Source organism: Morchella sextelata (assembly GCF_020137385.1).
Source record: "Morchella sextelata strain SCLS chromosome Unknown scls_5, whole genome shotgun sequence".
NCBI lineage: Eukaryota > Fungi > Ascomycota > Pezizomycetes > Pezizales > Morchellaceae > Morchella > Morchella sextelata.
The window spans coordinates 1-205006 of record NW_025408620.1 but is presented as its reverse complement, the minus strand read 5'-3'; the positions used below and the strand labels follow the sequence as shown (position 1 = coordinate 205006).

At 48.5% G+C, this 205006-nt stretch overlaps 46 protein-coding genes across 46 annotated transcripts; 23 read left to right on the top strand and 23 right to left on the bottom strand.

The window, feature by feature from the left end:
- Window positions 1-2415: 2415 nt before the first annotated feature.
- Window positions 2416-7873, bottom strand: H6S33_010574 (uncharacterized protein; the record flags this gene model as incomplete). The annotated part of the gene is made up of 10 exons (XM_044842367.1): window positions 2416-2748; window positions 2859-3312; window positions 3413-4437; window positions 5673-6068; window positions 6127-6223; window positions 6282-6623; window positions 6682-7102; window positions 7167-7296; window positions 7369-7532; window positions 7618-7873. The coding sequence occupies 10 exons, from the start codon at window positions 7871-7873 to the stop codon at window positions 2416-2418; spliced, it is 3618 nt and encodes a 1205-aa protein (XP_044696504.1).
- Window positions 7874-15380: 7507 nt separating this feature from the next.
- H6S33_010573 (uncharacterized protein) lies at window positions 15381-17454 on the top strand (the record flags this gene model as incomplete). The annotated part of the gene is made up of 9 exons (XM_044842356.1): window positions 15381-15583; window positions 15649-15747; window positions 15806-15871; window positions 15923-16231; window positions 16316-16697; window positions 16763-16810; window positions 16872-17107; window positions 17159-17260; window positions 17331-17454. 9 exons carry the CDS (start codon window positions 15381-15383, stop codon window positions 17452-17454), a joined length of 1569 nt encoding a protein of 522 aa, XP_044696503.1.
- Window positions 17455-17693: 239 nt separating this feature from the next.
- H6S33_010572 (uncharacterized protein) lies at window positions 17694-18210 on the top strand (the record flags this gene model as incomplete). Its single annotated transcript, XM_044842345.1, has 2 exons — window positions 17694-17772; window positions 17825-18210. 2 exons carry the CDS (start codon window positions 17694-17696, stop codon window positions 18208-18210), a joined length of 465 nt encoding a protein of 154 aa, XP_044696502.1.
- Window positions 18211-22798: 4588 nt separating this feature from the next.
- H6S33_010571 (uncharacterized protein) lies at window positions 22799-25677 on the top strand (the record flags this gene model as incomplete). Its single annotated transcript, XM_044842334.1, has 7 exons — window positions 22799-22858; window positions 22936-23172; window positions 23227-23417; window positions 23472-24457; window positions 24513-24594; window positions 24649-25225; window positions 25288-25677. The coding sequence occupies 7 exons, from the start codon at window positions 22799-22801 to the stop codon at window positions 25675-25677; spliced, it is 2523 nt and encodes an 840-aa protein (XP_044696501.1).
- Window positions 25678-28931: 3254 nt separating this feature from the next.
- Window positions 28932-31118, top strand: H6S33_010570 (uncharacterized protein; the record flags this gene model as incomplete). The annotated part of the gene is made up of 2 exons (XM_044842323.1): window positions 28932-29268; window positions 29350-31118. 2 exons carry the CDS (start codon window positions 28932-28934, stop codon window positions 31116-31118), a joined length of 2106 nt encoding a protein of 701 aa, XP_044696500.1.
- Window positions 31119-32290: 1172 nt separating this feature from the next.
- Window positions 32291-33168, bottom strand: H6S33_010569 (uncharacterized protein; the record flags this gene model as incomplete). Its single annotated transcript, XM_044842312.1, has 3 exons — window positions 32291-32506; window positions 32569-33105; window positions 33157-33168. 3 exons carry the CDS (start codon window positions 33166-33168, stop codon window positions 32291-32293), a joined length of 765 nt encoding a protein of 254 aa, XP_044696499.1.
- A 1268-nt stretch (window positions 33169-34436) lies between these two features.
- On the top strand, window positions 34437-35598 carry H6S33_010568 (uncharacterized protein; the record flags this gene model as incomplete). Its single annotated transcript, XM_044842301.1, has 4 exons — window positions 34437-34449; window positions 34503-34740; window positions 34806-35342; window positions 35400-35598. The coding sequence occupies 4 exons, from the start codon at window positions 34437-34439 to the stop codon at window positions 35596-35598; spliced, it is 987 nt and encodes a 328-aa protein (XP_044696498.1).
- Window positions 35599-37131: 1533 nt separating this feature from the next.
- On the top strand, window positions 37132-38740 carry H6S33_010567 (uncharacterized protein; the record flags this gene model as incomplete). The annotated part of the gene is made up of 5 exons (XM_044842289.1): window positions 37132-37164; window positions 37215-37851; window positions 37970-38105; window positions 38173-38614; window positions 38675-38740. 5 exons carry the CDS (start codon window positions 37132-37134, stop codon window positions 38738-38740), a joined length of 1314 nt encoding a protein of 437 aa, XP_044696497.1.
- Window positions 38741-41492: 2752 nt separating this feature from the next.
- On the bottom strand, window positions 41493-42029 carry H6S33_010566 (uncharacterized protein; the record flags this gene model as incomplete). Its single annotated transcript, XM_044842278.1, has 1 exon — window positions 41493-42029. The coding sequence occupies one exon, from the start codon at window positions 42027-42029 to the stop codon at window positions 41493-41495; it is 537 nt and encodes a 178-aa protein (XP_044696496.1).
- Window positions 42030-44110: 2081 nt separating this feature from the next.
- H6S33_010565 (uncharacterized protein) lies at window positions 44111-48820 on the bottom strand (the record flags this gene model as incomplete). Its single annotated transcript, XM_044842267.1, has 6 exons — window positions 44111-45632; window positions 45686-46336; window positions 46382-46840; window positions 46901-47253; window positions 47328-48388; window positions 48454-48820. 6 exons carry the CDS (start codon window positions 48818-48820, stop codon window positions 44111-44113), a joined length of 4413 nt encoding a protein of 1470 aa, XP_044696495.1.
- Window positions 48821-51362: 2542 nt separating this feature from the next.
- H6S33_010564 (uncharacterized protein) lies at window positions 51363-53246 on the bottom strand (the record flags this gene model as incomplete). Its single annotated transcript, XM_044842256.1, has 5 exons — window positions 51363-51446; window positions 51523-51894; window positions 51965-52033; window positions 52117-52925; window positions 53063-53246. 5 exons carry the CDS (start codon window positions 53244-53246, stop codon window positions 51363-51365), a joined length of 1518 nt encoding a protein of 505 aa, XP_044696494.1.
- Window positions 53247-61005: 7759 nt separating this feature from the next.
- On the top strand, window positions 61006-61389 carry H6S33_010563 (uncharacterized protein; the record flags this gene model as incomplete). Its single annotated transcript, XM_044842245.1, has 1 exon — window positions 61006-61389. The coding sequence occupies one exon, from the start codon at window positions 61006-61008 to the stop codon at window positions 61387-61389; it is 384 nt and encodes a 127-aa protein (XP_044696493.1).
- A 977-nt stretch (window positions 61390-62366) lies between these two features.
- H6S33_010562 (uncharacterized protein) lies at window positions 62367-64795 on the bottom strand (the record flags this gene model as incomplete). The annotated part of the gene is made up of 5 exons (XM_044842234.1): window positions 62367-63277; window positions 63337-63429; window positions 63503-63696; window positions 64055-64657; window positions 64734-64795. 5 exons carry the CDS (start codon window positions 64793-64795, stop codon window positions 62367-62369), a joined length of 1863 nt encoding a protein of 620 aa, XP_044696492.1.
- A 1263-nt stretch (window positions 64796-66058) lies between these two features.
- On the top strand, window positions 66059-68046 carry H6S33_010561 (uncharacterized protein; the record flags this gene model as incomplete). The annotated part of the gene is made up of 6 exons (XM_044842223.1): window positions 66059-66327; window positions 66419-66440; window positions 66495-66956; window positions 67019-67378; window positions 67424-67838; window positions 67895-68046. 6 exons carry the CDS (start codon window positions 66059-66061, stop codon window positions 68044-68046), a joined length of 1680 nt encoding a protein of 559 aa, XP_044696491.1.
- Window positions 68047-68844: 798 nt separating this feature from the next.
- Window positions 68845-69471, bottom strand: H6S33_010560 (uncharacterized protein; the record flags this gene model as incomplete). The annotated part of the gene is made up of 1 exon (XM_044842212.1): window positions 68845-69471. The coding sequence occupies one exon, from the start codon at window positions 69469-69471 to the stop codon at window positions 68845-68847; it is 627 nt and encodes a 208-aa protein (XP_044696490.1).
- A 1326-nt stretch (window positions 69472-70797) lies between these two features.
- On the top strand, window positions 70798-72046 carry H6S33_010559 (uncharacterized protein; the record flags this gene model as incomplete). Its single annotated transcript, XM_044842201.1, has 5 exons — window positions 70798-70843; window positions 70912-71097; window positions 71153-71554; window positions 71619-71695; window positions 71765-72046. 5 exons carry the CDS (start codon window positions 70798-70800, stop codon window positions 72044-72046), a joined length of 993 nt encoding a protein of 330 aa, XP_044696489.1.
- Window positions 72047-72836: 790 nt separating this feature from the next.
- On the bottom strand, window positions 72837-75028 carry H6S33_010558 (uncharacterized protein; the record flags this gene model as incomplete). Its single annotated transcript, XM_044842190.1, has 4 exons — window positions 72837-73065; window positions 73131-74265; window positions 74327-74759; window positions 74816-75028. The coding sequence occupies 4 exons, from the start codon at window positions 75026-75028 to the stop codon at window positions 72837-72839; spliced, it is 2010 nt and encodes a 669-aa protein (XP_044696488.1).
- A 2902-nt stretch (window positions 75029-77930) lies between these two features.
- Window positions 77931-78877, top strand: H6S33_010557 (uncharacterized protein; the record flags this gene model as incomplete). The annotated part of the gene is made up of 8 exons (XM_044842178.1): window positions 77931-77961; window positions 78025-78094; window positions 78141-78179; window positions 78235-78251; window positions 78456-78467; window positions 78543-78600; window positions 78684-78734; window positions 78802-78877. 8 exons carry the CDS (start codon window positions 77931-77933, stop codon window positions 78875-78877), a joined length of 354 nt encoding a protein of 117 aa, XP_044696487.1.
- A 54-nt stretch (window positions 78878-78931) lies between these two features.
- Window positions 78932-79517, top strand: H6S33_010556 (uncharacterized protein; the record flags this gene model as incomplete). Its single annotated transcript, XM_044842167.1, has 4 exons — window positions 78932-79117; window positions 79214-79252; window positions 79336-79375; window positions 79462-79517. 4 exons carry the CDS (start codon window positions 78932-78934, stop codon window positions 79515-79517), a joined length of 321 nt encoding a protein of 106 aa, XP_044696486.1.
- A 6443-nt stretch (window positions 79518-85960) lies between these two features.
- On the bottom strand, window positions 85961-89966 carry H6S33_010555 (uncharacterized protein; the record flags this gene model as incomplete). Its single annotated transcript, XM_044842156.1, has 10 exons — window positions 85961-86223; window positions 86278-88114; window positions 88157-88201; window positions 88338-88367; window positions 88501-88608; window positions 88926-88930; window positions 88995-89124; window positions 89241-89385; window positions 89598-89764; window positions 89904-89966. 10 exons carry the CDS (start codon window positions 89964-89966, stop codon window positions 85961-85963), a joined length of 2793 nt encoding a protein of 930 aa, XP_044696485.1.
- A 6626-nt stretch (window positions 89967-96592) lies between these two features.
- On the top strand, window positions 96593-97236 carry H6S33_010554 (uncharacterized protein; the record flags this gene model as incomplete). Its single annotated transcript, XM_044842145.1, has 4 exons — window positions 96593-96743; window positions 96799-96907; window positions 97014-97107; window positions 97177-97236. The coding sequence occupies 4 exons, from the start codon at window positions 96593-96595 to the stop codon at window positions 97234-97236; spliced, it is 414 nt and encodes a 137-aa protein (XP_044696484.1).
- Window positions 97237-98107: 871 nt separating this feature from the next.
- Window positions 98108-102696, top strand: H6S33_010553 (uncharacterized protein; the record flags this gene model as incomplete). Its single annotated transcript, XM_044842134.1, has 3 exons — window positions 98108-98459; window positions 98591-102606; window positions 102667-102696. The coding sequence occupies 3 exons, from the start codon at window positions 98108-98110 to the stop codon at window positions 102694-102696; spliced, it is 4398 nt and encodes a 1465-aa protein (XP_044696483.1).
- Window positions 102697-112396: 9700 nt separating this feature from the next.
- On the bottom strand, window positions 112397-112597 carry H6S33_010552 (uncharacterized protein; the record flags this gene model as incomplete). Its single annotated transcript, XM_044842123.1, has 1 exon — window positions 112397-112597. One exon carries the CDS (start codon window positions 112595-112597, stop codon window positions 112397-112399), a length of 201 nt encoding a protein of 66 aa, XP_044696482.1.
- An 8412-nt stretch (window positions 112598-121009) lies between these two features.
- H6S33_010551 (uncharacterized protein) lies at window positions 121010-123935 on the top strand (the record flags this gene model as incomplete). The annotated part of the gene is made up of 3 exons (XM_044842112.1): window positions 121010-121347; window positions 121505-122169; window positions 122218-123935. 3 exons carry the CDS (start codon window positions 121010-121012, stop codon window positions 123933-123935), a joined length of 2721 nt encoding a protein of 906 aa, XP_044696481.1.
- A 4784-nt stretch (window positions 123936-128719) lies between these two features.
- H6S33_010550 (uncharacterized protein) lies at window positions 128720-129339 on the bottom strand (the record flags this gene model as incomplete). Its single annotated transcript, XM_044842101.1, has 2 exons — window positions 128720-128772; window positions 128841-129339. The coding sequence occupies 2 exons, from the start codon at window positions 129337-129339 to the stop codon at window positions 128720-128722; spliced, it is 552 nt and encodes a 183-aa protein (XP_044696480.1).
- Window positions 129340-132445: 3106 nt separating this feature from the next.
- On the bottom strand, window positions 132446-134036 carry H6S33_010549 (uncharacterized protein; the record flags this gene model as incomplete). The annotated part of the gene is made up of 3 exons (XM_044842090.1): window positions 132446-133059; window positions 133136-133683; window positions 133750-134036. 3 exons carry the CDS (start codon window positions 134034-134036, stop codon window positions 132446-132448), a joined length of 1449 nt encoding a protein of 482 aa, XP_044696479.1.
- A 7246-nt stretch (window positions 134037-141282) lies between these two features.
- H6S33_010548 (uncharacterized protein) lies at window positions 141283-142388 on the bottom strand (the record flags this gene model as incomplete). Its single annotated transcript, XM_044842079.1, has 3 exons — window positions 141283-141393; window positions 141469-141959; window positions 142022-142388. 3 exons carry the CDS (start codon window positions 142386-142388, stop codon window positions 141283-141285), a joined length of 969 nt encoding a protein of 322 aa, XP_044696478.1.
- Window positions 142389-146197: 3809 nt separating this feature from the next.
- Window positions 146198-147675, top strand: H6S33_010547 (uncharacterized protein; the record flags this gene model as incomplete). Its single annotated transcript, XM_044842067.1, has 2 exons — window positions 146198-146540; window positions 146615-147675. 2 exons carry the CDS (start codon window positions 146198-146200, stop codon window positions 147673-147675), a joined length of 1404 nt encoding a protein of 467 aa, XP_044696477.1.
- Window positions 147676-151088: 3413 nt separating this feature from the next.
- On the bottom strand, window positions 151089-155357 carry H6S33_010546 (uncharacterized protein; the record flags this gene model as incomplete). The annotated part of the gene is made up of 9 exons (XM_044842056.1): window positions 151089-152538; window positions 152912-153488; window positions 153799-153990; window positions 154029-154202; window positions 154299-154383; window positions 154448-154570; window positions 154650-155123; window positions 155197-155230; window positions 155284-155357. The coding sequence occupies 9 exons, from the start codon at window positions 155355-155357 to the stop codon at window positions 151089-151091; spliced, it is 3183 nt and encodes a 1060-aa protein (XP_044696476.1).
- A 1215-nt stretch (window positions 155358-156572) lies between these two features.
- H6S33_010545 (uncharacterized protein) lies at window positions 156573-157079 on the top strand (the record flags this gene model as incomplete). The annotated part of the gene is made up of 1 exon (XM_044842045.1): window positions 156573-157079. The coding sequence occupies one exon, from the start codon at window positions 156573-156575 to the stop codon at window positions 157077-157079; it is 507 nt and encodes a 168-aa protein (XP_044696475.1).
- A 1519-nt stretch (window positions 157080-158598) lies between these two features.
- On the bottom strand, window positions 158599-161600 carry H6S33_010544 (uncharacterized protein; the record flags this gene model as incomplete). The annotated part of the gene is made up of 3 exons (XM_044842034.1): window positions 158599-159310; window positions 159392-160719; window positions 160806-161600. The coding sequence occupies 3 exons, from the start codon at window positions 161598-161600 to the stop codon at window positions 158599-158601; spliced, it is 2835 nt and encodes a 944-aa protein (XP_044696474.1).
- A 3503-nt stretch (window positions 161601-165103) lies between these two features.
- H6S33_010543 (uncharacterized protein) lies at window positions 165104-165508 on the bottom strand (the record flags this gene model as incomplete). The annotated part of the gene is made up of 1 exon (XM_044842023.1): window positions 165104-165508. One exon carries the CDS (start codon window positions 165506-165508, stop codon window positions 165104-165106), a length of 405 nt encoding a protein of 134 aa, XP_044696473.1.
- Window positions 165509-165798: 290 nt separating this feature from the next.
- H6S33_010542 (uncharacterized protein) lies at window positions 165799-168618 on the top strand (the record flags this gene model as incomplete). The annotated part of the gene is made up of 8 exons (XM_044842012.1): window positions 165799-165814; window positions 166118-166659; window positions 166741-166974; window positions 167104-167538; window positions 167594-167767; window positions 168063-168084; window positions 168192-168286; window positions 168340-168618. 8 exons carry the CDS (start codon window positions 165799-165801, stop codon window positions 168616-168618), a joined length of 1797 nt encoding a protein of 598 aa, XP_044696472.1.
- Window positions 168619-169512: 894 nt separating this feature from the next.
- On the top strand, window positions 169513-169827 carry H6S33_010541 (uncharacterized protein; the record flags this gene model as incomplete). Its single annotated transcript, XM_044842001.1, has 1 exon — window positions 169513-169827. One exon carries the CDS (start codon window positions 169513-169515, stop codon window positions 169825-169827), a length of 315 nt encoding a protein of 104 aa, XP_044696471.1.
- A 906-nt stretch (window positions 169828-170733) lies between these two features.
- Window positions 170734-171111, top strand: H6S33_010540 (uncharacterized protein; the record flags this gene model as incomplete). Its single annotated transcript, XM_044841990.1, has 1 exon — window positions 170734-171111. The coding sequence occupies one exon, from the start codon at window positions 170734-170736 to the stop codon at window positions 171109-171111; it is 378 nt and encodes a 125-aa protein (XP_044696470.1).
- Window positions 171112-171527: 416 nt separating this feature from the next.
- On the top strand, window positions 171528-172454 carry H6S33_010539 (uncharacterized protein; the record flags this gene model as incomplete). The annotated part of the gene is made up of 1 exon (XM_044841979.1): window positions 171528-172454. The coding sequence occupies one exon, from the start codon at window positions 171528-171530 to the stop codon at window positions 172452-172454; it is 927 nt and encodes a 308-aa protein (XP_044696469.1).
- Window positions 172455-177121: 4667 nt separating this feature from the next.
- On the bottom strand, window positions 177122-177520 carry H6S33_010538 (uncharacterized protein; the record flags this gene model as incomplete). The annotated part of the gene is made up of 1 exon (XM_044841968.1): window positions 177122-177520. The coding sequence occupies one exon, from the start codon at window positions 177518-177520 to the stop codon at window positions 177122-177124; it is 399 nt and encodes a 132-aa protein (XP_044696468.1).
- A 3435-nt stretch (window positions 177521-180955) lies between these two features.
- On the bottom strand, window positions 180956-181264 carry H6S33_010537 (uncharacterized protein; the record flags this gene model as incomplete). The annotated part of the gene is made up of 1 exon (XM_044842570.1): window positions 180956-181264. One exon carries the CDS (start codon window positions 181262-181264, stop codon window positions 180956-180958), a length of 309 nt encoding a protein of 102 aa, XP_044696467.1.
- Window positions 181265-183047: 1783 nt separating this feature from the next.
- On the bottom strand, window positions 183048-185471 carry H6S33_010536 (uncharacterized protein; the record flags this gene model as incomplete). The annotated part of the gene is made up of 6 exons (XM_044842559.1): window positions 183048-183308; window positions 183374-183468; window positions 183574-183799; window positions 183949-184122; window positions 184178-184846; window positions 184899-185471. The coding sequence occupies 6 exons, from the start codon at window positions 185469-185471 to the stop codon at window positions 183048-183050; spliced, it is 1998 nt and encodes a 665-aa protein (XP_044696466.1).
- A 621-nt stretch (window positions 185472-186092) lies between these two features.
- H6S33_010535 (uncharacterized protein) lies at window positions 186093-188866 on the bottom strand (the record flags this gene model as incomplete). Its single annotated transcript, XM_044842548.1, has 4 exons — window positions 186093-187194; window positions 187279-188432; window positions 188680-188702; window positions 188773-188866. 4 exons carry the CDS (start codon window positions 188864-188866, stop codon window positions 186093-186095), a joined length of 2373 nt encoding a protein of 790 aa, XP_044696465.1.
- A 629-nt stretch (window positions 188867-189495) lies between these two features.
- Window positions 189496-192497, top strand: H6S33_010534 (uncharacterized protein; the record flags this gene model as incomplete). Its single annotated transcript, XM_044842522.1, has 3 exons — window positions 189496-190290; window positions 190377-191704; window positions 191786-192497. 3 exons carry the CDS (start codon window positions 189496-189498, stop codon window positions 192495-192497), a joined length of 2835 nt encoding a protein of 944 aa, XP_044696464.1.
- A 1149-nt stretch (window positions 192498-193646) lies between these two features.
- On the bottom strand, window positions 193647-194443 carry H6S33_010533 (uncharacterized protein; the record flags this gene model as incomplete). The annotated part of the gene is made up of 3 exons (XM_044842411.1): window positions 193647-193844; window positions 194048-194277; window positions 194350-194443. The coding sequence occupies 3 exons, from the start codon at window positions 194441-194443 to the stop codon at window positions 193647-193649; spliced, it is 522 nt and encodes a 173-aa protein (XP_044696463.1).
- Window positions 194444-195236: 793 nt separating this feature from the next.
- Window positions 195237-196034, top strand: H6S33_010532 (uncharacterized protein; the record flags this gene model as incomplete). The annotated part of the gene is made up of 2 exons (XM_044842300.1): window positions 195237-195298; window positions 195353-196034. 2 exons carry the CDS (start codon window positions 195237-195239, stop codon window positions 196032-196034), a joined length of 744 nt encoding a protein of 247 aa, XP_044696462.1.
- Window positions 196035-197602: 1568 nt separating this feature from the next.
- On the top strand, window positions 197603-197821 carry H6S33_010531 (uncharacterized protein; the record flags this gene model as incomplete). Its single annotated transcript, XM_044842189.1, has 1 exon — window positions 197603-197821. The coding sequence occupies one exon, from the start codon at window positions 197603-197605 to the stop codon at window positions 197819-197821; it is 219 nt and encodes a 72-aa protein (XP_044696461.1).
- Window positions 197822-198204: 383 nt separating this feature from the next.
- Window positions 198205-200796, bottom strand: H6S33_010530 (uncharacterized protein; the record flags this gene model as incomplete). The annotated part of the gene is made up of 1 exon (XM_044842078.1): window positions 198205-200796. The coding sequence occupies one exon, from the start codon at window positions 200794-200796 to the stop codon at window positions 198205-198207; it is 2592 nt and encodes an 863-aa protein (XP_044696460.1).
- Window positions 200797-200862: 66 nt separating this feature from the next.
- Window positions 200863-201975, bottom strand: H6S33_010529 (uncharacterized protein; the record flags this gene model as incomplete). Its single annotated transcript, XM_044841967.1, has 1 exon — window positions 200863-201975. A coding segment is annotated over one exon (1113 nt), but the record flags the coding sequence as incomplete, so codon positions are not given.
- Between the last annotated feature and the right edge of the window lie 3031 nt (window positions 201976-205006).

Sequence of the window (205006 nt, the reverse complement as noted above, 5' to 3'; positions counted from 1 at the left end):
GCTAGAGTTCCTGTATGTACGCATACTTAGTGCTATGCAGGAACTAACTTTGTAGTCACATCAGAACAGAATGTTCTCTGCGGGGGTGAGGCACATGATATGGTATTTCTAATATTCGGGTCACTATCTCGGTAACGTCCAGATCCTCGCGGATTTATAATGTTGCTAGACCTGAATGGTTTTAATGATTTACCAGGCCAAAATAATCGTATCATTGCAGGGCAGAGCTGCTTGTTCACCGTAGAGTAGGGCTGACGAAGAAAAAAAAAGGCTATCATTTTTTGATGAGCAAGCCGTTGTTTGTGCACGTGTGGTTCCTCTTTTCTAATCACAACGCCTGCGGCAGAGACGTATGTACTGCAATGCATGTCTCATGGGCATGAGCTTTCTCGGCTAAATGCCAAATGTTAGTCTTAGTAGGATCGATACATACTGTTGTTTTGAAATATCTGACTGAATCTTCTCTTGGGGTCGAAGGATGTTGTCTCTTGTCCGTGCTCAACGCCAATACTCTACTTGCCTGGTTCTCTCATGGAGTATGTCTTAATTCAGCCGCATTTTGCAGACATGCGCAGAGCTTATCTAATAGCGGGTATCTAGGGAGGCTTCTCGAAACGAGGTCTCTACTATTGTTTGACTATGCCGTCTACGATATAAGGAACCATTCAATCCCACAGGCCTCGTTTTGAACTCTATCTGTACTCAAAATATTGGGGCTGGTAACAATACACCCTTGAAACGAACGGAGATAGTGGGGTCTGTAGTTCAAAGATACTCGGATTTTACTCCACACATCGAAAGGGATATATCGATTACTTATCACCCTCGGAAATTGTGCGACCAGATTCTGACGGGAGACATTTCGGTAACTATAATTGTTACTCTTGTTTGCTACTGGGACGGAGAAACCTGGTCTCAGATCTCTCCATCACCCCCAGTTGATCAGTTGATATCTCCACCCTTGACTAAAAGGAGATCCCATCTCCATTAGTGCGTGGCAGCCCTGTGTTGCGGTGTCTATCAGATCAACTTACCAGAAGTTATTCTCAGCTGGTCTCAATTCATATGACTAGGATGGGCATCATTTTAACGGCTTGGCTACCCGAGAGCTTTTGATACTCTGCCGAACGCCCCGGTCCATGATATCGAGGTAAAATCCCGGGTTCAAACCAATCGTGCATTCAGTGCAAAGGAGGCGCCAAGGTATCCTTGTTGCAAGCCCAATCTGGCAGCGGTAACAAATACATGGACAAAGCCAATGAGAAGGACTCGCTTTTTATGCGCCACCTGTCTTCGCACAGCCGTTCTAAACTACATATATGTATGTTTGGCCTGTACCCGGGATCTTGAAGCAATGTATGTACTGAGGAAAGGCGGTAGTTGCATCTACATACGTTAGCAATGGAAAAAAGGATGGAAAAAGGAAAAAAAAAAGAAATTGCTTTTTTGTCTTCCTTTTACAAGGCAGCAAGCTGAGCAGGGGGAAATGGGGGAAATGATGAAGTGTACAGCATTCTCATTCATCATAAGTCATTTAGCAACTGCCGAGCGCGGCGCTTCATTGGGAAAAATGCCACGTCTGAAGAAATGCAGCAAGTGTTGTGGATTTCGGCCAGAGCTGGGCCCGGGCGGAGAAGCGTGCACCCATGCTTGCCATAGGCGGGATAATTGATACCCACGCGTTTCGATCGTCAAAAACTCTGTTAGGATTCGTGTTCCTGGTTATTTGCTTCAAGTGATCTGCAGTAACCAGGTGCGTTTTTCATCAAAAGTCACTCGGAGCTGGATGACTAAGAAAACGTAGAGCCAGTGTGTGCTGGTGATTTGGCAAGATCCAATCAATGGTAGAGCCTTCGGGATACGATTTTCTTCTTTGGAAGGTTCAAACGACTCGATAGAGTTGTTTAAGAGAGATGTTTCTATTGATAGGTTTCTAAACTTTGAATTTTTGATGGATAGATTATGCCGCCACAGTGCATCGCGTTATCCTGAGTTTCTTCTACAGTATCAGATATAGTATATACCCAGTCAGTATTACCTCTAAATGGCGTGTCCCACCAGTCCCGAAGATAGTGTAGATTTGGTAGTAGCCGCTGTTTTCTTTGATCACAAATCTGTAATCCCCGTCCCAGATCTTGGTACATCTGCTCCATTTAGTCTGCCGGAAATACCATCTGCCGATGCCGTCTTCCTTCATCGACAGTAGAATCAAGATTACTGAATGGCAAATTTATGAAAATAGTGATACAATAAACATCATTGACATCAAAAGGATATGCCCTCCTCGTTAATCTGAAAGAAGAACAGAAAAGGCACAACACAAAATTTCCAGGATCCATAGCGGGGAGTATTTCCATGAAGACTTCCTGAATTTCAGAGCCGGAGAAAAGATTGCCCGTGCAAACAGATCAACCGTTATACATACAGAATCTCCGTCAGGTTATCGGAGTCAGACGGTGAGATGGTTCTGGACCTCTCATTTTCGGAACTTTCTTGGTCATCATTGGTTTCCATTAGATAGGGCTGGAAGGTTGTAGCCGATGGCGAATTTAGTTGCAGGACGCCATCTGCTTTCGCGATCAATGCATTCAAATAACGGGAATGACCTCCGCGTAGATTTGCAAGGGTGGCTATTAGTTCATGAAGGCAATCTTTAGGGCTCACTTCGAATGCTGATATAGTAGCAAGGTCTGGAACACAGACTATAACATCCGAGAGAGCGCATCCGACATCGAATAGCTTCTCCTGCTGCGTGAGGTCAGCATTTGTATTTTCTTCGTTTATTACTTGTGCATGTGAATAGTTAGATTAATATGGCGCGATCTTATTATTTTATTAGAAAGATTAATTCTACGTACCATTCCGATACCGTGTGCTTCCAAATCATTTACAGATACTCGCGATGTAACATCCAAAACACTCTTCGCGATTGTAACCGGAAATTGTAACCTCATGGTTTCGACCGGTGCCATACTCGACAAACATCCTTTAATCAGACTCAGCTGCCACACAAGCAGATGTAGCCATTGCTGGCTTACAAGTATATCTGCTTTCTGAATCCTGATTGCATCAGTTACGGGTGGTATCGTAGACCGTAACTGTTGATGAAGTTTGAGGGTCATGCTATCCGAAAACTCACTATCGTCCCCCTCGTTCCATAGATCGAGGAAAGAATGATCGACGTTTTGAAATAGCATTGCAAGGGTGATGAAGTTACTGAGTAGAGTTGGGTCGACGCGGGAATCGTCGGGCGAAGGGAGGGATATAGTTTTTCTCAAGCCGAGGGGCCGGTGGCGCTGCAGCGCATAAGCTCTGTGGGGGTGAGGAGTTTGGATTAGTTCGGGGTATTTACCGAGAAAAAAAACATCATACGATTAAATAAGCAGGTAAATAAGGTAGGGTTAAGACACACCTTTCGGTAATGAATAAAAGCCAAAATATGCGCCGATGTTGCTGGGCTTCGACCACGTCAAGATTTATATAACTCTTTTCGTCATCCATCCCGATAGATTGCGCAAAAGATATAGATTCCCTGAGATAATACCAGGCATGGTTGTTCTTTTCAAGGTTCCCGTATGAACAAAAGAGGAAGAAAGAGGTTAGGACAGTTTCGGTAGAGGTTGATCCGATGTAGTCGCAATATTTCCTTGCTCTTAATGATTCTGAAATTAGTGCTTCGCAGATTGGCGATAGTAGGTCGCTATGGTTGCCGGGAGTGGTGAATAGCTGTATCATCGTCATGGCGCATAGGGAGCATACAAGTGCATATAGTTCTGGTTCGGACTGGTAGTTCGCAAGTCGCACGGCGAATGATTCTCTATGAAGGATGGGCATGATTGGGTACATGTTTTTGAAAAATAACTCTAAGCATCCATCGATTGACGAGCGCGCAAGCATCGGATGCGGTTCAAAGATTCCTGAGTGGATGTTCGGTGTATGATCAAACCGTAAAAACGACGTAAAGAGAGAAGTAGGATCAAACTGGACATCACCAATACTCGAGCCAGGTGGGATGAACTGAAGGAGGAGTGAATCGGTGGTATCCACCTGCTCATCAGCATCAGGGCTTGGAGAACGCGAGTAGTTTCTCGGTTTGCCCACCTCCTCTGGTGTGGCTCTCGCTGCTGTCTCCCTTGTCTGTAGTTGATCCTGCTTGATGGCGTATATTCTCTTCGCCGCGGGTCCTTTCGGGCCTCTTTTTCTGGGTATTGTGGCGTAGGTGCAAGCCAATTCTGCCCGAAAGCAGCTTTGACAAGGCTGCCCCCTATCGCATTTGACCTTTCGTCTATTACAGCAATCACAGGCTCGATTGTTGGTAGTGGGTATTGTAAATGCCGACATATCTTTCCATAAAAGATCGTCTCGGATGCTGTTGGGGCTCTCGGGGGAAGGGAGGTATGTAGTTATCGGCCTCGCCTCTACACCAACAGCAGATGCCTACGGGAACGGGAACATTGTTAGTGCTCCGGCCTTAGAACTGATACATTGCGAGAGCCACTCGGCTGCATGGTTTGAGGAGCTTGGGAAGCAGTAAGAACCTTTTTTTGTTTTCGGAAGAGGGCGAAAGTAGAACAACGGAGCAGAGTGGTATTGTATCGTATAGTATCGATGACGACTTGGAATTCTTTGACGCGGGGAAATTATCTTGTAGGCAAAACCAGGGGCAGAGAGTGAATAGGTGTGTAATGGGACCCCTGTAATAATATGGCTTACAGCTTTACCCCGCAAGATAGATGCTTCTTTGAGTGATGAGAGTCAACGGGGGATGCGCAAGTCTACTCCGGGGTAAACTGTACCAGTTACATAGGGGGGGGGTTCTATGCAGCCAATGCATTCGTGGTTAAGTCAGCTTGAGCTAATCCTTTCAAAACAGAGGTGGCTGCATGGAAATTATTAGCCTAAGTTCGGTTTGAGTACATGTAGGTACAAGTGCTGTACGAATGCATGCATACTGGCCGTGCTCCCTTAAGATTGGTGCGCGTAGAGTAGGTAGTTAGGTGCAGTAGGTATCCACCTGCTTTATCCAGGCCTTGATCTGAGTAAGGCTCTGGTCCACCACCCATCAGGTTTGGAATATAGAAACTTCTCCCTTCCTCGTCCACGACCGGCTGGCTGTCAATAGAGTTCGCGCACACATAGAATCCACACCGTTCTCGCTACCAAGCCAAGTTGTCTGATCTGTCACAAGTATGGAATTCTGGAACTCCAGCGCGGGGTCCATGACAGTAGGCTAGTAGTGGCTTGCTTGTGATGGCTTCTGATTGCGTAGGATGCTTCTCCATGCCAAGTAAGCCAGTCCAAAAAAGCAACTTATTGATAAACTGCGGTTGAAATAGACTTTCCCCCTGCATGTAGCTTTATGCAGGCCCAACGAAGCTGTTTGAAGGGACCTTACAGGGTCATATTCAGGATTTATAGTTGATTTATGACAATCAAAAACATGTGTTCGTCTGAATTTCTCATAATTTTGATATGTATTGCGTTATAATGTATAACGGATGGCTACATGAAACTAGAAGAAAAAGCCGTACCACGTCCACTGAAACGTCAATCATAAAAAGGAAAGAAAAAGCCATAATTCAACCCTCCCCGGAGTCCCCGAGCCGACTAGAGAAGCAAATATACCATCTCGCAAGGTCGTGCAAACTGCACATGGTTTAAAAGATAAATACCGCACATTCCAGTGGTCTCAGAAGCAGAACCCCATCATTGATCTGAGAGTCATCGTAGTTTCCCATAATTCGCTCGGCGGTCTTTAAGTCTAATCCCTCATCCTCCGTTGACCAAGAAATTGCCTCTGCAGAAAAGTTTGAAACAATTACAGCCCTTGCACCCCCGAAATCTCTTTGATATGCGAATACCATTTGGTTATCCAAGGTCAGCATCTTAAAATGACCATATATGAATAATTTTTCGTAGCCTTTGCGGAGCTCTAGAAGTGAGCGCCAATAGTTATACACACTGTTTTTATCAGATATTTGCTGAGCTGCATTCCAGGATTTATAGTCGTCGTTGACACGCATCCATGGGTTTCCGGTGGTAAACCCGGCATTGGCGGAATCATCCCACTAATGACATGTCAGTTCTCTTTACGAAAGATTGAGCTATGTTTTCACAGTAACTCACTTGTATAGGAGTTCGACTATTATCACGAGCTCGAAATCGAATCATTTCCATCACATCATCCATATTTCCCTCATTGCCGCCTCTCTCTTCGAGAACCCTTTGAGAAAGCACGCTTAGCATGATCATCAACACATAATATACGGTCATCAACATACTGATTCCAATGATTAAGAGTTTCCACATCTTTATACTCCGTAATATCCCAATCTTTTGGTAGATTAGACATCCCCAATTCCTGCCCTTGATACAAATATAGGGTCCCTCTTTGTAACGCATAAAATGTGGCTAGCATCTTTGCTGCATATCCTCGTAATTCGGGCTTATCAGTCACAAAGCGACTGACCGAGCGCGGCTGATCGTGGTTCTCCAAGAAAAGTGCATTCCATCCGTCGTGTTCTTGCATGAAGGTTTGCCATGTGTTAACAATACCCTTTAGCTCCTTTAGATCCCAGTCGTGCTTTGTGAATTTTCCCGACGCACCAAGATCCATATCAACGCTGTCACTCAGTTAGCCCAGCCGTGATACGATGAGCCGTCGATCTTTAGATTCCATACATATCGAACTGGAAAACCATATCCAACTCTTTCCGATCTCTCCCGATAGCTTTCAACACCTCTCCTGGCTCTTTAATCCATGGCATCTCGCCCACTGTCATAGTGTCATATTTATCCAATACCTCCTTTCTCATCTCATGCAAAAATTCGTGCATACGCGGCCCATTTGCATAATATTGCGTCCCCGGCTGCCATGGCTCGCCTGGTAGTGTCACCGGCGCATCCGGGAGACTCGGAACTTTGCTGATGAGGTTGATAACGTCCATACGAAAACCATCGACGCCTTTATTCAGCCAGAAGGACATAGCGTCATATACGGCAGCGCGGACGGCGGGATTCTCCCAATTAAGATCTGGCTGCTCTGGACAAAAGAGGTGGAGGTAATATTCTTGTGTGTGCTCGTCCCATCTCCAAGCGCTCCCTATAGAATTATGAAACAAATTTCTAAGTATTGAAGTAAATGAGGGTGTGGTGATATTACATACCACCAAAAATTGAACTCCAATTATTCGGAGGTCTCCTAGCCCCATCCGCATCATATTTTGCGGGTCTCCAAATGTACCAATCCCTTTTTGGAGAGTTTTTGGAGGCCTTAGATTCAACAAACCAGTCATGCTATTGGATCAATATTAGAATAAGTCCAACTATATACCACACATATTTAAAGATGGCTGTAATTTAACCGACTTGATCCGAAGTATGGTTCACCACAAGGTCCATAACTAACTTCATGCCCCGGCAATGCAAACCATTGACCAATGTCTCTATGTCTTTTACGGTCCCATATCGGGGATCGATATCGTAGTAGTCGGAAATATCATACCCCATGTCTACCTGCGGCGATTTGTATACTGTGCGCTGTGAGTATGGGCATATAAGTTCCGCGTATTAAGAGGTGTATTAGTAATTGTAAGAAACGGTAGCTGTATTACTGACCTGGTGAAAGCCACACAACGTCAACCCCAAGACTATTCATGTAGTCTAATTTCTCTATTATACCCGGGATATCTCCTAATCCGTCACCATTTGAGTCCTTGAAAGACGATGGGTAAATCTGATACACCGAGGCCTCTTTCCACCACGCACGATGCGGGTCACTGTCTAAGGCTTTGGTGCCTGTCCTCATAATCATCTTGTTTACGCTTCTCAGAAGCTCATTGTAGATGTTTGACGTTAGTAGTCGTGAAAACATTTGATGTCGGTCTGCGGGTTCGTGGGTTTGTTTCCGGTTAACAGGAATAGAAAGCCGCGGCTTCTTCTTCTTATACTGTGCGGAATTTCTCTTCTCCAGTTCTTAGCTGGCCCATTGCGATATAGCCAACGGGCTTTCTCATGTGAGACTCGCGCTGTATTGCCCCGCTGTACTTTTCACTGTTGTTATCACTATTATTCTAAAGCCGGAATGCCGGGGGGATCCCTATGTTTCCCCCCAGCACGGAAAAACGTTCTGACGGTTGTTCGGTCACACTTCGGCATTACTTCGGAGGAACCTTTGCGGAAGTGCCACGTGATCTCCTTGGCGCCCGGCTGTTTGCCCAAGCAAGGCTCATCCCCGGCCTAATACGATTGGTTCTTGATATATATTATGGTAGAGTAGAAGGAATAGCCCGAAGTATCCCTTACGCTGTTAAAGCTGCCAACTTTTCCAAGTATCATGTCTCAATTCTGTGGCTTGCGTGCGAAGCTCGCCTGGTGTTCCCATGTCTCATGTTGGCAGCATTCAAGTAACAGCTTAAGGGATAGTAGATAGGTGCTGTAATGTGGAAGATTAGATGAGTACTCTCATTCATAAGTTTCGGTATATAAGCCCTACCTAGCTATATATACCTATAGCTACATGTGCATGTGTTTAATAAATACAGGGCAGCCCCGGCCTTAAAGAGTTAGAGGAACTCACCCTTATAATTGATAGGTAGTTCTTTATCTATGTCAGATACGGTACTGATCATGATTCGATAACAACGCATATTCTACGTACGTCCGTATTGTTTAAGGTTTTCACGGTCACAAAGATGTGAGATTGCCTCTAGAATGAGATCACATTCATCTCCAATCTAGAGTTAGAGAGTGCCTTCCCCTCTATCCGGTAATCGAAATCACCTATATGTATACGTGTGTTGTTCAGGAACTCAAAATGTTAAGCTACAATTTAGATCTAGTTATATATTCTCATCAAAACATGTAAAGGAGATACTTACAGCTGCACCCAGTTTTATTCTCATAGGAGGAAATTTAATTTCCTGATCTGAGCGGGGAGTAGTGACCGCCGCCTCATCCTTGTCTGAAAAGTACGTGCATATCATCCACTTTGTGCTGTAGCACGAATACATGTGCTGCTACTTGTAGTTCAAGGTTTTTTATTGAAGCCTGGCTTTGTTAGCGAAAGCAAAAATTGATCGTACACAGATATTTATCTTGGTTATTTTGAGATGAATCATTCTATATATCGGTAAAGGAATTATGGTGACTCGGGTGCTGTGTGATACCTACATGTACGTGTCTTGACACTTGAGCTTGACTTACAAGCCTCCCCAGCCACCGGCTGTGCCACATGAACGTACTTACCTAATTAACTGCGTGTACCTACACATGCGTAATATGTCCTCCTAGAACCTTATATATTCGTTACATTAACCGTGTCTTATTCGTTTACCAGTCTACCGATACGAACAATATTGGCATCGACCCTCTAGCCATAACATGTGTATCCATGATCCTACCCACTATTATCACCGCTTGAATCGGACCATTTGGAGGATTGCATAGAGTATATCGCCAAATATTTGACAGCAGCCAAGTACTGGGCCGAGAAATCTAGATATATTGCATCTAGGAACTTGATATATTCGCTTCAATACCATACGTAGGTGTTGCATAGCACTCGATTTCAGACGGTATGTTTCGATCGCGAGCCAACGCCTTATATGTACACATGTATCCAAGCTGGATACATGTACGATATACTCTCAATGAACTTGCACTAACAATATATCATAATAAATAGATATAATTGCAATCCTACCCAACACTTTATATCACGGTTAACTGGGGTTCATCAACGCTTCTGCAAGAATACATAGCTCCCATATTCCTTACATGTCTTGTGTGTTGTGGGTATGATGGCTCATCGATCGTCTTCTCTATCAGTCAGGTCACTATATAGGATCGAACACACTCGTGTAGCTGACACCTTACATCCCTTTTTACTTACAAGGCCGAAAACCAGCAAATTGCGGGTACTCGGTGTAGGAACGAGGACCTATAATCTAGGAGGTTAAAGCCTGTGTGGGAAGACATCTTTGTACGGCGCTACCACATACCAATAGTCCTGAGCTTGAGAGGTTAAACTTTCTCGTTCTTTCCTGGATCTGGATCCGAATACCTTATTAAGATCTAGAATTCTTGAGTGTGAGTTTCATACCTTTAAATTTTATTTAGAAGGCGTTCTCGTGTTGGGGTGAACTTGGGAGTGAGATGTAATGTTCGGAACTCGACAGCGTGGGGTTAAAGAAGTGCTGGGACCCCAATCAAACTAGCTACATCAACTACCAAATACCGCAGGTCCAGGATAAGGAACTCTTTGGGCGTATTAACATTGATATTTCTCGTTATGGAATTCCGCGGAAATTTGACTAAGACTCATGAAAAAAAGCACGTGCGCTTCGACGCTTCCCTCACCTGGCGACCTATGCTTGTGTATCCCATTCGCTAACGTACCGTATGCAGTTAGTGAATGTTGTCAACCTATTATCAGGCCACTATTTTCCGGATATGGGGAGTATATTTTCCCTTAATCCAAATCATAACAAAGTGTGGTCAACAACAATATAACAGTATGAAACTCTCGGGTGCGTTTTTCTAAGGGAATTGTCCGCAAGCCGGAGTATCAAGGAAAAGGCAACTCGATGCAGATGTCTTTGCTTATCTCGAATCATTATTTAAGGCCAATATTAAACGATAATGCAATCGGAGATTGCCTATATTGTATGCTCAACCGCCCGGACATGCCGATTAAGAATCAGTACATACCCACGGGCTCAGCACCCGATTTTCGAAGATCTCCCAGCTACCAATATCGGACTAGCCCCATAACCAGACGCCCGGTGTCAAAAGGGCGTGTGTTTCTGGTGTGATCCGAACTTTCGGGACACGATTGAGTGTACAAGCAATTGTAATGTGTTTTCACCTAGGGCCCCTTCTCCATCAGATGCGGACCTGCAGCCCGGAAAGGATGAGGAGGTGATCATCCGCGATTTTGTCCTTTCACGATACCGGACGTGTTCGAGACCGGATCGACTGTTGCTTGATTGGGTGGCCACGTGGGTTACAGCTTAAACTAGCTAGTACCACTAGAACCTTATTAGGCCTACGAAAACACGGCTCAGAATCGATCACTCATCTACACTTTGTGATATATCACAATCATCGCGGTATCAGAATCCATCCTAGAAAGAAGACCCTACATGTATGCACCTATTTCGTTCGAGAATTTCAAAAACTGTCAGGGTGATGGGCCCTGGCAGCTGGATAATACGGTAAATACTTGATCTGGTACTTGCTGAAGAATGTTAATGTCTGCAAACAGGTATGTGTTGTTGTTGATTAGTCAACTACATAGAATACGTATATATATACAATCAGTACTAACGCGTACGTACCGTACCGGCTGCAAAATTAATTACTATTAAATATCTCTCAGGGGTCGCTTCAAGCCTACAGCATGAATATATGTTGGGCCGGATCCGAACGGAGTAAGTATTTTACGGGAGATCTTTTCCTTTTAACCTTTAATTTTGGCGATCTCGGGATATCCGGATCTTCAGCATCTGTATTCATGCATCGAGTGATAACCCATGCAAGACGGGAACTAGATTTCGGTTACCCTACCCGTGTCGCACAACCACCTAGGTCACATATATAGCTATAGATCATGATCAACAGCTATTCTAGATCTCCCGCGTCAGCATAGATTAATATTCAGGGACTTTGGCGTCTTACGGATCTAATACACCATTGTAGATCTGCGTGGAAATCTATTTTAGCTTTTTCTTCTTCTCTATAACCCTGCAAATGAAACCTTATGGGACGAGACGGCTTACGGCCGCTTAAGACTAAACAATGGACTTGAAAGTACCCATACATGCCCACCCATTTGATCGCCGATATATTTTACTTTAGCGCAAGCCTGGCTCGGATATATATCGATAGCAAGCACAGAAGCACGTATCACTCTCCCATGTATCAAGATTAGAAGATGGCGTATTTCATATAACTTAACGATTATATGTGAGTCTATTAAGCTTCTTATATAAGGCATCAACATATGGTGTGGTGATTAGTTTGATTCGCAACACTGCAGGTTAATGAGATTCGGAGCTCGAGTATTATATCAACAACTGGAAACTAGGGCTAAAGCGGAGTTAATCAAAATCTCACTATCTAACGTGGTATTCTACAGCAGAATTCCTGTTCTGTCCCCGAACAGCCCACAAATCAGGTTCAAAAACGAAAAGAGAAATGCCAAGATTTTCGACCGCGTCACAGATTCGCACTCGAGGCTCAGTTCAGAGAACCTGATATAGAGAATCTGATATGGTACTTTCTGGGGCTGTGGGGATACACAAGTAGTTATTTTAATGTCAGTACTATCATTGGATTATGAGAAATGACAGATATATATCCGCTATAATGGTTATATATATAAGCGCCTGGCATACTATGCCCTAGTCAATTAAACATCTTTACTTTTACCTTCCCGCTCGTTATCCACAGATCCTCGTTAATATTTCAACTTATATGCTTAGAAGAACAGGATCCATATCATTGGCGGTGACCTAATATGTTCACATTAATAAAAACTTCGATCGTACTTTCTCGAACTCACAATAGATCTGGAACCCAATTTTGAGCACAGGTTCATAAGATGAGTCTCGAACAGAAAACAGAGGCTTTTAAAGCCTTCTGTATTGGGTTTATTATCAGCATGATAATAAATGGCGCCTGCTTAGAGACGTGAGTAGGAAGGTGTAAGCCCGTGCTTGGCATATCTTAAATAGCGAAAACCTAATAGAATACCTAGCAACCTCCTGCCAGATTGATAGACATTTGGAGTCCGAACATATTTTTGATCTGTGTATTATTGAATTTGGGCCCTGTTTCTAACGGGGCCGGGTTTCTAACAGAATAGGTATAGCGTGAGATTTGTATACTACGGCTGCACCTCAAGGCATTACCTGTAAGTAGAACCAATCTAGTACACCCTCAAATTTTCTAATCCGTAAAAACACTGTGACAGCTTCAATCAAGGCTAGTCCCTTCACATTTAGAAAAGATCATTAAGAAGACGTCTAAAAATTAGATATATATCCAGGTACTCTTTCATCCACTGACGAATGAGCCACCTCTGAGTTTACCAGGTAGTAGGTCAATCGACAGTTATCTACCTTAAGTATGGACGCTGGCGTAGTGGCGGAGGGTTCGCCGTTTGCAAACGGTCATATGACGAGATTCCTATATGGATATATATACAGTTTGAAGGTATGTACTAATACTATTTTGGGAGCATGAAGCTTGTACGCAAGTACCGCCTGCCCTAATCTTGGTTTTATACATTTTAGGGTCGAAATCCATCATCTTACCCGATGCCTTTATATGGTGCGATTAACCTATCTTTCTCTAATGCTCATGATCAAAGGTTAGAACATGAGCTGTACGAGTTAATGAAGTTTGCGGTTTGTGCTCTCTTGTGAATCATATAATCCAAAGAAAGATTCCATCGAGGAGAATCGTCACCCTTCCTTCCCTGGGTCCAAGAAGACGTAAATATATAGAGGGTTTGGTAAGGGTTGTAAACCCAGTTCAAGTAGCTTATGATGGAGCGTGGCGGACCATGGGTTCTAGTTATATACGCACACGTACAGCTTCATCTAGTCTATGTCAACACAAAAGGACTGAGGCTAGCCGGCGGGCTAACCACCAATCCAAGGGATTAATAGATCGAATCTACATCATCGTAGTGACAGCAGCAGAATGACTTCCAACACCAACATCTACTATCCGCAATATTTCTCAGTGGGGCGTGCCGCCTATAAAGTTCTGTCACACCAGAAATTGTGGTGGGGGGGGGGGGGGGGGTGGTCTAAATTCGGTCACTGGTGCACAGAGAAACCAATTTTGCCCACGAACAGACCATCGCTATCCAGAGGGAGATAAAAAGGGTTTCGAAGTCCAGGAGATTAGTTGGGCTGGGGCCCATTATGTACCAACTGGTGCTCTAGTGCTATCACGTTTCAGTTTCCCTTTTAATGTTGCCGCATCCGTCCAATGATCCTCAGATTCTCTTCACATTATTAGGCTTACGCCTTATGATTAGAGGACCGCATCGAAGATCAAATTTCTGCTTGATAGACTCTCTTATTACTCCCGAGGTCGGAAGGGATGCAACATATGAGGCATCCACTTTCATAGGTTGGTAGTTTCCACTGGCTGTTGATATATATCTATAGATATCATGGTTAATTGACTTCGTAGGTGGGTTGGGCGTTAAAATATCCACTCAGAAATCGTAAATAAACTGGACAGTCCTATTTCACTCTCCTAGGCTTTAGCTAATTCGAGGCCGGAGGCTGCATTCCACTTGTATGTATATATGTTGGTATCAGCTGACTAAGTTTTCTCTTTTCTACCTGATTGTATAGCCACTTTATTAGCCGTAGGCTCAGACGATATTCGAGGAAGGAAATGAGGTAAAGTACTAGGTGTTTCCCCCAAGCCAAGACATTCGTCTATAGCTAATAATTCGTGTAACTTGACCCAAGACTTTATAAGGTTTAAGTCTGCTTAGACGAACGACAAATCTGCGCCAAGAATCGACTGGTAATGAGCAAGCTACCTAGGGAGATTTATTAAGAGGGCAGGTTTCAATAACGCGAAGTACGGCCTTTATATATATTGGACAGTATCTAATCCGGAATGCTTGGGTTTTTACCTATGTTCCACCTCGTCATTAATATTGGCTCTAATAATTCAGCTGATGCCAAGTCACAGGCTAGTAAAAGCTACTAAAAAAGCCCCATTTTAGTTAGCATGCCCGAGATAAAAGCTTCAACCTGCCGTTCTAGTGTCGATCGCCTCCAGGTATTGAATCTGGTACATGCGGCCGGCAAATTCGTGCGAATGGATCGTATTTCTGGCTAGATATTTAGCCTATGAGGATTTCCGGAGAATTCTTTCGGAGCCGGTGGTTGCCTACAGTAGCTATGCAGCAGACAGACTCTGTCGTCTATATACCACCCATTTAAAGTCTTATCTATCTTCGTAGATGATTCGATGTGGTCCTTGCAAGATCCGGCCGACAACGGGATAGATCGACATATCCATCGGCGCAGGACGGCAGCTGTATGCAAGGAGATCGTGAGCTCTCTCTCGGTCTCCCAAATGCGCATCCTAGGCTGATCTCCGTAGATCCTATATATGATATCGACCTGCCCTATTCAAAAGAAGTAACACAGGCCCGAGCTGAAACCTCACGTAATCCTCCTTGCATGCCGCCTCGCTCCGGGAGTGTAACCTGTTGCTGAGATACCGCCGCACGTGGAGATACGCATCTTGGGTGTACTTCCCTTCTTTCTCTCTCTGAGAAAGACTTCATAAGAAGCATTCCACCCATTTTGATTGCCTTACGCTTCTCCTGGTCCACAATGGCGGAAAAACCAGCCCCAACATCTACCGACGTGAGTAGCGCTCCCTCAACCCAAGAACCATGTATTGCGGGGCCGGAACGCGATCGCGACAGCACTGTAAGCGATGCCTATCGTCTTAAGTCCGAACTGGTTAGCAAAGCGTTCTCAGAGATGGGCATGGGGCGGTATCAATGGCGGCTATTACTCGTTACTGGATTTGGGTGAGTCTTGTCTTTCTCCGCGTACAATCTGGTTTACCTAGGCTTATCAGAGGTGAGCGCTTTAGATGGGCTACGGACAATATGTTAATACAAGGGCTATCTCTATCACTGACACCCATAGCCCTTGAGTTCAATCCAGCCCGCGTCAGCTATCTCGTTGTAGCGTATGGCTCCCGTCCTAGGCTATAGTTATTCAATGTAGTCACTGACGGCTTCTCGCAGCTTCTACGTAGGGCTCACTATCGGGGCCACAATCTGGGGCATCAATTGCGACATAATAGGGCGACGGTAAGCCTGCTACCCACCCTAGCTCCCCATGGTTTGTTCTAAAACCTCTAGCCCGGCCTTCAACATAACCCTGTTCATATCCGGGATCTTCTGCTGCGCGGCCGCCGCGTCTCCGAATTTTGAAACGTGCTGCGCATTTTGGGCGCTCGCGGGGATTGGCGCGGGCGGCGGCGTGCCGGTGGACTTGCTCATCTTTCTGGAGTTTATACCGCCGGGGCAGCAGTGGTTGCTCACGCTCTTATCGGCCATGTGGTGTGTTGGGCAGATTATTGCTGCGGTGGCGGGATGGGGGTTGCTTCTTCACTTTTCGTGTGTGGCAGGTGAGGAGGGTGGGTGCAGATGGGAGGACAATATGGGCTGGTATGTGCGGATGCTGTGTCGGCCAGCTAGCTATAGCTGATTTATGTGCGCGCGGGTTGCTGACACGGGTGTTTTTTGGCGTAGGCGGTACATGTTGATCACACTCGGCGGGCTCACGCTTCTTTTCGCGGTGGTCCGTATTGCGGTCTTCGGCATCCCGGAGTCGCCGCGGTATTTGATCGCTGTTGGAGATGATGCGGGAGCGGTGGCGTCGGTGGAATACGTTGCGCGGAAGAACGGGAAGGTTTCGCCTTTGACAATTGCGGACTTTGAAGCTGTGGATAGACGCATGGGGATGCCTAGCTCTGTGGAAGGCGAGAAAAAGAAAAGGAGTGTGCTAGGTGTGGTGGTAGCGTCGGTGAAGGACTATCGGGGTATACATATTAGGGCGCTCTTTTCAACGAGGAAGATGGGGGTTCACTGTACTGTCTTGTGGACTATTTGGGCTGCGGTTGGGATCAGTTTCGTGAGAACCCCGCCCTCGATTCGTGGGTCGGACTGCGGGGTGCTAACAAATGCGCACGCTTTCAGCCGTTATATTTTAGCTTTCTTCCAAGCTATCTCGCCGCACGATTCACTGTATGCCGCCCCACCGGTGCTCCCCAACTTGATTCCACGCGTACGACTGACGAACTTCTAGACAACGAACACCCAAAATGGTGTCTACAAAAACTACTTTATTGTCTCCATAGTCGGCCTCACCGGCCCATTCCTTGCGGGTTACCTAATTGAGACCCGCCTGGGCCGGAGATGGGCAATGGCATTGGCCTTCACGGTTTCTGGAGTGTTTCTATTCTTGTACACGATGGCCGCCAGTGAGGCAGCCGACCTGGGGTTTCAATGCGCGGTCTCCATCCTTGGAAACTTCAGCTATGCGTGAGCTTCATTTGGTTATGCGAAGAAGCAAGATATGCTAACTTAGTTAAGCATATTGTACACATACACTGCCGAGTCATTGCCGGCACCACACCGAGGCACGGGTAATGGCATCGCGTCGTGCCTAGTGAGAATTATGGGGGTATTCGCGCCGTATGTTTTCCCTTCGCTTGGCAATATAATCATAAGGAAGTTAACTATACTGATACCTGGTTTATGCCAGGATTATCTCGGCGAATACGGGGTTCACAACTGTGCCGATATATGCGAGTGCGGGGCTGTGGTTGCTTTGTGGGGTTTTGGCGTGTTGTTTGCAGTTTGAGACATATGGTGGGTCGGCTATATAGATAATGGGGTTTTTCATGTGTTTTTCGATTATTACTTTTGCGGGTTCCGAGGGGGTAATGATAATGCCGACGGGAATGACATGTGAGCGAGTGATGTCCCATGAACCTTTTTCGTACGTATGCGTCTGCCAAGAAAGCACTATCAGTGCCTTGGCGAAAGCTTCACTCAAGCTGCAGCTTCTTGCAGAACCTGCATAATCACAATATATCACCGCAAACCCGCCTCACCTCACCTCACCATGCCGCCGCCGCCGCCGCCTCCCCCAGGACTCGCCTCCCAAACCTGCGTCTGGCGCCTCACAAAGCCCCTCACAATCAGTAAAAACCCCTCCCCAACATAACCTACCCAAACCGATCTAACACAGCTTAGTCTCCTGCGACGACCTCGCCGACACCGCCCAACCGCTGCGCATCGCCCCGCTGCAGATCTTCATCCTCCTCCACCCCGCGTCCTCCTCCACGCCCGTCTGGCTCGGCTACGCCGAAACGCACACATTCACCACGTCGCTCTTCCCGGCGGTCGAAGGCGTGTCTCGAGACGCCGCCAGCGTTGTGGGTAAGGCGGCGTATCTGGGTGAGTGGACGGGGGACCGCAGGTGCGAGGTTACGTTTTCGCGGGAGGTGGTGAGGGCCGGGGAGGTGGTGGGGGCGGTGGGGAGTGTGGGGGGTGGGGGGAGGACGGCGTATGTGGAGATGAGGGAGGAGTGGGTTGATGCGGGGGGTTTGGAGGAGGGGGAGTGGGTCGTGGATTGGTAGCGATGGGTAGGTAGTAATGAGACATGTTTTGCTATAGGGGCTTTGGGGGCATGGGGTCGGCGGGCGTGCGCTGTGGCGCGGGCCGGGGATGATCGGGCGCTTTTACTGAGGCCCGTGGTATGGTGAGCTATGCGCGAGTGAGATTACGGTCGACATTTAAGCAATATCAACAAAAGGAAACAGAACTCTCGTAGGCCTTATTGAAATCAAAGTTCCTATATCTAAATCGACGAGACCCATACAAACACGCCAATAGACTCGCTGACGGCGGATCATGTCTGGAGGGGGGCAGGGTTACGTAAATCAGCCAATATAAATATCTATATAATTATTCCGTTTATTCCCATGTTTCCTGCAGCCCATTGATATCGTGCTGGAGAATCCTAAAGGGAAACAGACCCGGTGTGCGAGGTATGGCCTGTCTTGAGCCCGTAATCTGTTCGCAACGTTTTGAAGCAGTCGAATGGCTCTCCTAGTACGGTAAATGCATCATTTAATGCATCTTACTGCGAATATACCGGACAAAGGGCGCAGAATGGCGCGTTACCTGTCGAGTGATTTCTTTCCTGATGTCGTTCCCCTACTGCACTCTTTAGTACATATTTTCCGATGGCATTTCCCAGACATATATTGTACTACACAACTCTGATTAATTCCTGTCTTTAAGTTTTGGTAGAATTCAACAATCCGGAATTGAAATATACTTGCAGGGTAAAACTTAAAATAATTTGTAGCGTGGTAGTTGTGGATCTCAGAGTTTAGAAACAAAGAAACTGTAAAGTAAGGGCAGTTGAAACTCCGGTCCTGGTTCTGCTGCCGTGCCAGTGATATATAGTGTTTTTTTTTGGTTTAGTTTTTTGGAGGAAAGATGTATTTAGTAACTGGAGGGTATGTGGATGGATACTTTATTTGCTGCCTTTACTAGCATATACTGTGTATCAATATATATTTTGTTAAACAAGCAAATGGTATATATTATTACTGTCTCTATACAATAGTATGACCGGAAACATCTTGTCTATCTACTCAGCTATAATGGCATTTTGGAATCAAGTTGGGATATTGTCTTGGGGCTTGAAGAGAAGATACTTGGCATCAGGGTGCATCGGCCTCCAACTAACTTACCATCGAGGCCTCTACCGAATCATTTTGTTGACTGCGAAACTAGTTTAGCTTTTGTGTAGATTATGAGATTTGAATTAAAGCTCGATATTATTCTATAGATTATGCTGGTTCTTGAGACTATGTTATAAGTGCTCTGGCTGTTCGCTCTTACCTCCGCTCTCACCAATGCTTTCCGTTTACCTTTACCTTTTGCTCTCACTTTTTGCTCTCAAGAGTCAACTCTGTTTGCTCTCACCATCACTCTCCATTTTCTTTCCAAAGTTTCCCCTGCCATTTCACACGTATCGCGACTATTCCAAGGGTATCCGCTGCTCTCAAATGCCTGCGACATGTCAAGTAGATATTCGCTAACCCTTGTCCGTCAAGATTCCGCACTTGACAATACTGGGAGGAGCCGTATCAGTTGGTTCTTTGTCGGTACAACACTTATTTGTTCTCAGAAACCGATACTTTACAGACATGTGTCGTTGATTCTACGAACGCAATTGTGAGAGTTGCTAGACCAAAGTTCGCTACACCTCGGATCCGCCGTTAGACGATTACCGTTCCCCAACTCTTATCCTTTTCACCCCTAATAGCAAGTATTGAATTTCACAGTTTAAGTGTTACAATACTCAACGACATCTACCCCAGTCTCGATCAACCACCTCAGCTCATACGTAGGTCTTCTGTGATTACTCTTTCCGGCCCGCCATAATCAAAAGTGCTCGATAAACCAAATATAAGCTATTAATATCCTGATGCATGAACACGGCTCATGCTTCCGATTCAAGTTTTACTCTAGAGCTCGCGGTGCGAAGACAATAATGGTCGGTCATGTAATATCACTCGGCTACTATCCGAGAGGCAAAGTGAAGATGAGAACGACAGCCGGCTACAGAATGATACCACCACTGAACTATCCGCCGCATTTCTTTCTCTCAACTAAGTGCTAACTCGTATAATAAAAAGGCCGTCCCCGACAACCTTTGGCATCGCCAGTACTCGTTGAGAGTATCCTTCAGCATGAGACTATACAACCCGTCATGAGATATCACTCGGAGATTAACATAGGTGGGTCCGCGCAATAGCGTGGATCACAGACCCTGACAACCCCGATGTTTTCCTAAAACCAACTGAAGAATATGTGGCTACCATAGGTAGTGGATCGTAGTGTCTGAGCTAGGTTGCTGGGGACGCGTGGAGTGTGAACGATACAGTAAGATCTGGAGACGGCCTAGACAGCTCATCACCTCATCGATCTACTCCATCTTCACCCCGCTTCAGAGAACTATCTCCTTATGAACAAATTCATCGAGTCTCCACATTCGAGTCATGTACTAAGCCCACGCTTGCGCGACTTAGCTGTGAACCACACAGAAGGTCTAGGACCCGATTCAATCATGCCTCGAGTCAGAATCTTCGCGCGCCATCTTGCATTAGTCGTCCTCTAGGATAATATCACGCATGGATCGAATGTCCAAAAGTGTAACGTATCACGGAAGTAAATCCAAGGGAGACAGGCTTTATAGCTAGCCGAAAAAGCTCAGATCGATCTATATATCCGTCCTTAAACATGGTCCCACAACCGCTAATCTGTCATGCATATCAGCGCATACTTCGTCCCTCTTTTGGCCTCCTTTTGACTCAAAGAGGATGGAAATATAGGGGCGGGTGAGGGGTTACGCCACGTGTACCCCACACCACCATGTATACGGCTGCAGAAACCGACGATGCGAGGCCAGTTAAATAAACCTGGCTCTTAATACCTGATACCGGGTCCTACCCCATATCAAGCTCTTATAATTTTGGGTTGTTTCAGCACCTGCGGATTTTTATATCGCCGGGGCGGAGCTCTTTTCCCTGCCGTTGACCAATGACTAGCTCGCATTATCGGAAGTTGTTTGAGGCAGCTCGACCAATGATCTAGGGATAGATAAATTGATTAATACGGCATCTTATCACGATTACCGTTTATTCATACGAAGATTATAGCTTGAATCATGTATAGCAGCGAATCTGATAAAGCTCCTACAAAACAATATAATCGATCACGTGCCCTGTAGATAGACCACACACAATTATGTGTTGTCTTGTCAACTGCAATCAGACTCCAATACTTAAAACGGCAGTCTAATAAGCATATTATGGATATATGTTATGTTAGCTGATCTATTCATATTATATTCTGATCAAACACTGTTGGAATTAATAACCTTATGGGCTTTAATCATACTCCGCTCGTGATCACGATAAAGCTAAAATACCCGGGCCAGACCGATATTAAATGGAAGTAAATGTCCTCACCAACAAACGCCACCTTTTTTGGAAGGGTCAGCTACTAATGGCGAGACTACGGACTCAAAATCACTCGCAGAGGTGAGGCCGGCCGGGCTTTCAGTTTCTTCAGCAGTATTAGCCCCGGTCAGACTATTTTATATATTGCATGCCCCTGCGTGTAACCTCAGTCCACCAGATCAGGCGTACTAATTCTTGGCACCTGCAGGTGTGTTATTCCTCGGAAAGTCGCAGTACCGGGTGGATAAAATCATTAGAGTTGCAATGTGCGTTACTAAATAACCTGATCCTGGTTTAGTAATTGAATTATTGGCCATCAGGGTGCTCCAACTTCACTGCAGTTCTGGAGAATACCCGTAGATGTATATCTCATCCTTATCTCATCCTCATCTCGCGAGGCTCACTGCTGTGCAACATAATCAAGCTTCTTCTCCGCGTTGTAACCCCGGTCAAGCAAAGCAAATACATCCAGACTCCGTCGCGCCGTCCCAACTCCGTGCTCCGAGCCTAAGATTCTGCTGCCCAAGACTCTTCAGCATCGCAATATAAACGCAATATATTCCTGCAGGGTTTTACGGAGTCGCGGTCCAAGGCTCCGGGACTCAACCGAAGTGACATGACGCTCTGGTTCAGATCTCAACGTTATTTTTCCCCATACCCCAGGTTGCCCCATGTTGGCGTTGCTTTTTCCCCCCCGCGTTTTGTGACCTGTCACGCTGAGCGTGACAGCGTGATGCCCCATATGTAGCCCCACTGCATGACTCCGACATACACGTGTGATTGCGTTTTCGCCTTAGGCATGTATGGACCCTGGCGCGTACTACCGTAGCTGGCCAGCCAAGCATACTTGACCACCAGGTTTTCGCACGCGAAAATACTATGGCGCCTTAATAACTTAACCGCAGCAGGTACCAAAAACCTTTAAACGAGAATAAAGTATTAAAGTACCTGGAGAGCAGGCAGGGATTATTCGGAGGCCAAGCCTGTTGCGGCTAAATGGATTAAGAAACAGGCCAGGAATATGAAAGCCTCGGCGCACAGCGTTACTCGTGAGTACTACTAATTTTCTCCGACTCCCTTGCCAAAGTTAATTCGCCCCCTGGAGCCGGAATAACCTTCAACTCTACTCTACTCTATATATATTATGTACCAACATCGCGTAGCAAGCGGCCGGCCGGGACCAGGGATGGAGGATGATGAGCATCAGCATATTCAGTACCTGCGCGAGATGTGCATGTGGGGAAATGTCTGTGAGCAGCTATTGCTTGCGGGGTATGATGAACATCAGAGGAAATTTCTGACTGCTGAAATTTTATATAACAGGATGGATTTCCAGAAGAACAGTGCTCACCATTCGCCACGACCATCTCAACTTCAAGAGCGTATCAGGACTTTGAACTCAATATGCTCGGTCAAGCTTTCAGGAACTCTTTGTTCCTCTATATCCTCGCGCTTTTCTCCCTCGTGATTGACGGGAAACCGCTCCTTGAGAAGAGAGCTACTCAGGTTTCGCTCATTAGTTATACCTACACAAATGGCGTTCTTGCTGGATCTATTAATGTATGTTCCTTCCATATCTTTTTGGGTGATGATAAGTGCTAATGTGAAGCCTAGATTCAAAATATCGCATACACCAAAGTCGTCACAGTTGTTTATGCCGTTGGCAGCTCATGGACCTCTAGCCAGGTGATCGCCGCATCTTACTCTGCAGCCAGTAGCACTAGTGGTTACGAGACCTGGACCTTTTCAGGAACCGCGACAGGGGCTACCCAGTTCTATATCAAATATGATGTCAGCGGTAGCAGGTAGGTCAATCATTACCTTGCATGCATGGTCCGCATAACCTAACAACTTAATAGCTATTACGACCCTGGCAACTCGGTCAACTATACGATCAGCACCGCTTCTGCAACCTCGAGCACCAGCTCCACATCTGCATCAGTTTCCTCCTCCACCACAACCACGGCAGCACCGGTCGTGACCAGCTCTTCTTCCACTACCGCCGCGGTAACCTCTGCCACCACCACTGTCCCCGTTGGGACCGGCGCTGTCTCTCCATCCCAGCCACCTGCCATCACCCTCAGCTCCGTTCCCAGCGAAGCCGCTCCAACTTCACCTTCAGGCTGCGGAAACTGGAACGGCCTTGACAGCTGCTCCGGAGACAGCGTTTACACTCTTCCCGACTCTGCAGAAACCCGCCGCTGGCAGACTCCCCCTGAGGGCGATTCCACATATGTTTCTACTTTCCAGAACTACAGGGACTTGGTTGGATATGCTGATATCCAGTACAACTCCGGTCGCACTGCTGCTGTGGTTGTCGTCAATGCCGCGAGCAGGACAGGAGAGACCCTGACCTATAACTTCGGTGGTAACTCGCAGTCGAGCAATAGCTTCCAGGTTTCTTCCTCCCTTACATCTACTCTTGCGATCACCGTCACCTCCTCCAGTGGAAAGAAGCTCGTGCTTGAGCCGTTGAACTTCATCTGGCAGAATGCGGCACTGACCGCTGCTTTGAGCACCTTCAACAACGGGCAGAAGGGTGGTATTGTTGAGTTGTTTGGATGGCCATACAATGATATTGCGTCTGAGTGTTCATTCCTTGGAAAGGCTGGGTACATGGGTGTCAAGATTTGGCCCCCCACTGAGCATGTCTGGGGAAGCAACTACTATGAGACGGATAACCAGTTCAGGCCGTGGTACTTTGTTTACCAGCCTGTTTCGTACAGATTGCACTCTAGAATGGGAACCAGGGTTGAGTTGAGGGCTATGATTCAGGCGTGCAGAACCGCAGGTGTCAGAGTTTACGCCGATGCTGTGGCGAACCATATGGTTGGTCAGGGAACTGGTAAGAGCAGTCTTTTCGGGTATCTTTTGGATAATAATAAACTAACAATCTGTAGATATGCAGAACCACAGAGTTAGTGACTGCAACTTGTACAGTGGTCACAACGCCACTGATGGTTCCCCATACTTCACTTCTGGGTAGATTTCCTTTCTCATAATTCATTATATGAATAATTCCGCTAACGTATCCAGAAACACTTTCCTCATCAACCCCTTCACTAGCACCCGCCCCACCCTCGAGTTCCCCTCTGTTCCTTACGGTCCCACCGACTTCCACTGCGAGCGATCCCTCAGCTCCTGGACCGACGGCAACATCATTACCAAGGGATGGCTTGTTGGTCTCACCGATTTGAACACCGAGAAGGCGTATGTCCAGGACCGTATTGCAACCTACCTTGTCGACCTCATGTCAATCGGTTTCTCCGGTTTCCGTATGGATGCCGCCAAGCATATTGGTCCCGCCTCTACAGCCACAATCCTCGGCCTTGTCAGGAAAAAACTAGGAGGCTCCATGCCAGCTGATTGGATCACCTGGTTGGAGGTCATCCTCGGAGGAGAGGCTTCGCTATTGGCTTGTGATGGCGGAGAGTGGTCGTGGTACACTAACTTTGATACCAAGTTGAAGGCCGCTGGTTTGAGCGATGCCGATGTGGCAAAGGTCAAGATCTGGAGTTCCGATTACCCCAAGGAGATGCCCATCTGTGGCTCGTGGATTATCCCAGCCTCCAGATTCGCGATCCAGAACGATGACCATGACCAGCAGAATGCCGTAAGCACCCTCTTCCCTACCTCACGTGATGAGTAGATATGCTAACAGATTATCTTAAACAGGGCTCCTCATCCCGTGACATGCAAGACAAGGGCTCCGTCCTCATCAAGGACAAAGACGCCGCCAAGCACCGCGCCTTCGAGGTCCAGCTCTTCTCCCGCACCGACGCTGACTGGCAGATCAAGCTCGTCCTCTCCTCCTACATGTTCATGGACAACGGCGCCGCCGGCTTCCCCGACGGTCTCTCTGACTGCTCCTTGTACACTGGCTCCCAGAGCACCTCCGGATGCTTGGGTGTGCCAAAGGATACCGCCTATGTGGCGAATGCGTGCTCGTACACTTTGACCGCTGGAAAGTACACCAGAGTGCACAGAGATATCACGATCATCAACGCCATGAGGGCTTGGGTTGGGTTGGGCAGCACCACCGCTGCGGCTTTGGGCACTTGTTAAATGGGGGGTTTGGAGTGAATTGCTTTAGTTTAGCTTAATTTGGTTATACCCATGTGAGAGTTTGGGGGGGGAGAAAATAAATTTTGAAGTTTTGAGTTTGAGAAATTTTTGTTGCTGTGACAATGGAATCATATTGTATCACTCGCGTGAAAGTCTTGGCAACAGTTGATTGAATACAGTCTAGTATCATCCATACCCATCCTAAAACTGGTACAACTAGATCAAGATCGAATAGATGGCACAAGGTCCATCCCATGTGCAAGACAGCTCAGAGGCCGAACACGCAACTTGGTGCCGGGTTGGTTTCTCATATTCTTATTGTAACGGGGGTTGATTAAACTACAACGCACCAAACTGATTCCGCTTTTTTATGGCTTATTTAAGCCGCATCGACATGCACTATGGGGGACTTGCATCTGGTTGCTTATCGACACGAAGAAGAAACGGTGCCGAGTGATGACCCATGATTCCATTGTCTCTGCGCCTTGTTGCCCGGAACTCCTTCTGGATGCCAAAGCTGTTGAGTCATAGCACTCTAGTAAATTCAAGACCGTAGGATTATCGTGTAACTCGGAACCTTTGCAGGACGGATTATTTACTTAGGTGTTAAACGGGTTACAGAGGTTACGTGGAGGTAAACAGTTGAGAATAGGTGTTCGTTTTGTGGCATATAAGTTAACCGAGAAATCCAACCATCACCCTTCCATCCTCCTATCAGAGAATGAGTAAGATCCCGAGACAGTCCCGAGACAGGCCCACGATATGGACGAATCAGAACACTAAGAGCCTGAAACCTCCTATCTGCTGGCTTATCTTCGGAGAATGAATACAACTACCCCATCATCCATCGCCTGGAAAGATACAATGTTTTCTAGCAGACCTCGATAGTATGATTATCGTTTCCGGTGGTCTTTATGAATACCCACAGGCAGAGATGAGAACATAATTATAACCGGACGGCAGACGTTATAATAACGCTTGTCCGTGTCCTAGAGCGACAGCATTATCGGATGGACTAAAGTAAGTCACCAGTGGTTCTTGGTGGTTATAACACCAGAAAACGTCACATAGAACGCTGCGTGGCTTGACTAACTACACCGAACACCCACCCCGCATTTGACACGCGCCGAGGCCGGTCGGGGCTTTTGGGTAGTGCTGCAGCCTAATTTGATCATCGTCCCGATTTGACCTGCTCTGGTCTTACGTACGACCGGAGGTTGCTCGTCCACCCAGCCGAATCGTAACCCCCGGCGCAGATCTATCCAGGCACGGAATATTACCGGGAGCGACTACACAACCGGACACTCCTCCGATGGGGGCCACTTTTTTTTTTAGCTTTAACCATAACTCCAGCACACCGTATAGAATCCTTTCTCCACCTGCCACCCCCGTATGTATTCCGCGAGGTATTCCGCGGGGTGGAGTCATGGCCCCTCACTCGACTCATACGCGCGTTCGCCACGTCACGTGCAACCTCCGGGAATCTCGGCATCGCGAACATTTGTAATGGATGCTGGTTGTGATGCTATATTCGGGGCGGGTCGTAATGGGATACGTAGATATCGTATGGTCATTTATCTATAGATCGAGAAAGAGTTGTGTTTTGGTTGCGCAATGGGGATGGATAAGTAAGTGAAGTTTTCCTTGAGTGCCCTTTCTCGTATGAGATATATTAACTCTGCTGTGGCTAGTAAGGGCTCTATTCTGGAAGGTATTTCTAATCCTCGAGATGGTCAGACGCAGCCAAACCTTAAAAAATCAACCTTGGCTCCTCCTCTACCGGGGATCCCCGTCAACGACGGCTCTGCTGATTGGATCGCTTGGACTGGGTCACTCAGCCGCAACGTGAGGGCTTTACTCTAGAATTCTGGGGAGTCATATCTTGGCCCTCAATCGGTGGTGTGCTGCGCGTGGTAGACTCCACTAGGAAGTGTAGTTTTGAATTGAGGGGATTGGCAGAGAGAGGGTGAGATTGGTAAGGAGGTTAACGTTACATGTAACATGTATACGGTCCGATTGCAAATCGTGCTTCTACAGACACCGCCCTACACGTTAATTGTCACCATTGGCACTACTACTGCTCGGAATCCCTAAATCGATGGTAGTTAAACGCGGGTCCTAATCCACCTCAATTCCCGCACATTATTCAGCCGGGAGAATGTTTTATCCGCATCTCTACGCTCTACAATCTACAATCTAAGCTACATGATATAGTCAGCCACACGTTATGTGAGATCTCACCGGCATCACGATAATTTTTCAGGGCAGGAGACATCTCCCACGAAGCCTATTCGTCCGCCCTTCTCTCGAATCTGCAGGAACTCCTCTGCTGACCGCATGAAATCTAAAGTGCACTTCACTTCAGTTCACTCCGATCGTCCTGGCCTGATTGCTTACATCACCCAGTCGCGAGTGACACGCCGTGCGCCAAGTATTTGAATCCTGCACTGGAGTGCGCTCTAGGTACGCGACGATCATACTTTAACTACCCCTGCCAGTGCATTGGTGGCGGGCGGATGGGCGGCAAGCGAGCGAGCGAGAGAGCGAGAAGCAGGAAAACGAGCTCGGTACCTGCTTGCTTTGTTTCTGGATAGCTAAGGGGTAGGGGGGGTTGAGTATCTGGTTTGACGATTGTTGGAGGGATCGAGAGGGAGTGATAGATATGATGGGAGTGATGACGGAGTGGGTGCCGGGGCCCGGGGGGAGTGATTGGGACATGCAGTAAAACAAGTGCAGAAGCCAGCTGAGTAGGTGATGGTGCATGTACCTAGGTTGTACTCAGAGTGTGTAGAGTGTGTAGAACAGAGCAAAGAAGCTCTCATGTTTAATTTTACACAGCCCACGGTAGGGCAGACAGCATCGACCCTGGTGGGTTTGTTTGTGAGCGTTTGGGCTCGTTTAGGTGGGTAGCCACGTGTGGCAACCAATGACGAACGCCGAGAGAGTAGTAGTACCAGGACCCAGGCACACAGCCACCGGTCCCCGGTCCACTCACAAGCTAGATTGCAAACGTCGTCAGCGCTTGAGTTGTGCGACTCGAACTACGCACCTGTGGTGGTGGTGGGCGGCTTTGCTGGTTTTGAATGTCTCACGAGCCAGCACCTGCAGCTTCGACCCAATTACTCTACCTCTATCATGTACTCATACCACTAGATCGTAGAATAGATATCATTCCCACTCCCCCCTCCTCTCTCTCCCCGTCTCTCTCTTCCTCCCCTCTGTATCTACGCCATCCATCAAAAATCTCGCACACAATGAGCACCGCATACCGTGAAGGCTACAGCTACAACCCCGCGACGGCCTCATACTACATCGACAAACGGCCATCGCACCCCCCGCCGCCACCGCTGCCACCAAAGGAGCTCGAGGCAGGAGCATACAACATCACAAAGGAGACGCACCACGGCTTCGCTGAGCTGGAGGGAGACTCGTCGGACGTCGGGCGCTTAAGCCTCGATGACAAATCGGCCACCAGCTCCCACAACGGCGAGAGGCCGCGAAAGAAGGAGAAGCGCAAAGAGAAGGGAGCCAAGCCAGCGAAAATAGTCACTCCGGTGAAGACGAAGAGGAAATTGCGCATATTGTCGTTAGGTATGTCCCGATTGGTGGCTTAAAATAGAGATGGAATGGTTGGAATGTGCTTGTACTGACGGGTGAATTGGAAATGATTAGATGGCGGTGGCATTAGGGGATACTCGATTCTTGTCATCCTGGGCGAACTGATGCACCAGATCTACGTGCAGACGCACAACGGAAAGGGTCCGAAATCACCGTCCGAGCTTCCTCGCCCTTGCGACTACTTTGACATCATCGGGGGAACGGGTACGGGCGGTCTGATTGCGCTCATGCTCGGGCGCATGCGTATGGATATTGAGTCATGCAAGGAATACTATGTCGAGCTAACCCGCTACGTCTTCATCACCGACAAGACCGTCATGGGGGTCCCGTACGGCAAGACACTGTTCAAGTCTTCACGCCTGGAGGATGCTATCAAGCACTGTGTCCGAGAGAGCACACGGTTTGACTTTGACAAGATCATCCCGCACTCGCCGCCGCCGCCAAGCCCGCCCCCACCGCACATCAAGAATAAGCGCACAAACTCGTGGCGTGGGCGGCGCAGTTCCTCACACGATTCTCAAGAGCAGACCCGTGGGCGCCGCGGCTCACCAAGTAACCCATCACGACGGACTCGGGGACAAGGAAACGCCGAGGCACCACTTCTTGATACCCGACCAGGCGCATGCAAGACGTTCGTGACAGCGGTGTACAAAGGGACGCCACCCAACAGCTCAAATCCGCCAGCTCTCCTACGGACATATCCTTCCCGCGGCGAGTCCGTCCCCAGCTATAACTGCACCATCTGGCAGGCTGGCCGTGCCACCTCCGCAACCCTCAGTGCCTTCAAACCAATCACTGTCGGACAGAACACATTCCTGGACGAAGGCAGCGGTCGGTACAACCCCGCGCAGCAGGTCCTTGAGGAAGCACACTTGCACGAGTACCCTGATGACGAGATCTCTGTCTTTATCTCTATCGGGACTGGAAAACGCCCTGACGGCCCCGCGCCCGCATCTAACTCCCGCCACCACCACAGTCACGCCCATAACACGGGTGAGCGACAGCCATGGTGGGAGGGCATCATCGCAACGCCCTTTGAGGACTTTACCGAAGCACGGCGTAAGCTAATGGCCAAGCTCGACGACTGCGAGCGTGTCCACCGGGCACTGATCGACCCTGAAGACGGCGGTCGCCCAGGGCTCGCCAAGATGGGAGTATCTCGCGAAGACTACTACCGTTTTAATGTCGAAGTCGGCGTGGGCGAGTTTGCACTGAATGAGTGGAACCGGCTTGCGGATGTCTCAACGAATACACGGCGGTATCTAGGCATGCGGGAAACTGCGAAGCTGGTGCGCGAGTGTGCTGGTAAGATGGTAATGATTGAGAAGCTCAACAACCCCGACACCGCACTAACACCTATGCGGCCGACGTTCTCACAGTCGTCCTCATCCTCCTTCAACTCGCCTCCGCTACCACCGAAGAAGGAACTAGAGGAGACTTCTGGGATCGCGGAACTTAGTGCTGAGATTCAGCGTGCAGAGGCAGAATGGACGGACGCACGGCAGAAGGAGTTGGTGCATCCGTCGCAGCGACCTTTCTCGCCCATTGAACAGATCGTGCAGTATCCCCTACATCCTGTCGAGCAGCCGTTATTCTCGCCGCCTCCGGCATCACCGCCAAAGCCACCCAAGGTGGGGAAGCCACTTTATCCGGATGAGGAGAACGGGATTCATTACCAGGCGGTGATGAACCCAGAGATTAGAGTGACGAGTCCGACAACGGTGGCGGGCGAGGACAGTGAAGATGAGAGGGAGAGGAGAAAGATTGCAGAAGCAAGGAGACGAAGAAGAAGTAGGAGTGGGAGTACGAGTAAGAGGAGGTAGTTTTAATGAGATGTCGGGACTTTTTTCTTATACTTTCTGTGTCAATTATTCTATCTTTCTCTTTCTTTTGTGTTATTGTTTGAGGGGTTAGCCGGATATCCTGTATTTAGTTATGATTCTGTATGATGATTATGTTAATGACTTACCAATCGAACTTGGATTATTGCACTTTATACAATTCCTTTCCAACGATGCTCGTGATGGTTGAGCGTGTAACATGCATATATATATATGCCAAATAGTCGGGCGCAAAGCGCGACGGTTCGTGCAATAAGTTAAATGCCCCAATTGAGCCTGAAAGAGGGTTACCATCACTGCACGAACTCCGACAAAGACGGGATGTTCGTAGAAGAAGTGGATGTATGAAAGACGGCAGACAGTTGGTGAAAGAGGTCTGACTTATATATATTTAGAGATCGGACAGGACAGAGTGTTTGTATGACGTGTTCAGTCTCGCTGTCGTCGGGAAAGTCAAATATCTGGCCTTTGAACTGTAACAGCGTTTATGGCGGCAGCACGGTGGCACTAGTGGTTATCACCCTACTTCTTCTAACTACATAATGCTTTCTATCAAGCGCTGCTGATAACGGGAAATTTTCTTTCGAATCATACATATGATCCTCTTATGGTTAGTTGGTGTGTCATGGAGAAAGTCTCGCCATGAGGGATCACGCAGTATTTTGAGTCACCAAGGCTCACTCACTCAGTATTTGCATCATAAGAGGTCACTCATTCCTCCGGATCATAAATGAGCACTCAGCATCGGATCACGGAGAGTCACTCAATGCTTTGGATCACCAAGGCTCACTCATCGGCGTACTGTAATCAGAAGAGCACTCGGATTTAAGCCATAAAGGGTCATTCCGTGTTCTGTAACACGAAAAAGCACCCAGCCCTTTGATTTACCAAAGCTCATTTTTAAGAATTCTACATCACAAAGAACCACCCATCGATCCGTATCATAAAGGGTCACTTTATGTTCCAAATCAATAACGGATCACTCATCAGTCCGCACGATTATATAGGGTCACAGCGTTCCGGGTCATAGAGGATAACTCAACACCCAACATCACTCAGCCTTTGAGCAATCAAAGATCACTCAGTGTCAATTCAACATCATAAATAAGCACTCAGTGCCGATCCATTAACAAAAACTCCAACAAGCACACCCATTACCACTTCGTAACCCCACCATCAATACACAGATCCTGTCCGGTCATATACTTACTCGCATCACTGGCCAAAAAAACACAGGCGCCCCTGATATCCTCAGGCTCCGCCACCCTCCCGTTCATAATCTCGCCCTTCCAGCTCTCCAGAAGATGCGGGAAAGGTGCCGTCATCTCGGTGCGCACATATCCTGGCGATATACTGTTGACCCGTATCCCCTTTCCCGCCCCTTGCCGTCAGTATCCAAATTTATAAAAAAAGAGAAGAGGGGAAAACCAACATATTCCACCAACTCCGCCGCAATCGGCGGCACCATCGCCCTCACCGCGCCCTTCGTCCCGCAGTACGCACTCGAATTCTGCGACCTGATCGCCATATAACTCGCAATACTCGCGACGACAATAATCGACCCCACCTTCGTCCCATTTTTCACCATCTGCCCCGCCGCCAGTTGTGCCGTGTGATACACGCCCAGCACATTCACACCCAGCAGCTTCTGGTGCTCCTCATAGCTAGTCTCCAGGAAGCTAACATTCTTATTGATCCCCGCCGTCGGCACACAGATGTCAAGGCGGCCTTCAAAGTCCTTCACGAACTGGTCGAAACCCGCTTGTAGCGAGGTGGGGGATGAGACATCGACGTGGTAGTGCGCGGTGCGGACGTTGTACGTGGCGGCAATTGTGTGGAAGGACGGTGAGGGCGGGATGATGTCGAAGATTGCAATGTCGGCGCCGGCCTCGGCGAGACCTTCGGCGAAGGAGAGGCCGCAGCCACGTGCGCCGCCAGTGATGAGGGCAGTGCGGCCTTTGAGAGAGAACTAACTGTGTTAGTTGGCATGGAAGACAGTGGGAGTGTGCAAGATACTTACGGCGGAGGTCATTTTGAGCGGATTGATGAGTCGGTGGGTTAATACTGGAGTGAGAGGTACTCTGCTCTAGCTAGTGGGGAGGCTATTTTATTTATTTTATTTGAAAGAGGTAGGTCGCTATATATTCCCGTTATAAGATACCTTCCCCACCTTCCGCTCCCACTTACATGCAGCTCCATGCACCCTGTTCCAAGATGGGTGTATGGTGATTGCTATCAATTGGTTACCCAATCCCGTCATATCTTGACCCTCCTCCAGACGATTTGGGCATCTAGACAGACTATCCGGGTTTGCGCTTGCATGTGGTTCATCAATTCTTTCTGTTGCGTGCCCCGTTCAGCAAGGCCAACCTAATTACAGTATCTACGCCTCATACCGCTGCTTACAGAGTTCGTTGTATTCGGGATACCAGACCACAATTGCGCCAAAGCGGTCAATTGGTTAGATACTTCGGCTCTCACTTTAACATTAGATTAGGTGGTGGGAAAAAAAACGGCACCATAGGAAATAGGAATACAGATATCTACAAAGTAGATTATCTACACTTCGGAATACAACCCAATCAGCTTGCATCGATTGCAACCGACCGAGTCAGTAGTCTTTCTATCGCGCTACTTTGATGGGTGGAGCAGGTACATATGTACCTGGCCCATAGTACTTTAGTCTCATGCCTACACGGCTGGGTTCGAACGAGGCCAGCGCGTACCGTGCAGCGAGGGCGTTCCGACCCATTTTTACGGCCCGAACATGACGGAACCCCGTTCAGCAAATCATAGAATTTCAATTGTGCACAGTACAGCTCAATCAATTCCCATATTACTTTGGGCAACCCGTTCAATCCAGCGTGACCTCAATTGAACCAGATGCAGTCTACGACTTAATTTTTGAAAACCCCGTCAATAAGAGAAGAGATTCCGGCCAACATTGTCTTCCTGGGCGTACGGAGCTCCACTCGGCAAAGCCAGCTGGTAGTTAGTGCACGGCACGTTCCATGGCACAGCGGGGTTGCTACTTCTTATCGATAAGGCGACAAGTGATAGCTAAAACACCCTAGCAATGGCGGGGAAACGACGGAAGCTCTCCCACTCCCCCCATTCAGTCTCACAGCTCGTATCTGCGAAGAGAGAATGAGTGCTGAAAGCTGAAGCTCTACCTGAGATGAGTGGACAAAAGAAGTGCATATCTTGCCTATAAATACCGTGACCATGTCCCCCGCCCCTACAGTCGATCAGTAAACCCTCCCCACCTCAATTCCCGTTCCTCCCTCTCTACACTCCACAATGGGCAAGAAACGTATATCTCTTCCCTACCCTCCTCTAAAGATCTTACTAACCAGCACATCCAAGGCGTCCTCTGCACCTACGGCATCGACATTGACGCTGTCGCCGGCTGGCTCGGCTCCTACGGCGGCGAGGACTCCACCAGCGACATCTCGCGCGGTCTCTGGGCCGGCACCATCGGGGTCCGCCGCCTCCTCAAGCTCTTCGAAAAATACAACATCAAAACCACCTGGTTCATTCCCGGACACTCTCTCGAGACGTTTCCAGAGGAATGCGCCATGATCCGGGATGCCGGGCACGAGATGTTCCTCCCCCAATCTCCAAACTCATATATGGGGGGCAATTGAGCTAACAGAAAGCGCTAAAAAGCGGTCTACACGGCTACTCGCATGAGAACCCCGTGGACATGAGCTGGGAGCAGCAGCGCGACGTCCTCGACAAGTCGTTCCGCCTCATCACTGAGTTCTGCGGCAAGCCGCCGCGCGGCAACGTCGTCCCGTGGTGGGAGTGCTCAGCGGAGGGCACGGAGCTGCTACTCAAATACGGGATCGAGTACGACCACTCGATGTCGCACCACGACTGCCAGGCATACTACCTGCGCAAGGGCGACTCGTGGACCAAGATCGACTACACCAAGCGCGCCGACGAGTGGATGAAGCCGCTTGTCAAGGGCGAAGAGACCGGGCTTGTCGAGATCCCGGGGAGCTGGTACATCGACGACTTGCCGCCCATGATGTTTATCAAGGGGAGTGGCTACGGTGGCGGATGGACCAACCCCAGGGATGTCGAGGACATCTGGAGGGACCATTTCGACTACTTCTATCGCGAGTATGACGAGTTTATCTTCCCGATGACAATACATCCAGATGTGTCCGGGCGGCCGCATGTGCTTTTGATGCACGAGAGGTATTGTTCCTTCTTCTAGCCCTGGTCCGGGTGGATCGATGTCTAACGTGGGGAAAGGTTGATTGAGCACATCAATAAGCACGAGGGCGTGGAATGGGTCACCATGGAACAGATCTGCGACGACTTTAAGAGCAAGAACCCGTATCCCGCGGGCGCGCTGCTGCCTAGTGCCGCTGGTGAGATGATGTCCAAGACAAAGGAAGACCTTAAACCTCCGGCCCCGGAGGCACTGACACAGCTGGAAGTGAAGCCTTAATTAGGATTTCGCATAGCTGCATAGATAGTTAAAAACAAATCATGTGCTGTACTGGCCCCTCAAGCGGGAAACTCTACGTGACAGTGTCTGTCCAATTTTTTCAGTGCGTGTTTATAAGTCGGGCAAATAAGAGGTCCTAATAATTTCCGATTGAACTATCCCCAAACCCATAGGGTTAGGGTTAAACCAAGGATTTAGTTGGCCGGTTTAAGCCGATGTGGTCTTGCGGCGCAAATAAACTATTTTTATCCTTTATGTTAATATATACTTAAAGGGAGTTTTTATCCCGAACGGCACATACCCTATTGAAGTGCTCCTAAAGACTTAACGTTTTTAAAAAGTGGACCGTGCTTTGCCCGTTACTCAACGAGCCTACCAACAGGGATTTGAGAGAGCAGTAGCGAGGAGAGTAGTACTACTAGCCTATGGTTGGGGACACCTAGAGACGGGGCGTGCAACATTGGCCTCCAGTGAAGATCATATTCCTAATCTAGTAATTACTTGGCATGAAATCGATCCAAAAGTGCCAAGAGAGTAGGTTTATGCCAAGATACTGGCCATGAACTAGAGATGTCTTCCCAATCGGGTAATTATATACTAGCGTACTCCTAATCAGGTAGTTATTGGCCTGGAAGGTAATTAATGTGTGACATTTGGTCAGCCTCTCACCAAAAACCCAACTTTTAGAAATTCAATAGCTCAACAACCACAACAGATAAAATTAATTGGGCTCTGTTACAGTGTTATTTACCTCTTCCTCTATCACCCTACAGAGCTATTTTAATTTTAATGTGTTGTGGTGGTTGGCCATTAAGTTTCAAACTTCGGCAACTTTGACACTCCGGCTCAAGGTGTCCCCAACCATATATGCATCTACTCAACCTCCCCACGCCCTCTGCATGCTAGAATACCTAATAAATACCCACATAGATTGACTGACAGCTCCAAAGACCTACATGTGCAGCTCCTCGCCGCCCTCGCTCTCGCCCTCGCCCTCAACTCGATCGTCTGCATCCCCCGGTCCGTCCCTAAGCGACGACGGATTGACTACCACGTTTAGTAATCCGTTGATAGCCATCTCGACTGCCTTAGGAGGTGTGTGATACGTTATGATGTATTGGTGTCCAGGAGAGCACTTCGGTGGGGATACTTACTTGGCAGAGTACATGATGCAAGCTGTCGCATGATGAGCAGGTACCCTATCTCCCCTGCGATTCCATTCGCGACGTGCTACTCTATCGAAATGCAAGATCAATGGCCACTTGGGGCAAGTCCATTAACTGCTGCTCTTACCTCCCTTTGGTAGACAGAAGGGGTCATCTCTGCGTATTTAAAGTTTTTCTATCGTTCAAGATTTGGAGGTTTAATACTTGCTTTCTCGCTCTTGTTCTGTCTGTTACTAAATATTTTGAATTCTGCAAAAATACCATTGCCACATCCGTTTCCAGCTCCAGCCCAAGCTCCAGAGCGCCGTTGAAAAGTACCCCATCATTAGCAGTGTAACCGTACCACAAAGAAAAGAACCTCATCCCAATGTCACACAGCAAATCCCCCATCTCCCTCAACGTATGTTTATCGCTCTTTCTCCCTCCACACACCCACTAACCGCCTTTCAGATCATCATAGTCGGTGCGGGACTCGGCGGCCTCTCCGCCGCCATCACGCTCTGCCTCGCCGGCCACCATGTAACGGTCCTCGAGCGCGCAACGACCATCGGCGAGATTGGCGCCGGAATCCAAATCCTCCCCAATGCCTCGCGCCTCCTTATTTCCTGGGGCCTCGCGCCCTCCCTCATGCAACATGCGACCCTGCCAAAACAGGTCAACATGATCAGCTGGAAAGGGGACCACATAGCATCAATGGACTTCCACGACGCCACGAAGCGGTACGGTTCGCCCTTTTGGGATTTCCATAGGGCCGGGCTGCACAGGTGTCTTTTAGAGCGCGCGGTAGAGCTGGGCGCGAGGGTGGTGTGCCAGGCGCGGGTGATGGATGTTGAGATTGGGGAGGATGGAAGCACGGTGGTACTAGAGGACGGAAGCAAGATGTATGCTGATCTGGTGGTGGGGGCAGATGGTGTTGCCAGTAGGATGAGAGAAGTATTGATGGGTGGGGTTGATCCCCCGGTGAGGACGGGAGATCTGGCATATAGAGTGCTGTTGAGTACGGAGGAGATGAAGAAAGATCCGGAATTGAAGGGGTTTGTAGAAGATCCACAGGTTAATTATTGGTTGGGGCCGGATTGTCATGCTGGTAAGTTTGTTAGTTAGAGTTCCAGTATGGAATAGTGGTTGGGGTTGGGGTAAATGATCAAAAAACTGGTTTTTCTGATGTAGTGGGATGGGAGACACAGCTGATGATCGCGAGACAGTTAATTATGTACTCAAGGGCGGTAAGCAGTTTAACATGGTACTCCTAGTACCCGACGACATCCCCGACGGTGGTGCCACAACGGTTGAGGGCAATGTCGAAGAGATGCGGGCTCTATACAAAGACTGGGACCCCCGGTAAATAACGCCAATTTCTCTATATCATTGATTAACCACATTCTTAAAGATATACTAACTCACCCAGAATCCCCAAGCTTCTCTCACTATGCACACAAGTGCATAAATGGAAGTTGCTGATTCGACACCCCCCAGAGCATTGGTATCACCCCAGTGGGACCTTCGTCCTTCTCGGTGATTCCGCGCACGCAACACTCCCATACTTGGCCTCGGGCGCGGGCATGGCGCTCGAAGATGCGGCTGTGCTTGGAGAGTGTCTAGGCCGCATCAGATCCCGCGAGGATGTATTGACGGCGCTGGCCGTGTATGAAGCGTGTAGGAGGGAGCGTACAGCCAGAGTGGTCGAGAGGGGAAACGTTCAGCAGGAGTTATATCATCTGCATGATGGCGAGGAACAGCGGGAGAGGGATCGAAAGATGAGGATGTGCCCGACGGAGCCCGGTGAGGCGCTGGCGTGGAGAGATCCAGAGATGGGTCCGTGGTTGCTGGGGTGGCAGTGTGAGAGAGAGGTGAGTTTTCTATTGTGCGGGCGTGATGAGACGAGGTTTGCTGACAAGCGGGTGGTGTAGGTGGATAGGTGCTGGCCAAAGGCGGAAACGCCGCATGAGAGTGCTGCGGTGAGGTCTGTATTGTGACGATTTTTTGCGCCCCTAATGTTTGTGTTAATGATTATTGACGGTTATTGGCAAATTAATGGAAGGATGCATCTGAAGGGACCCCAACATGTGTTTAACTTTGTTATGAAGAAACAATAGTGTATTCTAGCTTGTTCATAACCTTTTCTCTCCTCTCTATTTGATTCTTGTGTAGGAATCACTAAATTTCATTGTAAAGACACCTCTGTCCAAGTACCAGTTTCCCATAACTGTCAGTCTCTAGCCAGAAGCGTCCTTTCTTCCTGTCCTCAAACCTGAACCTCTGAAGCCCAAGCCTCTGCTCTTCAGCTGCTTATGGCAGGCCTCTAAGCCCAGATCATCGGACTAACAGAAAGGCTTTATGCTCACCAAAGGGCATGTTTGTTTCGGACATGGCAAAAGAAGTGATCCAGAATCAGCAGCGACTTGATCCCATAATAGTATTACCGTTATACGGGTAAAGAAGGCTGTGTTTATCTGTCTCTAGCCTTTCATCAGTTTCCGTATCACTCAAAAGGTACCACGAAGGTTTGCTTTGGGCCTGACTTTCTTCTCGTACTTGTAAAAGCGAGGATTGCGGGGAGTGTAGATGTAAATGTAGCTGCCGAGTGGGAAAGTGGAGCTCTGTCCTTCCAGAATGTCGACATAATGAAGAGGGCTGCATGCATGCTGCGCTGGCTGTCGGCCTGCTGTTTTCCATCACCAACCCGCACCTTGTGCCACAGTAACACGAAACGACCTTAAGAAGGCTGGCCCAAACTAAGGAACATTTGTTCGCCTGGGATAGGAGAATCTAGTTGTAGCCACGTGCTCTGACCTATTTATCAGCCTTGACCGTTCGTGAATTAATAAAACCAGTGTACCGCCCACTTGTAAAGTGGACAAATAGATGGCCCAGGCTGACATATATATAGGGTGAAATGCAGGTCGGCACCCCGCTTGCCGTGCTCTCGTAAAACAGTTCTCGGGATCCCGTGTGACCGTGAGTTGCTGACTGACGACAAAAGCCTGATGGGCAGTGCCAAGGAACAATATCTCACTCACATATACTAATTGATAAATCTAACCAAAGTAAGAAAATTAATTCTGCACTCCTTCATCCCGACGCTCATCTCAGGTCTAGACACCCGCTCATACAGTGTATTCGCATCAAACACGCCCACATCCGTCCAGTTCGCCTCGCCGTTCACCCTCAACCACTCACCTATAGCTACATGTATCCCCAACTAATCGCAGGTCTAGCTAGTATTACGACATCTCGCTGTTCTACACTACGAAGCCTAGCGGCATATAGCACATATGTATGCTCAGGTGAAACGTCCTGAAGTACCCCCAGAAGTGAAGGTGAAAGGTAGTGCAGTACTATTGGTTCCAGCAGCATTCGCATTACATATTCATACGCTCCAGGATGGTGGTGCGAAATCCGCTCTACTGTGTTCGCATTTTGAGACCTGTGGCTATTTGTATTTGAGGGGAATGTTTTTGACGAGGAGAGAGATTACTAAAACGACAGAAACGAACGCAAGGTCAGCAAATACGTAAGAAGGTTGATCAGTACTCAGACTTGTACAGCCGCATTCGAAAAGTTTTAGCACCTCCGGGCCAAAATCACGAGGCAGTCCTTTCTGCTTTGCAATTCTCATATTCGAGGCCGTTGTCAGAGAGAGCTGCAATGTCTCTATTGCGGTCATACCTGTCAATAGGTTGAGTATGCGCGAGTGCCATGGTTGTTGGTGGGCTACAATTCATGAACGACTCAATATAGTAGGGAGCCAGTACTTTTCGAATGCGGCTGTACGCATCGCGAACTACATGTAGTTGGCTGTTTGCTACCTTACACGTGTGGTGTGTGAGTCCTAGGTAGCTTCTAGTATATCAGATGGCAAAACTCACTAGACGGAACAGACCGGCGTCGCACGAAAGAACCCCGATTGGCATTGAGTTTAAGGGGAAAGAAGACAAATATTTTTAATCAGGCTGAACTATATAGTTTCATACCGTAGGATGTGGCTTAGGCCGTTTGAATCATTAAATATCACTCGGAGATTACAACACGTTTAGCGCGTAGGTGCCGACAAACTGGAGTTATGCACTATTGATTCCTCGGGGCAGATGGATAAGAAGAACGGTATGAACAAGCCTGAATTTCGGAGGATTGGTAGAATTATGAAGAGCAGGTAAATATCTTAGGTGAGGTTTGTGGGTCGAGAGAGTATGGAGGTGAGTTGGATTTGGTAGTCAGTCAACTAAAATGTGACCTATGAAAAATCCCCCTTAGGTTCCCTGGACCTTTTTTGTGGGGCCAGAAATTTTAAAGAAAGCCGGGAGAGTAAAGCATAAATGTCGGGAACCTAAACCTGTGACTATGGGCGATTCAACAAGTTGGAGCAATTTAAAGTTTTAGACAGACTTTAAAGTTTTAGACAAACATAAAACTGATATGAATTCGAGAATCATTCCGAGTCTGTTTAAAGGCAAAAAGTAAAAGAAAGGCGAGAAGTCAATGACTTCATAGTTTATCATGGATTATCACTCGATAGGTTCCGTTGATTCTTTGTTACATAATACGAACCAGCTGTGAAGCCGGAAGACTTCGTTGATTATGTTTTTTTCACTGAATATGTACTTAGGTATACGTTATTGATTCACGAAAAAATGAACAGAGAAAAAAGCTTTCATTAAAATAAATAGGGGATAAACGTGGAATATTTACTCTTCTAAGCTCCCAATCTGAACCAGAAGCCCATAAAACTCATCGTCCAAACGTCCACCCGAGTGTGGTATTGCTAAGCAAGCGCACATCCGACAAATCCTGCCCCTCATTGTCCCTTATAATCCTCCCCTCCGCCCTTAATCCGTCCGGTGACCGGCACTCCGACTTCTCAATGATTCTATTCAGCCAATTCGCCCAGAACATACACGTAGGCTCCGACTCGGGGTACTCCTTGTAGCCGTTTATTTCCTTCAAACGGCGCTCCTCGATAGGCTCAAAACGCGATATGCAGGCGGTGCCGTGGCAGAGGATGATGGTGCTGCGGTCGAGGGCTCTACAGTGCTCGGTGGGCATGGTGGCGAGCTCGGTGACGGCGTCTTGGGCATCGGAGATGAGGGGAATAGCATCGGTTGGGGCGCAGTTAATCATCCAGTCGGATGTGTCCTTGTGTGTGTTGGCGAAGAAGACTATGTGCAGGCCGAGCACAACAATGAGAGCGATGGTGGTTAAGAAGAGCATAAACCAGATCCACCGTACGGTGTGGGTTAGCTTTGTCCATCGGTCTCTGAGTGACATCCTTGTTGTAAACACCATTAATTGGCTAGTTTTGTTGTTTGGGGGTTTGGGGAGTGCGCGTGGGGACGTGAAATGTTGATTGGTGTAATATGGTGGAGATGGAGTTTGGAGTAGGTAGCAGATGAGAAAATTGGGCTTATGATATTTTTATTTACGGGTTACCGGGTCTTTACTACGCAAGTGCAAAGCGTGAAAGGGAGTAGGGGTACAGACGCATAGAAGTACTGAAGCCCTAGGTAGGTCTTTATTCAATAATCATGGACGTGATTGAATTCGAACATAGTATGACGAGCAACTCAAGATCAATGCAATACGGGTGACCTATAGATATACATGATCTCGAGACTCAAATATAATACTATACGTTAAAATTTCCCAGTAAGCCGCATTACTCCTTAGCGACATCACCTGAAAGACGTATAGCTCTCGCTATGGTCACCTGTCAGCTGCGACCTTCTCCTTGTCTACCGTAAAACAGAAAATAAGGGAAGCGGGAGACAGGAAATATGAGAGCGTAATGAATAGCCTGGTGGATCCAAACGGCAACAAAAAACGAAGATTTGATGAGATACTATGTAGGCCGCATCCCCTCTCTCGTAAGAATTCCTCTTTCAGAATGGGTAATACCGCCTCGACGTGCCTTTTACCTAAATTGATAGATGTACGTATGATGTGTGATATATAAATCGAGTGTATTCCAGATGATGAGAGTATATATGTACCTGAGCTAACCTAGGAGTGGTAGGTATAATGTGACTAGATGGCGAGTGATCACCTATGATTCATATCAACATAGTACGCTGGGGGGGCCGGAAAATGACAAAGAAGAGAACAGTGAGTTGATAGTGGAAATGAGGGATACAAAAGCGCGTCTTTATCTTTCTGAGAATCGCTCACCAGTAGTGCGCTCAGTTCTTTATAAACTCTAGAACTCTTGAACTAGCCTACGTGTTAGTAACACGAGTACAGGAGCGGGAACTAGACTGCTTAGTACTACAGGACACACTAAAAGTCTCCCTGACGCCAAGAAGTCCTCCTTTCGTCGCCCGGGTAGACCAGATCTGAGATTGCCGAGTTGAAGAGACGTGTTTATCCCAGATGGTAGCCCCAGCCATACACTGCCTTCTGTCCTCATCCGCTCTCATCATCAAAACAAACTCTATCCCACTGATTCTCTTTCTATATAACAAATCTTGAAACTTATAATCACTCATTACGCCCACTAGGAACTCAACCAAGACCTCATCTCGTCAAGCTTGATTTTAATCGGATGCCAAGTTGCAGTTCCTCTCCTCGCTACCAGAAATTATATTACCTACTCATTAAAACAAGGCAACATAATCAATTACAGCGGTCCCAACTTAGTATATGTATTTGTTTTGCTGACAACGTGGGCCTCAAGTTGAAATGGACGTTCCGAAACAAATGCCACAGCATAAGCCTTTGTAATTTATCATCGCCTTCACAATCTGTAGGTATTCTAGTATATAATTACACCCTCGCCTACATAGGCTACAAAACTGACACTTCAAATTGAATAGGATCGAAAAGTGCCGATGGTGATTTACTCAGTCATATATTAGTGGATTAGGTAGTTGAGGCCTCTTCTACTATTTGACATCAAATCGTCTACACGTGTAATGATCCGAGGCACAATCTTGCTCCGATGGACTATGGTTTCCGCCCGTAGACGTACATCATCAGCCTGGAACCCATGCACCAAATCAGTTCTTTAAGACAAAATACCTATGAGCCAGACCGGTTCAGGTAAGGACTCCAAGAAGTCTCCAACATAAGCTACATTTTCTAAGTTCGAGTGATAGATCATGATTATAATGTGCTCAACTAGACACATCTTGCCAGACTTTCCCCATAGACTTGTGCTACAAGAGAGACAGGGATGAGGTGAGAATATCAGAAATCAGGATTACACTACAAGCGGGACCCTCACATGCACAACTTGTGTTGGTATTTGACTAACAAAAGAAAAACACTACCTAATGTTCCGAATACAGGTGTTACATGTGTAAAGGAAAAGAAAACTAAAAACGGAATTCAATAAACCCTGCACGAAACCATCCTTAGGCCTGGGCCTCTGCAAACGCCCCCTTTTCCCCTTCCTCCTTCTTTACTCTCGCCCACTCCACAATCCGATCTCCTATGGCCACTCTCAGCTCTTCCGCGGTCGCTGGTGATCCCAACGCCAAAACTCCCTTTTCCACTGCCATTTCTTCTCTTGCCGCCTTCACCGCCTCTCTCAAAGCAAATAATACCGCGGCTCCTAGAAACAATGGCGGCTCGCCGATCCCCTTTGACGACTGCACCGACCTCAGTGCGGCCCACTGCATGCCTTTCAGTATACTCACATTGAATACTTGGGGAATATCAGCAAATCCGGGAATTTTATACGTTCCCGGCCCACGGGTGAGCAGTTGACCGCTGCGGGAACACCACAGGGACTCTTCAAGAGTAAAGAGCCCCTGACCCTGCACGAATGCCCCTTCGATCTGCCCGTAGTCGATCGCAGGATTAATGGAACGACCGACATCCATCTTAACGTCCGCGCGGCGTACGGTGTGGTCTCCTGTCAGGACATCAAGCTCCACCTCGGATATTGCGGCGCCCTGTGTGAAGTAGAAGTACATCGGGCGGGGGTCTACATAGTTTCCCCAGGTGAAGCCGACACTTGGCATTTTATAAAAGCCGTTAGCGGAGAGGTTTGTGCGGTCGAGGTATGCGGCGTGGGCTAGCTGCTTCATTGGAGCATCTAGGCCATACTTTTCTCTGTATGGTGCAAGACGTTTGTTGAGCTGCCTACAGGCATCTTGGACGGCCATACCGTTGAGATCACTACCAGAGGAAGCAGCAGTTGGAGAGGTATTTGCCACTGTGTTGGAAGATGTCTCACTGGTGAATATCGAGTCCATTGGAACATTGAGCTCTTGCGCAGCGATTTGGCACATCTTTGTGTAAAGTCCTTGTCCCATCTCAGTGCCACCATGAGCGAGCAGGACGGAGCCGTCGTGGTAAATATGAACGAGAGCCCCAGCTTGGTTGAGATGAACAGCCGTGGCGAAAGATAGGCCGAACTTGGTAGGTATCAAGCAAATTCCCCGCTTCTTCCACTTATGAGTCTTATTAAACTCTTCTACCTCCTTAACACGGCGGTCGTAGTCAGCCTCTTCCCGTAGCTGCTCAAGGAGAAGCGGCACATGCCAGTCCTCGATTTTCTGTAAGAACGGTGTGAGTTGTCCTTCTTCGTACAAGTTCTTTTGGCGGAAATCGTCAACTGAAATCCCCATAGCGTCTGCTACTTCGGACATCATACACTCGGCAATGAACTGCCCTTGAGGGGCACCAAATCCACGGAATGCAGTATTACTGTGGGTATTGGTCTTGCAGACATGACCTCGAACATGAACATTCGGGATCCAGTAGCTGTTGTCAATGTGAGTGAGAGCACGGTCCATCACGGCTCCACTCAAATCCCTAGAATACCCAGCATTGTTATAGACATCCGCATCGAGCACTTGAAGCATGCCATCTTTCGAGACACCAACCTTCCAATGAGCCTGGAAAGGGTTTCTCTGGCCAGTCATCATCCTGAAGGGTCAGTAAAAAAGACCTAATAGTGGAGTAATCCCGGGATAACTCACATGTCTTCATCACGATTCAACATACATCTCATAGGCCTCCCTGATTTCTTCGCGGCAACAGCCAAGATACAAGCCAACTGAACGGACCTACTCTCCTTGCCACCAAAAGCGCCACCCATTCTCTTCACCTTCGCTACGATTCTAGAACTCGGGACCCCTGTCACTTGGGAAACAAACTCCTGTGTCTCCATGATGTTTTGTGTACTGGACCAAACCTCCATCTCACCATCCTCAGGTCGTGGAATCACGAGTGCCACGTTAGTTTCGAGGTAAAAATGCTCCTGTCCGCCCATCCTCGTCACACCCTCATAGACAAAATCGCAATCCTTGAAAGCTTCCGCAGTTGGATTACCACGCTTGAGCTGGTGATCGTGGGGATAGAATGAGTTTGCCTCAATCGCCTCGGAGATGGTGAGAATCATGGGTAGGTTTTCATACTCAATGCAGACTGCCTTTGCAGCGGCCTGTGCAATAGCAGCCGTCTCTGCATATATCATGCCGATAGGTTGTCCATGACTCTCTACAACATCCTTGGCAAAGAAACGCTCATCCTTCACCACAGAACCCCAGTAAGAGCAGTCCTGAGGAATATCATGATGGTCGACATATCCAAGAACACCAGGGAGTTCTAAAGCAGGGGTAAAATCAACTCTACTGATATTAGCACTTGTCATTAGAGAGGAAGGATTTAATCACTTTATGAGTTTCGCGTGAGCTCGTGAAGATAAAACTAATCCGCCATAGCACTCCCCGTCGTACTTTGGGATATCATCGATGTACTCTGCTTCTCCCGTCGCCTGTTTCAACCCCGAGAGATGCGGTATTTGCTTGCCGACAACGCGTTGCTCATATGGATTTTCATTATCCCGTGACCCCGTCGACACCTCTCTATAAATCTCGCTGATGAGCTCATGATCAACCCGTTCGGTTTCGTTTCCAAGGTCTAGCTCGGCGGCAACCTCATGCCAGAACCTGAAAAAGAACGAGAAGGCGAGTGTTTTCCTGTAAGTCGGCATTCCTCCCGGAACGGTGAACGATAGATCGAAGTCCTTCTCCATAGCGTTCATTGCTAACTCCAAAACATTTTTGTCGAACCATCTCTTACCCCTCAACACATCTTCTGTATTTCGTGCCGTCACAGTCCTTGGTGCCATACTGTATCACCATCACCAGTCAGCACTCGATCGAATGGAAGGGTTAGGGTTGGTCTCGCACCCGCCATAAGCTAGCGAGACATCCTTGACTAGTCCATCCTTGTCAAGACTAGCCCTCATGCCTGCAGTAACAATTGCAATATCATCATCCTTTCTCTTGGCCTGCTTGTAGGCTTTAACAACCACGCGGCTATTAACTGGACTTAGTGGAATAGTCAACTGCGTGATAACCGCGTCTGCTGGCAGGGCGGTCTCGCGGTAGCCAATGAAGAAGTCTGTCAGCGGGATCTCGAACGATCCCCTAGAGAAAGACTGGGCGGTAAGGATGGTCCCCGAGGCAACCAGTACCGGGTTGAGGTCTGATATGGGGGACGCGGTAGCGATGTTTCCTGCTGGGGTTGCAGTATTGCGAATCTAGATACTAATCATGAGCATGCCACACCTAGCTAGAGTACATAATGCAGACATGGGGCAAATGACCGACTGACCTGTCGTCCAGCAAAATACCTCAGTTGCTTTCTAACCGCCTCCAACACCATGCCTCTCTTACCAAGCTTTCGGTACCATTCCAAACACCCTTGCTCCACAACGGTCAAAGGGGTGTTGCCGCCAATGATTACTGTGCCTGCTCCCTCGTCGACGGTGAAGGACTTGAGTTCTTCGATGTCACCAACGTACACCGCAACGGCGTACTGCAGGTGCTTGAAACGAATCTCCACCTGCACCTCTGAGGATCCGGCCACCATCTTCGCAGAGGGAAAAGCATCCTTGATCTCAAGCAATTGTGCAAGGGTCGTTGGCCGAAACCAGATCTTTTTTGAGTTGCCGAAGCAGATAGGTTGTTTAACATACTTTTGTAGCCCAGGAGGATAGATGATCTCCGTATGTGGCTCGTATGTCTTAAAATTAAACTGGGGGAAGGAATATTTTCCCCCTTTTAGCCCCGATAGTACCTCGGCCTCCGTGGCACATTTTGAGGCCCCCGAAGAGAGCTGACACCCATCTTCGCGTTTCGAAGATTTCAGAGGGGCACCGTACGTCGATCCCGATATTGGTGCCCCATTTGATTCCTCCGTGATTTCCGTAGAAGCGGAATCGACATCACTCGAGGTGTCAGATGATGGCGACCCCGGTTTGTCTCTACAGCACCCACCTGGTCGCCCACACGATCCTGTCGCCTGAGAAGCTGTCCAATTCCCACCCAGCCCATTTTCAGGGCGTACCACCTTTCCCCTGGAGCTTTCTACCACAACTCCACCAAGGTCTTCCTTCACAAAGCTTTTCGCCGCGTCCAATATTGGCTTATACCCTGTGCACCTACACAAATTGCCATCTAGCGCGCCCTCCAGCTCTACCATTTCCTCACTCAGCCTATACGTCCTAGTCTCCGGATCGTATGCATTACGTAGCAGTGCATACAACGACATGACAATTCCCGGAGTACAGAAGCCACATTGCGACCCGTGCAGCTTCGCAATCCGCTCCTGCAGCGGGTGCGGATTTGCTGCGCTTCCGAGGGCTTCAATCGTGATCACGTGCTTACCCTCGACTATTCAACCAAGTCAGCCAATGGGAAGCAGCAACCGACGAAACAAAGAGGCTAGTGTTACGTACCGCTAATAACCGGCGCAAGACACGAATTGATGCTCAGATGCTCAATCCTCCCAGTGGTGCTGTTACGCTGCTGGACAACAATTGTGCAAGCACCGCAGCCACCTTCGCCGCAGCCGAGCTTCGTCCCTTTCAGTCCGCGTTGGGAGCGGATAAAGTCAAGAAGCGTGGCTTCGGGGTCGACATTGTTGAGCGCAAGCTTAGTGCCATTGAGCCAGAAGGTTAGTGTGGAGTTTGTGAATGTACGTTGGATCAATGGAGTTAGAGCTGCGGAGGGAGATACGGGGGTGGCGGTGTTTGGGGATGGAACTGAAGCTGCAGTAGATGGGGGAGGAGGCATGGGGAGCAGCAATCCTCCTGCTGAAGACATCGTGAGTTATTGGTATCGTATGATGGTTGTTGTGAAGGACAACCTAGAGAGGGTTGATTGAGCAAAGGGGAAGCGCAGACATGAAGGGCACAAAGAGGGAGTGGGAATTCAAATGATGCCCGGTTTTGAGACTTTACAGCACAGCACGGCATTACAGGAGGCGTTGGCTAACATCATAGATCATCTGCACAGTTCAGCTCTCGTAAAGGCGCCACTTCCAACCTACGAAACTACTACACATCTCAGGCTCCCGGAATACCTCCCTAATTGTGGTAGGTAGAGAAGAATGATTTGATTTATACCAATCATTCTTGATACTCAACGTTCCTACTCCTTCCTCTCTTATCGACCCGCTCTGCGCGATGTCTATCATGTTGAGGATCAATCAGCTCTGCATTGTTGCGAGACCGAAATGGGGATAGTGTGCTCATCCCTGCTCTGAGGCTTATCGATAGGTAACCGTGCCTCCCCCAGCCATCCATGTGCCACGCTGAGCCTTGTCTGCTGAACAAAAGAAGCTTTCGTTTCCACAGTTGAACGATATAAATCACCAGGTTGCATATATATAGGGCATGTCATAATTTGATTGATCCAGGGAAGGATTGAAACCTCAAAATGGCTAACGGCGGCCAAGCCATACTTTTTTTGCAGCTCTAGCCGACAATCACTCCGTCATACGATATCACTCGGATAAATATTGTTCCCTCGCGCCAGCAACCTGCATGATCAACTACCCACCGCCATAACTACCACAGTAAGCAGAGGTTCCGTTGTTCGATATATTGCTTTTGAGTTTGAGACAGATTACTAAACAAATGCCATAGAAACACTCCCCAAGCGTTGCGGACACACACCCCGTACCATAGTTCACAATTCATGGAACTCCCCTGTTGGAACCACATGCCACATGCCAAAATTGTCACATACTGTTTCTTAACCAGGTTCCCCCGCAATTGAAACCGCACTAGTGAGCTGTCGACTATTATAGGCACAAACCGTCATCGCGGCTCATCATGCGGGGGGGGGGGGGTCAACTATAGCTACATCACTCTATTCAATTTCACACCTCCCATCGTATATCCACAAAATCCCTCATCTCTACTATTCTTCACCACCCAAACCCACTAACCAGAACATACACACCGCTCAAATATTTGAAGTATCGGTAATTAGAACAAAACAAAAGGAAACTCCATCATCATGCATAACAGACGGTAGCCCAGCCACAGATCGGACGGACTGATCATCATCAAAGCGGGACTCCAGCCCGGTCCCCCGCAGCGGCTATATCGGCCCGCGTCCTCACCACCCCCGAAGGCCGAGCGAGAATTGAAATCGGCCGAGAGGGGTCATAATCGGCAATGGTAAAAAAATAAAAATAAAAATCCGTGATGGAAGGAACAGAGACATACAGGCCTATCTCCGACGGACCGGATCGGTCGGTGAGAAAGTAAAAGATGCATGAATAAAATAAAATAAAAAACGGCTGTGCAGGCGGCTGCGCAGGCATGACGGTTGGGGAGAGGGGGGGGGGGGGGGGGGTGGGGCTTTTAATGGGGAGAGGGGGAGTCCCTTTTTGGGCGTCGTAAGCTGCGGCAATGGTAGCCGCCAAAGTGCAGGATTTTCGTTCTCTCAGTGAAACTATTGGCTGACGGACTGACTGACTACGCAGTAGTTACTGGGGAGGAGAAGAAAAATTTAAGATTGGGTGGTCTTTGGCCTTTCTCTTTTACCTGGTAGGAGAGAAAGCTTATTAGATCACTTTCTGAGCTAACCCTACATGCGGTAGTGTTTGGTTTATTACTTAGGTATGGTTCCGTGTCAGGCATGTTCTAGGTGGATAGGTGGTGAGGGGGGATCCGAATAAGCCGTTGAGCCCCCGAAATTTTCAGAGAGTAGTTACTGGAGGAACAAAGGCAGAAGGCAGCAGCAGCAGCAGCTCAGGGCTACATACATGCAGTAATGACCTCCCGCTGCCCAGCCTTTTTTTTGGTGGTGCGTCATACCGTCGGTGAATTTCTTTCCACGTTGCAGAGTTTCATGGGAGTCAATGACAACGACGAAGACGCGGCAGATCGAAAAGGTCTGACGTGCAGAAGGAATATTGAGAGATAGGCAGAGTAAGGTGAGTAGGTACAGGTGTGTAGGTAGGTTATGTTGTACAAAAGAAAGCAAATAATAAAGTAGGGGTGTGTCTACACACACTCTCTGTGTTAGAATACGGTACGCGGTGCCCGCATACATGAGCAGCCGCTGGAGGATCGATATTTTGGTCCGATGAACAACGATTGTGTTTTCTTTTTTTTTCTTCGCTCAGTGGTCCAATCTCTGGCCAAGGTTCTATCAGATGGTCCAGGGGGTGCGACTCGACTGGTTATCACTTCTCTTTTTGAGCTGTTCCAACGGCCACGGTCAATTCTCGGCACGACCGAAAGTCACTCACTCCCCGTAAAGAAATGGGAAACAAACGGAAAAAGCAAGAAACAAATGATCTATACATTAATCAACATCCCATGAAATTTTCGCGCCAGATCTGACTGGTTCAATCCAGCTTTTTCCAGTTTTTAAGAAACCAAACTGTATGCTGTACCCATGGCTCTTGAGGTGTAGCATGAAAGTAGCCAGACTTTCCTCCTGGGTTAGTTCTTCGAGCCCGTTTTCAAATGGAAAGATCTCCAGTAGCATGGTTAGAGAGAGCTTACATTTACTAATACTTTTATCAGCAGGCAATAAACTATGAGACTCAAGTATTCTGTCTCCTTATTGGTTGTTGATCCGCCCATTATCATCATACTCGTCAATAACAAAGTATTGGTAGAATTTGGATTAAAAGATTGCCGATCGAGCGGTGGATGCGATGGATTCGATGGGTGAAACCGAGTAAATGATAGATCTAGATAACTTTGGAGAGAGGAGAGACAGAGCAGTGGGTTTTCCCATCCGAAAGGTGATGATCCGGTGTCGGGACATGTCGTCGCTCGTATTAGGAAGTCGAGGATCCGTTTCCGTGTGGGCTCGTTGAGCTGTCTGAATGTGGAGGGGTGCCGTGAGAGGCTCGGGGGTATAGAATTGTTCTGGATACAGTAAGATCCTGAATAACTTGAATAAAATTGGAAAGATTGAGTTGATAGTGTCGGAACATGCCTTTGTTGTAGCTGATGACAATTTTCTGCAACCCTTGCACTTCGTCGGTGTTTCAAAGTAGGAATTGCACTGTTAGTATGAGAATTGCTCGAAACCGTTGAGATGGGGATTGTTGAGCCATTCGGGAAACAGAAGTGCGGTTCGAAAACTACGTTATTCTGTGGCAACTCTGGTTTGGTAAATTGCTGCTGTTGCTGTGGCAGGTGGACTTGGTGGACTTGGTGGACTTGGTGGACTTGAGCCGGAAAATTAGGGTATGGTTCATTTGTTGTTGTTAGCAATCCCGGGCCTTCGATGTAGCCCGGCCCCGCTCGGAGAGGTGTGCTAACGTGACCCGTCCTCAGATCCCGATTCAAGGCCATGTCAATGTTCTCCTGAGCTTCCCCCGATTGTGCCATGTCTTCTTCATAAAACCAATTGCAATTATTGTAACCACCACTGAAAGGCATACCCAAGCTCTGTGCTGTATTCGCTTCAAAGATATTAGGATCATAACTCCCATGGTACTGGTTGAGAGTCCCATCAATAACTGTAGTGGTGGCCTCCGGTAGATAGAAACCCTGCTGTTGCTGGACCGTCGGAGCTAGGACGAAATTATCACTCTGCAAACTCCGATCCTGCATCTCCAGCTGCTCATACTCAAACCTCCGGAAGCCCGCATCATCGACAACCTTCTTCTCCTCGTGGGCAGCACTAGTATCCCTCCGTTTCCGGCTCGACGACGATGATCCAGCGTGCGCAGGAGATCTCGGATCATTCGAACCACTATCGTCACTGCTGTCGCCCCGCCTCTGCCGCTGAGCTTCAAGAGCCTTCCCAACGGCGGCCACACTCGACGCCGGCCGCTTTGTCGTGATATTACCGTTTTCGTCACGCCAGCACCGTTTCCTCGTGACCAAGATCCCGAGCCCTTCCCCGCCTGCCTCCTTGTCCTTCTGCGCGTGCCGTTCCATATGTCTTTCTGTTCCATCGGCCAAGGTCATCCTAAGTTAGTCTGGATGGGTTATATTGAATTTTAACAAGTGGAAAATACAGTCTATCAAACAAAACAAAACAACGAATAAATAATATCAACTGTATGGAAAAAAAGAAGCTTACCCAATAGGTCCGGCCGGGCAAAGTGTGCGGAGCATCTAGCGCAGGTGTTTGGTGAGTCACGGTGGTTCAGCTCATGCCTTTGGAGATGCTCTGCCCTCGTGAAGGATTTTCCGCAGTTCTGGAAGTCGCAGAAAAACTTGCGTGGGGGTTTTTGCTTGAATATAGACTGCATTCTCTCTGCCATTTGGTATACGGAGGTAGCTGTGGGTATGTCGGTATTTAGGTAAGATGGAGGTAATGTTTACACCCTCTTGACAGGGGTGGGTGGGTGGTTGACGAGGCAGAGGAAGAGGATTTGTAGGCTAATGGTAATATGTATGTAATGCCCTACCGTTCTAGAGTAAGAATGGAAGGGTAGATGGAAGGATGGAAGGATGGGGTGAATAGATGGGATGGAGATGGGGGGGATGGAGGGATGGGATGAAAAGAGGAGAGAAGAGCCCAAAAAAATAACAAAGTGAGGAAGGGAAAAAAAGAATGAAAAAAGGAGCTGTCAGAAGTTACTCTAGAGAGAGATAGGGCACATGTAAAACAGACTGACAGGTATCCCCCCGATTCGATTTGCGATTGATTACTCGGAGCTGCTGCTTTGCTGCTCGTGCTTCTTTCTTCCTAGAGGGTACCAAGACACAGCAACTCACTCACTTGCCTGAACCAAACACTCGGGAATATCGAGGAGTAGGAGACAGGTGTAGGTACAGGTGAATGGGAAATAATATGTAGGTGGATATTCAATTTTACGGGGACACTGCTGCATCATATACGAGACAGGCCAGCCAGCAGCAGCAGCAGCCAGGCCGAGAAAATCTGAAGGAGGCGTTATGTTCGTGCACAATCAATCCACCCAGCACCACCATACCCCTCAAGCCTCAAGCCCCATCGGCGGTGGTGGAGGTTAATCACACACATGCAACTACATAAATGTACATAATACCTACATGCATGACATTCAGGGTAAACGTTTGGCGTAGGGAATTCAAGGGAACAACGGACGAGGAGGAAGAAAGGAAGGCATATTATGGATCATTATGCATCAGAAGAGGGTGAAAGGAACGAGAAGCCTCCATCCACTCGACCCCATGCCAGTACGTACCTACAGTTACCTACATAGTAGCACAATACCAGTATGCAATTCAAAGTGGCTGGCTGGATGATACTTTACACAGCTACCTAGCTAAGTAGAGCAGCTAGCTAGAGTAGCAACCACCCGTGTCAATCCTCATGCTCATTCTTTCCACGTGTTTCCCGGCTCCCCCTCCTCCTCCGCAGCCTTGTGGGTTGTGGATGCAACCCTTCCTTCCTTCAGAATTAACTCTCGATCAACTCACTTACTCACTCACATCCCGCAATCTGCCTTGGTGGTGGTGGTGGTGGCCAAGAAAGTTATTCAGTTAGCTGGCGATAAGGAAATACACCCATCGATCCAGCCAATAGTTCACGCAGTATAGCGAGGTCCTAGTACTCTACCTACGAGTACCTATCTTGAGGTAGTTTACCCTTACTCTATAGCTACTCTACGTACCCCCGGCCGCAAATCTCTTCTTGGGTAAATGGTTGTGCAAGGGCCAGCAATTGCGAGCTTGCTTGCTGCTAGCTAGGTGCCAGAAAAGAAAATTGAATGGTCAAAAGGGTCGTTACAGTTATGTAACCGAAACAGAGTGGGCTTTGATAAATGCGCAAATATTGTGGGGCTCGCGTGGCTAGTGTCGAGAAAGTCCACTCCAGCGAGCGAGCGTCGTGGTACTCTGCTACGGTAGTACTACTCTAGTACTCTACTCAAGGACATGTAGCCACATGTACTTGGGTACATGTACAAATGATAATGCAAGTTTACAAATTATAATGCAAGTTCCCTTTCTTCATCTTCCCTACTGCCCTCGAGACTAGTGCAAGTAAGTAGAGCCTACTGTATCATGTCCTTACAAAAAAAAACAGACTCTGGGAAAGCATTGATGATCTACACGGCTTGTAGGAGGTACCCTACCTCTACATGTAAGGTAAGTTGATGGGCCTTCTCTTTTACCTAGGCAACTTGTGCTCGTCACCCACATATGTATTACCTGGTGCTTTCCAGCACATTTGAGAATACTCCCACCACCACCCACCCCCACCGGCCGGCCACCCAATCAATCCCCGTCCCACATGTAAGTGGCTTTTCCCCCCCTAACGGTACGACACATAACGTAGGCTGTTCCAGAGTATTGGGTCGTCGTCTTATGTATGCACCTCGCGCTCGTTTAACCATGGGTTTTTTAGGACTGGGTATTTGCTCTGTCCCTAGCTAGCTAGTACAGGCCCCGAACACACGCGCGATGTGTACTGACTATCAAGCGGAAACGTTTTTTCCCAGAATCGCTTAGCTCATCTGGCCCGGGGAGAAGTCCGAGCTATATTATAGATATACTATCAAAAAGCTTTCTTCCGGGTCGCCGCCCCTTTGGTTGGGAATTGGAAAGGAGGAAGAAGAGAAGGGGGGAGGGGGTGGAGGGGGGGTGGAAAAGAGGTAAGTGGTTTCCGGTACATGTTTACACTTAACAAGCCTTTATATTGCACGTATCACCCCCCCCCTCAAATATTCTCCGACAACGTACCCACTATCGAAAAAAACGAAAACTCACGTGCCAAGGGAAAACACCTCAATTACATACATACATACATACATACTCGGGGCAGGCAAGAAGAACCTGAAAATGACTTTTTATGGTAACGACCTCTGATTCGTGGCTGGCGAAAAGCTACACCAAATTGAGCCCCTGCTTGCAGCTTGCATTTTCAGGTTCTTATTGCCTGCCCCGAGTACCATCTCACTACCTGGTACTTCTTGCCTTTCCCCCCTCATTACGATCAGAAATTGTTACTATTTTATGGTTTGCCTAAACCTTGCATTAGAGCATCTGCTAAGATTCCGCTTAAGAATAGGCATCGGAGCTCGTCTCTCTAGCTAGCTAGAAACTCGTGTATGTATGCAAGTTTCTTTGGATATCCTAAATACGCCCGAGCTAATACCGTCCGAGACGACGGATCAGCTCAGGCCATACTTCTCAGGAGTAAGCTCCCCCCCAAACCCAATCCCTGTTACCGGAAACCCCAGGAATTCGTCCTATCCGGGGGAGGATTACTGTTATGTTATCATCCGGTCCGGTTCATCCTCGTCCTCCTGGTGCTCGGTACATACATGTATATATAACTGATACCTGGGGTCAGTGGGCCGCATTCATATCGACTTTCGGCTTGATCTGATATAGAACCCACAAGAAATTGAATTTTTCAACGTTCCAGAGACCTATGCCCACGTTCAGCCCACGTTCAGCTCATCTGCAGAACTGAACTCTCTGAGGGCTTAACTTTATTTCCACAAATCCCATCACTCCGGGTGGATTGGATTACCCAGGGCCGAAATTCGCCTAATAGAAGAAAACGTGGTAAAGGCTTGAAATGTTCCCAAGCCCAGCAAGGATTAGCTATGGCGGATGCCCCGTATCGAATCCGACGAATCGTACGACTAATGATTTGCTAGAGTAGGTTAGCATCATCAGTGCGTTGCAGAGACTTTCACAAAGGAGGTTAACCCACAATTGGCCAAAACAAAGCAACCTCCGGACGGCCGGAGAAACTATACTTCCGGTAGGTCAGCTTCGGAGTGAATGACTCGACTCTTCCCTTCTTTCCCTGGCACGGCGAGGTTTTCGGCATATCATCTCACCCGCACCGCATGCCGAGAACACTGCTCCACCGGCGAAAGTTATTGTACCTAGAACCCGTACCGTTCAAGAGAATTTTATGTAATAGTGCGCTAAAAAGGTAGAAAAAAGCCTTAACCACTGAGATTGGGATGCCCTTCCTCTTCTGTGTCTAGAAGACCGGCGGTGTAACAGTAGGCTAGCTCCTTGTGAAGAAAAGACGCCTGCGAATGAAAAAGATGGAATATGTTTTCCTGGCCGTGCTTCCCCAGGTTTCTTTCCTTTTTTTTTTTTTTCTTTCTTTTTTCGCCGGAGTCTGTGTACTTAGATTAGTGCAAAATACTAGTACATCTTGGCAGCAAAGATTAGCGCTTCCGCCCGGGGTTGTTGCTTGCATGTTGCTGTTCAGATAAGCCCTGCTGAAGAATATCATTTTAACTTCTCCTGCCTAATTTAATTCCCCAGGTTTTGGGTCCGGTCTGTTTTCAACAGACGATGTCGATCCCCCATGTGTTATGCCGGTTAACTATTCTGCTCCACATCACAAAGTTAACATACATAATACATATCAAATTTCGCCCAACGTAATTAGGCTAGTCACGAAACATCACTCGATCGTCTATCGAATTTCAAATACTCCTGCTGACTGGCGACTAGAGCGTGTATAGGCTACCTCCGGGTAATGGACATCCCGGGCGCAGATCTAGATCGCGGTGTCGTATTGACTAATAGTACGAATCGACAAGGCTCAAGTAAATCTAATAAAGCTAGTAGGGGTGAGCTGATGTGTCAGTGAGAATAGGATAAAAGTGTAACTAATTCAGCAAAAAGGGCCATACTTGTGCCGGTATCACAAATACCACGTCCCTCCATTTATTTGATTCTCTCATTTGAATCGTTCCAGTTTCATTAATCATTACATCGCTAATCTTGTCAATTTTTTTCATAGTGCCCCCCCCCCGGTTTGTGGTACTTGAACTCCCTGAACCATTCTTCTTTAGGCTTGACATGACGAAACTTCGATGAGAACACTTCGCTGGCCTATATAACACCATTTTATACTGTAAGCCACCAAATATATGCATCAAGAGCCCCTACTATACCCTGCGCACGACACATGTAGCATGGAAAGCCTTACAAGCCGGGGTCAACGCCATCAAATTGATGATTTTCTCCTCCTTGTGGAACCTCTTATCGAGACATATACTGGGATTGCCACAGTAGCGAATCCGGGGGAGTCTTGTAGCCACCCCGGGCGGCCGCCGTCGTGCAGCTGACATCGGGTTAGGTGTAGCCGGGGCCCTAAAAGGCGGATCGAGGATGTATGTCAGTTGCTGACCCCGATGATCATGATATAGGGATTAATTTGTGTGTGGGAGATCTATTGTTTGATAAGAAAGTTAAGAAGATCTGTTAGTAAACTAGCCACACTAATTAAATTTGCTTTTCTCTGGGGTAGCGTTTAACTGACGGTTTAAGGGATACTCCTGACGTTTGTAAAAGGGACCGATATTGCATACCATACTAAATTGTGGACTTGGCGCGTATTCTGTATGGTATGCAATAGTGGTTCCTTTTACAAACGTCAGGAAAATACGAGTATTTAGCACAAGCGCATGCGCATAATACGACAAGAGGGAAGGATAACCCATGAGAATAGAGTAGTGTGCTCGAACAGTATCACTTGACCTGATACGGGACACTTAAGAGCCTTCCGTGCCCTGACAAGGCGAATTTGTGAGCTGAGTGCAGGGGTTTGCCGCGGGCAGTTATCTGAGGGAACAAATCAGAGGCCGTTCCGCCCTTAAAGCCATTGTGGGTACTTTTCTTTTCTGACGCGTGTCCTTCTTGTTAGATAAGTAATACAATGTATGATCCATGAGAGCCGAGATGAGGCCGAGCGAGTTTTAAATTTTGTAATTTATAAGTGTATCGTTTTGGACTTGAGTCAGCTAGCTGATTTTCTTGATCTGTCGATCAGACAGCCAATTAGAAGACTGGGTTGGGGGGTATATGTGCTCAGAGCAAAAATCTATATAAAGGAAGCAGGGCCGACATTCGGAGCTCATTTTCTCTCGCCGGTCGAAATTCATGTCCGGGAGCTCGGCTCGACCTGACCCTTGACCATTGGATATGATGGCGAAATTCTCGGCAACCCCGAGTTTGATGGCGAAGAGGGGTAGTCATAGCGAGAGACTGAGTCTTGTTAAGTTTTGATATTAGCACTTGTATATCTCAAATGGGCTAGTCTTCCATATTATACTCATTATGATCTGCTTGGGCACCTTCGAGCATGATGATCCCTCCAGTAGATTGCTGAACGTCACCGGCTTCCTGCGAAAAGGAGAACCATGGATCCTTTGCCATCAATGGCGGTGGCCAAGACGTATGTACGTGATGCATCGAATCGATGGCGAACTAGAAGCTTGAAGACGACGAAAGTGGAGAGACCCCCCAGAATGTCAATCGGATGCTGATGACGTTGCCCGAAAAAGCCCATGACAAGCTGCACCCTGTGTCCGTTACTCTAAATGCTAATTTTCCTCCCCCACATCACATGCAAACCCCCCGTTCCCCCCGTTCCCCCCCGTTCCCCAATCGCATGACCTTGAGGCATAGTTGTCTATTAATGAATGCATCAACCCCCATACACTCGCCCCCTTTCCGCCCCGCGACGTTGAGTGGGCCAGAGCCACGAGCATGAGGAAGGGGAAACAATGAAGTCAAACCCCTCGCGATTGAACGATGTAAGTAGTAGCATGCAGGTCGCACAAAGAGTGTTTACTGTACATTGAAGATCTAGAACCCTACGCACCCCTGCACATCCCCGAAAAAAATGTGGTGGTGCCCCCAGCCTTAAAGGTAACATGATAATTAAAACGCCAAGTCTCGAATAACTTTTCAACCACGATTGATATTAAAAACCTGTACAGAAAAAAAGGCTGGGCACCGTGATGGCGAAGAGTTTTAACTGTACCGATTCTTAATATCTGTTGTGGTTGAAAGGTTATTCGAGCCTTGGCGTTTTTCTCATGCTACCTTTAAGTCTGGGGGGGCATCATGACCCTGGCAGGAACACGGCCCGCCAAGGCACGCTGCGATTGGCTGTCCAGGGAAACAGTTTCGATCAATCTCTACTGTCATACTCTCATATCATGTAGAAGTTATTAGCCTACAAAAGCTTGCTTACTCCACAGGTACCAACTTTTCTTTTCTTGGCTGGACCGGATTAACTACCTACAATGGAAGATTATTTATCCAGCCGCAAATAAAGTCGTCGTCGTCGTCGCCGTACCTGCCTATCCGCACCGCGCGATGCACTGCCACCCCGATCTATGGCGCCAGCTGGCGTGGCTCTCCCACCGCGGAGATCTGGTCGGCCGTTGAGACAGGCCCACGTAGAGGCGCATCACACGCTCTCACTCGACCTGTCACAATGCCTGCACGAGCTAACTGGTAGTACAACAACAACAACAACGTCAACGTACGAGACGAACAACGCCATAGAATTTGCACACCACCGTCGATCATCATCAAAGCTAATTCCTCATGATCCGCCGAGCTCCCCCACATTATAAGAAAGAAATGGCCGTCTCTGTACCTGAAGTCCGAACAAAAAAAAATTTCTTTTCCACATCCCGGCGGCACAGAGTTAAGAAAAAAAAAAGAAACCATCAATCGGCGCCGGGAATCGGAATCGACGGTACTACATCGCCTTGCCTGCGCACAACACCACGCAAAAAGAAACTTCCGCCTCATTTAAGCCCAGCCAAACGTTGCCAATATCTATAACGTCTGCCTACCACAATTGCTGCACTGGAGTCATCTTGCGCAATTACACTCTGCAGACGGCATACGGCCCTAGCTAGGCGAGCGGGAGTCGAAGGCTGGGGTAGGGCAGACGGGAGGCAGGAAGGAGGAAGAGTGGAAGGAGAGCTGATATAAATTCTATTGAGCGCCCATAGAATTTTATCACACCTACGTGCGTCCACCATCCACCGTCTACCCGCTATATATAGCACAGCCTAGCAGCCCGCTACATAGAAAGGCTCTAAGCGAGGAATTACGCTAAACGACCTCAAAGCTCCCGCTGGAATCTTCTGTGCGAACTCTTCCCTTCCTTCCCTTCTCCGCGCACAAACCACCAACGGTCAAACGTCAACCAGCACAAAACACCGTCTCTCGTACTGAGAGACTGCGCTGGCCCAGTCAAACACCCACCACTACTCTCAAACCCACACATCCCCAACAACAACAACAACAATGTCCTTCCGTCTCACCCCCAGCATGAGCACCCTCTCCCTCAGCCTCCCCCACCCCCTCCACCGCCGCCCCGGCGCCCAATCCCCGGGCCCCTCCCCGCGCTCCCCGCGCGCCCCGCACTCCCACCTCACAGCGCCCCGGCGCCTCATGCGCAAGCTGCGCTCCTACGTCACGCCGCGCAAGCTGCAGCGGCGCTACCTCGAGAAGCGGCTCTACGGCGACTCCTACGACTTTGAGAGCAGCGCCGACGACGACGACGACGAGAACGACGACGGCTTCGTCGTTGTCGCGGTGCCGAGGTGGACGGGCAGTCTGAGGGTCAGGGGCGAGAAGAGGGCGGGCGTGGCGGCGTGGGAGGTGGAGTCGAGGAGTAGGATGGTTTAGGTGTTGGTTTTTTTTTTTGCGCGCCTTGTTTGGTGATGGTGGAGGGGCTTTTTTTCTGGGTTGGGATCGGGGGGTGGCTTTTTCGGATGGGCTGGGGGGATGGGGGAATGGATGGAATGGGGGTTTTGCTTTTTGAGGGCGTTGGTGCTTTTCGGGGCCGGGGGATTACTTCTGTTTTCTTTGCTAGCTACTCGCTACTCTAGGGCTCTTTTTTTTTTTCAACTATCTGCTGGTTCTTCTCGTTTTGGTGTTTTGTGTGCTTTGCTTCTTTTTTTAACGGGGTTTTTACTTCTTCGGATTCTTATGCTTTTTTTACGGGCTTTTAACTTTTTGCCTCTTCTTTTGACGACTTTTACTGGGTTTAATGTTTTTGATGTTAACGTTTGTTACTTGCTTCTTCTTTTACGGGCTTCTTCTTGGGCGTGGTTTTACTTCTTTCCATGTCGTTTTTACTTTTTGTTTTTTCGTGGTTTGCTTCTTTTTAATCCTTTTACTGGTTGGCTGGTGGTTACTTCTTTTTTCTTCTTCTTTTATGGACTTCTTGGTGTGTTTTTACTTCTTTCCATGTCTTCCTACAACTGGCGCCTCCTCCTATCCACCACATATATTTTCTTCTTCTCCTCCCCCTGTTCCCACCTCCGCCGTCTATATTTCTTTTGTCCACCGCCTAGACATCCCCGCGGTAGAGTGCCCTAGAGTACACCCGGCGGCCGGCGCGGCACTTCTATAGCTAATAATCCGGGGTAACGAACCCTTTACATCTGGGAGTTTTGTTTTTTTTCCCGCAAATTTAAGATTACCGATTGCGATCAAGATCACGATTGTGTGCAGTAGTACTCTAAATAGTCTAATCAAGCCATTCGCTGATCAGATCGTGAAGTAATACTTGTTACCCCGAAAGCCACAGAAATCGCTACCACAGAAATCGCTGCCACAGAAATCGCCACCACTCTCCGCTCTGTAACCCTAGCCCACAATCACCCAACCAAAAAGCCACCAAAATACGCCTCCAGCCACGCCGCCGCCGCCGCCGCCGCCGCCGCCTCCGCCGCCTGCGCCGCCTGTCCGTCGCCCCACCGCCCGCCCACAGCACCGACATACCCGTCGGGCCTGACACACACCACCAGCACGTCCCCGCCGCCCACCGCGCCCCCGCCCCACCTCGCCACCGGCGACACGCCCTCCCCCAGATCATCCACATACACCGCCCACCGATTCCCCCTCACCAGCGCCGGCATCTCCTCCAGCTCCACGCTCCCCCGCGCCGTCCGCGTGATAAGCGAATAACTCAGCACCTGCTGCCCCCCCGCCAGATACCGCCCCGGCTGCACAAACTCATCGGCCGCCACCCACCCCGCCCGCGCCACACCCTCCGCCGCCGCAGACGCCGCAGACGCCGCCGCCGCCCGCGCAAGGATGTGTCCCGGCGCTTCAACCGCCGCACACAGGCCCTCCAGCAGCGGGCGCGCGGCGTGGTAGTCGTCGGTTAGGAAATACACCCGCCACTGCCCCAGCCACGGTATGTCGCGCTGCACGTCGACCGGGTTTGCATCCACATACCTCGTTGCCCTGGCCGGCGTAAGCAGCTGTCCCGGGACGAGCCCGCACGTCAGTCCCGCCGCCAGCGGGCGGTTGAGCACGTTCGCGTCGTAGTCGGCGCCGACGCCGGAGATGAAGCGGATGTTCTTCTCGAAGTTTGCAGCGAGGGCGGCGGCGTCGTTGCCCGTGAAGGCGGAGGCGTGGCCGTGGTCGAAGGCGATGAGGTCGTGCGCGATCTTGCGGCGCTCGCTGATGTAGGTGTCGAGGAGGCTGGCGGGCGAGAGGCCTTTGAGTACGCAGGCGAGCTTCCAGGCGAGGTTGAAGGTGTCGTGCATGGAGACGTTCATGCCTGCGATCCAGGGTTGGTTAGGGTTGTTACTACTATCATTGACATCGGGGGGAGCATACCCTGGGCGGCCTTGGGCGAGTGTGTGTGCGCTGCATCGCCGGCGATAAAGACACGGCCGCGGTCACTGAATGTGCTAGCTATCCGCTGTCCGACTATCACATCCGCCCTCCACATCAGCATCTCAAACCCGGACAGAAGTGCTACTGGGATGCCAGAACAACTGACTCTGGTAGACGCCGAACCACTCGACACTCCTCCACTCGACGCTGAACGGCGCCATGATCTCCCTCGCGCGCGCCATGACAAACTCCTGCGCCGCCTCCGACTTGCTCCCGTTGCTGAGCTCGATGTACAGCCGTGTCATGCCGCGCTCGCGCGGGATGCACAGGATTGTGCCTCTGTCGTGGGTGGCGATTGCGCTGTGGGCCCATTGGAGGTCAGTCAGTCCATCCATCCCCGAAAGCTTACACAATACCTGGAGCACAGCACTTGCTTACAAGCAAAAGAACGAGAAAATGTAGCTAATTGGGGCAAGGATGGTTTGTATAGAGTGCCATGGTGCCGTTCTCTCATACAAACCATCCTTGTTTCCGTCATTTGCATTCTCTGGTTCTTTTGCCGGTAAGCAAGCAATACCAATCCGCCGCAAAAGAGCACCGCGAACGCAAGTATCCAGGCCGCGGACCTTTCATCTCTCGCACAAGCACTCCCCGCCCTGAACACTCACACCCTCTAGTCCCCCCACCGCCAGACAACCCCCCACAGAAAGAAACCCACCATTTACTCCACAGGTCCGGAAAGTCCGTCTCTATCACGCCGTCCAACACGCCCCAAAACACATCCGTGCTCTCCCCCTCCATCTTCGCACCAGGCATACACCTCCGCACCGCACTATGCGCGCCGTCGCACCCCACCACATACTTTGCCCTCACCTCCCTCCTCTCACTCTCCTCCCCCGCCCCCACCTTCTCAAACCAAGCCCTCACCATCCCCCCCTCCCCCTCCCCCTCCGCCCCCTCCAGTTCATACCCCGCGAAGCCCACCCCCCTCACCACCCCGCCCCCCCTCCCCACCACATCCCCCTCCAACACGCCCTCCACAACCCCCTGATGGCAGATCAGTATAAACCTCTCCACCACCTCCACGACCCCGGGGAAATGGCACTCCCTTCTCGTCCGCTTCAGCGCGTGCTCCGCCGTCGAGTTCCAGTACGCAATGTCGTAGATCTTGACCCCGCGTTCGAGCAGCGGCGTGAGCAGGCGGAGTTGTGACAGTGTTTCGAGCGTCTTGGGTTGCAGCCCGTCGGCGCGGCCGGTGCTGGTGGCGTGCGGGCGGTCGTCGATGTGGAGGAGGGGGATGCCGAGGCGGGTTAGGAGCGTGCTGGGGGAGAGGGGGTTAGTAGTGGGCGGTGGGGGGAGGGGAGAGGGGAGAGGGGAGAGAAAGAGGGGGGGGGTACGAGAGCATTAGGCCGGCGGGGCCGGCGCCGACGATGAGAACGTCGGTGGTTTGGGGGGTCATTGTAGGTCTGTAGTTGTGGGTGGTGAGGACAGCTGGGTAAGAGGTAGTATCTCAGTCTATCTGAATAGGCAGAACAGGTGGAGCAGGCAAGAAGCAGGCGCTGCCCAAGTGATATCGAATTGTGTTTTTTTTTTCTCTTCTGTGTACTATAGAGCGGGGATGTATGTATACTAGCAGAATACGTGGTCTCTGTCGTCCCAGTCTGTGAAGGATAGATAAAGTAGGTACATATGTTAATTTACAAGACCCGGCGACCCGCATGAGCTGTTCACTGTGCCCCCAAAGACATCTGCTATCTATGCCCGTGTGGTGATGTTCCACCGCACGCTTAGCTGCGGATCAATCATTTCCATTGGCTGTGTCGCGCTTGTTGTCCCTGCATGACGTCAAGAGGATACACTGCCGTTCCGGGCTAGCCTAGCCTAGCCGGCCGGTGTCGCTCGCTCGCTCGCTCGCTACTTACCCCACGTCCTGCCCTGGCTGTCTGGCTGTCCCCACGTCTCACGTCCGGGCTGTTGTCTACTCTAGATGGTATGTAGCTTAATTAGTGTAAGGCTTCCCTCCCCCACACTCTTCTCGACATGGCAGTCAGATGGGCTCTGGAATATGGTGGGCGTCACGATATCGGGGTCGGTCTTGGCACATGTAAAAATCTCCATCAGGTAAATCATCACCTATTTAGGTGTTTTTGAGCTCACAGATGGCAGATCAACGCCCTTTTGGTAATAAACCGAGTGCTTTATGGTGATGGACAGGGGTATTTTTAGTGGATTTTGATCTGGCCTTAACAATCTGTATGGGTAAAAATTGACCTGTCTCCCTACCAAACTCACCCAACTTCAAAGTCTATCTCCTCAACCACAACACAAGATAATTAAGATTAAAGGCCGTAGAATGATTCTCCTCTTGGTTCTCTGTCATTCTACGGCCTCTAATCAAAAATATATTGTGTTGTGGTTGAGGAGATAGATTTGGCGTTCATGTACTTTTACCGACCCCGATATCGTGACGCCCACCATACACCCGAGGTCTTGCTCTCAAGTCCTTGGATAGCATAACCGAACGACAGGGATAGGGATAGATGGCTACATGCTCTACATGTATGCAGTGCGATCAATGCGTCAAAAGTGAGGGGTGCCCTGATATGATACCTAGCTGTCAGAGCAGTTCTCTGGACTACACACCTCATCGTTCCGTGCCTGCAAAACAGCTAGAGTCGTCGAAAGCTTCAAACAAAGAAACGACAGCAGCATACCTACCGCAATGAGCACTAACTGGAAAGCCCGCGCCGAGGCCAAGCGCATGGAGCTGTTTAAAGTGTATCGCCCATATATGGCCCCAACTGGGAGGCTTAAAGCAGTCATCTTGCCCCCGGACATATCGAATATTTTCAGCCATGGTGGTATAGGGTTTGAGTTTCTCACGGCTCGTGAGAAGATGATGACGGAGGAGCCTGATGCCGTGGTTGTGTTGGGCATGTTGAGGCGTGGAGAGTGGAGCTGCACAGAGCTGGTGACGGCGTACATTAAGCGGTAAGTTGGTGTCAATATCTGTAAAGCTGTTGGTGAGAGCTATTCAGATTCGTGGGAGTTGAGGTCGGGGCTAATAATATGCCTTTTGAAGAGCTACGATCATTACACAGCTCGTGAGTTCCCCCCTAAAGAGCGATTACATGGCAAGGCAATTGATCACCCTCTAGTTAAACACACTGACAGAACCTCTCTTTCCCTCTGCCCTCGCTCGCGCCGCAGAACTTGATGCCTTACCCGCTGACCAACGTGGGCCCCTCCACGGCCTCCCCGTAACTGTCAAAGACCAATTCCACGTCCCGGGCAGCGACACCACAATTGGATACGTCTCCTACATTGGTAATGCTTCTACGTTACCACCCTCAGTTCTCACAGAAATGCTCGGTTCACTAGGTGCAATCATATTCGCAAAAACCAATCTCCCGCAAAGCATAATGTGGTGCGAGACAGAGAACAACATATTTCGTTGCACCTACAACCCACGGAGTATTTTTCTCACACCGGGTGGTAGCTCAGGCGGTGAGGCTGTCAATCTATTCATGTGTGGGGGCCTTGTAGGGTGGGGGACTGATATTGGCGGAAGTATACGTATCCCAAGCGCGCTGATGGGCACATACGGGTTGAAGCCTAGTGTGAGTTCATAGCATATTGTACCCCTATGGCTGCGGTGACCTAATTCCTGTGGCTGGAGCAGAGCACAAGACTCCCGTACCAGGGCGTAGTGGTGAGTACCGAAGGGCAGGAACATGTCCCTTCGGTAATTGGTCCCATGGCACGTTCCATATCGTCGCTAAAGATGATCACAAAAGCGGTAATTGACGCGGAGCCGTGGAACCTGGATCCTAAAGTTGCACCTATCCCGTGGAGGGAGGATGTGTACCGGGATACGCTACAGAGAAAAATGGTGTTTGGAGTGTTGAGGGACGATGGTGTGGTACGGGTGCATCCACCCATCAAGAGGGTGCTTGAGAACGCCGTGGCTTGTCTTGAAGCGGCAGGCCATGAAGTGGTGGAGTGGGCGCCCGACGGCCATGAGGAGGCTATTGCGGTTATGGTATAATTAGCTGAGCCTTTTGAGGATAAAAGGCTGATGATACAGGACCAATTCTATACAGCCGATGGCGGCGAAGATATCCGGCGTGCCCTTGATGCCAGCGGCGAACCTGCCATCCCACATGTCGCCCGGCTCATCAATCGCGCCCCCGCGATCTCCGTGTATGAGTACTGGCAGCTTAATAAGCGCAAATGGGCGTGCCAGAAGGCCTACCTCGACAAATGGAACGCTTCCTCAGCACTGTCAAAAAGTGGGAGGATGGTTGATCTTGTCTTGTCCCCGGTTATGCCCCATGTTGCAGTGCCACATGAAAAGTGTCGGTGGGTGGGGTATACGAAGGCGTGGAACGTAATGGATTACACAGCGGGTGTAGTTCCAGGTGGATTTGTCGATAGAGTAAAGGATCCCAGGCAGGAATACAAGGGCAGGAGCGATCTGGATGAGATCAATTGGAAGCTGTGTATGCCGCCTTCTGATTTATTGTGGTTAAACTATACGTGTGCTGATTGATGGCAGATGACCCGGAGCTGATGCATGGACATCCAGTGGGACTGCAGGTTATTGGGAGGAGATTGCAGGAGGAGAAGGTTCTGGCGGGTATGCAGGTGTTGGAAGAGGTTCTGGGAGGTAGTCACATTTTGCAGGAGGAAGTCGCGCCACGTGATTGATGGCACAATCAAATCGTAGCAGTGTTGGCTTTGGAGGATACCTGTCCTGGATATATACATGTACGTTCTGCGAGATTAGCTGGGGTGACACGTGTATACACTCATGTGACAGGATTCGTACTATAGATGCCGTTCGGTGGTGTTGATATCATTTTCAATGAAACTACAAGTAGCTTACAAAGTCCAAATTGGGATTCACGGAATACGAATTGATTTGACAAAAATAAAATGAGCATAGATAACGTATTCCCTGACCATGGGAAACTGTTTTGTAGGATTGTAATTTTCGTGGGATAGAGATGTAGTCATGGAATATCACTCGAGTTGCCTATTACTTATAAGATCGCCTTAGCTGTCGTGTTTCTGCTGTTATTATTGCTTTAGATTCTTCGGTGGAATAGTGGCTAGTTTATATTCGGTACTTGTGCTCATTCCCGAAATTGGTATATCAACCGTAGCTCAAGGAAACACAGAGACGATTTTAATGGCAATAGTGAGCACTATTAACTTCGTAATGATTGATTGATTGGTTGAATATTGATATATTAACTTCCGAAGGAAATATCTGTCAGCGAGAATTCGTGGGATCTATGAAAGTAGTCTAGTTCACTGTGAAGAACGTACGCTATACTCATATCTCATTTTCAATTGCGCATGTCAAAGCATGTAGTTCTCTATTACGCATATCCATTCGCAAAGCATCCCCGAAGAAAAACACCTACCCAAACAGATCTAGAACTACACTCTGTACCAAACACGCCATTGACCCCCCCCCCCCCCCCCCTTTTTCTTTCCATTCTAACCCCACAAAGCCGTGCCACCGTCCATGCGCAAAGGGATCCAAAGCCCCAACCTATCCGGCTCGACCTGCTCATCCCAGCTATTTCCGTCCTCCCAGTTGTCTGTCTGCTTCGTCCACTGCTGCTCCAACATCCTAACGTCATTCTCCGTCTCCTCCGCCCTCTGCGCCGCGCGCCACTCCACCCCGTTCGGCCCCCCCCTCTCTTTCTCCCATACGACCGCCTCTCCCGCTCTAAGCTCCTCGCGGTCCTCCTCCTCCTGATCCCCCTCCCCCTCCCCCTCTTCCTCCCCCGCGTCCCCCTCCTCCTCATCCTCCCACTCTTCCTCTTTCTTCTTGGCCAACCTCGCCTCCATTTCACCCAATAACGCCTTCAACGTCCTCTCTTCCACACTCTTCTCCTCAAGCAGCGCTGCCAGCTCGGTCTTGAGTTTGGACTCCTCCTCCAGGTCCTTGTTCCAGTAGGCCCGTGGCCCGCTCTCGGAGACGCACCGCTTGTGGCGCCAGCCGTCGCATTTCTTCTTTAGGTCGACGGAGCGGGTGTGGCGGCGGTGGTAGAGGTCGGTGAGGTTTTTGATGCGTTTCTCTTGGAGGGCTATGGTGGAGAGGAGGCCTTTTTCGCTCATCTTTGTAATGTGTTTGGGTGGTGTTTTGCGTGGGTGTGGGTGTGGTTGTGGTTGTGTGGGTGAAGAAGAGGGTGCGAGCTGGGGAGGTGGTTATATAGTGTTCTAGTGGGGTTAGTTTTCATGCAAGGTGGGTGTTTTGAAGGGTTCTGTGTTATGGGTGGTTTTGGGTGGGCGTAGGTGTATGTCCGCTTTGATTTATGCGGGCCGGTTGGTCTTTGTTTTTAGTCTTGACGTGATGTAGGGCTAAGAATCCGGCAAAGCGTCTGAGTTTATCGAGACTACTTTGTTTTATGAAATCAGGATATCAGTGGGATATTCAGTCATTTCCTTAAGCGTTTCTTTGTTCCTTTGATATCACGTAGTTAAAACACGACGCTATAAAGAACATTGAATGTTCTCTCTCCCTCAAGACAAACATAGATTACTGCATTAGAGTGCTACATCTAGATACACAATGTTTCACCGTAGGGCCTATTGAGTGATAGTTATTTTTGGGAAGTTAATGTGACAGTAGCCAATATCGCTATGTGGACCCATGGAAGTAGGGGAAAGGGTTAACAAGTGCAAGGATCCATCGAGTGATCGCTCATGAACATATCCATCATGTAATGTCACTCGGCAGAGAGGATCGGCCACCACCACTTCTGCAGGGTCTGCTATGTATGTTACCAACACAGCCAAATTACTTACGCACACTCTCACACAGATCTTCTATTGTATTTACTCAGCAGCATTTCATCTCCGGTGACATGTAGATCACTATCGAACATGTTATTAATCCTAACTGAACACTGGTACATGTATATCCCCGCTCTTCGTATTAGATGACGTGTCTGTCCGGAACCTAACCTCTACCCTTCCCTTATCTCCCTTAAATGCTGACCCCTCAGAAAAAGCAAATTTTTATCTGGCTTTACTAACAGATCCTGTTATCTCTCTTATCAAATAATAGATCTCCCATACAAATCTCATTCCTCTATTAGGGGGGTCAGCATGCCAGTTTAAGGGATACGTGTCTAATATATGATTATGTTATGCCGCTTCTTCATAACATCGCGGCAAGTCAGCTTACCACAGGGCAGACACAATGTGCTGATTGGGCTAGCTGTCGGTATCCAATGGGAACCGCATATATCTTCTCCATGTCAAAACAAGATCAATGCACGATGACGCAAGGCCGGTCCGAAACATCCCTTAATGACTTCCTTAACAGTATAGGATGACTCAATTCCCCACACTTCTTTCATACTTATAAGCCCCCCACCTCAGGCGTCAAACGGACTTGAGGATAATTGAGTATCTCAACCGCCTTAGATACACTCCAAGATGGCAAACCCAAAAGCAAAAGCCCCGCCGATTATCGACTTTGCGCGTGAGTCTCCCAATCCTCCCTTGCATTGCCACTTCAACCGGCATCCACTGATTCCAAATGACCCACAGCGTTCTACGGCAACGACCCCACAGCCCGTCAGAACGTCGTAGACCAAGTGCGCGCAGCCTGCCTCGACAAAGGCTTCTTCCAAATCATCAACCACCCAGTTCCCTCCTCCCTGCAAGATGCCATGTTCACGCTAGCCCAAGAGTTCTTCGCCCTCCCCATGGAGGAGAAGCTCAAAGACGATAAAGGTTAGCCACTCCCGTACGTCCGCCTCCATTCACGGCCAGCCACTGACTGCGACAGATCAAAACGACCACCACCGTGGCTACGAGGCCTTCCGCAGCCAGGCTTTCGAAACCAGCCGTTACCCAGACCTAAAAGAAGCCATTGACTTTGGCCCCGACTACCAATCCGACCACCCATACGTGAAGACCAAGCGGGTAGCGTGCGGCCCAAACCTGTACCCGCAAAGTGTCGGGAACCCAGAGGAGTTCCAGAAAACGGTCGATACGTACTTGGAGACGACACTTAGGCTAGCAGACGACGTTTTAAAAGTGCTGGCGCTATCGCTGGGGCTGCATGCGGAGTATTTCGCAGAGTTCTCAAAGAACCGGCTTGCGACGGTGAAGATGCTGCATTATCCGGCGCAGGACCCCGTGGTGGTGGATGATGGGGAGAGGGGCATCAGTGCACATACGGATTTCGGTAAGTTCTGAGTGGGTGTTGATGGTTGGTGCTAGCGGGTTGTAATGTTTTGTTTGCTGTGTAGGGTTTGTTACGCTACTTATGCAGGACGATGCCGGCGGCCTACAGGTCTGGGATAAAGACACTGATTCCTGGCTCGATGTATGAAGCCCCCCCCCCTTATCTTCTCCCTTCTCCACCTAAGAGCTCTCCATTAACCTCTCTCCGAAGGTAACCCCCATCAAAGGCGCCTACGTCGTTAACCTTGGTGACTGCATGCGCCGCTGGACCAACGACCGCTACAGTTCCGGCCTTCACCAGGTCATCAACAAATCCGGCAAAGCCCGCTATTCGATAGCATGTTTCCACGCCGGGAACCCAGACTATGTTGTCAAGTGTCTTCCTGAATGCGTTGGTGATGAAGGCGAGAAGTATCCGCCAGTGAAGGTGCACGATTATATCACAGAGAGGTATAATGACACATATGGGAGAGCGGCGGCATTGAATGCCTAAGTAGCTAGCGCAGGGGGGCGCTCAGTACTCCAGCGACTATTCCAAAAGGGGGAGTTTTTGACTACGGACTCTAGCTCAGATCAGATACGGTCTATCATTTCCACAATTGCAAGCAACTCTGCTTTTTTTGGTACCACCTGAAAAAAGAGTCTAGAAGTCGGGGGGAAATATGGAATGATTCAAATTAAAGCTTGAGGCCTAGGCTTTGATAGAACGTAAAACAAAATTGCCAGACGTGCACTTTCTGAGAGGTATAGGTGGTTCTATCACTTGCAAATATTGGCCGCCGTTAGGATCGATATCAAGTCCATCGTATTTGCCATAGAAGACGCACGACATACATGTTACTCTAAATACAGGTCAATCAGAAAGTCCCAATAATGCATAAACCCACCAACTCAACAGTTTACAGGTTAACACCAAAACTACAAATACATTTATCTCCACCGTAAAGTACCAAAAACAGGAACACCAACTTTTGCAAAAAAAATAAAAAAAAAAAAAAGGGAAAGAAAAAAAAGGAAAAAGGTGAAATGAAAAGAAAATACAAAGCCAAAGCCAAAAAATAATATAATTAGTATACAAAAAACACACCTCATACCCCAATGATACATCACCATGCTTCATGAACGTCCAAATCCCCTTCCCCCGAAAAAGAGAAAGATAGAAAAAAGTAAAAAAAAAAAAAAAGGGTAAAAAAAAAAAAAAAAAAAAAAAGATAAAACTCCACCAAAAAAAACCAAAATCCGATAGTTACAGCGATTTATAATCAATGTTATTCATATAGTCCTCACCTGTCCGACTCTCCACTTCTACGACTCATCTTTCCCTTCTTTCCTGAACCATCAGTGCTTTTCCTCTTCTCACTGGCAGACTCGACAATCGGGCTCAACACCCTGGTGGATGTCCCGTATCCTAGTTTCAACAATTCCCGCACTGAGCGCCGCGCTTTCTTAGGAAGATCCAACGTCAGTTTTCGTGTTGGGCTATCCGGAGTTGGCGTTTTCCTTGTTGGTGTTCTGCGTAGCTAAGTTAGTATAACTGCACGCATATATACGCCAATAAGAGGGGTAAAGACACATACCGTAGCACATCAACCACAATATCCTCCTCTTCATCCATATCTTTCCGGCTCATATCATCATCATAATCGATTCTCACCGACCGGTTATCGTCTCCCACTACTGTGTCCTCTACATCGCTCTCACCAGCTCCTGATCCTTCCCCTTCTCCTTCGGCCTCCATATCCAGGATCCGGTAGATCTCTCTTTGAACCTCCGGATGTCCCATAGAGGACTGAAACCACTCCACCATGAACCTGAATGTGACCTTTAGGAATGGGTTCACTTTCTCGGGAGCGTTGTTCTCTCCGGATTCATCATCCGGATGCCATGCATCGACCATGTCGCGGAGCGCGCTGAGTTTGCTGTGATTACGATTCACAGATCCAGGAGTTGCGGCCGGTGTTGGGCGGATGTTGGGCAACATGTTTGGGGTGAATGGCGGAAGGGGAGTAGTGGGTGGCTGGAGGGAAGCGAGAGGGTGGGGGGACACTGGGGGAATGGATATTGGGCTTGGTTTTCGGCGCAGCTTCGGAGGAGTGGGTGTCGGAGTTGGTAGGGGAGTGGGTTCCGCCGGAGAACCTGATACTTTCGATTCCACTTCTGCTGGTATTGTCTTCGCCCGATGCTCTGGTGATATATTGTCCAGTTGACCGATATCCAGTTGCCCCTCAGGCCCATTCTCTTCTAATTGCCGGATATCGAGCTGTCCTTCTGACCGACCTCCTTCCAGTTGCTCGAGATCTAACTGTCCTTCCCGCCCACCACCCTCTAATTGGTCGAGGTTTAGTTGTCCTTCTGCTCTTCCACCTTCCAGCTGCTGCATATCAACCAGTTTTTCCTTTTCTGCTCCTACCACCTCTTTCTTGGGTTTTACCCCGCGATCCTGCTCGGTCTTCTCTGATTGATCCGACCCTCCCGACGACTCACTCTCCACATCTACTTCCCGCTCAATTCCCTCCAATTGCTGCATAGCCACAAGCACCCCACCATCCTGTACCTTGACCTCCGCCGGTAGATTTTCGAATGCCATTTCAAACCCGCGAGGTGTTGCAGGCTCGTGCAAGTCCCGATGCGTATAGTATATGTATACTCTCTCCGTCGACATTGATACATATATACTCCCTTTACAGTCGCGATTACTAATACTATTGCTCTCTGAACAACCATTAGTAACAATTTCAAAAATGTATTTCCTCTCAAGATAGATTTGACTTACTTGGACAGCACTCTTTCGATGCCGAGCATACGAAATGGAAATACCACCCCACCACCGTTTTCAGCCCGCTCAACTGCGATCCATTCCCAAGTTTCACGTACTCATACCCGTCCACTTTCTGGATCAAATCGATCAACTTCTTCGCCAACTCTGCGCATTCTGCTTTCTGCCGTTGCTGCAGCTGACGGATCTTCTCAAGAAGTGGCTGCCTGTCAGATGGCAGTGCGAATGATGCGTCAAGGACAAAATTACCAGAGTATGGAAGAAACGTAGGATTCGTAGTTGCCGGTGATGGATTGAGTGAGGGAGCATGACCATCGTAGTGCCGGGCTCTATTGACCGCAATATAAAGGTCTTGGGGCGTATGGATTTGTGTTTGAAGGCGCGGGGGTTGATAATTCCATGGCGAGGAGAGGAGCTGTGTTACTGGACGCTATGTTTATTTGTCAGCCTCGAGATAAATGCGAAAATAAGGATAAATAAACAAACCTTGGATTTTGCACCCCTAATCAGTCGAAGATCACGTTTTGCGATCGGGTTTATAGGCGACGAGTTAGGGGGTGTGGGTAAAGACGTGGCAGGTGGCGTTGAAGGCAAGAAAGGCAAAGAGGGCGAAGAGGGGGAAGACGAAGAAGGTGAAAATGAGGAAGGCGAAGAAGGTGAGGTAGGTGAAGGTAAGGACTGTGGTGATTTCGGATCCATGGCTTGCGGGGGATTCCTACTGACTGTTTGGTTAAAGGAGTGTATGGGTGAACAGGTGAATGAATGGATAGGTAAATGAGTGTGGAGGTGGTGATGAGAGTGTTAAGAGCAAAGATCTCACGGGGGGGGGTGGGCTTGGACGTGGGATGATGAGCGTAGACACCAAAGTCAATGCCTACCCGCCTGCCCTACCGAGGAGCAAACAAGCAGAAGAAGAAGAAAGAAAAAGGGAGTTAACCGGTACCTGTGCGTGGAGTGGGGATTAACAACCAGGACAAGGGTTCAGTTCTTGGTATGGAATAGCCTGTGTGGACAATGCCGCGGGACGGAGATTTGCATTGCACAGACAGGGGTGGTTGTGGGCAAGTGGACGAGTGAGCGAGTGCTGAGTAGGCAGGGAAGTAGTACGGGTGTTACTCACTACTCGGTAGACTTGATGTTACTCTTCTGCTAGGTACCTCATCTAATCCTCATCCTGCGTGACTACTATTCACAATAGTGTGACAGCTGCAGGAACAACTCCTTTTACCATGGATGAATGGTCTATTAGCTAGTGCGGAGTGGTTAATCTTTTCCGTGCTAGACAAGGGTGCTAACATTGGGCTCAGCCCACTACTACCTGTTATAACATGGTTGTTCACCGCCCTCATTTCCGATACCTACTCGCGAGAAATAACAGCGGGGATGAAAACATGTTTCGCCGATTGCTAGTTAGTATGTTTGTTTGGTTGGCCTGTGACCAATCAGGCCGTTGTTTCGATAGGGTTAGGTTAGTTAGATCAATGAACTCCTATCCTGGGATGTCGATCTGGAGAACAAGAGACGGATGATGCCATTGGAAAAAGGCGAGTTATATACATATATGAACGCGTGGTAAGTATAGCCATATGGATGCGTCTAGATGGCTATATATATCACAACATGTTCATGCCTGTAGTATCTGGGGTGCTTACCATACTCTGGGGACTTGAATTAATTGATCGCCTACGTCCCAAGTAGCCATATCGATTCAAATTGCGAATAGGGAAAGTTTTAATAGAGTTTGGAGTTACATCCTTATAGTCTTTCACGAATACTACTATCTGTCAATGGCGATCGCAAGGGCTACAAAGATAGGATATATGGAAGAAGCAGCAAAGCTGGCAAATCCCCAATCCATACAGATGGTATCTATTGGCCCAAGTTCCTGTCAGCCCATTATCTTCACTGGGTATAGATGTCTAGTATCTGTGGCCGTGGAGTTATATTGTGACACGTTGAGCATCCACTGGCCTGGGCCATCTACCTAGTGGGAATGCCTGCGCGCCTATATTAACATCCAATTTCGCCAGTCTAGATCCCAGTACGCAGTCTAGGATTGGCCCACGGGTGAGATACTGCTTGTGGGGTTCATTACCTCCTCCAGCGCCTCGGAAGCTTAAATGCCCAATATACAGATCTGCGAATTGCATATTGCGATTGGGATCATAGGAGGCGTTCATATAGAACACACACACACACCCAGTCGCGAGCGAGCGAGCGACTGAATGGTTCATTCCAGACCTTAAACTTGGCTGTCGCAATTCGTGATCAACTTAAATTATGCAATCCCGGTACCCCAACTGTTTATGTTCTATATATATTCTTCCTACATGCAGGCATGGGGTAATGGTGAATACTGGGGGTAATGATACGGGCCTTGTTACTAGCATCCATAGGTTGTACGTGATATTAGCACTCACTACGAATAAACTGGCCTAGATTTCCCGCGCTCGCCATGGTGGCTGAAGACTTTACTGGAGAGGGAAAAGAGAGGTTTATTTAGTTATCGACCCAGGCGGAAGCGGAGCGTCCTACTGGCTCTACAGCGGAATTCTAAGGTCAGATGACCAGCTCATTCAATAAATAATGCCGCCTTTTCGTGGGGGTCGAAAGAGTGGTTAATTCCAGTAACATCCTTTAGATAATCATTCTTTATTTTCATTCCTCCCCCTCACCAAATTCTTAACCCTTACTGAAAACGATCAGTATCATCTTGTCAAGGATACGTACAGGAGTACTCTATGGGAGAATCTAAATTGTGTCAAACCCTATTCCAGATCGACCTCATCTCCCACCTGCAGAAATCCAGAAGGCCGTTTTTGTGCCTCTTCGTTTAGCCAACCCCTGATCGATCGCGAGCTTCATGCACGTATTAATTTCGCCTCTTGAATTGACGTTACATACTCTAGAAGCCTCCACAGAAATATAATTATAGCAACTCAAAGGTCCTTGGCACTGCATAACTAAGGGAAAGCCGAAACCCGAGACTGTGCACGGGTGCCGACACTACCCATTGCATGCGCTGTTGGGGAAAAATTGATTTTGACACTTTCCAATAAGACAGTTTCTCCCTCAGAACGTCTTAGACAGCCAACGACAAACGACCAAACCCCATTTTTTAGCACGAGCATTGCAGTGACCGTGTGTGGGTGGCAGCAACCCGCCGTTGGGGATGGGAAAAATGAGTTTTGACTGTCTTAGAAACCTCATTTTCTTCTCCAAGACAAGAGTTCAGTTCGTGTTGTTCATGTCCCGGGGACCCAACTAAGACAAAACACAATTTTTTTTCTTCGTTTTGACAGGAGCACCCATCCTAGGGAGGAGACGTCACAGCACCAGAAACAACTTTTTGGTGCGCGCGCGCGGTCGTTGTTTGACAAGAGCACTGATCCTTGTTGGCTGTCCCGAGACCCGCGTCAAACGAGACGAAACGAGACAAGATCTTGCTCATTTCGTCTCTTGCTAACCGAGAATTGATGCGCTTGGGGTAAAGAGGGTACGGACGCTAGGGGAGACTTTCCGATGGTAGATACACTGTAGGTGGTAGGGCGTGAGATGGGACCTGAGGGGCACTAGAGGAGCCGTTTTGGTTTCTCGCACGATGGTTCGTGGGTTGAGAGATGGGTGTCTTGGTATGGAAAGGGGAGCAAGTGTAAAGTGGATGGGGATCTGTCTGTGACTGACCTGCATTGGAGGTCAGTTTACTGGCCACGATGCGTTTACTGGTCTCCCACCGGGGGTTGACGGGCTAGTGCAAAGAGCTCTGTATCTACCTAGGATATCCGTGCACATACAATATTTCGTTCTCCAGAGAGGAGGCTTTCTGGTTATTATTTAGACAGCTAGACGAGTGAGTATCTGGCTCCATGAATTTTCTTCCCAAATGCAAAATCTAATTTACACAGGCGCATGTGCATGGCTCGTGCCCTATCGATTCTGGTGCTTGGGGGTCATTGTGTCACTGATATGATATGGATTGCACGCTAAAAACGCCTATCAAATTGCTAGAAGATCTAATCAAATGATGAACCAGATATGCCTCCGAGACGAGACGAAACGAGACATTATCTTTCTTTTTTTCATCTCGTTAACGAGATTTCGGATGGTGGCCGTTTGTTCTAGCTAGTAGGTAACGTAGGTGTGTGGAAGAGACCTTCTTGTACTTTCACAAGACATATATATAGGAGATATTTTCCTGACTAACAGCTGCTAGCATACACATGTAGTGAATGCAGAATTCTAGAATACCGGTTCATAGGAGATCACGGAAGGTAATAACCAGCTATATGGGATGAAATCGTTATAGCGCATTCGGTACCATTCACCCCCACCCTCTTTTTCTTTCTTTCTGCAGTTACATTTTCCTTCCTCAAAGTAAGGCGGATACTCCAGTACTATCTAGAAGGTAGTTTCTCGAACTTTTTACGAACTTAGTGAGATCGATAATCAACATTTACGTTTACCATGATCAGGGGCCCCACACAGACGCACCGCAGGGAACCAAATCTCCCAGAAAGAATAGCCCTATGGAGGAACATCGATATCTGACATTCAAGACATCGTTGAGAAGATTGGGAGTTCGTTTAGATCACGCCATCGTTAATGGATGCACGCCTATCTGAAGACCCCTATAATACCTGCGGTGTGGGTCAGACGAGACGAAACGAGACAAGATCTTGCTCATTTCTTGTTCCGGGGATGACATTCACTTCTGGAAGTGCGGGGGATAATCGATTAGGCACAAATACTGATATTCAACCGTCCGTGACTGGCCCGTTGGTATATAAGGCGAGTTTAACACCAGATATCCCATCGGACACAGCTTTACTATAGACAATCTGATTTCGCTATGCATGCGATTCAATGTGGCGTTTGGATAATCAGTATATACAGGGTATCGAGTTTACACACCTATGTCTCTTGGTAACCGCACTGTAGTCTCCGATATCGATATCACTATAGAGCGAGCTATTACTTAGGCCATGGCTAGGTTCTAATTTACTTAGGAATTCATGGTACAAGTCGCGCCTTTAATTTCCAACTTAAGTATATATTTACTTCCCATGGTCACGGAACACGCGGGTTGTCGGGCTACTCTTCTGACCGATATAAGCTGATTTAAGGTATTCTAGTCGTTCTAGTTTATGTATATACAAGCGGAGTGCGGCCTCCGGCCGCCCAAATGTAGTGAGGAATGAAGGTGCGGGCGGTACTGCGATAGTAATTTCTTAGATTATTGCTGTCATTCTGGATTATTGGGTCATCCAAACGTACAGGCACGCACTAAACCTCATCTCCATCTCTCCTTATAGGTAATCTGCGATTTATTAGCTCTAGTATGCACTCTAAGTCATTCAATGAGTAGCTTTAGTATGTACATGTAGTTCATGATAAAATGCTATCAGGGAAATTCGACCTTGATATATAAAAGTATGGCTGTAGTTCTGTCAGTGTTTGTTCTTTATATCCATCAATTGCAATAGCTACATGCCTTTTAATGCCAGTTCCCTTCCATCTCGGGAATAGTTCTTTGTCTACTTGTGTAATGATATGCAACCAATATTAGAAATAATACGCAGCCAATAGAAAACGTTCCTGGTGACGATGAGGAAGACTATATAGTTTAGATAAGGTCATGATGCAGGCGTGTAGGGCAAATTCGAAAACTTTGGAAAATGGCTGTAAATGTGTGCCGGCACCATCCGAGACGGACTTCCTGGATCCTAACATAATTACATGTAGCATTGACGATTCTCGTAAAACCTTCTATGGGGTATATACGATTCTATTGGAATAACCCACTTCTCCTCACATCTGGCGTTTCCAAAGTCGGCCCGGATATCACAGTTGTTCACTCAGTGGCATTCGAAAACCAGTATTTACATACGTATCCCTTATGCTATTAAAGCTATCAACTTTGCCAAGTATCATGTCTCAGTTCTGTAGCTTTCGTGCGAGGCTGCCTGATGTTACGATGTCTCATGTTGGCAGCATTTAGGTAACAGCTTAAGGGATACGTCTGCTCAATGATCGAAACACAGATTTAGCGTCCATTATCATATGAATATATGAAGCAATTGATAATTCGGAATAAACATACATCCCGTTTGGGACGGGGACTTTCGTTAATAGATACTAAATAGATGAAAAGAGAACGGAAATAGATAACTTGTACGAACAGAGGGACAAAGGATGAAGGAGAAAGATATAAGGAAGAGAAAATAGAAAGAGCACAATATTCGGCACCGGTACCGTTAGCCCCTTTCTATTCCTAACCACCACACAGCTTCGATCCTAAACCCATAAAAGCATGTTAAATTTGACGACAGGTATGAAATTGAATGTTTTAGACAGTTACACAAGAGCCTCACCTTTACCACCTTAACGTGATACTCAGATACTCGTGCAAACCTCCTCCTGCAGTATCATCTTCGAAACAACCGTAAATCCACCAAAGGTAGCAACAGAGAGTACGAGTGTTGTAATGAGTTCAAATAAGAGCCCCTCCGGGGTTGCCGAACCTGCAAAGAACGCTCTCTTGAACCGTGAGGGATCATTAATCGAATCGCCTAAGAACTGACTGATAGACCCTCTCCCAGTACGCATTTTTAAAATGCCGAATATCTGACCAAATATAAGCCAAGACATCAGCCAAGCTTGTTGACTTGTAGTATCGTGATCACCGTGTTTGAAGCCCGTCAAGAGTTGGATAACGACATATGGAGCAGCGATCAAAGCTATTAATCCGACACAACCGATAGTAAAAACGACCCGCGTGTACATGGGCCCTTTTTCAGCTCTCTTATACATATATTCATTCTTCAGGGACACTTGTGTCAGCACCGCCAGAAGTCCTTCTACTTATCGGGGGAAAAGCGCTGTACTATATATATCATATCATACGGTAGGGTGTCAACCTCCAGCTACACCTCTTATTCTTTACCTCGAGCCCACCAACAGCTAAGCATTGTCTAACGTGTAGGTATACTCTACCCAAAGTACAGCGCCCCTTCTACTACGAGTAGGAATAAAGTACCCCGGAAATTTCTATACGTACCTCAGATTATATTCTTTCCCATTCAGTCCTCGGCACTTTCCCATACACTTTCCCAACTGCGCCTGTTATTCCTGTCTGGTATCCGTGATGAGGGTAGCTTGTATCTTTACGCACCACGTCAATTCATTAGTGTCTGGTTCTTTATGATTTTGTTCTGGACTCTGGAGTCAGATCAGCGCATAATACACACCTTAGCTTATATTCAAACGATGATACCTATGAGTTCCGACAGAAGCAGGACACTCCTCCTCATCCAAGTCCTTGTGAATGACACTACTATCTCCTTCTTCGGGCCATGTCTCACCTCCATAATAGACAAGGTACATCGTAGGGTATTCAGGTTCGATCAATGCGGCCATCAAATTGACAAGAGACACGATTATATATGGTATGATTGTTAAAGAATATGCCGCAAAACCGTACCTCTCGAACTGGGATTCGCCTACTCTGAAGACCTCATATGATCCATAAAGTGTTTGGAGAATGGCTGCAATGACCTTAATGATAGGATAGTTGTAACAGAGGTTTAACTTAGATTGTGGGATCTGAAGATCCTCCCCCCTTCGATAATCTAAATTTTTTGCCGTGAACCAAGTGGGAACTTCCTCCAAATGACAAGGAGCTATTTGTGATGCATATGATGATTTATTTTTGGGCAGCCAAGAAGTCTTTAACTGACTCCAGATGCTCACAGATGGCACCGGATGCTGGCCGTGAATATCGACTATATTTGGCAATATTGCTCGCCTAGTTGTACATGTAATTAGCCCGTGTTAGCTAATACTAGAAGAGTTCATATTTACTGAGCAGGTGCATAGGGCCCAGGCTGCACCATTCACAGTGCACCTGCCCTCTTAGCAACATCCAAAGGGTGTTTTTCGACATAACGGACTAGGCGCCAGCCCACGGTGGCCAGTGCACTACCAATGCCGGAATAAGGTAAGAGAATAGAGTTGGTGATATTGACAGTTTTATGCAATATTCCCGGCCCGGGCCCGTGTTTAACTGTCAGTGCGTGGAGCCCGATGTTGAGAACGAAGAATTTAACAACATCAATCCACCATGAAGGCCTGCATACAAAATCACCTTTTATCAGGGCATTAGCTCCACCTGGGGCATCCATTGAGAAAATAGTTCTTGGAAATTTTATGTTCAGTTTCCGAGGGAAGTCTTGTTGTAGCTGATCTAAGAGGCTTTAGGTGGTATATTGTGTATATATCGTGGGGGTATGGTCGGTTTTAATACCGGAGACGTTATCAAGGAGTGAAATATCGATGGGAAGCATAGCTGAGCGTGAGAGGTGTGAGGGGAAGTACCCGCCTCTCAACTCTCTAATATAATATATAATATCGGGGGCTCATACGTGACATAAAACAAGTGGATAACACTTAATGAATCTAGATCTATATTACGTAATTGATGTGAAGAAACTTCGTGCGCACAGAAAAAGCCTCTCACCTGGTAGGCGTAAACATGCTCAGAATCTGGTGCTTTGCAGATTGACAGTCTTGGCGTCAAAATTCACTGTTTATGGATCGAAATTTCTTGTTGAAATCTCAACACTATTTGGCAAGACAAGCGCCAAGTTTATTCAATATGTGAAGGAAACCCGCGCTCAAGAGGCATGCGCCAAGCAAGAGGCTGCATGTAGCTGGTGTAGCGACGATATTTCGATTTCCCTTCCTACAGCTATACAGAGCTACCGGCGCCGAGCGCGCACGCACACGAGATCGTTCAGTGGGTATCTCGATGATCACAGTACCTATATATAGAGTACCTACCCTTTAGCATCAGTTGTCATGTCAGGAAAATGGAGGAGTGTACAATTTTCATTGGATGTCAGGGCAGACTCTGTACGAAGCTTCCTGAATGTCATTGGTGTCATATTTTGTTTTTACTACAAACATTGCACCTTATCACATCCATCCTCGGCCACCTGGACAGAGTGTATGTGTTTTGTCAGTCAACCCATGACTGTACGAACTCTAGGGCTTGTCAGGCATGCGCATATGCAGTACTGTGCGAATGGTTCTCTTCTGACAAAAAAGGGTCTATACGAACTTAGATGGTCGCTACATACAGTATCATTCATTCTTCCTCGGCATTTCATCTATGTATCTCAAGCTTTCGATAGATTTCTCGTCGTGCCCCCAATATTCATGAGATATCACTCGCCCTCGTGCATCCATCCGATACGTACAGTACAGCCGCATTCGAAAAGTTTTGGCACCTCCGGGCCAAACTCAAGAGGCAGTCCTTTCTGCTTTGCAATTCTCATATTCGATACCGTTATCAGAGAGAGCTGCAATGTCTCTATTGCGGTCATACCTGTCAATAAGCTGAGTATGCGCGAGTGCCATGGTTGTACGTTGGTGGGCTACAATTCATGAACCCAATACAGTAGGGTGCCAGTACTTTTCGAATGCGGCTGTACATACGTTCAGTCGAGTTATGTCTGTACCAGCATATAAGCGCTGAGTGTACTAGGTACTGTGCCCGAAAGTATCACTGGAATTCTTGAAGTACTCAATATGTGTATATAGTTGTAGTTTGTACTATAGTTAGTCAAGTTTAGCTCCTCGCCACTCCTGGATCCCGCACTAAGGATTCTATAGACGTGGCTTGGCTATCATTGACCACACCAAGTTATTTCACACTATCAAATGCCCGTGACGATGTGTACGTGTCGCTACATTACATACATATCCTTAGATTGTTGTATGACTTATTCCTATTGACCTGTTCCGGGCGATTGGCGAATACCTCGGATCTGCGAATGGACTGCTGACTCCATACATCTGTGACCAGACCGGTCCATTGACGAATGGACTGGGGAACAGGGAGTAAAACCTAATTTTGGAACCTTAGTATCCGGTAGAGTAAAAAGTGATATTTCTTAAAATGAATTAAGGTATATTTTATTCATGACTTCATCCGATTAGAGTAGTGATGGGCACAAGACGAAAAGTCTTGAGACTTTGTCCCGAGATACGACACAAAAAAAAACAGAACCAGAGAGAGAGAGAAGATAAAACAAGACAAAACAGAAAATATCTGGTCTCAAGACTTTTCGAAACTTGCGAGTGATCGTCTATGATCTCCATACCAGCTTTAAAATCTAGTTTTTATGGGTTCCCCTAAAAGTCCTCATGCAAAAAAAATATCATTGTAAGGTAAACTGATACGAAAGCTCGACTAGTTGACCCTGACCCTAAGTCTCGAGACTTTGCACAATACATGGCTCAAGTATTGTTAATTCTGAGACTACCTTCTATAATCCACGAGAAAAGACGAAAATTGCTCAAATATCATCTTGTTTTGTATTGTGCCCATCACTAGATTAGAGCATATCAAGTGTGTATAATAGCCAAGAATTGTATTTGGAATTGACTCTGGAAGTCCTCAGGGCAAGGACGCAAGTACATTCGTCCTCCTGGACCACACCATGCAGAACCCTAGGTACTGAAAGTCGTGTGGGTGATTCTAATCGGGTCCTTGGGTTCGCTAGCATTTACAAATTTTCCTATGTATCGCGGAGGTGCCAATTATTAATACAGGTCCGCTTCTTGAGCTATTTGAATTCGTTGAGGTCGCTGGAGGTTGAAGAGGTCCCCTGAGGCTCCAGAGGTTGTTAGATATATGTAGACCTAATTCGTTATTAGTTATTGGCGAAGAAATATATGTATATTTTACTAAAACTACATTTTGCCCATGCTGTTCGCGAATAGACTGGCCCAGCCACAGATGTATGAGGCAAGTAGTCCATTCGCGGATACCTCAAGTCTATTCGCGAATTTGCCAAGTCCATTCGCGAGTCTGAAGTATTCGCAAATCGCCCGGAACAAATCCCTGTAATTTTTACAATTAGTTGTCAGAATGATCATTACCAATCTCAAGATATAATTTGCATGTTCGAAGCGGACAAGAAAAACCCAGACTGTATCATGGCGGACCAGTAAACAAGACAACGCTCCACTGCGCAATTACATCATTTTTTAATCGCTTATATAAATAAGATCCTGAATATTGCCGGTATGTTTCCATCCGTGGTACTCTATTTTATCCATCTAGAAGTTGACGATCACTAGTCTTCTCGGAATAGAGCGCTAAGTAAGCTGTATCATGGATGAATAGAATATCTATTACTTGTGAGGATTGGTCAGGGTTAGGGTTTAATTCCGCTGAAAGACTCTCAGCGGTAAGGTTAAGTTTTGATCTCGTTCAGATTGTTCTCAAGGAAATCACGATGACCAGCAAGGATGACCAATACCAACAACCCAAGTAGAAACAATTAATAATTAGTGACAAGACCAAGAGCTTCAAAAAAAAAAAAAAGGTTTGAGGACAAATTTAACTGAATTTCATGTCTAATAATCAACCTTCAAGCTCGCTCAATTCCACTAAAAATGATACACGAATCGAAGAAAAAACAACAAACAACAAAAAGGACTGTGTGAGAACTATTCCACATAAAAAAAAGTGCAAGTGATTACAAAACAACCATTAGATCTTTCAACCTAGGACATAGGGAAAATAATACACAACATGATACGATTCGATCAACGACAGACAATCTAGTCATCGTTGTTGTGGTTCTCGAACTCAACCTCAGCGGTACCAGCATCAACCTCTTTATCCTGGTGGATGTCACCAGTGGCAGTCTCCTTAGCACCCTTCGCGGCACCCTCGGCATCGGGGTGCTCGTGCTTGCCCTCGGCCTCAACCTCGTATCCTACAACCTCACCCTCAACCTCGTGACCCTCCTTCTTAACGGAAACAACTTTGTTGTCTCTGCAGTCGGCAACGGAGACCTCCTTGTCAGGAATGACATCGGGGACTATATTCACATTAGTATGATTCAAGCATTGTAGACTAGAGGCATAGAACTTACAGTGAGGAGCAGATGGGGCAGATGGGGCACCAGGAAGGTGAGCGCCGTCAGTGGCCTTTCCGAGGCACTCGCCCACACAGGGAACAGGGTTTTCAACGTGGGGGAGCTCGGAAGTTACATCAGAGGCACCGGGGACCGAAGGAGCACCACCGGCGGGGACCGAAGGAGCGCCACCGGATGGGAGGTCACCACCGGATGGGAGGTCACCACCGGATGGGAGGTCACCACCGGATGGGAGGTCACCACCGGATGGGAGGTCACTGCCGGATGGGAGGTCACTGCCGGATGGGAGGCCACTGGGAGAAGGAGCACCGACGAGCCCACCGGCGTTGTTGAGCTGGATAACGTTGATGCCATTACTTTCGTTGGTCTGGCCACCCTCTGGGTGAGTGTAATCACCGCCTTCAGGCATAGATGGGGCATTCCCATCAGTTACAGGGTGCTCAGGGGTAGCTGGGACCGAGGGAGCATCAGTGGATGGGGTAGACGGGACAGATGGATGGGAGGGAGCATCAGTCGACGGGGCAGATGGGTGGGGCGGAGCATCAGCCGACGGGACAGATGGGACAGATGGGTGGGAGGGAGCATCAGTCGACGGGGCAGATGGGACAGATGGGTGGGAGGGAGCATCAGTTGACGGGACAGATGGGTGGGACGGAGCATCATCCGACGGGACAGATGGGACTGAGGGAGCACCAGTCGATGGGACAGATGGGACTGAGGGAGCACCAGTCGATGGGACAGATGGGTGGGAGGGAGCATCAGTCGACGGGACAGATGGAACTGAGGGAGTTCCATGGCCGGAAGGCTCGCTACCGTCCTCCTCGCTGTCGTCGTCCTCGTTGTCGCTGTCGCCAGGGGTGGTGACACCCTCATCGTCGCCCTCGTGGTCGCTGTCATCATCCTCGTTGTCACTGTCCTCACCCTCGTGGTCGCTGTCATCGCCCTCGTCACCGGGGATGGTGACGGGGCTGTCATGGTCGTGGCCCTCATCGGAGTGACCGCCGGATGGGAGTCCGGGGGCACCGCCAATTGGAAGCCCAGAGAGACCATCGGTAGGTCCGGAAACAAGGCTACCGGCAGTGTTGATCTGGACAACGTTAATGCCATTGGACTCGTTGGACTGGCCCGGCATGCCATCTAGACCTGGGACCGAAGAGTCACCGCCAGTTGGGACACCACCGGTCGGGAGACCGCCAGTTGGGAGGCCGCCAGTTGGGAGGCCGCCAGTTGGGAGACCGCCAGTTGGGAGACCGCCAGTTGGGAGACCGCCAGTTGGGAGGCCGCCAGTTGGGAGGCCGCCAGTTGGGAGACCGCCAGTTGGGAGACCGCCAGTTGGGAGACCGCCAGTTGGGAGGCCGCCAGTTGGGAGGCCGCCGTCAGGGTGGGGGAAACCTGGAGCAGTCGGGGCTGATGGAAGACCATCGTGGGGACTACCCGGGACGTTGGGTGCATGAGGAGTGTTCACAGACTCGGGTGATCCGGGTGCTACGGGGGATCCTGGGAGAGAAGGCATCCCGCCGTCTGGGTGGGGGAAACCCGGAGCAGTTGGTGCCGATGGGAGACCGCCATCTGGGTGGGGGAGACCCGGAGCAGTTGGTGCTGATGGGAGACCGCCGTTGGGGACGGCAGGAGCTCCACCGCTGGGAACATCAGATCCGCTTGGAAGCTCTGGGAGACCCTCGGTGTTGTTCTCGACGTTGTTTCCCACAAGGTTCTTGACACAGTCATCAATACAAGGGAGAGCGACGTCGGGGCCGTGGGGCAAGGGCAAAGGGGCGGCGGAGACGAAAGTTGTCGCGCAGACAATAGCTGCCAATACCATAGAGTAACGCATCTTTAAAGATTATATTTAGGTTGTTGAGTAATAAAAAAATACTTTTTTGAATGTGTAGTAGAAAGCGAAGGTATAGAAAAAGAGTGTCTATATTTTTGGAAATTGGTAAGAGGTCAGTAAAGAGCGAACCTCGAGGGGGTGGAATAAAGAGTGTGGGAGTGGTCGAGCTGGATTGAAGCTGATGAGGAACGAAGGAAACAGATTCGGGGGAGAAGTCACTCACTATATATTCCCTCCCCAAAGACTCATTGGCCTTTGAAGGTCATTCAGGAGCCCGCAAAAAGCTTAGACATGCTCGTTCCTGCAGTAGTTGGTAATTGTTCTTTTTTGCCTTCTCAGACAGCATCGCAAACCCATAGATCATTTCGATACGCCGAAAACGGTACCTGATCAACGGTGGTTGAGCGCTGATTGAGCATGTCCCCCGTGCCGCCGAACGGGAGTCGCCGGGCAAGACATTTTAGACACACGGGTCCCCCTCTCGGCATTGAGATCTGCACCCCCCCTCATCTCCGATTCCGAATAGCTTCAATACCATCGGTTTGCCCCACACCAAAGCAGTTGGGAAAGCTCTTTTTTTTTTTTTTTGCTTCCTTTCGTTCCCAAACCCTATCGATCTTCGATGGCGAAATGGGGGAAAAAACGGTTGAGAATCGGATCTTGCATAGTTTGTTTGTCCCTTCTGTTGAATCAGGGGAAGATCTTGTTCGCATTTCGCAAGTTCAAGAGTTCAAGTGTGCATAGGGCTAGACAACGCATGTCTCTCTCTTCCCGCGACAATGCCGCATCTGTCCATGTAGAGTAGAAGCACTTTACCTACACGTCTTCAGTACCCTTTTCCCATACGGCAGCTCGAGCTTGGGAGTTGTTTCTCACAGACCTCGTGAACAAAAAATAGGAGTTGTGCGCCCGCGGTGTAGTTTCCCTCTCGAGCCACTGGGGGCAAGCCTCAAGCGTCGTCGAGAGACAAGAGGCGACCGAAGTGAGTGTGCACCGAAGACAAGCCAGATCTAGAGGTGGAGTTCTGTTCCTGCGCCAATAGGGCAGAGCACCCGGTAAAAAAAAAAAAAAAAAGGGGGGGGGGGGGGGTGAGATGGGCATGTCAGTGCTGTTGGCGGAAGGTTACAAGCAAGTTAAGGTTAGTTAAGCGGAGATACCGTTTCTTTGGTTTGGGGCTCTCGTTCGCACGTTGCTTGCATGCATGGCAGAATGGGTCAACGTCAACTGGATGGTCATAGCGCGGCACTTCAATTGCCGGAGCTAGAGATGTTCTATGGCAATACACGATGTTTTAGCTCTCATGGGTACTTTGTGTTATTTGCGTGTCAGTCGTGAGATTTGGCTTAAATGTAGCTGCTATTACGCGGTTGGGGGAATTGCGAGTTGTTTAGGGGCGGCATCCTCCTTTTACAGAAAACGGTTGTTGCCGCAGATTCGGGATTAAGGAGCCGGTTTAAGCTCAGTTGGGATTGCAATATCTAACAGAGAACTCGAGTGATGGAGTGTGATGGGGGACAGGAACGAGTGTGTTGGTGGAATAGCTGGGTAGTTTGGATCAATGGATAGAGACACAAATTCTTCCTCTTCCTCCTCCTCCTCCTCCTCCTCCACCTCCTCCTCCTCCTCCACCTCCTCCTCTTCCTCCTCCTCCTAGCTTACAGAAGGGCAGGCAGCATCAGGACACACTGGTCTCACCGTAGCGGATGCGTATACGTAACCTAGCTGCACAAAATATTCCGTGATACAGATACATAGACCTCAACGTCCAAGCTATGCGATCGCTACATACCCGAGATCCAAAGCTCGTAACAGCAGCTGCACGCCCCATCATCCACAAAAGCTCCGATCGCATCAAATCACGAAGAATCCTCTGATGATCTTCGTGGACGGAAATCTCCCCCCCCCCCCCCAATCCTGACCCCCGAGAGATGATGCATGTGAGCTCTTTTCGAATATCCCGATCGACCGTATGTACCTAGCTACGTAGCGACTCTGACGTGACGGTTTCTTTTTTTTCTTTCCTCCGATCGATTTGTAAATGTTTCATTTCCGACGGAGTACACATTCCTCATGAGTAAAACACCCGGACCGGTGATCAATTTGTGTTGTTTTTTCTTTTCTGCATGTGAGAGAGTGACGTGAAAGTACATCAACCTAGCGGGATATATAAGAGCTGCTCGCTCGCTCGCGCATGATGGAAGTGGGCTGGGTGGGTTTTGTTTATGGTGTTCGGGCTGGTTTGGGAGCGACAGACGTCAAACATTGGCCGTCCTGGGGGGTGCCGATCGATCGTGGGTGCTAATGATGGAGGTCTAGGCCAGGGCTTCCACTTGTGGCATCAGGAATCGTGGGCGGTAGGGCATACATCAGCTTGGAGTTGAATTCTGGGTATCTTAACTTGGGCCCATGAGTATTGGGCTCTATCCACTACAAATTCTCGCTCTGCCCCCCCCCCCCCCCCCCCGGCTCTCTTCTACCACATTGACTTCTACAATAGCTATATATCACGTTCCCACCTGGGACGACTGCCATATTTCTTTGCTTTCGACAAACAATAACAACTCATGCTCATATTGTGGTGGTGGTAGTGGTGGACGGAATATATGGCGGATATTGGGGATATTTTACCTGGATACAGCTAAGGATAAACGGTCAATGATCACTAGAGTAGCTACGACTGTCTCGAATTTGTGTGGGAAGATTAGGATTAGGTTATCGAACCCATCCCCCACGCCCCACCACGCCCCACCACGCCCCAGGACGGCAGTGGCTTCGGCAGCGATAACACCTCGGTCGGGTTTGCGGATTATTTCGGCATTCTACGGACGGTTATGGGTTCGGAATTGAGAGCACCTTTGATGGGGAAGAAAGGGGACATAGGAGATGGGAATCATATATTTTTTTCACGCCAGAGACGGTTCTAATTCCAGCAGACTACTACTACTTTTTACTACGGTCAGTACGATAGTGGGGCTCTATTCATAGATCACTCGAGAAAACACCCATGATTCACATTGTAGAACCGAAAAGGGGGTTGACTCGGCACCGGCGAAAAGGGGTTCGATTCACCACGGCATCCCGATCCCGAAAACCAACGCACGGCCGACACCCACCAAAAATAGGGGCACACGGCACACCAAGTTTCCCGCTCCCTACTCCCCCCACGGTCCCGGAACCAGCCCAAGCCGACGGGAGAGAGAAGTAATATCATATCACTGATCAGATCACGGCTGCGAGGTGTGCGATTAGGTGATTGAAACTACTACTAGAAGGAAGGATGGAAGGAAGGAAGGATAAGGGTAGTAGAGTGATATATCTGCCTGATTACTCACTGATGTGCCGTGGGGATCTACAGGCTGGCTGCGTGGTATGTAAGCTTATCGGCGCGCACGAAAGCCTGTGCCAGTTGTAGGGAAATAGGGGTGCAGGGTTCCTAGGACTGGGGTGGGTAGTGGAGTTCCGTTTACGATGCACAGCGAGCTACCTAGATATGAGGAAACACCGCGCCGAAACGAAACTTTTTTTTCTGCGTGTGTGGATATATGGTGATTGATAATACGGTTACTTGCTCAGTGAGATTCTTGACAGGAATTCGAAGGTGGTGTAGTAATTAGGGATCGATCCGGAGTGGAGTTGCACTTGATTGAAACGTACGCATAGGGACTGGGTCCGGGCCGCGCCGTACAGTGAGTAATCATTGCGGATGTTTTGGAGGATGGACTATCATTATCACGAGAGTCTGCGGTTTGGCCGGATTGGGTACGTGGGTGGATGGAGGATTTGGGTATGTTCCGACTACCTCGGGGGGTATTGATATTCAGGCCGGCGGTCGTTGTTTCCCATGAGAGCTCGGGAATGTTGGTGACATGCAAAACTGGAGCGACGTATAGCTACTGTTTGCCACTAAAAAAGGTATCTGTGAGGGCTGTTGAAGAACGCAGTAATCGTACTGATGGAATGACTCGAAGCGAGCTGGCTCAGAATCATATGGACATGGTGACAGCTCAGGCGGACCATAGGGAGCTACTTGTATCTATATACCCCCACCCCCCCACGGCCCATTCCCGCTTTGAAAGGGTGTTTTATTTCCGGCTCTCGGGCAAGCTAGCTCATTCTCGTCAGGGGCTACCCAGCCAGCCGTAACAAGACGACTGACTACGCCGTGGATGGATGGATAAGATAACATCGTTATCGTGAAACAATTAAGCCCTCAAATCGGATATTTAGAAAACACCGGAATGGAGCGCAGGAGTCGGTTTTGGTGACAGCTCGGGTGGGTTAGGGTTGGCGGTTGGATCGGCAGTGCACGCAATCATTAGTGGTCACTCGACCGATATTAGCGACCTGTCATTGATGACAGGACAGGGTTGTTGATAGCGGGAAACGTTGTGTTGTTTGGCCTATCTATATACCTATCCCTTTATCCATTACTGTCAACGCCTTTGTGGAGGGTTGGGTATGATTATTCATCGTGAGCACGCGCAGAAGGTTGTTTGTTCGTTTAAATGGGGTCTGTTGACAGCTCAAGTGTGAAGGGGTGAGGTCTTATTGATTCGGGTATTTAAGTGTTTTGCGCAGGGTTGGGAGAGTGCTTGTACAATTATACCTATCGGGTGTTTTTGCGCGATGTGCTCGTATACTAGTAATGTCATCAGGGGACGCCCGCCAGACCAGAAGGGTATTTATTTACTTACTCCGGACTCTATTAGGTAACAAAGTGTATGTATTACAAGATTTATTTTTCGTTATATTGCTTCTCCGTCGGTGAAAACTAGATATACGGAAACCACACCGAAGTCGAGTGATATTTCATGATTGAATCACAAACGAGGACGAGTGCTGTGACATGCTCCGCTACCAATAGTGCCGGAAGGTCGAGTACAAATTGAGTTGAATACATAAATCGCTCGGTATAATTGTTTCCGTCTACTAGTCTTATCAGATCGTAATTGATCTTTCGGTACTGCTTAATTCGATTACCCAGGTGGTTCAATTACGAGGTCGTATCGATCAGCATCCACATCGTGCTGCTCTACTACACCAATCATCACTCATCTTTCCACATATACATATGTATGTCTGCGCTCGGATAACAACACCTCCCGCTCCCATCGCCAGGACGTGCAATAATCGCGGTCTGCGGGCGTTCTCAGAGTCAAAGCTGAGTCAAAGAACAAGTCACGGGGCGGTGGCTTTGTCCTCGCTCTGCGACATTTTCATAATGCAGTCATTCACACATGAAAACCCAGATCTCAATATAATGTCAATTAAGCTTTTTCATAATGACTCCAAAACGGATAGGATGCACATTAACTACATACCGCCATAACTCGAAAAATTGGCTAGATCAAAATTACTTCTATGGGAAACTTCTTATGCAGATCGATGCCATTCAACCAATCACTCGAATCGTAATCCCTGGACGGAGATAGCCAATGTTTCGAGTTTTGGCGGTACTTTATGCACTCACTCAACTCATCAATCCCTCAACTCACCAATCAATCAAATCGGAACCAACTTCAACTCCTTTTCCACCAGGGCTAGGGTTGCGATCCCGAAAGCGGCATTCAGTGCGGATACGCCCATGTCCCGTTCCCGACCGACCTCACTCTGTGTGGAATCGGTTCGTGGGATATTCCGGCCGGCTGCATATATATCGCACGTATGAGTAACAAAGTGCACAAATGAGGCCTAGAGTATGGGCTGCAGCATATGGATAGTGGTGCATTTATGTAATACGAAGAGTCTATGATTTTGAGTCATCAATTGAAAAGAGAGTGCATTAATATTTTGTCTTGGTGTTTTGGAATTGGCGGTTGCATTTTGGAAATGATCGAGCCGGCTGTCATGTCAGCTCAGGGTAAGGGTTGTGGGTCGGATTGTGGTTGGATTAGCGCATGCACAGGAAGCTTGTATTCCGAGAGTGGTCTTACCCGGGTACTTGTGGTCCCGTGGGGAAGAAGGTCAGTGGAGTAGTGTTTCTGTTTCCGCCGTAGGTAGGGATAGTTGTTGATAATGAGTAATGCCGCGATAGGACGAGTACTACGTACTCTACGTTAGGGACTAGCTACATACATGCAATTCTTAGAGGGGCTCTTAGCTATCGATACGGCATGCATGTAGGTACAATTAATTTATAGTACTGCAGCTGGATGAGTAATTGCAGATGACTGATCGGAGGTACGGAGTTGCGTGGTCTTAATTAATTGTCGTCGGGGAAGACTAACGGATTCTGATGGATATGCGAATCGTACTATAGATTTGGTGCAATTGGAAACATTGTTGACGATACCTGAGGTACTAGAAAGGGAATTGATTGTAGAGTAGAAGCTTTGGCATTGACTTGGGGTTTTGGTGGTTTAGCCTTTTACCCGCGCAGGCAGGTTCGTGATCAGGTCGAGGATGAGGCATGCTTGCTCGTCTCCAGTGAAGGACACGTCGAAAGAAACTCACTCGCCGTGGAGAACAGCCTACTCTTGAGGTGTGAAACTTTCATTAATTACAAGGATCACACAATCAATCGAACCCGTCCTCCTTCCCTCTTCAGAACCAGTAGATTGCCTGGTTCCCGTGAACGCCGTTACTCGAGCTCGGGCACAACTATTACTACATGTAGTAGGCGGTGTCTATACTCGATCTTCAATGGCCGCCTTGGTGGGAGCGATATGAGTTTTCAGTGTTCACTATGTACCGAGCACGTGCTTCAACCTCAACCGAGCAAACAGGCAGGAAAGCAGCGAACCAACAGCATGTGCGAAGTCGACGAGCTGGCTACAGCTACATGGGGACAGGAACCTGAGCGCATGAAAGCCTTGTTGACAAAGCACTCTACGAGTCCAAAGGAATGTAGTCTCTGCAGGGCGCTCGGGTCGAAGCCGACAGGTAGGCTCTGTAGCTGGTAGACACAAGTCACTTTTTGTTTACTCTAATTAGGCAGGAAAGTGGGACAGCTCCCATCCGGGTCCATCTATCCAGATTATCTCCCATCTCTCCAGTGCCAACCCTGCCCATCTCAACTGGATCTGAATCTCGTTTTCCTTCCTTTTGTGCAATAACATCATGACACCACCACGCACGGAATTGCACCTTATCCTTATTCTTATTTCAACGTTACATGAACAGCCGGAAGAGTCATTGGGGGTGTGAGTGAGTGGGGTGATCATGACGAACTGCAACGGATTAAAGAATGTGGAGGGGGAGCTTTGCCGATTGGCTGCGCAGTACAATGCCACTGCCAATGCTGCACGGTATTTGATGTGCAGTAGAGAGGTGTTTATGCGGGAGGAAACAAGGCATTGGAACGAGAAGTGGATGAGTAATGCAGTGCAGTGGGTGGGATCAGGAGCGGATTATCATCACATCTTTCCGACTGACAAATGAGCAATGCTATTCTAACACTGGTAGAGCACCTGGATGGGTGGATGGATGGATGATCTTATCATCAATTGCAAGATATCGGGAAAGGGGCGAGTGGAGGGGGGTGGAATAAGGGGCTTCTTTGGGCCTTCCATTCATCCTCCCAAATCGCAGGAAGAAGACTGCAGACAGCAGCAGTTCAAGGGAATGTTACAGACAAGGAAACCCCTACCCTTCAGCAGGACTTCCTCATCATCAAACAGAACAGAACAGACAGAAAGCTAAGAGAGAGACCGCAGATAAGCAAAAAGAGGCGCTACAGCAGATACGGTACCGTAAGCGGCTCTCAGATAAAATTTGTGTCTTGGCCTCTCTAGTTCTAGCTGCACTGCTTCGCCGCAACCGCAACAATGTCGAAATAAGGTAGGGTTGACGGATGCGCCGTATCCGACATCCGATGGGTGTGGGTTTTTTTTTAGTGCCAAGCGATTACGAATCAACCAACGTCGTCACAACGCCCTTGTTTTCTGTGTCTGTCTTACCTGAGCAGCATAGCGGATAGAGGTGATTCCGAAGAAGCTTCTTTTTTTTTGCCTTCTTTTCTTTGGACTCTGAATCTATGGTGCTTCGTCATGAATGGGGGAGTCGAAGCTGGAAGAAAGCTGAAGGGAAAAATCAAGGTACTTATGCTCTTTGGGACGCTAGTATTCTAGGTAGGGTGCCAGCTACCACTGCCTACCAGCTACGAAAAAGTTAGATGTTTTGTGCAGCAGCAGGTTTTCTACGCATCTCTGTGGAAGGGAGATGGAATCAATCTGCAAATTGGATCTACAGAGCACAACAGGCACACGAGAAATAGAGTGCCTGATATCTGTCCGTCTACACCTACCTACATACAGAATGGGCCGAGGAGGAGAGGCATAGAAAAATAGATACTTCTTACTACTTAGGCGAAATCTCAACCTAGTCCATGCACTCTCGAGTTACGTACTTTTATAGTAAACCACCCATTTCCCGTGCCCGTCGGGCAGACTTCACTCCATGAATGCCTGCATGTCATCGCCGCGCCGGGGAGATTTTTGGCCGCCGGGTATGTTTTGGGCTTAGGGCAGGGAACCTTCCATGCAAGAAGGAGTGTTTGTCAACTGCAAGATTGCTCAGCAGAGAGAAAAAGCTTCGCCGCCTCATGAAACACGGATAGGAATTATCCGTGGGTGCGCGCTAGTGACGTTTGTGGCTGCCCGGCTGGCTGGCTGCTTTGCTTTGTTTACAGGTGGGCATGTGTGTGTCTCCCTGTGTGCATGTGTGGGAGATAACCGGTTATCAAGTGGATTGGAATTCTGGATTTGGGACAGCTCGACATTGGTCACTATCAAAAGCAATTGATGAAGTAGGAGCTTTGACCACGGGCCAACAACGAATGCGCTCAATCAATTGGTATGTAGATACCTACCTGTATGCAGGAATATATACGAATTATAATAAGCTCAATTAATATGCATAGAGCTGCCATATACCTCTCAATTGACCTCTGAAACCCCAGGGAGGGGAATATTCCGTTATCCAGATGTCACTCCCGGAAATCTGATATCCCGAGATCTGTTAGAGGTATAATTGAGAACGTTAGATTGGCGCGGGTGGGTTACGTCCCTTTGTATGTGCATGTATGTGGTAGGTGAGATGTAGCTACTAATTGCGGATCATAGAAACTCCGTTCTATGGGCCATGGGGGTGTATGGATGTATGAGGTTGATCGTAGGGGTTAGCTTTGGTTGGTTGATTCAGGTACAGTGGGATGTGTAATATTGGGTATGACTACCACTATGCTCTTCTGGGTGTGGTGGAGGAGAGGTTGTTACTCATGGTGGATATCACTGCTCATGCAGGTTGGGTTGGGTGAGTGTGTGTTCGATTGATTCTTCTCTTGCAGCCGATAAAAACCCTTCCCGAATCATAAGTCAGCAAGGGTCCCCTACGACTCATTGCTAACCCTACCCACACCAAGCCAAGCTAGAGATTATTGGCCGAAAGCCGCCCGCAGTCTAACTACATGCTCTTCTTACAGCTATTCTACCTTGCATGCATGCAGCCAGCCTTTTTTCCCACATCTTCTTCCTTGGGTCTTCGGATGTGGTGTTCCCGAATTATTAGATCAAATCTCATCAAAAAAAATAGGGCCCCACTATGGATATGGATGTGGATGTACTTGGTAAATTCTCTCGCTTCTGGGGGCAAGAAAGTCTGGAACCCCCGGTATCCCCCTACTACCCCCCAGTATCACTGTTTCTCACACCCCCGTACGAAGGCTATGGCCATGCTCTACATATAGATAACCTCTTCGCCCTCCTCCTTCTCGATTTCCCTTTCCTTCCTACTTCATCTTTCCGTTCTTTGCTTCTATTGCATTGCAGATAGGTGGTTTTGGCTCTCCATCTAATTCCTAGCACTTATTTATTTAATTGAAATCCAACTCGTTCACTCTTTAATACCCGGGGAGAATAGCCAAATACCTATACTAACTACCATCCCTAATAATTCACAACCACATTTATATATATACCACACACCACATATATATAACCAGCAACAATTACCACCAACATAGTACAACCTCACACGCCCCCACCCACAGCAATCATGTCGGAACTGCCACCGCACTCAACGGCAACCTCAACCTCGGGCGACACAATCGTCGACGACATTGAGACCAGCCGCCAGCAGAACCCGCGTGGAGACTCAAATTTGGGCCATGGCGTCGACGTTGCCGCCGCCGAAGCGGACTTTCAGGAGCTGAGTAGGCAGCTTTCGGGGCTGTCAAAGACGACGAGTAGGCACTCGCGCAGACTGTCGAGGAGCCAGAGCCACAAGGGCGGTGATCCGGAGAAGTTTGAGGAGGAGGAGGCCGCGGCGCAGCAGTTTGATTTGGAGGGGCATTTGAGGGGTGATGAGAGTGAGGAGAGGGCTGCAGGAATTAGGCCGAAGCACATTGGTATGTTTGATTATTCTTTTTGGTAGTGCTATAGTGGTGGTTGTGATTGTGGTTGTTTGTGGTAGTTGTAGTTGTGGTGCTAGTAGGCATTGTTTTCAGTAGTTTTGCTAATCAGTATTCGGCAATAATAGGTGTCATCTGGCAAGACCTCACAGTATCTGGTATCGGCGGTGTCAAGAACTTCATTGCAACCTTCCCCGACGCAGTTATCGGCTTCTTCAATGTTTTCGCAACCGCATCCTCCATCCTCGGTCTCAACAAGAAGGGTCGTGAATTCGACATTCTCAATGGCTTCCGCGGTGTTGTCAAGCCCGGTGAAATGGTTCTCGTCCTCGGACGTCCTGGATCCGGGTGCACAACTTTCTTGAAGGTCATTGCCAACCAGCGCACAGGATACACAAAGGTCGACGGCGAGGTTCTCTATGGAAAGTTCAGCGCAGATACATTCGCCAAGCGGTATAGAGGAGAGGCTGTCTATAATGAGGAGGACGACGTTCATCATCCTACCTTGACTGTTGGGCAGACTCTTGGCTTTGCGCTGGACACCAAGACCCCCGGCAAGAGGCCCGCGGGAATGTCAAAGGCAGATTTCAAGGACAAGATCATCAAGCTGCTCCTCAAGATGTTCAACATCGAGCACACCATCGACACCATTGTCGGTAACGCATTCGTTCGTGGTGTCTCTGGTGGTGAGAGGAAGCGTGTCTCTATCGCCGAGATGATGATTACCAAGGGAACCGTCTGCTGCTGGGATAACTCAACCCGTGGTCTCGATGCCTCGACTGCGCTCGACTATGTCAAGTCCCTCCGTATCATGACCAACATCTACAAGACCACCACCTTCGTCTCGCTCTACCAGGCTTCTGAGAACATCTACTCCCAGTTCGACAAGGTCCTTGTTATCGATGCCGGAAAGGAGGTGTTCTTTGGTCCTGCTGACCAGGGTCGTGCCTACTTTGAGGGTCTCGGTTTCTTGCCCCGCCCTCGTCAGACCACCCCCGACTACTTGACTGGGTGTACCGACGAGTTCGAGCGTGAATATGCCCCCGGCCGCAGCGAACGTGATGTTCCTTCCAGCCCGCAGGCTCTTGAGGAGGCTTTCCACAAGTCTCCCCACTACGTCCGCCTCAACCAGGAAATGGAGCAGTACCGTGAGCAGCTCCGTGCCGAGAGCTACGAGGACTTTGAGGTTGCTGTCACTGAGGAGAAGCGCAAGGGTGCCAACAAGACCTCCGTCTACACCATTCCCTTCTATTCACAGGTCTGGGCGCTCGCTCAGAGGCAGTTCTTGCTCAAGTGGCAGGACAAGTTCTCTCTTACTGTTTCATGGATCACTTCTATCATTATTGCTATCGTCCTTGGTACTCTCTATCTCGATCTCCCGAAAACTTCTGCCGGTGCCTTCACTCGTGGTGGTCTTCTGTTTATTGCACTTCTGTTCAACGCTTTCCAGGCTTTCTCTGAGCTCGCTTCTACTATGATGGGTCGGCAAATTGTCAACAAGCACAAGGCATACACGTTTCATCGGCCCTCAGCATTATGGATTGCACAGATTGGAGTCGATCTGATTTTTGCATCGGCGCAGATCATGGTGTTCAGTATTATTGTCTACTTTATGTGTGGGCTTGTTCGGGATGCTGGAGCTTTTTTCACCTTCTTCTTGATTATCATTTCTGGGTACTTGGCTATGACACTCTTCTTCAGAACTGTCGGTTGTGTCTGCCCTGATTTCGATTATGCCATGAAGTTTGCGGCCATCATTATCACACTCTTTGTCTTGACTTCCGGATATATGATCCCCTACCCTGCTCAGGGCAAGTGGGTCTCATGGATCTTCTACATCAACGGTCTCGGTCTTGGTTTCGCGGCGCTCATGATGAACGAGTTCAAACGTTTGACGCTCACCTGTGGTGCCGAGTCGCTTGTTCCCTCTGGTTCCGGCTACAACAACCTTATTTACCAGACCTGCACTCTTCTTGGTTCCCAGCCTGGTTCTGACCAGATCGATGGTGGCTCTTACATCTCGCTCTCCTTCAACTACCAGCCTAAGGATCTCTGGCGCAACTTTGGTATCATTGTCGTTTTGATCGCTGCCTTCCTTGCCGCCAACGCCCTTCTCGGAGAGTACTTCTCTTTCGGAGCCGGTGGAAAGACTGTCACATTCTATGCCAAGGAGAACGCCGAGCGCAAGTCACTCAACGAGAAGCTCGAGGAGAAGAAGCAGCGCAGACGCCAGAAGACTGAGTCCGCCGCTGATGATTCCGGTCTTAACATTGAGTCAAAGTCAGTCCTTACCTGGGAGAACTTGGTCTACGAGGTCCCTGTTCCCGGTGGTCAGCTCCGCCTGTTGAACGAGATTTTCGGATATGTCAAGCCTGGTCAGTTGACTGCGCTCATGGGTGCTTCTGGTGCTGGTAAGACTACGCTTTTGGATGTGTTGGCTAGCAGGAAGAGTATTGGTGTGATCACTGGTGATGTCCTTGTCGATGGTATGCCCAAGGGTACTGCTTTCCAGAGAGGAACTTCTTACGCCGAACAATTGGACACTCACGAGCCCACCCAGACCGTCAGAGAGGCACTCAGGTTCTCTGCTTATCTTCGCCAGCCATTCGAGGTTTCCAAGGAGGAGAAGGATGCTTACGTCGAGGAGGTTATCGCGCTTTTGGAGATGGAGAACATTGCGGATGCTATCATTGGCGACCCTACTTCCGGTTTGGCTGTCGAGGAGCGCAAGCGTGTTACTATCGGTGTCGAACTTGCCGCTAAGCCCCAGCTCTTGCTCTTCTTGGATGAACCTACCTCTGGTCTCGACTCCCAGTCCGCCTTCAACATTGTCCGTTTCTTGAGGAAGTTGGCCAAGGCCGGTCAAGCTATTCTGTGCACCATCCATCAGCCGAACGCCTCCCTCTTCGAGAACTTTGACCGTCTTTTGATGTTGCAGCGTGGTGGTAACTGTGTCTACTTTGGTGATATCGGAAAGGATGCTGAGGTTCTCTTGTCGTACTTCCGCAAGCACGGTGCTCACTGTCCCCCTACTGCCAACCCTGCTGAGTGGATGTTGGATGCCATCGGTGCTGGTCAGGCTCCCCGTATTGGAAACCGTGACTGGGCAGACATCTGGAGGTCATCCGAGGAACTCGCAAACGTCAAGGCTGAGATTGTGCGCATGAAGGATGAACGCATTGCGGATGTTGGAAGCAACCCGGTTGTCGATGAGAAGGAATACGCTACACCTCTTGGTTTCCAGATCAGCATGGTCATGAAGCGTACTAACCTTTCTTTCTGGCGTACTCCCAACTATGGCTTCACCCGTCTCTTCAACCACGTCGCCATTGCTCTTCTCACCGGTCTTGTTTTCTTGCAGCTCGATAATTCCCGTTCCGGCCTCCAGTACCGTGTCTTCGTTCTCTTCCAGGTCACCATCTTGCCGTCGCTCATTCTCGCTCAGGTCGAGCCCAAGTACGATATGGCACGTCTGATTTTTTACCGTGAGCAGTCATCGAAGATGTACGGTCAATTCGCCTTCGCATTGTCCATGGTCGTCGCCGAGCTCCCGTACAGCATCATCTGCGCCGTCGGTTTCTTCGTCTGCCTCTACTTCCCTCCCGGTTTCAGCAGTGTTTCTGACCGCGCCGGCTACCAATTCCTCATGGTCCTCATCACCGAGATGTTCTCTGTTACTCTCGCTCAGATGATTGCTGCGCTGACCCCCAACGCGTTCTTGGCCTCGCTCCTTAACCCGTTCGTCATCATCACCTTCGCTCTTTTCTGTGGTGTCACGATTCCCAAGCCCAACATGCCCAAGTTCTGGAGGTCCTGGTTGTACGAGCTCGACCCCTTTACCCGCCTCATTGGCGGTATGATCGTCACTGAGCTTCACGACCTTCCTGTTACCTGCGCGGAGCTCGAGTACAACAAGTTCTCGATCCCAAGCGGCGAGACTTGCGAGAGCTATGCTGGCAAGTTCATGGCCGCTGCTCCCGGGTACATCAGGAACTTGACTGCGACCGGATCGTGCGAGTACTGTGCTTATAGTGTCGGAGACGAGTTTTACTCACCTTTAGCGCTGTCGTACGATAACCGATGGAGGGACATGGGTATTCTCATTGCTTTCTGTGTGTCGAACTTGATTATTTTGTTTGTAGGGGTAAGTTATCATTCATCCTTTTTCATGATTATTTGGACAGTTCACTAACATCATTTATAGTCGAGGTATCTCAACTTTGCAAGACGCTAAATCTTTGTTCGGTGGAGAGTGGTGCGGGTTTCCTTTGTTCTTATGTTGAAAATAGACGGCTATATGTTTTTGATGCATGATTCGACGGGTCTTTTTCGGGCCGGTTCGTGGTGGGGGACTGGGGGGCGATTTATCATACCCTTTCATTTTTATATTCTTCTTTTTGTTGGTTTCTTTTCTGGACTTTCTTTGTGGGAGCGGATAGAATACGGCTTTTTTCTTTATGGATTTTTATTTCTACCTTTTTTTTTATACATAGGGCGGTGGTGCGGTGATGATGGTGGTGCGCTGGTGGTGAGGGGCTGACTTAATGGTTTTATGAGGTGGATACGTACGTATGTAGTTTGTGGAAAAATTTAAATAGGCATCTGGTAGTTGCTACATATGGTTCTTTGGCTGTGCCGTGATAGATAACGTGAGCTATGTCTTGGTGATTCACAGGGATGTGAAATGGCGGTTTAGTGGTTGCTGTTGTGGTTGACTGTGTCGTGGGAGTGGTTTTTTTGATCATTGATAGCTGATGTGGAAACCCTAACCCTGTGGAAGTAGTATGTAGCTAGTGCGGAAATGGTGCGAGCGATGCGTTATGCGTGACGGTGCCTGGTGTAGTGTAGTATTTATTAAGTATGAGACGAGCTCGGGAGATGGTAGGGTCCCTTGGTAATGTGTGGTGTACCGTTTCTGGGTTATGATTTGACGGCTTGATGTAGCGGAGGTAGCGGTGCGGAGGTTAGGGAGGGGAAGGGAAGGGACTAGGCACATGTAGTAATCGTGGCCCGGTGATGGAGGGATGAAGAGGACAGTATGGATGGGGGAATAGAATACGCACCATCGGTCTCACCAAAGATTTATGGAGAGATGGAATAACCGAATCACTGATGTAGTTTAAGCGCCCGTTTGGTTGCAATTAACGGTTATTGGGCTCAATCTATGGATTGAGCCCAATCCATGGAATAAATATTTTAAGTGTTTGGCAACAACAGCTGTTACCATCTGAAACCGAGCAAAACCATAGAAAGGCCACTCTGGTGAAGTTCAGATAGTTTCGCATGAATTAAGAAACACCACACCCAAAGCCACCACCGCAACAATTTCTAAAATCTCAATTCTTACATGGCTATGATCTTTCCTATCACTAGATGTCATATCTCATGAAAAAATTAGAAATTGGAGTGATACGAATAGAGTTATAAAGTTGATTATAATGAGGATTAATGGAGAGAAAATTAGTGCCCAACCAAACACCACCAGTTTTACTTGCAACCCATGGAATGGCAATAATTCGGTTTTTTTTTTTTTTTTTTTTTTTTGCGATCCATGGATTGACTTTCGTTGCAACCAAACAGGCCCTAAGTAGCTCTGTAGAGTAGTCAGTCCATCGATACTTTATCATCGTTACTACACAGGAATGGAGCAAAAAACAACGCAATATGAACTATTAAACCTTTCCATGAAGCTACGTAGTAGCTAATTAACTCGTGGGGTAATTTCAGTTCATCTACCTATATGTAAAGATAGCCATAAAATTTCAATGGTAAGGTCTCGGCGGAAAGTGAGGTCATGAGATATCACTCGATTCTATTTATCTCTCGCTACTGCGTGGCGGAGACTGTTCTCATGGCCGGAATGGATTAGAGGTGAAGGTGTTTTATCGAGGTGGTTGTTGTTGTAGATGGTAGGAGGTTATCGACGGTAGAATGTTTGGTGATTTTGATGGGTTAGGGTTTTTTTTCTTTTGATTTTATGGAACTTTGGGGGCTTGGCTTCCCGGCTAAGACTACAACAACATCGGTCGTCGTCGCTAAGACCACTACTAGTCTTCATCACCATCCATCACCAACATCCATCATCACCATCACCAACATCCATCGTCACCATCACCAACAACATCGGTTTCATCATCGCCATCACCAGGATTATCAACATCAGATACACTGATACTTAGGAAGAAGGAGAGGACTAATGAATTATCATAGTATCGGCTGGAGCTGCCTTGTTGGATGATGATCGATACTGCATGATGCGTGCGCAGTTTCTTTACGGCAAGACCTATCACAACATCTCTATGGTCTTCCTATATTTTTATCTAGAGTCTTTTCGCTCATGGAAAACTGGAAGGTGGCCTGAGGGAATTATCCCTTACGGTTTATAGATACCTGTCCTGGAAGCTAAATCACCGGGGATCACTCGCAACATTTTCTCAAGCCGTCGACCCCTTAATTCGTGGGTAGAAGCGAGGTATCAAGTGCTTTGATCGCCGCATACATTCACAATAAGCCCATTCTACCAGTGAATGGCCTGGGAAAATCCAGTTTCACGATTTTTAACTACAACCACATTTTGGTACTTTGGCATTTTCTATGGCCGTCAAGAAAACAAAACAAAACAAAGCACCAAAATCATTGTAACGGTAACGAAACCTTTTCACCAGGGCTTATCAACGATCCTGACACTCAAGAGGCTATATACATCAATAGACCTTTCGAATGTATTATTTTTACAACCAATTCTCACAATGCCGGTACCACCGTCTTTTACCAACTTTCCTGAATTCATGAAATATATACATTCCGTGAGTCACAAAAGTAGGTTTAGACTTTTACTTATTTTAGTATGTGTATTTGCTAAATAAAATTAAATATAGTGGCAGTCTCTATATCATCTTATCCACTTTACTATAGGGCAAAGACAGATGAGAAAAATCTCAATACTGACAACACTCAAGCTTAACCATATTAAGTGGAGCTTTCCCAGGTCATTCACTGTGAACTGGACTTGCTACGAGTGTATCAGTGTCACGGGTCACTGGTGAATAGCCCTGTTCCATCCCCGAAATCGCTCAATTCTTGAAGGCCTCGGATATATATAACCTCTGTAATAAGGAATGTGCCAGCTTAATGCATTATGCCAGCTTGCACAATCCGAGACTGATGATACTATGTACAATATCTTTATCCCTATCTGGATCTATGGAGCTGCAGGCCATTCTTTCTACAAAGCATACAGATACCTGAGGGATTTATTGCGACACCGAGGTCATAGTTACGAGGCCTTTGGTCCAATCAGTGTATTTTTATATGGAAAAGTCTGGCCATATTCGAGTCAGAGTGGACTTGGTCTGTCTCAATGGTTCTTTCTTTTTCTTTGGATGTGCTGGCCTACAGTAACACTCCATCCACGGTATTAATTCAAGAGATATAGGTGTGGCATTCTAGACAACTCAAGCCGAACAAATCATCCTAGCGAGGATTATCTACCCGAAATCATTTATTATTTCGTTGATAACTAATATACCCGGCAATATCTTATTCCGTTCACGGTCTACAGGGTGTTTCAAACAACAGTATGAGTAATCGGAATATTCTTTATACTGAGGACATTTCATGGCTGTAGAACACAGTTATTTTCCAAGTTTCTTCGGAAGGAGCCTTATCCGCACACTCTATAGTAGTATTACTCTCGGCCGAATCGGTGATACGTCTTGCATGCGTTTTTAACTACAGCCCTCCATTCTTCGTCAAAAAACCAATGAATTTTTGGATTCCTTCTACTATATGTTGGAACGTAGAAGAACTACGTATTCTGAAACGGATCAACTAAAATTGTCCTACAGCCTCGTCTAGGCCTATGAATCGCACAAATTATGAAGGTTAGTCTAGCACGGATTCGCAGATAGACTTGGACAGGGCCAGTCTATGTATATCTCGGCACAATTTACCCGTTGTTTGGGAGAAAGCCTGCTATCATCGGGCATCTCTTGAATATGTAACCTATCTCAATACCGCGTAATAGAAGCAAATAACTAGAGCCGGATACATCCTGGGCCAATTATTGCTTCAGTTTCAAGCGAAGATATACAGCTAGATGGGCATCCTATGAAAATTACTCAGAGATTTACTCGATCAGAATCATCTTCAGCTCAACTATAGCATTTGCCTACCTTAGTGATAGCACCTAAGTCATGGGCTATCACTCTGTTTACTTGGTTATGTAATCACATATCTAAAGTCATTTGATCTACATTGATAGAGTATTATAGTCACGACTAGATCTATGTGCAGGGAATATTCCTAGGCGACTTTGTTATAAGGATGCTTTCGAGTTTCTACATCTTTCGAGCTTTACGCCATGAACTAAGAGAACCCGTCAGCCTTTAAGCTTATCATATAATTCCTATCATAAGACTTATATATTCGTCTATTCATTCGAGCAACAACAATATTACCATTGATTGAATTGAAATCACAAAATATCACTCGGCACATTACTACCTTGTGTGTCCCGAATAGGAATTAATACGCGGAAATATCTTGGCGAAACCTCCGGCTTGGACCTATATCTACATCGGGCCAATAATTGGGCCGGTATAGGGGATAAGAGGCATCCGTAGGGGAGACTCGGGGAGTGGAAACGCCAATATAAATCAATATATTGAATCCAATAGTATCACTCGGTTCCGCATTGGAGCAATTGATTACTTCTCTTTGGTTCCCAATGCGCTAGACAACCGTGCAGATATATGTGGCGTAGAAGAAATTTCCAGCAATATCACCTCAGGGATTTTCTCACACAAAACTCATTTCTTCAGATGAGACAGGTTTATATACAGCTGGGAATGATGAAGGCACTATGAGAAGCACAAATCATACGAGAATACGAGAGATCTAGTGTTGATCAAGAGAATTGAATCATGATAATTGTTATCTAAATCAACTGCTTTACGTACAAAAGCCGGTCGGGGAGGGAACCCAATGCTTAATCTGGTCACATCGTTGGTTTGTTGGCCCTAAGATTGTCTTAACCGGTGTACCGGTATATGGGATACCACATCGTCTCTTTCACATTCGCAGTAGGTATGTACAAACGTACCCGAGCAACCAAAGACTGTGCCCAGTTCTAAATTCAATAAATAATCCCCTCCTACTGAGTGGCGTCGTTTGGAAAGATCGACGACCCCAGAAAGCCTGCTCACTCGATCAGCACGCGTTGCACTGAAAAAACAAACCATCCTAAAGAGAGCCGATTCAGTCCGCAACTGCTGCATTCAAGCGGTCCAGAGCACACCATGAATGACCCGAGAAACCGAGAGAAATATACAAGAATCTGTGAATCCCTACAGTTGTTCACCGCCACTCGACGTATGCTGCCTGCTGAAGGAAAGGGGAGATCGGGCCAACAAAAATAACAAGAAGGTAGAGATCACGCAGACTGGATCATTCTAGCCACGATCGTAACTCCTATGAATTGTCGATAGTCGGTGTTCATCCGGTGACGGTGGACGACTGTATTTCATTCGCGTAGTAAGGGGTAAAGGTGCATAACATCATGTGTCTGTGTCGGGGGTGAAGGACTTTGTCATTGTCTTACCTTGTTTGTGGTGCAGAGACGCATGTTCTGTATGCACCAGTTTAGAATGGGTGGTGGAGAGGTAAGCTTGACCACGTTGTGTTGTGAGCATCGAGATTCGGGATTTGGCAGCCCCCTCAGGTAGTAAGCAGGTATATGGGCAGCAAGTGACAAGGCGGCGCGCTTGGTGGTAAGTGCACTATAACTTGACGTAGCTGGGATCAAGGTGCACATCCTATATAGCTATCTGTTTTTTGGGATGAGATTCATGACTTAAAATCTAGATCTACATGATCCCCCACTCGAAGGAGCCTGTAGCGGTTGTTAGCGATCGGGAATTGCAAATTGAATGAGAAAAATGTGCCCTCAAAGTTAGAGCTTATTCAGTACTTGATCTTAATATGGCACGTGAATAGTATTACAGATCGATCAGTTGATGCTTGATGCTTTCAAGACTGCGTTAAGCAGTAAGTGCAATGGCGTAGGAAATCTTTACCAGATATCATCCCTTGAGCGGGCCATTAGAAGCTTTGCATCAATAAGAAAATGGCCAGAGGTCTCCCTAACTATACGAGAAGTGAATACAGGTATTCATAAGGGTGTCTATAGTCACATCCTGCAGGTTTTTTCGATCTAGGCCTGTGTAAGTGGAAAATACCTCAAGCTCAAGGCTCATTATAGTTACAGTTTTCAGCAGGCATAAATACACCAAATAACAAACGAAAAGGTAGTTTCACTCGATCTGAATACTCAATCTATATAAAACTACTATTATAGTATAATTTCCACTTGGCTATGGCTACACTTAGATATACGAGGTTAGATGCCACAAACTCGATGATTATGATCCAGTTGGTCGAAGTTTATGGCTCAAGACATTAATTGCCCGTCCCTCATTCCGACATTTGGTATTTCGTGGTATTACTGGTAGAATGTCGACTAGATCTAGACCATCGATCTATCGCAAGTTACTAGTAGGTCTATACTGGTAGTTCAGTTGGCAGATGCACCTTAGGACTATCGGGGGAAACTTTCAACGACACCGACGGACGCGAGACAAGTCAAATGACAAGGGAAATGACAGACCAGATGTTTTTTGATCTCTTCCAATCCCTATGAAGTTCTAAATCCCGAGCCGGTTCTACTTCGCACAAAACATATAGTCTCGAGATTCTATTATCGCTTGTTGGTGATACAACTGTCTCGGAAAGATTTGTTTGCCTTGTTCAGCACTGACCTGCCTTTGTCCTTGAGATTTCTGATTGTCTCCAGAGGAGATCTACCACAAAGAGAAACTTACAGATAGATGGGAGACACTGTGTAGAACAATCTCATGCAGCAAGACACGGAATATACACTCAAGTCTGCCCAGAGGATGAGAAGCTTCGGTCAAGGCGTTTGAAACTGCAACTTTCTCAACTATCCAGCCTCTATCGTCATCGTAAGGCTTAAAAAGGGTTACCGAGAGAAATTAACCTTCTCTGTACAGTTGAAAGAAAATAATACTGTCATTTATCACCGTCATCGTCACTCCGAGTCGGGTAGAGTTCACCATAGGTCGGGGATCGTGACAAAACTCTGATTCGAACGAAATGATGACATGAAATTCTGTATTACCGGGCTTGAGAGATAGTAGGTGTAAGCACTGAGGAGAGGCTGGGTCATTCCAAATGTGTAGATAAAATTTAGGAGTGACTTTTGGGCGTAGGAGGTTGTTTCGTCAAAGTGTGGAAAAGAGTGAAGGCCCAGGAAGAATCCAGAAAGTATCCTGCCTGCTTCGCTGATGCACTCGCCTTATTCCCACTCTTACTCTCATAACCAACTCCACACGTAATCCCCAGGCCAAGAAAAACCGGATAACCTGATCATGAACCGTCCAATCAAGATCATTGGCATCTCATGGGATCAATTTTTCGGCTGACATTCTTTCCAACACACAAGTCGCGAACGAAAAATACCTCACGCCCAAGTCCCTCGGTCGTAGAGACTCTCTTCAAACACTGAAAGACTACACGTAAGTTCTCGGCCGCGAAAACCACATATTACCGAGCGCCAAGCATCATCCCCAATCACTCATTCCCTATATCCAGCCCGAAAATCCCCAAATTAACCAGCTGTTGCCCGGTAGTAGGTATCTTGGGTATCAACACCCAGGTACCGGGCCTCTTGCTATCTATTGCTTCGTGTCTCAGCGGAGGTTTTCCCTCAAAAACGCTTTGAATTCCGAACCCAGTTCTAAGCGACGGTGACGAAGACGCATATCCCCCCGGACCCGACCCAAATGATAGCTAATATATGAGTGATCTGGTAAATAGGAGTGGCAATATAGCTAGGGATGAGGTTAGAGTGCATGTATGTGTATCGGTTGTTATTTACTTTGATTTGATGCTGATTTGGAATCAGATCAATCTGTCGACCAAGACATCAGAATGATCGTGAGCCACGTACTATATTGAGATCGATCAAGGCAGTTTTCCAGCTAAGCCCGTGACCAGGGGTATCTTTGCAGCGGTATTTTTTCAAGGGACAGAGTGATACGAGTGTAGTTACGTCAGGTGTATATTCTCATTGCGAGGCGTTGAAATATCCCTCCCAGAGGCCCTAAGTTCTCACCTGTCAATGCGCCTTGGTGCGTAAAAATATGCTTAAACTAGAGCTAAAAACGACAGAACCAGGGCATATATTAAGATGGTAGTTAGACCGAAAACAAGCATCGCTATATAGCCCAAATGTGAATTTTGTCGCCACTTTGGCTAGATACAGCCGGTTGCTAGGCTAGACTTGTCGAAATTATTGATACTGGTAGTATAGCCTATTAGCACAGTACAAAAAGAGCTTTCGATGAACACGATATCAGTTTGCGGGGGACAGGGGGGTATTCTCCGAGACATATTGACAGGAACCGGGCAAGCTGAACAGTTAGACAATTATATTCTAGCTTCCCCTATTGATCCTGACACTCGCGCGGCTCTCTCCGTCATCACGTTCGATATCCGTCAGCAACGCACCCCACGAAAGGGCTGCAGCTGTGAACTCCCTCGTGATATCACGGAGTTTCAGAACTGTCGGGAAACGAACAATTATTCGGTATATGTCCGTTGCCAAGAATCATCGTTAATCACTCACATTCAAATTAACTATTACGGCACTAAGGCACCTAAAATAGGGAAATCTTTCCTCTATGTAGCCATTTATATTATACGAGGTTGACGGCAGTTGCCTTATTAAAGCTTTAGAGAGAAAACACAGGGATCAGGTAGCGGGGGAGGCTAGTGTAATATCTATCAGGATAGAAATTTCATTAGAGGTGAGATCTCGTTAACTTAGAAACCTCCTCGAGGGGTAAGGTACGTACGTTCGTTACTTAGGGAAAGCAAATTAAGGTAAATACATACACGACGTGGGCGCTAACATTATTTCTCTCTTTAGCCATGTTTGTATCAATCTTCCAAATAAAACATCTCTCGGACCCTAGTTGGCATGCACTGGACGCCCTTCGTGTAAAGTTTCACGATCTTCTATAGTCTATTTATGTTTGACGTATGTCGATACGACGTTCCTGATAGTACTGAAACTAGTAAATTCTGTTCAGCTTGAACTTTCGACAAGGAGCGTGTGCACGAGGTGAGGCAGGATGTTCCGAGTGACCTGGTACGTGCGGAGGGTCGTCCTTAAGCAGTTTTAGTTGGAGCTATATCAAAACCGCAGTACACGAACAGGTAACACCCTGGATAGGTAAAGTAATGGAAAGAAAAATTGTCGTTTTTTCTATGCTTGCAGAATGATTGATCTAACGTTCATGCATGCGTATGGGGGCTTCTCCCGTTCATGCTGCAGCGCTGCTTTGTTGTCTGCGGACGACTTTGTGCCGGCGTGTTCTATGCAGGGCAGCTAATCCAGATCGAAACCATATGGGGAGAGACCAGGCTTGTAGGCACTGATCAATTCTCTCCTCACACCCCCCCCTTCTTGTGCAGACGTAGTAAAATTCTCGAAGCAAGTGGCCGGAGAGCGCTCCTAATACGGTCAATGCTTACGTTTACGGTTAAATATTACTCCGCCGCCACAACGTGCAACCAGCAACCAGAGGGGAAAAAAAAACTTCAAACAGGTTCTTGAATAAACTCCCTCAAACCATTCCCAGTTCTCTGGGTGCTTTGAGACCTGAAGCAGCTGTTGTAAGCACTCAACTTCATTGATGTATCATGTATGACTTTCCCTTTCCTCCGGCGCATACTATTCCCAGCAAAAAAGAAAAAAAAAGCTTGCAAGCCCTACATCTATTGTATGCAAGTGCGTATCTTTTCAAATGAAACGTCAGCTCTTGCTCGGTTCCATCCCAAAATCCATCAATTTACATAATAGCAATTACCATCTCGTTGATAAGAAACCCGAGTTTTGCAAGCTTCGATAGCGAGTGAGTGGGCTGGCACATTGTTGCGGCGGTGATCCTAGGCTTCGTCCGCTCCTTGAACCAGGTACCTACTGTACGTCTGTTACCAGTGCCACATTCTGGGTTGCGCGCTGCTGGGGGCGCGCCAATCATAAACTCCATTACCACAGTTTGCAGAACCCTCCTCCCATGGTATCCCCGGATTTTACCGTTTTTGATATGAATAGGGTGGCCAAGCAGGCAACATTAACAGACTCGCGTGCCATTCCCTTCGTGAAGGGCACCTGAATTATATATCGGTGAATATCGGTGAGTTGAAACGTCTACGCGTCGGTTTGTTTCGCGATCTCGTCTCCCTTGTTTGAGACCTCGCTAGCTATGTAGGTACTAAGCAATTAACTAGCTGTAGCTGTTATGCACTGAAAATGAAAACATGCCCCTTTCCTGAATTCACCATCTCTCCACACCATGTGCCTGTTTGTCGAGATTCTTCTCCGCAAAGATGGGGATGGAAGGGCTCGCTCGAACCATGAAGCAGCAACACCAGAAAAACGGCCTACCCCTCGAACCAAGAAACCACGATGATCACAAGGCAGGGTCTTCCCTTCCCTAAAGCAGTATCACTATCCCTCATGTATACCTTCAAAAGGTAATTTTAGAGGCTGTTGTTCTGACGTAGTGGTAAATTGACAATAAAACTAGATCGCTTGCCCCGTCCTCAAGCTAAGTCTCTGGGGTTTTGGTACTCGCAGCAGGTAACAAGTACCCGAAAATGCAAGCCCTAATCTGCAATTACCATTGGAGTAGAAGTCAAAAATACACCAAAACCTTGCAGCTACATTTTCGGGTACTTCAGGCCTGTTGCGAGTACATACTGGATACACTGGACCGTCTCATTGGCTCGCGGTACTTCAGTAGCATAGAGGACCTACTCAAACAGTTAGTTCTAACTATGCCTAGGCCAAAGCCTGCCTATTAAGGCCCACTACCACATGCGCCAATCTCGCTGAATAGAAATTCTGGTCCAAGTCGGTAAAGCTTGAAAGTGCCAATATAGTATTATCGACGTTTCTGTTTTGTCGATGCTCGGGATACTGTCCTACCATGCTCAAAGAGTTGTAAAGTAATCATTCCCGACGTATATGTACGCTGTCCAGCCTCAACTTGCTACTGGTCCGTTCCGTGGTACGTGGTAGAGGGGTAGAGGCATATAGAGTAACTTATTTTAACAGACAGAGAGCACAGACCATGTCAAACTCCCTCCCGTTATGGCCAGGTAAGGGGCTCAAATTTTGAACAAGGAAGGCCTGAAAAGAAAGGCTCTGCACATATCTACATAGAGTACAGATTCTGGATACGTATGGATTCGCGCCATTTGGAGCCTTAAACCCCCACCTGTATCTACGTACATGCGTGTGCAGCACGGAAAACTGAGGTTTTCCGGGCTGAGGATAATTAATAGTACTACTGCCATCCAACCGGAAAAATTATACCCGGAGCAAATGGAGAAATGAGTGACGAGCCTCCTACAGCGCGTACTCGTAGGTAGTGCTTTCTCTCAACTTCTCCCCCATTCATCATGATCATGAACAATTTTCAACAACGGTTCATCCCACTGCAAATCGGAACTGGGGTGGCAGATTCTCATAACCGGCATATGCATGTCGGTAATACGTCGGCCAGTGCATAAGCAAAAGACCTAGCTCCCGGTAAATCTTTGCCTTTGCGGGCTTTCATGATTGGTTGGTCTGTTGGCCGTGAGAGAGTAATGGATGTGATGAGATGGGATCTGCTATCTCTTGTTGTATTACTCGAAGAAGTATATGGACCCAACATGATCCGCCGTTTATAGGTACACAGCACGGGTATCAGCGGGTCATCGATGGGCCATGGCATGGCATTCACGTGGACTTGATGTCGCACGGGAGTTGTGAACTTCAGTGGTGGAACTTATGCAAGGACCGTCGACCTTACCCTGGAAGGTAAATATAGTGTAATAAATTCCTCTGATATATGTAAATATTTCTATAAACATACCATACATAGAGTAGACATCAGTAAGTAGTTAGTTGGTTGGTTGGCTGGGCTTACTAGCAAGCGATACCTGAATCATGGAGTTAACGAGCTCCTTAATCGCGGGGTGCCCAAACCCAAGTACTCGGTGAATCAACTGATACACCACTACGATTTTTTGAATCCTGATATCTCCACTTCTTCTTCCTCCACGGAGATATATTCTCGTGAAAACCAACAGCTGGACGGATGCTGTGTTTCCGGCCCTACCTAGTTACCAAATCCTGGTACACCGTAGGTACCTTGGTGGAGTGCTGCCTACAACACTGCCCACAAAAAAAATGATATCAGGATGATCATAAGGATGGACCTAGCTTCTCCCGCCGCAGCTTTGCGTTTTATTTGTTGCGAGTGTCAAAAAGAGCATCGCTTCAAGGATCCATCGTTGCCTTGCGGGCAGCCAACGGTAAACCAATTGTACGGGTCCGGAGATTTATCCCCAACCCAAACTGCATGCACATGTAGCAGGAATTCAGGGCTGCTGCGATGTGAGCGTTTCACGTTTTTCTAATCCTTGAGCTTCAGCCACGGTTTTGCATGGCGCCCACGATCATTTCGAGGATAAAAACGTAAGCGGGAGAGAGGAATATGACTAAATGTCCCAAGTAAGCAAGGACAGGGCCTGAAAGAGGCACCGCTTGAACCACCTGTTGCTGGTTTTGGTAAATCCAAATATGTAATCCAGGTCAGCTCCACTGTCGTCATTAGCCCTAGATCAGGCCCAATGCCTAATAATCTCCTTAAACACATCCCTACTTTGATTTCAATACACACCTCGGATATGGCTTATAGTGGTAGCTGATCTAATCGTAACAATCGCTAGGTCTTTCTCTTGTAGTTTCGCTGAGAAGGCCGTCGTGAGGTTAAGCTCTTTCAAAACCTCCGATATCGCTATCGGCAGTTTAAACTTAGGGCATCCCTATATGATATGCGGTTATATGTTTCAGTTCGTGTTGCACGTGGGGTAGACCGCAAAGCTTGGTCAAGGCCAATGACTGGAAACGCATAATATCTGCTGTACATGAGATCTTGCGGATATCTCCGCGGGAGTGACGGAAATGAATCCCTAGTTTCCGAGAGATATGCAAGATGTGCAATCTTGTTCAGGATATCTAATTGGCCGAGTAATAGTATTAGGTTCTGCAATGGCCAATTAGGAGGTGGTCGAGATCTATGAGTGATGGGAATCACGGATATCTGCTGTCAAGCACTAGTAAGTATCGAGGTTTCAACTGCTTAGTCTCCGCAGATTTCGAGACAAATTAAACTTCATTTAGAAGCACGTTGGTTTGAAACATTATTGCCGCTCGGGAAGTGTCTAGAATCAGAGTACGATCGTCTGAGACCACCATTCACCACTGCTCACCCAGGCCCATCCATAACCACAACGGCATGTAGAAGAGCACAAGGTGTTGGTTCTCGTTAGTGAGCCGGAATGATTGAACATAAGTTCCGTTAGCTCAAGGGTGAACCTCGGCACGGACAGAGCTAAGACACAACTCTCGGGTGAGTAAGACATCTCCTTACATACGGCACCTTGAAGATATCCTTTTGATGTGCCGAATCTCGACTCCCCCGACTGTCTTGAATGTCTCGTTTTTATTTCCAGCGTCAAGGGCGTCTACTCTAATCCGCGGGAAAGGGGATATGGTAATGGGATGGGCTAACATGACATGACGGAGATTCAGCATCCCCAATACCAACTGACCCCATCCCCATCGCGGGAGAGACTGATCAATTAAGCAACTGTCCCCGAACCCCGCTCTTTCGTCATGGTGTAGGTGGGTGTTACAGGAATATGTCCAGATCCTGGTTGTGATCCCGCAATCCTATGCGTATTTTAAGTTAAGGTCAAAAACATCATGATACCTTGTAGAGAGGGAGATACATAGGTACCCCCTGTAAAGTTTCTCCCATGGCTGAGCTCGAGATTCAGTTCCATCAGCCGAGTGAGAGCGGGAAAGATCGCGAGTACACTTTCGTATTTTGACAAGAAGGGGCTAAGTACATGTAGTTAATTATAACCTCGTAGTTGTACGAGTGAGCTGAGGTGATTGACTTGCGACTGGTATGCTGCTGAAAAAAACACAATACGACTTAGGACCGTATAGGTACTACCACTACTTGGAGGCCGAGATCCGAAAGTAGATCAAGTACATGTAGATAGTGGGTACATCTTTATTAGTTAGTTAGCATTCAATTATTATTATAAAAGCCAAGCAATTAATATATAGTAAATCTAACTGGCGGGGGAGGGATCATGCATAGAAGCAGCATGGAAGGAAGCTAGAAAAACGCATGTGTCCTTCTATTTCTGGCGTTCCGACCCTTTTGGTTTAAAATCTGACTGGAATCTGTACAACCACGCCTGTGATAGGTGTATTTCCACCAGTGTGTCCCGTTTGTGCGATGATGGGCGGGTTTCCCACTCTTTGTTGAGTGACGCCCGGGGTTCTGGCTAAGCAATTGAGGGAGGATATGTGTATGTAGAGTAGCTGCCATCATCTATCCATCTACTGACGAGTAAGCAGAACGATCTAGATCACAGCACACTGGAGAAAGGCAGAAGGGGGGAGACTAAGTTACCGGTCTCTGATCAGATTCGGATGGACGTGCAGTACGTTTTCTGTCGGTTGTGTCACCTGCGGGAGAAACAATACTAATTGGAGGGAGTGTGAAAAAGAATGGTGTGGTGTGGAGGAGGCTGAACCTGGAATTCGACAGAGAGTTTTCGCTTTCACACCTTCCCCCTTGTTTCTTTTTTTTTTAGTGCGTGAGCATGAGCGTGAGACTCTGTGATGTCATGCATCTTGCCCTGGTCCTCGGTACCGATGATCGGTGATAAGTAACTCATCTAGATACAAAACATTACTGGACCAGCCAGCCAGCCAGCTGTAGCGGATATAAAGTAGAGTACTTGACTAGTACATACTCGAATCTATCACCTATTTTGGAACGTTACACCATCTACGCTGACCGAAGAAGATGTTACGCACCATGGTACTCTATTCTCTAATGGCTTTGGGTCTAGTGAGGCCAGCTCAATTGAAATCTGCTACCAGAATAAGCCATAGCTTTACTACATGTATCCCTTCGCTCCTTCCATCATCCATGTTAAACGGTCTCCATGACAGGTCGAGTTCCATCTGTGTGCGGCTTACCTATATATGTATGTGCGTGTCTGCAGTGCAGTGCAGTACTGACTACCTAGAATACTCTATCCTATGTCTCACCTGGCAAAGAAAAAAAATATTTCACCCTCACCAACGGTGGTGTTCATATGCGTTCTGTGTTAGCAGTCGTTTTATACCATCCAGCCATCCATTGATTCTCCACCGATCGTTTTAATATATACAGCGGTAAGAAGTGCATTACCGAGTTGCCGACGGGCATCCGGCGGTTTAGTCGTGGGGGAGTGAATATTCCTTTTGGCCGGGACGGTACGGTGAGAATGAGGGAGATCGAGGAAGAGGAGGGGAGAGATATAATGTCTCTGTTTCAGGGGAATCCCCAATTGAAGATCTACGGTTCAGAGAGGGACATAATATTACATGTGTGGGTGCTGTACCGGGTGAGTTGCAATTATTACCTATCGCATTTAGGTGTAGGTACTTACATATGTACTCTACTACAATAGCTATAATTGCCATGTTATGGAACTGCGAGCTACAGCTTCGCGGTTCGGGTGGCACGGGAAAAAAGGGAACGCCTCTTAGCTGCTGCAAAATGGCCGCGCATCATGGCCATGGAAGGGCCAGAGAAGGAAGCCAGAAAAAGCGAAAAAAAGAAAGAAGAGAGAGAAAAAGTAAACTTTCTGCACCTAAGGAAGAAGCAAAAAAAAAATAATAGGATGATATCGAATTCGCCACTTGACGACATGGAGTGAAACCATTCAATTGGACAGGAGTTGCAAGATACACAATTGATTTAGGCACATTGCAGGCTGTCAAAGTGTAGATTGAGTATGCTATGCACTCAGTTATGACCTCTACCGAAGCCCTACTACTCCCTCCCATATGAAGTTGTTCCAGGCTTAAATTTGTTCAATAAGGGCTTAATGAGGTTTTTTTTTCTTCATGTAGGGACGGCTAGGCAGCATCAACGGAAACGCCCATCTTGGTACTACATGTATCTACGATTATTACCCATTAACTACATGTACTGAATTGAGATTGGGGAAGAGGGGTCAAGAGAGAAAGAAGTTGAGTCGAGGCGAGACGAGCTCAGGTCGTCCATTACTGGTTTTTGAGGACATGTTTCAACAACCTGTCACACACAAGGAAAGAATAGCTATAGTAGTTTACACTCCCATAGTCCTCATTGACGGTCGGTCTGCTCAGAATAATTGCCACACTCGCCTTCACTCACTCACTCACTCACCCACTTACTCAGTTACCTCGCTCACCTAGTTCATAAAGCAGAACCAAAAAAAACAGGATATCGCCGTTAACGCGTTCGCACTCCGAAGCCACCACCACCACCACCACCACCACCACCACCACCTCCGACTCCGACCCTTCCTACTCCTTCCTATCCACTATCTTACCTCCGTTGCTGACATCCAGATATACCGACGCGACGCCAGTCAGCTTTTACATCTTCTCGCTCAAAGCAAATCGCTTTCAAACAAATTATCAATCGCACGCAGCATGGAACACGCGGGACTCGTCACTTTGGGGTAACGGCTACCGTTTTATCCATGCGTTAATCCCAGGGGCCAGGGCCAGGGCGTGCGCCAGGGGTTTGTGCCCGCCACGTTATTGTGCGGAATTCCCCATCCGGTTTGCAGAGCCCTGGAGATCAAAAGAAAAGAGATCGAGAGGTGTGAAGAGGAAAGTAGCCACTCACAGACAAATAAATAATAGTAACAAGGACGCCAAGTAATTAACCTATTGTTTCTAACGGCATGGGAAGAACTGGCGGGGGTGGTTGGTGAGAAGGAGGGAGGGAGGGAGGGAAGGAGGGAAGGAGGGAGAATGGTTTTGAGTTAGTAGAGCTAGAGTAGTTAGAGGGAAGTCGGAGCACCTCATTCTGGTAAATGGCAAGGGTGCGAGCAAATACAAGCAATCAATAATCCCAATTGAGGCTTCTGGGACAATGTTTTTTTTTCCTTCTTACCCTTCTTTTCTTGGTTGATGATGACCTAGGGTGTGTATACCTGCTGCCATGTGTGGCCCCGAAAAGCAGAACTGTTGAACTTACGGACTATGGTTATCGGCTCTAGTGTGAAGAGGCTCATAGAGAACAACAAAAATTCAGATCAGACATGGATGTGGTTACACGGCAGTACAGCTGCAGGACCGCCCGACTCTCCGCGAGCCACCCCTGCTCTTCTGCCCAGTGCCAATTAAAGCTCGTGAAGGAAAGCAAAGTGGGTTGGGCATCTCCACCATGCACCACCCACCTACCACCCACCACCATCCGCTATGGAGCACCATCCACCCCCTCCCCCTCGCAGGGCAGCGATACACTGCTTGGATCCATGGACCCACCTCTCTGCATGTCGTGCAGTAGCTAGGTGGGTATGGTACGGATGATGGTTGGTGATGTGAGAAATGAGAAACACAACTTTGGGCCTCTCAGCAGCAGCAGCAGCTCATGGACGTCTAACTCTGCAGCTGCCCTCTCTCTAGATGGGTGCGAAATCAAACCAGTCAAGAGGCAAGACGGTTCTCGAGATCAGATAGATGAGATTGAGGTTGGTACTGATCATTCACAGAAGTGGTCCGCCAATGCATTCAAACCCTGTTTATCATGGCCACGGAGGAATAATAGTAATAATAATAATTTCACATCCCACCTTCACATTTTCATTTCATACATACATACATTATACGTTATACGTACATACATACAGTACACACACCATACATCGCATAACCCAGCAAACTAGTACTCAACACGACGCTAAGATGCTAACCACCCTCCTCCTCCTCAGCCAGACAGGAAGAATCACTACATACCTGTGTGGCCTGCCTGCATCATGGTCACCGCAAAATGCTACAGACCTACTTTCGCCCATTCCAGGTTCGGCCCGTCTGAAAGCTTTGCGATTTCACTACAGCCTTTTTAATAAGTCAATCTCGCCCATGTTGTTTCTCCTCAAAGGACTGACGACGACAACTACTACTACTATCACTGCAACGGACCTCATCAACCCTATGGTTCACTGCTAGAGTATATACCAGTGCTGCCACTGTACCGATACCGACTGGCTTCGATTCGACCCCTACTGCTATCCGCTACATATATTTAGACATAGATATATATACATATACACATACTCACCCCCGACTGCATCTCCCAAATTAAATAAAAGAGAGTCCGCCCCCCCTCCCCAATCATCCATTCTCCACCCCCGCCATCACACAGACAGTCGACGCTACCTCACCCACTAGGCCCAACTCCCCCGTCAACCACCAATTCCACCCCCCCCCCTCTCGCTGCTGTTGTGGCCTTCCGTTCGTTTTTTCCCACCACCCCCCATCATCACCCCCGAATATGTCTACCAGCCCACAATCAATGAAGCGGTCGTTCGACGATGCCAGCGATGCCTCTGGGCACCCCGACATGCCTACAAAGAAGGGCAGGCCCTCGTCGACATCCAATGCTAGCTCGCCCAGCAACAATAATGTCCCGTCGATCTTCAACGATCTTGCGGGGAAGGGATGCCGCATCCCGACTATCAGCAGGAAGGTGCGTGCGTGCTCGGCGTGTAAGAAACAAAAAATCAGGTGCGACTTTGAGGAGGGAGAGTCGACGTGTGTCCGATGTAAGAAAATGAAGTTGGACTGTGTGGTCAATAGAAGTTTGCAGACGATCCTGGATGAAGATGTGGAGTAATTATTCCCTCGTCTCTTTTTTTTTCACCTCCATCACCATTCATCCATCACCAGTCCCATCATGGACCTCTACTTGGAATATGGTCCCTCCGGAATGCGTTTTTCTCGTTTCTTATCTGTTTTGGAGGGCGATCATGTACTGACAATCTGGCAGATGGAAACACCAGATGCGCGAAGACACGGTCCAGCTACAAAGTGCTGTGGACGTCATTCTGTCCAAACTGGGACTTGGAAAGTTGTCGGAGTACGATAGGCGCGCCACCTCGCCCGCAGCTTCTACAACCTCCACTGAGCACCGGAGTGCCATTGCAGGCGCTCACCCACACTCATCTACACGGCTGCCGCTGGGGAGGATAAAGATGGAGCACGACGATAATAATAATAGTAGTATACATGGGCATGGGGGAGTACATGGAGGACATGGGAGATTATTAGCTGTAGGAACGGCGGGTATGGATGACCTTCGCCGGGAAAGCAATGCCACAGAAAGAGAGGGGTCCCAGGAACCTCATGATCATGTAGGAAGCACACTGGTCTCGAACCCAATGGGCTCGCTCTACGAGGTGACAAAGTTCCGGGGCCTGCGCACTCAGCGGGCTGGCGGGGAAAGGTACCGGCATCCGTCAGAGATGGGCGGTGATTTCATATCAAGGGAGGTCATCACGCAGCAGGATGGAGAGGAGCTTTTTGAAATGTATGCACCGATCGTAGATCATAATGGTCAGCTACTTCTACCTCCGCCGCCGCTGCCGCTGCTATCCCATCAAGGGGGTGGCGGAGGTGGTGGTGGGGGTGAGGGGGATGACATGACTGGGCCAAGTACGTGGATGTTCTAACGAAATTGGGGGAAATATTGTAGATTCCGAGATTCTCTCAATCACTATCTGTACGGCATCGCATTGACTCATGACACCCTGGAATCCGTAAGAGCATCCTCTTGCCTGCTCTCTGCTGCGATCTTCACCGTAGCCTCTCTCTACCTGCCTCAACATCACCATCTGTACAAAACCTGCTACCAGGAGTTCCTCAACCTGGTGTCCTCATCTATGTTTGACCGCCGCCACGGATTGGACGACGTCCGAGCCCTCTGCATCGGCGCCTTCTGGCTCCATGACCTCTCTTGGAAGCTCTCTGGGCACGCCGTACGCATTGCTACGGAGCTGGGCATTCACCAGTCGTTTCGGAAGGCACTTGCTGGGTCACCGGAACACTTTGAACGGGCACGGCTATGGTACTTGCTCTATGTTTGTGATCACCATTTTTCAATCGCATACGGCCGACCCCCGGTAATACACGACACTGAGCCAATGCACGAGTGGGAGATCTTTGTGGCGTCCAAACAGGCTATCGAGGGCGATAGTCGAGTGTGCAGTCAGGTCTCGCTGTTTGTGGTGCTCACACGGGTTTACAATTGCTACGAGGCAGAAGCCGAAAAGGAGATCTCGGACGACAACCTGAAGGAGCTGGCCGAGTTCAACAAGCAGCTTGATCAGTGGCGGGCAAGATGGATGAGCAAACTAGGTAACATACCACCACCGCCGTCCTCCTACTCCTCCTCCTCCTCCTCCTCCTCCTCTTCCTCCTCCTCCTCCTCCTCCTCTTCCTCCTCCTCCAACATATTCAATAATATTGCTGCGAGCCGCCGGTATGATAATAACGACGGCTGCTACGATAATAACCACAATCATCAAAACCAAAATCAAAGCTCTAGTAATAATAACAATACGAACAATGCAGGGCGGAACATAAAAGTCGGTGACTATCCGAACCAGGGCGTCGGCCTACACTACAACTTTGCAAGACTCCAGGTCAACTCCATCTCCCTCCGTGGTGCCTCCACATCTACCATCAACAACCCCTCCGCCGTCCGCAAAGATCATGCTACAATTGCCATCCACTCCGCCTTCCAGGTGCTCTCAATAGTCCTCGATGTCTCCGACATCCGGGAATCCCTTGTCGGTGTCCCCCTCTACATGACAACAATGATTGCCTTTGCCGCCGTCTTCCTCCTCAAAGTCACTGCTCGCTGGCGCGGCATCGGTTTCTCCCCCTACGAACCAGACCAAGTTTGGGAACAAGTCAACCGCGTCATAAACATGCTCAAGGAAAAGCGTCTCGGCGAGCAGCACATTATCCACCACGTTGCGGCCGGCCTCGAGAAGATGAGGCGAAAGTGCATCGAGCTGTCAAATTCTAGCAGCCCCTTTGACGACTCCCGTCTCTGGGATAACTCCTCGTACCAGATCCAAGCGCCGCTCCAGCACCAACAAAACACTATGCATCTCCCTCCGGTGGACCCACGGCTGAGAGACGGCATGCCGCCGTACTCACCGGCGAGCTCGATGATGCACGGACATCCCCAACAGCAGCAGCAGATGTATATGCAGCAACAGCAACAGCAACATCACGCTTACTCGCCGCATCCAAGCCAGATGGGACCGCCGTCGAGTACGTCGTCGGTGGGGAGCACGCCCGAGGCAATGTATCCGCAGACGCTGGGGCCGCAGATGTATGAAGTGAACGGACAGTACTATCCAGTACACATGGGTATATTTGATTTTCTGTCACCACAGCTGCCATATTAGTAATTAGTAACCCCCCCGATATAGACCTTTTCTTCTGTGGATATTTTTGTAGATATTTTTTGATGTATTTATATGCCCTCCACAAGCCCCTTCTTTCTTTTGTTATTCTTTCCATTTGTCATCTTTTCCTTTGTAGGCTTCGGATTTTGCTTTGGATTTCTTATCTTTTTTTTTCTTTTTTCTTTCTTTTTGGTTTCTTGTAACTATAGCTTGTGAGCGTGTCTTATACCAAACCCATAGACGAAGGGGAAATGCCGGAAGGAAGGCATGGATGGATGACGGTGGAAACGGGAAAGTGGAAAACGATCGATGTACGTAGAAGCTGAAATAGTAGTCAGTTGAATCAAGTAGTCCACTCAATGTGCAAAGAGCGTGATACAAAAAAAGAGTAGATTGTAAACAAGCAGATTTCAAAGATTAGGATCGTGATGACGATGTCTGTACGAATTAAAGAATCAAAGAAGTCAAGGTGAAGGGGAAAAGATCCCAAATCCCGGAACAGCATACCCACAAAGAAAAACCCCCCTCACAGAAAAGACAACTTCAGGCGAGCGAGATATATATATATACTTTACACACAACACAACACAACACCACCACCCCATCGATCGTGAATCAACCTCGGTCTAATGTGCCCCGGGCCAGAGGGATGGGGAAATGGGGGAAATGGAGGGACGTCCGGAGCTCCTCCGGCCGGCGGCGGGGTGGGTGGGTTGTAGTTTTGATACTGCTTTGAGGTAGATTATGTTATACTTGTGGGCGGAGAGTTGTGCGGGTGTGCGTGGGTCGGGGGGATAACCGAACCGCGGTTGGGGATGGCCATGGCCTATGGATGGATGGCCTATGGCAATATGGGGCGGTCTTGGGCTGGGGGTATTGGTGGGTGTGTTTGGAATCGAGAGATGAAGGGAGAGAAGAAGAAGAGAAGAAAAAAAAGAAGAAGAAGAAGAAGAGAAGGAGAAGAAGGAGGAAGGGAGGGGGAGAGAGCTGATAATTAAAACAATTAAAATCCAAAACCCACAGGCAACTACACCGAGAATCAACACCTCCGTACGTCTATCAATTCCCCCATTCTCACCTCCTCCCCTCCTCTCCACGTAACACTTCATATAAAGAACAAACCTCCACATTCCTCATATCCCTATATGCGGCGATCCTATCATCCTCTATGTACCTACATCTCCGTTGCGAAGGTCGCGGCAGCTGCGTGGATCGGCCTTCTCTCCTACACAGCCCGATTGGGTATATTTAGGCACGTAGCGAGCACGCGCGTGAAGTGGGACGTGCGGAGGCTGAAGATATCGGTGACCGGAATTGGGATTTGGGGGAGGGGAGGGGGCACGCAGATCTATCTTGGAGGGGGGCGTGGGGTGGGTTTGTGGTATTAGGAATATTGGGGGTAGGTTCTTCAATTCATGTTCTGTCACTCGTGGAGTGTTTTCGCACTCGATGCCGGTTGGGTATGTTTAGAAACAGACGTACAGCGGTACTCTACACTCGGGAGAAAAAACTACATGTAACAATCACAATTCCAATTTAAGGCCCAGCTAGTTAGCGCTCGTGGCAGCGTATTGGTCATGATTAGGCCATTCTGCACACTGAAGGCTATATCATGAGTACGAGTCTCGCTCGTCTGGCCTGCCTGTTACTCGTCGCCGGTCAAGTCCGCGAACGGTCTGTCTCAGGCCAACTGGCCGGTCTTTCTTCTTCGTCTACTTCCTTATGCCTTAGGAAGTTACGCATGATCTCAATTTCTGAAAATACGTACCAAAGCCCACACATGTTTGCAACTCCGCCCTGAAGTCCGATCAAAAACTTCCATCACTGATCAGGAAATTAAAAAAAGTACCTACCATCACAACGAACCAACGAATTCGAACCCAACCCAACGAACCCCGCAAAAATAAAAATAAAAAAAGGAATCTGTTCGCAGAGGAGTCCGAGCTCTCCTCATACCTACTGAACTCCATTCCGGCCTAATTAGTAGTAGTAGTATTATCGAAAGGAAGAAGAAGAAAATATGCAACACCGATCCTATATCGGAATTGCTCGCGGAGTGTCGGAAAGGACGTGGGTTAGGGTTTCTGCGTGGGGGGGTGCGAGTGTTAGTTATCGCATGAACATATTGGGAATTCCGCGGGAGTTTCTCGGATGTGAGAATGGTTCTTAAGAGCTCGTGGTTTCCCTTCTTTCTTTCTTTCTTTCTTCCTTCATTCTTCGTTTTGTCTTCATTTGGAAGGGGATCATGGGAGGAGGATTTGATGCCACCGTTCCACGCCAACCGGCTTACCGAAGAGCCTCAACCTCACCTAACCTCGGGGGTCTCGACCGCTTACATAAAGCACACTTATACACCTAACCCATAGCCAATCTCACCGTTATTGAGCCTCACAAAGAAAAATGTTTTCTTAGTTGTGACGTCATTAATGAGCCATTGCATTAGCGGCGTTCTCCGAAGTTACAGGCACGAGATTGCGGGGGTGATGTCATGGAGAGAGAGCGAGGGTCGAGAATTGGGGACAGAGGACTCGATCACAGAGGGGTGACCTGGAGGGGGAAGATGTTAAACGGTTTTAACGATCGGCGGGTGCCTGACGTAGGGTGACGATGGATGGGAGGGATGGAAGGATGAGATGGAAGGGATGGAAGATGGAAGGGGTGCGGTTGATGGCTGATGGGCGGTGATCTGGGAATGGATGGTGATCTGAGAATAAATGGGAATGATCTGTGGATTGGAGGGATGGGGCGAGGATTGTGTTCCTGGGAGGGGAATGGATAAGGGGGAGGTATGGGAAGAGTTATTGCTGCGAGGGGAATGGGTGGATGGATTCAGGGACACGGCGGGACGGGTGGTGGATTGGATTGACAGGCCTAGAATTGTGTGGGAGGAAACAGGAGGAAGGAGCCGGGGGAAGAGGAGGAAGGAAGGGACCCGTGTTGCGAATATTGCATATATTTGATTATATAATCAAATAATTGAGCCGGAGTGATAGTTCGTGATGGGGTTTACCGCGCATGGAGGATCACCGGCCGGCCGCCTCAGAGACATTATTTATATTCGGGTTACGCATTCCTTAGCAACCAGGTTGTTGTGGGACCGGTTGCCATGGCAACCACACAGATCTCGCAGCTTTGAGAGACGATGGCTTCTCAATCACTGGGGATGCTAAGGATATTTTCGATTTTTAGGGCCGTTTAATGTGCCTGTAATTCGGTGTCAAGCTCGCGTGGCATTATTGGGCTGATTAGGCATGTGTCCCTGTGCGGAATTGGGTGCGTGGGTATAACAAGTAGAATTGCTGAGCTCCAGGATCTAAAGGAGATGCGGAGACTCCCTACAAGTACTCAGCTTCCACGATGTCGGCTTCTTAGCGTGGACCTGATAATTCTTTTCTCTAAGAGTTGTACGGCCCATGGATCGAAAAGGGTTGCGTGTGACAAGTGGTCCGAAATTAGTGGTCCTCTTTGGATGAAGATGACACCTAATCTTGGGTTCCGTCTCTAGCTACGAAACGTGTTTGGAAGCTGTTGGGGGTGTCTTGTGTACTTGTAGTAAGGCCTATATTTTGGTCTGCTTATATAGGTATCGAGCTATTTCCAATCATTGTAAAACAGATCGTGATTATTAGATCACTCGTTGAAAATGCTCTAGGCGTATGGAAAGAATTACAAATAAATAAAAAACTTTATTCTACTCCGAGATATGCGGTCGATCGAAAAAGAGATCTTGAATATCTGGCTCTTCAAATGACGCTGAAACCGTCTTCGAACACATCATGTGAACACTCTGTTATGTCCGATCCGTCGCTATAAAATCTCTGCCGATTTTACTTATATTTTCATTTCTCATTCATTCATGTCTATCTCGCTTCCCTTTTATCCTCATTTTGTCTTTCTCGATTCCCGATACCTGTATCATCATGTAGTGTTATTTACGCGGGGGGCAGGGATAGGGGGTATGCATATACGTATAGCAGTTTAAGGTAAAATCAAGTCTCGTTCCCAGACCCATTCGGTATTTTTCTTTTGGTGATTGTAGTTGGCTAATTATCTACCTGGAGGGTCGTGTGTGCTTACCAAAAGTCCTTTTTTTTGGTCTGGTTGCTATGCCAAAAACCCCGACTTCTATGCCAAACCCCCTACCGGGGTGAATGAGAAGCCCGACCGCCCTGCTAAACCGCTTTCCCCCAGAATATTATTATACCAGACCCCACTGGTATTAAAAACGATATACCCAACCATCTCAAAGAATAAATTACCCAAAACCAGAAATCACCTCGACGAGAACCGGTTATCGAGTGATAATCCAAGATTAGAGATTTCTGTTTTTTTGTTTAATTTATTAATCGTATGCAGACATGATTAGAGAAATATTTTATACCCCGATTTACTTTGTATTAAAAATACACCTGCAAATATTATTAGGCATTACTCCTAACTCCTGAGTTTGAAAGATCATTTATTAATTTGCGAAGACCGTACTGGAGCTCGAGTGTGATAATTCACCCATTTACATATATGAAACGAATTCGCCCTGGTTATTCTAGTGATCGTCTTAATGAGTCAATAAATCAATCAATTCTAATAACCTCTTACTTGAATTAGTATTCGTGTGGCTCACACAACAATACTCTACACTTTTCGGATGTGGGATCAATGTTTGGATTCGAATTTCGTTGTCATAACGTATCACTCGTTCACAACCAATGGGGCCAGAAAAAACATCAAATCCAACGATCTTTAACCTATAAACAAAGCCCTCCCCTCCTTAAAATATTTTTTATTTACAAAGGCAACGGCGGATCCGACGCCAAAGTCACATCCACACATAACGGCGCTATCACAATCATTAGCCAAAGCCTCTCTGCCCACAAAACTAACGAAAGGAAGTGAATATATACATACCTGCCACCCCCACGGGCTTGTACCTCAATTCCCACCTATTACCCGACGCCGGCCTCACACACAATCCCGCGCCATCCACCAACACAAACTCCACCTGCATCTCCCCGTCCACAACCGGTGAACACCCAAACCTCGCATCTAACGCCGCCAGCTGCTGCGTCCGCTCTGTAAGAAAGATATTCCGCGAGCCATCTCCAGCGTCGTTTTGACCGGAAACTACAGCGTGCAATGAGGTGCTGTTGATCAGCGTGCTGCCTTGAAGCTGGAAGGTGTTTGTTGCGAGAGACGGGGTTGGGGTGAGGTAGATGTGCTGATCGGTGCCGCCATTGGACGTGAGGGTTAGGTGTTGTAGGTCGATGGAGGGATAGCTGGCGTTTTGGACTTGGAGTGAGAACAAGATGTCGATGCTATTCCAGGTGACGTCGGGGGGGTTGCAGCTCTGGGCGGTGGTGGCGCCGATGGCGAGGGTGCTGAGGAGGAGGAGGGAGAGGAGAAGCATGATGATTGGTTTTCTGGGTGCGATTGATCGGGTGTGATGGGAAGATGAGATGAAAAACAACTTGCGTATCTTTGATATCGATGATAGGATGCTGGGTGAGTGAGTGAGTGAGTAGAGAGATCTTATCCAATGGTGATTTCGTTGACATTTTATAGCATTTTCAGATCATGAAATATCACCACAACCTTTCTCAAGGAGGACATCGTGGAAACTTAATGAGTTTCATCCCGATGGCACAGCTCAGCGCTTTCATGCAATAACATGGTCACGATATTTCTCAAAGCACAGTTTCTCTGCTGGAGGAGTGATATAAAAAGATATGAGTTGACTAAAATCCCATGCGGGACTCCCGCGAAAGTGGTGACTGTGGGACCATACTCCAATGTTGGAGATACAAGCGCTGCACAAATCACTAAGTATGAAGAAAGAGGGTCGAATAAGGTTAGAAGTATCTTTCTAGGAATTTTTGAATTCATGCAAAGCTGGATGTGGGCCCACAGAAGGAGATACAAGCGCCTGTGTGGAGAAACGAAAAAAGCTTGATCCATGCCGTCTGGATTACAAGCACATTGTCCCTAAGGAAAGCTACATCTTCGGCCTTCTACATGTTGAATCTAGCGCCTATCGATAAGGCATATTATAGGCATGTGGTTGTAGGGAGTAGAATAATAGTCACGCCGTGGTTAAGATAGAGTTTTATCACAGTAGAGTACGAGTACTTACTACGACGTATAACCAATGATATCTAGCCGCTCCCTCGCCTAACAATAGCCTTATCCCTGGCTGTTTATGCTTATATCCTCACCGTGTAACCATCGTTCCATAAATTGGCATTAGATATCATTACTCACCTGTGTAACAACGGTCCCAACAGCGCTTGCAGTTTTTTCTTCCTCCCTCCAGGCCATCGCCCGTAAATCTCTTCAAATGCATAACTACCCGCTTGTGAATTTTTTTTTTCAAGCTCTCGGTACCTAAAAGGATTGACCTCGGATGTGTATGCTTAACTCCTCACGATCATTCGCTTGTGGTGGCCGACATGATAGTTGGCATTAGTTATGTGAATCTGATGATTCTGCATGTCATGATATTGGCATTATACCATTATACAAGATGACCTGCAGCGGATGACCTATGTCACTGGTCATGTAGCATTTGTACCTACATTTGTCCCAATCGTATGTTTGAAGTGCGTGAACATGTTAACAGTCTAGTTGACCTGTACTGCCTGGTCAGGACAAAGTAAATACTCAAGAAAAATGGTGTCACTTCCAGAGTACCGAGTAATAGTGCTGGCAGGTATGTGTACCGAAGAATTGGCATCACAAAAGCACCTCCCACGTACCGCGTGGAATGCTTAATTATTACTCACACACCTGTGGCGCTATGAAGAGGATTTTTTTCATCTGTACCTAAGCAATCTCGATGCTCCGCTCCACTCACCCGCCAAATTGTATTGCCGAAAGAGCGCTTTCAGAATTGTAGACAGAGCAGGTATATTTTTCTTCTCTACAGCACAGAGTTCTAGGCTTTATGTTTCCTCCAAGGTTACTAAAGCATGTGCTATTTTTAGCATCACCGAAAAAAAAATACACACTTTAGGCAGGTCAAGCACAAACTCCACCAAATTAACCGGCCAAGAACCACACAGGCCGGGGGTGCAAAGTAAAGGTAAGCGAATATGCACCAAGAGATGGTTAATTATTAACACAAATGGCGAGAGTAGCCAGTTAACAGTCGTGCTTGGGCCATGGTGTAGTTTACTCTGAATTCAACTGTAAGTCCATACGTAACCACAGCACGGGCGAATGAGAACTCCACGTGTACTTGCTATATGGCACATATTACAACCTCGATATGGGCGAATGATGGATCCACGTGTGGGAGGGATTGAGAAATGCATCGGCGCGGACAATTAATTCCGCTGCTTCATGGAGGGCACGGGCAATTGAGATTGAGATCACGGCTGGTACAGTAGGTACAGATTCTGATACCCACTGTATGTATGTACCTACGGGTGCCGGGGATAAGGTACGACTCGAGTTTCGGCTTTTTACATCGTGCACTGGCCACGAAAATGAGTGTTTCAGGCTGTGCATGGTCGGGTCAAAGAGTTGCTCTACTATTCTGCAATTACAAACTCCCTCCTCCTCCACGTGTCGGTCGGTGTTAACTAAGGCAGGTCCAGAAAGCTAACTCCACGCTGGACCTTGAATTCACAACGTCCTGGACTCTTGGCCCGCGCTCGGTATTGTCGGCGCCCTCGACAGCTGGTGGACGCCTCAAAACGCCGCTCATGGGGAAGTCGACTGTACCGAGATTTTCATGCAGCGCTTCTTTTTTTGGTGTAAATCATTTGTAGGCTATCCGATGGGCCGAAACAGACAGACAAAGGGCCAGAAGCATCTCCAGACTTCTGGCTGGCTGGCGTGGAAGAAAAAAAAAAAAGTGTTGAATTGATCATTCCGCTAGCTACTAGGTGAGCACTGCCACTGCTCTATGAAGGATTCCGGAATGGTCAATTCTACCGAGAAATGCACTTCAAAATACACTTCAGAATATACAAACTTGGCAGTGGTACTATGAATCATCACTTCCATCATCTCCTGTTTTTTTTTCTCTCACATTGAAAAAGTCGCATGTTGCAAAGTCTTGGATATTTGTAAGAGAATAGTAGGCATGCGGCAGTGATATGCATTATTAGCAAAAAGAAACCAACAGAAATCGGGCCAATCAGGTGTTGAGCAGCACCACCATCATTCATCATTATTCCATCATAAGCTTAACTAAAAGTACAGACGTCGAGTAGAGTAAAGGAAAAAAGATAATAATAATACTAGTAATACTGTTTCCCACAAAAAAAAAAAAAAAAAACTCCTTGAGCGCAAAGCATAGCAAAGAACGAAAGTGAAAGAGAAAGAAAAAGAAAAAAAGAATTATTACAAGGAAACAAGTAGTTAGTGCAGTCCAGCCAAGCCCATCGCGAGAAGGAAAAAAAAAAGACGGAAAAAAAAATCCTTTTTTTTTTAACAAACGCCACAGCCCAAGCCCAATCAATCAAACAATTCCACTTTTATATCCACCATGACGCAATTCCGCCACCAGCCTAGTTATCAAACCTCACCAGACCCCACCGCATCGCCTCAAAGAAGTCTCTCGAAGGCACGCACGACCACTCGCCCTTGACATCCTCGACATCGCCATACAGCCCCGTATGCCCATACGGGCCCTTCGTGGTCGGGAACTCCTCGGGCGCCCAGACCATCTCCGACGCCTTCTTGGCCTCCAGGAAGTTACCGTGCACAAAGCCCGTCTTGACATCAAACAGCCAGTTCGCGACCGCGATCTCGATGTCGAGCTCTCCGCGCCCCTTGCGTGCCGCCGGCGACACCAGGTCGCGCGCGGACTCGAGCGTGTGGATGAAGCCCTCGATGTTCATGTCAAGCGGCAGCCCGGCGGGGTTGCAGTTGCCGCGGCCAGCGACCCGGATGCGTGCGGTCTCCTGCCAGGCGACAGAGGGCCGCGAGAACATCTCCGGGCAGCAGGCGGGTACCGTGATGGCGAGGTCCTTGAGGCGCGGGCATGACGCGATGAGCGAGCAGATGTGCAGGTGCGGGTGCACGGCGTCGGAGCTGGGGTGGCTGAAGCCTTCGTCCGACAGAGGGGTGAACTCGAGGAGCTTGAGGGTCTGGAAGGAGCTGGCGACCAATGCGGCGACACCTGTGGAAATGGTAGTTAGTATCAATTGAAACCCTAACCCTGAGACAGAATAGTAGACAGAATAGACAAGACATACCCTTGATTGTGATTGAACTTGCGCCGGTGATGTGGATCTCTTCGAGGTTTGTGGCCGTGCGTGAGATGTAGTAGAGGTCCTCGTCCGTGATGGGGTTGAGGTTCGAGTCACCAAAGATCTTGAATCTCTTCAATCCGCTGAAGTTCAATCCATTGCCGGTCCTCAACACTGCGTGGTCGGTGTTGTTCGCCGGGTTCGTCACCGAGCTCTCGCGCAGGCCAATGGTGAGCAGCTCGAGCGATGTCAGACGCGGGAATGACATCAATCGCTGCCACTCTGCCTCCGTCCCGAAACGCAGCGTGGTCCATGGCACGACGACATTGCGCGCGTTGACGGCGTTGTGCAGGATCTGGAAGATGTACTTGTTGGTGTCGTGCTGGTAGATGCCGTTGAACCACAGCCGGCGGATGTGGGCGGTGATCTGGGGGTAGTCGGTGAAGAGCTTTGCGGTGGACTTGATGGATTTGTAGGGGTCCTGGAAGACGGCGGGGGCGAAGCCGGGGGTCTGCGAGCTCTTGTCGGCTTCTCTGAACGATTCTTTGCCCCATCTGTAGCAGTTGTGTCAGTGTTTTTGAAGAAGACAAAGAAGCTTTAATGGTTCGCGGAGTACTCACTGTTCACCGCCTCTCCACCGCCGTACGTAGACATCCTTGAGGGCGTATGACAGCGCCCAGTGGTGCCATCGTGAATTGACAAGTCTGTATGAGTTTACGGTGTTCCAGCGCAGGACATCTGTGGGGACACGACCGCGGACGTAGCGCTGGAGGGGATGACGCTGGTTTGATCGGGGTGCCTGCGTCAGGCCGTATGTGTATGTGGGTTCTTCATTGACGTTGAGCTCGGCGGCGAGCGTGAGGATCTGCGAGAGAATCTCGAAGGGGAGGTCTTCGAATGACGGCATTGTTGTTTGGGTTTTTCGAACCTTGGGCTCTTTGTTGTATATGTCTGTTGTCTGTGGGATACAGATACAGGTGATAGCTATAGATATGTATGGGATGATAGGTATATATCAAACGGAAGCTTGACGGTGTTGATGATGTATGTGGATATGATACTTTCATTCCAGCTCCCGGTGGGCATATGCTTATATAGCTTCCTCACGGGCCTTGGAGCTTTAGTATGTAGCAGTTGCGCAGAGACACCTTCAATCCTACTCTACCAGTGGAGTCCCAAAGGTTGCCCCTGGATGGGGTACCGATGATTCATTTCTGGCAAGACCTGATCACGATGCTCCATCTTCCTTTCTCTCTTGCGGTTAAAAACGTAATACCGCAATCCATGTGCAGCAAGGGAGTTTAGTAGCTGCGGGACCAGCAGGTCCCAATTAAAAAAAAAAAAAAAAAAAGAAGGAAGAAAAGACGAGGTTAAGCACGAGCATGATGCGATTTCGAGTAATTGGGGCCTTGTTGGTGGTGGTTAACATGTTATGCCGTTAACGGGAGTCCCTACGCGGGGACCCTGTCCCTTTGTCTCGATGTGCAGCAGCGTGACCCTTCCACTGGCTGTGACCTCGTCCAACAACAACAACCACAACAACGGAAACTTACCCCATACTTTGCTAAGCCCTACCAAGGATACGGTGTGCGCCTTCCCTCTTTACTGGAAATCCGCGGATCCCTAGGGACGATGCAGGTGAATTACCTAAAAAAAAGGCTCAGTTGCCTGCTCTCGCTCTCGGTGCTGCCCATCACCTGAGCGTTCAAGAAGGTCAGTGCTTTGGGGGAAGGGAAAGTTCTAGGTCCACGTGGGTGAAAATTTACCCTCTCTCTCTCTCTCTGAGATTTCTTTCTTCTCCCTGGACTTCCTAGCCAAAGAAAAACATCGTGAGAATGACATAACGCTTGGACAAGCCAAGTATCTTGGCATATGTGTCCCTTGTTGAGGCCCTCACAGCATGATCTTCCATAATTGTATAAGCGGTGCAACGTCGGTCCACGTAAGGGCAGTATAATTGATGCTATACTCGGTATCACCGCTTTTGCTGCAGGAGGTGTTGAGGATGTTGCTGTATCCACTCCATAGAACTAAGTAGCTCGCTGGTCGTGGTCGTTTGAGATATTAACCACCATTCTTGTAGGTAATGGACCAAGCACTCAATTCACCCGCCATGATTACTAGTATCACAGAGCTCTCTCCCCGGAGCACGTATGTACTATGTAGCAGGAAACCATATATAATTCTCTCTCGAGTTATATATTTCCGCATTCGAACTCCGAGCTATCCGCCAGTCTATTCAATTCAATTCAATCCCCAGCATAGTAAACTTCCTTGACCGGCGGCTTCACGACCCTTCCCATTATTCTTAATTCACACACACACTCTCTTTGTTCTTTGCTGTGCTGCCAATATTGCTGCTGTGCACGGTATGAGAAATACACTTCCGTCTTACGCGGCAACTTCTCTACGGGTCAACCCTCCCTTTTCCAGCACGCCGAAGATCACCCATCATCCATCATGATCTGAAGCACATCACAGTTATTTTTTTTTCCCTTTCTGCAGGCCGGTTTGAAAACGACGAGGAAAAATCTACCGCTCCCGCAAAAAGGAATATCACTTGCCTTTGAGGATGTACCAAACGTATGTGGAGCAGGGGGGGGGGGGGGGGGTGTTCGAGTATCATGTAGAGTCGTTACTTCTACTTCTTGCTGCTGCTACTCTACTCTACTGATCTACTCTAGCTCCATGTTGTTGTTGCGACGGAGATGACCTCCTCACCCACAACGTTGAGTGTCGTGACTTGAGTAGCCGATGATGTGATCCACACTAGCCCTCCAGCCAAGGCTCTAGTGGCAAGAAAGAAAGGAAAAAAAACCGACGATGCGGGCACTCTAGAAGCAAACCAAGACCCAACTGCTATCCACCGAAATAGAACAGGTCTGGAAAATACTTGCTTTGTAACTCCCCCCATCACACCCACCACAGCATGCGGTAAGCGCTCCCGAGCAGAACGTCCAAACGAGATGTTCAAGAACGAAGGGAGGAGGGCAAAAAAGAAATTTTTTACTCTGCCTCTCTCTAGCTTACGCTTTGTTGCATTCGTTCGTTGCTTCGTTCCGCCGCCAGAAGGAGGAAGAGAAAGGAAAAAAAAAAAAAAAAAAGGTCACGATGTTACCTCGAATCTCTAATGCCCAATCGCAGCATTGCAGCTGACCTCTTTGCTCCGTGTTTGTTGTGTACCTAACTGCTACTCTCTACCTACCTACCCATGTACTCAAATTGCAACATCTAGTCAATTGGCGAGCGCGCGAGCTGTTGTGCTCTTGCTGCATCTCCACATCTAATTAGCCGCAGGAAGCAATTCGTTTAAGCTGCTCCCCTTCCAAGGCCGGCCAGCTACGTAGATGGATGGATGTATGGATGGATCTCGGTTGTCCTCGGCAAACAACCCCAAAAGCAAAAGGGCATCACGTTCACGGCTCTCGACCCCCAGCTGAAACGGAACGGATGAAGCCATCGTGAGATGGCCATGAACAATTACCCTCACCTCCAGCGGACATCACACAGGGCTGCCGCGGACAGAAGGTGGCCGGAGTGGACCTCGCCGGTGACCTTGCTTGTGGGGTAGGATGCTGGTGGGTTAGGGTTGGCCAGTGCGGTTCACGATGCACATTGCACATTGCACATTGCACACACACAGGCACTGTGGCCACATGACGGTGGTCAGATTTGCCCCAGGTTAAACTCGGCAGCAGGCTTTGCTTTCTCTCTTGCGACTGCCTTGCCCGTGGGCTGGAGATGCGCTCCGAAAGGGGATATGTAGCGCGCGAGAGGGAAAAAAAAAAGGGGGGAGGGGGGGGGGGGGGGGGGTGGGGGGTGAAGAACAATGACAATTGTTCATCTGTAAGCAATTGAGGCTCGCGAGGTGAGAATGCCAAGAAGTCGTGATTGCGACCGTTGTGTGTGCCTGCCTGCCTGCAAGGTCTCAGGAACGATTTCGGAGCCTCTGCTTCAAAGAGAGGGCAGGTCTCACTACGAAATTAAGATTTTCCCGGGCACCTGGGTCTACGTAGATCTCCCCTCGTTTAATTCTCCGCTTATCTCGATGCTCCCTTCCCTTCCCTTCCCTTCCCTCCCTCCCGTAGCTGGGGAAGGGAGGGAAAAGAAAACCCTCCGGAAGTTTTTCGAGATAAGGTGGCCGGCGCTGTGTGGTGGAAGAGAGAGAGAGAGATAAGAAAAAAGAGTGAGGTGATGGATTCGATTAGCGGTTGTCATTTGGTAACCAGCAAGACACACCACAACCACAACCACAACCACAACCACAACCACAACCACAACCACACACCACCACCCCCCACACACCCAGCAGGCACGGGCTCTTATCTTTGCGGTTGATCATTGCGTAGACAAACACTAGGAAATGGGTAGTGATAAGATGGGGCTGCGCTTGTATTTAGTGAATCTATGCCCCCCGTCATCTCGCTTTCCGCACACGAAAGAGAGACCTGGCCGGCTATGTCTGCTCGTCTGTCTGTCTGTCTGTCTGTCTGTCGGCCTCCCCTCCCTGGAACTTCTGTCTTGCCCGGCCGGGGTGAGGGGATCCGCAGGGAGGGAGGGTTGATTGCTTATCTCTCTCGCTCTCGCTCCTTGGGCGGCGTGGTTATCTATCAGTGCAGCGCAGATAAGCGCGCCTTGCTCTGGATCTACTGATCTTTTACTGCTTTGAAGGATACGATGCGATGCGATACGGTACTGTACCGGGGCTCGACACTTTCCGGGTAAACAGAGTTCGGGTCGGTATCACGTCGGGCTTCGGTGCGCTTTGTTGGGGAGGGATTGGGATGGGATGGGATGGGCTTCATCCATCGGTGGCTATCGGGCGGTGTGCATGCGCGGTCGGGCGTACCGCAGGAGAGATAAGAGGGTGACATGACGGGATGGGATGGAAGGGGATGGGATGTGATATGGGGATGGGGATGGTGATGGTGATGGTGATGGTGATGGTGATGCTGTCCTGCGTGGGTGGGGAGCTATTGCATTGTTCCTATCATGCAGCGGATATCGACGTCTCGATTCGATTCAGGCCTCACCCAGCACTTGCTGCTGCACGGCGCCAAACAGGTCCACGACCACCCCATCCGTGTCTCTCTTTCTAGGGCCGACATCATCGTCCACTTCATCCATCAACCGGGTCAATCGACGGCCAGTATCCACTCCGCGCAGCCCGAGCCTTATCATATCACGCATACCTGCATTCATACATACCCGCCCCGCCCGCCGCGATACACAACCAGCACAGCATCCGCATATCCAGCCCTCGATTCGTCCCGTCCCATCTCCCCTCCCCTCCCCTCCTTATCGCACCCCCTTCCCGATGCGCTGGCCGCCGACCCCACACGCTGTCTATCGGAGGCTGGGGATGGAGATGGAGATGCGATGTGGCCTCACGGGGGTCGCGGGGTTGGGGGTGCTGCCGGGGTTGAGATTAAGGGGTTTGGGGGGGGGGGGGGGATTAACTGCTGCGGGTGTTAACAGGTTGAGGGTCAGGTCGAGGTGCGCGTGTCTGGACCTGGAGGGAGGAGGGCGCGGCGGTGGAAAAGGTGTTGGGTCGGTGCGTGTTGCGGGCGTCGGCGTGCGTGTGCGGTGGGCAGGAAAAACACTTTGACAGTTTCGAGGGTTCGGTGGATGCGTTTGTCTGTGTTACGTGTCCGGGCGTGATAGTTACAAGTTTACGTACGGCGTGACAATGGCCATATGAAGTAGATGTTCTAAAGCCGAAACATGCAATTGGATGCTTTTTGTTCAACGTCGATAATGGGTGATCAAGCCTGCTTCTTCTTCTTCTTCACAGCGCATCACCCGGATCCCGAAGCCAATAGCTGCTGAAAGGTGTCGTTCAAGGCAGTAAGGTTATGACGTCGAACAGGTGTCGGACAGGCAGTGTCGAACAGGTGTCGAATAGTAAAGGTCCCGCTGTCAAGAGGAATAGTGTCCTGTCCGGGTTCCTATAAGATAGCATGTATCAGCCTTAGACCTCGATATCTTATACTCATCCTACTTTTCAACAATATCGATAACCACCCATCCATCCCATCTCTCTTTCTACGCCAGAGTCCGATCCGCGAGCCGAAAACCAAGCTCCTATAAATTACATGCTATATATATATATATATATATATATATATAGGCTTATGTGCTCGACCCGTAATCCGTCACGTCAACGTTGACCTGGGCCGAGATGCTCGGATGAGACAGAGTCAGTTGTGGTCTGCCGGCGCCAACCGGACAGCCAGGTGGCCCCCAGCCCGGCAATTTCTGCTTTGTGTGCGCGCGGGTAGCTATTGTGTATAGGCGCTGCCCGATGTCAAAACGACGGTCACGGGGAAGGCGCGGGTATGAGTTATGCGTTCCGGCTCAGGAGTCGGGAATTCCCTATGCGCATGCGCGCGGGGGCGTCGATTTAGGGTGTCCATGTATGTATATGATCATGATAGCATTGCGTAAAAACCTCGAGCAGATGCACGTCCGCTGCGCTGAATTTATGTGATTGCGCGAGGACATCTAGGGACCGTTATATATTACCATTAAAATCGGCAAACGCGAGGCCGCGACTGGTCGGATATCTCGAGCTGTTTGTGCTGCCGCGAGCGGCTGGTCTCGTGCGGCAGTTTAACAGGCAAGGAGCACTGATATCGGAGGTGGATTATATATGTAGCTTGTAGAGACTGCAAGCCTTCCCGGGGTGAATATCTATATGTATATAGCTATATAGAAGATCTCGAGACCGAGTATACGCATCAACTCTATGATATACCGCAAAGGCTCAGGAATATATAGCGCATCCAACTGGACTTTGAGAGTGGGCTTGATTGGATTGGCCATATATGCTAAACCATAGTCCCACTGATCCGAAGCGTAAACTTTCGTCGTCTTGACCAGCTAGTGGGTGTGAAGTGTTCCATAAATATGTATAAATGAGGTTTGAACTCTGACACCTCCATCTCTTTGGAGTAGAACTATTTCTATACCGAAAAGTCCCAATACCCGATAACCTGGTGAATCTGTACAGCGGTACGTATATGCTGCCGGATTAGAGGATTCTGCATCATAGAATATCACTCGGCTGCTACAAACAGCCAATACCATTTGGGTTTTGATTTTTGGAATAGTAAATCATGAAGAATCGAGACGGTAGTATCGAATGTCAGTAGGTGTATGGTAGCGAGTGATTGGCTTAAGACAAAACCTGGCGAGACTTCGTCACGGGAGTTTGAACAACATAAAACGAGACCAGGTAAAGTTGAATATGCAAGATCTCGAGGCAATTTTACAAAGGTCTCGAGACTTTCTTTTTAAGGAAAAAAATCATCGATCTTTATTTCATTCATTTCGACAATAAGATTGCGCAATCCCGGAATTAATAACCATAGCCCTCCATATTATTTAAAGTCTCGAGTCTTTGGCAAGACTGACCCTTAATATTCCGAGACGAAAGAAGACTATGCTCGAACTATTTCGAACAAGTCGATTTTAGATGATATCAACCCTAACCCTGAAGAGAGTCCTAACGAAGGGCGCAAGATGCGCTATACGTGTACTTGAGACGTCTTGTGATGGATCTCGAGATTAGGAGGAGGAGGTTTTCCTAGCCTCGCATCTTGGCTGTCTCTCTATCTCTTGGCTTGTCTCGATGTAAAGTCTCTGGATAAAGTCTCGAAACGCCGGCTCGTTTTGTATTCATCGAGATTTCAAACTGCAAAATACTTGAGGAATGCTGATATAGTGGGGGTTAAGCGGTTGGAGCATTGTAAAGCATCCAAAAAGGTGTTTCTATAGACAATTGTAATATAAGGTAACCATGGTCTAGTTTTTTTGGCCATTTAGACCTGCCTAGCAAGGGGTATCATGGGCTGAAGCTGGTTCGCTGAGGAATATTCAATATTCCCGCTGAAAGGTTCGTGTAGCTAGGTTGAATTTAGATATATAATGGTGCCTTACGTTATGTCTAATGGGTGAAATTAAATTTTGAAGAGGACTTCTCTGCTTGCTCCAAGCTACCGAATCAAGAAGTGTCAAGGTTAAGTACTTTGTATATGTTTCTTAATTTTACATTATGTGTTACCTATATATATATATATATATCCATTGGTTGTGTATGTGGATCATGAGGAATATATCGTGTATGAAAGAAATATGAAATTTCCCGGAGCCTACTGCAGCTTTTCCTTCAACAGTTGCTCGCTCAAAGACCAAAGCCTCTCTCCCATCTCATCATCCTGGGCCTGGCTCGAAGGGTCCGTCACCTTTCCAGGAGGAACAATCTATCCAAAAAAAAAAAAAAAAAAAAAAGAGTTAGTCTCAATATATGCAGAAGTGGGAAGATAAGGGAAACAAACGTATTGTCCATTGATATTCTCCTTCGGAACATCCGGCGATGTCGCAGCAAAAAGTGCCGGCAGCGGACCATCAGTAATTGGATCCTTCATGAATGGCCTGGTGGCTGCGACGGCAATCTTTCCAGCAACGCCGTATGCTTCCTCAGCCTGCTCCTGTTGCTTGGTGCTCACAGCTCCCGGATGGGTAGCATTGACGTAGACATTGGATGTTTGGCCAGTGCCAAGGCTTCCATCCTGCAGTCTTCTAACAAGGGCTCTAACGAATAGGATCTGGGCTAGTTTGCTTCGGTTGTAAAGGTACGCGGGTCCAATATCAGTGTTGATTTCGTCAAGGCTCGCGAACTTGACGGATGACGGGGCCATGCGATGAAGGTCCGAAGATTGAAGCACAATACGGGCTTCTGCGTTCTCTTTGGCTGTTTCGATGAGGTTGGGGAGAAGCGTAAGGATAAGGTGCATCTGGGAAAGAAGGTTGACTTGGAAATGGGTATCTGCCCGTAGGACGAATCGATTAGCAGAGTACTAAGGTAACAGGGAGTCAGGGTAGTGATACCGATGCCGTCTCTACTCAGGTTGTAAACTCCGACACCGATCCCAGCGTTTGAAACCAAACAATCCAGTCTCTTCTCCTTCTCCTTCAGACCCTTTGCCACTCTATCAACCTCTTTAAGATCCTGAAGATTGCATTTGACCCATTCGACTCTGCTCGCATCCCCGTATCTCTGAAGCTCATCTATGGCGAGGTCTGCATGGTGCTCTTTTTCCGAGAGGATGAGAATTTTGGCGGGATTGTTCTTGAGCAGCTGTGTTACGATTCCAAAACCGATTCCGGCGCTCCCTCCAGTGACGAGGAAGACCTTGCGGGAGAGATCTGGGATCTTGGATAAGGCCCAGGAAGAAGAGGAAAATAAAGAAGTCATGATGTTAATTGCGGTGGATTAGATATATGTGATATGCTAATATGCGAAGAGACAGAAACACTACCAAGCTTATGTATTTTCAAGCTATACTGCAATACTCGACTGCAACAGTGCAGTAGCAATATTTGGCGTCATCGAATTGGGATCTCCAGAATATATGACGTCATCATTATGGTGGAGATACTTCCGCTCGTGCCAGGATCCTCGCGTCTGCATGCATCGATCCCATGCGAGAAGGAGAAAGGTTCGGGAATCGGGGGAGATCATTGGCGACGGTCTCGAAAGTCTTAGATGTTACCTTCGAGTCTTAAGCGCTGGCCATCGTGACGATCATTCAATATCACTCGGTCACGTGCGTAGGCCGGTTGGAGCCTGAGCGCGTTGACCGCAATAGCTGCTGGGTTAGGGTTTCTTTTTTTTGTGGATGTTTTGGAATCATTGTAGATCAGTAGCACTGAGGGTTAGTTGCGCCTTGAGGATCATAAAGCTCTGTTCGCGATCGGTGTCGAGGGATCCGGTGCTCCTCCTTTCGTGGAAGAAATTCTCTTGTTCGTGATCAGAATTGATTTCACACACGTTTTCGTCTCTTTTGTTAATAACGTAAACCTAGATGAATATCCTTACAATTGTTTCAATTGTTCTCGGTTGTGCAAGCGAGAATATGTATGTCGCATGCATGATCATTTATTTCATAAAATCTACCAGCGGGAATTCGGTAGCTATAGGTGCTCGCTCATTAAGGAATTGTATAGGAATAATATAGATAAAAGAACAAAGAGTCCCCATGTAAGAGCACGCTGCTCATCATGAAAGTAGTAATTATTGTGAGAAAAATCAATGGGCGTATAAAATTGAAATTACGGTAATGGTATAGGGTGTACGGCCTACATCGTGGGGGACTCGGGAGAGATGTAGTTATATGCTTTCCAAGACCATAATTACGTATACCATTGAGGGGAGGTTGTCCTTACAATGGGTAAGTGGTTGTCTGTCCAAAGCGACATCCGAAAGTGTCAATTTTGGACGGGGTTGCTTGCCAGGCTGTGAAATGCGTCAAAAGGATACAAAATACAGCATATCCCATCAGCGTATATCACAGATAGGTAGCGTGAGGAATTATTAGATCTTTAGAGTTACCCCAATCGTACCTTCCTTGTGCCGCTAGCCTCTGTGGAGGGGAGGTATCAATTTTAAAGTGTCAATTGTCAGAAATGACACTTGGTAAATATGTACGCTCTATTGCGAGAGGTTTCATAGGATCAGCGAGATACATAGGGGATGTTTGAAAGTACATGCAGAAGCATATAATAGAATATACGTATACAGGAACGGACTGGGGCTAGCTGTGCTTGCGTGTGTAATCTACATGTAGATCTGTTATGTTACTATAAGTACTATGTATCTGTGGTAATTGCATAATAATGACCCTAAGGGTTAGGTATAGCACTGAGGATACTGCATGTCACGAACACTTTAGCCTAGCTGTCATTAAGAAGACCCTGTACTTAGTTCGAGAGAAGAGGACTAATTCCTCTTCTCTCATCAACAATACAAGTAACTAGGAATCAACCTACGAAGTTACTTCAGTATCTCTTTCACCGTCACCTTTTTAATTCGAATGGCCTACCAGGCCTAGTAGGTTAAATTCTAGAAGGCGACCGGGTGGCTCATTTAGGAAGGTTTTGTCGTTATAATCTCCGTACTGGGTAACGTTTTGTGAAAATCCCTAAAATATAATGTATTTACACGTACTAATGCCTAATCGCGGGCCTCGTAGGCCATTTGAATTAAAAATGACGGCCAAAAGGAGAACGTACTGGGCTCGATAATTATTTATGTGTGGGAGAAGACGTTGGAAAATATAAGGAAAAATCTGTGGTTACAGGCATATATCGACTCAGCTGAAAGTTGGCTGCACTGAATTTGGTCCTTCTGATCATGAAGCTTAAGATCGATATATGCGCGGTGAATGCCAAGGGTGCGGCTAAACTCTTTATGATAGCAAGCGCGCCGCAGAGCCTCTGTGTCTACATGTATCCTGGTCTCGTACCCATCCCCTACTAGCAGCAAGCTGCTCACTAGATGAGTCTAATATGGCTATCACCACATGTTTCTAAGACATGGTCCTATTTATGTAGATATACACTACCCTGATGTGGTCGTTGGATCGATTAGCCGGCGCCTTGGACCATTGGTGCATCCTATCTCGAGCCAGATCTGACTGACCAGCCGAATTTCTTTTCATTGATACTAGGTACAAGAATCAATGTCGCATGCAGCTAATATAATGCTATGGCGCGAATGCACGCTATCCGTACATGTATATATGAGCTCGTTAGGTTGGCTACAAGTACAACCCCACTCTCCTGCTGAAACTCATAGTGTCGAGTCGCGGCGCGCGCGTAACACATAAACAGAATGTAATTAACCTTAATACTTGATCAATTGAAATATTCGAATAGGGTGGTGCTACTGGCAACACATTTGATGTTCTCACCCCAGCTAGGGCCTTATATTATGCAGAGTATTATGGGCTCCTAGGATCCAGATCCTGTCGTACAAGCTCACGGAAGAATCCGAATATGGCGATATAGATCAATGGCCCGGTAATCAAGGATCATCCCGGGAGACGCAAAAGCTCAATATGTACCTACTCTAGGTAGGTACAGATGCAGCCATGGGTACGGGCTCTTCCATTACCAACATTTGAGTTACCCTGAATCGTGTGCTTGGAGAGGGGTTTGCGAGTACTCACAAAATGTAGCTTACCAGATAATCGAAGAAGATAACTGAGGAAATATATAAATATAGAGTAACAAATACTTTATTCCTCGTAGCCTAGTACGTTCGTCATAGGCCAATAATTAATGGAGCGATTGGCATACTTGAAGGTGGGAGAATTGGGAAACCCTTCGGTATGGGGAACGTTACTGCATGTATCTAGCTAATTTTTATGTCTGAACAGGCCTAGGGTGTACAAATTTATTTTCAATTGCTAGCTAAGCTCTGGAGTTGGAAGGCAATGTGACTTCTAGATCTAAATATATTACCCCTTTTCTCCGGCCTCCACATACACTGATAGAATTCATCGAGGATCAAGAGAACGGACATACCCGTGTCCAGATTCCTCTCGGTATCGCGGCCCGCTTGGTTAAGCTTCTTCACCCACCTTTGGATTTCTCAACTGAGATAAGCTCATTATAGTTATGCCCTGCAGGCGGTACTAGCACTCCTTTCACGGGCGAAGGGATCGCTCTAGTCCCACGAGACTGATGCGACTTTTCGGAGAAGTTCTAGGGTAATTTTTCGGAGTATTTTATGGACGATCCGGAGAATAGTAATGGGTGTTTACATGTTGCCCTGATCGGATGAAAGGAATAGCTAGGATTATGCATATATGTGGGGTTTAACCAATAAACCGGATGATCTGATCCTTGCCATGGTACTCGCAATATAACAGTATTGTCACTAAGGAATAATACCGATATGGCCAACAGCCGGTGATACTGGTTCTATTCTGCAGTCAACGGTCGTAGGATGTAGTAAAATGATTGTGGTGAAACCCAATAATCCATTATTCCAGTACTCACGAGAAACGGAGAGCTGGACCGAATCTCCAGCCGAGCTCACTGTGAAAACTCATCTTTACTACTCTAGCTATAGACACACATTCAATGAATTGCAAAGTCATAATGATCTGACTCTTTTAAGATGGCGTATATAAAGAAATCAACAAGTCCTCTAGTGATAGATCCCTATCTTCTCTAAAACCCCGAGTATACCCAGCGCCACCATTGATCATCTGAATCATGCTGCGCTCACTCTCCGCCGCCCTTTGCCTGGTCGGCCTTACGCTCGCCCAAACATTCCAAGCTGAAGCAGGAACTCTTATTGGAGTCACCACAAGCACCACAACCTCAGGCTACAACGGGGCAGGTTACGTTACCGGCTTTGATGCGGACACCGATACAGTAACCGTTTGGCCATGGATCACCCAAGCCGGCTCTTACAGTCTCACAATTCGTTACAGCGCTCCCTACGGTGAGAAGAAGACGACTATTCTCGTCAACAGCGCAACATCAGGCGAACTGACGCTTCCGGCGTGTACGGGGTGGTGCACTATATCTGCCGGGACAGTTACCCTGGGAACTGGTATGTATAGGTCCTTTGTGTGCAAGGTGGTGATATCCATTTCTGTCTTTACTGATGATAAATTATCATTCTAGGGTCCATCGGTGTTGGTCTGAAGAGCAACTGGGGCTACTACGACGTTGACGAATTCACCATTGCCTACACCGGTTCTGGCACCGGCACCGGCACCGGCACTGGCACTGTCACTAGCTCCCCCATCGACGGTTCAGCCACAGCAGGCGCTAAAGCTCTCCTCAAGTACATGCAGAAGATATACGGATCCTACTATCTCTCTGGTCAACAAGACCCCGCCTCTCTCCTCTGGGTCACTCAGAACGTTGGAAAGACCCCTGCAATTCTTGGAAGCGACTTTATCGAATACTCCCCATCCCGTGTCGCGAACGGAGCAACCTCCACCGCTGTCGAAGATGCGATTGCTTGGGATGCTCGTGGTGGAATAAACACCTTTGTGTGGCACTGGAACGCCCCAACGGGCCTTATCAATACATCCGGAAAGGAATGGTGGCGAGGGTTCTACACCGACTCCACAACCTTCGATGTTGCTGCTGCGCTGAACGAGGGAACCTCCGGCACAAACTACAAGCTCCTTCTCCGCGACATTGACGCCATTGCAGTACAGATTAAACGGCTTTCCGATGCTAACGTACCTATCCTCTTCCGTCCTCTGCACGAGCCAGAAGGTGCCTGGTTCTGGTGGGGCGCAAAAGGATCTGCTGCCTTCAAGACGCTGTGGAACTTGGTCTACACACGATTGGTCAGTTATCACGGACTTCACAACATGGTCTGGGTATGCAACACCGCCGACTCAAACTGGTATCCGGGAAACAGTTATTGCGATATCGCGACGGTTGATATCTACACCAGTGCTGGAGATCATTCAGCGCAATCGAGCCAGTATAATGCCTTGAAGACACTGACCGGAGGATCGAGGGTCATTGCATTGGCGGAGGTGGGAGTGGTCCCTGATCCGGATCTAATGACGTCCGGGGGTGCTCCTTGGGCTTACTGGGTTACATGGGCAGGTGATTTCGTTTCAGGGGGGAGTTACAACTCTTTGTCGTTCCTAAAGACTGTCTACAACCATGCCAAGGTGATTACTCTCGATGAGCTGGGTTCGTGGAAGTCTACCACTTAAGGGATCACGCAGAATAGCTATCCTCTGGAAAGAGATGTTTCAAGTCTGGATGTTGTGTAGAATGTATTGCAAACTATCCGACTGTTTATAGTAGATGGAAGTCTTTCAGCGGATGATGTTGAGAATTTAGAAGAAAGTACGTTTAGAAGAGTCCAAATCAAAATTTGCATTTATTTATGGGTGATAAATGAACAAGAAGAGGGGATAGAAGAAAGTGATGAGGGGATTTATGCTAAAATCGGGCCTGACACGGCTACGTTCAGGTCCAGCACCATGTCTGATCAAGAGGACCATGCATCTATGATATTTACCCTTACTGTCTAGCCACATTATCCACCAGGTATGTGATAATGTAAAGAGAGGCTGAAACTATAACGGGGGTGAATCCAAACGTTTATCAATATAGGTCCAAAGGTTTGGTAGTCAAGAGAAAGAATGATATGATATCGATTTCTCTCTTCCGAGGATTTTGGTCATGAGTTCTTCCTAAGATCCTCTGATTATAATGTCCTCAATAAAGCTGAGATCTAATGATATATACGTCGGCTGATCATGATAACTAGTCACCATATATCTTATTACCCTCCAATTGTATATATATATATATATATATGTTTGTCCTAGGCCTACTAGTTGCATGCAATTAATGAATTAAACAAAAAAAAGAAAAAAAAAAAGTCCTAGGCTTATTATTATAACTTAATCTTAATCGAGATTTTGAGATCTTGGGTATGCCATAAATCTTGCGCCAAGAGCGTTCTCTTCCTCCACTGATAGCTTCCTTGATCAATACAAGTACAAAGTAAGGATCGTTAAGATATGAGATCTAGGTGGAGCAACCTTTGCGAAGAATATTTCCGAATTGCTTATTGTTGATCTTGCGCGATCTAGGGTTCATAGACCAGATGTGTGTGATTAGTGCTGATATCAATGGGTGTATTTGGTGTATATGTGTTGGATTGTGGCTGGGTGTCCAATTCCAACTAGGAAATGATTTGCGTAGGTGATGAGCCGTGCTGATCATGAACGGTCACTCGAGCACGAGATATCACTCGTGAGACATTGAGCAAGGCCTGTTGATTTGATGATTCATTTATTCATACATACATGCGGCTGTTTAGGTGTGGAACCTGTTGGCCCGCCGTCTTTAAGTCTTACATCGCAAATTAAAGAAATGATACGATGAGAGCGACCTAGAGCGAAATTTAGGGTAGTGACCATAGGCTGAGTGGGGTGGCCGGTTCCAAGATCATACCTTTGCCTCATACCTTGCAATTGTGCTGGTTATAAGACGACAACTGCGCATGAAAACTGTCGATATTTTATTTTATTAGATAGGTATGTAGTTCTGAGATATTCTATCCCCACAACGATTGTATGCGATTCGATACAGACATTAATTTGTGGGTTTACGACAATGCTTTGACCGATCAAATGTTTTCATAGGATTAAAATATGTTCTTTTAGTCGTTGACATTGTAAGTGTAGAGAGAACTTAATATATATCGCAGCCATATGTCCCCGAATATCTTGGTCTCACCATTGTCGTGCATGATGAAATTTGAAGAGGTGGACCTTCAACACTTTTACGGTGCGGAAATGACATCAGGTGCATAGTATGTGCTTCTATCGCGATGTTTCCTGCCTTTAGTGTATGATTTCAAATCCTTCCAAATTATTCAAGGTAGGATTCGAGATAGAAACGGTAGGTTCAACTGCGCATTCAGTCATACTGCGCAGCAATATTTGTACCAGCTCTAACGTGCCGAGCATGCACGGCAGTCGGCGGTGCCCTTATTTAAATTGTAGCACTCGAAAATGATCTCCTTTCGGGGATAAGACTTACAAAGTCCAATTACCGGGTTCTGTGAGCCCTCTGCAGCTGACGGCGCATACATGTAATCATAATACACCAATTGCGGGAATGCAACTGGCGTGTAGTATATATAGTACATATCGCTCCATTAGATATGATCATGTCGTCTAATATATAATACTACGGCCAGACACCTGAGGACTGTACTCACATTACCGCATGGGGATGGTGGTCTAGCCGGAATACCCGAGCCGCAATGGTAATAAGATGCTTCGGGAGTAGATCGGGCTTCTCAACCATAAGAGTACGGCAATGATATTTACAAACGTATGTTGTGTAGGATGCCCCAAAAGTATAGTCCATGCGCGTCGGGCCACGCGAACGTCCACGGGAACGCATCCTTTGAGTAGGTGTGTTGATAGAAAGATTAAGGGATGTGGGACCCGGAAAGAACAAGAAAGAAAGGAATGGGTAGAGGTAAGGCGTCGGCCTCGATAAACGGATCTAGACATTTTCGATGGATGAAAGAAACAGCCACGCCAAATCAATCTAGTCTACCATCAAACAAGTGATGAGAAATCCAGGAAATGGACCGTGTAGAAGGGGAGGGGCTTACAAGTCATATTCGCCGGAAACACAAAACAAGGGTTTCTAGGGAGGAGGTCAATGGAAAAACAGTGTAAGTAAGTTTTAGTGAGAGCGTGTTATGTTGTCACCAGATTAAGGGTTAGGTTAGAACCGTTGGGGGTTAGGGTTATTTCAGTTGGACCTATCCGCACCTACCGATAGATATGTAGAAGCTACATGTAGGCTCCACTTTAGAGTGGGGTCTGTCAAGATATTTACGGGTACTCTGATATTTTCAATTGGTGTGATCATACGTGTGAGGCAGCTCAGAGACAACAGACGATAAAGGTTATGTACTCATAGATCTTACGGCCATAGCTAGCTGGCGGTATATGCATTATACTCATTGTCTACAATAGCGAATCACTCAAATAATATCTGTCCAGTGCTGTTCGATAGTAATTTTGGATAAGGGATGTTTCTTACTGGTAGAAATGGTTTATGATGGCGAAAGATTCGGGGTCGATGGCAGTGTTTCCGTTTCCGGGGAGGCTCAAGCCAATCTCTCGATAACTGTGAAGAAGACTTCAAGTGTCGCTCAGGAGGAAGAGTCCTCCCTTCCTAATATCTTCATGGTATATATGATGGCGTAATATAATGGCAAGCCTTAGGTTAGGCTGTGTTCTCACCGCTGTCATATGCTCCTCTCACTTCCTCATACTTCTACGGAGGTCCTGTATGCTCCCACGAAGCACAGTATACACATACTACACAAAGCGTTGAGAAATTCCTTGTATACTGCACAAAGCTCAAGTAACAACCCCAAATATGACCACGAGATGAAACCAAAAACCACAAACAAAGGATTCCACGTTCATATGACCAGTGAGCCCGTGGTTCAGCTACCTGTCTGGCCCAGATGGGGGAAATAAGAAAATGAAAGCCACTGTGCCAGGCAGAATGTGGAGGCTCACCTGATCGAACCAACGAAGGGCTGGACAGAATATGAGGTGTCCGATCGGGAAGGAGGCTAGATCGCGTCGACTATTTCTGTATCGGCTGGAACAGCGCCTTTATCCAAAAGCAGCCGCAGTATGTCTTTGTACCCGTACCTGGTTGCTAATTCTAGGGCACTTGCATGCTTTTTGCCCGTGAGGTTGACATCGGCACCGTTGTCCAAGAGGATCTGAACTATGCTTTCCTCTCCTGTCGCGGCCGCCGCGGTCAGGGCGGTGCCGTATTTTCCTCTAGTGAGGTTGACATCGGCGCCGCTGTCTAAGAGCTTTTGAACTGTGGTTCGATCTCCCCCCTCGGCCGCCGCGGCCAGGGCGGAACATTGGTAACTTCCGCCCGGGTAGACGTCGTCCCAGCAATTATGTCCGCGCGCACGGTTGACATCGGCGCCTCTCTTCAAGAGCATCTGCACCAAGCTCTGATGACCTCTCCATGCTGCGGCTTTCAACGCAGTAGAGCCATCTCTCGTAGTTGCGTCGACATGCGCACCTCTGTCCAGCAACAGCTCAGCGGCTGCCGTGTGTCCAGCCGCAGCCGCGTACTGGAGTGGACATTCCCGATACTCGTCACGCGTACGTCCATTAACCGAAAAGCCCATCCCGAGAAGGATATCGATAGAAGCTGTGGATCCGCCTCCAGCAGCGTGATGCAGCGCATCTTGATATTCATCCCGAGCAGCTGATGTATCCAAGCGATGCGACAGCTGGTACAGGTGGAGTAGGTTGAAGGCTAGGCAGTAATTTAACGCATCAACTGTCGCATAAGGCCTGTATTCGCAATTACGCATGTGGAAAGCTAGCGTAAGAGTTTGTCCATCGGAATCGAGGAACTTGTCAATACTGCGGACCAGGTCGTCTGGTAAAGTAGAGTCCGGAATCCTTTGGACATGATAATCCCAATATCCTGCTGCATATAACCCAAAGGGAAATCGTTCGTCAGAACTCTCGGCGCCTGCTACCCACTGAGGCGATCTTATCTCTTCAAAGAGCAAGTACTGGAGGCATGTCTGAGCAAGCTCAGAATGCATATGAATGTTAATTTGGTACTGACAAAAAACTGAGTTCCCTGGACCGTCCATTCGATTCGTTTCAGAGGCGGTGAGAAACTCTTGGACTGTGTAATGAACTGATCGCACAATCCCATCGTTCACCGCTAGTAGATTGCCACAGATGTCGAGAATTACTTCTTGCTCATAATCTTTCAGATCCTTGTGGCTTGTGGAGTTTGGTTTAATAGAGACTCCCAAGGCCAGTTCCCTAAGTTTAAGCGGTCTTCCGGCATTGACTACCCACTTTAGGGTTTGCCTTGCAATATTCCGCCGTGCAGGAACCTGTTTGTCGATTTTCTCCAGAATTCGAAGGTATGTTGCGTTCATATCAGGGGGCAACGGATCCAAGATTTCTTTGATATCTTCGACGGATGGTTGCTCGTAGATGTAATCAAGCTGATATCGAACCCATAGAAACCTATATGTTATGATCAGTGCTAGTCCATTCCTAGTCTGCGGTGTGGTCGATGGAGCTGGGGTATCTCGAGGCCCGCAGCCAGCTTTTCTTCAGTGTCCCGATGCTGGCAGGAGCTTGTATCTTGTGAAGCTCAATGAGTGTGGACTACTACTGAACGGTGGATCCGATACCAGGGCTGAGATACTGGGCAAGGTCAATGCTCAGCAGCTCTGTCATAGGACCTTATCTGCCAACATTGAAAGAAAATACCCCTGCTTCGCCGCCTCGAGACACCTCGGTTTTACCATCGTACCGCCGACTTGTACGGCCTCGTGGACCACGGATACTCTGCATCTCTCATTGTTGAATTGTAATAGTGAAGTGATCGACTTACATTCCACTGGACTTGGAGATAAGAGCCTGCGCGATCTTGGCTTTTAAGTTCTGGTCCATGATCACGTCTCCGGATCTTTTCTTCAACTGGTATTGAATGAAGTTTTGAATATCAGCGTCAACCTTCTTTGCCTCGATTCGGATTGTTGGGAAGTTGTGTGAAGTGAAGGTTTTCTCGATGTCCTTTTCTCTACGGCTGGTGACAAAGATTTTGAATATGGCGGAACCGTTGGCAGAAGAGCGTTGCGCAAATCCACTGATGATTGGTAGGAAGCCCTCCCGATCCTCAAACTCATCCATCGCATCCATGACAAGAAAAACTTGATCAAAGTTGTCCGAGAGATCTTCGAGCTGCGCCTTGAGCTTCCCTTCCGTTGGGAAACTGGCCTGTACATAATACTGCCTGTAGAATTCTTTCAACGCTTTTAGTAGTACTTTCTTCTGGCGGGCGAGTTGCTTGATCATTGTGGAGAGCACTCTGATTGATTTCTGAATCCCTTGGTGTTGAAAGTTGAAGTATACGAATGCTACGCCGATCCGACTATTGAGCGAATATTTGGCCGAGATTGTTTCTAGAACTAGGGACCTATAAATTGTTACTATTGTCATTCTATATACGTACCACTTGAAGTGTCAGGATAGAACCAAAATGTCATCCGGTAGAGATATATCTATAGTAAGTATAGAAGGCGAAAGGCCATTCTAATATAGGACTAACAGTTGGCATTCGGGTCCAGCCCAACGGCTTGAAGAGTACACATCAGAGATATCAACGTAAAAAAAAAGGGGATGAACGCTAAAACAGATTTTCCAACGCCAGCTAGTATAGGTTAGTTTGTGGGCTGACGTCGGGATTTTGCGCAAGGGAATGGAGGGAAGGTGTCTCACGAGTTCCGTAGCACCAAAGTAAAGAGGATTCTTTAGAATCTTCCCAATCTTTGAACTCAGGGGAGTCAACGAGCCAATTCCCAGTATCCCCGTGCCTCCTGCTATAGATGCGCTCATGGTCCTTGTCAAAGTCTAGCTCCGAGAGCCAGGCCAGCAATTTGTGCCTTAGTTCGTCCAAGGATGGGGTTAGACCTGATCTTATGCAATAAGGAATCCTAACTAATTCACACCTTCTTTCTCCTCCACCTCCAACATTTCCTTGGAGAGTAGCCTCTCATGCTCCGTTATAGCAGCTGTCCGAATGACGATATCAACGTGATTTCGGAAGTTAGAGTTCAGAGTGTTGAAGTTCTCGTCAAATGGTTCCCATGTGCTCCTCAAGAAAATCCGGAATGATGTCCGACCTAAATTTATCAGCCACTGATTCTATAAAATCATTTTAGATGGTTCTAAAGGTGTTGGTGTAAATATTTCTGATATTTTTGGCTAATTTTACTTACGACTTTCATTTCCTTGCTTGTCAAGAAACACATTCCGTGCACCCGTACAAAAGCTGAGCAAATCGCCATAAGCGGAAGCCAAAGCCTAAGGGAGTCAGCACATCAGTTGTTTCTCCTATTGTTCGGCGCGAGTTTATCCTAATGCATACCCCTCGCACTTTCTTAGAATGATTAAAGTTTGCTGCATATTGGGAGAGATACCCTAAATGATTGCCTAGGAATTCCATCATCTCCGCTAATCTTTTGAAAAAATCCGCAAATTTCAGTCCAAGCTGCAATAGATTTGCGAAAATATCAGCAGTGTAAGTATAGAGCACGCGCGCGCACGTGAGAGTATTCAGAAACACATACCTCTATAGTGAGTTTTACGGCTCCGACAACGAGCGATGAGAACTCCGGGCTATGCCCAACCATTATCGACACTGGTTTTAAATACGAATCCACTGCTTTCAAGAAATATTCGACCCGTGATACGCACCGCCGAGAACCACTTGCGAGGTTGTGAATCTCATCGTATTTTCTGGTTTGGGCTATCAGTCCTTCGGGTGTGATTGTGGTACTGCCAGCTTTAAATTGTAGTCGCTTCTCGGGGTTTAGGGTGTCTATATGCTTCTTCAACGCCTCTACGAAAGCAAGATTTTCCGGTGGTAATGTTGGTTGTGGTTGTGGCTGTGGTTGTAATTGTGGGGTGGCGAGCACTACAGGTAGTGACTGTACAGATGAGGTTGGTGCGGGTGTACTTGGTGGAGATGATGGAGACGTTATTGTAAGTATTGGGGGCAGGCTTGTAATTGAAGTAGATGCAGGTGGGGTTCCAGGGATAGACTAGATTGTTTCGCGAAGTTGGCTAAGTCTTTTTAGAGATGAAGCGATCTCCTTGTATCGCGCGGGTGGAAACCTTTGAGAAGATGAAGACTGTACTTGGACTCTGGCTGGAGGAAGAGGATGAAGAGAAGGAGGAGGCGGAGGAGCTGGGCTGATGGACCTTGAGCGAGAACCAATGCCGAGTTTTGCCCCAAATGCCCGCGCCCTATCCCGAAGCCTAGGTCGTGGAGGCATTCTCAATCGAGTACAATTAGTGTAACGCTTAGTCGAAGAACCGTTTATGATGGTAAGAGGCGGCGGCAGCGATGGCGGTGGTGGTTGAATAAAGAATTGGTGGATGTAATGAGTATAAGCGGGGTTTTGAGCCGTTGATCATGTATGTACACCCGCAGGAAAAAAGTGAGGAAACAATGAGTAGCGTGACAACGAGTGCGTCTAACTTGACATCCCCACACCCGCAATACAGCCTTACGAGTATTCCCTAGCCATGCCTTTTGACAAGTCCGGAAAGTGAAGAGAGGCTACTCTTAATGAAAACATAAAAGTTATTGAAGCCCAATCTAGGGAAGAGTGGGAAAGGCTAGATTGGGAAAATGTATATAAAATCATTGACAGCATACCAAAGAGTATTGCAGCAGTAGTAAAGAACAAGGGAAGTCATAAAAAGTGGTGCGCCCACGCATAAAGGTGACAAAAGGTGACAAGTCAGGTTTCGTGGGTGGAACAGGCTTGGCAGTAGGGTAACTGCAACCTCACCACACCTCAACTACACCTTTATGCACCCAAAGCTGGTAGTCAACAACACAACCAGTTTTCAAGAATTAAATTCGTAATTTTGGAAGGTTGTCCAACTAGATGCTAAGAAAAGGACTTGTCTTAATCTCGAAAACTCATAGAGTTATGGTGCATAAACCAAGGGAACAATAATGTTGCATCCCTATAATTCCCAGCCCTATATCACGGCCCGACCGCCCTCACCTGCTCTGCCGACGAGAACGCTACGGAATCGAATTGTTAGATGAAGGATCAGAATGGCTTCGATTAGGTTGGATATGTTAGGAAGGTGCTCGGAGGATACAGTAAGCGCTAGGCGCTTTGGGTTAGGTTGTAGGGAGAAGGATCGGGATCGGTTGTGGGACGTTATTATATTTGTTTGATATTTCTTTAGGTGTGGTTGTGAGGATTAGTTATTGGGTTATTCTTTGGGGTTTATATTCGAGGCTTTGTTCTTAATATTTGTATTTTTCTTCTTTCTTCTTTACGCAACGTCTTCATTCTGTTTGTTAGTAAAATTCTATTCTGTTTTGATCGGTATTCAGCCCGGTCCCCTGTACTCGTCCTAGAACGTATCCGAGTCGATTCTTGCCTCGGTACCTGCCTACATCCTTGTTACAGAACCCCGCCCCGTGAGACTACATTGCGTCGACTTATATCGACTCCTGATACGCAATGTCTTCCTCGCCACCATCTCAGTGGAATTTCCCTGAGGCACTCGCTGAATTTCAAAGACTATACACCCTCGACCAGGTTACCCTTCATCGTAACCTTACGACATGGGCTGCAGAGGGTTTGAGATACTTCCAGGAGCATAATGATCTCCGCCAACAAGTTCAGACTCTTCAACAAGAGCTTAACCTCGCCCAGAATACATCAGCAAACTCTGCTATTCCTCAGGGCGCAGCGCCTATGCCCTGGGCGCCAGGCACGCCAGGCACCGCCAGGGCAGAGTGCTCGTACCAGGCGTCACCAGGGTTGAGCGCTCGCGCCAGGTGGCGCCACAGCAGGGTGCTCGCGCCAGGCGTCGCCAGGGCAGACTACTCATGCGAGGCGTCGCCACAGCAGGGTGCTCGCGCCAGGCGTCGCCACAGCAGGGTGCTCGCGCCAGGCGATGCTAGCATCCGTGCCCGATGCCCCCAGAGCAGTATGTTCTCTGTCTGGCAGCACCAGGGCGCATAATCGTCTATACACTCCGCCAGAGCGCAGTGCCAATCATCTGACGACGTCAGAGAAGAGAGCTTTTCATGACTGCAACTTGAGCACTCACTCCAGCAGAGCACTCGATCCAAGCAGAGAACTCACTCCAAGTAGTCCGCTGTCAGAGCAGCATATTCGCACTCCCTAATGAGCTTCTTTGCACTCGCTAATGCTACTGTCTACAGAGTACTCTGAGCGATATCACCTACATCCATAGAGCACCCAGCAATGCTCTCTCCGCAATCTTCTCTAGGCGCGTCGTGCACTTTCACGCATCATGCACCTCCAGGCGATATGGTGCTCGTCCTGAGAGCACCCGGCGATGCTCTCTCTGCCATGACATGCCTGAGTATGTCTCCTGCGTCTGGAGAACGATCAACTAATGAGTTTCCGCCCAGGGACTGGCAACGAATTACGGACGTGTCGGGGCCCGCCAGGAGACAGCGTCAGCGTGCTGACAGCACTCGTCAGTAATATCTGCACCAGGAGATCAAATCACAACGAGATGCTCGCCAGGCGCTGCCAGAACATATCGCTCACACCTAGAGAGCACTCGTCAGTACTATCTGCGCCAGGAGAGCATTCTCAACGAGCTGCTCGCCAGGCACCGCCAGAGCATATCGCCCACGCCAAGACACTCTTCGTCAACGAGTTTTTCCAGGTACTGCCAAGAGATATTGCTCACGTCTGGAGAGCACCACGAATGCTTCCATAGCACTGACTAATACTCGTAGAGCTGCGGAAACATCTTTAATAATACTATTCAAGGTGGCACACCCCCCACTTAGACCCATATGAATCGATACGCTTTCTTCAAAGGCAAGCTAGGCATCGCCGGTCTCTCAAACAATATCTCACGTGGGTATTCTTCACGCCGCTGAACGGTCAGTCGCGGAATACTGATACGGGCACTGTCGTGTATACTGGAGATGGCTACCAAACCTTTGACGAACGTGTATGTATCTGTCGATTCATGAAAGGCATAAGCCTTGAGGTTGAGGCCATTGTACGGCTCGTCTGAAAAGCTCAATGTCCATGCATAAGCAGCAAACATGGACTGGAAAAAGGTGCAGGATGACTTTACTGGTCGGAAGACCAATGCCTGCCTACCGCGCCCTCCTGGAGCTGGCTTGCTGGATAGTCAGACTCAGATACTGAGCGGCCGATACTCACCTCCCTCTTCCAATCCGCATGCGTACTAGCAGAACGACACGAATTTTGAATTAGACGGTCCTATTGGGTCTAACATTCCACTCGTAGAGCACTCGCCACTACCCTCAGAGCATTCACTGAATAGCACCCGGTATTCCTCTCATATCACTTGATAGCACTCGGTATTCCTCTCATATCACTGGATAGCACTCGGTAATCCTCTCACATCACTGGATAGCACTCGGTAATGCTCTCACTGGATAGCACCCGGTAAGCCTCTCACATCACTGGATAGCACTCGGTGATCCTCTCACATCACTGCATAGCACTCGGGAATGCTTTACAGCATTCAACTGAATTCATTCCACGTACGCAAATCTATCCTAGTATTTACCAGCCAATTGCCAGCATCCACCTCGAACAAATAGGCCATTCCTAATATACTCCGAATATTCACGACCCACATCCTCTTCCTCCTCCTCCTACAGACCTTCAGCAGCCCATGTGAGCTATCAGCGATACAACGATCCTTCACCTCAAGTAGCTCAACTACATATAGTCTATGTGCGCGCCCTGTGCTATCCCGCACCTTGAACAGAGCCTCTACACGTCCTGGTAAGCGTCCCCGAAACACTCCCCACTGCTCTGAAGAACCTACCGATACCCATGCCCAATCCTTTCTTATTTTCCCCTTCCTAAAAGATGCTGTTCCCGTACACCTGATGTTGTGAACCTCGTATACGTCAGGCCTTTGGAAGATTGGTATTGGAACCTGCAAGCATGTGAAAACCACAACCCGGCGCTCCAACATGCTCTCAGAGCTTCCGGCAAAGCTCTGAGAGCATCCCGCATCCTCGGCATACTCCTTTATCAGGCGATATAGCGTGATATGGCTCATTTGCAGTCTGTCTGCCACGTTGAAAAGTCTTTCCGATTTCGCCGAGGGGTTGCAAAGACGCTTCAGTGGCAGTCCGCTTTCTACTATTGAGCGTTCGTTTGGCGTTTTCTTGCGGCCCTCGATGTTGAAAATGTCGAGCAACTCCTTGAGGTTATCCCGATGGCTCCAGAGGATGTCGTCAGTACTCTCAGAACCTCCGACGATGTCTTTCAGATTCAGAATTCGAATCTCTAACGCCAATCACCTCCCTCCATAGTCCAGTATCTGCGTCGCAGCATCAACCTTGTTGGACGCTCTGTAAGCTTCTTTTACCTGCCGTACATGGGCAAGCTCGCTGACGTCCGTGGAGTATTGAGGAATGCTACCAAAGCGCTCAACGTGCTCCCGGTAGTGCATTAAGACGTGCAATTTGATGAAGTTGAAGTGCGATCTTTCCCGAATCTCCCGGATCTCCTCCAAGCCTCGCTGGGTGCTCTGGGAGCCACTAATTGCTTTCGTTCGATCTCTCGCATCCTTTAACGTCTTCTTGTACGCCCTGAATTCTGAAAAGATATCCTTGTGTTTATGGAAATCCTCGAGATAGCTCTCCATATAGTCCAGTGTGCTCGTTGTATGACTCCTATATTGCGCCATTAAGTGGAAGTCTATTAGGCTTCGAACGCATTTCAAAGCTTTTGCGAAGTCGCTCCTGACAGCCACTCCCGGGTTTCTCAGAGCAGCCGCGAGTGCTCCTAGAACGACCCGCCCCAGATTCCGCATCTCTTTCCCTTGCCATTGGGTGGTAGAACGATATGCCTTGTTTGGTACTGCTAGTCCAGGGTAAGGCGCAATCGAAGCCCAAGCTTTGTCGAATTCCTCCAATCGATGATGCTTCTTCAAGAAACCCTGAATCCACTCCATCATGTGCTTCAACATCCCCAGGTAAATATTGTGCAGTATGTCCGGTTTATTGAGATCGTACGGATTAACCCTCGGCATACCCCAGAAAGCATTGAAGAGTGTTTTGACGGATCTCCCAACAAGGTATTCTACCGGTTCTAGATTGCCCGGGTTCTCGCCAAATAGCTGTACCCTCTCCCTGTAGTCCTCGTGATTGCGCATAGAGCTTCGACGAGTGCTCCCAAGATTGTGAAACTCCACCTCGCATCTCGGGCAAGCACTAGTGCTAATGTTTTGCAAGTTTGAATGCTCGGGTTGATCGGCGATCCAGCCCGAGAGCACCGGAAAGCATAGTCGTTCATAGCCATCGGCGCATTTGATTAGCTCGCCCTCCTGAGAGCACTCGCGAATGCTTTGAAAGATCTCCCCAAGGGCACGATGCAGTGCCATTTGACTCTGACGTCTTAAAACGCAATTAGCGAGTGTTGTATTCTTTCCGAGCTTCGGTGGCACTGGTAGCAGCCCTAGGAGAATGAATGAATGCCCTGTGGGCTTGTTGCGCACCGACGACTTGATGTTCCCGATGGTAAGATAGATTGGCCAGGCTTTCTTGTCCCCGCTGAAATTTGTCAGATGTGTGCCATCCGACGCGCAGATAATTGGTATGACAGTGGACCCCTCCGGTAACGTATTCTGTCGAGAAGACATTAGCGACTGCTCCTGTGGCATCATCGACTGCTCATAGAGCACCTCAAGTTGACAGGGTGAAGTTTACGGACCTGTATCTCCCACCACCAATCTCCTGTATGCATTTCCACGTACATTCGCTCGCCGAATTCATTATGCTCCACCACGGGCGAATACATTAATGACTCCCGGAAGGCAAGTTGCCCTAGAAGATATCGGACGACTACCATTGGATCCCGGTAGTAGTAAGAGATCTTCTCGCCCCCAATATCCATCTCCGAATGATTCCAGCTCGCCTTTCCCAGTATATCGTTCATTTCCTCCAACCTCTTGATAAAACCCAGCCCAGTGCTGTAGGAGCACTCGCCACCACTCGGCGGAGCGTGTAGAAAGAAGCTGTCGATGTTCCCCTGTGAGGCTTTGGACAGTGTGAAATAGCGTGCCATTCTGAACTCGTATGCTGACCGGAATGGGTGCCATGGGTATTGGAGAAGGCTCTCTGAGCACTCGTCGTAGTCCTCCGAGCGGTAAAGTGGCTCCCCAGCACCCTCGTAAACTGTCGTAGATGCCCTACTATGCCCATTTGAATCGTTATCTGCCTCTTCCATCACGAAATATGATTCGGATTCGAGGTCCGAATTGTTACCCGAATCTTGGTCGAAAATGTCCGACTCTGAATCGTAATGCGTGTCTGAATAGTAATCGGGAATGCTCTTTGGGCTCTCGTCAGTGTTGTCGGGGGTCTCTGCAGGTTGATCGTGCTCCAGCAGTGAATATTGATTTCCCAGCCATTCATCTGCTTCCAAAGGATGGATCGTTGGAAGATGTCTGTCAAAATTCGTGGAGGAGTTGTACCTCTTGCTGCAAAAAGGGCAAGACGATTTCATTGGACTCGAGAATTTGCAGTCTGCCAAGGCGGAGGCTCTTTCCTGCAGGCGGTGCAGAGTTCTCTACGAACGATTTGTCATCCAATGAGGCTCTCGCCGCCAAGCGGTTGTGCAGTGTGCTCTACAGAGTGCTCACTGCAGAGTGCTCGCCAAGTGATTGTGAGCCTTGTGCTCGCACCTCCACCATAGCGAGGCTGATTTTGACGTCATACATCTCCAACGGAATAATGCACACACAAACACAAGCATAAAACGAGAAGAAACAACAATCACCACAATCATGCCGCCAACGATGCTTCGTTCTACCCTCTCAGCATTCGCTCTCTCTCTCTGAGCACTCGCGGATGCTATTCAGATCATGGAGAGACCATTCTCACCGCCAAATTCGATACTAATATCGGATATGCGCTCAGAGGATACACACTCTCCGACTCAGCTTCATAGCGCACAGAGCCCCGACACCAACAAGAACACAAACACCAACCCAACATAGGAATCCAATCGACACCACTGTTGGTACTACTGTCAGAGCATTCCCGAGTGCGCCTAGAGCATTCATCTACGTCATTCAATTAAATCAAACTGTTACGAACTATATTGTTGTACTAAATGTATGAACGGTTAGGGAGTCTGGAAGGTTCCGTGGGATTAGTAATCGGTTGTCATTTCCTTACTATATAAAGCGACTTGTGTCTTCTGTTGTTTCTTCTTCTCTTTCCTTACGCAACATCTTGTATTCTACTTTGGGTTATTACTTTGGGGGATTTACTTCGCTTCAATACATTACTTTACTCTCAGTTCACGTTACGTCTGCTGCCCTTCATGCCCAGTGCATCCGCTGTTATGATCCTCGCCGCCTCATTGTTCCTCGCCGCGTCCTTCGCGGCCCTCGTCGCTGTCCTCCCCTCTGTCTCTCTACAGACCGCTGTCCCTGCCTTCGGGTATACCACTGCATCATCCCTCGCCCTCTCGCGAGGCCTATCCTACCCTCTAGGGGACCTAATCATGTCCCTCGACCCCTCAGCTTCCGCCTCGCCCATGGTTCTTTACACAAACCTCCAGAGTAGAATCTTCGAGTGCGCCTAGAGCATTGATCTACGTCATGTATTGGAGCAAACATTGAGGACGGCTTGGAGCACCATATGCAGCACTGGTGGGATCACCCGGGGGTGCTCGTACAGTACCCGAGGATGCTCGTACAGCACCCGAGGATGCTCGTATAGCACACGGGGGTGCTCTCGGAAGCATGATGAGCCCTTGAATAGCTGATTGTATTCGGTATAAGAGCACCCTTCTCCTCCTTCCAGATCGTGAGAGCTTCCTAACCATCTTCCAGCGCTACCTATCACTTCAAGCCCCTCCCTGCTATCTAAGCGTTCAAGATACCTCTTGAAAGCGCATTCAGCTCACGTTTCAAGTTTAGGCTTCAACTTGAAGTTTCAAGTTTCGTTTCAAGTTCAAGCTTTCAAGCTGCACACCTAGCGATCATATATAAGATGGTATATCCTCCTTAATCCTATTGCTTTCAGAACCATACTCATCACATATTTACTAAAGCCTTCATCCTCCCCTCAAGGCACTCCAGAGCGCTCACAGAAGAAGCGAGATCGCGATCCAGACACCGACGAATCAGATAGCAAAAAACGCCGAAGGAAGGAAAGGAAGGAGAAGAAGAAGGAGAAGAAGGAGAAGAAGAAGGAGAAGAAGAAGGAGCAGAAGAAGAACGAGAAGTCCTCCCCTTCCTCGTCTCGCAAAGAGCAGAAAAGCCTCCAGCCTATCCCAGAAGAGATAGAAGAGACACCCCCGCCGCAGTCGTCGTCTTCCCGGAAGCATCCCCGAGTGGTTTCAAGCTCCCGACAGCACTCGTCACCACCCCCTCAGCACTCGTCACCATCTCCTCAGCACTCATCACCGCCCACTCGGCACTCGAGGCTCTTCCCAAAAGAGTTGGAATCAGTGCAATCTGAAGCTGAGTCCGACAGCGAAGGTTCCGTAGCAGGCACAGCAGCAGGCCCAGCAGGCCCAGCAACACACTCCGCAAAGCGCTCAGCAGTACGCACAGCAGCAGGCCCAGCAGGCCCAGCAACACACTCCGCAAAGCGACCAGCAGCAGGGACAGCAGCAGGCCCAGCAGCAGGCCCAAAACCCCAAAGAGGACGAGCACTTCAACGAGTCTCCAGTACTTCCCCAGAATTGAGCAGCTCGCCGCGACAACCGTCGGCCCCTGTCCGTAGAACCGTACTTCCAGTTCGAGCCCCTGCTCCAGAAGCAGTCGCCAGTGCTTCACAGAGCTCTCAATCCCGACCTCGCCGTCGGCTACCAATACCTAGTTCCCCTCCACCGGCAGAGCAGAGGCAAAGCCGCAGAGATCGTGCCCCAGAAACTCCCCCTCATGCCCCAGAAACTCCCCCGCGTGCTCAGGTAGTATACGCCAGTCCTCCAGAAGCATACCTCAGTGCTCCAGAAGCATCATCCCCAATCTCTCAAGCCCGATACACCAGCAAAATGACTCAGGCAAAGAAAGTAAAGATGGCTTTAGGTTTGATCAACCTCTCTAAATCGCACACTAACATCCGCAACGGCCTCAAAGCGGAGATGCAGAACACCGGTTGGGTCAACAAAACCGTTTCCGGAACAGCAGCGTTCAATGCTCTATGCCTCCATGTGTTGAACATACACCCTCTCAGTGGTTTCCTGCCTATGTGGAACGGAGGCGGTTCCGCAACCCGCAGAGCACTCGCGGACGCTTTGAAGTGGCTAATCGCTGATGTTGGGCGGAAGGAAAAGCTATTGAGGGGGCAGGGAAATCGCGAGTATAAAGAAGTTGCTGATGATAGCGATGATGATGAGGACGGTGGTCTGCCCGCCCAACGCTCTAAGAAGCGTAAACGGGACCCAGTGTCCGCAGATCTCGATAGACCTTCCATAATGGTTACGGTGGTAGACCCGGATGCTCTAGGAGCATTCTCCAGGGTTGCCCCGCCCCCTATCTATGACTGGAACCATCGACGAAATCAGAATTCGTTCATTGGAGTTCTGACCAAGATAACGTTTCCAGAGCTCTGCAATTTGATCCTGAAGCACACCCCACCCAACAGAGCAATCAGGAGTATCTGGGGAGCACTCGATAACGTTCCACCGGCATCCAATCCTCCTGTTCAGCCGATGGAGGTGCAGATCACTGATTCGGAAGAGGTCGAGGGTTGGTTGAAGAATAGCGTTGGCAGGCCTCGGAGGATACTGGCGGTACTCCACAGAGCGGGCGCGGGTGCTAATTTGGGTGGTGTTGAAACACCGCCGCTGACACGAGCATTCTCTCATATCGAGGAAGACGATTACACCATGATCGATATTCCAGCAGAGGACTCTGATTACGAGGAGGGAAATCACCACATAAATGCTAAAGAATGAGGGTATATTTGCCCAGAACTGATGCCAGTAATCAAAAGCTAATCCAGACTCTTGTTAGACGTCGTGATAGACAGCAGGATGCTATCGATGACTTAGACCCCAAATACCTGAGGAAGTATCCTCTGGGCGTAGGGGTTGCTGACGCAAACTTTGCACAGGGAGTAATCTGGACACCTGCCGGGATAGCAGCCAAGAGAGCTGCTGACGCACTCGCGGCTGCTGCTGGAGGCGGTGGTGGTGGTGGTGGTGGTGGTGGATCTTCTGGAGGCGGTGGTGGTGGTGGTGGTGGTGGTAATCCTCCTCCGGGCTGACCTCCTCCTCCTCCTCCTCCTCCTCCTCCTCATCCTCCTCCTCCCGGCTGACCTCCGGGCGGTGGTGGTGGTGGTGGTGGTAGTGGACCTTCTGGAGGCGGTGGTGGTGGTGGTGGTGGTGGTGGTGGAGGTGGTGGGCCAGCTGGAGACGGTGGAGGTGGTGGTGGTGGTGATGGTGGTGGGCATCATTAGTCTCCTTTGGTATAGTCTCTCACCACTCTTCCTGCGGATTTCTCACTACTAACCTTTGAAAAGCTGTACAGATTGCTCTCTGAGCACTCGCGACTGCTACTGAGATGGAGGAGGTGCGGTACGATTTTATGTTTTGGATTTCCTTTGTCTTGCGAGCATATATGAATTGATGGGTTTTTGAATAGCAGTATGGAGTGCTCTCTGAGCACTCGCAAGTGCTACTGAGATGGAGGTGCTGTACAATTTGATGTTTTGGATTTCCTTTGTCTTGCGAGCATATATCAATGGATGTGTTTTGTCGTATTAGATGAGATTAGATGAGATTAGATGAGATTAGATTATTCCGTGTCGTAATTGCATTGCTTTTGTTTCAGAGTCGAGTCAAACTCCTAGATTGCTCTCAGAGCACTCGGTATTGCTTCAGAAAGTGCAAAGTGCAGTAAAACGAGTGATTACAAATGATCCGGTTGAGCGGATCCCTGCCGTAGGAGGATTTGCCGTGCAAATTCTTCTTGATTAGCGGCGCAAATTTTCTCGCTAAGAATTGATTTCTAATCAAAGATACCGCGAGTGCTCCTAGAGTACTGAGGATATTCCTGCTAGCCATCAGAATAGCTCTCACCAAGCGCTCCTCCGGTTCAGCACCTCTTGCCCCAAAGCGCCCACGACTCCCAAGACGACCTGAAGAACATGAAGATTTACTGACTGACGAGTCTGAGATACCTCGCCGACCATTGACTCCACTGCCAGCCCGCACTCGGAGTAGTCAATCGACCACTGCCACCCAAATAGCTCATAAAGGCCTTCTCCATTCTTCCGAAACTCCCACTGGAAGAAGCAGTCCTAGCAGGGTTGAATTTCATCTCCCCGGCGACCATACTGACTTTGTTGAAGCGCAGGAGCAGGCTCAAGCAATAGAGGCGCCAGAGGTGGAGGAAATAGTTGATACCAGCCACTCAGAGTATGATGATTCTCCAGAGAACGAGCCCGAGAGTTCTGAGGAGAATGAGGATGAACCGGAGGATGAACCTCAAGCCTCCACCCAGAGGTCTCAGACTGTCAGAAAGAGACCTCGCACAGCTCCGCCGACTACTGCCAAAGCACTGGGCAATGCTCGGAGGAAAGCAACTGGCGCAGTAGCGGAGGTAATTGCTTCCTCCGACGTGTCAGTGGACGTGATACAGGTTTGACTCTATTCTGCTCATTTCATTTGTTTTATTCAATAGACTCGGAGGGTAACGCTTCAGAGGGGAGCTCGACTGGGCACAAATGTAATCCGGAAACAAGGTCAGGGTAGAGCAGCACCCATTTCGGAACCCAGCGAGAATGCATCTCAGAGAGCACTGCCGGCATCCCAGAGAGCACCCACTTCGGCACCCAGCCAGAATGCATCTCAGAGAGCACTCCCGGCATCCCAGAGAGCACCGCCAATACCCACACAGTCTAGGCCTTCTGAACCTGTTTATTATCATGATTACAGCTCTTCGAAGTGCCATATCGATCTTTCCTCAATGCGCTCTCGATAAGGGGAGTCCTCACCTACTTACCGGCCATATCTTTCTTCACCTCCTATTGACGGAATTGGCGAGAGCTCTGTGAGCAGTCCTCGGATTCCTTCAAGCCCTCAAATTCCTTCAGCCCAACCTCACAGCCAAATTCGATCGCAAGGAGTCTACGAAATCGACTATCTTCCCTCATCCAGGGAGAACGAGAATGCTCTGACGGCGGAAAGCGAGGTTCGTATTCCAGAGAGCACTCACGACGTCTTTGAGAACACTGGCGACATTCTTTCGAGCCAATTGACTCAGAGGTCTTTGTTATCCAACTCGAGGAGTGCAAATGTACTCTCAATGCAAGCACAGAGGATTGAGAAAGAGTACCGCATATTAATCGGGGAGCATACGCTTCTACATGAGCCGTTTCCACCTGCAGCAAGACTTTCGATACTGGTAGTGAGCATGTGGGCAACTGCAAGTCGCGGAGTGGGGTGTAGAGTAGACCTTGATGAGGTCGTAATTAAACAGGTGAGTGCCCCTGAAACGATTACGAGTGCTCTGGAAGCATAATTGAGAACGATAGGTCAGAAGTCTGCACTCCCGTGTCCGTTCCCACTTGATGCACGAGGTGAAAGGGCGCCTGGCAGACTCTACGATATACGGGCTTGGAAATCTTGTGGGGCCTGAGGCAAGGGCGGCTCAAGTCGAATATCTTTTGAAGAATGATCGTTTCTTGAGCCCCCAGCAGCATTACCAGGTATGATCAATGCCCAGAGAGCACCCGGAATGCCCACAGAGCACCCGGAAATGCTCAGAGAGCACTCGGGAAAGCCGCTAACAGATACTAGACCTACCGACTGCGCTTCCTTGCCCCGGAAATCGTCGATATATTGTATTTTAAATACTTTGATGGCGTCAGGATGCGAGGGGTTAGGGACCCCGAATTCCTAGAGCTGATAACCCCTACACTCATTTGCTTGATATCGACGGCGATCTGACACGGCATTCGGGCGTGATCGACAGGGACTTACGTTAAGCCTGATCATTTTCAGTCGCAGAATGAGAGCGTTGTTAGTAAGTATTGCCCAATGCCCTCACTGGTATGACGGGTGCTTTGGGAGCAATGACGGATGCTTTCAGAGCTATACTGAATTGCCGAGCTGACATCCCCACTCGAGTAGAAACGTTCAACAGGATGAGTAACACATGGAAGGGGAGGAGTAGACAGAATCAGGAGGCAACTTTGGAGTTAATCAAGGATAACCTTCGAGAAAAGGTATGCTAGTATGTAGGCAATAGGTGTTCTATTCTAAATACTTACCTTAATAGATACGAGAAAAGAAGGGTGTAACGATTGAGGTGATACCGGAGGATGGGTTTAGCGAGGACGATGAAGCTTTGGCTGCGGATCTTGCCGCATTCCGAGATGCTCGGAGAGCACTCAGGGGTGCTCCAGGAGGTCCTTCAAGTTCTGACAATGGCCAGGACGAGGTGATTCATGCCCAACTTCGCGACATTGACAGTGAAGAGGAGGGAGAGGAGGAAGAAGAGGAGCAACAACTACCAGTAGCGGGGGATTGCGAAGGGGGCGGGGAGGAAGATGTCTAGAACACTCGCGAGTGCTTTGGGAGAATACTCGAAAGTGCTTTGGGAGAACACTCGAAAGTGCTTTGGGAGAACACTCGCGAGTGCTTTGAGAGAACACTCGCGAGTGCTTTGGGAGAATACTCGCGAGTGCTTTGGGAGAATACTCGCAAATGCCTGGGGAGAACACTCCCGAGTGCGTCGGGGATAGCTGGAGATTTGTTCCGATTCATATTTTGTATTATATCCAGTAAGGGAGTTCAAGGAGGTATTGTCGTTAGTATTTAGTAATAGACAGGGGATCACCGTCTTGAGTGCTCTGTAAACAGTCTCGAGTGCTCTGTAAACAGTAGAGATCGTAAGGGTATGCCTGGAGAGAAAAGGGCATCGGGGGTGCGCCAGGTTCAAAGACCCGATCCCAGGTGCCGCTGGAGCAGTCGGAGTACTCCAGGATCTGCGGGAGTGCTCCAGGAGCAGTCAGGAAGGCTCCAGGAGCAGTCGGAGTACTCTAGGAGCTGCGGGAGTACTCCAGGAGCAGTCAGGAGTGCTCCAGGAGCAGTCAGGAGATATGAGCGCCCAACTGGCGCTCTCAGGTGAGGGGACTAGCGTCGGGGTAGCGCCGGGCGCTCGCGCTCAGTGTCCAGGCGGGGTCGGAGGGCTAGTGCACGCCGGGGCGAACTAGGGTGCGCCGGGGCGGAAAGATGCGCGCTAGACTGCGCTAGGAGCACTTGCCGTATCTCTGGAGAGGTAGTTTACCTACCGAGCGCCCTGAGCGCCCTGAGCGCCTCGGGCGTCTGGCGAAGGCTGCAGGTTTGCTGATGTACTGCCTCGGCTATCCCTGAACTTGAACATCAGGTCCAGGACCTATCTACGCAACTCGGGGAGGTAAGGGAATTGAATAACCTCCTTCGTAACCAGATGGCCACTGGTCCCAATCCTATTGTCCCTGTTCAAGCTCCTGTTCAAGTGCCCGTTCAAGCCCCAGATCAAGTCCCTGTACCAGTCGCACCTGCATCTACCCCTGGCCAAAGATCTGATAAAATCCCGGACCCCTCGAAATTCGATGGAATCCGTTCAGCTCTCCGTCCCTTTATTACTCAGCTCCGCCTCAAGATGATCGGTAATGCTGACCGCTTTACCTCTACCCAACAGCAACTGGTATACGCGATCAACCTTTTGTCCGGAGGTGCCCTCGGCCAGGTTATGCCCGTGGTTAATGGGGCAAGAATGTAACGGGAGTCTCTTCTAAGAGAAAATAGAATAAGATAGAATACAGACGGCCATGCAAGATAGACAATCAGGTTGCAGATTATTCAAAGATACTATCGCTAGAACTCAATAATCTTTAAGGGCTCTGCTACCGATAAGAACTTGATTTTTTCTTTCTGATGAAGACTGGCGAGAACAGGATTGAAGGGCGAGAATGAACCTGAGTACTTATACTCCGAAGACCTCTATTCTCTGCTCCTAACTCCTTACTAAGTTCCGGTGAAGCCTTTCCTCGGTGCCGGAAACAATACCACCGCTACCCCGCTTTTCTCTAAGCGTCAGCAGGTGTTTCCAATACCCAAGGCAACCACCCTTAGTCAAAGCCTTCGTAATACCTGCAGCCTTGGTTGCCACTCAACCGAGGGTCTGCACGAATGAGCTGCCGCTCAGGTGTAAGCTTAATTATTGCTGTAGAGCTTTCGCTTATTGTAGACTTCTTTCATGGATCGACTAGTGAATATACTGGGATACGAGGAGTTGGATTAGTCAGAAAGGTTCTATTTGGTTCTATCGGATTCTGTGGGTTGTAAGCGTGTGAGTCACTTTGGGTTTGTCATCGCTAGGATTTCCTTGGGTATATTACGGAGGTTTTGCTTTCGTTTCTTGTTCTTCTTCTTTTCTTTCTTATACTACGCAACGTCTTCTGTATCTACGCTGTCTATTACTATACAATATTATCTTCCTCTTCTTTACTCGAGAAGACCACCGCTTCGCTGCCCTCTGTCTTATTGGCCCTTGCCGACGCTGAAGTCCCTCAGGACCCCTATTGCGAGTTACCACACCGAACTCTACTATCCTCTTCGTACCCTGCGGAATACTCGCTACTCGCCCCCTTGAGATTACCTTGCATCGTCACCCGCACCGTACGACATGTCCACCCCCGACTCACCTACATGGGCCGCACCCAATGATGTAGAAGAATTCAAGCGGCAGTATGAGGTCGACGCTGCCGACTTATTTAACAATATCGCCGTCCTTGTCCAACGCATCCGCCTCGAGCGGGATACCTCCCGTACACAACTCGCCGCCACCAATGAAACCATTGACAACCTTGAGGAGCAGGTCACCCGGCTCAACCTCGACCTCAATGTCGCTCGCGCCGCCCCCGCTCCCACCGTCTCCGTCCCCATCGCCGCTGCTCCCCCACCTACTACTGTCCCCGCCTTCAGGTCCGAAAAGTTCCCAGACCCTGAAAAATTCGACGGCACCCATACCAAGCTCCCCGGATTCATTTCATGGATCGAATAGTGGAGGTACGGGGTTACGAAGAGTTTGATTAGTCAGAAAGGTTCTATTGGGTTCTGTCGGGTTCTGTTGATTGTTAATGTATGAGTCATGTTGGATTTGTTATCGCTGGGATTTCCTTGAGTATATTAAGGGGGGTTGTTTGTACTTTTCGATCTTTTTCTTCTTCTTCTTTCTTTACGCAACGTCTTCTGTATATACGCTGTTTATTGCTATATAATATTATCGTCCTCTTCTTTCTTTAAGAAGACCACCGCCTCGCTTCCTCTGTGCCTCGTCGAGCCTCACCAACGCTAGAGTCCCGTAGTACCCCTATTGCGAGTCCCCATACCGCCCCCTATTACACTCTTCGTACCCTGCGGAATACTCGCTACTCACCCCCTTGAGATTACGTTGCATCGTCATCAGCACCGTACGATATGTCCACCCCCGACCCACCTGTATGGGCTCCACCCAACGACGTAGAAGGATTCAGGCAGATGTATGAGGCCGACTCTACTGAATTATTCAACAACATCGCCACCCTCGTCCAGCGCGTCCGCTTCCAAAGGGACACCCTTCATACACAACTCACCGCCGCCAATGAAACCATTGACAACCTCGAGGAACAGATAGCCCGGCTCAACCTCGACCTCAATGTCGCCCGTGCTGCCCCCGCCCCTACCGTCGCTGTCCCCATTGCCGCTGCTCCCCCACCTGCTCCTGTCCCCGCCTTCAGGTCCGAAAAGTTTCCAGACCCTGAAAAATTCGATGGCACCCGCACCAAGCTCCCCGGATTCACCACCCAACTTCGAATGAAACTTGAAGTCAACCACGATCGGTTCCGAAACGAGGCAGCAAAGATTATTTATGCCGTCAGTCGCTTGGAAGGAAGGGCCCTTGACCAGGTCGTTCCACTCGTTAACGCTAACCCTGCCGCCCCCTTCTCCTCCGTCACTGCCTTCGTTGCCCACCTGGAAGCTTCGTTTGGAGACCCAGATCCCCGGGGTACCGCCCGTCGCCAGCTCGTTGCCCTGAAGCAGGGCAAAGGGGACTTCGCCACCTATTACTCGCAGTTCCTCTGTATTGTGGCATACCTGGACTACAACGAAGGAGCTAAGATCGATGCCCTGGCCGAAGGACTGTCGGAAGACCTGAAGGACGCCATGACATACTGGACAGATAGGCCTAACACCGTCGAGGCCTATGCCACCATGTTGATGACAATTGATAACCAGGTTCAGGGCCGCAAAGCTGAACAACGGGCCATCCATAATACGATGGGACAATTTACCGCCCCCGCCGCTGTCGCACACCCATCTCATACCGCCGGAGGCCTCACCCCAATGGACCTCTCTGCCCTCTAGGCCCTTTCCGCTCAACGCCCTGCCACCGAACAAAGATACACCTTTGTCAATGGACAACGTAAAACCTCTGCGGCCGAAAAAAAATGGCGAAGGGACAACAATCTCTGTATGTACTGCGCCAACCCCAGCCATGTCTTCGCCAACTGCCCCTCTGCCAATCGCCCACGTGGTAATCAACCGGTTATGAGGGGCGCTCTCCTCGTACCCGCTCATAATGCCGCACACCCCGCTGCCCCACCGATCGCTAGTCCCGCCTCTTCCGAGTCGGGTTTTCAGTAGTCCCGGGCTTGATCAATGGCCCCTGCCCGGGACCTTCTAATGTTTCTCCTTTGTCTGCGTCCTCTATCTCTGGCTTCTCGGTATCGTCTGTGGAGGATAAATTGGATGGGGATCATTTTGTTGCTTCGTGTGAAATTGTAAACAATAAAATATCCATCCAAACCCACGTATTGATTGATACCGGTTGCTCCGGATTCGCATTCATTGATGAAACATTCGCGCGCCATAACAACCTCCCATTTCTCTCCCTTAAATCACCCCGCACTCTTGAAGTCATCGACGGACGGCCCATATCCTCCGGACAGATTACCCACCTCTGCTACCTACCGCTATCAATTGACTCCCACCATGAAACTATCCCCTTCTTCGTCACCAAACTCGGCTCAGATCCACTCGTACTCGGAATCCCTTGGCTTCAATTACACGACGCTACATTACGGTTTAAGGACAATAGCATACTGTTCGACTCCGAATACTGCAAGCGCAAGTGCAACTCCTCCGTAACACCCGTTCCCATCAGAGGGATTACACCACCACCCCGTTTCCACCTCGTCAGTTCAGCTGCTCTCTGCCGCTTCGCTCGAAGGGACAAGCTCCAAATCTTCAGTACAACTATCGAGGAAATAGACCAAGCCATGGGCAAGCCCCATAAGGAAGACTGGAGGAACTGAGTCCCAACCCGGTACAAGAGGTTTCATGAGATGATGGACAAGAAGTTTGCTAATGGGATGCCGACTCGCCGCCCCTATGACCATAAGATACCGCTTAAGGAAGGAAAGGAGCCCCCGTTTGGGCCACTTTATGGTATGTCCCGTGAGGAGCTCATCGTGCTTAAGCAATACATACAGGACAACCTCCAAAAAGGCTTCATTCAGGCCAGCTCTTCGCCTGCCGGTGCCCCTGTCCTATTTGTTAAAAAAGCCGATGGAACACTCCGTCTCTGTGTGGATTATCGTGGCCTCAACGAACTCACTATAAAAAACCGCTATCCGCTGCCGCTCATCCGGGAAACTCTCGACCGCCTCTCCAAAGCCAAGTGGTACACCAAGCTTGACCTTCGCCAAGGGTATAATCAGATCCGAATGGCTGAGGGTGAAGAATGGAAAACAGCCTTCCGTACACGTTACGGACATTTTGAATATACGGTGATGCCCTTCGGCCTTACCAATGCGCCGGCCACCTTTCAACACTTCATTAATGATTGCGTCCGTGACTATCTTGATATGTTCTGTACAGCCTACCTTGACGATATTCTCATCTACAGCAACACCTTCAAGAAACATCAAGTACACGTCGAAAAGGTCCTGGAAGCCCTACAAAGAAATGGAGTACTGCTGAAACCAGAGAAATGCGAATTTCATACACAAAGCACCACCTACCTCGGCCTCATCATCGAACCCAACGGCATTAAAATGGATTCAAGAAAAGTGGAGACAGTGAAGAATTGGACCGTCCCCAAAACAGTTAAGGATGTGCAAGCATTTCTAGGTTTCGCTAATTTTTACCGCCGATTCATACGTGGGTTCTCGGAACTGGCTTCCCCCCTTACCAGACTGACACGCAAGGACATATCGTTCGAATGGACACCCGAAGCCCAAACTGCCTTCAACGCCTTGAAAAAAGCCTTTACAACCGCTCCCATCCTTACCCATTTCGACCCGGAGAAAGAAATTACCGTGGAAACCGATGCATCTGACTATGTCTCTGGAGGTGTACTCTCTCAATACGATGATAATGGTACCCTTCGACCCGTTGCATACTTCTCAAAGAAGCACTCCCCCGCCGAATGCAACTACGAGATTTACGACAAGGAATTACTGCGATTATTCGATCCTTTGAGGAATGGCGACCGGAACTTGAAGGGGCTGCACACCCAATCGCCGTCATATCCGATCATAAGAATCTCGAATACTTTATGAGTACTAAACAACTCAACCGGAGACAAGCCCGGTGGGCGGAATATTTATCATGGTTTAACTTTGTCATTAAGTACCGACCAGGGAAACAAGGAGGGAAACTGGATGAGTTGACAAGAAGATCAGGAGATCTCCCTGGAGAGGGGGATGAAAGACAATTACACCAGAGTCAAGTTGTATTGAAGAAGGAGAATCTTGACGCAAAGCTAAGTTTGTTGGCGGGTTCTTTCTCAAATGAGCCCGCTGAAAAGAACGCCTCACTGAATAGACTATTCGATGAAGGATATAGCGCTGACCCGTTTCCACAAAAGATACTGGATATGCGGAACAAAGGTGAACGACAATCAAAGGACATATTACTCGCCGAATGCACCGAAGTTGAAGGCCAGTTGCTTTACCGAGGCAGCATATATGTACCCGACTACGACCCTCTCAAGCTCCGAATCCTCCAACTTTATCATGACGCTGCCTCTGCCGGATACCCTGGACGCGAAAAAACATTCGAACTCATCAGTCGAGACTACTACTGGCCCCTTATGCGGAATTATATTGCCCGCTACATTCGGAACTGCCACATCTGTCAACGAAGCAAACCCAACACCCATGGAAAACTCGGCATACTTCGACCTTTACCGATTCCCGAACATCCATGGCAGGAGGTATCAATGGACTTCTTCACTGGCCTACCAGAGAGCGAAGGGTTCGATGCGATTATGGTAGTTGTTGACCGGTTAACAAAGATGCGACATCTCCTGCCATGTAATACCACCGTCAACTCCGAAGACCTCGCCCAACTATATCTGCGGAATATATGGAAGCTCCATGGACTACCCACACATGTTACCTCCGACCGCGGTACGCAATTTACAGCCAGGTTCTGGAAGGCTCTCTGTAAACACCTCGACATCGAAGCCAGAATGTCCATCGCCTTCCACCCGGAAACCGACGGCCAAACTGAAAGGCTGAACGCCGTAATGGAACAATATATACGTGGGTATGTCTCTTATCAACAGGACGATTGGGTAAAATGGCTCCCTATAGCAGAATTCTCCGCCAATAATCAAGTCTCCGCATCCGCCAAAGCTACACCATTCTTCACAAACTATGGTTTCCACCCTCGGTTTACAGTGACAATCAATTCGCTTGACAAGACCCCACCAAGCCTCAATGCTAAAGACTTCGCCTCGAAGATGAAAGAACTCCACGAACACCTGCGTTCCAATATCCGAACGGTGCAAGACCAACAAGAGCAGGCCGCTAATACCAAACGAACGCCGGCTCCGCGGTACGATATCGGTGATATTGTGTTTGTTTCAGCAAAAAACATCCGAAACACCCGTAACTCTCGGAAGTTGGACTGGAAGAAACTGGGACCATGCCCCGTCAAAGAAATCATATCGCCATATGCGTACCAAATCGACCTGCCTAGGAGCATGAAGATGCACCCCGTCTTCCATGTATCGTTGCTAGACCCTGCTGCAAATGATCCTGTCCCCGGTCAAATTCCACCACCACCCCCACCTATTATCGTTGAACAGGAGGAGGAGTACGCGGTTGAAGAAATCCTGGACTCACGAGAAACAAAAAATAACGGTCTGCAATATTTTGTTAAATGGACAGGCTATCCCGACCCCATCTGGGAACCCGCCGCATATCACGATAATACCGCCGCCGTTGATACTTTCCATACACGTTACTCCGACAAACCCGGACCGTTGGAAAGAAAAGTTAAGGTTAAGGCTCGCAGGAGCTCGCGCTTGAAGGGAGGGGCTACTTTCATGAATCGACTAGTTAATACACTGGGTTACAAGGAGTTGGATTAGTCAGAAAGGTTCTATTGGGTTCTATCGGGTTCTGTGGGTTGTAAGTATATGAGTCACTTTGGATTTGTCATCGCTGGGATTTCCTTGGGTATATTAGGAGGTCTCACTCTCGTTTCTTGTTCTCTTTCCTTTTCTTTCTTTTACTACGCAACGTCTTCTGTACCTACACTGTCTATTACTATACAATATTGTCTTCCTCTTCTTTACTCGAGAAGACCACCGCTTCGCTGCCCCTTGTCTTATTGACCCTTACCGACGCTGAAGTCCCTCAGGACCCCTATTGCGAGTTACCACACCGACCTCTACTATCCTCTTCGTACCCTGCGGAATACTCGCTACTCGCCCCCTTGAGATAGTCAAAGGATCGGTCGGGTCCTCCAAGGAGTGAGTGTACTCCACTGAAGTGGCTGGGAGGTAAGGGAGATGCCCCCACTACTGGCTGAATAATAGGGATAACTCTCCTTGTGGATCAGACCGGGAATGCTGCGAAGGGACTGGTCTTTTGCTCCATTGTGCTGGTGGCTGCCCTGGAAGAGGACCTGGAGTGTGGATTTGGTGCCGGAGTACCTGGTCTATCAACCACCAGCCTTCCTTCATCAAGGGCTCGCTGTATTTCGGCAACAAAGTCCGGTGGAGTGGTCGGATTTGTTCACTCAATCTCCATGGCATCAGCAGCCAGTTCATCTCTTTCCGCATACCTCCGGAGTTCTTCCTGAACAGAGTTGACCTCCATCTTCATGTACTCGAGAGCTTCTACCATAAGAGCATTCTGGGCTGCCTGGCGCACTTGTACAAGGAGGAGTGCCTGACTGCCCCGGGTCAACTGATTCTGCAGGCTGTGTTGGAGGTAGGTCTGGAGCTCTGTGAAGAACTGCTGAAGGGAAACCTCGTCGGTATCTTGCCAGGCAGGCTCACAACTGGGAATGTAGGTCTGTAGAGCGGTCCCGAGCTTCTTGACAAGCTGTGTCTGCCCGGTGGCATCAAGCTGGAGGGGCACCGGCTGCCATTCAATCTGAAGGGCCGCATCCGGAGCTGGGAGAGCGGACATTTGTGTATAGAGGAAAAATAATCTGAGGTGACTTGAGCCTTAAAGATTATCTGTAACGGGGGTCTCTTCTAAGAGAAAATAGAATAAGATAGAATAGAGACGGCCGTGCAAGATAGACAATCAGGTTGCAGATTATTCAAGGATACTATCGTTAGAACTCAAGAATCTTTAAGGGCTCTGCTACCGATAAGAACCTGGTTTTTCTTTCTGATGAAGATCGGCGAGAACAGGACTGAAGGGCGAGAATAAACCTGAGTACTTATACTCCGAAGGGCTCTATTCTCTGCTCCTAACTCCTTACTAAGTTCCGGTGAAGCCTCTCCTCGATGCCGGAAACAATACCACCGCTACCCCGCTTTTCTCTAAGCATCAGCAGGTGTTTCCGACACCTATGGCAACCACCCTTAGTCAAAGCCTTTATAACACCTGCAGCCCTGGTTGCCACACAACCGGGGCCTGCATGAATGAGCTACCGCTCAGATGTAAGCTTAATCATTGCTGTAGAGCTTTTCGCTTATTGTAGACTTCCCTAGCATAGTCCCTGCCCCTTCGGCCGACATACAATGCCCAGAGGATACAGAGGATCACCGGGCAATCAGAGCTTCACTCTGGCCGGGCTTGTAGTCACTGGCGAGGCATAGACTCGTCAGTCATTGCTCCCATGAATAGATCCCCTTCCTAGCGCCCGGAATGTAGTTACTCTAACAGCTGATAGCTAATCACACTGCCGGTACTTGCATATCACTGTGCAACTGGCTTCTAACAATAACTCTCAGCATGTAACCGGGCCCTGTGTGCACTCATACACCAAACAGTTGAAATGGCTCCGTTACATCGTCCATGCTTTACGACGGGAATCATTGGCACTAAAGGGGGATTCATTATGCGTGCAAAGAATTATTCTTTTCAATCCTTCAGCAGGGGCTGCTTTGTCAGTTGCGGTACCGTTTTCATTGAATTCAATTATTTGTGGTTGCAATTCATCCAGTTTCTCAATAAAAGAAATGCGGTATTTCAGAACATCATCTCGGTCATGCCCGTCAATGTAAACTCTTTTACAGACATCATTATAATTCAGGCCAAGCTTCAATAACCACCTTCTTGCTGTCCGTGCCCGAATAGTTGATCTTTTGTACACCTGGCTCTTGTTTCCGTCTTCTTCTCCATCATCTCTACCCAGAAGCAGGAGATATTCCTGAACACGAGCACAATGCTGATTTGAGTAAAGATAATCTCCAACAGCATCAGATAGTGTACGGGATGTGAGTTTATCACTTGATTTTACAATAAATTCACGAATGAATAACAGTAAAGACTCGTCTTCATACCATGTACTCATTCTTCTATAAATCCCACATTCCCCACGTGGGATTGTACGATTCTTGATCCAACTATCCTCCCATTCAATTAAACGTCTTGCCACATATGATCCCCATAAAGATGTACCTGCCACCCGTATTGCTGCTTGTCCATTCGCATTCTGTGGGAATTTCACACGGTCATGTATGAAGTTCAAAACCATTTCATGTCTTTTCCTCCACTGCCCCTCCAGATTCTCCACTCGACGAACAGATTGAAGCCGCAACCGTCTAGTTGAAACCTCAATTCCTTCCATAAGATTTGGATATTTTTCTTGTTCATGAGTGAGTACGACTCTCTGTTCTTCCCCCAATAGTAATAACGGGGTAGCAGATTCCGAATTTGCTTCCCCTTGTCTTTCAAACATACGGTTCACAGGAACACATAATGCATTTTCCTCCCAAAGCTGTTTCTCAGCTGCCCTTTTCCGTCTTTTATTCCTGTTGGAATCGCCGCCTCCAGTTCAGTCTTTCAAGGCAGGAAGAGATGCCGCACCTCTCATTTGTGCTTGAGGGGATCTGTTGAACAAATTGTTGAATTTTGCCTGTTCTGTATTGAGAGTTGCCGACTGTATACTGATATTATTTTCAGTAAATAGTTCTACAAACCGTCAGTAATAGTACAGGAATAACAATCGGAGTCGGAAGATAGGGTGAAGAAGTCTTTTGATGTCCTCCATTCGTTCAATAGGGGGTCGAGAGGACATGTAAGCGGCTAACGCATGTTGATAGTGTTCGTAGGCGCTTTCCTCTCCACAGGTCGTAGCTAGATAGGCGTCTGCGATCATTTCTCGGCAATGTAGTTCATTGGAGGGGGTAGGGATGGAACCCATGAGGTGGGAGGGACCATCTAGGGTTAAGTGACCAAATCCGTGTAAGGCTTCTGAGCTGACAGGTCGTCTAGCTCTGTCCTTAACAGATCCGAAAATCGGATAGTCGATGGGAACGGTGGAGGGGCCAGGGGCGGACATGGTGATAGTCGTAAGGGTTAGTTAGGGTGGAATGGAATGTAAACTATTGAGAAGAGAATCGTCAAGGAGGCAGACAAGAAGGTAGGCAGGCTATCGCTTCAGGTTTCGCTATGATGATGAGCTCTTCAGTGCCAGTAGCGAGGGCGGTATATATAATAGGGACCGCCAGACATTGAGTGAGAGCGCGTGACCCTAGGGTTACCTACGGTTAGGTTGCGCGCCAAAGTCCCGCCGCATCTTATTGCTGATTCGGTGTAACGTTAGTTAGGGTTAGTTAGGGTTAGTTAGGGTTAGTTAGGTTTCTAGTAGTGGAATGTCGGACAGGATTTTGAGGTTGCCCGGGAACCGTCGCCCCACAATTCCGGGCTCCGTGTCTATGGGTCGAACAGGACGACCCGAGTCCATTCCCATCATCAGGTATGCGCGTATAGGGGGTCGTGGTCGTGATTGCGGGGGCGGAGGTGATGGTTGGGGGTTGTTGAGTATGGTAACTCACTGTAAGTCTTGGCAACCCGTCCTGGTTCACTCCCGGCACCGCCACTCACCGGGCGGGTACAACGATCGATGACTGCATGGCACCGAACGCACCGTCTCCAGCCCACAATCATGACGGCGCATGGAATTCAATGATGCCGCGTTTCCCCATCCTCTGCTTCGATGGAATACATAAATTTCGGATTCCGAACTCCGGATTACCGCATTGGGCGAATCCCACTATTTGTCTCCGCTGTCTTCTTACGCTCTCGGATTCTTTACTCCAGGTCACCGCTTTACTAATTTTCAACGCTCGTAACTCTAACTACCCACATCCAGGTTCCAACCACCACCAAATACACATTCAAGTATTTCATTTTTACCGAAAATTGTATTTTGTACACGTAACTGTTGTGAACTATACTGTTATATCAGAAGGCATGAGTCATCGGAAAGTCTGGAAGGTTCCGTGGTATTAGTAATCGGTTGTTATTTTATTAGTATAAAGGGTTGTTTATGTTTTTCGTTGTCTTTTCTTTTCCTTTCCTTTTCTTTCCTTACGCAACATCTTGTATTATACTTTGGGTTATTCCTTTGGGGGATTTACTTCGTTTCAATACATTACTTTACTTTCATTCCACGTTACGTCTGCTGTCCCTCATGCCCTGTGCATCTGCTGTTATAATCTTCACCGCCTCCCTATTCATCGCCGTGTCCTTCTCGGTTAACATGCCGACCGTCGTTCTATCCGTCCTCGTACTGACCTTCACCTCGGTCCTCGTACAGACCCTCGTCGCTGTCCTCCCCTCTGTCCTTGCCCAGACCGCTGTCCCTGCTTTCGTGTATACCACTGCACCACCCCTCGCCCTCGTGCGAGGCCTGTCCTTCCCCTCCGGGAACCTAACCATGTCCCTCGACCCCTTAGCTTCTGCCTCGCCCATGGTTCTTTACAGTAACCAATTCAGATTTGAACGCTCATAACCCTAACTATCCACATCCAGGTTCCAACCACCACGAAATACACATTCAAGTATTTCATTTTGACCGAAAATTATATTTTGTACACGTAACCAAACCAACTTTGAACGCTCGTAACCCTAACTACCCACAACCAGGTTTCAACCACCCCAGATACACATTGATCTATTTCATTTTTACTGAAGATTGTATTTTGTACACGTGACCAGACCAACTTTCAACGCTCGTAACCCTAACTACCTACATCCAGGTTCCAACCACCCCAGATACACATTGATGTATTTCATTTTGACCGAAGATTGTATAATGTACACGTAACCAGACCAGATTTGAAAGCTCATAACCCTAACTACCCACATCCAGGTTTCAACCACCACCAAATACACATTGATCTGTTACATTCTGACCAAAAATTGAATTTTGTACCAATAGAATAACAACGACCTGAAGAAAAATAGATAGAAAAGTGTCACTTCAGTATTCTGTCCTACATTCGAATTCCGATACGTAACCATGAAGGTTGCAATTACCAGTCTTCGGGTTGTATCGTATTATTGTTCTAGACACTACTGAGCAATATTGAATCGCTGGATAGATATGCATGTCTACTAGGACAGCATGTAAAGCAAACACTAATGGTGAAATTGGTTACTACTGTTTGTGATAGCTTGAGAGGTAAAAATATCAATCGAAACAGAAAGTGCATCAGAGTTTGCAATTGAGATTTGTTGGTATGGTTTGCTATGATTCGATTTGTATGCACACTTGTTGTGACAGAATGTAAATCAGGAATAGGAGATAAGATTTGTGAGGATTTTTGGCAATCGCTTGATACGTATGCATATAAATCACAATGGCAAGTAAAGTGTATACCGATAAGAAAAGCTTTCTGTATGATGTTTCAACACTAAATAGGAGTCGATACCTGTCAGAAAAATATTCGAATCAGTAATTAGCAGTGAAATTGGTTGATATCATTAATAATTGGTTCATACTTATACGTTCTTATCAGAACAGCAAATTTAACAGTTGTTGACAAACAAAACCTTTTGTATTATTTACAATCCTTTGATGGGTATGTATCAGGACAGCGAGTGTATCAGAAATTCAAATTCTCATTTGTTACAATCGTTCATCATCAGCAAACCCGCAACCTCCGCCAGACGCTCTGGACGCTCGAGGCGCCCAGGGCGCTCGGTAGACAAACTGCCTCTCCAGACAAGCAGCAGAGCGTTCCTGGCGCTCCCTGGCACTTAGCATTCCGCCCTGGCGTGCACTAGCCCTCCCAACGCGCCCCGACAGTGATACGCTTACCCCGACGCAATGCTCTCTCGCCTGACGCTCTCTCGACGGAATGTTCTCTCGCCTGAGACTACTACCTATCTCCTGGACGCTCCTGGAGCTCTCGCGACGCCTCAGGAAGCGTTTTGTCCGCTCCTGAACCTCTCTGACGACTCCTGGGCATATCACTAATACTTCTGGAGCACTCCCGACTGCTCCAGCGGCGCCCGACGCACCGCATTTTACCTTTCAGTGCCATGTTTTTACCAGGCATACTACTCTTTGCTTTAGTAGGCACTGCTTTGCAGAGCATCCAAAACCGTGATTCTATTACTAAATACTAACACTACAAGCGTCTTGAAATCGCCAATCGAATATAATACAGGTATATAGGTATCTCTCCAAAGCACTCGCCGCTGCTCTCCAAAGCACTCGCCATTGCGCTCCAAAGCACTCGCCGGTGCCCTACAGATCCTTTTCCTCCTCCCCTCCCTCGCGATCCTCATCTTCATCCTCCTCGCCTTCCTCTTCCGCTTCAATGCCCCGAAGTTGAGCCTGAACCACCTCTTCCTGGCCGCCACCGTTGTCGGAGATATCCCCTGGAGCACTCGGAGGTGCTCTCCGAGCATTCCGGAATGCCGCAAGATCCGCCGCTAACGCTTCGTCGTCCTCGCTAAATCCATCTTCCGGTATCACCTCAATAGTGATACCCTTCTTCTCTCGTATCTATCAAGGTTAGCCTCCGTATGCAGAAGAACGCTCCGCCATTGTAGCACCCATCTATAGCATACCTTCTCCCGGAGGTTATCCTTGATCACCTCCAACGTTGCCTCCTGATTCTGCCTACTCCTCCCCTTCCATGTGTTGCTCATCCTGTTGAACGTTTCTACTCGTGTGCAATGTCAGCGCGCGAATCCACTATAGCTCTGGGAGCATCTGTTACTGCTCTCAAAGCACTCGCTATAGCTGTAAGGGGATCAGGGATGCTTACTGACAACACTCTCATTCTGTGACTGGAAATGGTCAGGCTTCACGTATGTTCCCGTTGACCATGCCCGAATGCCATGCCAAATTGCAGTGGATATCAGGCAAATAAATGTAGGGGTAATCCGCTCTAGGAACTCGGGGTCTTTTACCCCTCGTATCCTGACCCCATCAAAGTATTTATAGTACAATATGTCGATAATCTCTGGCGCAAGAAACCGTAGACGGTAGGTCTAGTATCTGTTAGCAGCGTTCGCGAGTGCTCTCCAAGCATTCCGGGTGTCCGGGTGCTCTCCGAGCATTGACACCCGAGTGCTCTCTGGTCATTGACACCCGAGTGCTCTCTTAGCACCCCCGGGTGCTCTCTAGGGATTGATCATACCTCGTAATGCTGCGCAGGGCTCAAGAAGCGATCATTCTTTAAAAGATACTCTACTTGAGCAGCCCTCGCCTCAGGACTCGAGAGCTTTCCAAGCCCATAGATGGTCGAATCCGCCAGGCGCCCTTTAACCTCGTGCATCAAGTGCGAACGGACTCGGGAGTGTAGACTTCTGACCTATCGTTGTCAATTACGCTTCCAGAGCACTCGTCAACGTTTCAAGGGCATTCACCTGTTTGATAACGACCTCGTCCAGATCTACCGCACATCCCACCCTGCGACTGGCAGCTGCCCACATGTTCACTACCAGTACCGTAAGCCTCGCTGCAGGTGGAAAAGGCTCATGTAGAAGAGTGTGGTCCCCGATTAGCGTGCTGCACTCCTTCTCAATCCTCTGAGCCTGCATTGAGAGAATGTTTGCACTCCTCGAGCTAGGTAACAAGGATCTCTGAGATAGGTTGCTCGCATGAATGTTAACAGTGCTCTCAAAGCGGTCGTCAGTGCTATCGGGAATACTACTAACCTCGCTTTCTGCTATAGGAGCATTTCCTTCCCTAATAGACGACGAAAGCTGTGCAATATCGTAGACTCTTGGTTGCGCTTCTGGTAAATATACCTGAGGGCTTGAGGGAATCCGGGGACTGCTCATAGAGCTCTCGCCAACGCCCTCAAAAGGCGGGGAGGAACGATAGGGGCGGTAGGTAGGTGAGGACTCCCCGTATCGAGAGCGCAATGAGGAAAGATCGATATGGCGCGTCGAAGAGCTGTAATCATGATAATAAACAGGTTCAGAAGGCCTAGACTGTGTGGGTATTGGCGGTGCTCTCTGGGATGCATTCTGGCTGGGTGCCGAAGTGGGAGCTGCTCTCCGTACTACCTTTGCACCCAGACGTGCTCCCCTCTAAATCGTTAGCGTTTTGTCCTTAACATTAATGGGTGGGATGGAGTCGAACCTGTACCACATCCACCGACACGTCGGAGGAAGCAATAACCTCCGCTACCGCTCCGGTTGGTCTCCTCCGAGCATTGCCCAGTGCTCTGGCAGTAGTCGGCTGCACTGTACGAGGCCTCTTCCCCGTACTCTGGGATCTCTGCTGAGTGGAGGCTTGAGGTTCTTCCGACTCCTCCGGGTCGTCCAGGTTCTCCTCAGAGCTCTCCTGGGCGTTCTCTGGGGAGTCATCATACTCCGAGTGGCTGGTATCGGCGGTTTCCTCCACCTCTGGCACATCCTCCTGATGTTCCTGCACTTCAACGCTGTCAGTATTGCCATCGGGGAGATGGAATTCTACCCTTCTAGGGCTGCTTCTTCCAGTGGATGTGTCGGTAGAACACAGAAGCCCTTTACGCGCTATTGGGGCGGTTGTCGACTGACTACTCCGAGTGCGGGCTGGCAGTGGAGTCAATGGTCGGCAAGGTATCTCAGACTCGTCAGTCAGTAAATCTTCATGTTCTTCAGGTCGTCTTGGGAGTCGTGGGCGCTTTGGGGCAAGAGATGCTGAACCGGAGGAGCGCTTGGTGGGAGCCATTCTGATGGCTAGCAGGAATATCCTCAGTGCTCTAGGAGCACTCGCGGTATCTTTGATTAGAAATCAATTCTTGGCGAGAAAATTTGCGCCGCTAATCAAGAAGAATTTGCACGGCTAATCCTCCTACGGCAGGGATCCGCTCAACCGCATCATTTGTAATCACTCGTTTTACTGCACTTTGCACTTTCTGAAGCAATACCGAGTGCTCTGAGAGCAATCTAGGAGTTTGACTCGACTCTGAAATAAAAGCAATGCAATTACGACAGGGAATAATCTAATCTAATCTAATCTCATCTAATCTCATCTAATCTCATCTAATACGACAAAACACATCCATTGATATATGCTCGCAAGACAAAGGAAATCCAAAACATCAAATTGTACAGCACCTCCATCTCAGTAGCACTTGCGAGTGCTCAGAGAGCACTCCATACTGCTATTCAAAAACCCATCAATTCATATATGCTCGCAAGACAAAGGAAATCCAAAACATAAAATCGTACCGCACCTCCTCCATCTCAGTAGCAGTCGCGAGTGCTCAGAGAGCAATCTGTACAGCTTTTCAAAGGTTAGTAGTGAGAAATCCGCAGGAAGAGTGGTGAGAGACTATACCAAAGGAGACTAATGATGCCCACCACCATCACCACCACCACCGCCTCCACCGCCTCCAGCTGGCCCACCACCTCCACCACCACCACCACCACCGCCTCCACCACCGCCTCCAGAAGGTCCACCACCACAACCACCACCACCACCGCCCGGAGGTCCGCCCGGAGGAGGAGGAGGAGGAGGAGGAGGTCCGCCCGGAGGAGGATTACCACCACCACCACCACCACCACCGCCGCCCGGAGGAGGATTACCACCACCACCACCACCACCACCACCACCGCCCGGAGGAGGATTGCCACCACCACCACCGCCTCCAGCAGCAGCCGCGAGTGCGTCAGCAGCTCTCTTGGCTGCTATCCCGGCAGGCGTCCAGATTACTCCCTGTGCAAAGTTTGCGTCAGCAACCCCTACACCCAGAGGATACTTCCTCAGGTATTTGGGGTCTAAGTCGTCGATAGCATTCTGCTGTCTATCGCGACGTCTAACAAGAGTCTGGATTAGCCTTTGATTACTGGCATCAGTTCTGGGCAAATATACCCTCAGTCCTTTAGCATTTATGCGGTGATTTCCCTCCTCGTAATCAGAGTCCTCTGCTGGAATATCGATCGTTGTGTAATCGTCTTCCTCGATATGAGGGAATGCTCGTGTCAGCGGCGGTGTTTCAGCACCACCCAAATTAGCACCCGCGCCCGCTCTGTGGAGTACCGCCAGTATCCTCCGAGGCCTGCCAACGCTATTCTTCAACCAACCCTCGACCTCTTCCGAATCAGTGATCTGCACCTCCATCGGCCGAACAGGAGGATTGGATGCCGGTGGAACGTTATCGAGTGCTCCCCAGATACTCCTGATTGCTCTGCCGGGTGGGATGTGCTTCAGGATCAAATTGCAGAGCCCTGGAAACGTTATCTTGATCAGAACTCCAATGAACGAATTCTGATTTCGTCGATGGTTCCAGTCATAGATAGGGGGCGGGGCAACCCTGGAGAATGCTCCTAGAGCATCCGGGTCTACCACCGTAACCATTATGGAAGGTCTATCGAGATCTGCGGACACTGGGTCCCGTTTACGCTTCTTAGAGCGTTGGGCGGGCAGACCACCGTCCTCATCATCATCGCTATCGTCAGCAACTTCTTTATACTCGTGATTTCCCTGCCCCCTCGATAGCTTTTCCTTCTGCCCAACATCACCGATGAGTCACTTCAAAGCGTCTGCGAGTGCTCTGCGGGTTGCGGAATCGCCTCCGTTCCACATAGGCAGGAAACCACGGAGAGGGCGTATGTTCAACACATGGAGGCATAGAGCATTGAACGCTGCTGCTCCGGAAACGGTTTTGTTGACCCAACCGGTGTTCTGCATCTCCGCTTTGAGGCTGTTGCGGATGTTAGTGTACAATTTAGGGAGGTTGATCAAACCTAAAGCCATCTTTGCTTTGTTTGCCTCAGTCATTCTGCCGGGGTATCGGGCTTGAGAGATTGGGGATGATGCTTCTGGAGCACTGGCGTATGCTACCTGAGCACGCGAGGGAGTTTCTGGGGCACGATCTCTGCGGCTTTGCCTCTGCTCTGCCGGTGGAGGGGAACTAGGTATTGGTAGCCGACGGCGACGTCGGGATTGAGAGCTCTGTGAAGCACTGGCGACTGCTTCTGGAGCAGGGGCACCAACTGGGAGTACGGTTCTATGGACAGGGGCCGACGGTTGTGGCGGCGAGCTGCCCAATTCTGGGGAAGTGCTGGAGACTCGTTGAAGTGCTCGTCCTCCTTGGGGTTTTGGGCCTGCTGCTGGGCCTGCTGCTGTCCCTGCTGCTGGTCGCTTTGCGGAGTGTGTTGCTGGGCCTGCTGGGCCTGCTGCTGTGCGTGCTGCTGAGCGCTTTGCGGAGTGTGTTGCTGGGCCTGCTGGGCCTGCTGCTGTGCCTGCTACGGAACCTTCGCTGTCGGACTCGGCTTCAGATTGCACTGATTCCAACTCTTTTGGGAAGAGCCTCGAGTGCCGAGTGGGCGGTGATGAGTGCTGAGGAGATGGTGACGAGTGCTGAGGGGGTGGTGACGAGTGCTGTCGGGAGCTTGAAACCACTCGGGGATGCTTCCGGGAAGACGACGACTGCGGCGGGGGTGTCTCTTCTATCTCTTCTGGGATAGGCTGGAGGCTTTTCTGCTCTTTGCGAGACGAGGAAGGGGAGGACTTCTCGTTCTTCTTCTGCTCCTTCTTCTTCTCCTTCTTCTCCTTCTTCTTCTCCTTCTTCTTCTCCTTCCTTTCCTTCCTTCGGCGTTTTTTGCTATCTGATTCGTCGGTGTCTGGATCGCGATCTCGCTTCTTCTGTGAGCGCTCTGGAGTGCCCTGAGGGGAGGATGAAGGCTATAGTGAATATGTGATGAGTATGGTTCTGAAAGCAATAGGATTAAGGAGGATATACCAGCTTATATATGATCGCTAGGTGTGCAGCTTGAAAGCTTGAACTTGAAACGAAACTTAAAACTTCAAGTTGAAGCCTAAACTTGAAACGTGAGCTGAATGCGCTTTCAAGAGGTATCTTGAAAGCTTAGATAGCAGGGAGGGGCTTGAAGTGATAGGTAGCGCTGGAAGATAGTTAGGAAGCTCTCACGATCTGGAAGGAGGAGAAGGGTGCTCTTATACCGAATACAATCAGCTATTCCAGGGCTCATCATGCTTCCGAGAGCACCCCCGTGTGCTATACGAGCATCCTCGGGTGCTGTACGAGCACCCCCGGTCGCTCCCAACAGTGCTGCATATGGTGCTCCAAGCCGTGCTGAATGTTTGCTCCAATACATGACGTAGATCAATGCTCTAGGCGCACTCGAAGATTCTACTCTGGAGGTTTGATTCAATTGAATGACGTAGATGAATGCTCTAGGCGTACTCGGGAATGCTCTGACGGTAGTACCAACAGTGGTGTCGATTGGATTCCTATGTTGGGTTGGTGTTTGTGTTCTTGTTGGTGTCGGGGCTCTGTGCGCTATGAAGCTGAGTCGGAGAGTGTGTATCCTCTGAGTCCATATCCGATATTAGTATCAAATTTGGCGGTGAGAATGGTCTCTCCATGATCTGAATAGCATCCGCGAGTGCTCAGAGAGAGAGAGCGAATGCTGAGAGGGTAGAACGGAGCATCGTTGGCGGCATGATTGTGGTGATTGTTGTTTCTTCTCGTTGTATGCTTGTGTTTGTGTTTGCATTATTCCATTGGAGATGTATGACGTCAAAATCAGCCTCGCTATGGTGGAGGTGCGAGCGCAAGGCTCACAATCACTTGGCGAGCGCTCTGCAGCGAGCACTCTGTAGAGCACTCTGCACAACCGCTTGGCGGCGAGAGCCTCATTGGATGACAAATCGTTCGTAGAGCACTCTGCACCGCCTGCAGGAAAGAGCCTCCGCCTTGGCAGACTGCAAATTCTCGAGTCCAATGAAATCGTCTTGCCCTTTTTGCAGCAAGAGGTACAGCTCCTCCGGGAATTTTGACAGACATCTTCCAACGATCCATCCTTTGGAAGCAGATGAATGGCTGGGAAATCAATATTCACTGCTGGAGCACGATCAACCTGCAGAGACCCCCGACAACACTGACGAGAGCCCAGAGAGCATTCCCGATTACTATTCAGACACGCATTACGATTCAGAGTCGGACATTTTCGACCAAGATTCGGGTAACAATTCGGACCTCGAATCCGAATCATATTTCGTGATTGAAGAGGCAGATGGCGATTCAAATGGGCATAGTAGGGCATCTACGACAGTTTACGAGGGTGCTGGGGAGCCACTTTACCGCTCGGAGGACTACGACGAGTGCTCACAGAGACTTCTCCAATACCCATGGCACCCATTCTGGTCAGTATACGAGTTCAGAATAGCACGCTATTTCACACTGTCCAAAGCCTCACAGGGGAACATTGACAGCTTCTTTCTACACGCTCCGCCGAGTAGTGGCGAGTGCTCCTACAGCACTGGGCGGGGTTTTATCAAGAGGTTGGAGGAAATGAACGATATACTGGGAAAGGCGAGCTGGAATCATTCGGAGGTGGATATTGGGGGGGAGAAGATCTCTTACTACTACCGGGATCCAATGGTAGTCGTCCGATATCTTCTAGGGCAACGTGCCTTCCGGGAGTCATTGGTGTATTCGCCCGTGGTGGAGCATAATGAATTCGGCGAGCGAATGTACGGGGAAATGCATACAGGAGATTGGTGGTGGGAGATACAGGTCCGTAAACTTCACCCTGTCAACTTGAGGTGCTCTATGAGCAGTCGATGATGCCACAGGAGCAGTCGCTAATGTCTTCTCGACAGAATACGTTACCGGAGGGGTCCACTGTCATACCAATTATCTGCGCGTCGGATGGCACACATCTGACAAATTTCAGCGGGGACAAGAAAGCCTGGCCAATCTATCTTACCATCGGGAACATCAAGTCGTCGGTGCGCAACAAGCCCACAGGGCATTCATTCATTCTCCTAGGGCTGCTACCAGTGCCACCGAAGCTCGGAAAGAATACAACACTCGCTAATTGCGTTTTAAGACGTCAGAGTCAAATGGCACTGCATCGTGCCCTTGGGGAGATCTTTCAAAGCATTCGCGAGTGCTCTCAGGAGGGCGAGCTAATCAAATGCGCCGATGGCTACGAACGACTATGCTTTCCGGTGCTCTCGGGCTGGATCGCCGATCAACCCGAGCATTCAAACTTGCAAAACATTAGCACTAGTGCTTGCCCGAGATGCGAGGTGGAGTTTCACAATCTTGGGAGCACTCGTCGAAGCTCTATGCGCAATCACGAGGACTACAGGGAGAGGGTACAGCTATTTGGCGAGAACCCGGGCAATCTAGAACCGGTAGAATACCTTGTTGGGAGATCCGTCAAAACACTCTTCAATGCTTTCTGGGGTATGCCGAGGGTTAATCCGTACGATCTCAATAAACCGGACATACTGCACAATATTTACCTGGGGATGTTGAAGCACATGATGGAGTGGATTCAGGGTTTCTTGAAGAAGCATCATCGATTGGAGGAATTCGACAAAGCTTGGGCTTCGATTGCGCCTTACCCTGGACTAGCAGTACCAAACAAGGCATATCGTTCTACCACCCAATGGCAAGGGAAAGAGATGCGGAATCTGGGGCGGGTCGTTCTAGGAGCACTCGCGGCTGCTCTGAGAAACCCGGGAGTGGCTGTCAGGAGCGACTTCGCAAAAGCTTTGAAATGCGTTCGAAGCCTAATAGACTTCCACTTAATGGCGCAATATAGGAGTCATACAACGAGCACACTGGACTATATGGAGAGCTATCTCGAGGATTTCCATAAACACAAGGATATCTTTTCAGAATTCAGGGCGTACAAGAAGACGTTAAAGGATGCGAGAGATCGAACGAAAGCAATTAGTGGCTCCCAGAGCACCCAGCGAGGCTTGGAGGAGATCCGGGAGATTCGGGAAAGATCGCACTTCAACTTCATCAAATTGCACGTCTTAATGCACTACCGGGAGCACGTTGAGCGCTTTGGTAGCATTCCTCAATACTCCACGGACGTCAGCGAGCTTGCCCATGTACGGCAGGTAAAAGAAGCTTACAGAGCGTCCAACAAGGTTGATGCTGCGACGCAGATACTGGACTATGGAGGGAGGTGATTGGCGTTAGAGATTCGAATTCTGAATCTGAAAGACATCGTCGGAGGTTCTGAGAGTACTGACGACATCCTCTGGAGCCATCGGGATAACCTCAAGGAGTTGCTCGACATTTTCAACATCGAGGGCCGCAAGAAAACGCCAAACGAACGCTCAATAGTAGAAAGCGGACTGCCACTGAAGCGTCTTTGCAACCCCTCCGCGAAATCGGAAAGACTTTTCAACGTGGCAGACGGACTGCAAATGAGCCATATCACGCTATATCGCCTGATAAAGGAGTATGCCGAGGATGCGGGATGCTCTCAGAGCTTTGCCGGAAGCTCTGAGAGCATGTTGGAGCACCGGGTGGTGGTTTTCACATGCTTGCAGGTTCCAATACCAATCTTCCAAAGGCCTGACGTATACGAGGTTCACAACATCAGGTGTACGGGAACAGCATCTTTTAGGAAGGGGAAAATAAGAAAGGATTGGGCATGGATATCGGTAGGTTCTTCAGAGCAGTGGGGAGTGTTTCGGGGACGCTTACCAGGACGTTTGGAGGCTCTGTTCAAGGTGCGGGATAGCACAGGGCGCGCACATAGACTATGTGTAGTTGAGCTGCTTGAGGTGAAGGATCGTTGTATCGCTGATAGCTCACATGGGCTGCTGAAGGTCTGTAGGAGGAGGAGGAAGAGGATGTGGGTCGTGAATATTCGGAGTATATTAGGAATGGCCTATTTGTTCGAGGTGGATGCTGGCAATTGGCTGGTAAATACTAGGATAGATTTGCGTACGTGGAATGAATTCAGTTGAATGCTGTAAAGCATTCCCGAGTGCTATGCAGTGATGTGAGAGGATCACCGAGTGCTATGCAGTGATGTGAGAGGCTTACCGGGTGCTATCCAGTGAGAGCATTACCGAGTGCTATCCAGTGATGTGAGAGGATTACCGAGTGCTATCTAGTGATGTGAGAGGATTACCGAGTGCTATCCAGTGATATGAGAGGAATACCGAGTGCTATCCAGTGATATGAGAGGAATACCGGGTGCTATTCAGTGAATGCTCTGAGGGCAGTGGCGAGTGCTCTACGAGTGGAATGTTAGACCCAATAGGACCGTCTAATTCAAAATTCGTGTCGTTCTGCTAGTACGCATGCGGATTGGAAGAGGGAGGTGAGTATCGGCCGCTCAGTATCTGAGTCTGACTATCCAGCAAGCCAGCTCCAGGAGGGCGCGGTAGGCAGGCATTGGTCTTCCGACCAGTAAAGTCATCCTGCACCTTTTTCCAGTCCATGTTTGCTGCTTATGCATGGACATTGAGCTTTTCAGACGAGCCGTACCATGGCCTCAACCTCAAGGCTTATGCCTTCCACGAATCGACAGATACATACACGTTCGTCAAAGGTTTGGTAGCCATCTCCAGTATACACGACAGTGCTCGTATCAGTATTCCGCGACTGACCGTTCAGCGGCGTGAAGAATACCCACGTGAGATATCGTTTGAGGGACCGGCGATGCCTACCTTGCCTTTGAAGAAAGCGTATCGATTCATATGGGTCTAAGTGGGGGGTCTCCCACCTTGAATAGTATTATTAAAGATGTTTCCGCAGCTCTACGAGCATTGGTCAGTGCTATGGAAGCATTCGTGGTGCTCTCCGGACGTGAGCAATATCTCTTGGCAGTGCCTGGAAAAACTCATTGACGAAGAGTGTCTTGGCGTGGGCGATATGCTCTGGCGGTGCCTGGCGAGCAGCTCGTTGAAAATGCTCTCCTGGCGCAGATAGTACTGACGAGTGCTCTCTAGGCGTGAGCGATATGCTCTGGCAGTGCCTGGCGAGCAGCTCGTTGTGATTTGATCTCCTGGCGCAGATATTACTGACGAGTGCTGTCAGGGCGCTGACGCTGTCTCCTGGCAGGCCCCGACACGTCCGTGATTCGTTGCCAGTCCCTGGGCGGAAACTCATTAGTTGATCGTTCTCCAGACGCAGGAGGCATACCCAGGCGTGTCATGGTGGAGGGAGCATCGCCGGGTGCTCTCAGGACGAGCACCATATCGCCTGGAGGTGCATGACGCGTGAAAGTGCACGACGCGCCTAGAGAAGATTGCGGAGAGAGCATTGCTGGGTGCTCTATGGATGTAGGTGATATCGCTCAGAGTACTCTGTAGACAGTAGCATTAGCGAGTGCAAAGAAGCTCATTAGGGAGTGCGAATATGCTGCTCTGACAGCGGACTGCTTGGAGCGAGTGCTCGAGTTGCAGTCGTGAAAAGCTCTCTTCTCTGACGTGGTCAGATGATTGGCACTGCGCTTTGGCGGAGTGTATAGACGATTATGCACCCTGGTGCTGCCAGCCAGAGAACATACTGCTCTGGGGGCGTCGGGCGCGGATGCTAGGATCGCCTGGCGCGAGCACCCTGCTGTGGCGATGCCTGGCGCGAGCACCCTGCTGTGGCGACGCCTGGCGTGAGGACCCTGCCCTGGCGATGCCTGGCACGAGCACTCTGCCCTGTCGGCGCCTGACGTGCCTGGCGCCCAGGGCGTAGGCGCTGCGCCCTGAGGAATAGTAGAGTTTGCTGATGATGAAGGTTTGAAAGCTATGAATATTTATTAGCGCAGTAAAATACTGAAATTGATACTCAATGTATTTGATGGCTTGATTGGTATACCATGTTCTGGATCAATATTGAATAGATTGAATACTGCACTACGGTTTGCAAAATATCTTCTCCCAAAACACGAGGTTGCGGCTTTCCAATCCATTCTGAAATATATACAATCTATGATCATATTCTGAACATGAGACTGAACAATATTCAGCACTTATATCTAAAACTCATTGTTTTAATTGATAACAGTCTTCATAACGTGTATCCTGATATTTTGTATTTTTGTAAACGGGTAGGAATTTGACGATGTCCGCAAGATAACATCTGTTCCACCTCACCTACCTATTAACAGTATGCGCCCGAATTCCCCCAAGCCTTTAGAATTAGGACTATGAATGCTTTTGATTGAGAATGTCATATTTGAGCTGACTGGCGGTCAGTAAAGCAGTCAATTGCTTGAACGTTCTCAGTGTAACCCAATTCAGATCCTAAAACCTTGTCCGATTTCATAGATCGATTGAATAATATAGTAGGTTACAAAGGGTCGAATTGATCAGAAAAATTCTATGGATTTCTAGAAGATTCCGTCGATTTCAAGGGTATGAGTCACTTTGGATTTGTGATTGCTAAGCTTTCTTTATGTATATTAAGGGGCTTTGCCCTCGATTTTATTCTCTTTCCCTCTCTTTTCTTCTCTTTCTTTTCGTATCCAAAGGCATAGGTAATCTACGCTGGCTATTGCTATTCAAGTACTATTTTCTCTTCCTTTATAAGGAGGCCATCTCACTTCTCCGACCTTAACACCGCTAGTCCTAAACTATTGCAAGTTTCTTCATCCCCTCTCGCTGACTAACTTACTAGCCCCCATGACCATCTCCCGTACCCTGCGGAATACTCGCTACCCAACTCCCTAGGATTACGTTGGGTCGTAATCCGCACTATACGCCATGTCCACCCCCAACCGACCTACATGTATCTCATCTAACAAAATCGAGCAGTTTAACCATCAGTACGAATAGAATACTGCTGCCCTGTTTGACCACCTCCCTACTATGTTTTAAAGCATCCGACATGAGAGGGATAGTGCTCGTACACTGCTCTCCGCCGCCCACAAAACCATTGACTACCTGGAAGAGCAAGTAATACAGGTCAACCTTGACCTCAATGTTGACCACACTGCCCCTGCCCCCAATGTTCCTGTCCCCGTTTTCGCTGCTACTGCACCAACCACTTTCTCCACCTTTGGGTCTGAAACGTTCCCTGAAAAGTTCGATGATATCCGGACCAAAATCCCCGGATTTGTTACCCAACTCCGAATGAAGCTCGAAGTCAACCATAATCATTTCGGCAATGGGACAGCAAAGGTTATCCATGCGGTCACCTGTTTGGAGGGAAGAGCCCGCGATCAGGTCATACAACTTGTTAACGCCAATCCTGCTGACTTCTTTTCCTCCGTCACCTTCTTCGTCGCCCACATGGAAGGCTCATTTAGAGAACTAAACACTCAAAGTACCAACCACCGCCAACTCGTCCCCCTGAGGCAAGGCAAAGGAGACTTTGCCACCTACTACTCACAGTTCATCAGAAACGTGTCCCACTTGCATTACAACAAAGGAGTCAAGATCGACGAATTGCCGGAAAGATTGTCGGACAACTTTAGAGACGTCATGACATATCGAACGGACAGACCCAATATGGTGGAATCATATTTGACCATGTCAGTGACGATCGAAAACCACATGTAACTGACATGCTATGATGAGGCACAACCGTGACTTCCTTTCGAATAGTGTAAATAAAGAGAGCGAGTTTTGATGATACTCGTTCAGAAAGAAGAAAATGGCAGTTTGTATGTTTGAACGTTCCCAAGTCTAGAAAATTATAACTTTAATGGGTCTCCTCTCTATTAAAGATCCGTTGATGATGAGAGGCCAACCTGGGCCAACACCGAGTGCCTTATAGGAATACGGCACGTTTGCTCAAGTTCTTTTTCCGACTGACAATCTGCCTGTTGATAGTCGGGGGTACAGCAACTATTTTTTATCAAGGGAGAGGAGAGTAACTACAACACCTTGAATGAACTTCTGTCCGAGTCAAATCATGCAATTTGCCGAAAGCTGTGGTCGGAATCTTAAGAACTATTGGAAACAGCCGACCAGATAATAATTGTTTATTCTAACTTTATTAGAACCGATTTGAGTGTTTGTAAACCGAAGTTTTGCTTTAGTAGCTTGAGTCGCACTCCCACTCCCCAAAGATGCTCCGGAGCAAAAAAGGAGCATTCCGGCAGTTTGACACTGTGGAGGTTAGTGTTGGGGATTAAAACCTGTTTTTTGAATTAGATTTCCCATTGGCTCCGGGACACCGCCAGAATCATGTCTGTCGTTCTAAAGCATGGTCTTTGAGCGTTGGTTGCAGAGATATGAAACCTCAAAGATTCGACTGCCTAGGTAGGGAACTCCCGTCCTGGGTTCCCTGTGCTATCAGCCATCTTTGTACTTCTGTTCCAGGCTTGCTCAGCGCCCTATTTTTAACTTATAAGACTTCTTACTCATCGAGATCCCTGTCCTCTATACGAATAAAGGTACGAGCCCAACTGCTCTTGTCTTCACACGTCGATGAAGAACAAACTGCTGTTACTTAAGGTCGGTGGCTTAACTGATGAAATAGGTTCTTTTGTAACAGCCTCATAGTGGCACTGTTACATTACTCTCCTCTATGGTAGACTCGTTTTCAGTCCACTGTAGTGTTACTGGAATATTAGTATTTGGCATAGAAGAAAAACAGTAGCTCTATTGGTGATTACGTACAAACTACATGTCTGTTTCTATCTCCATCAGAGAAGGAAAACTCTAAAATGAAACGCCTTTTAAAACAAAGAAAATGACATATTCTCCACTCTTGTCGTAGAACCTTCCGTTCCACTAGTGGAGATTTCGATGTTAGCAAGAATCTCTCTTTTTCCCTTGTCTTTTTTACGTGGGTTTCCTCACGCTTCGGTTTTCTATCGTTTCTTGCATTGTTTTCAGGGAAAAATGGTATCCGAACTCTGTCAGACAGATGAAAAACCTGGGACAGGAGAGTTGGTTTTTGTTCCCAGATTTCTTCTGAGATACAGAGCTACTCAAGCCGTGTTTTGAGGATCCCTAAAGTTTCACCGTATTTTCCGAGGTTTTTGCGGGTATTTTTGATGAAATACTTTCAGGGCCTCATCGGCTCTTCTTTGCAGAATTTCATATGGTTCCCAGGAGTCTTCCGAACGATAGCCCTCCTAAACAATGCGATACTCTACAAACATTTTCTAATGCCTAGCATGTTGCCATCGGCTATTAGCTATTTGTCGGAGAACGTGACTGTATTCTCCTTCGACCTCATATGGAGTAGGAGGGACTTCAGTGCGTCGAGGGTATTTCAGTCCCCGATAGGACTCCAGCAGAAATATTTGGAAGTCATCATGAATGTTCCATTGAGAGGGAAGCTTCAGCCTGTAGAACGCAACAACAAGTTTCTCATCAACCTCAAAGAGACATAGTTTCTTGTAGTCAAGCTTGCTTGAGGGTCGATCTCAAGGGGGCGAGTAGCGAGTATTCCGCAGGGTACGAAGAGTGTAGTAGGGGACGGTATGGGAACTCGTAATAGGGGTTCTAAGGGACTCTGGCATCGGTAAGGGTCACGAGACAAGGGGAAGCGAGGCGGTGGTCTTCTTGAGTAAAGAAGAGGACGATAATATTGTATAGCAATAGACAGCGTAGATACAGAAGACGTTGCGTAGTAAAAGAAAGAGAAGGAAAAGAACAAGAAACGGAAGCAAAAACCCCTTAATATACCCAAGGAAATCCTAGCGATGACAAATCCAAAGTGACTCACACGCTTACGACCCACGGAACCCAATAGAATCAAATAGAATCCTTCTGACTAATCCAACTTCTCGTAACCCAGTATATTCACTAGTCGATCCATGAAAGTAGCCCCCCCCTTCAAACGCGAGCTCCTGCGAGCCTTAACCTTAATCTTTCCTTCCAACGGTCCAGGTTTATCGGGGTAACATGTATGGAAGACATCAACGGCGGCGGCATTTTCGTGGTATGCGGCGGGCTCCCAGGTGGGGTCAGTATAGCCTATCCATTTAACAAAGTATTGCAGGCCGTTATTTCTTGTTTCCCTCGAGTCCAAGATTTCCTCAACTGCATACTCCTCCTCCTGTTCAACGATAATAGGCGGGGGTGGTGGTTGAGTTTGCCCTGGAACGGGGTCATTTGCAGCGGGGTTTAGCAACGATACGTGGAAGACGGGGTGCACCTTCATACTCCTAGGCAGGTCGATTCGGTACGCATATGGCGATATGAATTCTTTGACGGGGAATGGTCCCAGCTTCTTCCAGTCCAACTTCCGAGAGTTACGGGTGGTTCGGATGTTTTTTGCTGAAACAAACACCATATCGCCAATGTCGTACCGCGGAGCCGGCGTTCGTTTGGTATTGACGGCCTGTTCTTGTTGGTCTTGCGCTGTGCGGATATTGGAGCGTAGGTGTTGGTGGAGTTCTTTCATCTTCAAAGCGAACTCTTTAGCATTAAGGCTTGGTGGGGTCCTGTCAAGCGATTTGATCGTCACTGTGAACCGAGGGTGGAAACCATAGTTCGCCAAGAATGGTGTAGCTTTGGTAGATGCGGAGACCTGATTATTGGCGGAGAATTCTGCCATAGGAAGCCATTTTACCCAATCGTCCTGTTGATAAGAGACATAACCACATAGATATTGCTCCATTACGGCGTTCAGCCTTTCAGTTTGGCCGTGGGTCTCCGGGTGGAAGACGGTGGACATTCTTGCTTCAATGTTGAGGTGTTTGCAGAGAGCCTTCCAGAACTTGGCTGTGAATTGCGTACCGCGGTCGGAGGTGACATGTGTGGGTAGCCCATGGAGCTTCCATATATTCCGCAGATATAGTTGGGCGACATCTTCGGAGTTAACGGTGGTATTAAAGGGCAGAAGATGTCGCATCTTTGTTAACCGGTCAACAACCACCATAATTGCATCGTACCCTTCGCTCTCCGGTAGGCCAGTGACGAAGTCCATTGATACCTCCTGCCATGGTTGTTCGGAAATTGGTAAAGGTCGAAGTACGCCGAGCTTTCCATGGGTGTTGGGTTTGCTTCGTTGATAGGTGTGGCAGTTCCGAACGTAGCGGGCAATATAATTCCGCATAAGGGGCCAGTAGTAGTCTCGACTGATAAGTTCGAATGTTTTTTCACGTCCAGGTTGTCCGGCGGAGGCAGCGTCATGGTAAAGTTGGAGGATTCGGAGCTTGAGAGGGTCGTAGTCGGGTACATATATGCTGCCTCGGTAAAGCAACCGGCCTTCAACTTCGGTGCATTCGCCGAGTGATATGTCCTTTGATTGTCGCTCACCTTTGTTCCGCATATCCAGTATCTTTTGTGGAAACGGGTCAGCGCTATATTCTTCATCGAATAGACTATTCAGTGAGGCGTTCTTTTCAGCGGGCTCATTTGAGAAAGAATCCGCCAAGAAACTTAGCTTTGCATCAAGATTTTCCTTCTTCCTTACAACTTGACTCTGGTGTAATTGTCTTTCATCCCCCTCTCCAGGGAGATCTCCTGATCTTCTTGTCAACGCGTCCGGTTTCCCTCCTTGTTTCCCTGGTCGGTACTTGATGACAAAATTAAACCGTGATAAATACTCCGCCCACAGGGCTTGTCTCCGGTTGAGTTGTTTAGTACTCATAAAGTATTCGAGATTCTTATGATCGGATATGACGGCGATTGGGTGTGCAGCCCCTTCCAGTTCCGGTCGCCATTCCTCAAAGGATCGAATAATCGCCAGTAATTCCTTGTCGTAAATTTCGTAGTTGCATTCGGCGGGGGAGTGCTTTTTTGAGAAGTATGCGACGGGTCGAAGGGTACCATTATCATCATATTGGGAGAATACACCGGCAGAGACATAGTCAGATGCATTGGTCTCCACGGTAATTTTTTTCTCCGGGTCGAAATGAGTAAGGATGGGAGCGGTGGTAAAGGCTTCTTTCAAGGCGTTGAAGGCAGTTTGGGCTCCGGGTGTCCATTCGAACGATATATCCTTGCGTGTCAGTCTGGTAAGGGGGGAAGTTAGTTCCGAGAACCCACGTATGAATTGGCGGTAAAAATTAGCGAAACCTAGAAATGCTTGCATATCCTTAACTGTTTTGGGGACGGTCCAATTCTTCACTGTCTCCACTTTCCTTGGATCGATTTTAATACCATTGGGTTCGATGATGAGGCCGAAGTAGGTGGTGCTTTGTGTATGAAATTCGCATTTCTCTGGTTTCAGCAGTACTCCATTTCTTTGTAGGGCTTCCAAGACCTTTTCGACGTGTACTTGATGTCTCTCGAAGGTGTCGCTGTAGATGAGAATATCGTCAAGATAGGCTGTACAGAACATATCAAGGTAGTCACGGACGCAATCATTGATAAAATGTTGAAAGGTGGCCGGCGCATTGGTAAGGCCGAAGGGCATCACTGTATATTCAAAATGTCCGTAACGCGTACGGAAGGCTGTTTTCCATTCTTCACCCTTAGCCATTCAGATCTGATTATACCCTTGGCGAAGGTCAAGCTTGGTGTACCACTTGGCTTTGGAGAGGCGGTCGAGAGTTTCCCGGATGAGCGGCAGCGGATAGCGGTTTTTTACAGTGAGTTCGTTGAGGCCACGATAATCGACACAGAGACGGAGTGTTCCATCGGCTTTTTTAACAAATAGGACAGGGGCACCGGCAGGCGAAGAGCTGGCCTGAATGAAGCCTTTTTGGAGGTTGTCCTGTATGTATTGCTTAAGTACGATGAGCTCCTCACTGGACATACCATAAAGTGGCCCAAACGGGGACTCCTTTCCTTCCTTAAGCGGTATTTTATGGTCATAGGAGCGGCGAGGCGGCATCTCGTTAACGAACTTCTCGTCCATCATCTTATGGAACCTCTTGTATCGGGTTGGGACTCGGTTCCTCCAGTCTTTCTTAAGGGGCTCGCCCATGGCTCGGTCTATTTCCTCGATAGTTGTACTGAAGATTTGGAGCTTGTCCCTTCGAGCGAAGCGGCAGAGAGCCGCTGAACTGACGAGGTGGAAACGGGGTGGTGGTGTAATCCCTCTGATGGGAACGGGTGTTACGGAGGAGTTGCACTTGCGCTTGCAGTATTCGGAGTCGAACAGTATGCTATTGTCCTTAAACCGTAATGTGGCGTCGTGTAATTGGAGCCAAGGAATTCCGAGTACGAGTGGGTATGAGCCGAGTTTAGTGACGAAGAAGGGGATAGTTTCATGGTGGGAGTCAATCGATAGCGGTAGGTAGCAGAGGTAGGTAATCTGTCCGGAGGATATGGGCCGTCCGTAGATGACTTCAAGAGTACGGGGTGATTTAAGGGGAAGAAATGGGAGGTTGTTATGGCGCGCGAATGTTTCATCAATGAATGCGAACCCGGAGCAACCGGTATCAATCAATGCGTAGGTTTGAATGGGTATTTTATTGTTTACAATTTTACACGAAGCAACAAAATGATCCCCATCCAATTTATCCTCCACAGATGATACCGAGAAGCCAGAGATAGAGAACGCAGACAAAGGAGAAACATTAGAAGGTCCCGGGCAGGGGCCATTAATCAAGCCCGGGACTACTGAAAACCCGACTCGGAAGAGGCCGGACTAGCGATCGGTGGGGGAGCGGGGTCGGCGGCATTATGAGCGGGTACGAGCAGGGCGCCCCTCATAACTGGTTGATTACCACGTGGGCGATTGGCAGAGGGGCAGTTGGTGAAGACATGGCCGGGGTTGGCGCAGTACATACAGAGCTTGTTGTCCCTTCGCCATTGTTTTTCGGCAGCAGAGGTTTTACGTTGCCCATTGACGAAGGTGTAACGTTGTTCAGCGGCAGGACGTTGAGCGGGACGGCCTTGGAAGGTGGAGAGGTCCATTGGGGCGAGGCCTCCGGCGGTGTGAGATGGGTGTGCGACAGCGGCGGGGGCGGTTAATTGTCCCATCGTATCCCGAATGGCCCGTTGTTCAGCTTTACGGCCCCGAACCTGGTTGTCAATTGTCATCAACATGGTGGCGTATGCCTCGACGGTATTAGGCCTGTCGGTCCGGTATGTCATGGTGTCCTTCAGGTCTTCCGACAGTCCTTCAGCCAGGGCATCGATCTTGGCTCCTTCGTTGTAGTCCAGGTATGCCACAATGCGGAGGAACTGCGAGTAATAGGTGGCGAAGTCCCCTTTGCCTTGCTTCAGGGCGACGAGTTGGCGACGGGTGGTGCCTCGGGGGTCTGGGTCTCCAAACGAGGCTTCCAGGTGGGCAACGAAGGCAGTGACGGAGGAGAAGGGGGCCGCAGGGTTGGCGTTAATGAGTGGAACGACCTGGTCAAGGGCCCTTCCTTCCAAGCGACTGACGGCGTAAATAACCTTTGCTGCTTCGTTTCGGAACCGATCGTGGTTGACTTCAAGTTTCATTCGAAGTTGGGTGGTGAATCCGGGGAGCTTGGTACGGGTGCCATCGAATTTTTCGGGGTCTGGAAACTTTTCGGACCTGAAGGCGGGGGCAGTAGCGGGTGGGGGAGCAGCGGCAACGGGGACAGCGACGGTAGGGGCGGGGGCGGTACGGGCGGCATTGAGGTCGAGGTTGAGCCGGGTTACCTGCTCCTCGAGGTTGTCAATGGTTTCATTGGCAGCGGCGAACTGTGTACTAAGGGTGTCCCTCTGGAGGCGGATGCGCTGGACAAGGACGGCGATGTTGTTGAATAATTCGGCAGAGTCGACCTCATACTGCCGCTTGAATTCTTCTACATCGTTGGGTGGGGCCCATGTAGGTGGGTCGGGGGTAGACATGTCGTACGGTGCGGATGACGACGCAACGTAATCTCAAGGGGGCGAGTAGCGAGTATTCCGCAGGGTACGAAGAGTGTAGTAGGGAACGGTATGGGAACTCGTAATAGGGGTTCTAAGGGACTCTGGCGTCGGTAAGGGTCACGAGACAAGGGGAAGTGAGGCGGTGGTCTTCTTGAGTAAAGAAGAGGACGATAATATTGTATAGCAATAGACAGCGTAGATACAGAAGACGTTGCGTAGTAAAAGAAAGAGAAGGAAAAGAACAAGAAACGGAAGCAAAAACCCCTTAATATACCCAAGGAAATCCTAGCGATGACAAATCCAAAGTGACTCACACGCTTACGACCCACGGAACCCAATAGAATCAAATAGAATCCTTCTGACTAATCCAACTTCTCGTAACCCAGTATATTCACTAGTCGATCCATGAAAGTCGATTGGCAACCATATTGCGTTGGTCCATCATCACCTTATCCCCATCTTCAGGTTCTGGAGCTTTCATATGCTTCTGGTCATATCATTTCTTCTGCCGGGCCTGTGCCTTAAAAATATCAGTCCTCATAGTTTTCCAAAGAGCGTTCCACTTGAACTTTAGTACGGCGCTGGAAACATTGGCATTGTCTAGCTTCCTTCTGTGCGAATGCCAATTGGAATCAGGCTTGAACCCATAGTTCACGTAGAACTGAAATACTTTAGTGGACTATTGGGTTGCCGTTTTGTAGGTGTACTCTGCAAGCGGGAGTAACCCTGCCCAATCATCCTACTGGTAGGACCAAAAGTTTCTGAAATATTGCTCTAGCGTTTGATTGACCCTCTCAGTTTACCTGTCAGCTTGAGGACGATATGCCGTAGACATACAGAGGTTGACTCCGAGAAGCTTGATCAATGAATGCCAGAACTTGCTTTCGGATCTGAAGTCCCGATCAGAAATGATTTCTTCAGATAGTCCATTTAGTCGCCATATTTCTTGAAGGAATATATGCGCAAGTTCCTTGATTGTTGCCTCGGTCTTGAGCCGTATGAAGTGGGTGATTTTGGTAAAGCGTTCAACAATAACCCCGATACGGGTATAGGCCTCAGATTCTGGCATACTGATGAAAAAGTCCATCGAGATGGAGCTGCAAGGTGTATTGGGGACCTCTAAATGTGGTAGCTTCCTGTACTTCTCATGACTGGAGCTTTTATTGCTTTGACATGTATCGCAACTCCGTACGTATTCTCCCATATCATTGTCCATCTTTGGGCAAAAGAACAGTGCCCGAAGATGCTCTGCAGTTTTGAATTAACCCAAGTGGCTTGCGGGCTTCGAATCATGTAGGGCGCTCATGATTTTTGGTTTGAGCTCTCGGTGATTTGGAATGTACCATCTTTTTTTCTAAAAGACATCACCGTCTCTCAAAGTCAGGTTTCGGTCTACTGGCTTACCGAAGGTGTGATCCACAGCCTGCTCCAAGGAGAATTACTCAGGGTCTGAAGCTGAATGAGGCCGGATTTTGTCCAGAAGCACCGATGTGAGTTTGCAGACCTGAGGTGATTTTGGCCATTAAGGTTTGATCGTAACGGTTGGTGGTTGTACAGAAACCATTCTGCTAGGGCAACTCAGGACAGGATTCTGAGGTTGGGCGAGAACCGTGGCCGTACAATTCCCGATTCCGTTGCTATACGTTGGCCAAAACTAATAGAATCCATCACCTTCGTCAGGTATGTGGCTAAAAGGCAACATGATTGTGATATCTGGAGTGGAGGTAGTGGCTGGGGGCTGTTGAGTTTTAGCACGGGTTATCTACGGCTAGGGGTAGATAGGGTTAACTAGGGTGACAGGCCAAACTAGGGTTAGGCAGGTATAGCTAGGGTCA